Source organism: Lepus europaeus, chromosome 22 (genome assembly GCF_033115175.1).
Source record: "Lepus europaeus isolate LE1 chromosome 22, mLepTim1.pri, whole genome shotgun sequence".
Lineage (NCBI taxonomy): Eukaryota > Metazoa > Chordata > Mammalia > Lagomorpha > Leporidae > Lepus > Lepus europaeus.
This window is the reverse complement of record NC_084848.1, coordinates 8,517,497-8,799,636: the sequence shown is the minus strand read 5'-3', so window position 1 is coordinate 8,799,636 and position 282,140 is coordinate 8,517,497. Positions and strand designations below refer to the sequence as shown.

The window sequence follows — 282,140 nt, the reverse complement described above, 5'->3', positions numbered from 1 at the left end:
CATATAGGCGCCGGTTCGAGACCTGGCTGCTCCACTTCTGATACAGCTCTCGGCTATGGCCTGGGAAAGCAGTAGAAGATGGCCCAAGTCCTTGGGCCCCTACACCCACCTGGGAGACCCAGAAGAAGCTCCTGGCTCCTGGCTTCAGATCAGCTCAGTTCTGGCCGTTGCAGCCAATCGAGGAGTGAACCAGTGGAGGGGAGACCTCTCTCTCTCTCTCTCTCTCTCTCTCTCTCTCTCTGTAACTCTGACTTTCAAATAAATAAATCTTTAAAAATAAAACAAAATAAAATCATCTGTGATAGTTGCTTTAAAAAAAATAGAAACAGCCAGGGTTTGATGCTCAGAGATTCTGATTTTAGGGCGGGGCCTAAGAATCTGGATTTTTTTCCAAGCTCCCCAGGTGACTCCAAGGCAGACAACCGTGAGATCATGGAGTGAGAATTCCTGGGCATCTAGCACAAGGACGGCGTGGTCTGTATTTCCCTGTCTTTCTTAGGGGAGGGCTTTGGAAAAAAAGAAGCAACAGCAGTGGCAGCCAAAAGCTATTTGACGGCGTGAAGACGGACAACGCATCAACTGCAGAATGCATCCAAATTGCTAACAACAATAAGCTGCAGGAAATGGTGGAGAATTGAAAAGGGATCAGTATTTTTGTTACTCGAAGAGTTCTTACAAGGAACACACACACACACGACAGCAACTGCTCGTATCCAGCAAATCACCAAACAAAGCAAGCTGTAAACATGACAGTTACTTCAACCATATAATTTTTACCCCTTGATAAAAAGTGAGTGCTGGAGGTCTGGGGCTCTCTAGCCCTGCGCCCTGTTTGCACACACACTCTGGAAAGCAATCAGATACGAGGTCTCAAAAGTCTTAAAATGTTGATGGCCCTCAGCTGAGTGACTCTGGCTCGGGAACTTAAGAAAACCCAAGCTATGTGTTTCCACGTGGCAGAGGCCAACTCGCTTGACCTAGGCTAAAACAGTAAGGCCTGGGCTTCTCCGACTGGAAAGACAGGGGCTTCTCGCTTGAGCCCCTGCTGCATCGGGAGCCGACAGTGTATCTTTGGGCTCCATCCGCTCGCCTAGCCCTCGGCTTTATTTTCAGGCTCGCCAACAAGACAGCTGCCAGCACCCTCCTGCCCGATCCCCTGAAGCTGAGGCAGAGAGACAGCCGCTGTGGGGCAAGTCCCAGGGTCCCTCTGCTTGGATCACCGTGCAGCGCGTGCCTCAGCCATGTCACCATGGTGCTGGCCAGCCCCAGGCGCCACGTCCATTCCGGAGCCCTTCTCTGTAACTAAGCGGATCCCAGGCTCTGATTGGCCAGGCCCGGGGCCACTTTGTGAGTGCTCCAGAGGTGGAATCGTTCGTGGCTGGTGGACGTCCTCCGTGTCCGTGGTGGGTGCCACACACACTTCATGGATAGAGAGAAGGGGAGATATGGTTCCCCCAAGGGAAACCAGCCAGAGGGGGGGCCCTGGTGCTGGCCAGGCAGAAGCAAGAATGCCCAGGACAGGTGCCAATAGATTTCTGGACAAAGACGTGTGTCACATTCGTTTTCCCTAGAAGACCAGATTGGAAAAATCTAAACATCCCAGAGGAAGAGTTCAGTAAATTTTGTCAGCACTGCCTGATCTTATGATTCTGCAGCTATTAATATGTTTAATATGTAATGTACAATATTTACAAGATACTTGTAAATAACAATATTATAAAAATGCTTAATGTAAGCCAACAGATTTATAGGGTGTAAAGTTAAGTGGGAAAAAAAGCAGAGGGCTTAAAAAAATAAAACCTGGGGCGGCATTTGGCCTGGGTGTTGCGACACTGGTGCAATGCCTGGATTTGAGTCCGAGCTCCACTTCGGATTTCAGCTCCCTGCCAGTACAGACCGCGGGAGGCAACCGGTAATGGCTGGAGTAGTCGTGTCCCTGCCACCCACATGGGAGGTTTGGGCTGAATTCCCAGCCTGGACCATGGCAGGCATTTGGGGAGTGAACCAATAGAGGGAGCTCTCTGGGGCCAGTGCTGTGGCATAGCGGGTAAAGCCACCACCTGCAGTGCTGGATCACATATGGGAGCCAGTTCGAGTCCCAGCTGCTCCACTTCCAATCCAGCTCCCAGCTAATGCTCCTGGGAAAGCAGTGGAAGATGGTTCAGGTTCTTGGGCCCCTGCACCCACGTGGGAGACCCGGAAGAAGCTCCTGGCTCCTGGCTTTGGATTGGCCAGCTCCAGCTGTTGTGGCCACTTGGGGAGTGAACCAGCAGATGGAAGATCTATCTCTCTCTCCCTCTCTCTCTTTCTCTCTCTCTCTGCCTGTGCTTCTCTGTAACTCTGCCTTTCAAATAAATAAATAAACCTTTAAAAAAAAAAAAAAAGGAGCTCTCTCTCTCTCTCTATGCGTGTGTGTGTGTAGCTCAAAAATATTAATTTAATAAAAATTATGAATAAGAAGCATGAAAGGAAACACAGTTGTCCCTTGGTACCTGTGTGGGTTGTGTCCAGAACCTCCCATGAACTCTGTGTAGACCCTGTAGGCCCAAATCCCTTATAGAGAAGGGAGCAACAGGTGCACCAAGCCCAGACACCCTCCTGGAGACTTTAGCTCATGTCTGGATTACTGAGAATAGCCGACACACCGTGCTTGCTGTGTAACTAGCCAGCAGCCCATCTCATTTAGGAAACAGTACCCAGAGAGAGAAGTCTGTATGTTTTCAACACAGATGCATTCTTTGGAATTTGAGAAGCAGAGAAAGAGAAAGGATATAGTTCTTCCGTCCACCGGCTCCTTCCCCAGATGCCCACAAAGGCCAAACCAGGGAACCAGGAACTCGACTCAGGTCTCCCGTGGTGTCAGGATCTCGGTTCCTGGGGTCTTCGCTGCTGCCTCCCGGGCTCGGCACTGACAGGAAACTGCAGTCAGCAGCCAGACTGACTGAATCAAGCGCTCCCATGCGGGACGTGGATTTTTTTTTTAAAGATTTATTTATTTGTGAGGCAGAGTTATAGAGAGAAGGAGAGACAGAGAAAGAGAGAGGTCTTCCATCCCTAGTTCACTCCCCAAATGGCCGGAGCTGGGCTGATCCAAAACCAGGAGCTTCATCCAAGACTCCCACGTGGGTGCAGGGCCCAAGCACATGCACCATCCTCCACTGCCTTCCCAGGCCATTAGCAGGGAGCTGGATCGGAAGAGGAGCAGCCGGGACTGGAACAAGCACACTGACTCTTTTCTATGCACGGTTGGCTGAATCTGCACGTGTGGCTGCCACAGGTGTGGGAGCCAACGGTGCACGAAGCCGTGCTTCTAAGGGGGACGACCATGGCCCCAGCGAGGACGAGCAGCAAAGAGGTGACCCCCGCCCCCAACCCCATACAGTAGCCTGCATTAGCAGTCCCAGGGCTCCTCCTCCTGACTCGCCACGCCCCCTCTCTTGACTCCAGCTTGGCCATGTGACCTGCTTTGACCAATAAGATGTCAGTGGATTGTGACCTCAGCAGAGGGTTGAAACGCTGTCCTGCAGAGCTTGGCTCTGAGCAGGCACGCACACCAACCTGCAGCTGGGAGCCCCAGCATCCTCCGGTCCTCGGCCAGCCCACGGGCCCAGGAGAGAGAAATAAACCCTGGCACCTGGAGCCAGCGACAGTTGAGGCTGTCTGTCACTCGCACCAACAGCTGTCTGATCACCTGCACACCTGTTCAACTTCCACGCCCTCTCCTCCCCAAGAGTCACCCTGGCTGGGGACCCTGCCCACCCAGCCACTAGGGATGCTGGGAGGTGGGGGGAGAGGGGCGGGGAGCCCCGCCCTGCCCCTCCCCACGAACCGCAGTTCCCCAGGAGTTTCTGTGATACGCCTTGAACTGCTACCATCACCAAAAATGCTTTATTAAAAAATGGGAACCAATTCTGGTGTCTCAGGGACCCTAACCTTTGGGATTCCCAAGAATCAGGCTGATGGTCGCATCCATCACCCACCTGAGACTCCTGAGGCTCTCGGCCCTGCCTCTGGCCGGTTCCTATAGTTCCCCCGTGGGCCCCTCCCTGCGATCACTGGCTCCTGCTCTGAGCGCGCCCCACTTGGTCTCCAGCCTTGGAGCTAGGGTCTGATCTGAGTCCTGCTCTCCACGTAGGAGGCTGGCCAGACAGGGGTCACAGGAAAACCCTGGAAGAGGCTCCCTTGTGAGACCCCTGCTGAAAGGTGCTGGACACGCCCTCCTTTGCTCCCACCCCCACTCTGGGGCTGAGGTTCTGCCCGGCCCCGCTCATGGCTCAGGAGGCCACACAGTGCCAGCCTGGCCCAGGGCATCCATGAGGATGTCTCAAGCGCCCTGCAGGTGCTTCTGGGGAAGACTCTGGCACCATCTGCTGTCCAGCCTCGCCCGCCCCTCGCTGGCCACGGCATGGACTTCCTGTGATTCGGTCGTGCACGAAACGCTGAACTCACAGAGCCCAAGAGAGGGAGCCTGGCACGGGGCGGGTGTCCAGGGCAGCATGAGCAGGTGCACCCATGGATGTGTGAGAGACTTAGGGCCATGGCGGTCCCCTGCCGCGGCAACTCCCTCATGGAACGCTGCTTGCAGGCCACGGCGTCCCCCGTGCCCACCCATGAGCCTGACGCCCTGCTGTCTTCACTCCCTTCTCCAGGAGGAAGCTGCAGCTCGGGCGGTCAAGCGGCCTGTCTGAGGTCACACAGCAGGCCAAGCGGCTGAGCCAGGATGCAAATTCGGGTCATTGGCCTCCAGATGGAGCAAGTATTCCCCGAGATGGGACGCGACTGGGTGGTGAGCAACACAAAAAGGAGAGCATTGCCCTGGTGCTCCTGTGTGCCGGGCACCTTCCTGGTGAGCAACCCTGCGAGAGCGAGCAGCCGGGGGTACCAGCTGTCATCACCCGGGCCTCTGCGGTGAGCTGAGCGGAGCAGCGCCCCAGCCAGCCCAGCGGGCAGTCGGATCGGGCAGTGCTCCAGCTGCAGGACCCGGGTGGGCGGGATGGGGGAGGCGTTCCCTGTCGCCCCTCCCTCTCTTCCCCAGGCCACTTCATGTCTCACCTCCTCCAGGAAGCCATCCCAGCCTCGCCCGCCCCAGGCCCTCCCACGGGGCTCCTGACAGCCCCCACCCCTCAAAAGTTGCTGCCTGGCCGTTGGCATGGTTATTTTTGCCCTACAAGGTGTCTTGGCATCTTTCCCAGTGCCCAGTGTGGGGCCTGGCACAGGGGAGGCCTTCAGGGAGCACGGGTGGGGGCCGGGGGGCACATCCTCATACGCTCAGAATGATGGGTGGGGACCGGCACGGGCACAGCGGTGGGGCCGCCGCTAGGAACACCTGCATCCCATATCCTGGTGCCAGGGTTGGAGCCGTCTCTCTGCCGATTCTGGCTCCTGTGAACACACGGCCTAGGAGGCAGCAGGTGATGACTCGGCACTTGGGGCCCTGCCGCCCTCCGGGAGCCCTGGATAGAGTTCCCAGCCCCCGGCTTCATCCTGGCCCAGACCTGTCTATTGGGATTGGGGGGTGAAGCACTGAGGGATGATCTCTCTGTGTCTCTCTACCTTTCAAATAAATACAATTTTTAAAAAAGAATAAATAATGGGGCCGGCGCAGTGGCATAGCGGGTAAGGCCGCCGCCTGCAGTGCCGGCATCCCATATGGGCACCAATTCAAGTCCTGGCTGCTCCTATTCCAATCCAGCTCTCTGCTGTGGCCTGGGAAAGCAGTAGAAGACGGTCCAAGTCCTTGGGCCCCTGCACCCACATGGGAGATGCGGACGAAGCTCCTGGCTCCTGGCTTCGGATGCAGGCAGCTCCAGCCATTGTGGCCATTTGGGGAGTGAACCAGTGGATGGAAGACCTCTCTCTCTCTCTGTAACTCTGACTTTCAAATAAATAAATAAAATCTTAAAAAAAAAAAAAAAGAATGAAGCAATGAAACTCCCTCCCCTAAATATCTCTCACTCCTGTGCTTTCTAAAAATCTCCACTTAGAAACGAAAAACCAAACCTTTCACCTAAAGAGAGTGGCAGGCAGAACGACAGAGAGAGAGACAGGCGGAGAGAAAGATCCTCCACCTGCTGGCCCATTCTCCAGGTGGCTGCAGCAGCTGGGGCTGGGCCAGGAGTGGGGAGCCGGGATCCTGCTGGGTCTGCACGTGGGTGGCAGGGCCTCAGACACTCGGGTCCTCTGCTGCTGCTTTCCCGGGTGCATTAGCAGGGAGCTGGACCAGAAGTAGAGCAGCCGGGACTCGAGCCAGCATTGCAGGCCGTGGCTCAGCCTGCTGCACCACCCGCCGACCCCTCTGTGGTTCTTCCCGCCGTCAATGGCCGGTTTTAACCTTTCCCTTTCCAGTGATTTTCCATGAACATTCTAGGCAGGCCGCTGCCGCCTGGGAGGTGAACAAGCAGTGAGAGGGTGAGTGCTGAGAGCAGGAGAGCCAGGCTGAGAGGGACAGGTGCTCCACGTCTACCTGGGCGGGAAGAGCAACTGAGACGGAGCACCCAGGCCCAGAGAGGTGCGGTAACTTGCCAGAGGTCACACAGCATACAGGCGTCAGAGACCATGGCCACCCTCCCCTTGCTCCTTCATGGCTCCCTATTGCCTTTAAGTTCAAACCCCTCCCAGTACCCATGGGGCCTGTGGGATCTGGCCCTGGCCACCTCTCCAGCCCTGTCTGGAGGACTCCAGTCAGACTGGTCCGTCCGAGTTCTAGAATCCACTAGAATCCTCTCTAAGGTCCTCCCCAGTGCTGTCCCCTCCCACGCCCCATCGCTGATGCTTTCTCCTGCTCTTCCATTTGGGGCATTCCTCTTTTTCTTTTTTAAAGAGATGTATCTATTTGAAAGGCAAAGTTACAGAGAGAGAGAGAGAGAGAGAGAGAGAGAGAGAGAGAGATGTTCCATCTACTGGTTCACTCCCCAAATGGCCACTATGTCCCGGACTGAAGCCGAGAGCCAGGGACTCCATCTGGGCCTCCCACATGGGTCCAGGGGCCTGAGTACTTGAGCCATCATCCTCCAAGTGAATCGAGGTTCTGGGGCCGGGTACTTGGCTTAGTACTTAGCATGGTGGCCAGGATCCTGCATCCCACATCGGAGTGCCTGGGCTCCTGGCTGTTGACAACCGCTTCCTGCTCCTGCAGACCCTGGAAGGCAGTGCTGATGGCTCAAGCCACTGGTTCCTGCGTCCACGTGGGAGATGTGGACTGAATTCCCAGCTTCAGCCCCCGCTGTTGCAGGCATTTGACGAGTGAACCAGCCGACAAGAGTGCTCTGTCTGCTTCTCCCGGCTTCGCTGCCTCTCAAATACAAACAAAATACAAGCAGCGCTGGACTCACACTGCCTGGGGGCTGAGTGACTCAGGTGTGTGCCGCGTGGATCCGCGCACCAACCTTCATCTCCCCGTGCCTCAGTTTCCCCGTCTGTAAAGCAGGGGCTGTAACAGCAGGACCCACCCCACAGTTTTGGGTGGACGTTGGGAGGATACACATTGGGTGTTGGGGCTCATGGCAGCTGCTCTGTTCCCCTGGAGCTGGGAAAACGTGGCCGGTGCAGCGCCTGGCCCTGGGGCCTCTGTGGACCCCCCACACCCCACACCCAGGAAATGAGGCCAGCGTGGAAGACAAGAGCCCAGCCGCGTGCCTGGGCAGGGGGCTGCTGGAGTTCTCCCGCACCGCCCTAAGCTGAAGACCCCCAAGCAGAAGCCCCGAGGGGCCGCGCAGGGAGCCCCGCCCCCGCCCGCAGAACTGTGAGTGGCCGCGTCTGCGCCCAGGTGAGGAGCGGGGGCGCGGCGTGGGCCGCCCGACTCGCCCGCGGCCGCAGCGTCAGCCGCCGCGGAGGTCCGCTCGCCTGCAAACCTTAATTGGGTGCGCGGCGACCGCTGATTGATGGGTGCACGGTGGTGAAAGATTGTTTAGAAGCCACACGGGAGCAGGTGGGTGACTTCATCTTCCTGGACACGTGCTCCCTAAGTGCCCGGCCTCTCATCTTGAGCAAACTATGCTTATGCGACCTTGTTTATGAATTAATGAGGGCAGCTACTCTTTCAGAGGACTTCAATTTGCAGTTTGGCTCAAAAGCCCTTCAGCCTTTTCAAAGGAGGACCTACCTGTCTTTCTGGGTTGGGAGAACTCCCTAGCTACTTAAAAGCTTTCTGTGTCTTTAAAAGGGGGCGGTCTCCTGTCAAATGGGCCCTAAAGCATAGGCTGAGACCGCGTGAAGTCCCACCCACTTTCTGTGACGTCCAGTGTCCCGGCTTCTGATTGCCCGCTTCCGACGTCAATCGCGGGGCGTGTGTCTTGCTGGGACACAGTGGAGGGCTAGCCTTTGGTTTGCGGAGCGGTCGGGTGTATTCCCCACTCACCCCAGCGCCCTCGAGGGCCCCGCCGCCCGACCCAACGGCGGAGCCGGCCAGCACCTCCCGTGGCTTCCTCCGGCACCGGATCGCTCCTCTCTGGGGCGGAACCTGGCCCGGCGGCTCCGGTCACTATGGTCAGTGGTCGTGGGGGGAACCGCGAAGGGGGAGCGGGAAGGGAACACTGTGGGCGGGGTCGCCGCCAGGGCGCATGTGCACTCGCGGGCCGGGGGTCAGGCGGCGGACTCAGTTCCAGGCGCTGTCCCCACGGCTTTCGGGTCCCCGGGAGTGCGGGGAACCCCGGGGGCGCGTTCATCTGTCGCCCGTGCACGTCCCACCAGGGAGAGCCGGCTCGGCCCGCTGCCCCCCACTTCAAGTCCGCCCCAGGTGGCCCCGAGGGTGCCGGCCCCAAGGCACCAGGTAGGTGCCCTGGACTGGAGCGGGACCAGGAGGCCCCGCGGCTGCGGGTCGCCCGCTCTTTGTTAAGTGTCCCAGTGGGCAGCTCACGGCCCCACCCACCGACCCGAGGGCTCCGCCATGGAAGACCCCCTTCCCCAGCCCCCGGCTCCCCAGCCAGTCCATGAGTGGACCCAGAGGCTGACCAGTGGCCAGGTCGCCTGTCTCTGTTCGCGGCCAGACGTCCACCCAGGCTCGGACGTCCGCAGGTCTTTGAGTTCAGATCCACGCACAGTGAGGCGCATGAGTTGGGGGTCCCGAAACGCAGACAAGAAAGACCCCTGATCCAGAGTCCGGTGGAGCAGTGCGGCTCCGGGTACCCCCTGAGCCAGGCCAGACCCTGGGCTGGTGTGAGAGTGGAGGAACTGAGACCAGACAGGGAAGGGACTGGTACTTGGACTTGAACTTAAACTCCAAGACCAGTGCTCTTTGTGTTGAATCGGCCTACCTGCCAGGGTGCCCCTGGGGACAGGCATCCTGCAGGGGGCTGGATGTGAGTGGCTCCCCAAGGCCCTTCGCAGAGGGTGGCAGCTGGTGGCCTGGCTTGGGGCCACACAGCTCTGGTTCAGCCGTCTCACCTCTACCCCTTGGAAAGCCAGAGGCTTTGCCATTTTGCACATCCCTTCAATGGGCTGCCATGAGGACCGTGGGCTTGGTTTCCTCCCTCCCATGACTGGGCAGGAAAATGGGTCAGTGGTGCAGGATGCTGCTGGGCTGGGGCTCGGGTCAGAGCGTGGTCACGGCCAGGCAGGTTCTGGGTGCTACGTGGGTGGCAGCCAGGGCACCTGAGCCGGGCTGTCCCTCACAATCCAGCTGGGCTGGGGCATGGCCAGGGGCCCTGGGACACCTGGAAGGACCCCTTTCCTGCTTCTGCCTGGGGCCCAAGGTCTTACCTGGCTGTGCTGCTCCTGGAAGGCGACCGGGCATCACTGAGCCGCGAGGGAGGGAGCTGGGGTGGTGACAGCTTTAGTCACGCCGTGGTACCTGGAGGCTGGCCTGCCCGCTGACCACCCCGGGGGACTGAGAGCGACCTGGATGCTGGGACTCACCTTCTGCCCTTTGTGCTATGCGGGTCCCTGGCTCTGCCTCGCACCCAGCCAGACTCTCCCAAGTTAGGGGACAGGTGGGGTCAGAGCACCATACTGCCACCCCTCCGTGGGGACCTGGGTGCCTGCCTCCCAAACAGGGCAGCTGCTTGGGAACTCTGGGGAGCAGGAGGTGTGTGAGGAGTCTCTTTGGCTCACAAGGCACCTACTGTGTGCCGGGCACCATGGGCCACGTGATTTTGTGTCGACTGAGTTGTCCTGGCATGGTTGGTGGTGAGTTGGGGTGGGTGTTGGGGACGGATGAGCATGTCCTTGGACAGAGCCCCTGCTTGGCCTTCCTGTTTCAAACTCCCTGTCTTTGACAGGTCAGCGGAGACTGGCTTGGGCAGTCCCTCCGCAGTAGACACAGGGCTGCAGGGCGAGACCTGCGCCTCCGTTTGCTGAGCCCTTCACTCGCTGTGTGGTCGGCAGGGGCCGCAGAGTGGGGGAGAACCTCCGGGACTGCTTCTCCCCTGGCTCCGGGCAGTAGGAGCCCAGGCTCCAGGGTGGGCAGTTCCATGCTCCCCGCGAAGGCTCCAGGCAGGCACTATGGGAGCACAGCTCTGTCTCCACTGGGTGTTCCCTGTGTGTGCGCTGTCCCCATGTCCCCTTCTGACCAGGGTGCCAGTCATGCGGGATTAGGGGCCCACCTGCCCCAGCGTGACCTCAGCTCAGGACAGCCGCAGTGACCCCTTCCCAAATAAGATAGCATTCAGAGGTGTCAGGGTACATCCTGGAGACAGCGTCCACCCCATGATGCGTGAGACACGCTGGTTTTTGTGAGATTTATTTTATTTTATTTGAAAGGCAGAAAGAGAGAGATCTTACATCCACTGGTTCACTCCCCAAATGGCCACGTGGGTGCAGAGGCCCACTGGCGGGGACTGGTTAGGAAGCAGAGCAGCCGGGATTCGAACCAGGGCACGTGTGGGGTGCGGCATGGCAGGTGGTGGCTACGCCTGCTGCACCACAGCGCCAGCCTGCCGGACACATATTTGGAGGACTGCTGTGTGCCAGGACCTGGGCATCCAGCAGAGAGGCCACGGCCCCGCCCTGGTGGGGTGACATTCTTGTGGGGGAAGCCAGAATGTGCACCCTCCCTGATGAAAGGTGACAGGGAGGCGGGAGGGGCAGCTTCAGACAGGATGGTCAGGGACGGCATCTTGGAGGAGGTGACGTCACCCGAGTGGTGTGCAGGGGCGGGGGAGCAGCCAGCCAGCTGGAACAGCATGTGCTAAGGCCCTGAGGTGGACGTGGGTGGAACAGAATGAGGGCCACGGTGACAGGAGTGAGGGGACTGGGGTGGACCGGGGTCCTGGGGGTCCCGCCTGGGAGGCTGTGAGTTGTCCTAAGTAGAGGAAGCCGTAGGAAGCCACTCCAGGTGTCTTAGCCTGCTCCATGCTATTGCCACAGACTGGAAACTTACCGGAAGTTGAGCGGCTCACGGTTCTGGAGGCTGGGAAGCCAGGTTGTCCAACACCCAGGCGCCCGCACCTGTTGAGGGCTCCTGGCCGCATCATAACATCCAAAGGGCGGGGCCGAGCAGGGCAGGGGCCGAGCAGGGCAGGGGGCGAGCAGGGCAGGGGGCGAGCAGGGCAGGGGTTAAGCGCTCCCTCGCGGCAGCAGCAGGGATGAGGGCGGAACCCTCTTAAAGGCCATTCCAGCCACAGCATCCCGCCCCCAGCCCCCAACCACCTGTCCTTCTCACCTGAGAAATACACTCCTCCCATCCCAGTAGCCCAAGCATCCTGCCTCCTCCCAGCACCGGCTCAAAAGCCCCAAGTCCGGTCTCACCTGAGTCAGTTATGGCTGAGACCCGAGGCAGGGTTCGCCCCGAGCGAGGCACAGCCACTTGCACTTCAAGCCCGTGGAATCGAGCACGCGACGTGCCCGCCGAGGACGCCCGGGACAGCGGAGGACCGACATTTCCATTCCCAAAGGGAGAAGTAGGCAGGAAGAAAGGCGTGGCTGGGCCCAGGTGGGCCCAGCAAGGTGGGCAGCATTCACGCTGGGCAGGAACTGGGCCCCCACGGCCTCGGGCAGCCCCGCCGGGTGGCTTTGCTGGGCTCAGCCCACGTGGGAGCGCGCTCAGGGAAGTCTGGTGCCTGCAGCTCTTCCGGGCGGGGGTTCCACGCTGATGGCTCGACAGTTCTGGGGTCTCAGTGGTGGCTCCTCTCCCCTGGCTCCACTGGGCGTTCCCCTCGTGGGGACTGGGCAGCGACTCCACCCCGTGGCAAGTTTCTGCGTGGGCCTCCACGCTGTCCACAGCATCTTCCTGAGAGTTACATGGAGGCGCCGTGGCCCCGGAGCTCTTGCCTTCTGGGAGCCTGCAGAGCGAGCACCTCGTGGTCACTCCCGTGCTGACTGTGCCTCCGTGCAGCAGCCCAAGCCGCATCGAGGCCGCAGGGGCTTCCTCAGTGGCCCAGGAGCGGCTGCACTGGAGTGCAGGGAGTGGCCCTGGGCCGCAGGGGCTGAGGTCTGGGAGCCTCCCCCAGGCCCCCAACATCTCTGAAATAGCGCTGGCTTCCTCTGCTTGCTCTCGGAATGACTCTCTTCTCTTTCTTTACACGGCCAGGCTGTGTTTCCAAATCCTTCTGCTGTGCTTCCCTTTTGACTACGAATCCCACCTTGAAGAGCCTCTCTCCGCTCCCGTTTTTCTCTCTGTGGTTAAAAGGAGCCGCACAGCATCCTCTGCTGGTTCGGGACTTCTGCCTCCAGACAGCGATTTCGGCCATGCCCCCAGGCGTGGGCGCGGCTCAGCCAGTCTTCTGCCCTGTGTAACAAGGACGGCCCTTTCTCCAGTGTCCAGTGCCCAGTTCCTTACTGCCGTCGGAGGGCTCCTCAGAGTGGCCTCTGCTGTCCATAGTTCTGCCAGCATCCCAGCTGGGGCCACTCAGGGCCCCTAAAGGGGTTCACTCTCCCCCCAGCTCCCCTCCTCTCCTGGGCCTCACCAGAATCACCCGGAATGCGTCACTCACAGCAGCAGCACAGGTCTTTCCCAGCCTCTACCCTGCCCAGTTCCTGTACCACTTACCTGGTTAGGAGTTCGCTAAGCAGCACCCCGCTCCTGGTACCAGTGTTACGTCTTGGTCTGGTGTGCTGCTGTGACAGAATAGCACAGACTAGGGAGTTTGTAATAGCAGTGCAACACACTAGGTTCACAGTTCTGGAGCTGGGAAGTCCAACAGGAGGGTCCCGGGAGATGTTGAGGGCTTCTTGCTGCATCCCAACAAGCAGGCATCCCATGGGAGGGAGAGCAGAGAGGGGGAGAGAGAGAGAGCTGGGGGGGGGGGGGGCGTTCCCTGACAATGGCCTTAGTCCATTCCCAGAGGCTGAGCCATCGGGCCCCAAACCCCCCGTAAAGCCCCTTCCTTTGAGTACAGTTGCGATGGCAGTTTCATCTCGCGGTCGGGAGGGGACACTCAGGCCGTGCGTGGAGAATGGGTCAGGATTGAGGCAGGAGTGAAAGCCAGGAGGTCAGGCAGCGACGTGGTGTTGCAGCTCCTCTGAAGGGTGATGGTGGCGGTTCGGACTGGACCCAGGAGCAGAGCCAGTGAGGGGAGAGAGACTGGAAGAGGGCTCCCGGGCCTCGGGGGCGAGCTCTGGCTGGATGAAGGGAGGGAAGGGGTCAGGTGGGACAGGAGAGGGTTCAGGGACAGGTGAGTTCAGACACTGCTCGGACATCCGGGGACTGCAGTCCTAGGGAAAGACCAGGGCCAGAGATGAAGAGCCGAGGCTGTTGGAGTGCAGGCGTTGAAGGAGGGGAGCGGGTGACGAGCTGGACAGCAGAGCAGGGGCGTGAGGAGGCTGGCCCCTGCCCACCAGGATGTCCACCTCCTGCGCCCCCGGCAAGAGGACTTTGCAGAGGAAGTTAAGTTAAGGGATGGGGAGAGCAGCCTGAGGTGTCAGGGAGGGGGGATGATACGGCCGCTGGAGTCCTTTCCAGGTGGGAGGCGGGGCGTCAGAGCCCACGGGGGGTGGGGCGTGAGAGCCTGTGGGGGGCGGGGCATGAGAGCCCGTGGGGTGCGGGGCGTCAGAGCCAGTGGGCGGCAGGGTGTCAGAGCCCATGGGGGGCGGGGTGTCAGAGCCCGTGGGAGGCCAGCAGGGGGCCTCCAGGCGTGGAGAAGGCAGGGAGGCGGGTCCTACTGGAGCCTCCCCAGGGCACGCGGCGCTGTGTCATCTTGGCTTAGCCGGGAGCCAGCTCTCGACTCCGGACCTCCGGCACCGTAAGATAATAAGTGTGTGCTGTTTGAAGGCTCCGGGCAGCCACGGGAAACTCACGCGGGACAACAGGTCTCCCCTGGATCCGTGGCCTCCAGATGTCTCTGATCACACGCAGCCCATCTCTGCAACACGTTCCAGCACTCCAGACACGTGCTACATGACACACCTCATACGTGTATCTCATCTCATACTTCTTGTATGTATCACACACCCTACTCCATACATGTGTTCCGTGCAATGTTCCATACGTGTACTACAGTCCTACCCATATATGTAGTACATGTCACACTCCGCATGTGCATCACACGTGCCTCACATGACAACATGTGTGCCATACTCCATGTGGGTATCAGTCTCCATCTGTGTATTACACAGCATATTCTTTTTTTTAAAGATTTATTTATTTATTCGCAAGTCAGAGTTACACAGTTACGCAGAGAGAGAAGGAGAGGCAGAGAGAGAAAGAGAGGTCCTCTATCCGATGGTTCACTCCCCAGTTGGCTGCAATGGCCAGAACTGCGCTGATCCGAAGTCAGGAGCCAGGAGGTTCTTCAGGTCTCCCACACAGGTGCAGGAGCCCAAGGACCCAGGCTATCCTCCACTGCTTTCCCAGGCCATAGCAGGGAGCTGAATTGGAAGTGGAGCAACCAGGTCTCGAAACGGTGCCCATATGGGATGCCAGCGCTGCAGGCCAGGGCGCTAACCCACTGCACCACAGCGCCGGTCCCTATACAGCATATTCTATGTGTGTATTACATGTCATATCCCAAGTCAGATTTCTTTTTAAGATTTATTTTATTTATTGAAAGGCAGAGTTACAGAGAGAGGGTGAGAGAGATCTTCCATCTGCTGGTTCATTCCCCAGGTGGCCGCAATGGTTGGAGCTGTGAAGATCTGAAACCAGTAGCCAGGAGCTTCATCCAGTCCCACGTGGGTGGCAGGGGCCCAAGCACTTGGGCCATCTTCCATTGCTTTCCCAGACATGTTAATAGGGAGCTGGATCAGAAGTGGAGGAGCTGGGACTCGAACCGGTGCTCGTATGGGATGCCAGTGTCACAGGCAGTGGCTTAACCTGCTGTGCCACAGTGCCAGCCCCCCTCCAAGGCAGATGTTTAAAGACATTTCCTTCCAGCCCCTGTAATAGACCACGTGGAGACCCCAACTCCAGATGGGTAAGGCCGGGACTGGAGCCCTGGTGAACGGCTGGAAGTGACCGGCCCCTGAGAGGAAGGACAGGGCGGCCTGATGCTGACCCCTGCCCTGCTGGAGGGGAGCCCGGAGGCTGCGACCTCCTCTGGGAAGGAGCTGGTAGCCGAGGCCAGGCTGGTGCCGGGCTGTGCTACTAGGAGCCGGACCTGCTTAGCGAGGCTGCCTCCCAGTGTGGGTCGGGCTTCCCTGGGCCCCACAGGGAGGCCGAATGCCCCAGAGCCAGAGCTGCAGGTGCAGTGCACACAGAGGCCCTGAACAAGGGCACGTTGGGCGGGGGGGGGCTCCCAGGCAAGGCGTGAGCCTGAGCCAGCCTGTTGTGAAACGTGTTCCTTGCCTCAACGTGCTAAAAACTGTTTCCCGGTCGAGGTGCCATCCGTCTGACTTCATTAATTAGTGTCTATTTGCGAACCAGCAATTAAAGATCTAAATCCTTTCGTGTGGCCCGATGAGGTCAGACAGGACAGTCAGGCACAACCTGCCCGTCTCTTCTTTCTCCATCACTCCCTGGACCTCCACAGCCACGGTTTAAAAAGCTGACCCCGATTATGGTCAGCCAAGGTCAACCCCCGGGCCTTGTCCCTGGTCTGCGGGTTAGTGTTCTAGCCCATTTTCCATGGCTACCATGAAATTCCTGAGGCTGGGTCACAACGTACACACAGGAGGTCAGGTGGCTCATGGGACTGGAGGTTAGGGGCGTGGCGCCCACTTGAGCTGGCTCGAGGGAGGACCTGGGGTCAGGTGACTTCCCAGATTTCATTATCAGAGGGAAGCCAGAGAGGCCGGAGGGCCAGATTACTCCTTTGTGGCAGCCGTCCGGCGACACCTAACTCAGGGAGCCAGGAGAGCCACCTACTCCTTCCAAGGGCAGTGCCCCCAGTGGCCTACGGACCTCCCACTAGCCCCCCCCCCCCAAAGGTCCACCACCTGTCGATCCTGGGGGATGGCTCGGACAACGGCTCATGAGTGGAGGGTGGGCCGAGCTCTGTGTCTCTCGTGCTGCCCCCGCTGTGTTGGCAGGGGCAGGGCGAGGACCTCCTCGGGCTGCGGGTGATCCTAGAGGTGTGCAAACCTGCTTGTCCCCCAGGTGCCCTGATTCGGCACACCGGAGACTAGCAGGGGCACTGGAGCTAACTCGCGGCACCGTCACCCGGGAGCCTACGCAGTGTGGAGTGAGGACAGGGAGACCTCACGGCATCTCCAGGGTGACGTGTATGCAGGCCCAAAACCCGCACATATGCAACTCTGGGCTTTAAAAGACAGACACAGGCGTGAGTGTTGGGGCGCAGGAGCCGGCAGCCCATTTAAGCGCTTGTTCGAGTCCCAGCCTCTCTGCTTCTGATCCAGCTCCCTGCTAATGCACCTGGGAAGGCAGCAGAAGACGGCTCGGGTCCTTGGCACCTGCACCCACGTGGGAGACCCAGAAGAAGCTCCTGGCTCCTGGCTATGGTTCAGCTCAGCTCTAGCCATTGCGGCAAATGCATCTGGGGAGTGAACCAGCGGATGGGAGACCCCTCTCTCGGCCTTTCCAAAAAAGGCAGCGAATGAAGCTGGAATGACTTGAGGTTCGAGTCCGAGGTCTGCCCACTCCTCAGGAGGGAGGAGCGAGGAGCAAGGAGGCGGCGGCCCAGGGCGACTGCAGAGCCGCCAGCCTCCTGCCACGGTTGGAAGGTGTGAAGTGAAGGCCGAGGGGGCCTGAATGACTCGCTCCTGACGTGGGCGATGAGGACCCTAGTGCGACACCGGCCTCTGAGGGGGATGGGGACCCCGAGGATTCTCTCCACGGCAGCTCTGGGCAGGCAGAGTCCTGGGTCCGGAGCCGACCACTGCCGACCCCCGGGGACTCCCAGCCGTGGAGCTGCCGGACCCGGGTCACCAAGGGCGCAAAACTCCAGCCGGACCGGGCCGGCACACAGGGAGGATCCCAGGAAGGAGATGGCCTCCAGTTGGCGCCGTGGACGTCCTTTGTTTTAACGCCTGGTTTCCCGCTTTGGAGGGCAGGCTGTGCTGGGATGCTGCCGAGGAGGCGTGCGGCCTTCCCGGTGACGTCAGAGACACGGTGCTCCCCGTGACCGTCTGCAGAACCGGAACTGGAGCCGATCGTCTGTCCCTGGCTATGCGGGCAACCCAAGGAGAATTCCGGAGTTGGCCGGCTTTTGGCTTTTGAGCTTTAGTTCCTTTCTTGCTGTTTAAGGGAGGCCTGACAAATCCGCCCGTGGGGAGGGCGACCCGGGTCCTCTTCACTTCCCCTTCCAGCTCCCCCTGCGCTGCTCACTGGGGACGAGGGCCCACCAGGTGGCAGCTCCGGGCCTGTGACCGGCTCTCTGCAGACAGAGGGGCTGCATGGGGGCCGAGGTCTCCTGTGGAAGAGACTTGACCCAGTGCTGTCGGATGCAAACCCGAAGGCTGGTTCCGGGAGACTGCAAGTTAGGACAGCGTCAGGGATCCAGCGTGGGGAAGGGGTGGGGCCAGGGTGCGAGCTCTGGCAATGATAAGGCTGTAGGGTACAGGAAAGCAGTAGACGAACCCCAAAACTTGGATGCTGCCCCGATGGCGGATCTCTCATTTTTTGTGAGGATGTTGGCCTTTTTGGGGGTGGAGGACAGCCTGGCGGGTGAGGTTTACCAGTTGTCCTGTAACGTTTCCCTGCAGGAAACCAGAGATGGATGCGTTTCTTTTCAGTTTCCCCATTACCCACAGCTTGACGGTAGCCAGGCCGTGTTTCCTGTGGTGCTAGTGAGCATTCGTGCGTGTGTGCTCAGGGTACGTCCAACCCCGCCTCTGGTTAAGAAGAAAGCGTCATCGTGGTGTGCAGGAAACACGTTTGGCACAGAGTGGTAGCTCTTGTCAGAGCGTGTTCGGTGTCTGGGTAGCAGTGTGCAAAATGTTTTTATAGTAAATGATCAAATGTTTGTGTTCAGGCATTGGCAAAAAAAGAAAAAGGAAAAAAACCTAGCGCGCATCTGGGCGTCCCCCGTAGGTTGTCCCCAGCACCCTGGCTGTGGCAGGCACCTCTCAGACACTGGGCCCCTGAGCTGGGGTCTTTGGCTGGGAGCTGGGGCAGAGCTGCACTGTCCCCTGTCTGGGGAGGCCTGAGAGTGGGGAGGCCCCGACTGCCCGGCACAGAACATTCCCCGGGGATCGGCAGTGGTCAGCTCCGGACCCAGGACTCTGCCTGCCCAGCGCTGCCGTGGAGAGAATCCTCGGACAGCCGAGCTGGCCAGATCTGTGCTAAATCACTTCCTGCACAGGGCTCCAAGTATAACAGTGTGTACCTCACAAGGTGGTTGTGGGAAGTAGCAGAGATAATGGGGTAGGCACGCCTCTGCTCAGAGCTCGCATGCAGTAGGTACACAGTAATGGCACCTGTTATTAATTCAGACCTCTTGGGCTTAGAGTAGCAACAAATTATCAGACCATCCTCCACGTGTTGGCTTTCAACCTCATTATCACAGAGTGGCTGCTGTAAAGTAGACATCGCATCTGCATTAAAGGCAGGAAGAAGGAGGGAGAAATATGACGTTCCTTCCGTGCTATTTCCTGTAGGAAGTTTCTCCCCAACAAAGCTGAGGGGGCACATTTGGGTCCCCAGAAAGGGAGAGGACAGGTAAAATGTGAGTCCAAGCCCGAGTCTGACTCAGGTCGGATAGGGAGCCCAGAGAGGCTTCACGGAGGAGGTGACTTTTATTCATTCACTTAACGTCTCATCCCCTCCTCTGGGCCAGGCCCTGTGAGGTGCCCTGAGGAATCAGGCGAGTGAGAGATGCAGACAGCGGGACACACTGCCCTGAGCCGGGGACTTCCAGGCCACCTAGAAATGCCCCTGCAGTCCCAGCGCCCCCCACCCCCCCCGTCCTGATGCTGGGTACAGAATTGGGGTCAGAGGAGGTCATTACTTTGGAGCCTGCGGCCTGTGGGGACAGGAGCGGCGCTGGAACTCACTTGGGCCTCATTGTGTCATCTTGTGCCCAGCTCTGTGTCTCTGGGTGCTCAGCTTCGGAGGAGCTGAACCGTCCCAAATCCACACTCCTCCAGCGGGACAAAGGGGTGTGGCATCCGACAGGCCTCTCTGAGGGCGAAGGTGTTGGTCAAGGCCATCAGCTGGTCAGCGACGAGGACAAGAGGCAAAGGCCCTGTGGTCAGGGGCACAAAGGGGGCGCAGTGGCCGTCAATGGATAGAAAACGAGATTTTCACTTCCAGGCCAGTGAACACCAGGCTTTGTCACATAAACGTGGCCTCTGTGGGTTGTGTGTGGGATGGCACTCACGTAAACTCTAGACTCCCCGTGGCTTCAGCGCCGCTTCTTACAGGGCTTGCAAGGCAGCGGGGAGCCCGGTGCCTCTTCTGCCTGTCTGAGCCCAGCTGGCAGGAAGGTGGAGAGCTGGCCACACAGTGAGGTTGCCCACACTCCCGCTGGCCTTGAAGCTTCCTCCTGCCCTCGCCCCTGCCGGCCTGGAGAGACCCTGACTCCCAGAGACTTCTCTCCGGGTTGGAATTGAGTCAGCGCCTGGCTGCAGTACCAACTCTTACCAGTAGGCGGTGTGTGATGCTGGCCTCCATGGCCTTTCTGCTCTGTGACCTCCCAGCTCTGAAACTTGCCTGGCAGCCCCAGACCTCTGTGTGCCGGTGCCAGGTGGTGTGGCCTCCTCTGGTGGCCTCTCCATCTCACCTCTGTTTTCCTCTAGACGTTGAGCCTTGCCAGGGGAGGGAGCTGGAGGTTCTTACCTCTGTGTCCCCAGCATGGGTCATAGAGCCTGGCGTGGGCTGAATGGTCAGGAGTTGTCGCATGAATAAAAGGATGGGTGGATGTATGTATGTGTGTATGGATGGATGTGTGTGTGTATGTATGTGTGTATGGATGTGTGTGTGTGTGTATGGGGTGGGTGAGTGGATGGATGGTTGGGTGAATGGGTGTGTGGATGGATGGATGGGTGGGTGGGTGGGTGGATGGGAAGATGGATACATGGGTGGGTGGATGGCTGGACAGGAAGGATGGAGGACACAAAGGAGCTTGACTTATGCAGCATGAAGATTGTTGGGTTTGCGTATTCTAGTCTATAAAATGAACCAGTCTGTAAGCTACAAGGTGAGTTTCCTTGTGACCATGGGTGCTGCTCTGTGAAGGTGCCACCCTGTCCCCATCCCGGGTGGGTGACAGCCCATGCCAGGCAGGCATCTGCGATGCTGGAGACCCAGTGGCGCGTGCCCGTTGTGGGAGGGCAGGTGTCATTTCTGTTGGTCGGAGCCAGCAGCCGGGGGCCAGCCGCTCGGTGCACCCGTCGGTCGCTTTAGAGTTCATCGCACAAGACAGTGTGCCCTGTCTTTCAGAGTGAAACATCGTTCAATCTCATATCCGAAAAATGCGACATCCTCTCCATTCTTCGGGACCATCCTGAAAACAGGATTTACCAGAGGAAAATCCAGGTGAGGCAGAGTGGAGGGGAGAGGGTCCCAAAGCAAACCGAGGCTGGGAGCAAGCAGGGCGCTGCGCTTTGGCGGCGGGAAGGCTGAGCGCTTGCACCAGGCGCCCGGGCACGTTAAAGGCACAGGCGGTGTTGGCTTTAGCAGGAAGTCCGGTCACTGTCAGAAAACAAGAAAGCGGCTCCCGAGAGCTTAGCCCCCTCCCAAGCATTCCCCATACTCGCCACGTCTCAAGTGTGACTCCGTGAGATCAGAACTTTTGTTATCCCCATTGTACCGCTGGGGAAACTGAGGCATAGAGGTTGAACAAGGGACGTTCAGGAGCCCGGCCAGCCTGATCTCAGAAGCCGTAGGCGCAGCCAGTGTCCCAGGGGCCCTAGAGGGAAGGCCCACACCTGCTGCCCCGATGGAGGGAGGCGGTCGCTGGGAGGCCTGCAGGGTGGCCCTGCCTCGGCCTGCAGGGTGCACTTGCTCTGGTGCCAGTGGAAGATGCTGTCCCAGCCCCTTAGGACCCCCCAGGTTCCTCTCGGACAGGCAGCACTGGGCCTGCGGGCGCATGGGTCTGGGCAGCGGCTGCGGTGGCCGAGTTCAGCCCCAGGGAGCACTTCCTGGAGCCGGCTGGCACGCTGGCTCTCCCTTTCCCAGGGGTCATCCTTGGAGAAGAGATGAGGACAGGGTCTCCAGAGAGCGCCACCTGCCCCTACCATGGGCCAGCGCCAGCCCTGAGCCTCCTCATGGCGTCAGTGCCAGCGGGGACCGCCCAACCCCTGGAGAGCCCCGCTCTGTGCTGTCCAGACCCTCACTGTAGCCCCAAGGCAGAAAGGGGGACTGCAGGCCACTTCGGAGGGAGGGGCAGCGTGGGGAGGCCAGGCCTGGTGGGAGCCTTTGGAGGGCTGCCCGGGATGCCTGTGCCCAGGATGCCTGTACCCAGGGTGCCCGTGTGCTCAGGGTACCCGTGTGCCCAGGGTGCCCGTGTACCCAGGGTGCCCATGTTCCCAGGGTGCCTGTACCCAGGGTGCCCGTGTTCTCAGGATACCCGTGTGCCCAGGGTGCCCATGTTCCCAGGATGCCTGTGTACCCAGGATGCCTGTGTGCTCAGGGTGCCCGTGTGCCCAGGGTGCCCGTGTACCCAGGGTGCCCATGTTCCCAGGATGCCTGTACCCAGGGTGCCCGTGTTCTCAGGATACCCGTGTGCCCAGGGTGCCCGTGTACCCAGGGTGCCCATGTTCCCAGGATGCCTGTGTACCCAGGATGCCTGTGTACCCAGGATGCCCGTGTGCCCAGGGTGCCCGTGTACCCAGGGTGCCCATGTTCCCAGGATGCCTGTACCCAGGGTGCCCGTGTTCTCAGGATACCCGTGTGCCCAGGGTGCCCGTGTACCCAGGGTGCCTATGTTCCCAGGATGCCTGTGTACCCAGGATGGCCATGTGCCCAGGATACCCATGTTCCCAGGGTGCCTGTGTGCCCAAGATGCCTGTGTACCCAGGATGTCCATGTGCTCAGGGTGCCCGTGTACCCAGGGTGCCCATGTGCCCAGGGTGCCCGAGTGCCCAGGGTGCCCGTGTACCCAGGGTGCCCATGTTCCCAGGATGCCTGTGTACCCAGGATGCCTGTGTGCTCAGGGTGCCCATGTTCCCAGGATGCCTGTACCCAGGGTGCCCGTGTTCTCAGGATACCCGTGTGCCCAGGATGCCCATGTTCCCAGGATGCCTGTGTACCCAGGGTGCCCATGTTCCCAGGATGCCTGTGCCTGGAATGCCCATGTTCCCAGGGTGCCTGTGTACCCAGGATGCCTGTGTACCCAGGATGCCTGTGTGCTCAGGGTGCCCGTGTGCTCAGGGTGCCCGTGTACCCAGGGTGCCCATGTATCCAGAGTGTCTGTGTACCCAGGGTACCCGTGTGCCCAGGGTTCCTGTGTACCCAGGGTGTCCATGTACCCAGGATGGCCATGTGCCCAGGATACCCATGTTCCCAGGGTGCCTGTGTGCCCAAGATGCCTGTGTACCCAGGATGCCCGTGTGCCCAGGGTGCCCGAGTGCCCAGTTGCTGCAATGCCCCGTGTCCTCCTTTCCCCCAGGAACTCAGCAAACGGTTCACAGCGATCCGCAAGACCAAAGGGGATGGCAACTGCTTCTACCGGGCCTTGGGCTACTCCTACCTGGAGTCCCTGCTGGGCAAGGGCAGGGAGATCCTCAGGTGAGTGGGGCAGGTCCTCGAGGCTGTGTTCTCTGCTGGGGTTACTTACCCAGGCGGTGAGCTGGAGGGCTTCCTGGCAGAGGTGTTTGATGTTAGGGAAGCCCAGCTGCCCACCCTGGTGGAGCTGGGGGCGGAATCGCGACCTCCCATGCCCTCTGCCACCCCAGCTTCACTCAGAGGTCTGGGTTGGCCCAGGTGAGACGCACTGCACCTGCTTGGCGCTTGCTGACTCACTCCAGAGACAACACAGCAAGCAAAAAAGCTTCCCCTGCTGTTTGGAGTTATTCCTGCTCTCCCAGGTCCTGAGTGCGTGTAAGCTAGCCGGGCTGGATCTGAGGGTAACGGCACAGAAGGCGGCTCTGTCTGGAGCCTTTGTCCCGTGGAGGCAATTTTTTAAAAGAGAGGTTTATTTGTGTATTTATTTGAAAGACATAGTAACAGAGAGAGAGAGAGAGAGAGAGAGAGAGAGAGAGAGAGAGAGAGAGAGGTCTTACATCTGCAGGATCATTCCCTAAATGGCCGCAATGGCCAGAGCTGAGCTGGTCCGAAGCCAGGAGCCAGGAGCCAGGAGCTTCCTCTGGGTCTCCCACGCAGGTGCAGGGGCCCAAGTACTTCGTCATCTTCCACTGCTTTCCCAGGTCATAGCAGAGAGCTGGATTGGAAGTGGAGCAGCTGGGACTGGCGCCCATATGGGATGCCGGCACTGCAGGCAGAGGCTTAACCTCTTATACCACAGCGCCAGCCCCTGGCAAAAATTCTTAGAGATGTAACAGTGCTGGGTTCTCAGAGTGGACACAGCAGAGCCGGCACACCCTAAGTGTGGGCAGGGGGAGCTGCAGGTGCAGACAGGTGACGCACAAATGGGGAGTGGCCGCGGGGGGATGAGGCTGGTACGTGGGCGGGGGCCCTCCCTGGACCTCTCTGGAAATGGCCGTGTCCTGACGCTGACGTGGTATGGAGAAGCAGGCTGCGTCGGCCTCTCCAGAGGTCCCGAGTCCCAGTGGGAGACGGTGATGAGAAGGCAGGGACCATGGGGCCAGGAAGGCGACATGGATCAAGGGACAAGTCTGGGGGAGGGGAGAGTGAGTGGTGATGGCCTCAAGTTCCTCATCTGTGACATGGGGTGGCCACCTCCATGGGCCCCTCCTGGGAGGGAGACAGCACGGACGGCACAGCCACCGTCCTGCTGAGTGTGGGCCACAGCGCCTCCCAGTGGCCCCCGTGAGCATCGGTCTCCTGTCCTTTAGGTTCAAGGAACGTGTCCTGCAGACCCCAAATGACCTGCTGGCCGCTGGCTTCGAGGAGCACAAGTTCCGGAACTTCTTCAACGCTGTGAGTTGGCCTGGGCCCGCTGGCAGTGCAGAGGGAGCAGGCCCTGGCCAGAGGCCCTCAGCTGCCTCCCTCTCCCCATTGACGTCCTGTCCGGTTAGTGGCGGGGCGTTCTGCCCCAGACACCGGTGGAGGGAGACCCAGCCGCTGGCCCCGGCCGTGCCTCCGGGCTGAGGTCCCGAGCCGGTCCCTGGGCTTCGGCAGAGTCTCGGGCTGATTTAGAGGGGGCCGGGGTGGGTCTTGCCTGCCCTCGCCCCGGCTGATGGCGGCTGGGCGCAGTTCCACAGCGTGGTGGAGCTGGTGGAGAAAGACGGCTCGGTGTCCAGCCTGCTGAAGGTGTTCAACGACCAGGGCGCCTCGGACCGCATCGTGCAGTTCCTGCGCCTGCTCACGTCCGCCTTCATCAGGAACCGCGCCGACTTCTTCCGCCACTTCATCGACGAGGAGATGGACATCAAGGATTTCTGCACTCACGTAGGTGCTCGGGCCTGAGCCCTGCTCGGGGCTCTGTCTCTTACGGACTTCATCCCCCCGCGGGTTCCTGACCAGGGACGTGGGTATCACGGCTGTGGGTCGGGCTCCACAGGGCAGGGAGCACGCTCCCGACGCTCGGCCCTCTCCAGGCCTCAGACGGCCCCACTGAAAATTAAGGGCTTGGGCTGGCCCTTCGTGCACTGGTTCTCAAAACTGGTCGGCAGCAGCCGAGCCTGTGTCTTTGTGTAGCTGGGGCGGGGCCGTCTGGGCCAGGGGCTGCACCAGGCCTGCAGAATCCATTCTGCTGAGGCAACCGGGGGAGAAGCTCGAAATCCAGTGAGCTGTCGCCAGCTGTAGTTGGTAATTTTGTATGGGTGACCCGAGAATGGTGTTGCAAAATATCCAAGTAGTCCTTGGCAGAAAAAAAAAAAAAAAAAAAGAGGCTTTCCTTTCTTATTCCCTATCTATCTGAAAGAGTCGCCAGTATTTAAAGACTGGACAATCACCCTTCAGCATCTGGACTCACCCACCATCCACCCGCCCACCCCCTAGGGACTCATCCCCTGGCTCACTCACTGGCCTGGCTTCTAGAAGCAGTGAGCTTGGAGTCTCACAGGGTCCCTGTTAGCCCTGAGAGTCTTTGAAAAACCCCTTGCTCCCTTTTAGAGTCTCCAAGGTTAGTGACCCCTTCTCAGGTACCAGTAGAGGGTCCGTCTGCAATTAAGAAAATAGCCAGGTGCGATCCGTGCATTTCTGGCGATTTCCAGCTGTGCTGCCTGCTCTGGGTGCACCTGTGTTTCCGCCGCGAGATGACGATGTCGGCACAGCTGCCCCCTGGGCTGTGGGGAGGCGGCTTCCCAGCGCAGAGGCTGTGACCGTGACCTGGGGGCCAGGGTCGAGCTCATGGGCCGTCCACCAGGTCTCCCTCCTGAGCTGGCTTGTCTGTTCACTTTGGCCTTACAGGAAGTGGAGCCCATGGCCATGGAGTGTGACCACATCCAGATCACAGCCCTGTCCCAGGCACTGAACATCGCCCTGCAGGTGGAGTACGTGGACGAGATGGACACGGCCCTGAACCACCACGTGTTCCCCGAGGCTGCCGCCCCCTCCGTTTACCTGCTCTATAAAACATCCCACTACAACATCCTTTACGCAGCCGATAAACATTGATTATTTAGGCCATGCAGTGGAACCTGCCACCTAACGGGACTGCATTCTGTGTGGAACGTTTCGGCTTTTCAATTTTTTAAGCGATTTAGACTGTAGCAAGAAAACGTACAGCCTTTTGGCAGAGCCACGGGGACGGAGGCCTAACCCGCTGCGGACAGTGGTACTTGGTGCTGTGTTTAGTATTTATTTTGACGGAGGATCCAATGCCTTCTTACCGTGGACCAGGAAGCCAGGGCCCCTGGCTACACACCTGTCCCTGTGACACCCTGGACAGGTCACCCGCCCTCTGTGCACCTGTTTCTTCCTCAGGAGGCTCCTGCCAGAACTGACCTCCTAGGGCATAAAACCAAGGGTCTCTGGTTTCTGCTCCCCAGGGGTAGGGTCCGTCCGTAGGGGAGCAAAGGCTCGGGGGCCACCGTCTGGCTTCACGTGACCACCAGGTCGACAGGGAGAGTTGCCAGGCTGGCCCTGGTGGACGGCTGACCCGAGTGCGGCCTGTTGAGGTCAGCTTCGTTAGGAGAGCTTCCGTGTGGTTCCACACGCTTATGCCGGGCGTGTTTCCCCACCATCTCCTAAGCTTTTATGCCAAAGTTCAGAAAGGGGTCTTGAGCATGAAGTTCAAGTTGCTGGGGTCCCCACTACCTATCTCAGGGCTGGAACTGCCTAGACAAAGGCTGGAGCAAGAGCAGGGGCTGGCCCCGGACGCTGCAGCTCTCCAACAAATCCTGATCGTACAGTCCGGGTGCTCAGCTGGGTGCAGCACCCGCAGCCGCTCACACAGCCGAGCTGAGCAGAGCTGTGCAGATGTTGGCAGGCTGTCCTATGTGGCTTCTTTCCCTCTTCTGCCGCCTTCGTGGGCTGGCAAGAGGTTAGCCAGGAAAGAACAGACAAGCTCTGGGGATCGGCAGAGGGGGCCGTGCCCGTGGCGGAGCCCGCCTGAGGGCCACGCCCCTGAGCTGACCTCATCTTGCTGCCTCAGGCCTCCGTCGTGCGCTGGGGGCGAGATGGCAGCAGTGGGGGCCCGCGCTGGCTGGGCGGAGGCACTGCTAGCCGTCTCTCCTCTGCAGGGGGGAATGGCAGGTCCAGGGTGCGAGCTGCCTCTGGGCTGCTTCCTGGACTGACCACCTTCTCACAGGTTTCATCCTGCAGGCATTTCCTGGAGTTATTGGTGCTACTGCGAGTCCGCTGGCGGCCGGCCTGTGGACGGACCCCAGGGTCCCGCGGACTCAGATCCCTGTGTCACCCTGCCTTACTGAAAACCAGTAGCCGTCTTAGACGTGAGGGTGCTCTACTCCAGCAGGGGCCTGGCTCCCACACGGCCCTTGGCTGGAACTCTCCCGTTCCCCACAGCGATGTGTAGCTGGGCCTCACCTCTGACTCTGCCCGTGGCCCACCCCGCCCTGGATCGGAGTGCTGCAGCCCGCGACGGGCGCCCTGGGGGAGTGGGGGCCCGTGTCCTGTGTCCTTGCCAGACCAGCCTCAGAGCACTATTTCCCGTCTGAAGGGGGTGAACGTCCAGGTGCCCGCCCGAGGCCCTGGGCTCTGCCGAGGGCTCGCTAGTGCTCCTCCGGGCGGCTCTGGAGCTGCCATCTCTCAGCACCGCGTGGTGGCCGGTGCTCCCCAAAGCAGAGCTCACGCTCTGGCAGACCAACCGACACGCTTCCTCTGGGGCTTCTCCTGGGCTGTGCTTCCGGGCCAGAGCCCGCCCCCACTCCGATGCTGGGAGGGGTCCCCCCAGTTTGGGGCCAGGATGCCAGGCCCTGGCTGAGGCAGGTTACGCTCCTCTCCCCGTTCACAGAACCTTCGCCCTCGTTCCCTCCACATGTGCACTGCTGTACCCCGAAGCGCAGCTCTGTCGGGAGAGGACGGGACTTGGGGACTGGATGAACGCAGTCACTGCCAGTGCCCCACTGGTGCTCGCTCTCCTCTCCGCTCTCCGTCCTCAAGCGCAGAGCCCTCGCTTTCCAGACCAAAAGCTGGGAGCCAACTTCCTGTAAGAGCCTGTCTTTATGGCTTTTTTCCCAAAGGAAACTTTGTAAACCAACAGGAAGAGCACTGGCCTTGTTTATGACTGGGTTCCTATTTTAAGCACCAAGAAAGGGGTTCTGGAGCCAGACCAGCCAGGTTCCAATCTCCAGCTTTGCCACTTCCTCTGCGTGGCCTTGGCCAAGTCACTTGACCTCGCTGAGCCCCAGTCCCACCTGTGAAATGGAGACAGTACCTCCACATCCCAGAATTACGAGTGAAAGCTGAGCCACGTTGGCAGTGCCTCTGCGGCTTCCCGGACAGCGGGGCTGCCAGGGAGACCATCAGACGAGTCCAAGAGGCAAACACGTTGCCACCTGAGCAGGAAGGGGGCACGATGGGGCTGTGGGATGTGGGCCAAACCCTACAGCCGCCCTGTGCAGCTGGGGAAACATTTTCCTAGCATTAAAATGGTTTCCGTAACAACTTTTGTACTGACTTTTAAAAGAAAAGATTTATGTATTTGAAAGGCAGAGCAACAGAGAGGGGCAGAAAGATCTGAACATCCACTGGGTCTCTCTCCAAATGGCTGCAACATTTAGGGCTGGGCCAGACTGAAGCCAGGAGCCAGGAGCTCCGTCCTGGTCCCCTGCATGGGTGGCCGGGGCTCAAACACTTGGGCCATCTTCTGCTGTATTCCTGGATACATTAGTGGGACGCTGGACCACAGGTGGGGCGGCTGGGACACAAGCCAGCACTCTGGTATGGGATGCCAGCATCGCAGGTGCGGTTTAACCAGCTGAACCACACCACCAGTCCCTCTCCTGACTTAATATGGGGTACCTGGCACGCAGCCAGAGCAACACTTCTTCCTGTGGGGCTTACCTATGGGGTGGATTATCTGGGGAGGGACACGCCGAATGTAATGGTGGGGCTAGGACACTCAGGAAGCGCTGCTGTAGACCTCACCAGAGCCTCAGCTGGCCAGGGGAGAACTGCCTAGAAAGCTGGCACTGTCTTTCAAAGCCTGTCTGCTTAGCTCCTCCACCAGAGAAGAGGCTGCCATTGCAGAGGGCAAGGGCAGGGCAGTGACCGACGGTCAGCAGGGGATCGAGTTCCACTGTGACAAGAGACCTCAGGCCTCCAGGGCTCGGGTGCTGCTAGGGACCTTGTCTGCCTGAGTCCCTGCCATCCCTAACAGCCGTCGGGAGCTGAACTCACAGACCGCGGCACCTGCTTCCGGCTTTCTGCTTTCTCCTCTTGTCCTGGTCACTGTGGACGCTGGGCGGGGGGACATTCCTTGGGGACACTGTTTTCTGAACTTGCCCTAGGCCTTCCAGAAGGAAGATGCACTGAGTTCTGATCCCAGCTGTGCTAGTTGGCTACCGTGTGACCCTGTCTTAACCAGTGTTTGCTTCCTTAGTCACAAAGAAAGGACAGTAAGACTAACATGGTGGCCCTGCGGAAGTCCAAAGAGCTGGAAGGGACAAAAATGGTTACCAGTGCTGCTCACTGGTTACCAGTGGCACCAGGAGGCCCGTGGCCCTTAGCACAGGGGCTCAGGGATCCTGCCGCCGCCCTTCCATCTTTGCCCACCGTGAGGCTGAAGCGGCTGTTACCTGGCTCAGAGTACCTAGCTCCACGTGCACACTCTCCTCAAATCCACAGAACCCCATAAATCCAAGCAGCACGTGGTCTCCAGTGAACGGCTGCTTGGGAGCCTCACTGAGCTGTGCAGGAATAGGGTGTCCCTGTGGCTGGGGCGGCCCCAGGACGCCACTCATTTCTCAACGGTACTTACTCCAGGCTCACCCTAGGCCTGGAGAGCCTGTCCCCAAGGAGCTCCACGAGAGAACGCAGAGTGACCGGTGCCATGGGGGGTGGGGGAGCAAGCAGGAGCAGCCCCCAGCCCCACCGGAGGACACGCAGCAGTGTTCCTGGATGCAGAGGGCAAAAGGCGAAGTTTGGTCTGCACAAGTGTCAATGGAAGGGGTGCCCAGAGTCAGAGGCGGGGAGTGGAGAGGAGGTGCCTCAGCGGGCTCTGTCAGCTCCGTGCTGCGAGGGAAGCCTGGGCCAGAACCTCACGTCCACCCCCAGGGGGTGACTCTCAGGGTGTCTCAGACATCAGCCGAGAGAGAGGGCGGCCACGGCACTGCTGAAGTGCTGCTGCGGGAAGAGCAGGACACACTGGGAACCGAGGACGCCACTGGGGCCCGAGAGCCACGTGCCACAATCACCTGCTGTTCTAGCCACACCCCCAAGAGCAGCCTGAAGCAGGGCCCTGGGACAGTGCCTGCCCGCCCTACCTAGGGCCTGGCACTGTGTGGGCCCAGGGGAATCACTAAGTTAACGGTGGAACAAAGTGTACCACCACACCCATCTGCTGGCAAAAAAACCAAACCAAACCGAAGCAGGACGCCCCTGGTTCTCACCACGGTTTTTAATTCGGGGAATCGCACTGAACACACAGAAAGCCTGTGAGCACAGGAGCACAGAAACGGGAAGCTGCTGCACAGAATTCACCCAGACAACACGCACCTGCAGGTCTGCTGGGGGACGGTGGAGCGGACAGCCAGGGAGGGATGATTCTCACGACAGCACTGAGACCGCGCGCTGACCGGGCAGCTACTGCGCGCTCGTACTTGGCTGCGGCCGCCCCTGCTGCTGCTCCTTTGGCGTCTTCTTCCTCTTCTGTTTGGAGAGGCAGCTCAAGGCAGACTCCCCACTGCTCGGGGCAGACACGGGGAGGGGCAGCTTGCCAGACTGCGTGGGGTACTTGGTTTTCAGGTCCTCCTTGAACAAGGGCTGGGACAGCAGATGGCGCAGCTCCTTCTTCAGGATCTTCATCTGCTTCTGCCGCCGCCGCTCTTCCTGCTGGTCAGCTTTTCCGCCTGGAGACCCAATACAAAAAAGAGCACATTTACTGTTTATAGAATCATCTGGTTTCCCTCAACGGGTAATTCAAGCAACACTGTTTTAGGGGGCCAGCGCTGTGGCACAGTGGGTTGAAGCCTTGGCCTGCAGTGCCAGCATCCCATATGGGCGCCAGTTCAAGTCCTGGCTGCTCCACTTCTGATCCAGCTCTCTGCTATGGCCTGGGAAAGCAGTGGAAGATGGCCCAAGTCCTTGGGTCCCTGCACCCACATGGGAGACCTGGAAGAAGCTCCTGGCCTCTGGCTTCAGATCAGCACAGCTCTGGCCACTGCGGCCATCTGGGGAGTGAACCAGCAGATGGAAGACCTCTCTCTCTGTCTCTACCTTTCTCTGTAACTCTGTCTTTCAAATAAATAAAAAAAAGAAAAAGCCTGTTTTAGAACCACCGCAGGCAGGCAGCTTCAGTTCTCCGCAGAGGCCAGCAGTGGTCAGTCATCCAGGGGCAATACGGGCCCACTCTCCGTCATTCCTCACAGAAACCCTGGACGGCAGCAGCTTGTCATTTACAGACCAGGCACCTCAGGCTTGCCTAAGGCCAGAGAAATAGCTGTCAGACTGAGGTCAGAATCCAGGTTTCCCAACTGGCGGTCAGTTTTCTCCCTAGGAGACTCCCACATTTGCTGCCCACCGGGGGTGTGGTGACTCCCCAGCTACAGACCCCCCAGAAGACAACACCAGTCTTTCAGCCACACTCTCTTCCTGTACCTCACCGCCAGTCTGTGACTGCATGTGCAGAGGTGGGCCCAGCCAAAGGGCTCGACCTACGCCCATGCTGGCGCTACCAGGACTTGCCCGCTAGTGTGGCTCCCGGCTTCCACGCTGAGCCGAGAGCAGTGAAGTCTGCCTGAGTCTGGCAGCTGTGGTACTGAGACGCTAACACTAGAGCCAGGCTGCATACTCGGCAGGGTGGGAGAGGCGCTGGACCTCACTGGTGTTGCTGGGTCAGCCCTGAGGCCAGGACCTTCCCTAAGCAGGGGCCGTGCAAATCCACTGCCGAACCCTTAGCTTTTGAGCCTGGGACGCAGCAGGGGCTCGGGAAATGCCGGCAGTGAAGCTCCTGCCGGCACCGACCCCTTCACAGCTGTAGCTTTGAGCCTCTCGCTCCTTACAGAGTGCTAACGCCCGCGCCGTCCAGATGGACACTGCAGACAACTGGACGACAGCACGGAAGGCAGGTGCAGCGGTAACCATGACAACAAGTAACTCCAGCTGCACCAAGACTTCCTATACGCCAGGTACAGCTGAACCCACCTTCAGAGCCAGCCCATTAGCAGCATTTTACACATCAGGAGCTGAGCCTTCTCCGAGTCCTCCAGCCCAGGGCTTACCCTTATACATGTCTTCTTCCAGCTCGATCTCCAGGGCGGCTGCCGCCTGCTCGATCCAGGAGTTGTGCAGACAAGCCTGGAAGTTCCGATACTCCGCTTTCTCAATCTGGCGAGCTAGACGGATCCGCTCCTGGGAAGAAATGAAGTCCTCACCTCACACAGGGGTCAGCCTCCGTAAGCAGTCTCACTGAGCTGCTGCTAAAGCTCTTGAGGTCGACGGTCACCGAGACGCGCGTGGCAACTACTGAAATGCATTGATCTTGGCTCCTGCCGTCATCACACATGTGTGGGCACAAGCACACTCCCGAGAGCCAGCTCTCCCTTCAACACGGCCACCGGGCCTGACTCCAGCGACAGTGCCTACAGAGGCCGCAGCTGGCTGCCACCTCGGAGACTGACTGAACACCTCAACTCCCCCACGTGTGGGATTTGGGGTTTAGACCACAACAACAGGATGCCCCAAAGAAACAGACGAGATCTTATGACACAGGAAAAAGAACCATGGGAAGCCAGGCTAGCTCCTCACAGAAACTCTCTCTGACCTCCACCTTTCCATCTGCAACTCCACCAGCCCTGTGCACACAGCCCACACCCTGCCAGCCCTGTGCGTACAGCCAACACCGCACCAGACCTGCACCCAGCAGCCCCGCATGCACAGCCAACACCCTGCCAGCCCCGCGGGCACAGCCGACACCCCGCCAGCCCCGCGGGCACAGCCGACACCCCACCAGCCCCGTGGGCACAGCCGACACCCCACCAGCCCCGCAGGCACAGCCGACACCCCACCAGCCCCGCGGGCACAGCCGACACCCCGCCAGTCCCGCAGGCACAGCCGACACCCCGCCAGTACCAGACCCACAGGCACAGCCGACACCCCACCAGCCCCGCAGGCACAGCCGACACCCCACCAGCCCCACGGGCACAGCCGACACCCCGCCAGCCCCGCGGGCACAGCCGACACCCCGCCAGCCCCGCGGGCACAGCCGACACCCCACCAGTCCCGCGGGCACAGCCGACACCCCACCAGCCCCATGGGCACAGCCGACACCCCTTTCAAGCCAAAGGAGTCAACAGCCTCAAGTGTCCCAGGCTCCTCCTCCCCCAGTTCCAGGAATCAGATCCTTTATGCCCCTCCCGTTCTGTTGCAGCTTCAGAGCCTCACGGTATTCCCACAGGTCTTCCATCCCACAGCTCCCTCTGTACCTGAACCTCAGTACAGTCTGGCCTGCTCCTGGACACTGACTTGCTGGGGAGAGCCTAGCCTGCCCTGCTGTGGGCCCTGACACACTGTGGTCCACGGAGGCGGCATTCACTTGGAGACTGGCTGCAAGTGAGGATCTGCCGGCACCTGCTTCAGAGATGTGCCAACCCTTCAGCACGGATCTCAGTGACACACACACCTCACTGCCCACGGCCCTGATGAGAGGCCTTCAGCACGGGTCTTAGTGACACACACACCTCACTGCCCACGGCCCTGACGAGAGGCTTCAGCACGGATCTCAGTGACACACACCTCACTGCCCACGGCCCTGACGAGAGGCCTGGGCAGCTGTGCGCACCGCGCAGTCCAGTGGGGGGGGGGGGGTGGAAACGTCAGGGTCAGGCAGTGAGGAGACAGTCCGGGGAGGAAATGCCTCAGCTCTGGTCCCTCCTCCAGGGCTCAGCGTGTCCGGTCCCTTCTACGAATGCTCCACAGAGCTGCTGGCAGACCACCCTTGGCTCCAGGGTGGTGCTCTGGTTGTACTGCAGGGTACTGACATGGGCCCGTGAGCACCAGGTTCCGTGCAGCACAGGCCCCCCCGAGCCCTGGGGTTCACTTCTCCTTACCTTGACGGCATCCATGTACTTGGTCTGCACGGGGAACAGCGGGATGTCTTCGTCTTTCTTGAGGGTTTTGTAAATCTTCTTAAAGTTGATCACATCTTCAGGTCCTATCAGCAGCAGGCTGAGGCCCTCACTGGTGGCACGAGCGGTCCGTCCGCTGCGGTGGACATAGATCTCTGAGGTGCGAGGGACCTGCCAACGGAGGACCTGGGAGGTCAACCCTGCCCGCGGCACACTGGCCCTGGCCTCAGGGCCACATCCCCAACCGGCCCCTCTGCCCCCCCCGGCCAGGCAGGTGGGAACTGCCGCTGATTCCTGCATGTCCAGCCTTCCCCCTTTAGCCCTACACTCTGACTGTCCCCAGTTCAGCCATTCAGGTCCCTGTGCCCACGCAGTGGACCACGGCAGTCACTTCCTTGGGGTCTATCCTTCCCACTCATCCTGCCCCGCCCAAAGCCGCTGGTGTTATCGGAGTCTCGGCTTCGAGCACGATACTCCCCGTAGCTAAACCAATCCCACTGGCTCTCCATTCACTCTGAGTGACAGGCAATGGTAATCACAACCAGCATTTACGGAGTGACTACCTTGGGCCACACAGCTCTCGGCACTCTGCAGGTACAGATGCACCTATTCCTCACAATAGAAACATGAAATTGATTCTTTATAAGATTACCCACGTTTTATAGACTAGGAAACTAAAACAGAGAGGTTAAGAACTCCCCCAGGTTACCCAATGAAGTGGTGGTGCCAAGAAACAAACAAACAAAAAAACCAGTCCCGCTGCAGGGACCGTGCTGAGCCCTGAGCGACCCCTGCTGCCTGCCAATGTACGAAGGACACACAGGACTGAGACCTGTTTGCCACACCTCACATACAGGATAAAGGCGCAGCTCCTGAATCCGACACTTGGGGCCTCAGGGACCCGCCCCCCAACCTACACCCCGGCCTCTGTAGCTACTCCTCTCCCAATACAACCCTCTTCTCACCCTAAGCCGTCTGCCCCGAACACTGCCCATCCTAGACTCTTCCCTCCTTCCTACCACCTCGTGTCCAACTCCTCTCCCTCCTTAAATGCCAAGCACCTTCTGGAAAGCAGTTTCCAACCTCCCAAACCAGGAGTTCTCTCTGTCCCACCGCATCTTCTAACTTTCTAACACCTTCTCCGCTACATAACGGCTGTGATCCTCTACCCTCCTCCCTGGGACTTGGGACTTTCAGGAGCTGGGCCTGTATTTGGTTCACCTTGATTTCTCCCACAAAGGCTGACCCAGCCCCTTCTCTAAAAAACAGTAAAGATTTGCTAAACTGAAATCGGCACCCTTAAGGACCTACTGAGTACTTCCACTGGGGTAGGTACTTCAGCATCAGCTCAGTTTAATTCTCATGACAACATGGCTGGGTAAGCAGCAGTGTCACTTCCAGTTTAGAAACAATGACAACAACTGAAGTAACAAAGAAAACTAACAACTGAAAACGGTGTGTGTGTGTGCGTGCGTGTGTGACGATCAAAGAGCATGCTGCTATGAAGCCGCAGACCAAGGATTCCGACCCGGGCGGCCAGGCCTGGACCCGACACTGCCAGCCGCAACGCTGTGCTGGTATTTGTCAGGTAGATGGTACTCTCGCTGTTACTATCCACAGCAACATTAGTGCTTACTTCATGCCAGTGGCTCCCTAAACTCTGCATGTGTTACCTTCCTTTATCCTGGTAAGAACCCTAAGCAGGTACTACAATAACCGCAGGGGCCTTGGGCCCAACAATTCTTTCTCCTCCTCGCTTTAAGAGGCTGACGGATTCCCAGACGCCCCCACCTGGTAATGGATGACATGCTGCACTTTAGGAATGTCCAGACCCCGAGCTGCCACGTCTGTTGCCAAGAGAACACAGCTGTGGTGAAAAGAGAAAGCTCGTTAACAACTCTAACAGCTACCATAATCAAAGTCTCACCTCTGCTGAGCACTACAAACGCCACAATCCTTACCAGCGCTCTCAGTCTTCCCAACAATACTATCATCTGCCTTTCGTAGACAGAGATGAGCCTCCGAGATCAACTTCCCAAGATACTTACATGGCTGTTGGGTTGTGTAATCATGGATCCAACCAACTTTGCAATGACAGAGACCCCCTGTGGTGAACTGAATGAGGCCAAACACATTCTGGGCTGGTGACCTCCACCCGGGCACCCTCCCCTTCCTGCCCCGGTCAGCCCTGGTCAGCCCTGGTCAGCGGCAGAGGACCTCCTGGGCTTCCTCTCCGCCCCTCCCCCCAGCCTTTGTACTTGCTAATCCTTGGGCCTTGAAGCTCTTCTCTCATATTTCCACGTGACATCTTTCACTGCTTTCTTCAGCTCCCTGCTCAAATCTCCCCGGCAGATACCTCGCCAGCCACACTCGCCCCATCACAAGCCCCAGCAGCTACCCAGCTTACTTGGTAGCTCTCAACGCCACTTGCTATATTACAGACTTTGTGATACATTTCTTCTTCTACTAGAAACTAAGTTCTGTGAGAACAAGCACTTTGCATTACTCGCTGTTAGGTTAGCAACACCTAGACCACTCTCTAGTTCAGGATAAGCACCAGATAAAGGTATGTGACGCTCCTTAACACGCAGTCCAAGCAGACTAGGAAGCACTTGCAGTATGCCTTAAGATTTCACGATTCTTGGTCCTTCAGGGTCCTCCTCACCCTTATTTCCGACATAGGGATGGGGAATGTGATGCAAGTTAAAGTCTATAAGACATTTAACTATTATTCTAAGTCAAGGTCAGCAAATTTTTCTGTAAAGGGCCAGAGAGTTAATAGTTCTAGCTTTGTGGGCAATACAGTTGCTGTGGAAACCACTCAACTCTGCCATTTCAGCGGAAAAGTGGTGAGATGATACATTTATGGGTCTTGCCATATTCCAATAAAACTTTATAAACACCCTCTGCCCTGACAAGCACCCAGGTTGGGGAAATGCCTCAGCCCCCAGGCCTTCACCCTGGCTATCTGCAGCCTACCTGCTGAGCATCACCTGGTCCGGACGGACACAGACAGCACAGGCCCTGTGCTGGACAGCGCTCCCGGAGGCTCAGACCTGCCACTTCCAAGTAGAGAAACCCTGGCCACGCTGGTGAACTTTTGGGAACAGTGATAGTGGCAGTAGGAGGGCTGGTAGTTACTAGAGCTAACATCTCACAAGCACACACTACGTGCCTTACAGAGCTGCCATCAACTCTTCACATCCATGCATCCGTTAACCCTAACACTATGAGGTAGTATATACTACTATCCCGCTATGAGCAAACTCAAGCACACAGAAGTCAAACAACTTGACCAGCGAGGAAGCAGTGGGGTCAGGATTCGATCTCACGAAGCCCAGTTCCAGAGTGTGTGCCCTTATCTACAAATCTATTCTGGATGTTCGGGGAGCGGAGGAACGTGACGTTTCTGAAGTGCTGGCCTAGGTCGTAATGGACGAAGTGTCACCAACACCAGGCACAGTGCTACGAAAGCGTCAGGGACATCAGCAGCATCCAAATCTGCTAGACGCGGTGACCCTGCCGAACGCTACGGCTGCTCTCGCTGAGGCCCAGGCAGCGGTAAGTTCCCCACTCCCCGCGCGGCGGCTGGAGGCACTCACTCTTGCAGACGGGCGAACTGCTCCAGGTTTCTGAGCCGCTGCTTCTGGTGCATGCACGCGTGCAGCGTCAAAGGCATGATGTCCAGGACCTTGAGGAGCCCGGACAGCCGCTTGATGCAGGAGATGCTGTTGGCGAACACCAAGCTGCGGCCCGGATACTGCATCAGGAAGTAGTAGAGGTACAAGTCTTTCTCCTCGGTCTCACAGTGGATCTTGGTCTCCGTCAGGGTCTCCACCGTGGCCTCGCTCCTTGTGAGGTCGATGACCTTCGGCTTACCCCGCATGCCGACCTTCTGCACGAGGAGGTCAAGCTTGGCAGTTTTGTCCATTTTCTTGGTGTGTTTCTTATGAAGGAGTCGAGCGGGGAGCTGATGTACCAGGGTCAGTGTGGCAGAGAAAACAAGTGTCTGCCTCTGTGGGTTGTACTGGGAGTCACTGAGCATCTCCAGCAGCTGCGAGAGCTCAGCAAAGTGGCCTTTTTCTACCATCCGGTCAGCCTCATCCAGTACCAGGCACCTGCAGATCCAGACAGACCCACACACTGGTCAGCAGCAGGTAAGAGGAACTACGACCCATTCGACTCCCGCCCCAATCACACCCTCATAACCACACCCATGCAGATACCCTACTACCACCGCTAGGGCCTCAATGAATCAGCCCCATGCATATTTGGCTTTAAGGCCAGGGACTGAACGGTACTGCCCCACGGCACTACGTGACAGAAGAAATCGCACACATCATGAACCTGGGGTGGGTGGGCACCATCTCCCACCTGAGCTGCCGAAGGTTGCTCAAATGCGAGTGTCTTTCTTTGATCAGCTCCCACAGCCTGCCTGGCGTGGCGATCACTATCTCCGGACGGCGGTTCAGCATCCTCTGCTGTTTCTGCGTGGACATCCCACCGACCAAAATAGCAGTTTTAATTCCTATGGGATAGAAATCATAGGGACTCTCATTCAGTTTGGCAACTTATTTTCTTACACAGCTAATACAGGTAGCCCCAGATTAGCAGAGATGGTCACCAGCACAGATCCAGGTGCCAACGGGTGCTGTAAGAGCAGGTGTGGCCTGACCATTGATGCCACACCTACAGAGCATACCAAATATTCTGTAACCAGGGCCCGGACAACTTCTCCAACTTCACTTCTTCCTACTCTCTGCCCTCTGAGCCCAGGCACACTTATGCCCAAAGCCCAGGGCAAACAGAGCGGTGGCAGACAACAACACTGGAGGACATCACCAGCAGCTGCGACATGCCTCTGCTGCCCACCCCCCCCCCCCACCCCCCGTTAATCTGAAGCTCCTCTACTGCCTCCGCAGGTGGAAGACTTCCCCCGGCACCCAGCGCAGGGATGAACAGCAGGATCAGGTAAAGTGCCCAGCTAAGCGCCTCGCACACACTTTATAATTCCCACTGTGCAGCCCTCCCTGAAAGGAATTCCCAGGGAGAATTAAGACTTGTTCTTAAGAGTCACTAGTGGGACCAGCGCTGTGGTGTAGTGGGTAAGGCGCCTGCGGCGCCGGCATCCCATATGGGCACCGGTTCTAGTCCCGGCTGCTCCTGTTCCAGTCCAGCTCTCTGCTATGGCCTGGGAAAGCAGTACAAGATGGCCCAAGGCCTTGGGCAGCTGTACCTGCATGGGAGACCTGGAGGAGGCTCCTGATCAGCACAGCTCTGGCTGTTTGGCCAATTGGGGGGTGAACCAATGATGGAAGACCCCCCCCCCCGCCCCCACCTCTCCTTCTTTTTGTGTAACTCTTTCAAATAAATAAATTTAAAAAGTCACTAGTAAACATTACTGCCTGTGGGCCAGACGGTCTCGGTCACAACCACTATCTCTACTCAACTTGGCCTTTGCAATACAAAAGCAGCCACAGGCAGTGTGTACCCAGATGGGTGCCCTGAGCAGCCACCGTATCCAACAGACTAATGAACTTCCATGAGTCTAAAATGGCACCAGCAACGAGAACTGAGACACCGCCACTTGGTTCTCCGTACGCTTGCTGCTCAGGCACACGAGAAACATCTTCCTCGGAGGGCGGGAGCCACCGCTTCATCGTCACCACGAGCATTCAGGCGCCAGGCAGGACGCATTCACCGGGTGAAGGCAAACCTCACCTGTAAACCTGGCCACGGCGTCGATGTGCTGCTTGACCTGAACGGCCAGCTCGCGGGTGGGCGTCAGAACCAGGCCAAGCAGGGGGCGCGCTGGAGGGGCCTCCCAGGCAGTAGCTCCGCCCTCCGACTCTTGCTCGGCCTTTCCACTTGGCTCTTCATCGAGCCCTTCCTCTTCATCCTCACTCTGTGTGCAGATGGGTTTCTCCTGGGCCAGGGAGGAAGGCCCTTCACCAGCATCGCCCTCGCCGCAGAGGGGCAGGGCCTGGGCTGAGGCGGTGGACCCAGCCTCACCGGGAGGCACTTCTTCACTCTCGATTCCAGTCCCGCCAGGTGACACGCCAGACTCGGCTGCCGACTTGCTTGGTGAGCCAGTCTCGGTTCCAGCCTTGGTCCTGCTCTCCCCGGGTGGCATTCCAGCGTTCCCCAAGACAGGGGTGGGCTTTCCCTTCTGCCACTGCAGCACTGTGTGAATCATGGGGATGGCAAAGGCAAGAGTTTTCCCACTTCCTGTAAAACAACAAAACACAGTGTCGATCAACAGATGCACGGCGCTTCTGTCTGAAATTCTCTTCTGCACAGAATAAGGGACCCTGAAATATAAGCACCATCTCTACCAACCCAAAGCTCCTCCACTTTGCCCAAGTTCTCCTACAACAATGTAACCAGGGATGGCACCGTGGCTCACTAGGCTAATCCTCCACCTTGCGGCGCCGGCACACTGGGTTCTAGTCCTGGTCGGGGCACCAGATTCTGTCCCAGTTGCCCTTCTTCCAGGCCAGCTCTCTGCTGTGGCCCGGGAGTGCAGTGGAGGATGGCCCAAGTGCTTGGGCCCTGCACCCCATGGGAGACCAGGAGAAGCACCTGGCTCCTGCGCAGCGCGCCAGCCGCAGCGGCCATTGGAAGGTGAACCAACGGCAAAGGAAGACCTTTCTCTCTGTCTCTATCTCTGTCTACTCTGCCTGTCAAAAACAACAACAACAACAATGTAACCAGAAGGAAGCTGTAATTAGCACCTGTAGGAAAAGTCTGAGAGACTGGCACTGATATCCGATGTCACCAGTGATTAACTATCAATTTCCAAGTGAGGAGCTGGCGCTGTGGCATAGCAGGCTAAGCCACTGCCTGTTATGACAGCATCCCATATGGGTTTGTGTGCCAGTTGTTCCACTTTAGACCCTTCTCCCTGCTAATGGCCTGGGAAAAGTGATGGAAGATGGCTCAAGTGCTTGGGCCCTTGCCACCCATGTGGGAAACGCACATCAAGCTCCTTTTTCCAGCTTGGCTCAGCTCTGGTGGCCGTGGCCACCTGGGTTGTGAAGCAGCAGACAGAAGACCTCTCTCTTCCAAATAAAATAAATAAATCTTAAAAAAAAATTCTGAATTTCTGGGGCTGGCGCTGTGGTCCAGGCAGGTTAAGCCCATTCCAAGTGGGTGCTGGTTAGAGTCCCAGTTGCTCCCTCTCCAATCCAGCTTCCTGCTACTTTGCCTAGGAAAGCAGCAGGTCCCAGCCACCCACATGAGAGTCCAGGAAGAAGAGCCTGGCTCCTGGCTTCAGCCGGACCCAGCCCTGATGGAGTGAACCAGAGGATGGACAATAACTCTCTGCCTCCCTCTCCCTTTCCTTCTCTCTTTCTTTAACTCTGCCTTTCAAATAAATAAATAAACAGATATTTTTAAAAAATTTCTAAACGATGAAATCAAAAAGACAAAGGGAAAGTCTTGTGTTTTCTTGCTATGAAGGAACACACTGAGGGGTGGGAGACGAAAATCTGTAACACTTTCCCAAGATCTTTCTTCAATGAGGACTAAGGGAATATAAGGAAATTCTCTGTCTTTCAGAAAATTTAAATATGTGTGAATATTTTCAAATAAGACTGTGAACGTGTACAGTTACTTCTTAACTTATGATGGGGTTATGACCTAATAAACCTATTTTTTTTTTAATTTGACAGGTAGAGTTAGACAGTGAGAGAGAGAGACAGAGAGAAAGGCCTTCCTTCCGTTGGTTCAACCCCCAAATGGCCACTACAGCCAGCACTGCGCCGATCTGAAGCCAGGAGCCAGGTGCTCCCTGCGGGTCTCCCATGCGGGCACAGGTGCCCAAGCACTTGGGCCATCCTCCACTGCCTTCCTGGGCCACAGAAGAGAGCTGGCCTGGAAGAGGAGCAACTGGGACTAGAACCCAGCGCCCATTAAGGATGCCGGAGCCAAAGGCGGAGGATTAACCAAGTGAGCCACGGAGCCGGCCCCCCCTAATAAACCTGTTGTAAACTCCCAATATCCTAAGTCCAAGACACATTTAATGCAGCTATCAACATGGCGGCTGGGCACACAGCCCGCTCACCCTGTGCCGGCATGGCCGCCTGGCTGCTGTGGCTTGCTACTGCTGCCCACCACACTGCTGGCAAGGGAACAGATTCAAGTTCAAAGCCTGAAGGATGGTTTCTACTCACTGTGCACCACTTCCACACCATCACAAAGCTGAAGAATAACAGGCCGACCATACTAAGTCAGGAACTGTCTGCAGCACCTTATCCGGCTGGACAAACCACAAAACCAGGCACCCCAGGCAGAGAATTTAAATTAGGTCCAAAGCAATAATGTCCAGGCAGAAGACAATACAAGTCCTCTGGAGGAAGAAATCTTTATCACAGGCCTCAAAGAACCTGCGGCCTACACGGGAAACTGGAATTGAGTTCCCACTTCCTGGCTCCAGAACCGACCCCAGCTCTGACCACTGCAAGCATTTGGGGAGTGAACTCACAAATGAGATCTCTCCCTCTGTCTCTTAAAAGAGAGATAAGTTGGGGCCGGCTCTGCGGTGTAGTGGGTAAAGCCACCACCTGCACTGCAGGCATCCTTTATAGGCGCAGGTTCAAGTCCCAGCTGCTCCACTTCCCATCCAACTCTCTGCTATAGGAATGCAGCAAAGGATGGTGCAACTGCTTGGACTCCCGCTGCCCATGTGGGAGACCTGGAGGAATCTCCTGGCTCCTGGCTTTGGATCAGTCCAGCTCCAGCCATTGTGGCCATTTGGGAAATGAACCAGCAGACGGAAGACCTCTCTCTCTGTCTCTCTCCTCCCCCACCCCCCACTTAACTCTGCCTTTTAAATAAATATATCCTTAAAAAAAGAGAGATAAATTTATTTTAGTGCAAACATGTTTTTAAACCCAAAGCAACCACTAAAGAGACCTAAGAATATAGTTAATGAGGGAAAAAGGGGAATAAAATAGCACAAGATGATTATGCCTTATCTGAAATGCTTGGGACCACATGTGTTTTGATTTCAGATTTTGGAATATTTGCATATACATAATGAGATAACTTGAGGGTGTGGCCCAAGTATCAACAAAAAACTCATTCATATGTTTCACACATTATCACACAGGCTGGGGTAACTTTGTGCAGTATGCTTCGTGCCTCTGCATTTTGATGGCGACCCTTCACGAGGTCAGAGGTGGACTGCTCCATCTGTGTCATCAGGTCAGCGCTCAAAAAATTTCGCACTTTGGAGCATCGTAAATTTAAGGTTTTTATGTCAGGAATGCTCAGCCTGTGTCTGTGAATATCTATATTTGGTGTCTGCTCCAAGTTCCTGGCAGAGCTCTTGAAATTCCTGTAACTCTCTGAGGGATAGGGGTAACAGGATTATCTGTTACACAAGGTAACTTACTCCTGGGTTCCTGATACCAGATTTTGTAAGAGGCTTTTGTAAGTATCTTTTTGTATGTTAATTAGATGATAGCTGGCTTGGGTCCCTATGTTGGTTGCCAAAGCAACTAACCAGCCTAACTAACTAGAGGGTTGGACTTTTATTCCAGCCTCCTTCCTAACCTCCAGGGAGGAAAGAAATGCTGGACCCCATCACCAATGACCAAAGATCCAATCAGCGTCAATCACGCCCACACGATGGAAACTCCACAAAAGGCCTAAACAGGTTGGTGAACACATCGAGGGTGGCACACCCAGAGAGGACACAAAAACCCCACACCCTGCCTCCCCTCCCCCAGCATCTTGCCTATGCATCTCTTCCATCTGACTGTTCCTAAGCTACATTGTTGACAGTAAACCAGTTAACATATCAAAGTTCTATACACCATCATAACAAATTACTATTTCTTAAAAGATTTCTTGAAAGTCTGAGATATTGAGAGACAGAATACAGAGACATGGAGAGATCTTCCATCTGCTGGCTGCCTCACTCCCCAGAGGGCTGCACTGCTAGGGATGGGCCAGACCAAACCCAGAAGCCAAGAGTTTCATCTGGGTCCTCCACCTGGGTGGCAGGGGCCCAAACACTTTGGACATCTTCTGCTGCTTTTCCCAGGGAATTAACAGGGAGCTGGACTGAAGCAGAGCAGTGGGATATGAACCAGTGCCCATGTGAGATGCTGTCATAGCAAGCAGCAGCTTTGCCTGCTGGTCCTATCGTAACAAATGATTGAACCAGAGGAGGGTGACATTTATTTACACTAAGACAAAGTACAGAGGCCCAGCACTTAAGATTAGCACCTGAGGTTGGGGGTGGGGGGTGGGGCAGTGTTGTGGGACTAAGCCTGAAACCTGTGGGGAATGCCATTAACTCCAAAGACTCTAAGAATTGCAGACACCCGACTGGCGTACCTGGAGTGGAGAACTGGTTGTTGGTGTGGGAAAAACCTACACATCTTATGTCAGACAGACATAAGTAGGTAGGAATAGATCGTCACAGCACCTCCCCCCCCCCCCCCCACACACACACTCAATCCTAAAGAAGATAAAAGAAAAAGGGGACAGATTTAAATCCAAGCACCATCAACAATCACATAAAATGTAAACGACGTTGATAATTCAGTTAAAGGGCAGGTGTTTGGAGCGCTGGTTATGGCACGGCTTGGGGAGCTTACATCCTACACCAAGGGTGCTTGGTTTGAGTCGTGACTCTGCTTCCGATTCTGGCTTCCTGCTAATGTGCACCTGGGGAGGCAGCAGGGGATGGGCTTAAGATTTGGGTCTCTACCACCCACATCGAGAATCCAGACTGAGGTCCAGGCTCCTGGCTTCGGCTTGGCCTAGCTCCAACTGTTGCAGGCATTTGCAAGAGTACATCAGCAGATGTTAAGATAACTCTCTCTCCCTCTGCCTTTAAATAAGACAAAAATGGATTAAAAGAGAAAGAGAGAGATGATCAGATAACACAGCAAAACTTAGATGCTGCCTACAAAAACCTTGCATTAAATACATAGACTATTTGTAAATAAGCCAAAAAGGAAACATATGGAAAAAGACATGCCATGTTAATAATCAAAATAAAGCGTAAGTACCTAAATTAACAGTGGATAGAGTACATTTTAGAAGAACATTCCCAAGGAGAAAGATGGCCACTTAATAATGAAAAGGAGCTAATTAATTTAGGATATACTAGTACTCCACATTTTAATGTATAAAAAAAAAATGCACAGAAACTAATAGACTTTTGCAAGTAGAAAACTATCACTTGAGGAAAAATACAAGGGTACATGAAGAAGTTCATGTAAAATGGAATTTTAAATTTATTTTGCTGCTAAAAATAACAAAAAAACAAAAGAATTCCAAGCATATGAGTAAATAATACAAATATCCCTAATATATTTTAAAAACTAAATTTGTAGTTAAAAACCTCCCTACAAAACAAAGTATAAGCCCTGATTTGCTCTACCAAATATTTAAGGAAGGAAAAAAGCCCAATGCTACACAAAGACCTTTCAGGGCCGGCGCTGTGGCGTGGGAGTTAAGTCACTGCCTGTGACGCTGGCTTCCCTATGGGCACCAGTTCAAGTTCAGGCAGCTCTGCATCCGACCCAGCTCCCTGCTAAGAGCCTGGGAAAAGCCGCGGAAGACGGCCCACGTGCTTGGGAGATCGGGAGGAAGCTCCTGACCTCCATCTAGCTCAGCTCCTGCCAATGCAGCCATCTGGGGAGTGAACCCTCTTTGTAACTCTTTCAAATAAATAAATAAATCTTAAAAAACAAAAAAAGGATCTAGCCATTCCAAATCTAGGTATTCACCCAACAGAAATCACCACATGTATCTATACAAAGACTGGTATAAAATAACATTTCTATTAGCAATTTTATAGCTAAAAACTAGAAAAACCCAATGTCCATCAATAAATGGATAAACACATTGTACTACACCCATAATTAGACTTCTACTCATCAACAAAAAGGAACCACACAGTATTGCTATATGCAATAACATGACAATCTCAAACTACACCGATGCATGTGAAGTCCCAGTCTATTACATAAAATCCTAGAAACACAAACCAAGTGATAGAAAATCTACCCGTGCTTTTCTAGGGAGGACAGGAGGACGTTTTAGGGACGGAAGGGTTACACAGGAGCCCCAGCTATCTTTGGGAGAACCAGCTATGTTCCTTAGCACACGAGCGTGACTGGTCTAGTTCCCAAACGCATGCTCCCAAGACTTCTGAATCCTTGTCCGGCAGATTCACAGGCTCCGGGGGGAAATCCTGACAGGAGCCGTGGCATGAACGCAGCTGCCAGGCTCTGGTACCAGCGGCTCACAGACCCTGCCTCTCCCACCACGGACTTGCTTCCAGGGCTCTGCTTGTTGTACCTGAGCGAGTATGAACAAAGGAGCTCCATACATTGATAAAATTTGATGGTCCTTTATTTGCCGGCGGTGGAGAGTGGGCTCATGCCCTAAAGAATTCTCGACCCTGAAGCCTGAAGCAACAGGGTTTATAAAGGCAAAAACCACAAAATCGGGAGGGGAATTCATGGTTGCTAGGAACAGGGGGGAATACATGGTTACCGGGGTCAAGCCGACCTAAAACCTATGGGAAACTAGTATCAATTATAATCTTGACAATACCAGTTACAATCTTATAATCCTGACATTAATCCAGGTATTGGTTTTAATTATATGTAGGACATAGACAAACTACATTTTTATCATTAACCCAGGTGCAACCTTTCTACTTTCAAGCTTGAACAATTATGCTAGGGGGTTTCTATGCTCTGCCAAGTGTGATGTAGTGGACTGCTATTGTTCTACGGTTTTAGATCATAGTTTCACACCAGAGTCGGGGGGGGGGGGGGGGGGCGGGCCTTTCCCAGAATGGAGTCTTCAGTGCTCCAAAATGGAGTTCCTACTGTCAAGCTGCTACTTCATGCTCATGGAGGCAGGGCACACGACCCTAGGGTCCAGGCACCACCGCAGTCAGCTCGGTACCACTGGGGCAGCTGTGTATCCTCTGCGAGGCGCGTTTCCCCTCTGATAGACAGGAGTACCGGTGGCTGCCCCAGAGTACTGAGAACTGACTTCACCCACGGGCAGCACTTCCTAGGTACAGGGCACACTGCAAAGGCTCAGTCGATGTTCTAAGTAAGCTCTTACTGTTCTCTCCACTCCCCTTTCCTGGCGCTCCCTCACTCTTCCACCGACAGGACTCTCACCCGGGACCTCATCCCAAGCTTCCGGACCACTCTCCCAATCCCAAGGTTCCAAGCGTCTACATGGTCCTGTACTGCACAATACAGCAGCCACTAACAACAAGCAGCTGTACCACCTAGAACACAGTAACCCTACACTGACATGTGCAAGTGTAAAACACACACCAGATTTTGAAAATTTAGAACTATCTCAATAGTCTCAAATGAGTTACATATTGAGATGATCATACTGAAAGGATTAACTTTCTATAATTGGTTAAATTAATTTTCACCTGTGGTTTTTTTTTTAACATGGCACTTAGGTAATTTAAAATCGCATGTGGTTCATGTGTATTTCTATCAGATACTGTTGGGTCTAGCTGCACTAACAGACCCAGGTGGCACAAGTTCCTAACCCCAGCCAGGAGTCCAGCCTACCCAGCAAGTCAACACATCTCTGCTCCCAAAAGTCTCGGCTCAAGGAGTGAGGGAACTTTAAACACAGCCTGGGTCTAAGTCTCCTCACACCTGGATCTAGCAACAAAATTCCCCCAGTGGCCACACTCAAATCCTTCCAATGACAAGAGCCTCACCAACTCCCAAAGCAGCCCTTGAAGAATCAGTTTGAAGATGGCGTTGTAGCACAGCAGGTAAAGCCAAAGCATCCCATATGGGCGCAGGTTCAAGTCCCAGCTTCTCCACTTTCAATCCAGCTCCTTGCTAATGGCTGGGAAAAGCAGTGGAAGATGTCCCAAGTGCTTAGGCCCCTGCCACCCACGTGAGAGACCTGGAAGAAGCCCCTGGCTTTGGCCTAGTCCAGTCCCAGACATTATGGCCATTTGGGGAGTGAACCAGTGCATGGAAGATGCCTCTCTATCTCTCCCCGCTCTCTCTCTCTGTAACTCTTTCTAATAAATAAATAAATCTTTAAAAAAAAAAAAAATTAGGGCCAGCGCTGTGAAGCAGTGGGTTAAGTCTCCACCTGTAGTGCTAGCATCCCATACGGGTTCCGGTTCATGTCCCGGCTGCTCCTCTTCCAATCTACAATGACCTGGGAAAGCCGCAGAGGATGGCCCAGGTGCTTGAGCCCCTGCGCCTGTGTGGGAGACATAGAGGAAACTCCTGGCTCCTGGCTTCGGATCGGCTCAGCTCTGGCCATTGCGGCCATTTGGGCAGTGAACTAGCGGATGGAAGCCCTTTTTTTCTGTCTCTTCCTCTCTGTCTGTAACTCTACCTCTCAAATAAATAAAATTGAAAAAAAAAAAAAATCAGTTCTTCCGTTCGACCATCAGCCTCCCAGAGGGCTCACCTCAGCCCTGCTTTACCCCTGCTGAGCTATCGAAAGAGCCCAACAGGAAAACCGGCCACCTGCAGACCGGTTACAAGGTTCCCTGTAAACTGCAGTTCCTGCGGCATCTACCCCTGCAAGACGTGGACACTGCTGTTACTCCCGCGTTATGATGGGGCCTACAGCACTCACAGAGATAAAGTCACCCGGCTAAGGCACCAATCAGGAGGTCAGATTTCAACACAGAGCTCACTCTGAAAAATGTTTATTCATTCTGATTTGAAAGGCAGAGCGAGAGAGACAGGCACTTTCATCACCATTTTTCTGCCAAATGCCCACAACAGGTTGGGCCAGACTGAAGCCAGCAGCCAGGAATTCTATCCGGGTCTCCTATGAGGGGGGCAGGCACTCAAAGGCACCATCACGTGGCCCCTCCCACCAATTCTTCTGTGGTTATGTTCTCAACACCCCTACCTCTGTGATCACCCAGCCTATTGGCAGCTATGGGCTCACTCCAGAAGCAATCCTACGCTGGCCAGAGCCGCTCTTACCTGTCTCAGCAGCCCCGAGGATGTCAAGTTTGTCACGGATGGCAGGCGCCAAGGTCAGCGCTTGAATGGGGGTGGGCGCAGAGAAGCCCAGGAAGCTGAGCGCTCGGAGAACTGGCTTGGGCACAAACAGGTCCTTCCAGGCCGACACGTCTGCCTTCTGGTCATGGACTTCAGGCAGCCATGTCTTCGCTTTTCTGGGCACCTTAGGGAGAGTGCTCTGGGAAGCCTCCAATTTTTTGTTCCCTTTCTTTTTCTTCTTTTTTGGAACAGTGTGGGGAAGGCTCCCTGAGGCCATCTCCCCTACCTCTGGGTCAGGGCAAACGGCACCATCTGCCTGGGACTCGGGCTCAGCATCTTTGACATCGGCCTCGCTCTGAGGACTGGTTCCCTCAGTCACGACATCTCTACTCTTCTTCAACTTGATCTTCTTCTTTGGGGAGCTAGACTCGCCTTCCTCCTCTTCTGAGACGGCCCGCACCTTTCTCTTCTTGGGCTCCTCCTTTGCGAAGAGACTGGTGGGATTCTTGGCAGGCGAGACCAACCGGTAATCTGTCAGTTCCTCAAAGCACACCAAGTCAGCCATCTGTCCGTCCGCAAACATATTGGGGTCAATCTTCACCTGCTTCCACTTCCCCACCACTTTGATCCCCTTTGTCTGAAATCTGCCATAGCTTGATGACTTTGGTCTCGACTTCTTCAACTTCATGGTTCCTGGAAAAAAAGAGAGAGAGAAATGTTCTATTAGGCTGATGACTGGAAAATACAAGATCCTGAGGCAACAGGTGCTTTTTAAGAAACCCATCAAGTATCTGAAAAGAACGGAGGCCCCAACAGCGCTGTCACATAGATGCTCCCAGATGAAGAAATCCAAGCGGGGAGACACCGATGGGCCGGGCAGCAAGGCCAGGAGGGAGGGGCGCGAAATGGAACCTGAGTGAGCCAGAACCGGTCTGGATCCCAGAAACACGCGTACTGGGCATGATGCTGGCTGTGCTTACTCCGCTCTGACCTGGGTTCTCCTCTGTAAGGGGGGGGGGGGGGGGGGGGAGGCTCACTAACACCTAAATTGTATGCAGATAATAGCCGAGGGTGGTTTTATTGGGGGGGGGGGGGTGAGGGCGACCTCTATTAAACAAGCACTGAGCTCTGCTCCCTTCCCAAGCTGTGTCCCGCAAAGCTGTCCCCCAAAGGGCTTAAACCCAGCCGGGCCATCTCTCACGCTGCCAGCCCGGGGCCGCACGATCCACGCCCCCCCTTTCCGGTTCGGTCCCCAAAGCCAGCAGGTTCTGTGGGAGTCGCACGGGTCCAGCTCCGGATCGGCGGCGGACGGGGGGGGGGGGGGGGGGGAGGGAGAGGAGGGGGAGGAGAGGGAGGAGGGGGAGGGGGAGGAGGAGGAGGGTGCGCGCCTCCCGGGCTCCTCGCGCCGCCGCGAAAAGGTGACGCACGCCAAAAACGGCGCCGCGCGCCCGCCTTCCCCGCCGCGACCACCGGCGGCGGGCAGGGCCCTCCGGCATCCACACGTCTGGACCCCCCAGACGCATCCGCACTCTCCCGTCCTCTCGGGCGCCGGGCTCGGCCGCCGCGCTCCCTGGACCCGGGCAGCATGGCGGTCTGGAGAGGCCGCGACGGGAGCCCGGGTCCCGCCCTCAGCCCCTCTCCGGAGCCCGCCCCAGGCCTGCCCAGGTGCGGGGCTCACCGTGTGGAGACAACAGCGTCGCTCACCACTCTCGGAGGCAGCGCCCGCCGTGCCCGGTCCCCTCAGCGGCGGCGTAGACCGCAGTTCCGGGGCGGGGCCTGCACGCGCGTACACGTGAGCGGCGCGGCAGGAAGTCCTGCCCCCGTGCCAAATGCTGCTGTCTGATTGGCTACCGGCGGGCCGCCGCAGTGCAGTGCGGAAGTGTGCGGAGGCGGGTGATCTCCGCTTCTCCGCGCGGTGCTGCTCCTGCGCTTGGGGTCCGGGAGGCCCCGCCGAGTCCCGTGTGCTGCACCGAAGCTGCTTGCGCCAGCTCACCCTCTGAAAGCCAAGGTTTCTTGTGTCCTCGGTCCGCGGCTCGGCCTTGCACGCGTGTTCCCCACCCAGCCGGCGGGTGCGTGGGAGGCGCCATTTCCCCCGGCTGTGTTGCACCTGCCTGTTGCGCACTGCAGGTTAAGCCGCGTCTGCCGACTCCGGAGCCCTCGCCTTAATAGCTACACTGAACTGGCCGGTTTCACAGATGTGGTGTCACAGGGCCCGCAGGCTCTGCTGACCTTGGATTGCCCGAGGACGGCGGCGGGGGGCTGTCCAAGCACCCTGGCCCCCGCCTCTCCCGTGGCACCACCGCGGGACAGAGCTGGCCTTATTTCCTGGGGAGACTTGACATTATATCCCGCAGAACGGGAGGCGGCGCAGACCCCGGGCCTGGCCGGTGGGTGCCTGGAGGGGTCCGAGGAAGGCGGGGCGCGCTCGGCTTGTGGCCCCTCTCCAGGTCGGTGGTACTCCCGGCAAAGGTGCGAAGATGCAGAGTCTTGCTAACAGGGCTGACCCCTGGGAAAAGAGACCCCAACAGAGGAGAATCTGAGAGTAAGGCCCTCAGGTGGGAGTCGGGGGCGGCGTCTTGTAGGGAACTGGGGAAACCGTCAGCCTTAGGGTTCTCCAGACACGCGGCCGGCAGGAAGTGTGTGTGCTACATGCGGGTGTTTCAGAATCAGGGTAGTGAGAACTAGGTCCTGCCCTCCTCAAAATCCTAATCTTAAAATAGCTATTTTCTTTTTTTAAAGTGTTTATGGAAAGGCAGAGCAATAGAGACAAGAGGCAGAGAGCGACCTTCCATCTGCTGGTTTATTCCCCAAATGGCCACAATGGCCGGGAGCCTGGAACTCTGTCCAGGCCTCCCGCATGCATGGCCGGGACCCAAGCAGTTGGGCCATCTTCCTCTGCTCTCCCTGGCACTTCATCAGGGCGTTGGGTGGGCGGCAGAGCAGCCAGGACTTGAACAGGCACTCTGATATCAATGACAACACTGCAGACAGCAGCTCAACCCGCTGCACCTCAACACCAACCCCCAAATAGCTATTTTTCTAAAGAAATGAAGATACACAATAATTTCATTTTATACCAGAGTTGTTGTTTTTCAGGAGAAAAAAATTAGCAAAGATCAGAAGAGGAGGTGGGCTGATCCAAAGCCAGGAACCAGAGGCTTCTTCCAGGTCTCCCACTTGGGTGCAGGGGCCCAAGCACCTGGCCCTTCTTCCATGGCTGTCCCAGGCCTTTAGCAGAGAGCTGGATCGGAAGAGGAGCAGAGTGAGTCCTAGCTACCAAGGGACGCCTCATAGTCCTCGGTGACCAGTGGCTAGGAAGTGTGGGCTTCAACGTGTGGGTGTGGTTTCCAGAAAGAGAGGAAAGGGGGCGTGGAGTACGCATCAGTCACTCCTGGAAGGAAAGTGACCCAGCTCGCCAGGGGCTGCGGTCAGATCTGAACCGTGTGTCACTGTGAGCGGGCACACAGCCCTGTCCCTGGGGCACCGCCACGGGACCGGCCTCAAGGGGGCGGTGCCGAAAGGGCAGACAAGTGAAGAGACACAGTGGGAAGGGAGAGCTCCTTAGAGAAACTCCGAGAAGCCGACTTGGGGCAGTGCGTGGGAAGTAGGAAGGGGAGAGTGTGGGGACCCCTCCTGCCTGCAGCGTATACCCCGCCCCCAAGATGTGGAAGAAGGGGCCCCGTGCTGCTAAAGCAACATCCATCATTCACGGATCCCGCTCGGACCAGCCCCCGGGTGCTTTCCTGGTCCCTGGTGGCCCCGGCTCCTCTGAGTGCCGCGGTGCTAGATAAGCTGCCCGGGACACTTGGCACTCGATCCAGCTCGAGCCGGGGAACCTGGGCTTCTCAGGGGCTTCTTGCCTTTCTGTCTCTCGCCCCCCTTTGCCGCACACCCTCGGTTAATGTTAGCTGTGTGCCTTGAGCAGGTGACTCCGTCTTGAGTCTGCTTCCTCTTCCGTAATATGAGGGTAACGGCTGTGGCACCGAGGGAGACCTCGTGAGGATTAAACGCCACAATGCGTGTTTAGGGTTTGCTGCTGTGCCTGGCCAACAGTGAGCCAGATCAACCAGCTCCTGTCACTGTCACCACACACTTCCTTCTAAGCTTTCTCTTACGTTTTATACAGCATATGTATCGAAAAATGCCAAACGGGAAAAACGTGTGTCAGTGAAATACTCCAGTGTTCAGCAGTTGTGTTAAGGTAGCAAACCTGAGGGTAATTTTTTCTCTTCTCAATATTTCAATTTTAATGTAATTAGGGTTTTACTTAATTCATGTAGTTTATTGGGATAGAAGTAATGTATGAACATCTGGTTTTTTTTTAAGATTTATTTATTTATTTGAGAGGCAGAGTTAGCGACAGAGAGAAAGAGAGTGAGAGAGAGAGGTCTTCCATCCGCTGGTTCACTCCCCAGTTGGCTGCAACAGCCGGAGCTCTGCCGATCTGAAGCCAGGAGCCAGGAGCTTCTTCCAGGTCTCCCACGTGGGTGCAGGGGCCCAGGGACTTGGGCCATCTTCCATTGCTTTCCCAGGCCGTAGCAGGGAGCTGGATGGGAGCAGCTGGGACTAGAACTGGTGCCCATATGGGATGCCAGCACTGCAGGCAGCAGCTTTACCCACGATGCCACAACGCTGGCCCCACAACTCTACTTCTTTATGATGGATTTCATGAAGTAAAATTCCTTAGTCAAAAGTGATGAGCTTGCCGGCGCCGTGGCTTAGCAGGCTAATCCTCCGCCTTGTGGCGACGGCACACCGGGTTCTAGTCCCGGTTGGGGCGCCGGATTCTATCCTGGTTGCCTCTCTTCCAGGCCAGCTCTCTGCTGTGGCCCGGGAGTGCAGTGGAGGATGGCCCAAGTGCTTGGGCCCTGCACCCGCATGGGAGACCAGGAGAAGCACCTGGCTCCTGGCTTCGGATCAGCGTGATGCGCCGGCCGCAGCGGCCATTGGAGGGTGAACCAATGGCAAAAAGGAAGACCTTTCTCTTTGTCTCTCTCTCTCTCACTATCCACTCTGTCAAAAAAAAAAAAAAAAAAAGTGATGAACTCTTTCTACATGTTGCCAAATCACTGACCGAAAGGAGGCGTCTGAGCACAGCCCGCCCAGCAGGAGTGAGGCGTCACCTCTCCTGGCCGCTCGCGAAGCCCCTGGGGCGGAAAACCAGGCTGTGCACACTCAGCTCTGGTGTGTCCCCCGCTGTGAACTAGAACCAGGTTCTAGTCCCGGTTGGGGCACTGGATTCTGTCCCCGGTTGCTCCTCTTCCAGTCCGGCTCTCTGCTGTGGCCTGGGAAGGCAGTAGAAGATGGCCCAAGTCCTTGGCCCCTGCACCCGCATGGGAGACCTGGAAGAAGCTCCTGGCTCCTGGCTTCAGATTGGCCTAGCTCCAGTGGTTGCAGCCATTTGGGGAGTGAACCAGCAGATGGAAAATTCTCTCTCTGCCTCTGCCTCTATGTAACTCTGCCTTTCAAATAAATAACTTTAAAAAAGAAAAAAAATTCCTCCTGGGCTTATGCCAGCATAATAAAGACTACTTCCTGTTAAAAGGCCTCCATGTCTTGTCTCGGTACAGGAATCCTGCTACAACACCAGCTCTGGGGGCCACCCAGGGCCACGTTGCTTCAGAGGGTACCAGGCTCTGGAGCAGGAAGACCGTGAAGAGGCCAGACTGGTCATGTTTAGAAAGCATCTTCATTTTATGACCATTGTTCTGTGTGTGTATTTTGTCTCTCACCACCGTATATAGTTGGCAGTGCTAAATACTTTTTTTATTTATTTTTTTGACAGGCAGAGTGGATAGAGAGACAGAGAGAAAGGTCTTCCTTTTTGCCATTGGTTCACCCTCCAATGGCCGCTGCGGCCGGCACATCGTGCTGATCCGAAGCCAGGAGCCAGGCGCTTCTCCCGGTCTCCCATGCAGGTGCAGGGCCCAAGCACTTGGGCCATCCTCCACTGCCTTCCCGGGCCATAGCAGAGAGCTGGCCTGGAAGAGGGGCAACCAGGATAGAATCCGGCGCCCCAACCAGGACTAGAACCCGGTGTGCCGTCGCCGCAAGGCGGAGGATTAGCCTGTTAAGCCACAGCACCGGCCAGTGCTAAATACTTTTTTGAGATGCCTAGTTTTCCTAGATGTTCTGAAGGGTCTGATAAATGTTAAAAGTACCAGTAAAAGGGCCGGTGCTGTGGCACACTAGGTTAATCCTCCGCCTGCGGCGCCAGCATCCCAAATGGGCACCAGTTCTAATCCCGGCTGCTCTTCCAGTCCAGCTCTCTGCTGTGGCCCTGGGATAGCGGTAGAAGATGGCCCAGGTGCTTGGGACCCTGCACCCACATGGGAGACCTGGAAGAAGCTCCTGGCTCCTGGCTTCAGATCGGCACAGTTCTGGCCATTGCGGCCATTTGGAGAGTGAACCAACAGAAGGAAGACCTTTCTCTCTGTCTCTCTCACTGTCTGTAACTCGGCCTGTCAAATGAATAAAAAATCTTTTTAAAAAAGTACTAGTAAAATAACATTTTGTAAGTAAGCTTTTTGTTAAAATTCATACAAATTGTTTTTTGGGGGGTGGTTCGTGTTCTGTGTCTGCACTGGTTTGGGGGAGGAGGAGGAGGAGGAAGGACAAAGGCAAGCGCCCAGGCCAGTTGCTTCAAGTGAGGCGAGACTGGCCATTGTCCCCGTGGGTGTGCATTTTGTTCTACTTTGCTGTGTACAGGGTTCCACAAAGGACGCAGCGGCTGGGCCTTCTGGACAGTAAACAGTCTGTGTGTGACAAAATCAGGGTCTAGCTGCTTTTGTAATTTTGGGTTAGGATTCCAAGGAAAGATTGTCCCGTGTTAGCCCACTGGGTTGGTGGAGAGGGGAGGGGTTCTAGGCCAGAATGTTCACATTTCAAAGACACTCGGGAATTTTAACTGTTGTTGCCGACTGCTGTGTATCTAGTGGGTGTATTGCGTCTACTTGAAACATCCTGTCTAATCTAGATGTTTGGAAGTGCCTGAAGCAGTGAGATCACCTTGTAAATATCTTGCTTTTTTGGTAAAACTCATAGGAAATACGTCTTTGGGGGACGGAGTTGATGGCCAGCTCTGCAAGCAACGCAGAACGGCCTGAGCTCGGGCCGTGGTGCGAGGGCTGGAGCTGTCAAAGGTGATACGCTGGCGTGTTCCTACCTGGGCGTTTCCGACCATGGTTCTGTGCGTTTTGTGCATTTGTAGGTGGTGTATGTAACGGACGAATGAGTCCGACTTGGAACATCTAGTTTCTCGATGCTAAAGAGGTTGCCAGCGTGTGCCAGAGGAGTACGGTCAGCACATTTCGCACACTTGGTTTTGAAATTTATAGGAAAGCTTGTTCTGTGTAAAAGACGTGGGTCAGCGCTCTGTAAGCATTGAGTATGCCTGTACTTGTGCACTGGACGGAAGGCAGAGAAGGGCGTGAGGATACAACGGGTCAAGACCAAAACGGTCCTATTTAGAGGACACCTCAGGTCATAACCGTTTTTCCCTGTGTGCAATTTTACTTAACAAGGGGAAGTGTGCTTACTGGACAAGTTCTTATACAAGAGCACTTCCAAAAGTTCATGGAAAAGGGAATCATAAGTTTATTTTGGTACAAGAAAATTGAAACCCTTGTAGTTCTTGTAATATGTATTTTCCATTAACTTTTTGAAGACCCTTATATGAAGTGTCTAGCCTGTGTAGCTATTTAGGAGTGCTTGGTGTATGTGCAAGTAGAAGCAGTAGAATACCATTTATGTAAACAGCTTTTGAAAAATGATAGGACGGGGCCTGCGCTGTGGTGCAGTGGGTTAAGCCACAGTGTGCGGCTCTGGCATCCCCTGTGGGTGCTGATTCAGGTCCCAGTGCTCCACTTCCAATCCAGCTCCCCACTAGTACAACTGGGAAAGCAGCAGAGGATGGTCCAAGTGCTTGGGCCCTGCATCCACATGGGAGACCCTGGCCCCTGGCTATAACAGGGTGGCTTGAAGTTTAAAATTTTCCCACAGGACATAGCCTGCCCGGTGGTTATAGGTTATCTTGCTTGGTTGCTCCAGAGCAAGAACTGTTCTTTTGGGAGAAACAAGCTATAGATCTCGGTCTGCTCATCCGGCTGTAACTGGCATATTTCTGGCTTCTGGACTTCTGCTTGCTTGGTAACAGCCAAGGCCACCAAAATGTGGTTTCTGCCTCTAACCCCCCTCCCCCCCTGCAATGCAACTCGGGGCTGTCTTCTCTGGACTTCTCTGTGGGAGGGCAGTCACCAGCTGGCTAACAGACTCCTCGTGTGACCTCAGGAGTCTCGCTGTGGTTTCAATCTGTGCGCCCCACAACACTGACTTCAGTCTGGCAGGTGGAAGATTCCCTCTCTGTCTCTCTGTCCTTTCAAATAAATACATCTTTTTTTTAAGATTTGTTTAATTTAGTTATTTGAAAGAGTTACATAGAGAGAGAAGGAGAGGAGGAGGAGGAGGAGGAGGAGAGAGAGAGAGAGAGAGAGAGAGAGAGAGAGAGAGGTCAGTCTTCCATCCTCTGGTTCAATCGAGAGAGAGAGAGAGAGAGAAATTGGTCGGTCTTCCATCCTCTGGTTCACTCCCCAGTTGGCTGTAATGGTTGGAGCTCTGCTGATTGTGCCAAGGGCCAAGAGCTTCTTCCAGATCTCCCACATGGGTGCAGGGGCCCAAGGACCTGGGCCATCTTCTACTGCTTTCCCAGGCCATAGCAGAGAGCTGGATCAAAAGTGGAGCAGCTGGGACTCAAACTGGCACCCATATGGGATACCGACACTGCAGGTGGCAGCTTTACACTATGCCACAGCGCAGGCCCCAAAAATCTTTTTTTTTAAATAGTAGGAGATATTATATTTGGAAGTGGAGCTGTTAAGCCACTTTTGTGAACAGTGTGCTGTGTGTGTGCTTGTGTGTTGGGTTGAAGGAGGGAATAGTTGGGACAGCGTCGTGTTGGTGTGCGCTGGAGACTGAGCGCACCGTGGCCCTGTGTGCTGCCTGCGTTTCAGTTAACGTGGCTGTGCATGCACAGGACAGTGGCGTGCTAGAGAGAGGTAGCCAATGTTTGACAAAATAGAGCGAGTAAACTAACACATTCGAAATGGTTTGTGTTAAATTCATAGAAGGGCCGTCTTCTAGAAGGGAAATTGCAACATCGCGTAGCAGTGACAATTGTGCCCACATCTGCCTGTAGGTGGTGCCGGAGAGAAGGAGTTGGAAGAAAGGACTGGTTCTCTGATCCTTCCTGAATGTTCCTGTTTATGTCCCTTACTCCGCACTACTGTGAATGCAGTGAACACAGTGAAGTCCTTATTTCAAACCTCTCGTCTTTCTAGGTGTTCACAAGCGCATGAAGTATGTTCAAAGTAGAGGTAGTGAGTATCCATCTCTAGGTGTCCTTTTATTAAATTCCCGTGAATGCTGTCTGGGAGACGGAACACTGACTCCCTCCTCCAGGCTGCTGACAGCGCTGCATTTGGGCCGCATCAGAAACAAGGAGGAGAATGTCCAAAGGGCTTTCGGCCAGTGTGTTTGTGGTGAGGCGCGGTTAGCCACTGCCCACCCTGTTAGTGCATTTTGCTTGACTCTGCTATGTGTGTGACGTTTGCAAAGGGCAAACAAATCCTGCAACATCTGGTCTTCCCAGAAGACAGGGTAGAATCAGTAAAGGAACACAGTGAGGATGCTTGGTGTTAATATCCTCAGGAAAGGGACTGGCATTGTGGTGTGGTGGGGTTAAGCTGCCCATGTGGGCACTGGTTCCAGTCTGCTGGTCCACTTGCAATCCAGCTCCCTGCTCGTGTGCCTGAGACAGCAGCAGAGGGTGGCCCAAGGCCTCAGACCCCTGCGCCCACGTGGGAGACCCAGGCTTTAGCCTGGCCCAGCCCTGATCATTGTGGCCATTTGGGGAGTGAACCAGTGGATGGAAGATCAACCTCTCTCTCTCTCTCTCTCTCTCTGTGTGGATGTGTGTAACTTGGACTTACATTCATAGGAAAGACTGTTCTTAAACCACTTATGGAAGTGAAATTGGTTTTTCCCCCTCAGAAATCTTTTATTTAATGAATACACGCTTCATGCATTTCATAAATACAACTTTGGGAACATCGGGATTCTTCCCAGCCACACTCCCACCCTTCTTCCTCCTCTCCTATTCCCATTCTTGGGTTTTTTTAATTTATTTTTTTAATTTTTTGACAGACAGAGTGGACAGTGAGAGAGAGAGACAGAGAGAAAGGTCTTCCTTTGCTGCTGGTTCACCCTCCAATGGCCAGCGCACCGTGCTGATCTGAAGGCAGGAGCCAGATGCTTCTCCTGGTCTCCCATGGGGTGCAGGGCCCAAGCACTTGGGCCATCCTCCACTGCACTCCCGGGCCACAGCAGAGAGCTGGACTGGAAGAGGGGCAACCGGGACAGAATCCGGCGCCCCGACTGGGACTAGAACCCCATGTGCTGGCGCCGCAAGGCGGAGGATTAGCCTGTTGAGCCGCGGCGCCGGCCCCCATTCTTGTTTTTTACTAAGATCTTTTTCAATTAACTTTATACACATAAGATTAACCCTAAGTGAAGAGTTCAACAAATAGTACGAAAAAAAAAAAGTGTTCCTCAACAGTCGAGACAAGGGCTGTTCAAAGTCATTGCCCCCTCTCTCTCTCCTCTCTCTCTCTGCCTCTGCCCCTGCCTCTCTGTAACTCTGTCTTTCAAATGAATAAATAAATCTTTAAAAAAGGAGTGGGGACAGCACTGTGGTGTAGCGGGTAAAGCCACCACCTGCGGTGCCAGCATCCCATATGGACACCAGTTCAAGTCCTGGCTGCTCCACTTCTGATCCAACTCTCTGCTATGGCCTGGGAAAGCAGTAGAAGATGGCCCAGGTCCTTGGGCCCCTGCACCTGTGTGGGAAATCCGGACAAGCTCCTGGCTTCGAATCAGTGCAACTCCAGCCATTGCAGCCATCTGGGAGTAAACCAGTGGATGCAAGACCTCTCTCGCTCACTCGCTCTCTCTCTCTCTCTCTGCAACTCTGCCTTTCAAATAAATAAACAAATCTTTAAAAAAAAAAAGTCATCGCATCTCAAAGTGTCCATTTCAAGAAGTGAAATTGTTCAAATTTCTAAGCATTGCAGAGGCTCACACCTGTCCCCTGGGGTGATGGGGAGGGGAGGGACAGAGTTCTAGGCCAGGATGTTCTTGTTGAGAAGGCACTTTCCCGTTAGACCCTTTGTTACCCGAGTCTTTTAGGGGCTCTGGTGTGGTAGTGGACAACTGGAGTCCTTACTGGAAACATCTAATCTCCAGATGTTTAAACGTGCTAAAAGTAGCAGCCATTTAAGTCATTTTGTTATTACACAGGTGTGGTTGCCTTTTGAGAGTGGAGTTTGACTTAATTAAACTCGATGTCTTGGGGAGAACGCTGACCAGTCACTGGGTGTGGGCTAGAGGAAGAAGTGGGCAGGGCAGGTTTCGCTTCCTGTTGGACCATTCAGATTGTCCACCAATTGTTCTGTCTGTGCACTTTCGTTAATACTGCTGTGTATTCAAGACAGAAAAGTTCTAGTGTCCAAAGTATGTTAAAAGTAGAGGTAGTAAGATAACCCCTATGTAGACATTCCTTTTGGTAGTTTTTAGGAAGTGACTTGGTTAACCCTCCTCTTGGAGGGAGATGTCACAGCCCCGTCCAGAGACCCTGGGATGGAGGCAGGGAAGTGGGGAGGGAAGGGTTCTTACTAGTATCTCTGCTATGGTGATCCTTGTTCTTTCAAACACACACCAGAGCCTGAGAGGAGGAGCCAGAGCAGTTCATTCACGCCAGTGGACCTGGTGGGGGTCAGCCCCCAGAGACTGAGCCCTGAGCCACGGTTTCTCAGAATATCCGTAGGTTCATCGGCATCGTGGCTTAGCTGTTACAGCCTTGGCGGGTGTACGCTGCAGCCCACACGGCTTAGGACCAGATCGGGGAACCTGTCCACGCTGCTCGAGACCACACTTTGGTCAAGCGTGTTTATAGAAGGAGATGCTGACCGTGGATTTGTGGCAGCAGTCACGGGGGGAGGACATCTTTCTCCAGTAGGCAGGATGCTCGCAGGCAGCTGCCGCACCAGCTAACTGCCGGCAGCCACTTTCCAAGGCTGTCTCAGGCATCTTGTTTCCCTCCCTTTGTCTTTGTTGGGACTTTAACTCCCCTTCCTCTCCATGGTTTTACATTAGACAGTATCTGTATGCGTGCGTTTTTGATAAAGTGCCTGTGTTGATGGTGAGCAAAGTTTGTTCTTTACAACATCTAAGCTTCGCACGTGTCCTGGGGCGGCAGTGTGTGATGAAAAGGAGAGCCGGTGAATTAGGCAACGTGTGTACAACTCTTTGTTATAACTGATAGAAACGATGCATTTGGGGCCTGGAATTGTTAAATGACCTCTGAGCCATGTGTAGCACAACTTCCTCACTGGGCTGGCAGCAGAGGGGCAGGAGGAAGTGTAAAAGGAGAAATGCACACAGAAGTGCCCTATTCACATTTTGGTGGAAGCCACGGTGAATTTCCTTTGGCTGGGCTAGAGGAGTACATAAAGTGATTGAATGGAAACATACCTTCTTGCTAATGTCTCAGTAACACCAACCTGATCACAAATTCTCTTAGAAACCTTACACTTAGCATGCACCATTGCTGTGTGTGTCGTTTTAAATTGGGCAGTGAGAGAATGCAGCACCTGCATTGTAACTGGGACAAACTTGTATTTAGAGGCCTGTTGGCTATTTTTGTCTTTTACAAAATTTTTGTCCCCAGGAAATGAGAATTGCATTTTTTCCTAACAGATTGAGTCAGTATAGTGTGTACTCTTGATTATCAAAATACTCATAGCTTTGGGATGTTGAATTGGCACAAAATTCATATGGTGTGAGAAAGTGTGATCCATACATTGTCTATGGTTGCAGTCAATAAGAGAGGATGTTGTACGCGCATGCAGGACCCAGGAGGACCCAGGTGGACATGGTGAACTAAACTGCTTTTGACTATGGATGACTCTGTTCTTTGTCTCTATTGTTTTTCAGTTTCCTGTAATGCACTTATTAGCTTCTAAAAAATAAAGATTATTTTAACTACCTCACTCCCCCCCCCCAAAAAAAAAAAAAAGAGAGGCAGAACAACAGAGAGATGGAAAGAGAAATCTTCCATCCCCTGGTCACTCTCCAAGTGGCTGCAACAGTTGGGTTTGGAGCAGGCCAAAGCCAGGAGCCAGGAACTCCATCTTGGCATTCCATATGGGTAGGGAATTCCATATGGGCAGGGGCCCAAGTATGTGAGCCACCATCTGCTGCCTTCCCAGGCACAGCAGCAGGAAGCTGGATTGGAAGCAGGGTAGCCGGGACTGGCACTCATGCTGGATGCTGGTGTCCTAGAGCCCAGAGCTCGTTTTGTTAGCTCCCAACCAACCGAATACTGCGGGAATTTCACGGATGGGATCTGAGTTGATGTCTGAGAGTCAAAGCAGAATGATGAGGCCGGATGTAACGGAAGAGAAGCAAAGCTTTATTTGCGCAGGAAGTAGAAAACCTTCCAGCCGAGGGAGGCTGGGTGGAAAGGAACCAAGGCTGAAGCTCGCCGTTGTGGGGTAATTTTATGCAGCTCAAGTGAGCCAGTTCAAGGCCTCCTGAAACTGAACCCCTATCATATAAGAGCAGGACCCAGCCTCTGGTCTGTCTCCCTTAGCCTGTCCTTTGTCAAAAGGAATTCGCTGACTTGAGAGAGTGAAACAGCTGGCCTTACAAGGCTCTAACCATTGGACTCAAGGAGTCATTGGTGGGGGCCAGCATTGTGACATAGTGGGTTAAGCAGCCACCTGTTCCCCATATGGGCACCTGTTCAAGACCCAGCTGCTTCACTTCTGATCCAGCTCCCTGCTAATGTGCCTGGGATAGCAGCAGAGGATGGTCCAAGTGCTTGGGCCCCAGCACCCACATGGGAGTTCCAGAAGAAGCTCCTGACTCCTGGCTTCAGCCTAGCCTAGCCCTGGCCATTGAGGCCATTTAAGTAATGAACCAGCACATGGAAGATTCTCTCTCTCTCTCTCTCTCTCTCTCTCTCTCTCTGTATGTCTTCCTCTCTCTGTGTAACTCTGATTTTCAAACAAATTAATCACTCTTAAAAAAAAATAAGGGGAGTCATTGGCTTCTCTAATAGACAAGAACCTTGATGGCCAGTGTTGTCCTGGGATGGTTTGTGTAGGGCAATTCCAGGTCTGGGCAGAATGGACCAGCCACTGTCAGGTAAACCTGGACCAAGGGAGCCCACCTGGCCATGCTGAATTCCCTAAGGGGCAGGAGGGCGTGGCCTCACTGACCAATAGGAAGCTGGGCAGGAGCTGATCAGGCATCTCTCAGCCCAGTTTCAATCTTGAGTGCTAACTTCTCAGGGTCCTGGGGCTTCAGCCCAGGCTGCCCACCTACTGTCTTCCACCACCCCCATGTCAGTGATTGGCTTTCTGTGCGGCGGGCGAGCGGGCCTGGTGCGCGGGTTCCAGCTAGTGTGGGTTCTTGTTCGGCACCACCACAGGGAAATTATTCATTGACTCCTGCTGTTGTTACCAGGCAAAGGGTGGTTTTCGTGTGTCTGACAAGGAACTTTCTTGTTTTGCTGAAACAGGACCCTGTGTAGTCAGTTGTAACAGGATCGCCACACCCTGTTTCTGTAACTGCCCCTCACCCTGCCAGCTCGAATGTGCAGGCTAAGGACGGTGTGAGACGGAGGTCTGATCTAAGGTGCAGCTGGTCTGGTGTGGAGGTCTGATCTAAGGTGCAGGTGGTCTCCTCTCTTTCTGCCCCATGGTTTCAGAGCCTGCCTCCCTACCCTGACTCTGGTTACTACTGATGTCCAAAGACAAAACTGCAACAATGTAAAGATCTTGGCTCTATTTACTGTTGGGGAAGGAGACAGCACTTCATTCTGCAAAGCGAGAGTGTCCCAGTGAGCTCAGCTGAGGCCGTGGGTTTACAGATGGGAAAGTGTTGATGAAAGCGAAAACAAAAAGAAAACATGCATGGGCAATTTCAGTGCTACTTTCTTTAGTTAAGGTAAGGTTACTGCGGATTCCCCTGCTTGTGTGTGTGGTAAGGAGTAAAGGAGGACAATTGTATTATCATGCTGACTGACACTGCCTTCTTCAGAAGTTCAGCTTTTAGCTCTCTGATTTCTCAGATCATGTGACAATAACAACTTAGTTTCAGTTTGGTGATTCGCAACTTTAGCCTGAGTGACTCCATTTTGGTTTTCAGCCTGGTGTGTTGGGACCCAGGGCAAGAGCTTAGTCCAGAACAGTGGCATCCTGTAGTCTTCATGTAACTCAAATGTGGGATTAGGGCTCCATGCATTTGTCATCTAATCCAAAATGTTTTGTGCTATAGATCGAGGGTGGGGAAGAGGGGCGCTGTCCGTGGCACTCAAAGATCAGGACAAAGGAGGATTATGGGTTCCTCACTATCCAGGAAGGAAGCACTCCTGGCCCTGGAATGTACGGGAATTCGATTTCCCTGAAGAAGACTGCCCATGCTCACATCAGCAAGGCACAGGTGCACTTTGACTGGCACCTGGCCCGGATGAATTTGTCTTCCCAGAGATGACCCTGACTTACTGTTTCCTTTGCTCTTGCGGATTGAACTTGCTCCACAGTGGGACGGTTTCGCCATCTGGAGCCGGGCCCCTGAGCAGCGTCACCCCCCTCAGGCTGCAGGGACCATCCGCAAACTCAGTCTGAGCCTCCCCAAGGTGGGCAGTGACGCAGGGGAGGGAGCAGCAGGAACTCCCTGCCCTGCGCTCCTCCTTGCTTGCACCCAGGGCTGCTGCCCCTCTGATGGGCTGTGAGAAGAGGCTCAAGCCCCAGGCCCGTGTCCTTGGGAACAACTGGCCTGGCACCAACTCAGCTCCCCTTGAGCGCTAAGACCTGGGCTGGGTGAGTTGAGGTGGGCAGGAGGTACAGGTGCATGAACGGGACCCCGGGCATCCGGAGCCCAAGCTAAGTCATCAGTGTGAGAAACTGCGGTCTCTGCGGGTTTGGGAGCATCCTGGAAGTAGCCCCCACACCGCGGGAGGAGAGAGGGCAGGGCTCTGAGCCACTGCGTGTCACCAATCAGGCAGAGCGCTGCCCGTGTTACGTTTCCTTCTGAGAAAGCGGGTGGTCCCATGTTGCCACTGGGAGGACAACCAGAGCCATAGAAACCTCGGTCAGCCTGTGAGTGCCCTCGGGGTTCCTGTGGCCCAGCAGCAGACAGGGTCTGGGTGCGGGTTGCTAACTTGCCCTGTGCCCACCCAGATGCCTTCCTGGGCTTCAGCCTCTCCCTCTGCGGGGTGAGATGGGGACCTGCCAGCCCCCAGCTGGTGCTTGGGTCTAAGCCTTCCTTTCCCTTCTCGGCATAGCTGCGCCTGGCCCTACTCCCCAGAGCAGGCGGAGCTTGAGGGATGCAGGAGAATCCCTGGTGGGCCTCCTGGTTGCCTCCCCTCCTGCAGACCCGGGGCCTCTGCCCTCACAGCGGCCCATGCGCCGTGTGCTCCCCTTTCCACTTCCAGAGGAAGAACTGTCCCCGCCACCACCAAGCGTGACCAAGGCCTCGGCTGGTCCACCTCTGTGGGGAGCCTGTGGCCAAACAGACCCGGCTCCGACCCCTCCAAGGCCAGGGCAGGAGTCTCTCCACAGGGCAGGTAGTGGTCTGAGAACCAGTTCTCCCAGGCCTCACCCACCCGACTGCACAGCTCAGCCTTCCGCATTGTCAGGTGAAGGTGCTGCTCCTGGTGGGGTTTTCCCCACACCCACATTGCATGTGTACGATGGGAGAGGAGCGATTGCCCTTCTGGTCTCTGGGCATTGATTGGTTCATTGCTAAGTGCAGGGCGGAATTAGATCACTGACCACCAGGTCCTATCTACTGGGGCGGCTCTGATGCCTTCAAGTGGCTTCATGCTCAGGCTGCTGGCCAGCCAGGGGGCAAGGTTCAGGCCAGCTTCCTTGCCAGGGTGCTGACCTGTTGGCCCCAGGCCAGGGCCTGGGTGAGTTTCATTTCTTCGGGTGCTCCTCCCTCGCCGCCTCGGGAGCTGGTCAGTAAGGCCCTCCCCCTTCCAACACACGCGTACAGAATTCCCCAGCTCCAAGGCGTGGCCGGCCAGGGCAGGGCAGCGCACAGCGTCCACAGTCTTTTATTTCTTTATTTTTAAAGATTTATTTATTCATTTATTTGAAAGAGTGACAGAGTGGGGAGAGAAAGAGACACTTTCCATCTGCTGGCTCACTCCCCAGTTGCCCTCAGCAACCAGGGCTGGGTCACGCTAAAGCCAGGAGCCAGGAACTCTGCCTGGGCCTTCCACACTGGTGCAAAGGTCCCAATGCTTAGGCCATCTTCCACTGCATTGGCCGGAAGCTGGATTGGAAACAGAGCAGGCAGGACTCGAACCAGCATGTATGGGATGCTGGTGTCCCCAGGGGCAGTTTGGCAACACTATGTCACAATGCCACCCTGTCTCCTTCTAGATGCTGTTAAAATATACACGTAATGTGGCATCTCAACCGTTTTGAAGGCTTCGGCTCGGTGGCCTGAAGCACCTTCCTACTCTCGTCAGCATCACCGCCGTCCAGCTCCAGACTGTCTCACGTGACAAACCTGGGACTCCAGACTCCGCGGGAACAGAGCTTCTCAGCCCCCAGCCCCGCAGCCGCCCTCCCCCGGGCCGTCTCTGTGAGTCGGACTGTGCTAGTAACTCCCAGACGTGGGGGCCTCCAGCCTCGGTCTTTCATCTCTTCAGCATAATGTCGTCCATGTTGCCGCTTGTGTTCGAGTCTCCCTCCTTTGTAAGATGAGTAATTTTCTGTTGGCTGTGTTCCTATAGCTTGTTTTTCCACTCATCAGCTGACGAGCTGCTGCCAACACGGGTGTAGAAATCTCTTCAAGATTCTGTTTTCCTAGAAGTGGGTTGGATTGCTGGATCATGTGCTAATTCTATTTTTAATTTCCTTGAGGAAGTGCCATGCTGTTTTCCATAGCAGCTGTACCATTTTACATTCCTGCCAACAGCATTTCCATGTCTCCACTTCCTCCCCAACACTTGTGATGATCAGTTTTCCCGAAAGTGTCTATTCCTATGGGTGTGAAGTGACTTTTCGTTTTATTTGACAGATAGAGTCAGACAGTGAGAGAGAGATAGAGAGAAAGGTCTTCCTTCCATTGGTTCACTCCCCAAATGGCTGCAATGGCTGGAACTGTGCTGATCCGAAGCCAGGAGCCAGGAGCCTCCTCCTGGTCTCCCATGCAGGTGCAGGAGCCCAACGACTTGGGCCATCTTCTACTGCTTTCCCAGGCCATAGCAGAGAGCTGGATCGGAAAGTGGAGCAGCCCGGACTTGAACTTGTGCCCATATGGGATGCCGGCACTGCAGGCGCCAGCTTTACCAGCTATGCAACAGCACCGGCCCCACCACTCCGTGTTTTGCATCCCTGGTTTTGGGCAATGAGAGGCGCTCGAGGACTTGAGTGTCAGCAACAGAGATGAAAGAAATGACCAGGTTAGGACGTATTGCAGAGGTGAGGCCGACAGGACTTGCCACCGGGAGAGACGTGGGAAGAGGTGGCAAAGTGAGGGGTGAAGGACAAATCCAAGGCTTTGGCCTGAGCTGCTGAAGTACAGATGCTGGGTCAGAGACTCAGAGTCAGAGCTCCGGCCGGTTTCCCAATGAGAGATGCGGTGGCCTGGCCTGGGACAGGAGAGGCTGAGGCAGGAGGACTGGCCGGGCTGGATGGATTTCACTTTCTTTCTTTCTTTTTTTTTTTTTTTTAATAAAATCCAATCTCTAAGTATTTGTTTATCTAATTTGAAAGGCACACAGACAGACAGATGCAGATAAATCTCCCATCTGCAGGTTCATGCCTCAAATGCGGTCAACAGCAGGAGCTAGGTCAGACCAGAGGCAGGAGCCGGGAACGCCATCCAGGTCTCCCGCATGGGTGACAGGGACTCAGACACTTGAGTCGTCGCCTGCTGCCTCCCAGGGTGTGCGTGAGCAGGAAGCTGGAATCCCGAATGGAGCCCAGACTGGAATCCAAGCACCCTCATGTTCCCCTCCCAAGTGGGGCTTTAACCACCATGCCACACCCCCACCCCCAGAGCAGGTGAGGCAGCAGGGTTTGTGGGTAGACAGCTTGGCAGAGGGGGCGGCAGGGCCCAGCAGGTCTCAGGCTGTCTGGGGCTGCTGGGAAAGGGCTGTCCCCCCGCCCCGAGCCCGCACAGCCATCTGGGAGCTGCTCTGCGAGGGGTCACTCACGCGGCGCTAGAGCCTCGTGGGCCCCCAGGCCAGTGGGCCAGGTCAGTCTGCATCCAACCCCAGGTCCTGAGACACAGATGGCCCTCAAGGCAACGGGACGGGCTGACCTGCCCCTGCAGTGACGAAAGCAGAGCAGGAGCTAGGGCTGAGGTCTGGGTGCACAAGGTGGCCCAGGGCTCTGCGCCGGGAGGCGGACAGGAGAGGGTGGCACGGGAGAGGCCAGTGCTCAGGAAGGAAGTCGGAGGCCCAACATCCAGGCGGCAGGGCCGTGCACCTCTGAAGGCTCCCGAGGGTGGCAGGCCTCTTCCTAGCTTCTGGGAGTCGCTGTGAAACTTCTACGTGGTCACTGTTTAATGTCTGAGCCCAGACCCTTGACCCGACCCTGTGCCTCCCTTCTCACTGGCTCATGAGGCAGCTAGGCGCAGGGTATCTGGGGGTGGGGGGGAGAGGGAGACATGGGCACTGCTTCTGGGGCCAGGAAAGCCTTCATCCTGTCTGGGGTACGAGCCCTGTTCTCTGTCCTACGAAATTACAGCAGCAGCAGCAGCAGCAGCCTATGGAGCTCAGCGCGAGACTGCAAATGGATGGAGCCAAAGGTGACTGGGGTCGGTCAGGCATGGACCCACCTCCCCCGCAGGAGTCCACGCCTGCGGGTCCCTTCCATGGCTCTCTACATGTCCCCTTCCTCTGGCAGACTTCTTTTTGGGTGGTTTGCAATTTTTTTTTTTTTATAATTGTGAATTTACAAAGTGCAACTTTTGTATTGCTGTGCCCCCCCCAACCTCCCATCCTCTCACAGCCCTCCCCTCTGCCACTCCCTCTCTCATCCCGCCCTTCATCGAGTTTCATTTTCAATTACCTTCATATACAGATGATCAACTTAGAATATACTAAGCAAGGACTTCAACAGGCTGCACTCACACAACCGCACAAGGTATAGGGTATTGTCCGACTAGTAGTGTTGTCTTTAAGTTTCATAGTAAAACACATTCAGGACAGAGATCCTACGTGGGGAGCATGTACCTAGTGACTCCCATTGTTGATTTAACAATTGGCACTCTTATTTATGATGTCAGCAATCCCCCGAGGCACTTGCCATGAGCTGTCTAGGCTATGGAAGCCCCTTGAGTTCACCAACTCTGAACTTGTTTAGTCAAGGCCGTATCACAGTAAGGTTCCCTCCTCCCTTCGGGGAAAGGCGCCTCCCTCCTCCATGGCCGCTCCTTCCGTGGGGTCTTGTTCCCCAGGGTCTCTCATTTAGGTTGTCTTTGCCACCGTGTCGTGGCGTTCCATCCGGCAGGCTTCTGATAGGATCTGCTTTCCACCTGTGCTGCCACAGGAACCCCTAATTACCCGTCTTTCCCCGCCACTTCTGCCTGGCAGCTGGCACCTGCTCTCCCCAGACACCTTTCCCTTTGTCACCAGTCACCACCCTCCTCTGGGAGACTTTCACCCGCCTTTGAATGCCCGGCCCACCCGCCACCTCCTCCAGGAAGCCTCCGCAGATATCCCCTGTGAGAACAGATGCCTGCCTCCACGGTGCTCTCAGCTCTGTGTGGCGCCCGTCCCTGCCCTAAAAATGATGTTGCACGTTACACCTGCCTGGGGAAGCACCCAGTTCTTGCTGACGCTGTAACCTGGGGGCAGTGTGGACCCTTCCTGTCTACTGCAGCTGTCCCAGGCACCAGGACTGGCTCTTTAGCTGAGGGCAGAGGCAGGGTTTCAGGGCTTCGTGTACAAACTCAGCCCAGTGGCGACTGTGCCCGAGTCCGGCTCCAGTGCCTGCAATGCCCAGAGCCCAGCAGCACTCGGCACGCTGCATTTTCTGGGTGCTTTGCCTGGTTCCCTCCCAGTGAGACTTGAGGTCTGGCAGGGAAAGCCCAATGTCTTGCTCACCTCGGGCGTCTGGTGCCCTTTCACAGGGAAGGATGGGGACTCTGGGGCCAGTGGCGACCGCTCACCCTGCCTCCCACCAGGACCCTCTATCACCTCCCACACTGAATGAGGGGTACACTGAGGCCCACGGAAGGCCCCCGAACAGCCCCGGGCCATGGGGCCTCTCCCTGTAAACCTGAGACCCAGCGAAGTGTCCCACCCGCTGCTTCTGCGCCTGGTCCACCTGCCATCTCCCCTGTCCCTCTGGGAGGAGGAGGAGACGAAATCCACAGCTCACAACTGCCACCAGAGTCACAGGAACTGAAGCCAGGAGATGCATTTGCAGGTAATTTTATTCAGTATGTTTCTGATTAGTTGGGTTAGGGTTGGAGAGGGAGTTCCTGGGGGTTCAGTTTCTCTTGGCTGGGCCTCGTTGGCACTGGGTTCAGCTGGTAGAGAAGGGTGTGTCTTCTTAAATCATTACCAAGGCGCCCAAAGCCGACCCAACCGTGCCGAGGATGACGTTGGATGACGTGGCAAGTCCAGCGGCCCCTGGGAAAGACAGAGTGTGAGCCCCAGAGAGCCGGCCTGAGACCCCAAGATCCCACCCGGATTCCCTCTCCCGGTCCTGAGACCACCCCTCCCCACGCCTCCCCTCCCAAGGCTCTGCTTTGGGCAAAGGATGCTCACTGGAGGGTTGAAAGACAGGGTAGCAGAGGATGGGCACTGAGAGACGAGGGTGTTCCCTCACTTTACACGGTACACCCCTGAGGCTGGGTGAGGGGACCTGCCCAGGCCACCCAGGTGTCAGAGCCCAGCAGGCCTGCCCCCAGCCCAGGCATCATGCTCCTAGGGGTCCCCTCCCCCTCCCCGCCCCCAGCACCAGCTACTCCCACACTCAGGAGGAGCCAGAGAGCCTGGCAGTAGAGGCAGGAGGCTGAGGGTGGGGGCACTGCAGGGACAGGACAAGGCCACTTACCCACGGACTGCAGAGTGGCCACCAGGCTGCCCGCGGCCACTCCGCCCCCATTGGCAACAGCTGCTGCAGACATCATTTTGGCCGCTATGGAGCCGGCAGCGATCCCTGCCCCAGTGAAGCCCAAGGTGCCCAGGACCACGGGCACGGCCCCCACCGCCACAGCTGCGAGGGAAGAGGGCGGGATGGGGGTCGCTCAGTGGACGGAGCCCCTGAGAAACTCCTGGCAGCTCCTGGGGGCTGCAGCTTGGAGGGGGCTCCCAAGATAAAGAAGCGGGGCAGAGGAGGGGAAGGGGCCAGGGGAGGACCAGGGGTCTCGGGAGCTGCGCCACCCCGGGGAAGGCACCGCCCTCGCTGAGGCTGGAACAGGTGGTCCTGTCTGCTCACTGCCCCCCACCCCACCTCCTTACCACCCCCACCCCACCCCTGGTTTCTGCTTCTCCCCGGAGTCCTGCCCACCGGCCTGGGGCCGCCCCCAACCCCTGCAGCTGGGGAGGGGGAGCCAGCTTTGTGGACCTCCCCCCCCCCACCCCGTGCTGAGTCTCTATGGTCTCCCAAAGTCCCAGCAGAAGGCCTCGCGAATGTGGGCGTGCAGGTCACTCACTCCCGGCCACGACAGCGCCCACCAGCATTCCTGCATGGAGACAGGCAGGGGAGGGAGGGGTCAGCGAGTCGCTGAGGCAGACCCCTGCGCAGCCCTCCAGCCCAGGGCGGGGGCAATACTCACCCACCATGGCGAGGCCGTCCTCCAGCAGACCTTGCTAGGACTGGAGGATGGCCGCGGGGCTTTATACCCGGCGAGCACCCCGGGGCGCCGCCCTGTCCCGCCCACTGCCACCGGCCGCCTGTACCCCAGTCTCCGCTTGCCCGCCGCACCTGCCCTGGTGGCGGTGGGGGGGGAGCTTCCGTCGCGCGTGGGGAACTTGCGGGGAAGAACAGGGCTCTTCGGCCCCGAGGGCGGGCGTCGGGGCGGCTGCGGCTGTCGGGGGCCAGGGCTCTCCCCGCGCTGGCCGACCTGAGGCTGTGTCACTCACACTTTTATTTTATTTTTTTTTAACTTCTCACCGACAATAACTCTGTGATTAAAAACATCAGACTGGCTTCTCTCCCCATCTTTGGGCCTCAGCCGCGCACCAGCAAGTTTCCAAATGTCCCCTAGGGGGCAGTGTCATCCTGGTAGAAGCTCTCTCTTGGAAGGTAGCTTTAGAAACCTAAGAGTATCCGTAATTATTTATAAAGAAAATAAAACAGGGGCCTGCGTTGTGGCTGGGAGGGTGAAGCTGCCGCCCGTGACACTGGCACCCCCTCGGCTGCTCCCTTCCGTCCAGCCTCCAGGCCTGGGAGGGCTGTGAGGGATGGCGCTGGTACTTGGGCCCCTGCACCCAGGTGGGAGCCAGGGATGGAGCTCCTGGCTCCTGACCACTGTGGCCACTTGGGGAGTGAGCCAGCGGATGGAAGTTTCTCTGTCTCTCACTCTCATTCTTCCCCTCACTGTCTCTGTAACTCTGCCTTTCAAATGAATAAAAGAACTTTTAAAAAAAGACTAAAGTAACTGATAATGTCTTTGGCTTTAGCTTTAACTTGTGCATGGGGGTGGGTGCGTGGTGCAGCATTTAGATTGCTGTTTGGGACTCGTGCTGTTGGAGTTCAAGTCCCAGCAACTCCACTTTGTATGCAGCTTCCTGCCCTGTGCACCTTGGAGGTGGTGAACTGCTGGAGCTCCTGCCAACAACGCTGGGGGCCTGCATTGCCAGGCCCTGGCTGCCGTGGGCATCTGAGCAGTGAACCAACACATGGGAGACCTCTGTCTCTCACACTGCCTTTCAAATAAAAATAAATACAAGATTTTCAAAAGAATAATTTGTGTATATGGAGTTTTTAACCTGTGCTGCTCGCTACGGGGCAGCAGGTCTGATGGAGCTCCTCAGGGCCAGCCTGGGGAGCTCGGGGCCGAGCGGGATGATGAGTGTGGCAGCAAAGGAACCACCCCAGAGCCGGGAGATCAGTCAACATCCAAGGTGCAGCCGGGTTCTCGACTTTATTGGGAGGGGGAAAAGCTTTTATAGACACAGAAAGAGGGCTGTCCAGGGCACAAGGGAACCGAGCCAACCAGCTGGAAGGTAAGGCAGGACATGAGCCGGACACGCCCTCAAGGGCCTATCACAGCAGAGGACAAATACTGTTCCTGTCTCCTGTCGGGCTAGGTACCGCCCCCGGGGGCCATCTTGGATTGTTGGAAACGCTGAGTCATGGGATGGGGAAGTGGGGCAGGCACTGGAGCAAAGGATAGCAGCCTTGTGGAAGGAAGGCTTAGCAACTTTGTTTCCTTTTGGATTGGAGCCCCCCGCCCCCAACCTGTGCACAATAACTTGGTATGTATGACAGATGGTGATGCGTTCAATTTTGTTTTTTTTAGAAAGTCATCCCAACTTCTTTTTTTTTTTTTAAGTATTGTTTATTCATCTATTTGAAATAGTGACAGAGAGAGAGAGCTTCTATCTGCTGGTTCACTCCCCAAATGTCCCCAACAGCAAGGGCTGGGCCAAGCTGAAGCCAGGAAGTTGGAACTCCATCTGGGTCTCCCACATGGCGACAGAGGCCATCTTCCACTGCTTTCCCAGGAGCACCAGCAGGGAGCTGGATCAGAAGAGACGCATCCGGACTTGAACTGACGCTAATGTCAGATGCCAGCGTCACAGGTGGCAGCTTAACCGGCTGTACCACAATGCCAGCCCCTAATGTTTTTATTTTTAATTACTATTCTTGGCTTTCTCTTTTAAATTTTTTAATTTATTATCTGAGAGTTGGAGCGAGTGAGCGAGTGAGCTCCTGTGCCCTGATTCACTCCCCAGGTGCCCACAGTGAAGCTGGGAGCCTGAAGCTCAATCCAGGTCTCCCATGCAGACAGCAGGAGCCCAAGCACTGGAGCCATCAGCTCTGCTTCCCAGGGTCTGCATTGGCAGGAGCTGGAGCCACGATGTGGAACTGGAGTCAAACCCAGATCCTCTGGATAAGCACCTCCTGATGAGCAGCTTTTTTTTTTTTTTTTAAGATTTATTTATTTATTTGAAAGTCAGAGTGTCACAGAGAGAGGAGAGGCAGAGAGAGAGAGAGAGGTCTTCCATCTGATGGTTCACTCTCCAATTGCCCGCAATGTCCTGAGCTGCGCAGATCCGAAGCCAGAAGCCAGGAGCTTCTTCCAGGTCTTCCATGCTGCTGCAAGGGCCCAAGGACTTGGGCCATCTTCTACTGCTTTCCTACGCCATAGCAGAGAGCTGGACTGGAAGAGGGGCAACCGGGACAGAACCGGTGCCCCAACCGGAACTAGAACCCGGAGTGCCGGCTTCGTAGGTGGAGGATTAGCCTAGTGAGCTGCGGCTTTGGCCTTGAAATACCTTTTTTGTGTTTAACTTCTGCTGTTAAAAGAGTTGGCACCTGTTTGAGTCCCAGCAGCTCCACTTCTGATCCGGCTTCCTGCTAATGCAAATAAATCTACAAACAAACAAACAAAAAACCGAGTTAGAGACAAGAGGTGGTTAAGATGAGTATTAGGGGGCCTGTGTTATGGCATAGCAGGTTAACGCCCTGGCCTGAAGCCCCAGCATCCCATATGCCCGCCGGCTGTAGCGGACATTTAGGGGGTGAACCAATGGAAGGAAGACCTTTCTCTCTGTCTCTCTCTCTCTCACTGTCTAACTCTGCCTGTCAAAAAAAAAAAAAAAAAAAAAAAAAAGGTGTTTCATTTATTTGGAAGGCAGAGTTACAGAGAGAAAGGGAGAAGAGTGGGGGACATCTTCCATCTGCTGATTCACTCCCCAAATGGTTGCAACAGCTGGGGCTGTGCCAGGTCAAAGCCAGGAGCCAGGAGCCAGAAGCCAGGAGCTTCTGCTGGGTCTCCCACATGGATGCAGGGGCCCAAGCATTTGAGCTGTCTTCCACTGCTTTCCCAGGCACGTGAGCAGGGCCCGGACAGAAGTGGAGCAGTGGGGACTTGAACCGGTGCCCATATGGGATGCTGGCATTGTAGGTGGTGGTTTAATCCTCTATGCCATAATGCTGTCCCCAAACAGCACAATTTTTAACTAGTTTATCAAGGAAAGAAATGAAAGAACCAAAATTATCATCATTTAGAATAAGAGTAATTAGCACAGCATGAAAAGGAGAATAAAGAGAGTTGCAAGCAACTTTATACCTGTCAATTTGACAACATAAGAAACATTCACTGAGAACTCATTGTAGAAGAAATAGAAACCCTGAGGAATCCTATACATTAAGGACCTGGGATTCATAATTCAAGCTATTCTCATAAAAACATTCCAAGCCCAGAGAGCTTCCGTGACAAAACCGTGCAGGCATTGGAGAAGGAAGCAGCAGCTCCCAATCCTCCAGATCATGACGGCGAATATTTCCAACCCACTTCTTGAGATCCTGGAACTTGAAAAGCCACATCTCACACAGGCTTCCCAGAAGAGGCAATCAGCAGAACAACAGTCTTACAAACACTCGTGCAAAGATCCTGGACAGGGGCTGGCGGTGGCGCACTAGGTTAATCCACCGCCTGTGGCACTGGCGTCCCATATGGGCACAGGGTTCTAGTCCCGGCTGCTCCTCTTCCAGTCCAGCTCTCTGCTGTGGCCCGGGAGGGCAGTGGAGGATGGCCCAAGTGCTTGGGCCCTGCACCCGCATGGGAGACCGGGAGGAAGCACCAGGCTCCTGGTTTCAGATCGGCGCAGCACGCCGGCCGTGGCGGTCAAATAGGGGTGAACCAACGGAAGGAAGACCTTTCTCTCTGTCTCTGTCTCTCACTGTCTGTAACTCTACCTGTCAAAAAATCTTTAAAAGAAAAAAAAAGATCCTGGACAAAACAGTCACAGATTCGATCTCCCAACTACAGAAAAGAAACCACAGCATTAGCTGGTGAGGGTTATACAGGGTGGGTCCGACAGGGAAGGCCAAGTCACTCATCGTGCAGAATGGAGGAGCAACAAAAAACGCTCACCTTCATGGATGCTTTGGTGAACAATCCTGAGCCATGTGGAACTACAAGGGCACGTCCACAACCTTGCTAAAGTTTCCCATGAAAACCAGGATCGCGCTCCGTGCTGATACACTGAGTGTCTGCACTTTAGCCTGGGAGCAGGCCAGGACGTCCTCTTCTAGTCTGCTATTTTTTAATAATTGATTTCTTTATTTGAAAGGCAGAGCTACAGAGACAGAGAGAGAGAGAGAGAGAGAGAGAGAGCGAGAGAGAGAGAGCCATCTGCTGGTTCCCTTCCCAAATGGCTGCAACGGCCAGGTCCGGGCCAGGCTGAAGCTGGGAGCTAAACCAAGTGCTGCTCCAACATGGATGTCAGTCGCCCAAGGGCGTCTTAACCCAGGACACCGGTGTCAGCCCATCCCTTGCCCGTCCTGCTGGAGGTCCTAGCCAGTGCAGTGAGGGAGGAAAAAGAAGAAAGTCCTCAAGATTTAACATTCTTGTTGAAGACAACGTATTGGTTTATTTGAAAGGTAGCGCTGGAGAGAGAGATGGTCCATCACTGGTGGGAGCTTAGCCCACTGTGCCACAACACCAGCCCTTATGATATTCTTTACTCACGTCCAACAGTACTGTTAATGTAGAAGGAAAACTCTACAGTGTCCATAAACACTGCTAGAATAAATGAATTCAACAACATTGCAAAAAATTATATTAAGAACGTTAGCGATAGAAGCAAAAATGACAATTCAATGACATCAAATGTCACACTGGCGTTGAAACGGCACTTCCTGGGCTGGCAGGCAGTGTGGTGCAGTGGTGAGCAGGCCACTTGGGACACTTGTCCCCTAAGTGTCAGGGCGCCTGGCTCCGTGTCCACGCCGGGCTCCATGCGCACCGGACGCCTCTTCACAGCCGCCCAAACGGGCAAGTTGACACGGCACAGCGCGCAGCCCAGCGCTGGCCAGGCTCTGGGGTAGCTGTCACGATTGCTGGCGGCCACTCTGGGAAACCGTCAGCCGGCCTTGGTCAAACGTGCACGCACCCAGACACGCGCGGTCCCACTCCTGGGCGCCCACGCAAGGGCTGTGAGAACACGCATGCCACCGAGCCTCGCACACGAGGTCCACGGCAGCCCCCACTCGACAACGCAGAGCTGCATGGGCCGGGGACCGTGCAGGGCACACGTGGCTAGCACATGTAGTAACACACACGTGCAGGGAGAAGCAAATCCCGGGCTTCCTGCCGCTAAGCCCCCAGACCCTGCGCCGTCTACTGTCTTCAGTGCGGTCCGGCGCTGGCCGCCAGCCACGGCTCCTGGCGCTGCTCGGAACGGCACAGGGCTGCCCACGAGAATGCATTTTCCTGGTAAACGCCCTCGTCCCTCGAGAGGCGTGGTCTGTTGGGCCCCCGGCTCCCCATGTTCAGGTCTGGCTTAGCCTCACCTGCAGCTGACCTGGGGCGCCCACTGCGCGGTCCGGAACTCGGATTCGGGAGGCGCTAGAGTGCCCTCTGGTGGAGGAGTCTCCAAGTGCAGCGTCGTTGTAGGTGGGCCGGGTGTGCACCTGCAGGGCCCGCGCGGGCAGGGCCATCCATCTGCCCATCTGCGGCCTGGGGAAAGCTTGCCCGGACCTCCGGTGCTCGGAGCAAGCGTGTGAGTGCGAGGCGCGCGGATCTCGCGTGGGAGGCAGCTGGGCGGTACCTTCTTTTGGGAGGCCTCCGCAGCTCTCACTCTTGCCCTCACCTGCCCTTTCGTCCCGGGCACAGGGCCTTCCCGAAAGCCGTGCGTGTGGACGTGGCCTCTGCTGGCCGCAGTGCTGGGCTCAGGGAGGGGCCCTTGGCAAGTCTGGGTGGAGCGCGGCTCTCTCTGGATCTTCCTAGGCTCCCCAGATCGACACCGATGTCTGATTTTTTATCTTTACACAAGGCGCTGTGGTAAGATACCACCTTTTACAACCCGCCAGTCAGTCTGACCCTCAGCAAACGCCCACGAGGCCCTGTGCCCCCGACCCCTCCACGCTCTGACCACATCTGTAGCCCTCACCCTCTGCTCTGGAACTGGGGGAGACAGGGAGGGGGAGAGAGAAGCCAGGCGGTTGGATCTGCAGTGAAGAGCAGAGGGAAAGAGGTGCCCTCCCTATGGGCTGGGGGAGGACGAGCCGACGAGAGAGAGACGTGGAGCAGACGTGGAGCAGACGTGCAGAGACGGAATCCTGCGTGCGTTCCCATCGCCACAGCCTCCCCAGGGCTGGCTGCAGGCAGCTTGCGGTTCCCAGCTGCTCCGGACCTCGTCCCTTGTGCCTTGTGTGGCTCAGGCTGCACAGAGCCCAGAGGGACCCCTGCCCAGGCGCTGCTCCTGGTGCTGCCAGTCCGTGTATTCAACTGAGAATCCTAGTCGACATTTTCTATGTGTTGGCCACTGCTGTGGGACTGGGGGATGGGGCAATGGACAAGAAGAGCTCTTGGGGGCCAGCACTGTGGTGTAGTGGGCTCAGCCTCCGCCTGCAGTGCCGGCATCCCATATGGGCGCTGGTTTGAGTCCAAGCCGCTCCACTTCCGATCCAGCTCTCTGCTATGGCTTGGAAAAGCAGCAAAAGATGGCCCATAGTCCTTGGGCCCCCCTGCACCCACATGGGAGACCCGGAAGAAGCTCCTGGCTTCGATCAGTGCAGCTCTGGCCATTGCAGCCATTTGGAGAGTGAACCAGCGGATGGAAGACCTCTCTCTCTCTCTCTCTCTCTCTCTCTCTCTCTCTCTCTGCATCTCTGTAACTCTGCCTTGCAGATAAATAAATAAATTTTAAAAAGAAAAAGAGATATTTGCCGTCCTGCTGCAGAGATGGGTGGTGGGCCCACCAGCAAGGAGACAGTGTGTCTGTTGGTGTTGAAGCTGGGAAGAGGGCGGAGCAGGAGAGGCGTGGGACTGGAGGCCGGGGCGGGGCTGCTGCCACAGAGGCAGGATCCAGAGGGCTTTCATTTTCCCCTGAAGCAGGGTTCATTTATGCACTTAGCAAACGTCGAGCTGCGTTATCTGCACATCAGAGGCGGCTGAGATGCAGCGCAGGCAGCGAAGCCTATTTCAGGGCCTGCGGCTGAGCGCTGCAAGGTAGTGCCAGGCCAGGTGTGGGCGGCCCTGGGAGGTAGTGCCTAGGCCAGGTGTGGGCGGCCCTGGGAGGTAGTGCCTAGGCCAGGTGTGGGCGGCCCTGGGAGGTAGTGCCTAGGCCAGGTGTGGGCGGCCCTGGGAGGTAGTGCCTAGGCCAGGTGTGGGCGGCCCTGGGAGGTAGTGCCTAGGCCAGGTGTGGGCGGCCCTGGGAGGTAGTGCCTAGGCCAGGTGTGGGCGGCCCTGGGAGGTAGTGCCTAGGCCAGGTGTGGGCGGCCCTGGGAGGTAGTGCCTAGGCCAGGTGTGGGCGGCACTGAGCCCGGGTGCTCGGTCCCCCACGCTGTGGGGCTGTAACAGCTGCCATCACTGGAGAATCGGCCCCAGACCACCAGGTGGAAGCAGTCGCTCTTCCTGGGTTTGGGGTCTCCCTGCATTACCGTTACTGGGTTGCTGTAAAATAATCCCCCCAGATTTATTTATTTATTTATTTGAAAGGCAGAGTTACACACACTCACACCGAGAAAGAGAGGTCTGTCATCTTCTCCCCAGATGACCACCACAGCCAGGGCTGGGCCAGGCCAAAGCCAGGAGCCCAGAACTCCATCCTGGTCTCCCAGGTGGGTGGCAAGGGCCCCGGGACTCGGGGACCATCTTCCTCTGCTTTCCCAGGAGCATTAGCAGGGAGCTGGACGAACAGCTGGGACTCAAATGGGCACCAGTAGGGGGTGCCAGCCTCCCAGGCTTAACCTGCTAGAGCCACCTCGCCGGCCCCAAAATTCATCTTTTGAAGTCTTGTTTCCTCCCTAGGAGACTCCCTTTGACCAGTTCTGCCCAGCATCCTCACATGCACCTGAGCTGGTGTAGGCCGGGGCCGCTCCAAGGGCTCTGTTGCTCACAGCCAAGGGCAGCGGCTGCCTCTCTCCTCTGCTTGTTTATTTGAGGCTGAGACAGCGCCCGTCTGTTGGTTTGCTCCCCAAGTGTTTGCAACAGCGGGGACTGGGTCAGGCTGAAACCACGACCTGGGAGTCCAGTCCAGGTCTCCCATGCGAATGGCAGGAACCTCACTACCTGAGCCGGCACCTGCTGCCTCCCAGGGGACTCTGATGCAGGCTGCAGCTGTCCTAACTGGCATCCTCACAGCTGGGGCAGACCGCTACCTCTCTCATGTTTTTTGGGAAAATCTTCCCTTGGTCGCTACTTGATTCAGAGTGGGGGATATTTTAGGGCTGTGTAACAAACTACCACAAGCTGACAGGCTTTTTACAAGGTATTTTTATTTATTCGAAAGGCACAGTGACAGAGAGGAAGTGAGAGAGAGAAATTGTCCATCTGCTGGTTCATTCTCCAAATGGCCACACTGGCCAGGGCTGGGCCAGGCGGAAGCCAGGAGCCAGGAGCTCCTCCTGGTCTCCTGCATAGGTGGCAGGGGCCCAAGCACTTGGGCCACCTGCTGCTGCTTTCCCTGCGCATTAGCAGGGAGCTGGATCGGAAGCAGAGCAGCCAGGACTGGAACCGCTGCTTCCTGTGATTGCCAGTGGCAGCTTAACCCACGGTACCACAACGCCGGCCCCAGCTGGGAGGCTTAGAGAGAAACGTGTTCCCTTGTAGTTCTGCAAGCTGAAGGTGCCGGCAGGGCCTCACTCACGGGAGCACGATCCTGGCCGCTTCTAGCTTCCGGCGACCCCTCGCTGTTCCCTGGACTATGGCTCCATCCTCTAGGCTCTGCCGACATCTCCACGCGGCGTTCCCTCTGCATCCAGGTCTTTGCCTCTTCCATCTCTTCTGGGACACTTGTTACGGGGTAACCCAGGACGGCCTCATTTTGTGATTCTTAACTCAGTTCTATCTGCAAAGACCCTTTTCCCAAATAAGGTCATGGTCACGGGTTCAAAGGTTTGGACGTGGACAGATCTGGGAGCCGCCATTCGATTCACTGTGATGGACAAGTAGCTGCCAGCCTCCCAGTTCCCAGCTCCTATGGCATCACTGGGGGCCCTGTCTGTCCACTTCACTCCTTCCTGCTCCCGCCTCCTAAAACCAGCACCCGCCTTGCCCCTGCCACCCCCACTCACAGGCTGCGGGCATAACTCTGGCTCCCCCTGGCCTGCCGCAGTCCAAGGCCACCACCCTGACCAGCCCCGTGCTGCCTTCCGAAGCTGTGCTCCTGTAGCTTCGATCCCGCATCTTCTCCCACCACCGACACAGGTCCGCTGTTCCTTGCTGCTCCCTGGCGGCTCTTGGCTTCCCAGCCTCCCTGAAAACTCCCCCTCCTCCTGGGCTGGGTCTTGGGCTGCTTCCCCGGCTTCTGTGCCGCTGACAGGCTCAGTCTGTGTGATACCAGGCGGGTCGTGATGACACACACCAGGCACGATGATCCATCCCTGGTCAGTCACCCCTCAGTATCCTCGGGTATTTGCTCCAGGACTCATCAAGAACACCCAAACCTGAAGCCGCTCATATAAAGTGCCCCAGTCCCTGCATTTGACCTGCCCACATCCTCCCACATACAGAAACCCTCTCCAGGTTGCTCAGCAGGCCGAAGGCAATGCAAATGCTGCATCACAAGGTGCTGCATGGAAGTGTTTAGGCAATAACAATAAGAAAAAGTAATCTGTGCACGGTCTGTACCAATGCCAACCTTTCTGAATACCATTGAGGAACCTCTGGTTGGATCCATGGAGGCAGAACCGGTGGACACAGGAGCCAGGAGCTTCCCCTTCTCTCTCCTTGCTGATCTCCTTCTCACTTCCATTTCTTTCCTTCCCAGTTCATCCTGACATCCATCCCAGGGTGCACTGGTGTGTTGCAGCCACAGTAATGCTGTGTAACAAACAGTCCCAGGCTTCAGTGACAGTGCCTCCCCCTTCTTTCTTGTGGCCCTGATGCTCACAGGTGGGCGTGGGTCAGCTGTGGGGGGCTCCGCTCCACATGGCTCATCCTGGACTCCAACTGATGGACAGCAGTTACTTGGAGTTGGGTGGGTAGGCGGGGTCCTTGGTATGATGAAGGCAGAACCAGTGGGGTCTCGCACAGCTTGGAACTGGCCTGCTGTCACTTCTTCTTCTTCTTTTTCTTCTTTTTTAAAAGATTTTTATTTATTTGAAAGAATTACACAGAGAGAGAGGAGAGGGAGAGAGAGAAAGAGAGAGGGAGAGAGAGAGAGGGAGAGAGAGAGGTCTTCCATCTGCTGGTTCACTCCCTAGTTGGCTGCAATGGCTGGAGCTGCACCAATCCGAAGCCAGGAGCTAGGAGCTTCTTCTGGGTCTCCCACGCAGATGCAGGAGCCCAAGGACTTGGGCCATCTTCTACGCTTTCCCAGGCCATAGCAGAGAGCTGGATCGGAAGTGGAGCAGCCGGGACTTGCACCAGCACCCAAATGGGATGCTGGCACTGCAAGTGGCAGCTTTACTAGCTATGCCACAGTGCTGGCCCCCTGCTGTCACTCTCTTGGAAAAGCAAGTCACAGGGTCAAGCCCCAGATCAGAGGGTGAGGAGCTGCTGGGAGCGAGATGAAGCCATGGCCAGGGCACAAATCCCGGACGGGCTGAAGAGGACGTGGGGCTGCAGACTGTCTCCCCATCCCTGCCCAGTGGGTCCTCTCCCAGGGCACCCTGCCTGTGGGTCTGTGTACGCTCCAGGTGCAGAATGCACACCCAGAAGCAGGGGAAACTAAGAGGACTCCTTTACCGCGACTTCTCCAAGCAACCTGGCTCCGGCAAACACAGGGAACTGACTGTGCCCCCTTGGAAAGAACAGGAGGGCATTTTCCAAGAGAAGCCGCCGGCCAGGAGCCAGGCTTTTAGGATCAGGCCTGCGGCTCCGTCCCCGTGGGCTTACAGCATCGATTAGCGGAGCCATCCGAATGCAGCTGCCAGAACCCAGGCAGGGGCCTCTGGGAGAGAAGCCTAATGAGGAAGCCGTGCTGGGAGGGACGCGGCCGCTCGCTCACTGCTCACCGCAGCCCGATCAAGTCGGTATTTTTAAACCTAGGAAATGGAGCACTTACCAGTGAGCCTCTACAGGTCCCCTCCCTGCACATTACTCGAATGGCATCTGCTCAAGTGTGACGCAGCATGGCTGGGGAATTTGGAAACACAGGTCAAGTGTCCTCCCCAACTTGGTAGCAAAGCCGGTGCAGGGGTGCCCCCCCCCGCGTCCACCCGTGCTGGGACAGCTGGCAGGACCCCCTCCGCAGCCTTCTCTGCTCCCTACAGGCCGGGGCTGCTGAACTAACCGTGCCTCCTTACCCGTCCCGCACGTCCACTTCTCAGCCACATGGCCTGGAGCTCTTGTTGCCTGCAGATTCGGATTCAGCGGGTTCGGGCAGGGGCCTGGGACTCTGCATTTCCACACAGCTCCCACTGGTCCGGGGACCGCGCTGTGAGGAGCAAGGGCAAAGCCTTCCACAGGAAATGTGCGCAGTTTCTAGTCCTCTCAAACCTTGCCACAGCCCATGGGGCCGACAGGCAGGGCTCCGGTGCGTGTATTTTACAAGTGAGGAGGCTGCAGACCAGAGTGGGCCTATCAGACCTGAGGCCCCTGGGACGCAGGCAACAGCGGGGAAGCAGAGCCCAGCCAGGCTTCTGTTAGGAACCCAGTGCCTGGGGCTGGCGCTGTGGCTTAGAAGTTCAGCACTGTCTTCGCTATGGGTGCCGGTTCATGTCCTGCCTGCTCCACTTCCGATCCAGCTCCCTGCTATGTGCTTGGCAAAGCAGCCGAAGATGGCCCACGTCCTCGGGTGCCTGCCAGCCATGTGGAAGACCCGGGAGAAGCTCCTGGCTCCTGGCTTTGGCCTGCCCCAATCCCGGCCATTTGGTGAGTGAACCAGTGAGAGCTCTCTCGCTCTCACTTTCTCTTTCTCCTTCTCTCTGTATTTCTTTCTTTTCTTTTTTACAGGCAGAGTGGACAGTGAGAGAGAGACAGAGAGAAAGGTCTTCCTTTGCCATTGGTTCACCCTCCAATGGCCGCCGCGGTAGGCGCGCTGCGGCCGGCGCACCGCGCTGCTCCGATGGCAGGAGCCAGGTGCTTCTCCTGGTCTCCCATGGGGTGCAGGGCCCAAGGACTTGGGCCATCCTCCACTGCACTCCCTGGCCACAGCAGAGAGCTGGCCTGGAAGAGGGGCAACCAGGACAGGATCGGTGCCCCGACCGGGACTAGAACCCGGTGTGCCGGTGCCACAAGGCGGAGGATTAGCCTATTGAGCCACGGCGCCGGCATCTCTCTGTATTTCTGCCTTTCAAATAAATCTTAAAAAAAAAAAAGGGTAGGGTGGGGTGGGGTGGGAAACACAGTGCTTGGCCATCGTGCCGTTCATCTGCAAAGATGTGACTGTCCCAGTGTGGGCGCCAGCCTGCCGGGGACACCTCCCCAGCTGCCACCAAGGCTCCCGTGTGCTTGATGTCACTCACACCTGTGCCTCTGGCAGCAGCCTTGAAATTGCGCTGCCTGTCCTACTATCCCCAGGTCCCATTGTTCCTGGCCTAGTGAGGTGGCCCAGTAAAGCACAAGTCTTTGGAAAGACGCCTGTGGCCGTAGGTGGAGAGCACACGCCTCCCAGAGGGCAAGGCGCACTGCTTCCCTGTGCAGGATCGAGTGGCTTTCTGGGCTGTCCTTGGCAATGAAAGTGGGCCATATCAATTATACATTGAAGACAGAGGCTGCCGCTCTCTGCCAGCAGGTCTGCGATGGTGGAGATGATGGGCTTCCAAGCCGGAGATGGGGCTGTGCTGAGCCCGAGGCGCAGGCGCTGGGGCCGGGCGTTCAGCTTCCGGCCAGTCAGCAAGGGTGTCAGTGGTCATGGCCTGCTGTCCTTTGACAAGGGACCAATGTGCTCAGTCAGGGTTTCAGGTCGTGGGCAGGAAAGAAGGCAGGGAAGTGGTCCACCTCAGGGGTCCGCCTGGGTGGGGAGGGTGCAGGTGAGGGAGTCTGAGCGTCTGGCTCATCTGCCGAACAGCTGGGGAAACTGAGGCTCGCAGACAGGGACACCTGGCGGAGGCCACCCTGCTTATTGTAGGCGGGGCCAGGTGAGTTCCAGCTCAGGTGCTTCCCCTGCCTCTCCTCTGTGCCTTCTTATACTCCAGACCTTGTTTGACATTAAAAAAAATAAAATAGAGGCCGGCGCCGTGGCTCAATAGGCTAATCCTCCGCCTGTGGCGCCGGCACCCCAGGTTCTAGTCCCGGTTGGGGCACCGGATTCTGTCCTGGTTGCCCCTCTTCCAGTCTAGCTCTCTGCTGTGGCCCGGGAGTGCAGTGGAGGATGGCCCAAGTCCTTGGGCCCTGCACCCGCATGGGAGACCAGGAGAAGCACCTGGCTCCTGCCTTCAGATCTGCGCAATGCGCCGGCTGCAGCGCACTGGCCACAGCGGCCATTGGAGGGTGAACCAATGGGAAAGGAAGACCTTTTTCCCTGTCTCTCTCTCTCTCACTGTCCATTCTGCCTGTCAAAAAAAGAAAAAAGAAAAGAAATAAAATAGAAATTCACGGGCAGGCGCCATGGTGCAGCGGGTCAAGCTGCATCTCATATGGGTGCTGGTTAGAGTCGGGGCTGCTCCACTTCCAATCCAGCTCCCTGCTGATGTGCCAGGGACACCGGGCTAAGCTGTCACCAGGGACGCCTGCTTCACATATCACCTGCCGGTTTGATTCCAGCAGGACGGTGCTAGGACCCAGCTTCCTGCTCACGTTTGGGAGGCAGCAGGTGGTGGCTCAAGTACCTGGTCCCTGCCACCCACCTGGGAGACCTGGGTGGAGCTCTGGCTCCTGGCTTGGGCCTGTTCCAGCCCTGGCTGCTGTGAGCATGTGGGGGTGAATCAGTGGATGGAAGACGCTTCTCTCTTTCTCCATCTCTCCTTCTGTGTCACTCTGCCTTTCAGATAGATACTTTAAAAAGTAAAGAATAAAAAATGGGATATTTGTTTTCTTGTTAAACTGACTAGTTTGGGGGAATGGGTTTTAGTTTTTCATTTTTGAGATTTCCTATGTAGATAAGAACACTTTCTATGTGACATTCACCCCAAGGGACTTCAAATCACAGTATGTCAGACATCACCTGCTGTCTCCCGGGATGCGCGTTAGGGTGCATATTAGCAGGCAGCTGGAGCCGGGGGCAGAGGCAGGGCTCGATCCCAGGCACGGTGATATGCAATGCAGGATCCGGGCAGTGTCTTAACCCCCTGTGCCACAGTGCCCACCCTTGGAATAACTGTTTAAAAATAGATATCCAGGGGCAGGCACTTGACACACTTGATCACTGCCTCCCATACCAGAGGACCTGGGTTCAAGTCCTGGCTCCACTCCAGATTCCAGATTCCTGCTATGGGCTCCCTGGGGGTGGGGCAGCACAGGGCGGCTCAAGTATTTCAGTCCCTGCAGCCACGTGAGAGATCTGGAGGGAGTTCCAGGCTCCTGGCCTTGGCCTGGCACAACCCTGGATGTTCTGAGTGGACCAGTGGATGGAAGATCTCTCTCTCTCTCTCTCTCTCTCTCTCTCTCTCTCTCTCTCTCTCTTGGCCTTTCAAATTAAAATAGAATAATAAAATAATAAAATAAGGGGCTGGCGCTGTGGCACAGCGGGTTAACGCCTTGGCCTGAAGCACCAGCATCCCATATGGGCGCCGGTTCAAGACCCGACTGCTCCACTTCCGATCCAGCTCTCTGCTATGGCCTGAGAAAGCAGTAGAAGATGGCCCAAGTCCCTGGACCCTCGCATCCGCATGGGAGACCTGGAAGAAGCTCCTGGCTCCTGGATTCAGATCAGCACAGCTCCGGCCATTGCGGCCAACTGGGAAATGAACCAACAGATGGCAGACCTCTCTCCCTCTCTCTTTCCCTGCCTCTCCTCTCTCTGTGTAACTCTGACTTTCAAATAAATAAATCTTTAAAAAAGAATAAAATAGAATAGCATAATAAAATAAAAATACACCCAGAAAGGTCTCTGGAACCCAGCCAACCTGTAGCATTTGACTGAAGAAAGCATCTTTTGCTATGAATACTATTTGGACAGCAGGTGTCTCAGTCAGGGTGCTGGCCATTGGCGGCCACCGTTGTCACACCCTGTGTGCCAGGCGTGACCGTGCCTGCTGCCTCTAATAATCACCACGATCCTGCGAGGCAGGAGTTACCAGGTCTTTTTTTTTCCCCCAAAGAAACCTTTTATTTAATGAGCACAAATTTCCTGAGTACAACTTTGGGAATACAGCGATTCTTCCCATCATACCCGCCCTCCCACCCCACCTCCCACCCCACCTCCTCCTCCCTCTCCCATTTCCAGTCTCATTCTCTATTAAGAAAAAAAAAAAAAAACAACAACTGTTATCGACAGTCAAGACAAGGGCTGTTCAGTCACTGCTTCTCAAAGTGTCGATTTCACTCCTGCAGATTTCCTTCTAGGAGCTCTGTTAGTTACCACAGATCAGGGAGGACATGTGGTATCCGTCCCTTTGGGACTGGCTTATTTCACTAAGTAGGGTGTTTTCCGGATTCATCTGTTTTGTTGCAAATGACTGCATTTCTTTCTTTCTTTTTTTTTTTTTACTGCCGAGTAATATTCCATAGAATACATATCTCATAATTTCTTTATCCAGTCTTCAGTTGACAGGCATTTAGGTTGATTCTGTGTCTTAGCTATTGTGAATCGAGCTGCAATAAACATGGGGGTGCAGATAACTCTCTTACTTGCTGGATTCATTTCCCTTGGGTAAATTCCCAGGTGTGGATGGCTGGGTCATATTAGGTCTATAAATATTGTTTCTTTTTTAATAGATGAGGAAACTGAGGCCCCAGAGAGACCAAGTAACTTGCCCAAGGCCACACAGCTAGCAGGCGATGGAGCCTGCCTGGAGCCACCGTTCCTGACCTGACAAGCTCCCCCTTAGAGCGCCTGTGTGTTAAGCGGAGACGGGGGCACGGGGGAGTGTGTGGCAGACCACCTGCTGAAAGCCTGGGCTTATCCGGTCCAGGAGCAAAGCATGGGTAGGATGATTGAAGGCAGTTGGAGGAGAAAAGTGCCTTGAACGTCGAAGGGCAAGGAGAGTCTGCTGGTGGAGGAAAGGGGGAGGGGGCGTGGGTGGTGGGGGAGCAGCCAGCAAGTGCGCCCTGGCAGGAGTGAGCACGCGTGTCCACAGCGCTCAGGAAGCAACGCTCCGTGGAGCCAGGCGAAGCCCGAAAACTACGGGGGCGCGGCTTTGGGCCTCAGCTGGACTTGAGCCGGAACAGAAGTGTGACACGGTGACAGCAGAGGTTAGGGCAAGATTCGGGCACACAGCTCACCAGCCTGCGGAGCACGTGGCAGCACTGTGTACAGGAAGCACACGCATCATGCGGCTCTTAGGCACCATCGGGGTCTGTGCTGGGAGTGGGGAACACGCCCAGGAGCCTGAGACCAAGCTCTGCCCTCAAGGGGTGAAGCCACAGCTGCAGGTCCTGGAGTTACCTCTCCCAAGACACCTTCTGTCCTTGTTAGGACTCGATGCCTCACCCCAGGTCCCCACACCTGAGCGTGGATCCTCACCACGTTGCTCCCCACATGGAAGGGTCCCCGGCTCGCCTGTCTGGCTCCCAAGGCTCTTTCCAGTGCTAGGGCCTCCTTGCTGGGATCAATGTTTTAAAAATTCAATTGTCGGCCGGCGCCGCGGCTCACTAGGCTAATCCTCCGCCTTGCGGCGCCGGCACACCGGGTTCTAGTCCCGGTCGGGGCACCGATCCTGTCCCGGTTGCCCCTCTTCCAGGCCAGCTCTCTGCTGTGGCCAGGGAGTGCAGTGGAGGATGGCCCAAGTGCTTGGGTCCTGCACCCCATGGGAGACCAGGAGAAGCACCTGGCTCCTGCCATCGGAACAGCGCGGTGCGCCGGCCGCAGCGCGCCTACCGCGGTGGCCATTGGAGGGTGAACCAACGGCAAAAGGAAGACCTTTCTCTCTGTCTCTCTCTCACTGTCCACTCTGCCTGTCAAAAATAAAAAATAAATAAATAAATAAATAAAAATTCAGTTGCCCGTTGAATCAGGGTCTGGGGCATTAATTGAAGGGACAGGTGCCGGTGACTAATGGGCCGCACCACCAATAGTTAGGAATGACGCACTGCATGCTGGGAATTTTGCCAAGGGAGTAGATTTGAAGTATTTCCACCACAGGCATGCGTGCATGTACACACACACACACACAGTGATAAGTGTGTGAAGCGACAAATGTGTTAATTAGCTCCCTTGTGGTATGGTAATCATTTTGCAATGTATATTCACAGCTCCTGTCGTATACCTTAAATACGTGCAATTTTTTATTTGTCAAATATATCTCAATATATCTGGGGGAAAGTTTTTAAAATTATTTTTAAGAGAGATGAGAGTGAGAGCGAGAGAGAGAGATGGTTCCTATGCACTGGTTCACTCTGTAAATGTCTGCAATGATAGGAGCAGGTCAGAGCTGAGCTGGGCGCTGGGAGTGCAACCCCGGTTCCTGACGTGGGCGGCAGGAATCCAGTTAATGAGTGGAGCCACCACCTGCTGCACCCCATGGTCTGTATTAGGAGGAGGCTGGAGTCAGAGCTGGACCTGAGAACCCAGTCCAGGCCCTCTGATTTGAGACATGGGAATCTTCACCGGCATTTCAACCACTCAGCTAAATGCCTGCCCTGGGGGACAATAAGTTTGAGCGCTCTGGGGACCATTTGCTTTCCTAAGAGAAGCGACTTACAGGATGTCCTCCAGCAGCTCAGAGAGAAACCACCTTGCGTGCACCTGGGCTCCAGGGTCCCGTGGACTCCCGGGAGACCTCAGGCTGCTTGGGACAGGGGCACAGAGCCAGCAGGAAGATGAGGCAGCCCCCCTGGTCCTCTCTGTTCTGGATCAGGAGAGTGCCACCAAGTTCCCGGTGACCCCTTGGACTGGGAGTGGCATTTGGTGTGGCCATAACTGTGAAACATTGCCCCTCTGGTGTCTGGTCCAGACCCACCCTGGCTTCAAGTCCCGGGTGCCCGGGCTTGACCAGCACAGGGACAGGAAAGGGATCAAAGACGCCCGGAGCCACCTGGCTTGAGTGTGGTCATTGCCGCGTCTTGGGAGGAGATGCGCTGTATCTCATTTCCCTCCTCCCTACTGTAGGATCTCAGTTCTTCCTTTACCTCACTGCTCCTTCCCCTCATGCTGCAAAATATTCTCTGGTCCTCTGGATACAGGTGACGAAAACCGAAATGCTGCACTCCACTCCCCAGGGTTAAGTTCACTCTAATCATGTTAGCAGAACGAGTTGATACAAGAAGCAGAATGGCCACACGCGCGTGCCAGGCAGCAGTGGTTACCTAGCAACGTGCTAGATGCCGTGTGGAGTAGGTCTTGTTTGCATCCAGGTTCCTGTGCGTGCAGAGCTGGAGTCACTGGCCAGTGTCCAGAGAGCCTTGGTGCCAGCCTCGAGGTCCCCCCTAGACTGCTGCAGGGCTGTCACCCATCACGGAGTGGGGAAGGCTGTACAATTCCTGAAACTGCCTCATGGGCCTGGAGCTAGTTTGAAGAGGAACTAACCTTACCCGCTTACTCTTGCTAGTTAATGTGTGCTACGCTTAGAGTCTGGAGTGGCACAGGATAGCCTATCTGAAGCTCTGCCTTAGTTCCACACCCCGGGCCCTCTTCTGTGTGCTGTCGCTGGAGTGCCTGAGAGAACGCGCTTCATTTCCCCTCCTCCTCCTGCGACAGAGGGTCAGAGAGGAGACTCGAGTCCAAGGTCACACAGCGGGGGAGGGGAGTGGGCTGGGACTCAGCTCCGGATCTGCCCACAGTGCCACGTAGGTTTCTGGGTTGAGACTTGGCCCCTCAAGAGTGTGACCCCTCCACGACGGTAGCCAGGGTGTTTGTGGGGGTCTGAGGTCCAGGTTACCCCTCTTCCAAAGCATAGCACCCAACACTATTCAGCTGGCCCACCCTCTGGATAAAGATGTGGGAGGGAGTAAAGCCAGACCCTGGGCTCCATTGTGCACACTGCCTGCTCGGTCACTGGTGCCGTATTGGCACGTGCTGAATGAATGAATGAATGAGTGATTCTAATTCCATTCACGGCCACGGCTTATGCTTGCCGTGCAACCGTAATGGCTTCCATTACCAAATACTCAGGAGAATTTTTTTTTCTGTAAGCGACACCACTTTTGCACGTTCCTGGAGAATTATAAGTTCCGATTGTTCAGATTTTTGTTCTCGGCAGAGAAACGGACCTGCCCCCTCTTATGAAACAGTGAGGCAGCATGAGTCAGGAGCGGGCACTCGCGGTGCTGTGGCAGACAGGTGGCGACGGACTGCTTGCAGCTCTGTTTGCCAAGACAAACGGCATCACCGCACACGGCTTTCGGGATCCTTGATTCTTGCTGAGTCGCCGCGTGGAATGTTCGGATGCCGGCTCAGCCCGGCTCAGCCCGGACGGGAGACAGCGTGAACACAGGCTTGCTTCTGAGGGCTCTCAGTCTCTGGGCCGCAGCATGCGTGCTTATAAGCTGGGAATTCACTAGAGATGATCGAAAGCTCTGTGTCCCTCCCATCCAACCCACAGCCTCAGGAGGCACCTGGGCTGAGTCCAGAGGGGAGGGCTAGAGCAACCCTTGGGCAGAGGCCCCTCACGCACTCTCGTGTGTATCTCTCTCTCTCACTCTCTCTCTCTCTTTTTTTTTTTTTTTTTTTTGACAGGCAGAGTGGACAGTGAGAGAGAGAGACAGAGAGAAAGGTCTTCCTTTGCTGTTGGTTCACCCTCCAATGGCCGCCGCGGCCGGCGTGCTGCGGCCGATGCATTGCGCTGATCTGAAGCCAGGAGCCAGGTGCTTCTCCTGGTCTCCCATGGGGTGCAGGGCCCAAGGACCTGGGCCAACCTCCACTGCACTCCCGGGCCATAGCAGAGAGCTGGCCTGGAAGAGGGGCAAACTGGGACAGAATCCGGTGCCCCGACTGGGACTAGAACCTGGTGTGCCGGCGCTGCAAGACAGAGGATTAGCCTGTTGAGCCACAGTGCTGGCCACTTGTGTGCATCTCTAAACGTCTCTCCTGCGCTTTCTCTCTCTTCTCATGAGAAGGATCCGTTCCTTCCCAAGTGCCGGCCTCTCTGGGCGATGCAGATTGAGTAAGCTACTCCTGGCGGTGGAAAAGCCCATTCCTGGGACACAGGGCCTTTATCTCCATGGCTGATTAATGGGTGATTTGCTGGGAAAGGAGGGGCCTTCCCACTGACTACGAGAGGTCACTGTCGTTAACGGTCTTGTCTTTCTGTGCCGCGTGTCTTGGGCGTCCCCTTGGAGGGAGACGCTTTCGTCCTGGCCTCCCATGTAACTCAGGGAATCCCCAAATGGTCCCCAATTCCCTGACACGTCCTCCTTGGACAGCAAGCACCCACCTCCACTCTTACTCCACACTCCACCTGTCTTTTTAAGGGGAAGGCACGGGTGGGGTAAAGATTTAATTTCCTATGGATGTTTTAGCACTCATTTTCCCCTTCCTTAGACGTAATTTCTTTTAAAATTTGTTTGAAAAAGAGAGAGAGAGAGAGGAGAGAGAGAGAGGTCTTCCATCTTTAGTTCACTCCCGAGCTGTCCACACTGCCAGGACCGGGCCAGGCCAAAGCCAGAAGTCTGGAACTCAGTCCTGCGGAGAACCAGGCACTTGCGCCATCATCACTGCCTCTCAGGGTGCACGTGAGCAGGAAGCTGTAGTTGGAAGCCGAGGGACCAGGACTCAAGCCAGGCACTTGGTACCGGGATGTGGGCGTCCCGAGTGGTGTCTTCACGGCTGCTCCAAACACCCACCCCAGCCACAGTCAGTTTTGGTTTTTAAGTACTCATAGGAGGTGACTTCAAAAATTCATGGAAAATGCATATTATGAGAAAACTATCTGTGGATTTCAAAATTTGTTTGAAAATCAACTTAGTAATAATAAGCAAAATAGACATCTTTTTAAAAAAGATGTATTTATTTATTTGAAAGGCAGAGTTACAGAGAGGCAGAGGCACAGAGAGAGAGAGAGAGAGAGAGAGAGAGAGAAGTCTTCCATTCACTGGTTCACTCCCCAAATAACAGCAACAGCCAGATCTGGGCTGATCTGAAGCCAGGAGCCAGAAGCCAGGATCTTTTTCTAGTCTCTCACATGGGTCCAAGGTCCCAAGTACTTGGGCCATTCTCTGTGCTTTTCCAGGCCATAGCAGAGAGCTGGATCAGAAGTGGAGCAGCTAGGGCTCGAACCAGCACCCTTAGGGGAGGCTGGCACTGCAGGCAGTGACTTTACCTGCTATACCACAGTGCTGGCCCCAGGATAGACATCTTTTTCTTTTTTTTTTTTTTAAAGATTTATTTTTATTTATTTGAAAGACAGAGTCACAGAGAGAGGTAGAGAGAGAGAGGGAGAGAGAGAGATATATATCTTCCATCCACTGGTTTATTCCCCAAATGGCTACAATGGCCAGAGCTGAACAGCTCCAAATTCAGGAGCCAGGAACTTCTTCCGGGTCTCCCACGCAGGTGGTATTTTAAAATACTTTTGTACATACAATGAAGAAAACAAAATATGGTGGGGGAAATTTCTACTTACGATGTCATGCCAGTGCTCAAAAAGTTTTAGATTTCAGATTTTTGAATTAGAAATGCTCAAACTGTAATAAATTATAGTTTAAAAATAGTTTATTAGGGGCCAGTGCTGCAGCATTGCCTACAGTGTAGCACTGTGGCACAGTGGGTAAAGCTGCCAGCTGCAGTGCAGTCATCTCATATGGGCGCCAGTTCGAGTCCTGGATGCTCCACTTCCTATCCAGCTCACTGTTATGGCCTGGAAAATAGTAAAAAAAAAATGGCTCAAGTCCTTGGGTCCCTGCACCCATGTGGGAGACCTGGAAGAAGGTCCTGGCCCCTGGCTCTGGATCAGCCCAGCTCTGGCCAATTGGAGAGTGAACCAGAGGATGGAAAACATCTCTCTCTCTCTCTCTCTCTGCCTCTCCTTCTCTCTCTGTATAACACTTTCAAATAAATAAATAAATATTTTTTAAGAATTTAAAAATATTAATACGAATTTTAGCTTTCATTTTCATCTTAATGTCCTGAATTGCTAGGTTTAAAAGCAAACATCGTTTATAAAATCCCCAGGCCGGCACAGCATGCGTCCGGCCGCTCCTCCATACACAAGCGCATGGCTCTTCTGTAGATGACCACCCGGCTGTTTGTCTTTCCATCTTGTCAGCCCCCGGCCACTGGCGCTCTGAGCCATCCTCTCCCTGGGGAGGAGGGCGCGGGGCCTCTGGGTGCCCATCGTCAGCCTCAGTGTGGGTGGGGGCGGCCACGGGGAAGGAACATGAGCGTAAAGGACCCCGCGGGGCTCCGTGGCCCCGGTGTGTGGCGGAGCTGACTGTGGCCTTCTTGCTGCGAATGACCCAGCCCTGGCGTGGCGGGCGGTGGGGCCCCTGGAGGAACGCAGGGCCTGGCACTCGCTCTGAGTCTCCCTGGGCTCCCGCACATCGTGGGTCCACTGGAATTCCACAGCCGCGTGGCCTCGCGGGCAGCGTAGGCCAGCGCGGCTGCCAGAGTGGTGGACACACGCCTTGCGCTTACCTCCTCTGAACGAGGTCCCTTCGGACTTCACTTGCAAAACTCGGTCTCACAGATAAAACCGTTCAGGATCTCAACACAGCCACCGCAGAACACCCAGCTCGGGGCCCTCTGAGCACCAGACCCTGCAGGGCTACCCAGGACACATGCCGTGCAAGCTGGCCCTGCCTGGCACCAAGTAACCGCTCAGTAAACATCGGGGGAGGAGCGAGCGCACATGACCGAATTTTCTATTAGTGGCAAACAGAATGGATGCCTCCCTCCCTCCGATAACTGCTCTGAGCAGGGAGGTTTCATCTCCTTTTCGTGTGAGACTGGCTAATCAGCCGCAATGCTGAGCAGGTAGAGCCCATCCGCTCCTCTGCTTGCCGGAGTTGGGCAGTCCTCGAGGGAGAAGGGGATGGGCATTGATGAGGCATGAAACATTTACGGTGGTGGAAGCAGTCCCTGCAAGGGAGAGACAGATGCTGTGCCATTGAGTTGGATGTATGAATAACCTCTCCGATTCAGAAAAGCTTTGGTCAGCAAATTTGTTGAAGTAACACTACTTCAAAGTTTGGGGGTCCGGTGGGTTGTATCGCGAGCCCCAGGCTTTCCTGGGGTGGCAGGTCCCCCATATTAATGCCGATGCTGTTTAAAGGAATTGGAGGGGGGCCAGGGTTATGGCACGGTGGGCTAAGCTGCTGCACATGACGCCAGTATCCCGTACTGAAGCAAGTTTGAGTTCTGGCTGCTCCACTTCCCATCCTGCTCCTTGTTAATGTGCCTGGGAAGGCAGTGGATGAAGGCCCAAGTACTTGGGCTCCTGTTACCCATGTGGGAGACCCAGGCAGAGTTCCTGGCCCCTGGGTTCTGCCTGGCCCAGCCCCAGCCACTGTAGCAGTTTGGGGAGTGAACCAGCAGATGCACAATGCGTATCTGTGTTTCCCTCGCTCTCTGCCACTCTGCCTTTCAAATAAATAAATAAAAAGAAAGGGAGTGACAGGCAGTCTTTACAAAGGAGACACATGGGAATAAATCAAATGACAGACATCTGGAGTCCTAATTCCTGCTGACCTCTTTCCTAAATGAAGTTCATTGTTAAGAGATTTGAGAATCTGGGGCCAGCGCTGTGGCTCACTTGGTTAATCCTCCACCTGCGGCACTGGCATCCCACACGGGCGCCAGGTTCTAGTTCCAATTGCTCCTCTTCCAGTCCAGCTCTCTGCTGTGGCCTGGGAGGGCAGCGGAGGATGGCCCAAGTGCTTGGGCCCTGCACCCGCATGGGAGACCAGGAGAAGCACCTGGCTCCTGGCTTCAGAGCGCGCTGGCTGCAGAGGCCATTTGGGGGGTGAACCAACGGAAGGAAGACCTTTCTCTCTGTCTCTCTCTCTCACTGTCTAACTCTGCCTGTCAAAATAAAAAAAAAAGAGAGAGAGAAATTTGAGAATCAGATTTGGGGCTGACATTGTGGTGTAATGGGTTAAGCTGCCATTGCAATGTCAGCATCCATATGGGCACTGCTTGGAGTTCTGGCTGCTCTGCTTCCAATCGAGTTCCCTCCTAAAGTACCTGGGAAAGCAGCGGAAGAGGCCCTGGTGCTTGGGGCCCTGTACCCATGTGGGAGAACCAGAAGAAGCTCCCGGCTCCTGGCTTCGGTTTGCGCCATCTGGGGAGTGAACCAGCGGATGGAAGATCTCTCTCTCTCTCTCCCTGTAACTCTGCCTTTCAAATAAATAAAACAAATCTTTAAAAACAAGACAGAATGAGATCTGCACTGAATGTATCAGCTTGATCAGCATTTATTGAGTGCCTGCTGTATGCACTAGGTGCTAGGACTTTGAAGGGAATTCCAACAAAGCCCCTGCCCTCTAGAACACCTTCAGTTCAGCCCAAAATGATCGGTGGAGTTGTGGCTTGGATAGAGTGGGTGGGGGGCCCTCCTGGCTCCTGGTGCCGTGGTCAAGTGGCCATTTACATCCATAGCCCTCGGATGTTAGAGGAAGTCATTCTGTCCCACTGAGGTTGGTATAGTCGCAATCGTCATGGCAACAGAGTACACAGAACTGGAACTGGGCATGAACACCCCAGCTGTGAGTGCTGCCTCCTGCACGTGGGATTTGGCTGGAGGAGAGTGTGCAGTCGGGAGGGGGCTGCTGGGAAGGGGAGAGGCTTGTGGAGATACTACGTATTCCTGCAGAGTGACAGCCGAAAGGCAGACGTGCGTGGGCCCCTCCTGGTGTGCCAGGCACTGTGCTACGCTTGCGGCCTCAGCTTGTCTGGTGTTCACAGAACTCTGAGTGGTGGCAGCCGCCTGCCCCATTCCAGAGGTGCGGAGACTGAGGCTCAGACAGGCAACAGATAAGTGGTCTCCTCCGACCCCACAGCCGGTGCGCTCAGTCGTTCTGAAAGGCAGGCACAGTGGATCTGCGGCTGCGGCGAGCAGTATGGCCAACGTGGAGATTTCAAGGCCCAGCTCCAGCCTGGCCCTACTGAATCACAACGTCGCAGGCCAGGGCCCAAGATTCAGAACACAAAGAGACTTCGGAGAGTGACTGTTCCAAAGGAGGCCAAGAGAGGGCTGTGACTTGCCCTGGGTCCCAGGGCTAACGGTGCAGACCAGGGTGCAGGTCTTCTCAGCCAGCTCAGCGAGCTTTGAGGGGTGGGTCCAACCGCGGAGCCGTGTGCTTCATTTACGATGACAGGACTCCTCCGAACTGGGCTCCAATCAAGAAAAAGCAGAGAGAGAAAGCAAGCCCCAACCCGCACTTATTATATTTCCTTTGCGGCATTACCGTTGGCAAGGCCGGCCCACTTCCTAGCCCAGTCACCAGGGCAACCGTCACCACCACCTTGACAGCCAAGTGCATACGCAGCTTCTGGCACCCACACCCAGGGCCACGGGACCCAGCCCTATAATCAGCCTCCCGCTGTCTCTGCAGGCAGCCAGCAGCTCCCGCTCGCCGGGCCCATCACCCCATCACAGTTCTGCACACACCCCTCCCCACGCTCACACACGGTGAGCCGCCTCCCTCGCCCACGGCCTCCCAGGAGACAAATGTGCAATCTGCCTCCAGCGTGTATCATCACCTCGGGAGGGCGTGTGCCCTGGAGTGGAGACACACCCCCAACACACTCAGCCCACACAGCAGAAAAAGCGGCCCTCCTGGAGCAAACACCCTTTTCCCCTCCAGAGACAGCTGAGGGGGCGGCTGGAGTTTAGCACGAGGGTGCACAGTGACATCAGAAGAGAGGCTGCCGCTCTAGGGGGCGGGGGGCTCGGGGGAGCTGGGCGCCCACCGCCTGTCGCTGTTGAAGCAGCTCCGGGCTGCCTGCCCAGGCCTTGCGCTCCCTGCAGAGACCAGAGCCCTTTCCCGGGCCACAGACACGTGAACTCTGAGATGACAGGTAGTGAGTGGACCCCCTCTTTCAGGTCCCCGCTAGAATCGTCATGAGGCCAGGCTGATGGGGACCCATGTTCTCCATCAGGACCTTAGAAAGGACCGATTCCCTCCAGCTCCCTTGGCCCAAGGAGCCCGCCGCAGGGTCCACTGGCCGTGCTGTGCTCATCTGAGCTCCCTGCTCAGCGGCCGGAGCCCTCGGTGCTCCCCAGCAGCTCTGTCCTGGCCTCTGTTCCGGGCGCTCTAGGTGCTTCCTCACTTACTCCTTCCCCATCCTGCCTGGGATGGACGCGCCCTGGGCTGTCTGGGATCCTCTGGGTCTCCGCTGCCTCCCAGGCTCCGAGCCACTCGCTCAGCACCCAGGGATGGAGGATTGGGTCCTGATTACCCATCTTCCTCCACCCATTTCCTGACAGGTGAAACTTTCCTCCCAATGGCTCCAGTTCCCCAGGGGCTGTGGAAAGAGCCAGATGAGACCATTAAACGGCAAGAGGGTTAATTTCCCCAGTGAGCCAGTTCAGCCCTGGGGGAGGCAGAAGGCCATAGGCAGCCTCACCTCCTCCCTCTTATGGATCCAGGCCGGGGGCTCCTGTACAGCCTGTCTGTGGATGTCCGGCCTGGTGGAGCACCTGGCCTCTTCACGAAGCGGAGCCAGCTTCAGCACAGTGCCCTCACTGCTTCTCATCCTGCCGCGTTTTACATCGTTCTCCCTCCCTCTGCTGCCCTGGGACGACACCTGCCAGGGAAGCACCTTTTCGCACTTAAACTCTGCCCCCAGTGTTTTCTAGGGAACCTGGGCTGTGTTGGCATCCGGATGCAAGCAGGACAGGACGTTTGCTCCGTATTATCCAGCCTCTTTCCCTGATTTGACAGACAGAGCTGAGGCCTGGAGAAGTTAGTGGTTTCCCCATGCACACAGCTCGTGTGTGGAGAGGCTACGCCTATTCGTGACAGTAACGAGCAGTTAGCAAGCATCCACTAGGTGTCAGGTGCTATTCCAGGCACCAACGACGCAGTGGTGAAGAAAATGGGCAAAACCCCACAAAATGGGACACAGCCTTCCCGTGGAGGGCTGGAGAGAAGAGGACCATAAGCAACGAGAATAAGCCGAACATGTTAGGTTGATAACTGCTGGTCGTGGCGACTGTGGGTGTTCCAGAATCTACAGGACCTCAGACTGGGACTACACTTGGAGAAAAAGGCTTTATTTATTTATTTATTTTTACTTATCTCTCATTGCTTTATTATTTTTTTGCAATTATCTTTCTTTTTTTTTTAATAAATATGAATTTACAAAGTGCAACTTTTGTATTGCTGTGGCTTCCCGCCTCACAACCTCCCTCCCTCCCACGCCCTCCCCTCTCCCACTCCCTCTTCCATCCCGCCCTTCATCAAGTTTCATTTTCAATTACCTTCATATACAGAAGGTCAACTTAGTATATACTAAGCAAGGATTTCAACAGGCTGCACTCACACAACCGCACAAGGTATAGGGTATCGTTCGACTAGTAGTGTTGTCTTTAAGTTTCATAGTAAAACACATTAAGGACAGAGATCCTATGTGGGGAGCATGTGCCCAGTCATTCCCGTTGTTGATTTAACAATTGGCAATCTTATTTATGATGTCAGCAATCCCCCGAGGCTCTTGCCATGAGTTGTCTAGGCTATGGAAGCCCCTTGAGTTCACCGACTCTGAACTTGTTTAGTCAAGGCCGTATCACAGTGGAGGTTCCTTCCTCTCTTCAGAGAAAGGCGCCTCCCTCCTTGATGGGAAAAAGTCTTTAAAGAGGCAAGCAAGTTAAAAGAGACCCTAATTCAACTTTACTAGTGTCTTTACAAGAAAAATTTTGGGGCCGGCGCTGCATCTCACTAGGCTAATCCTCTGCCTGTGGCGCTGGTACCCCAGGTTGGGGTGCCGGATTCTGTCCTGGTTGCTCCTCTTCCAGTCCAGCTCTCTGCTGTGGCCTGGGAATGCAGTGGAGGATGGCCCAAGTCCTTGGGCCCTGCACCCGCATGGGAGACCAGGAGGAAGCACCTGGCTCCTGGCTTCAGATCGGTGCAGCGCCGGCCGTAGCAGCCATTTGGGGGGTGAACCAACGGAAAAGGAAGACCTTTCTCTCTGTCTCGCTCTCTCACTGTTTACTCTGTCAAAAAAAAAAAAAAAAAAAAAAAAAAGAAAGAAAAAAAGAAAGAAAGAAAAAGGAAAAAGTTTGGGGCAGTGGCTACGGTGCTGCTGGGGATGCCCACACCCTGTGCACATCAGAGGGCCTGCGTTCAAGTCCTGGCTCTGCCTCTGATCCAGCTTCCTGCTAATGTGCCCCTGGGGAGGCAGCAGGTGATGGCGCCAGGGGTTGAGTCCCTGCCACCCACGTGGGTGGCCTGGATGGGGTTCCCGGTGCCTGCCTTTGACCTGGCCCAGTTCTGGCTCTTGCAGCCATTTAGGGGGTGAACTAGTGGATGGGAGACTTTTCTCTGTGTGTCTCTGACTTTGAATAAATAAATGTTTTTTTAAGAATGGGGGAATCCTGACACATAACCAGGAATGTCTGTACACACAGAAGTAAAACCAAGTTGGGTCCCAGCAAGGTGACCATCTACAAAGGACACAGCAAAGTCGGATTGGACTTGCAGCTTCCAGAACTGTGAGGAAATAAGCCCATGCTGTCTAAGGCGGCCTGGTTGTGCTATTTTGCCGTGGCAGCTCTTATGAACCAGTACTGTGGGGTTTTTATAAAAAAAAAAAAAAAAAAAGCAAAGAAGCCCAATGACTCCCAAGTTGGACTCAACAAAAAGGAAACCTTTGAGTAAAATCATGAAGTGATGTGATGAGTTATTTGAAAATCCAAGGGGAGGGTGTTCCGGGCAGAGGGACTGCAGGCAGGGCTGTGACCTGAGTGTGGGAGAAATCGCAAGGAGCCCAGCGTGCACCAGGGACGCAGGGCCGGGAGGTGCGAGTGGGAGGGTTACGCTCAGGAAGCTGAGGACATGTGGAAGGGCCCTCTCTGGCAGACGGGGCGCTGTTGCAGGGTTCGCAGTGGGAAGGAGCAGTTTTGCCCCCAGGGGCACCGTTGGCAATGTCTGAAGACACGTTTTCCCGTCACAGCTCTGAGAGTGTGGAGCAAACGTCCTCCAACGCTAAGGCAGCATTTTCTCCTCCCTAACACTCACCAGCCCATAAGGTCCATGGTGCCAAGGCCAAGGACACCCACCCACTGACTTGTCTGACTTAATCTGGGGAGAAACGGTGGCTCAGCCCACGGTGGGAGGACGTGTCCTGATACACCAATCGTGTTCCCAGCCTCCTCCCTCCTACTCTTTTCTCACTCCAATTTCCAGAGCCCTTCCTAGGTGCTAACCTTTGTGTCAGGCACTGGGCAGCTACTAGGAACCTGGTGGAGTTCGCTGGAGATCTGCGTGTAGAGAAGGGAGCTGGGGGGATCAGCTGCTGGCTTGGGAGGCAGACTCTGTGCAGTCCCCTAGGGCTGCAGATGGAGCACTGTGGCTGCGGTCAGCAGTCACCACCCACTCAGAGAGCTCAGGGTGAGCACTGGTGGGTGACATCTGCACAAGCCAACAACTTGGGAGTCATCCTTAGTGCACCTGCCCACCGACTTCCACCCCCTCCACCTGTAATTCATCCCTGGTGATCCCTGGTGTCCCCCTCCCCCCCCCCCCCCGCGCCAATTCTCTCCACTGTGCTCGCCTCTCTATCATGATTCTAATCTACACCACTGTCATGTCCCACCTGGTCCAGGCTGTCATGTGGCCATCCCATAATCTTATCAGTAAGGATAGAGACTTAACCCAAGGAAGGTTTGGTTCTCACTGATTCTGAGGTAGGTGGCATTGCCCTCTTCAGTCAATCTGGGAACTCCCTGCATTCTTCCATAGAAGCTTTCACAGTTTGTAGTGACATGTTTAATTGTATGATTACTGATTCATGTGAATGTTTCTAAGATATGTACTCCCTGATTGTAGGGCCTGCACCTGCGTGGCTTGCTAGGGCGTCCCAGACCTAGAACAATGCCTATAAGATAGTGAGAATTTTTTTTTCAAAGCCTTACTTATTTATTTGAAAGTGGGAGAGAGAGAGAGAGAGAGACAGAGAGAGACAGAGAGAGAGAGAGAATCTACCATCTGCTAGTTCACTCCTAAAATAGCTGAAATGGCCAACATTGGTCCAGGCTGAAGGCAGGAGTCTAGAACTCCATCCAGGTTTCCCACATGGGTGGCAGGAGCCCAGGTACTTGGGCCACCTTCCACTGCTTTCCCAGGTGCATTAGTAGGGAGCTGGATCAGAAGCAGAGTAGCCAGGACTTGAACAGGAGCTCTCAAATGAGATTCTGGCTTTGCAAGTGGTGGCTTAATTTGTTCTGCCACAACACAGGCCGCTGAAATGTTTTTAAATGAATGAATCACTAAATGAAGTGGCTATACCAGAATTGAAAACCACATAATCATGCCCACCTACAAAACCCTAAAATATTAGTTCACACACAAAAAAGTATAAGTATGTGATACATATGTATTATTTTAAGCATAACAAAACATTCATTTGCCATTACTCAATATGAAACACACCACTTGGGATGCCTGCATCCAACATCAAACTGCCTGGGTTTGAGCCCTGGCTCTGCTTCAGCTTCCAGCTCCCTGTTACTGTGCACCCTGGGAGGTTGCAGGTGGTGAGGGTTCAAGTACTGGGTCACTGCCACCCACGTGGGAGACAGGAATTGAGTTGCCAGCTCCTGGCTTTGGCTTAGCCCCGTTCCGGCTGTTGCGGGCATTTAGAGTGAACCCTGAATGGGAGCTATCTTGGTGTCTCTCTGCCTTTCAAATAAACAAGTAAATGAATAAATAAATAAACAAATGCATTCCCCATGCCCTCTGTGTGCCCTTTTGATGACATTTCAATTCTAGAAATAAACTGCTTTTCTGGTCTGTGTTTGGTCACTGTAACTACACATGGCTATTATATGTATTATTGCCTTTTTGCATTATGTAAATAATATATACCATAGATTATCTTTGGAATTTTGCAGTTGTTGCTCAACTTGTGAGATTTATCTTTCTTGAATTGTGCAGTTGTGGTTAATTTTCACTTTCCCTTTTCCACTGATTATAATACAGCTGGTTTATCTATTTACCTGTGTTGATGAACATCTGAGCTGTTTCCAGGTTTGGCTATGATAGTTTGTACTGCCAGGAAGTTTCTTGTGTGTATCTCTTTGTGCAAAAGTGCAAGAGTTTTTCTGGGTGATATGCCTTGAAGAGGTATACACCTTGCAGAGAGGTACACATATATTCCATTTTTCAAATGTACGACAAATTCATTTCCAAGGTCATTGCACCAGTAAGAGCTTGATGTCTACAAAACGTGTTTACATTTTTTTAAAAAATGTATTTATTTATTTATTTGAAAGAGTTACACAGAGAGAAAAGGAGAGGCAGAGAGAGCGAGAGCAACAGCATGTGTGCACGCTCGAGAGAAGGTCTTCCATCTGCTGGTTCACTCCCCAGGTGGCTGCAATGGCTGGAGCTGAGCTGATCCAAAGCCAAGAGCCAGGGGCTTCCTCTGGGTCTCCCACAAGGGTGCAGGAGCCCAAGGACTTGGGCCATCTTCTACTGCTTTCCCAGGCCATAACACAGAGCTGGCTCGGAAGTGGAACAGCTCAGACTCGAACCCACGCCCATATGGGATGCCGGCACTGCAGGCGGCGGCTTTACCCGCTAGGCCACAGCGTTGGCCCCAGCTCTTTACACTTTTGCCCACGTGGTGGGTGTGTCAATTTGCCCTTTTCTTTTCATTAATGAGAGTTGAACCTAATTATGGTTAAGGTTTTATTAATTATCAATGAAGGATTGAGTTTGTGACTTTTTTTAAAAAGATTTTAATTTATTTATTTGAAAGACAGAGTTACAGAAAGAGGTAGAGCCAGAGAGAGAGAGTGGTCTTCCCCAGATGTCCACAACAGGCAGAGCTGAGGTGATCCGAAGCCAGGAGCCAGGAGCTTCCTCTGGGTCTCCCATGCAGGTGCAGGGTCCCAAGAACTTGGGCCATCTTCCACTGCTTTCCCAGGGCACAGCAGAGAGCTGGATTGGAAGTGGAGCAGCCAGGACTCAAACCGATGTCCAGATGGGATGCTAGCGCTGCAGGCTGGGGCTTTAACCCGATGTGCCAGTGTGCCAGCCCCAGCGACCACTTTCAAAAATGTATTGATGATTCTTCTGTAAAAGCACTGATGAATTTGGCCATTTTTCTCTTTAGTGACTTTCTTGTTGAATGTTTTCAGTTCTTGATTCGGGCCGGTCCTTCTTCTGCAATTAAGTGGTAAGCATTTTTCCCGGTCTATTTGTCTTGTCATGGTCTTTGATGAATCTCAGTTCTTCAATTTAAAGTAGTTAGATTTATCAACCTTATATTTTATAGCGTATACTTTTTTAATTTTGCTATTCAGATGTCATAAAACTATTTTATTATTGGAAGATAAAAAATGTTTTGGGTTTTTTTCACCCAAGATTATTTTTGTGTATGACTACTTGTTTTCCCATCCAGATAACTGCATGAATTTCCTGTGGCTGTTGTTAGCAAGTGATTGCTGACCTAGAGGCTAAGAACAGCACACATTTATAATCTCAGTGTTCTGGAAGTCAGGCGTCTGTAGCGGCCTCCTGGGCTGAGATCGGGGTGTCGGCAGAGCTGCCTTCCTGTCTGCTGATGACATTAGGCCCACTTGGCCAATCCAGGATAACCTCCCCACCTCCAGACCCTTAAAGTCGTCAAAGGCCCTCATCCTCCATAAGGTGACAGAGACCCAGGTTCAGGGGAGTAGCGCGCAGACATCCCTGGGGAAGCTCTGGTTTGCTTCCCACAATGATCAATTAGTTCAGCACCACTTACCGAATCCTGCCTAACCAGGGATCCAGAGGGACACTGGTCTGGTGGCGATATTAATAACAACAGCAAACACTTGTGGGAGGAGTTATTCTAAGCACTGTGTGCATATTACCTCGTTGAATTCTCCCACCAGGACTTTGTGCTAAGTGCTATTGTTATTCCTGTCTTAGAGCTGAATAAGGGTTGGGGGTGGGGTCAGAGGGCTTAAGTGCCTCGCTGAGGGTGGGAAGTAGCAGATCCTGGAGTCAAACCCAGTCAAGTGGGCTCCGAGGCCACATGCTTGGTACCATCCTGTTGTTGGACGAACACACGGGGTGGACAGACCTGGCTTTTCTTAGCGGTCTCTGAGCCTGTCTGGGAAAGTGGAAAAGTGATGCATCTTTTCTGCATTTCCCGGGGCTGCTGCCGAGCCACCTTGAGACAGTATGAACGTCCTGGGTAAGGAACACGAGTCCTGGAGAGTTTTGCTGCCGCATGTCGCTGGCAGAGCAGGACTGGGCCTCAGGCTCCCGCAGCCCGCTCTAGGCCCCTTCCACAGCAGGGTGGTTCTCAGAGCAGTTACTAAAGACGCCTCTCGGCAAACCGAGCGTCTTCCAGGCAGTGGTCTAACAGCCAACACAGCTCTGTCCACAGTCGCTCAGACGCTCAAGACGAAGGCCATCCGGTCTCCAATGATCCCGTCCCAAAACCCAAGGATGTGTTCACACTCCTTGGCTGGATCAGGGTAAACACCGTGTCATATTATCAGTCACAGATCAGTGGGCATCTCACAAACGCTCAAGGAGGGAGGACACAGTATTCGCTCGGGAAAACCACCTCCCCCCGTGTCCCCATCCTCGGCCCACCACAGCTCTGCCCTCTTCCATGCATCCTTCATTCCTCCTTAGGAGTAGGGATCAGAAAGCCCGAGTTCCAGCGTGGTGGTTGCCATGGACCACTTTCACTTTTAATGTCAAAGGCAATACTGAAAAAAAAGGAAAGTGAAGTGTGGGGAGATGCTGTCTGTCAGCTGTTAGGACATATGGCAGTCTTGATCCTCGGAGCTTCAAGACTCACAGTGGATGCTTGAAACCGTAGTACCCAATGCCATACACATGACCCTCTATGTACCAGTTCTTGCATACTTTCTATTTATGATACAGTTTGATTTATAAGTTGGGTACAGGAAGAGATGAACAATAGAATACAACAGTTACTGCCTTTGTAAATAGGGTTCCTCGGACACAAGCGCTGTGAGTCAGTCTGATAACTGGGATGGGTAACTGGCACACAGGAGCAAGGATACAGCCAACAAAGGACGCCTGGAGTCCAGTTCTGGGTGGGATGGCGTGAGCTCTCATGCCGCGGCTCAGAAGAGAAACAACTGAAAACCTACGACTTATTTCTGGAATTTTCCACCTAATATTTTCAGACCACAGGTGACCGAGGTAACTGAAACCACAGAAAGTGACACCACGTGACACCATGTGACTCCCGTGTAAGCCGGACCCAGCAGCACGGGCACGGAAACAGATCTAGATCAGAACAGCCACGTGAGCCTGGGAGCAGGCTGTGTGCCTGGGCGACTCGGCAGCCGATAAGGACACTGTACACTCTGGTGGGGCAGACAGACTGCTGGCCAGCTGCTGCCCGACCACTGGCTCACCATGCACATAAAATCCTAGCTTCTTCCTAGGGCGCCATAGGCGGGGTCTTCAAAGAAGTTCACGGAACATATGTGTTATGAAAAAGCTATGCACAAATTTCAAAAATTCTTGTGCCAAAATACACTAACTTAACTCCATTTTCCACAAACTTTTTAAAGTATCCTTTTATGTTGGAGTTGAACTCCAGGTTGATCAAGATCTGCTGTGACAGGTTGGAGTATGAGGCCAGATAAGGGAAAATGACTGTGGGAGAGAAAAGATTCCTACACAAGACCCCAAAGCATACACAAGGCTAAAATCTGATGCATTTGGCTACATCAAAATTTAAGTATTTCTCCTTCATGGTAGGATAGGAAAGACTAAGCTAACAGAATTCATAGAAGATCGGGAGAAAGACTTGCAATGACCAAAACTGACAAGGGATCCATATCTAGAATGAAGACACTGCTTCAGTTTGTTCAGAAAGATAGGAACTCCAGCAGAAAAGGGGGGAGAAGAGGTAAATCAGTTAAAAACAACCTTGCATACTTAAGTCTATGGGAATTTGCTAACCCACCAGTCAAGGAACACTTTCCATGGACTTTTTGAAGGCTCTTCGCGCCCTGGAGAGGAGTCCAGGTGGCCGAAGACCTGGGTTAGGTGAAGCATGATGTCAGGGAGACTGCAGGCGCTGTTGTGTGAGTTCACTAACACACCATCAAGGGTGCTACTGAGAAACACGCGGCGCCAGACCCCTGTCAACTAGGACACAGGTGACACGAATGTCAGCGCCTCAGTGGGGCGGCCCCCGCCCTTCAGGGTTCATTGGTGGGAACCGAAGCCGGCAGAGCTGCTCTGGAGGGCACCCCCACGTGGACCCAGATCCGTGCAGGGCGCGTCTACCCCCATTCCCCACTGCCTGGTGACTCCAGCACTCTTCGGGTCAGAATGCGCTCTGGTGCGGAGCCGCACGGAGAGACGCCAGGAAAGAACAGCGTCCCCTCCCATCACGGTGGGTCCGTGACCCAGACACCTCCCGACACACGCAGGACAGGTCCTCGAGGCGCGAGCCGTGCCCCTGGGAGAGGGATGGAGCGGGTGCAGACAGACGGGGACTGGGGGAGGACCGCGGTCCAAGCCCTACGGGTCCCCCCATCACCTCCCGCAGGGCCAGGTGCGCGCCAGGCGCCCCTCGCCCTCCCACCTCGCCGCGGTCCACTCTGCCCGCCCGGCCCGGCTTAGCTGCCGAGGGCGGGCTCTCCTTTCTCCCGCGAAAGCCCTGGGGGTCGTTCTAACACTCGCTGTGGGGTCCCGCCCCCAGGACGCCTCCCCAAACGTCAGCCGTCCAGGCTGCGCCCCACCTCCCAGGGCTGGGGCTGAACCACGCACGCCCACAGCTGCGGTCTGCGGTCCGGGGAGAGTAACCGAACAACACCTTACGGGCAGCCCCCGCCCGCCCCCGCGACCCGCGGCCCCTCGGACCCGGCCACTCCGCCCCCAGCGCGCCTCCGCGGGCTGCGGCAGGCGGAGGGCGCTGCGCACGCGCCGCGGGCAGGGGCGCGCTCGGCTGGGGGCGGGGCGCGGGGCCGGCAGGGCCCGGAGCCGCGGCGCCGCGGGGCGCGGGGACGGCCGCGACGTTGCGCGGCAGTTGCGTCCCGCCGCGGGCGCGCGCGGCGGCCGGGAGGGGGCGGGCCCCGGCCCCAGCCCCGCCCCCGCGGCCCGCCCCCTCGCCCGGCCTGCCCCGCCCCCTCGGCGGGCCGCGCTCCCGCGCCCGCCGCCCGCCCTCCTCCCCGCTCGGCTCCCGCGGCGGCACCGAGCGGGTTCCGAAAGTCCTGCTGGTGGGCGGCCGCGGGGCTGCGCGCGTCCGGCATCCCGGGGCCGCTCGGGCCCGGGCGGCGACGGGGCCCGGCGGTCCATGCATCCGCCGCCGGCCGCCGCGATGGATTTCAGTCAGAACAGCCTGTTCGGCTACATGGAGGACCTGCAGGAGCTCACCATCATCGAGAGGCCGGTCCGCCGGAGCCTCAAGGTGCGCCCCGCCGAGAAATGCCCCGTGGGCGCCCGGCCGGTCCTCGCCAGCCGCGTCGCCGGCCGCCCTGAGCCGCCCCCCCGGGCCCTGCCTCAAGCGGCCCCGGCTCCCCCAGGCGGGACCCCCGTCCGCGAGGGGCTGCCCCTGGGAACGGCCGGGCGCCTGTCATCGCGGCGGCCCCTCAGTGACGGCTCCCTCAGCCGCAGCCCGCGGAGCCCCGGCCCCAGGCTGGCCCCTCGGTCCGCGCGGCCCCGAGTGCGCCCCGAAACGCCCCAGGTCCCATCCCCGCACCCTCTCCCCGCACGGCGATCGCGCCGGGCCCCCGCCCCCAGCGCAGCTCGGCGTCCCTCGGCCGCGCAGTCAGCCCCGTGGGCCCCTCTCCAAAGCCCCCTCGGCCCTTGGGCCCCGGCCTGAGTCACCGCGCGTCCTTTGCTCCCAGCCCCCACCCCCGCCCCGGACTCTGACTGAGACCTCCCCACCCCTTGGCGGGGGTCAGCCCTCAGCCGGCGCCCGCGGAGCCCTCTCCTCCGGCCTCGGCACCCCCCGACCCCCGGCCGACCTCTCCAGGGCTCCCCCTGCCCCGCGGAGCCGTCTCCTCCGGCCTCGGCACCCCCCGACCCCCGGCCGACCTCTCCAGGGCTCCCCCTGCCCCGCGGAGCCCTCTCCTCCGGCCTCGGCTCTGCCCGGACCCCCGGCCGACCTCTCCAGGGCTCCCCCTGCCCCGCGGAGTCCTCTCCTCCGGCCTCGGCACTGCCCGCGCACCGAACCCCCCCGACCCCCGGCCGACCTCTCCAGGGCGCCCGCAGCTCGCCCGCTCCCCCTGCCCCGCGGAGCCCTCTCCTCCGGCCTCGGCACTGCCCGCGCACCGGGTTTAAGGACCCCCGACCCCCGGCCGACCTCTCCAGGCGCCCGCAGCTCGCCCGCACCCCCTGCCGCAATGCCCTGGCTCCCCGACTCCCTTCCCTTCCCCCGCTCCGGACCGCGTCCTTCCCCCCCACCTCGCTCGGTTCATCCATCCCCCTGGAGCGTTCCCTGCGGTGGGAAATGTTGGAGATTAGAAAAAGTGTGCGTGTGTGTGCGTGTGCGCGTGTGGCCCGGGCGTGTGACACTGATTTCAGCAGGTTCCGAAGCCGCGGTGTGAGTCCGGGAGCTAGAAGGGCGCCAGGCGAAGGCAGGAACCAAAACTCCCCCAGACTCGACCACCCACCCACCCAGCGACTCCGAGCCCATGCTGCCCGATCCTCAGGCCCCTGGCCCCTTTGCGCAGCTGGTGCCTGATTGTGGAACTTTCTCACTCCTCCGTGCTCCCAGCCCGACCCGATGTTTGCTGCATAATTTGTTTTGCACTTGACAGACACCAGAAGAAATAGAAAAACTGACAGTTGACGAAGACCTCAGTGACATCGAAAGGGCTGTCTATCTGCTCAGGTACTTCCTGTTCGTCCTGCGAACCCCTGTCCCTTGCCCGAGGCAGCGTGGTGGTGTTTGCCTACCCACTTAAACCGAGCGCTTCTGCGTGTGTAGCACCCAATTCCGTTCTAAGTTAGATTTAGGTGTGGATCGATGTGATGGCTTGAGTTCAACCTCATCCTTTTTTTCTTTTTCTTTTTCTTTTTCCTTTTCCAGTTTTGGTTTTTCTCACGTAAGATTTAGTAAGTTTAAGTGAGCTTTGAGAGTATCCAGGGGTTAATTTTTAGGTTCCTTGTGGAGTGTGGACACGGTCTGCTACTTGCTATGTAGAAAAAGCCGTCCCCAGTGATGATGGTCGAGTCTGGGGTTCAGGGGGTCCTGCTTGTATGCTTTTTCTGCCTGACTCTGTAATTTTGCCGGAGAGGGATTTTTGTGACATCGAGCCGACTGTCATTTAAGTTTCAGACTGTCTTACAGGCGCTACAGAATTGCGTACAGAAAGTGGTTATTGCAAATATTTACAAGATTTTCCTGAATTAGTTAAAAAATAGTGTTTAGGTTTAGCTTCTTAGAAGTTCATACAGTAGGTGTCAGTGAACAGATCACTGAAAGTACTTGACACAGAAAATTGCCCGAGGCCTTTTGTGTAAAATTACTTTAAAGTTTTTGTTCAACTCACAGAGCCTTTTCCCACTGCCTTTGGCAAGTTAGTCTTCAATCCTGCCCCCCCCCCCCCGCCCCCCAAGCTCAGAATCAGATTTTGAATAGCGGGATCATTTATCTCCTGGAATATTTGTCATCTTGGTTTCCTTAGCTCAGGTCTACTTGGCCAGTTTCAGGTGCTGGCAAGTTTCCTTCCCAGTTCGTAGATCACGTTTCCAGTCCCGTGTTCACCTCGGAATGATCTCATTTTAAAAAGTCCCTCTGCAAGACTCTCATTTTCTTAATTATTCTGTAGCCCACCGGGGGCAATGTCAGTTTCTACTCTTACTAGTCAGAATATTAGCCTGCTATGGTCTAGAGCATTCCCTCCTGTGGTCCCATCATTTAAACCACTTCTGGATCTTCGACTTTGTGTTGATGTGCTGTCGCCCTCTCTTTTGCTCTTACCATTTCTACCTATTTATTTAAAAGGACTCTTAAGTTAGTGCCGGTAACACGGGCTTTGGGTGCTGACTTAGAGACTAATGCAACTTAAACCACTTCTGGATCTTCGACTTTGTGTTGATGTGCTGTTGCCCTCTCTTTTGCTCTTACCATTTCTACCTATTTATTTAAAAGGACTCTTAAGTTAGTGCCGGTAACACGGGCTTTGGGTGCTGACTTAGAGACTAATGCAACTTAAACCACTTCTGGATCTTCGACTTTGTGTTGATGTGCTGTTGCCCTCTCTTTTGCTCTTACCATTTCTACCTATTTATTTAAAAGGACTCTTAAGTTAGTGCCGGTAACACGGCTTTGGGTGCTGACTTAGAGACTAATGCAACTTGTAACCCGTTTTGACGCTTTGCTGTTAAGTTTGATCTGGCTAATTGCTATTCCGTAGTCATTCATCCGTTTATACAGTGAGCAACAGTGGTCAACATTTGCCTTTTGCCACATTTCTTTTACTTCTAGGAGGTAGACGGTTGCAGAGTTTGGGTGAATCTCTTGACATGCAGCAGGTAATGATTTGGAAGAAGCGCCTCCTTATTCCCACTGAGTTCTTTTCTGCAGCATACACACTGACTTGGAATCAGCGAACGGAGAGTCTGGCTCTACTTCCTTGGGATAGCCAACACCTTATTCTAGATCCCAGAGATAAGGTTTCTCTTTTAGGAAAGCTTATTTGTTTTCTGCTCTCCTCTTACTGTGTGTCAGTGGAGCAGGTTGTCTGAGTGGGCTTTGTTTCTCAGATACAGAATGAAAGTTCTGGAACTTACAAAACCCTCCTGGAGACAGATGGGCCGTTCTTAGACAAGAGTTTCAAAAGAGATCTGATAGCTCCTGGAGTTTCTTGTGGCTCACCTGGCTTGGCGAGGTTGCAAGGTGACTTGGAAGGGGAACACTGGTTGGTTGTGTGTGGCTCCTCCAGCTGAGCTGGCTTTTGTATTGCTGCCATCTTGCTGCCCCCTGGGGCACAGTGGGGCTTCGCCTTTAGGCCAGCTCCTGGCCTGCCTGAAAGGTCCTTTCTTCCCTGGATTCGGGGCGGGGAGGCAGGGCTGTCTCCTAGACAGGGTCCAGCCTTGGCCTCTGGGAAACCCTCATCTGCTTTCATGTAATGAGCTTTCTGCTGTAAATGTAATTTACCCCCCCACCCCCCACCCCCACAATATACACATGTGTTCTTTTCAGTGCTGTGGAACCTGCTCCTAAGTCTAGTTTGTTTTTTCCTCTGTGGGTGATTTTCAGGTTTATTTTTGAATGTTTTACTTTTTCCTCTGTATTGGGTATTTAATATTCACACACAAACACACACACACATCCACATATATATTTGCTCTCTGCTTTTCTGTGTCAGATTCAGCTCTTTAGTGTTCTAATTTTGTATGTTGACTACTCTGGACTACTATGTTAAATTGGAATTCAGAGTCAAATGGGTAAGCATTGGTAGGAAATGCTTTGTATTAGTGGAGGCTCTGATAGCTGAAATTTAAATTGAATCCAATATCTAAGAAAAGAATTATATACAGAGTACCGCCATCCAGTGAAAATCAAACTGCACTGTTCGTTATGTCACGCCAAGATCCGATAGGTCAGTTACCAATGCTGTTTTCACAATTACGTTTAGAACATTATGGTATTTGAAGACTTGACACAGATGAAATTGTGGTTTTGCATAAATATGATGCTGATATGCCCATCTGTGGCATTTAGCACTGAAGCAAAACAAGTTTCCTAATAGTCACAGCTTGTATCTTAGTCAAAATCATTCCATAGCATCTTTTTTTCCTGTTCTCTCTCTCTTTGTGCTTTTGGCATATATTTTAGGGATGTACTTAAAATATGTGAAAAATGTTATTAGGGTCCTAAGTATGTATATCGTGCTTGCAGTAAGTGAATCTCATTGATGTATCTGATTGCTACCAGATGAATCCCAAATTCTTAAGCCTGGCATTCAGAATTCTCCATAAATGACTGCATTTAGCCGTACAATGTGACATCCCATTAGTCCTTCACTTTCTAAGTGGCTTGATTGCAATATAATTCACATTACATTTAGTCTATCCATTTAAATTGTACATTTTAGGAGTTAGTAGTATAGTCATAGAATTTAAAAAATTATTTATTTTAAATGTGGAATTACAGAGAGAGAGAGAGAGAGAGAGAGAGAGAGGGAGAGATATCTTCCATCCACTGGTTCACTCCCCAAATGACTGCAATGGCCAGGTCAGGGACAAGTGGAAGCCAGGAGCCTGGAACACCATCCAGGTCTCACATGGGTGGCAGGAATCCAAATACTTGGGCCATGATTTTCTGCCTTCCCAGGCACATTAGCAGGGAGCTGGATCAGGAGTGGAGTAACCGAGACTTGAACCAGCGCTTATATGGGATGCTGGCTCTGCGGATGGTGGTTTAACTCACTGAGCCATGACACAGGCTCCATATTCACAGAAGTTGTAGAATCATTACCATTAGCAATTCTGCCTCACTTCCTACTCCTTCCATCCCCAGGAACCACTAAATTGCTTTCTGGCTTAGCCTTGGCTGACTTTTTTTTTTTTTTTTTTTTTGACAGGCAGAGTTAGACAGTGAGAGAGAGAGAGAAAGGTCTTCCTTCTGTTGGTTCACCCCTCAAATGGCCGCTATGGCCGGCGCGCTGGCTGATCCGAAGCCAGGAGCCAGGTGCTTCCTCCTGGTCTCCCATGCGGGTGCAGGGCCCAAACACTTGGGCCATCCTCCACTGCACTCCTGGGCCACAGCAGAGAGCTGGACTGGAAGAGGAGCAACTGGGACGGAATGCGGTGCCCCAACCGGGACTAGAACCCGGGGTGTGGGCGCCGCAGGCGGAGGATTAGCCTAGTGAGCCGCGGCACTGGCCTTTTTTTTTTTTTAATTAAAGATTTATTTATTTATTTGAAAGACAGAGATAACAGAAGAAGAGATAGAGAGATATTGTCCATCTGCTGATTCAGTGCCTAAATGGCCACAACGGTTGGGGCTGGTCCATGGTGGAGCCAGGAGCCAGGAACTCCTTCCAGATCTCCCACATGAGTGGCAGGGACCTAAGCACTTGAGCCATCTTCCGCTGCTTTCACAGGAGAATTAGCAGGGAGCTGGATTGGAAGTAGAGCAGCCAGGACTTGAACTATTTCTCTTATGGGATGTCGGCACTGCAGGCATGTTTTTAGGGTTATCCATGCTGTAGCATGTGTCAGTAATTTATTCCTTTTTATTGCTGAGTGGTATTCTGTTGTATGGGTAACCACGTTTTAGTCATTCACTAGTCAGTGGATGCTCACGTGGGCTGTTTCCACTCAGGACTCCACTGTTTGAAAGAGTTGTGCTGGAATCCCCTCCATTCTACCTCCCAGCACTTCCTGTCCCCCGGATCCAGCTGCAGTCTTGCCCATGTCGGAAGGTCCTCCCTAACCGCCGGGAACGCGTGGACTCCAGACTTCTCGGAGCTTGGTCACGCTGTGGCTGTGTCGTCAGCCGGCAGTTTGCCTCACTTTGTTCCTTCCTTCACTTCAGTGTTTTGTTTTCTTTAATGGATTGCAAGGTCTTGGAAGATAAGCCACATTTCATGTTGCTTTTTGACTCCTTGTTCTTTGCTGTGACTTAAAATATCTGCCTCTTAATGGAATGAAATGTTTTTCAAGATGATGAAAATGCTAATCAAAATTAAGCAACTTCGTATTTTTTTTTTTTTTTTGTATTGTATTGTTGGCAATAGAACCAGACTTAGAGTACATTTGCCATCTATGTGACCATAGGCAAGTTACTTACAGGTTTTGAGCTGGTTTTTACCCATCTGTAAAATGCAAATAATAACTCCTGTTTCCCAAAGTGGTTGTATTATGAGTAAAGCACCTGCCACATGATTGGTACCCAACTGAATTAGTTTGCTTCCGTCTTCCTTCCCTATTTCCAAGCTACTTAGGCGACTGAGGTACATTTAAAACTTGTAAAGAGAAATGGCGTGAATCTTGCCTTCCAATAATTTAGTAAAGTAACAGGCCAGTAAAATATCAAGTGAAGGTTTTGAGAGGTACTCCCTAATATCTTTGGCTGTTAGTATTATCAGACAGTAGAGTCTCCATAAACTATAATGAAGCATTTTTTTCTTTCGTTTTTTGACAGGCAGAGTGGACAGTGAGAGAGAGAGAGAGAGACAGAGAGAAAGGTCTTCCTTTGCCGTTGGTTCACCCTCCAATGGCCGCACCGCGCTGATCCGAAGCCAGGAGCCAGGTGCCTCTCCTGGTCTCCCATGCAGGTGCAGGGCCCAAGCACTTGGGCCATCCTCCTCTGCACTCCCGGGCCAGAGCAGAGAGCTGGACTGGAAGAGGGGCAACCGGGATAGAATCCGGCGCCCCGACTGGGACTAGAACCCGGAGTGCCGGCGCTGCAAAGTGGAGGATTAGCCTGTTGAGCCACAGCGCCGGCAATGAAGCATTTTAAGTTGAGTAATAGTAATACGGATTTCCATTTTCTTACAAATGACCTTATCTTAAGCAGTATTTACTATTTATATTAGGTACCAAATATGTTTCTGGTGACTGCCCCTGACCTAAATTTTATGTTGCTTGCTCTTAAAGTTACATCTGACTTTTAAACTTTTTTTCACTTTGTACCGTGAGTTCTAAAACCTCTTGCGTTTGCCTCCCCTGGACAGTCGGATGAAGTACATCTTTAACTGGGAACTCTTCGGCTTTGCTCTTCCCACTTTTTTTTTTTTTTTTAAGGAGTAAGTGCTCCCCCTAGTGACGTAGCAGTGAGATTTCTGCAGTCACCTCAGTGGAAATCGATGGCAATGGCTGCCCAGAGCTGGGAGCTCTGCCATCCGTCTTCTTGTGGTCAGGTCTAGAAAGGGGTAGCGACCAGGCAGTAAGGAAGAACTCCAGCAGTTGGATTTGCTAACTCAGCTCGCTTTTTATCTTTCAAAAATACCTATCCTATTTGCTATCCAAAAGCAAAACGTTGTGTGAAAAACTCACTTACGTGCTCTTATCTTTTTTTTTTTTTTTTGATAGGCAGAGTGGACAGTGAGAGAGAGACAGAGAGAAAGGTCTTCCTTTTGCTGTTGGTTCACCCTCCAATGGCCGCCGCGGTAGGCGCGCTGCAGCCAGCGCACCGCGCTGATCCGATGGCAGGAGCCAGGTACTTATCCTGGTCTCCCATGGGGTGCAGGTCCCAAGGACTTGGGCCATCCTCCACTGCACTCCCTGGCCACAGCAGAGAGCTGGCCTGGAAGAGGGGCAACCGGGACAGGATCGGTGCCCCTCGTGCTCTTATCTTTAAGACCTATTTCCTTATCTAGTTTTGATGCCTTCTGCCTTTTAGTACTGTTTCCATGAGGGCTGAGAGGTATGTATGTTTATAAGAGACAAAGAACATGCACACACATGTGTGTGTATGGCCTTGGGTGGCCAGTATTGCTTGACCAGTTTTCTTTAGCGCTATAAAGAGACTATTAAAATCTCTCGCAGTTAGGGTGGTTGGTTAGTTGGTTAGTTCATTCAAAAAAATTGGTGAAAGTGATGTATTTGTCCGATTTTGTTACTTTAACTAAAATACCCAAGAGGAGCACATTAGGAGGGAAGTAGCTTTATTTCTGCTTACAGTTGGATTCTCAGTCCAAGCTCAAGTGGCCCCATTCGTCTGGTGCTGGGGAGGCTGGTGATGGCACAACATGTGGGAAGGAATGGCTCCATAGTGTGCCAGGAAGCTTATAAGACCGACCCTCCAATAAGAACTGCTTTCCTTGGGCAAGTCTCCTGTGACCTAAAGATTTTCCACTGGTCCCACCTTCTGAACACTGTAATCCATTAACCATTAAAATTAACCTTTGGAGACCAAGCCCCAAATACATGGACTTTTGGGAAGGATATAACTAAACTATTATCCAAATTGTAACAAGTAGGAATCATAAAATTGATAAAAGCATATTCTTTTTTTTTTTTTTTGACAGGCAGAGTGGACAGTGAGAGAGAGAGACAGAGAGAAAGGTCTTCCTTTTCTGTTGGTTCACCCCCCAATGGCTGCTGCGGCTGGCGCGTCGCGGCTGGCGCACTGCGCTGATCCGAAGCCAGGAGCCTGGTGCTTCTCCTGGTCTCCCATATGGGTGCAGGGCCCAAGCACTTGGGCCATCCTCCACTGCATTCCCGGGCCAGAGCAGAGAGCTGGACTGGAAGAGGAGCAACCAGGACAGAATCCGGTGCCCTGACCAGGACCAGAACCCGAGGTGCCAGCGCCGCAAGGTGGAGGATTAGCCTATTGAGCCGCAATGCCGGCCAATAAAAGCATATTCTTTTGCTAATATTTTGATGTAGAGCTATGGCCTTTTCTTTGAGTATGGGTCTATACTTTGTTGCATAAATCACCCCTCCCAAATGGACTTTCTTTCTTTCTTTTTTTTTTTTTTTGACAGGCAGAGTGGATAGTGAGAGAGAGACAGAGAGAAAGGTCTTCCTTTTTGCCGTTGGTTCACCCTCCAATGGCCGCTGTGGCTGGCGCATCTCGCTGATCCGAAGCTTGGAGCCAGGTGCTTCTCCTGATCTCCCATGCGGGTGCAGGGCCCAAGGACTTGGGCCATCCTCCACTGCCTTCCTGGGCCATAGCAGAGAGCTGGCCTGGAAGAGGGGCAACCGGGACGGAATTTGGCGCCCCAACCAGGACTAGAACCCGGTGTGCCGGCGCCGCAAGGCGGAGGATTAGGCTGTTAAGCCACGGCACCGGCCTCCCAAATGGACTTTCAACATCAAGTTCAGATTTCCCTAAATTTGAGTGTGAACTTAAAGATGCTTATAAAACCGTCTGAAAGCATGGTCCTGGGTTTGTAATTTTTTTTACATGTCTTAGAAGTCATCTTGGTTTTCCATACTTTGATAGCAATTTTCTTTGCTGTTATCTTTATTGAATTTTTCTGAAAACTTCAACTTAGTTTTCATAGAAACAATCCGTTTGTGTATTCATATATATATATATAATCTTTAATTAAATTATGCAACTGCATTGTCAAGGGAAATTGAGAACAAGTTTGGGATCACTGCTCACTCTTGGTTGTAACTCAGCTAGTGATAGTGCAAGTCTGGATATTCCAGAGAGAAACCTATTAGCTGGGAACTGGACTGGAGAGTGTTGCTTAGTGGGGTGAGGTTTTTAAAGCCATCAAACACCTTTTTGAGAGAGATGACATCGTTTTTCAGAGTTCTCTCTGATGATCTTACTTTGCCTGTGGTAGTCCTTTCTTGTCTCTCCATGGAATTTGGTCCTGTGATCTGTTTTCCTTTGCCTCTATATACTTAGAAAACAAACTGATGAATGTGGAATCTCAGTTAAAGAGATGCCCTCCTAAGCATACATTTTCTTTCTTTTTAAAGTGAACTTTGAATGTACATGCAAATGTGTACAAATCGTAAATACACAGTGTGTTGAATTTTCACTAGTACCCCTGTGCACCAGCATCCAGATTAAGAAACAGAACGGGGGCCGGCTCTGTGGCTCACCTGGTTAATCCTCTGCCTGCAGCACTGGCATCCCATATGGGTGCCGGATTCTGTCCTGGTTGCTCCTCTTCCAGTCCAGCTCTCTGCTGTGGCCCAGGAAGACAGTGGAGGATGGCCCAAGTGCTTGGGCCCCTGCACCTGCATGGGAGACCAGGAGGAAGCACCTGGCTCCTGGCTTCTGATCGGCGCAGCACGCCGGCCATAGTGGTCATTTGGGGAGTGAACCAACAGAAGGAAGACCTTTCTCTTTGTCTCTCTCTCTCACTAATTCTACCTGTCAAAAAAAAAAAAAAAAAGAAAAAAAAGAAAAAAAGAAACAGAACGTCATCCAGAGAGCCTCCCTGTACTCTTGTTGGTCACTGTCCCAACCCCCAACTCCCTTCAAAGGGTGGCTACTCTCCTGATGTCTAGTTCCATAGATTAGTTTGTCTGATTTGGAACTCTCTGAAGTAGGAACAACAGTATGACTCTCTGTATCTAGCTTCTTTTGGTCAAATTTTTAAAAAGAGATTTATCCACATTGTATGTAGCAATAGATTACTCAATTTCATTGCTGTATGGTATTCTGTTACATGAATATACTACAGTGCTCTTTTTTTTTTTTTAAACTGTTGAAGGATATTTATCTTGTTTCTAGTTTTTGGCTTTTATAACTAAGCTATTATAAACATTCATGTCCAAAGTCTCTTGGTTAATACACGCGTTTTCTTTTAGGTATCTTCCAGGAAGTAGAATTATTGGTTATAACATATGCACATGTCCAGCTTAAAAGTTACTACTTAAACAACTTTCTAAAGTGCTTTTGCCAATATCTACTTTTTTAAAAAGATTTTTTTTTTATTATTTGCAAGTCAGAGTTACATATAGAGAGAAGGAGAGGCAGAGAGTGATACAGAGAGCTTCCATCCGCTAGTTCACTCCCCAGTTGGCCACACGGGTCAGAGCTGTGCTGATCCGAAGCCAGGAGCCAGGAATTTCCTCCAGATCTCCCACGTGGGTGCAGGGGTCCAAGGCCTTGGGCCATCTTCCATTGCTTTCCCAGGCCATAGCAGAGAGCTGGATCGGAAATGGAGCAGCCAGGACTGGAACTGGTGTCCATATGGGATGCCAGGACTGCAGGCAGTGGCTTTACCCGCTATGCCACAGCGCCGGCCCCACCAGTTTCTACTGCCAGCAGTTTAAGAGTGGTCCCAGCCTTTATTTATTTATTTATTTATTTATTTATTTTTAAAGATTTATTTATTTATTTGAAGGTCAGATTAATACACAGAGAGAAGGATAGGCAGAAAGAGAGAGAGAGAGGGAGAGGTCTTCTGTCCATTGGTTCACTCCTAGTGACCGCAATGGCTGGAGCTGTGCCGATCCGAACCCAGAAGCCAGGAGCTTCCTCCGTGTCTCCCATGCTGGTGCAGGGGCCCAAGGACGTGGGCCATTTCTACTGCTTTCCCAGGCCATAGCAGAGAGCTGGATCGGAAGTGGAGCAGCCAGGACTCCAACCAGCCCCCATATGCAATGCCAGGACTGCAGGCGGTGGCTTTACCTGCTATGCCACAGCGACGTCCCCCCAGCCTTTATTTTTAGGGAACAAAGTAGCCAACTTCCTAGGGCATAGCATGTTGGTAATGAGCTACCTTATTGATGGTTAGGTTGGTAAAGCTAATTAACAGCTGTTAGATGTTTCTGTTTTTCTGTGCATGATTTACTTTACATCATCCCTGCAAGAAAGGGAGTTTCTCTAAGTTTTTACAACCAGTGTTCATACTGTAAGACTGTTGGTTAGCTTGGCAGCTTGTCTTTTAGGACATGGAGTGTTTTATGTATTACATTTTCTTTGAGCAAGAGAAACAAAGTGGATGTTGGAGTCCTGACTTTCTGGTACCACCCCAGACCCTATACTTCTATTGAGTCAAAGAGGTCTCATTTTATTTATTTTTTAAAAATTTATTTTACCTGAAAGGCAGAGGTGGGGGAGGAGGAAGGGAGGGAAATGGAGAGAAAGAGATCCTTCATCTGTTGATTCATTCCCTAAATGGCTGCCGTGGCCAGGACTGGGCCACATGGAAGCCAGGAGCCAGAGACTCCATCCGGGTCTCCCATATGGTAGCTGGGCCCAAGCACTTGGGCCATTCTCCACTGCCTTCCTGGGTGCATTAGCAGGGAGCTGGATCGAAGTGGAGAAGGCAGGACTTGAACTGGGACTCTGTTATGGGAAGCCAGCATCATGGGCAGCAGCCTAGCCCACTGTGTCACAGTGCTGATCCCAAGAGGTCTCATTTTAAGTAATCGCTCAAGTTGTCACTCCCTTTGACAGTGATGTCTGAATAACTTGCCTTTCTACGTAGACGTTACAGGCATCTTCACTTTCAGTTGTTTAGACAGAGGATCCCGGTTTCACATGTGAAGAGCAGTATAGAGTGGATTTCAGCTGTATGTCTTCCTTTAGAGCTAAGGACACATTGCTTAAGCCCTTGGCAAGCTGTGAATTCCCTTGCCTTTGGAAAAGTACTGGGTCTCTGACTATCAGGGGTAGCAGGATTATTTCCCAACTCTGTCTTAGGAGAACAGCCCCGGGAGGCATCTGTTTCTTTTTTCCTATTTACCGAAGCTCCAGAAGGCTCTCTCCGTGACATCAGTAGAAAGCAGAATAGTCTCATGAGATCTGTAGCAAAAGCTGAAAAATGAAAAGTAAACTATTTTCATCCATATAAAAGTGACCCATATAATATCATTGAAAAGACCTGGAGCTTAAAATATATTGTGATTTTGGAGAGTGGAGCCCAGGTTTCGTGTTATAAATATAGCTGCTTATAAAGATTTATTTATTTTGAAAGTCAGAATTACAGAGAGATAGGGAGAGATGGAGGGAGGGAGGTCTTCCATCCGCTGGTTTACTCTTCCAGATGGCTGCAGTGGCTGGGCTGGGTCAGGCTGAAGCCAGGAGCCAAGAGCTTCTTCTGGGTCTCCCACGTGCATGCAGGGGCCCCAGCACTTGGGCCATTTCTGCTGTTTTCTCAGGCCATTAGTAGGAAGCTGGATCAGAAGTGGAGGAACTGGCGCCCATATGGGATGCGGGCATAGCAGGCGGCGGCTTTACCCACTGTGCCATAACACTGGCCCCCAACTGCCTAGTTACTTATTTACAATATCCTTAAATTTCTGTAATAAAACATCATAAAAATTAAAATGAGTGATTATGTAGTTTTGAGTAAATTATGGGATAAGTTATGTTACTATAGTGTAGTCATAACATATACAAGGATACTTCAAAAAGTTCATAGAAAATGTGTTTTAAAAAATTTATGCACAGATATCAAAATTTTATCACCAAAATAATCTTATTTTTAAAGTTCATTTTCCTGTTTTCTTCATATATGTTTTCTTCATATAAGTTCCTTCATATATGTTTGTGAATACATTGTAAATGTGTATATATGTATATCTATTTTCATGAATAATTCATACCAACACTCTAGAGAAATAGCTAAGTGAGACACAAGGGGGCTGAGTCTTATCCTAAATCATAGCTAATTAATTCCCAGTTAAAATTGGAATTGTATTGCTTGATTCTCACTCTTAAGTCGAATTGGGCAGTGGTTTCTTAGTATTCACATTAAGGAATGAAATGTTGACTGTACCAAATGGTAAAAGTTAAAACTCTGATAGAATTAGGATTGCGTGAAGGGCAATAAACCATTTAATAAGGCCCAGTGACTTGTAGAATCGGTATTTTTTTCTACTTGAGTTTTTGGTTATTATATTATTTTTCACTGACCATGTTGACCACCGAATGTGAAGGGTGTAGAGAAAATGTCCCGACTTAGTTCTTCATAGTCACCACTTTTGGTTTATTCTTATATGATACTGCCAGGTAGTAGTTACGTCAGAAATAATTCTAAAACCTGTTATGCTTTGTGTCTGGATATGCCTTATAACATAATTTCCTTCTCAATCAGAGAATTTAATAATGGAAAACATTTGAAATGCTTTGTATTAGATAGTATTTTATATAAGTATATATTTATATTAAATTTATGCTAAGTACTAGAGACTTAGTTTTTGCATGTTTTAACCTAAAATGCAAAACATTTTTGAGTACTTATATGCTAGCTATTTCCCAGGGAATGAGAGACATTGTATTAGCAGATGTTTGTAGTCAAAGAAATACTTTTTTAAGGAAAAATGCATTTTCACTAAATCTCAGTAGAGTGGAGGTCATCCCCAGTGAACAGGTGCACTGGGCATTGAGAGTCAGTGTGTTGTGTTGGGTTTGCTTTGTACTGAGAAAGGTGCAGAGTTGTCCTTGGAGGCGGAGGCACACTCTTGCTACAGATCACGGGCTAGTTGCTAATCTCCAAGCCCGAATCTCCTAATCTCAAACGGGAATACTAATACTTACATTGTCGGATTCTTGAGAACATTAGAGAAAACATATTGGAGGATGCAATGCCTGGTACAGAGTTGTGCTCACCAAGGGAAAATTCTTATTTTTTAAGAATCTTGTTTGTAGTTCAGAACATATTTTACTTTTCTGAATGAGAAACTTTGTGTGGCTATAAAGTTTTCTCTCCAGATGAGTCATTTTCTAGCTTGGGCCATTAGAGCCTTCCGCTGCCCACCCCCGTCCAGTTTTTTGAAAATAACTTTATTGAGGTATACTTTAAATAAGTTTATGGTTTTATGAGTTCTGACAAATGGGTTTACCTGTATGACCAGCACTGCAGTCAGAATATTGAGTTTTCCCATCACCCTCAAAAAACCACTGGGTTCCTCTCTGGCCCTGGGCAGCCAGGGCTTTTCTCTTTGTCACTGTAGGTCGATCTCACCTGTTTTAGAATGTAGACATGTTTTCATATATTTTGAATAAATGTCTAAATATAGAATGCTGAGTCATGTGGTATCTCCCTCCCCCCACTTTGCAGATCTATTGAGGTATAATTTTCATTCAGTAAACTGCATATAAACTGCAATTTGATGAATAGTGAGGTATGTATACACTTGTAAAACCATGGTAATTCAGCGAATGAGCTTATCCATCACCTGAAGGAGTTACGGTGTGTTCCTTTGTCACCCTTACTGTCTCCTCCGAGTTCCTTCCTCATTCCAGACAATTGCTGATCTGCTGTTACAATAGATGAGCTTGCAGTTCCTAGAATTTTATAGAAATGAGTCATAGAGTGTCTATTCTTTTGTCTGGTCTCATCCACTCAATATAATTATATTGAAATTCATCCATGATGTTGCATGAATCAATAGTTTATTCCTTTTTATTATTGATGATTCTTCCATCATCACCACCAACAGTCAGTCTTTGTAGGGACATGTGCTTCTTCCCTGATGAATGTGTGGGAGTGGAAGGGCTGAGTCATATGGTAAGTGTAGTGTATATGCATCAACTATTTCTGAAGGGATTCTGCTGGTTTCCATGAGACTTGTAGTTGTTCCATCTACTCAGTAACACGTGAAATGACCAGTCTTTTCAATTTCAAGCCTTTTTAGTGCGTAGATAGCAAGTAGTTCATTGTGTTATAACTTGGATTTCCCTGTTGACCTGTTTGATGTTGGGTAACAACATATGTTTGTGGGTCAGCCGTGTGTCTTGCTTGGTGCAGCATCTGTTTAAACCTTTTGCCCATTGGTTAGGTATATGCTTTGCAAATATTTTTCCCAGTGAGTGGCTTGCTTTTTCATTTTCATAAGAGTGTCTTTTGAAGAGTAAAGGTTTTTAATTTTTATGAGGTCTAATATATTTTTTCCTTTATAGTTAGCACTTTTTGTGTTGTATTTAAGAAACCTTTGCCAAACCCAATCTTGCTAAGATTTTTAACCCCTTTTTAAATAAGTTTTAAGTGTTTAGTGTGTATATTTAGGTCTGTGACCAATCTCCAGTTTAGTTTTGTGTGTGGTATAAGGTAAGGGTTGTGGTTAATCCCCCATTCCATGGCTATAGTGTACCAAAAAAGAGCTGATTTGCTGTTGTGAAAATCAGAGGATCTGGCTTCTCTCTCTGTGACTTAAGTCAGTTACATTCTTCAGGTTCGTTTTCTCCCCTCTTCCCCCTATTGGTGTGTCGTATCATGGGTTGGGCCTGGAAGAATTGAAGGTTTCATCTTGCTTCAGCCAGCTTCCAGCAGGTTAAGAAGATATTAAACGCCAATTTCTCATTTCATCCACTAGGGGGTGTTAATGGAGCTGTACTCTGGTAGGTGAGTTGTTTGAGAGCCTTTTAAAAAGTCCTACATTAGGGGCCGGCGCTGCGGCGCAGTGGGTTAACTCCCTGGCCTGAAGCGCCAGCTCTCTGCTGTGGCTATCCCGCTCCTGGCTCGGCGCAGCTCTGGCCATTGCCCCAACTGGGAAGTGAAGACCTCTCTCTCTCTCTCTCTGTGTGTGACTCTGACTTTCAAATAAATAAATAAATCTTTAAAAAAAATCTTTCTGTGGTGAGGAAAAAAATATGAATTGCCTCCTTAAAAAAAAAAAGTCCTACATAAGAAAAGATTCTTATATTGAAGAACTTGCCCGTGTTTCATTAAGGATTGGCTGCTGTAATATTACCATAAAGCCAAAAATATCTTTCACTTTACTGAACTGAAAAAATGGAAGTTGAACAATATTTTCTTTCCTTCAGATAAAGAGTTTTGCACATTATAAATTTGGTTTGAATGTTTTGGGCAGGATGAGTGTTTTAGCTGCGTGAAGATGTCTATTCAGGTTTGGAAAATGAGCCTGGTGAGTCTGATGGACTTAAAGTTACCATAGGAAGTCTCTTGGTAGGAGGTTTATGAGCTGCATTTGCACGGTAATAAGGTTACAAGTTTTCTCAGCAGTGTTCATCGGCTGTATTTGCTTAGACATTCCGCTGGGGCTGAATCCATACAGTGCGTTTGCTTGGAGCGTGGCCAGCCTTGAAGAGGGAGAGGCCGGGTTGAGACTGAGCCGCCGCCCCTGCGGTCCCGGCACAGTGGGGGAGATGACTCGCACGCCAGGACCCGGTGTCTCTGCACGTGTTGGCAGTTTTTCTCAGATGTCTTTCTTCCATTGGTTTCTAGAAAGCTTAGTTCTGTACATCAAGAATGTGCCTCCGTTTGGGTGTGTCTGATGTTTTTCTCGTAATTAGATGGGGGTAGTGGGCTTTGGGAGGACAGCACGAGATGCAGTACTTCTCTCCCCGTCTTAGCAGGGGGCACCTGCCGTCAACATGACTTGTGCCAGGCCAGGAGGTTACCTCGATCCCCCGTGGAGGTGCTGTCTGCCAGACTCCGTCACTGAAGAAGTGAGGGACCAGGACTTTGCAGCCTTTCCTGATGTGAGGAGAAAGCTTCAGTCCCCAGAAGACTGGTGGGCTGCGCGTTCCAGGCTCCCATTGTGAAGAGGGGGGGGGCCTCTGTTCCCAACATGTTGCCGATTTTTTTAAATTGTGAATACGTCCTGAATCTTGGCAAATGGTTTTCTCTGAAACTGTTGGTACTTGGCTTTTTCCAGTGCGTCACAGGATCTGTTTCTGAGTGCGGAGCCACCTTTAGTGTTTGCATGAATCCCACTTTGGCATGATGCTCTCTTCTTTTCATGTTTCTGGAACTCTCTGCTAGTATTTTGTTGAGGGTTAAAAATCTTTGCTAATGGGAGGGACTCATCCTGTCTGCAGTTTTCTTGTAACATTTGTGTTTAATTTTGGTTTTAGGGTAATGCTCATAAAATGACTTTAAGTAGTTTCTTAATGTTGTGTAGAATCGGTCTTTTCCTTTACTTAAATGTTAGATAAAATTCACCAACTAAACTATTTGAGTGCAGAGTTTTGTTTCTGAAAGATTTTTTAAACAAGTGTTCAATTTTTAGATACATGCATGACCTTTTGAGTTGTCTGTTTCTTCTTGGGTGAGTTTTGGGAATTTGGGCTATTTTCCAGTAGTTACTCTCTTTAATCTGTGTTACTGAATTCATGGGCATCAGATTACCCTGCACTAGTATTCCATCTATGCCTTTAACTGTGTGTGGGATCAGCAATGATGGTCTCTCTTTGATTTCTGATATTGGTAATTGATATCTTCTTTTTTTTCTTTTTTGATATCTTCTCTCTTTTTTTCCTGACTAGCACAGCTATTAGTTTATCAAATTAATCTTTACGAAGAATCAGCATTTGATTTCATGAGTTTTCTGTTTCCAGTTTCACTGATTTTTATTCTAATTGTTATTTCCTTCCTTCTGCTTGTCTTGCATTTAGTTTTTTTTTTTTAAAAGATTTATTTTATTTATTTGAAAGACAGAGTTACAGAGAGAGGTAGAGACAGAGAGAGAGGTCTTCCATCCACTGGTTCACTCCCCAGATGGCCACAATAGCCGGAGCTGCACCGAGCTGAAGCCAGGAGCCAGGAGCCAGGAGCCAGGAGCTTCTTCCAGGTCTCGCACGTGAGTTTGGGGGCCCAAGCACCTGGGCCATCTTCTACCGCTTTCCCAGCTGTAGCAGAGAGCTGGATAGGAAGAGGAGCAGCCGGGACTAGAACCGGTGCCCATATGGGATGCTGGCGCTTCAGGCCAGGGCTTTAACCTGCTGCGCCACAGCGCCGGCCCCGTGTTTAGTTTTTAAAGATGGAGGATTAGGTTATAGTCTGAAATCTTTCTTCTAATGCAGGGCTGGGGAACATGCTGCCCGCAGACTGGATAAGCGCTGTGGAATCACTTGGTCTGGTCTTGCCAAGGCAGCCACAGGCAGGACTCTTGAGTCAGTAGTCTGTAGCAGGAATTGTGTGTGACCGGTGAATGATGTTACAAATATCCAAATGGCCCTTGGCAGAAACAGGGTTCCCTACTCCTGTGCTGTATGGACTAGGGGCTATGGATTTCTTCTAGATGCTGTTTTAGCTGCCTCCACATATTTTGATATATTGTATCTTCATTCTCATTTAGTTGAAAATGTCTGTTTTTATTTCCCTTGAGACTTCTTCTTTGACTCATGGGTCATTTAGAAATCGGGCTGGTGTTGTGGCGTAGCTGATAAAGCAGCTGCTCGTGGGTGTCCTGTGTGGGCCTGGTTCAAGTCCTGGCTGCTTCACTTCTCATCTAGCTCCCTTCTGGGGGCCTGGGAAAAGCAGCAGAGGATGGCCCAAGTGCTTGGGCCCCTGCCACCCACAGGGAGACCAGAGAAGCTGCTGGTCTTCTGGCTTCAGCCTGGCTGTTGCAGCCACTTGGGGAGTGAACCAGTGAATGGAAGAATCTCTCTCTTGCTCTCTGTAACTCTTTCAAATGAATAAATAAATCTTAAAAAAAAAAAAGTCGGTTTAATTTAGAATTATTTGGGGGATTTTTCAGAAGCTTTTTTGTTATTGATTTCTGCTTTAGTTCCATGATGGACAAAGATGAACTTTGTCTAATTTTTGTGACCTCCTCCTCCTTTTCCATGGTTGTCTTGGTTTTGTTTCCTACTCCACCCTTCTTTTTAGCTCAGAGTGTAGTCCTGCTGTCCTCACTGTGCTTTACACACACCAAGTACGCGCCTGGGGCAGACCTTCGCACCTGCTGTTGCTGTGTCTTCGCTGTTTTGTCTCTGGTATCTGCATCACTCACCCCACAGTTCCTTCAGGTGTTTGCTCGTTTTCTTGTTCTTTATCTCTGATATTTAAACAGATTGAAACTTTTTCTTTACAAAGTAACATAAGATTTCTGTAGTTTTCTGACATATATCCTAAAAATAAGTAAATTTATTTAGTCAAGTTTTTTTTTCAGATATGTTATTAGGAGAAACATGTTGGATTCTCAAAATTCTATATTTTTACTTTGGAGAGCATCCATTTCTTCTTTTGGTATACTAGTGGACTCATAGATGTGGCTGGCTTTCTTTTTTTCAGGAAAAATATTAATATTCCAAAATAGCTTGTATTTTTTGCTTTATCTCTGTTATTTACAGGGGTGTATGAATATATATTTATATGTAAAATCAGTATCTAGAATAATTTTGTTTCTCTTATTAGGTGGTGAGAGCTAGAGAACGGGTGTTCTTCTTTTGATTCCTGTTGCTAAGAAACATGGAGCATAGCCACCGACCAGCTGTGTGACCTGGGCACATCAGTTAGCCTCTCTGTATTCTGTCAGCGAAGTGAGAGTACTAGTCAAGCTGTTAAGATTCTGTCTTGCACTGTGACTGTAACCCAATTAAAAATGATTATCAGGTGATTAGTACCTGAGTTTCTCCATCCCTTCAAAAATATTTACTATCTCTAATAAAAGTAAAAGAGGGTGTATACAGGACAGTTTTGATTCTTTTGACTACTACCTTTTAAAAAAATACTAAGCTTAATTCAGTTGTTTGCATGCTTTAATGTATGCAGCTCTGAATCTTTGTTTTGTTTGAGTAAACAATATATAAAGAAGAATAGAATTACTTGTTATTTCATCACATCATATTTATTTTATAGTCAAGAGCTAAGCCTATTATGATTTAGAAAATCCGGATATTCTGCTTAGCTTCTTCATGAATCACACATTGGATTGCATATGGTGTAATATTATATCTCCCTAGACACATGCATACTCAAGGTCTGCCAAGAGAGTGGATCTCTTCGGTAGTCACATGTTGCTTAATGGTGTGACTAGTCCTGAGAAGCGTGTCATTTGGCAGTTTAATTGGGGAAGTGTCATAGGGTGTACTGACATAAACCCTCACTAGACAGTACAGTTGTCTGGGACCCCTGTGGTCCGTTGTGGTCTCTCCTTGACTGCGAGGGTGTTGTATGGCATGTGACTGTGTGATGACAGTGGTAATCATTTCAGTGTGTGCACAAAGCACATCACCATCACTTTGTACTCACAAGTGTATACATTTAGAATTTGTCAGTTTGTGATTCAAAAAGTAAAAAATGATGTTCTACATTGAATGTGTACAGTTTTTATTTGTCAATTATAACTTGGGAAAACAATGTTTTTTTTTTTTTTCCCTTTTAGGATATCTAGAGGATGATAAATCATATATTGCTGAAAGCAATGACAGGAATGTCTCAAACAGTTCTTTTAAGAAAGATTGACTTTCTCTTAAGGTAGAAAATATATATGTGTGAAATTAATTTACGTGATTATTATTTAGGAACTCATAAGAGCTCTTATAGGACCAGCAGGTTTTTAAAAACCAGATTCTTGCTTTGTGGAGATGATGTTTTGACCCGGACAGTGACTATCTGGTTGACCTCGAACACGTTTTGTGATGTCTGTGGATGTTTCCTTCATTGTCCCAAAATGAAGGGAGCTAATTATATTTCTAAAGCTCCCTTTACCACTACAGTCCATGATATGCCATCTTGTCCTGTCTTTAGCATTAGAGAAAAGGAATCATTATTTTACACAGCTTTTACAGATTGATTTTTGGTTGACCGATAAGCTTTTAAGTATTATAATTGATTCATTTATATTACATTTCTTCTGACTCAGCGCCTCTTTTACGGTAATATCTGTCAAATGAGCAGATCGGAGCCGCTCTGGGACTCTCTTTCTGGGTCACATTATCCATTCTAGTTGTCAGCCATCATCTCCGTGATATGATTTCCAAATCCGTGGCCATGGCCTTGGCCTTTTCTCCTGCACTTTGGGCCAGGCCTGCTTGCCAGGTACCTCTACAGGATGCCTCCACTGGGGTGTTTCCTGGCTTTTCAGGCTTAGTGTCATCACTTTCTGTATACATATGCCTCCACTTCTTATGGAAGCTGACTGCCCATTTAAATTACCCTGGAGGAAAACCTGGGAGTAATTTCATATTTTTTCTCTAAGTACTCTAAGTGCTTGGTCAGTATTTGCTGTCTGACAAATTCTGTGCTGGGCGTGAGGCACTACTAGATTTGCTGGAGAACCTGAGCCCAGCACCTGCCCCAGGCAGCTCTGGTAAATACCTCCTGAATGACTGACTGTTCGTGCACCTGCTTTCTGTGGGTTAGCGGATGGTCTCTTCCCCTCCGTGAAGGCTCTTTAGCGCCCTCGTTGCAGGTGCCAGGGAGTTGGCCTGCTTTTGTCTCCTTCACAGCTCTTGGTCACTGTTCTATCTTCCCTCCCAAGTTTCTCTCCTCCTGAGTTAGCAGTACGTCTTAGAGCCCCTTTCCCTACTCTATTCTAACAAAACTCTGTATTATTTCTGTCTGTTTTTAAAAGCATTTTTTACAGTTACTTGTCATTGGGTAAATAGAAAGGGTGGTTGAAAAAATACCAGAAGTGGGCTTCCAGCGTTTCCAGAAATCTTCCAAGTACTTGCATAATTATTTCTTGCCTCGTTTTTGGCTTACCGTTCAATCTTCCCGCTACATCGCATATATTTAGACAGACCTTGGTAGTCTTCCCTTTTACTCTTTGCGGAATTACTGTAGGACAGTGATTTTTCAACCATTTTTTGCCGTGACTCACAGTGTGGCTTGGCATATATACACACATGGTTGTGTACATGAATATTAATGTATATAATGGAAACAAGAATTTAATGATAATTATCCTATGTATATAAAGCAAACATATATTAAAGTCAACTTCAAATATAATCTTGTTAATAGCTGTAGAATGGGTAAATCCCAAATAAACTATACAAACTAACACAAGAAAAGAATCGTTAACACCACAGGTGGGCTTGCACCTCAGTAAGCTCACTCCACTCCAGAGCAAGCGGGCGTGTGCTCCTGGTGAGTGCTGCTGTGGGGTTCGCTGTGGGTCCGAGGGAGGAAGGGAAGGTTGGAGTCATTCTAAGGTTATTACTCGGGGAATCAGAGGACTGTCTGTATCCCTGTAGGTGGGAGGAGGACAAAATGAGCTCCATTCTGGGTATGAAGTTGAAGAGTCGTCAAGAAGCCAGTGCTGTCTGTCACCACTCACATAAATTTAACCAAAAAGGAGTTTTTCTTTTCACAGTCAACATAAAACTTCTGTGTACTGTGTCAACATGGCGTGGTGATAGCAAAAAGATAGTGGGAATTATGTGCAAAATAACCCGTTAGAACATGAACGTCACTGATCAGTCACTCGCCCAAGCCTTGCAAAATGACCAGTGTTGAGGATTCTGGGGCTGACAGCTGAGCAGTTCTTAGACGGCACTGTGATCCGGGCGGCCTCCTAGCTCTGTGTCGGTTATGGACTTAGCAATCATTGGCTGGAATCCTGGCTCGCTCTTTCTGCTTGGATGATTCCCCCTCCTGGGCCTTCGTCTCCTCAATTGCAAAGTGAGGATAGAAATACATCGCTCATGTGGACTGAAAATTAATGTGATAATGTGTATCAAGTGTCTTGCTTGGTACCCAGCAGCTTTTAAATGTTCATTTTTCTTTTCTCTTCCCTTTGGGCCTGTTAAAAAGTGTAACTGTTCCCCTATGATCCTAAGCATGATGACTGTAATGGTTCTCCAGCTGTATAAACCGTTTAAGACAATGTTTTGAAGACTGAACACTATTAAGGACTTGCGTTTCCAGTACTCACATGGCAACATGTCGTATTTGAAAAGCTGCTGATGCTATGGACTGGATCCAGCATCTTCAGCTCTAGGTTCTTGACTCCCTATCAATCAACTTTGCCTTGGCGTGGGGAACCTTTTTTCTGCCAAGGGCCATCCGGGTCTTTATAACATCCTTCACAGGCCAAGCACAATTATCAACCTAAGAATTAGCCTGCTGTGGATCTACTGAATTTAGAGTCCTGCCTGCAGCTGCCTCGGCAGTACCAGACCAATGATGTCACGGCCCTCATACAGCCACAGGTCGGACATTCCCTCCCCCGTGAGAAGGTTTTGTCTTTCTTGGAAGGTTAGTTATCTGAGGTTACTGTCTGATTGATTTCATTCTAGTCACTAAAACAGGCTAGCTTTCTGTAGTTGGTATTTCAGTATTTCTACTCAAGGCTGGTGTGACATCTGCTTCGTTGCTGTAGATTCGAGCAGTGTCAGCAGCCTGTGTGTTATGTTTGTATTTTGGATCTTCAATGGGAGCTGCTTGGATTAGGATCGCTGGCTCTGTACAAATACAAACCATTTAGTATCCTACACATAACCGAAGAGCAGCAGTGCTGGATTCCCAGGCAGTCGTGGCTGACCATGTTATCTCATCGTTCTTGGGTAGCATCTGCCCTTCAGTTGGTTCAGGATTAACTAAACTATGTCTAAGCCTGGAAATGAAATAGGACTTTTTGCCATACAGTCAAAATTCTTAGTGTGAGGATCTTCTTCCTCATTAGATTTTGTGTTCTTAGATGGCAGGAGCAAGGTGCAGCAAGAGAAAGCTAACCTTGTTAGTATCTAGATGGGTTGTAAGTCTGTAGCTGACTCTGTGGGGAAGGACAAGAGTTTCATAAACCACTGGAGATGGCTTCATTTTGAGGGATCCAAGACGTTGTTTCTGAACGTGAGTTGGGCGATTTCATAGACTGTATTTCTGATTTCCTTTCTTGATTGCCCACAGATTGGTTATCATTTTGTATTTTCTTCCAGCATCTTTGAGGATCAGCTCTCCCCTCTGCAAACTGCATAAGCAATAATTATACAGTTTTTTTCTGGTAGTGAGTTGGAAAAAGCAGCTGGAAGGGCGATAGAACAGTGTAGTATAGCATGGATTTTGGAGATGTATAGACGGATGCCTTATCTCCCGAAGGGCAAATACCTTATTTCTAAGTGCGAATTCGCACCTCTGTAACATGGCGGCAATACCGTCTGCCCGTTTTATCAGGTTATTGTGAGATAAGATGAATTCAAGGAAGGTGCTTACTAGCACACTGCCTGGCATTGGGGATTGGAAGCTGTTTCAATTTTGTTGTCATTAGGAGGAGGAGAATTGGAAGGTACGGCTCTGGGTGAGGCTCTAACTGAAGCGACAGGAAGTTCAGGCTGACGAGGAAGACGGTGGAGCTAAGGGAAACGTCAGAAATGGAGACTCAGAAGGGACTGAGGGATGGAAAACGTGAAGAGTGAAAAGGGCTTAGCAACAGAAACATGGGAAGGAGTTTATGGCCACCAAGTGAGACCACAGAGCTTTCAGTTCTGGGAACGGAGCAGTCCCAGGTAATAAGACAGCAGGATTGAGCTGGTGATGTGAAGTGGAAACGAACTCAACTTCAGTCCACAAACACTGACGAACTCCTACTGCATGCTACTGTGCAGGCGCTGGGGAATATGAAATCTGGGCAAGACATCCTTGGATTGCAGGGCTTCAGAGACTGGTTTTTGGTTGTTCTCCGAATGACGAAATTTACCCTGACAATGGTGGAAGCTGGAGCAATGAGGAAGACTGTGAAATATTTTATAATAGTAAAGGATGCTTGATTGGATTGAGTTGTTTCTCATTGGTTTAATATATTACTATAAATGGATCTTTAAAATAAGTGCATCCCCCAGTGGGAATTAAATAATTAGTAACATTAATTTAGAATGTGAAAGGTAGCTGTCCTAAATTCATTTATTTAACTAGTCTTATTTTTTCCTCCTCTTTCCTTTTTAGCCATGAGTGTACAGATTAGATGATTAACCCAGTTCTTTTTCAATTTAAAAGAATGGCTTGCCGATGGGCTTGTGTCCTTTTTGTTTCTGAGTGAATATCCTAGAAAAGGACCATGTCCCATAGGTTCGCACGCACAGTTGGGGCCAAAATGGGTGGCTCCAGTTGTCCCCATGATGATTGCTCCTTGTGGCCGGGTTTTCCATCGAAAGTTGTAGGAGCTGAAGTCTGGGAAGCCTACTTTATTAAAAGAAAAGTTGCATGTTGATAAAGCATTTATTTAAAGGTTGCAAGTGCCATATTAAATTGCAATGAAGTAAATTTTATGCTGTTTACCCTGTGCTGATTGCCTTCGGGTTTCTTCCAGTTAGTGATGCTGGCACGCACCCACACATACTGGGTTCATTTATCCTCACCGTGACCGGAGTCGGCAGCACCGGGAGTTCCCAGGAGGGCAAGTGCAGCGCTGCTTTCAGGCAGCAGCCGAGTCTGCTGTTCTCAACGTCTCCCGACACACAGCGCTTTCCCAGCTCCTTATCCTATGTTCCCCCTTTGTGCTTTTAAGTAAACTAAAGGTTTTTCAACCCAATAACCATTTTTTGTTATATTACTTCTAACATTGTCATTATGAAGGAGAATCCTGTCGCCAGGATTAAGAGAAGTAGTGATCACACGCAGTGCAATGTCAGAAGGACCTGCCACTTCGTTCAGGTCAACCACTGCTGTGTGCTTGGCTCGTGTCACTCAGGTAGCCTAAAAAATCCGAAGAATGGCATTCTTCTCTCTCTCTTTTTAAAAAACGTTTTATTTATTTTTATTTTTACTTACTTCAAAGACAGTGCGACAGAGAGAGAGAGAGAGAGATTTTACATCTGCTGTTTTATTTCCCAAAAGCCTGAGATAGCTGGGGCTGGGCCAGGAACTCCATCCAGGTCTCCCCTGTGGATGGAAAGGACCCAAATCCGGAGCCGTCACCTGCTGTCTCCCAGGGTGTGCATTAGCAGGAAGCTGGATCAGAAGTGGAGATGGGACTTGATTCCAGGCACTCTGATATGGGAGGTGGGCATCCCAAGTGATGATTTTACCTGCTGTGCCACAGCCCACCCCTTCTTCCTATTTTTTTTAAAAAAATTTATTTATTTATTTAATTGAAAGTCAGAGTTATAGAGAGAGAGAGGAGAGACAGAGATCTTCCATTTGGTTTACTCCCCAAATGGCCACACTGGCTTTGGCTGGGCCAGGCTGAAGCCAGGAGCCAGGAGCTTCTTGCAGGTCTCTCCCACGTGGGTACAGGGACCCAAGGACTTGGGCCATCTTCTGCTGCTTTCCCAGATCATTAATGGGGAGCTGGATTAAAAGTGGAATGGCCAGAACTCAATCCAGTGCCCATATGGGAGTCTGGCATGCAGACAGCGGCTTAACCTGCTGTGCCACAGCACCCACAGTGCAGGCCCTTCTTTTTTTTTTTTTTGGCTGTTTTTCTACTGTAACGATTCGCAGTGTATGGTTCTCAGACCACCATGGCAGTATCACCTTATTAGAACCTAAGATCTGAGGACTGAGTGAGACCTGCTAAGCCAGAGCTCAGTGGGTGTGGGGTACAGTTTTAACAATTCCCCAAAGTGAGAACATCACTACTCTAACATGTTGTGGTCACCAACCTGAATACCTTAAGTCACTCACTTAATGTATTTCTGCAAAGCTCAGTTCATAGGCTGAAAATATGAAATGACATTTTTGTAGGTCAGTAATTGTCTAATGTTGGCCATTTCCTATGGCTCAACTATGTCAAACCAGGTTTCATTAGACTTTTTTTTTCTGTTGAGATACATTTTTAAAAGATTTATTTTCTTTGAAAGAGTTACAGAGACAGGCAGAGCCAGAAAGAGAGAGAGAGAGATCTTCCATCTGCTGATTCACTTCCTAAATGACTGCAATGGCCATAGCTGAGCTGATCTGAAGCCAGGAGCCAGGAGCCTCTTCCGGGTCTCCCATGCAGGTGCAGGGGCCCAAGGACTTGGGCCATCCTCTACTGCTTTCCTAGGCCAGAGCAGGGAGCTGGATTGGAAGTGGGCAGCCGGGACTAGAACCGGCGCCCACATGGGATGCCGGCACTGCAGGCTGGGGCTTTAACTTGCTGCTCCACAGTGCCTACCCAATACTGACATTTTTTGTGTGGGCAACTAGGCTGTTTGGCAGCATCCCTGGGTCCTACCTGCTGGATTATGGAGACTTCTCCCAAGTTGTGATGTTCAAAAATGTCTTGAGACGCTGTCAGGCGTGCACGGAGGCAGGGAGGGGTGATAAACCACTGGCTCACCTGTTTACACTTCTAACTAACAGCACCCACCAGATTACCTCCAAGTGGGAGAAGTGCCAGACATAAATTGAGTATAGCAATTAAACTTAGTTTTTATGTGATAGTGATTACAATCCATGTTCACTTTCCTTTCCTAAGTCTTCATGTGCTCTTTATAGTGAGCAATGCCAACTTACAGAACTAGGATTTGCTAGCTAATGTCTTCTTGTTGTCAGAAATCTAGTGGTAATCTGGTTATCTTTGTTTAGTAACTTGCTCATTTATTTGGATGCCCAAAGAATTTTTTCTTTCCCTTTAAGTTCAACAGTACATCTCAGTGTTGACTGTTTAGGATTGATATAAGTGGGTTGTATATTATTTACCTACCATATATACATATACACACATATACATGTGTAATATATATGACTTTCTCATGACTCTTTATCTTTTTATTTAAGCATCTTCCTCCTTTTTTGTGAGGAGTTAGCCATTGTATCTTCACCTTTGTCTCCGTTAGTCATCTTTCAATTTTTTGCCAAGTTCTGTCACCTCGTTTCTGAGTTTTTATAATTGTGAGGCTTATGATCTTTATTAATGTCTTACATATTTTCTTTTTAAATGTTTTAAATTTTAAATTGTAATTAGTGTTTAACAGATTCAGTGTGATTTGTAGATGCAACTCTAAGAACACCATGATGTTCTCTTCCTCCCTCCCCCCTCTCCCTCCCACCCTCTTTTCTTCTGCCTTTTTTTTTTAGCCTTTGAAAGAACATTTTAAATTTATATCACAGTAAAAAGGCCTAATACTTCACTGAATAGGAAATATAACAAATAAAAAGCAAAAAGACCCTAGTTTAGTGGGAATATAGATAATGGCTATAAATAATAATTGAGTAGAAAAATGACCATGTTACCCATATACAGTAAATTTTAAAGTAATCACAGATACCTTGACAAAGGTATAAAACAAAGTATTACAAAACTGATTTTCAGCAATACTGATAGACACAGGCTTTTTTTTGTTTTGTTTATCTTTAAAATTTAAATATAAGGGAGAACATGCTGTATTTGTCTTTTCTGGGTCTGGCTTATTTCACTCAACATCATGTCCTCCATTTGCATCCATTTTGCAGCAAATGGTAGAATTTCATTCTTTTTTATAACTGAAGAATATTCCAACGTGTAGATATACCACATTTTCTTTAACCACCTGATGATGATGGACACCTTGATTGAGTCCTAGTTTTGGCTGTTGTGAGCAGTGGTGGTGCAGGGATCTCTTTGATACATTGTGTTCAAGTCTTGAAGGACACCTAGATTGGAAAGACATCAAAACATCCTTGTTTGCAGATGACATAATGTTGTACATGGAAAATCCTAAGCACTCCACCAAAAAGCTTTTAGAACTGATAAAACAGCTCCATAAAGTCACTTGAAGACCTGAAACTATGAAATTTCTACAAGAAAAGATAGGGGAAACACTTTAAGACATTGGTGTAGGATAAGACCCCAAAAGCACATGCAGCAGAAGGCAAAACTAGACAAACAGTATTCTATCAAACTTAGAAACTTCCACAAAACAAAGGAAACAATCAGTAGAGTTAAAAGACATCTGACAGGGGCCTGGCACTGTGGTGCAGCGGGTTAACGCCCTGGCCTGCAGTGTCCACATCCCATAGGGGCACCAGTTCGAGAACAGGCTGCTCCTCTTCCAATACAGTTCTCTGCTATGGCCTGGGAAAGCAGTAGAAGATGGCCCAAGTCCTTGGGTCCCTGCACCCATGTGGGAGACCCAGAGGAAGCTTTTGACACCTGGCTTCGGATGGGAGCAGCTCCAGCCATTGCAGCCAATTGGGGAGTGAACCATCGGATGGAAGACCTCTCTTGTATGGAAGATATCTCTCTCTCTCTCCTTCTCCTCTGTGTAACTCTTTCAAATAAATAAATAAATAAATCTTTAAAAAAAAAGACATCTGACAGGAGAAGAAAAAATATTTGCAAGCTACTTATCTGATATAAGATTAATGTCCAGAATGTAACAACAACTCAAAAAATTCAACAAATAACCAACTAATCTAGGTAAGAAATGGATAGAAGACCTGAATAAACAGTTCTCAAAAGAAGAAATACAAATGGCCAACAAATATATAAAAAGATGCTAAGTGTCACTAGCCATCAGGGAAATGAAAATCAAAACCACAGTGAGATATCACGTCACCCCGTCTGAATGACTGTTATCAAATAGGCAGAGAGTAACAAACGCTGGTGAGAAGGTGGAGAAAGAGGAACTCTTACACATATGGGTGGGAATATGAATTTGTGTAGCCACTTTGGATAACAGTATGGAGATCTCTTAAAAAGTTAAAAATGAAACTTCCATATGATCCAGCAATCCCACCACTGGGGTATACACCCAGAATACATGAACTCATTGTATCAAAGAGGTACTTGCACCACCGTGTTTTTAGCAGCACTGTTCACCATAGCCCAAATCTGGAATCAACCAAGGTGCCCAACGGCCCCAGATGAATGGATAAAGAAACTGTGGTTAACATACACAATGGAATACTTTTCAGCTATAAAAAAGCATGCCATTGTTTTTATTTTAGCCATTCTGATAAGTGTGCAGTGACATCTTACTGTGGTTTTACTTTGTATTTGCCGAATGGTTAATGATACTGGACACTTTATGTGCTTTTTGCAGTTTGTACTCATATCATCTTCAGTAAAATATCTCTTCTTTCCTTTTTTTTGCCCATTTTCTAATTGGGTTGTGTGTTTTGTTACCATTGAGTTTTGAGTTCTTTGTCCAGTCTAGATATTAGTTCTTTGTCAAAACTGTAGTTTGCATTTGTATTCATTTTGCTTGTCTTTTCTTTCTCTTAGAGTTATTTACAGTGCAGAAGTTTTAAGTTGTGATGCAGTTCTGTTTATCAGTTTTTCTTTTTATGAAGCATACTTTTGATGTAAAGTTTAAGAGCACTTTGCCTCATCCTAGATCAAGATTTTTCTCCCTTTTTTTCCCTCCTAAAAGTTTTAGAGTTTTCTGTTTAAGACTTAATTCCTTTCGAGTTAGTATGAGGCTTAGGTTAACTTTTATCTTTAATTTTTTTGCCTATGGACACCCAGTGGCTCCAACACCATTTGTAACAAAGGCTCTCCTTTCTCCATGAACTGCTTTTGCACCTTTACCAAACAAAAATAAGTTGGGCGGAGCTGGTGTTGTGGCATAATGGGTTAAGCTGCCACCTGCAATGCCAGTATCACATGTGGTGCTCGTTTGAGTCTCAGCTGCATCGCTTCTGATCCGCTGTCTGCTAATGCGCCTGGGAAAGCAGTGGAAGACTGGAAGTGCTTGGGTCCCTGCACCCACGTGGGAGAGCTGGAGGAAGCTCCTGGATTCTGGCTTCTGTCTGGCGCAGCCCTGGGCCATTGCTGCCATTTGGGAAGTAAACCAGTGGATGCAAGTGGCAGGGGGAGACTGAGAGAGAGAGAGAGAGAGAGAGAGAGAGAGATCTTCGATTCACTAGTTCACTCCCCAGATGGCTGCAATGGCCGGGGCTTGGCCAGGCTGAAGCCAGGACCCTGGAGCTTCATCTGGGTCTCCCATGTGGGTGGCAGGGGCTCACACACTTGGGCCATCTTCTGCTGCTTTTTCCAGGCCATGAGCAGGGAGCTGGACTGGAAGTGGAGCAGCTGGGACACAAACTGGTGCCCCTAGAGGATGCCAGCCTTGCAGGTAGTGGCTTTGCCTGCTGCACCACAATGCTGGGCCCCAAACATCCTTACTTCTGAGGCAGTTAGTGTGGGACAGGAAGAAAGGCGCAGAAAATCCATATTCTAAATACAAAGTCGTCGTCCTTAGCAACCTCCACTTGTTTTCCACTGAAAATGGCAAATTCTTCCCTGGGTGTTCTTCATAGTGGTGCCTACGGACCACAGTGGTTGTGAACAGTGGATGCTCTGTCTCCACAGGGCACTGCCAGGAGCGCTGTGAAAGGCAGAGCAACCCAAGGAGGAGGAAGTGGCCGCACCACACCACCCCTTGCTCTTTCCATGACCTGTTCAGGACCTGTTCGTGACTTGTGTGCTTCTCCCTTTTCTAAAGCATGCCTCTGGGCTGTAAATTTCCCTCTCTGCACTGCATTTGCTGTGAACACAAATTCTGATGTGTATTTCTGTTAACAGTTTAATTCAGTATATTTTAAAATTTCCACTGAGACTTTTTCTTGCACCCTCTTTGGAGAATATCAAAGTGTGCTGTTTAGTTTTCATGGGTTTCTGTTATCTTTCCTATTGATTTCTAGTCTGATTGCATGTAGTTGGAGAAACCTCTTCGCATAAATTCAACTTTTAAAAATGTGTTGAAATTTGTTTTGTGACCCAGAATGTGTGTGTTCTTTGGGCATTTGAATGGAACACGTGTTCTACTGTTGCATGTTTCGTGAATGTCTATTAGGTTTTGTTGATTGATGGAACCATTGAGTCCTAAAACAAGAGTAGTTAAAAAAGTTCATGGAAAATTGAATTAAAAGATAAACTTATTTTGGTAACCAAAAAGTTTTATATCTAGGCATATTTTTTAAAATAATACCTACTTTTGTCAACTTTTCAAAGACCTTTTGTATTCATGGACTTAAAAATTTTTTGTGCTGTAACAAACTTATCTTGATTTCATTTTCCATGAAATTTTTTTTTATGTTTTATGTTCTTTTTGGTTTTTCTTTGCAGTTCCGTCAGCTGTGAGTGGGGTATTGAGATCTCCATCTGTGTATTTATTTATTTATTTCTCCGTTCAGTTCTATCAGTTTTGGCTTTAAACATGCTGGGACCCGGTTTGGCGTATCTACATTTAACATCACCGTTTCTCTTGCTGGATTGCCGCTGGTGTCTATGTAACGTTCCTGTCTGCCTCTGCTGGGTTTCTCTGAGCTTCACTCTATCTGACGTTGACGTAGCCACTGCCGCTGGCTTTGGATCCAGTTTCCCATGACGTGTCGTTTTCCAGTTTTCCTTCCACACTGCTGATGTTGTGATTCTGAGGTCAGCGTCTTAGAGACCGTACACAACTGGTCCATCCATTTTTCTTAAATCTACTCCATGGATTCTTCCTTTTAGTTGATATATTCAGACTATTTGTGTTGAATGTAATTGTTGATATTTTATGGCTAAAATCTGACATTTTGTATTTTTCTTTTCTTTTTGCTTTGTTGCCTTTTTATTGCCTTCCTGTGAAATGTGTTGTCTGTACATCTGTGAGATATTTGAGATCGTACTCTTTTTTTTTTTTTTTTTCACTGATTGAAGTTAGTGAGTAAAACTCCAGAATAAATGTTTGGAATTAGATATTCCTGACAGCCACTCATCTGGGTGGTCATTTATTCTTCAACTTTTCAAGAGCGATCACTGAGCCTCTGCTCTGGGCTGGACAGTCCTATGAAACGTTACTTCTTCCGGTGATCCTCTTCTCCGCCAGTGTCTTAGTAGTGTGTTCGTTTCTTTTGGCTGTTGTTCACATCTTACCACAGAGTAGGTGGCTTAGAACAACAGAACTTTCTTCTCTCGTAGTTCTGTAAACCAGAAGTCCGGAATGCAGATGCCAGAAGCACTCTGGAGGGAGGATCTGTTCTTTGCATTTTCCAACCTCTGGTGATTGACAGTGTTCCTTGCCGTATGGCTCCATCACTCGTATCTCTCTGTGGTCAAATATCCTTCCCCTCTGAGCGTCCATTTCAAGGACACTTGTTGCTGGATTTGAGACCTACTTGGATAATCCAAGATGATCTCTTCATTTTATTCTTTTGAACATTAAGACCACTTTGCAGGTTCCAGGATTAGGAGGTACACATCTTCTAGGGGCTACTGTTCAGCCTCTGCAGGTATTATTTTTGTATGCAACTTTAATTTTCCTTTGTTATTCCCTTCCCTCTTGGTGTGGTGCCCTGTCACATGCCCTTCTCTTTCCTTTTTGATTTTAAATATCAAAGGATTCTCTTAGTGGTGAGCACAGTGGAGCGGCTGTGGTGTCTTACATCACGGTTTGCTGTACGTCAACAGGGGAGAAGCCTTTCTTTACAGCAAGGCAGCTTCGTTTAGAGTCAGAATTTGCTCTTTTTTTTTTTTTTAAATTTTTTTGACAGGCAGAGTGGACAGTGAGAGAGACAGAGAGAAAGGTCTTCCTTTGCCATTGGTTCACCCTCCAATGGCCGCTGCGGCTGATCCGAAGCCAGGAGCCAGGTGCTTCTCCTGGTCTCCCATGCGGGTGCAGGGCCCCAAGCACTTGGGTCATCCTCCACTGCACTCCTGGGCCAGAGCAGAGGGCTGGACTGGAAGAGGGGCAACCGGGATAGAATCCGGTGCCCCGACAGGGACTAGAACCTGATGTGCCGGCGCCGCAGGAGGAGGATTAGCCTATTGAGCCGTGGTGCCGGCCAGAATATGCTCCTTTTAAAAGATTTATTATCTATTGTATTTGAAAGGGAGAGAGAGAGAGAGAGAGAGAGAGAGAGAGAGAAGAGAGAGAGAATCTTCCATTTCTGGTTCAAATCCCCAACAGCCATAACGCCCAGGGCTGGGCCAGTCTGAAACCAGGAGCTGGAACTCTGTCTGGGCTCCCACATCGGTGGCAGGGGCCCAGGCACTTTTCCAGGTGCATCGGCAAGAGCAGGATAGGAAGCAGAGTAGTTGGAACTTGAACCAGTGCTCATATAGGGTGCCTGAGTTGCAGGTGGTGGCTTAAACCCCCACTTTCCAGTGCTGGCCCCAGAGTATGGTTCTTATTAACTGAACTTAAAAGCTCTAAAGCAAAAATATATTATTTTAAAAAACATATATTAAAGTTTTAGGTATGTATGAAATAACTGAAAATGGTTCCATCTGAAGAGATAAGTAAAATGATTTAGATTAAGTCAATAAGTAAATATCTATCAGCAATCCATGTTTAAATTGGTATCAGTTAACAATAGGTCAAATTTCCCTCTGATAGCCCTTACTAACAGCTTTTTGATATGCATTTCAAGTATTTACATATCTTAAAAGCAAATAATTTTTGTGGGTCTTGGGAATCATTTCTCAAAGGAATGTAAACACTTCCCCCCAGGTATTTTCACCACTAGACTATCACAGGGATTATTTTGGTAGAGCTGTAGTGAGCGTTACTTCAGCAAGTCGTGGTGTAAGTATACCCTGTTGACCCTTCAGAGTGCTGAGTGGATCTTTCGAGAGTCTCTGGCAGCTCACGGGTCAGTCTAGTGCAACAATAATTCCATTGAACCAACACAAAGTTGTTGTACAGTTTGTTGTAGTTGACCTTACTGCTGTTCCTTTTCTTGCCATGGTTGTTCTATCGCAGTGTGTTTACATTTTTTTCTTGTAAACTACAGCAAACAGGCAGGTCATAGGCAAAAAGTGAAGTAGAATTTTAAAATATTTAGTAATAGTCTCAAGACTTTTAGACTTAAACATGTATTTAAATGAGAATCACTTTAGTACAAGCATAATTAATGTCAATATATTTGTTCTAAGTTTTACTTAATGAAATTTCATTAATGAAATATCTCAATAATGTTCTAAAGACTTTATCAGAAGTTATTGAAAGCAGTCATTTCCAAATTAATATGTGATTTCTATAATCATAAGGAGGGAATTAAAGCTTATAAATTTGTATTTTCTTTGTAAGTGCTGGTCAAGATATCCAAGGAACAAGTGTGATTGCAAATCTTCCGTTTTTGATGCGACAGAATCCTGCTGAGACGCTTCGGAGAGTCTTGCCAAAAGTCAGAGTAAGTTGGTATGAGATAAGATTTGAATTTTTCATTTCCCTTCATATCATGGTGTCACTGTTGGGAGAAAATATCAGGGCTTTGTTGACTGATTTTTTGTACCTGATAGTTGACTGGAGGAGATATTATCATGTATGTTCTTGAATTACAAGGAAGATATTTAAGAAGATTAGGTGTAAAGATTTCTTCAGTCATTTTCTCAATTTAGACATTTTAATGAAGTTAGTTTTCTAGTAGCTCAGAAAGTCTTAATTATTCTTAGAAAATCACAGACATCTTATTTGGTATTCTGTTGACTAAAATCTGTATTAATACATCAATCTGTTTTTGCACAATATCAGTAATATAACTAAGCTGATAATCCCTAAAAAGACCCTGTAGTGACTTGAGGAATCAGCAAATAAAGAATGAATTATAGCCATAATGATTTGAGGTTTGTATTTATTTTATTGCTCCCTTATTGCACTCAGAATTAGTTTTCTTGCTATGAACAAAAATGTTTGATCTGCCAGCACAGTCTATTTAGTAATTATTGGCTCATTTAGCATATCTACTATTCAATAGGTACTATGTTATTTAATTGCACCTGTGTGCACATGAGAGCAGCGTCCCCAGGAGCCTGCCTGCTTCTGCAGTTGAGGAGGTTTTGTGCTAACAGAGACTGCAAGAGGGAGATTTGCATACTGTGCTTCGGCTTTCTGTTTGGTTTTAACTTTCTCCTAGTTTTTCATGAATTCACACTTGCTTAGGATCAGTGATTATTAGGACGTCCCTGTGTTTCACACAGCAGGGTTCCGGTCCCTGCCTTTGCCTCAGGGATGTGCACCCCGTGATTTTCATAAGGTGCCCATGTCTCTCTGTACAGTTTGATTTTTTTAACTGGGTACAACGGTGAATTGAGATGCTGATCTTTATTTTGACATTGCATGATTCACAAGTGAATACAACTTTTTCATATCTATTTTTCCAAAGATCATGTCATAATTTCCAAGGAATTACGCCTACACAGACCACGTTTATTTCTCATTCAATTCCCATGACTTAAGTGACCTCAGCTTATTAGAATGGCACGCGGAGGGGCCAGTTAATTGATAGTAGGAAGTGTTTAGGCTGTTGTGATTATAGAGTTAATATAAGCAAGCAAACCAGATTCAAAGCTAAAAATATTGAGTAGGCTGCGCGCTCTGTGAGCCAGCTAAATCCGGTCCATAGAGAGTATGCTGAATGTACAGAGTTTTAGAAAGCTAGGACAAAAACAGCGAAAGATAGAAAATAATGACCTCTAACGGTCTCTAAGTTGTTTTGCAAAATTCCTTTTGCTAATAGGTTCACAATAAAGGCAATTTAACAACAGTTCCTCCAAAACCTGAACTTCATAGGTGTGTATACAGCATCTTATGTATTCATATATGCGTATCATATTTATTCAAATAATCAAATGTATCTTCTGACACTATAAGCTATGCCTGTTGTAGGTGATATAGTTTCAATAAGCTTCTATTAAAATGAATTCAGAATGTTGATCAGCTGAATGAGTGGGTGCAGAGAGAATGTGTACTAAGAATACATACATACATACTAGGAAACCTTTCTTGCTGAGTGATTCCTTCATTTCTTTAGTTCATCAACAAGCAACTATTAGGGGCCTCATTTACCTTGCTCTATACCAACTTAGGGAGAATTACAAAAACGAACGATTAGATGAGGACTGTGGGCAATAACTAAGCTGCATGTAGAGCTGTTATCGAACCTCAGAAGGATGGAGGATTTGGGGAAAAGAAGGGGAGGACATTTGTTTACGATGTTAGCAAACGGGCAGTTGACAGACTGGCGCCAGATACCCAGCCTCTCGGCTAAAGCAGAGGGTCAGAGTGGGTTTGTCTACGGAAACACATTTAGCTACATGACCACCAACAGGAAACCGGGATGTAGGGGCTGGGGCCTCCCAGACCTGTCTCACCTCCTTGAGCCTTGGCTTGTGATCAGCTGTTCCCATTCTTGGCAGCCAATGCCTCAGAGCCTAAGCTTCAAACACAGCGGTCAGAGAGCGGGATGGGGTCTGCCGGGACCTCGATCTCTGGGGTCTTTGCATCTGCGTGGTGTGCTGTGAGCCCTGGTGACAGAAGAGCACTATGTGACCCCGGCTCACACTCGCTGAAGACTGGAGCCATCGAGGAGGACTGTGGGCAACTCAACAGTAACAGCCTTACAGAGCTTCATATGGGGGGCAGGTGGTCAAACAATTAATGCCACTTCAAATTATAAGGCCCACGTTGATGTGCAAATCATTTAAAAATCATTGTATTTGGATATTGTAAAGACTTACTGGTATTCCTGGTTAGCACTTGAATCCTGCTATGCTTCTATGAGTGGGTTACTCTCTGGATATAAAACCATGACAAAATCTCATATAGCCACTTTATTTATCTTTGCCTTAGCCATAACTTAATTTTATAGAAAAGCAGTCTTGTGTCCCAAAGTGTGCATTTAGTGATCATGACATGCCATTCACTTGTGAGTATTTACTGAGTACTTCTCCGTGTTCAGAGCACTGGGCAAATGGAGCTGTTCTGCCAGGAGGCTGCAGTCCAGAGCGGGAAGCAGACACTGAGCAAGGAAACCAAAAAGCAGAAAAGGAATAACTGTAATTGGTGATCAGGACTCTGAAGGCAAAGAAGAGGGGGCGGTGAGGAAAAGTAATAGACTAGCAGGGAGGCCCGGTTTGTGCCGAGAAGTCCAGGAGAGCCTCTGGGAGGAGCCGAAAGCTGAGGGTGTGGGGAGGTGACCGCGTGAGAGTGAGGAGTGACTAGTCCAGCAGAGAGCAGCAGGGAGCCCAAGGTGAGAGAGCTGGGAACTCGGGAGGAGGAAGCATGGTTGGACTCTGCTGGATGGGTGTGGGGGCGATGAGAGACGGGCAGGGACGGGGCATGCCAGAGCTGGCTTTTGGTCCTAGGACAGTGGAAGGCTATTGACGCCTTTAAGCAGGACAGTGACTTAATCCCATTTGCAGTTTTACTGTGGTCATTATCCTGTGACGAGTGGATTGAATGGTACAGTCAGGGAGTTTGCAGCACTGTGCTTACGATATTTGATGGTGGTTTAGATTAGGCCAACTCACTAAAGCAGTGGAGGACAGTGCGCACACTTGAGATCCATTTAGTGAGCTACAACGAACAGAGCCTGTGAATGGTTGGCTGTGGAATGAGGGGTGATTTCAGATGTCAGCTTGGGCTTGGGCACTGCTGGCTTCAGTGTCTTGAGTGATAGACTGTCAGAGCCGTGGCAAGAATGATTGCATGCTTGCTAATAATCCTGGCCTTCTGTGACTGATTTACTTTTAGAGAATTCAAAATAATTCATTCGAGAAGTAATCCTTCCCAAGATTTTTTTACCACATTTACAACAGGCAGATAATCGGCTTTTTGAGCTCACCTTTTGCCTTGTCCTTACCTTAAAAAAAACACTAGATAAAATGATGGAGGAAGTTATTATTGTTTTAAGTATTCTGAAATTTCCCACTGAAATTGTTTTTTATATTTTTGTTTTATTACATTTTTATTATATTTTCATTTCATCCTTTTAATAACATATTAGCTAAAAAAATTTTTTTAAAAGATTTATTTATCTGAAAGGCAGAGGCAAAGGAGAGAGAGAGAGCAAGAGAGAGAATCTTCTATCTGCTGGCTCCTTTCCCAAATGGCACTGGAACTGGGTGGATCTGAAGCCAGGAGCCAGGAGCCAGGAGCCAGGAGCTTCTGGGTCTCCCATGAGGGTGCAGGGGCCCAAGGACTTGAGCCATCTTCTACTGCTATCCCAGGCCACAGCAGAGAGCTGGATCAGATGTGGAGCAGCCGGATCTTGACTGGTGCCCGTATGGGATGCCGGCACTGCAGGCGGCAGCTTTACCTGCTATGCCACAGAACAGAACTGGCCTCTGAAAAGTGGTTTTCAAATGGATTGCTATTTTCACAATTTTGGAGAGGAAGGGATTTAAAGTTATAAATGAAATGACAGAAACAAGGTTAGGATAGGACTTGAACGAATCCACAGGAGTTCTCTGATTTCCTTTCTAAGTTGTATCCATGGGGACAATGAATGGTAGTGCAATTAGGTAACTCACTGCTAGATTAAATTCAAGTAAGAATCTAGAAAAGAAATATTTTGACCTCCAATTTAAGTTCCCTGTATATAAATACACACTTAAATATAGTTGCTGTAGTGCTTACGTATTCACATTATGTGGTTTAATCCTTAGGGTATCTATTGAAGAAATATTTTTTTTCTTATTGGTCCTTTTAATTAAGTTTTAATTTTTTTTCACAATATATTAAACTAAAATCTGACATGTTAGGTTTCAATTTTTTATTTGAACTTCTGGTTATATAGAAGTGAAAGAATTTGATTGTCAAGATAAATTTATAAAATACTGTAGTCTTTTATAAAATGTAAAATTGTCAAAGACATAATTACATCATGTAGCATAGATGACTATAGTGCAGTGCGAAAAAAGTGTCTCCACCTGTTGAGTTATTAAATTCATTGAACTGTTTTTCAGTTACATTTTGGTTAGCAAAATATATGTAATAAAATTGTAAAAGTCTGCGGTGTCAGGCACAGATAAAAATAGGCACTGTGGATATTGTGTGTGTCAGATGTTGTACTCAGTCATTTCACACGTTTTTATCTCTTATCTCATAGTAGTTCTCTAATGGTCACTTAATAGAGGAAGAAACAGCTTCATTAAACAACTTGCCCAAAGTCACAGAACTAGCAAGCGGAATAATAAAGTTTGAACAGGGGCCTGTGTTGTGGTGCAGTGGTTAAATTGCTGCTTGTGACACCATTGTCACCTATCAGAGCACTGGTTCCAGGTCCCAGATGCTCTGCTTCTGATCCAGCTCCCTGCTATGCACCTGGGAAAGCAGTGGACAATGACCCAAAAGCCTGGGCTCCTGCCACCCACATCGGAGACCCAGTTGCAATTCCTGTCTCTTGGCTTGGGGAGTGAACCAATGGATGGAAAATGACTCTCTGGCTCGCTCTCTCTCTCTCTCTCTCTCTCTCTCTCTCTCTCTCTCCCCCCCCTCCCTTTCTCTCTCTCTCTTTTTCTCCTTCCCTCTCTCTCATTCTGAATGTCAAAGAAACCAACCAATAAACGTTTGAACTGGAAGCCTGACTCCTGAGTCCTTCCTCTGAGCAGCTGTTCAGCATCTCATCAGATCACCATGGCTACCACAGAAGCAGACTGCGTAGTCACTTCTCCAGTTAGTCATCTGGTTGTTACAACAGCCTCCTCACTGCACCTGTTGCTTCTGCTTCACCTCCTGAGAGCCTACTCACTCAGATTTTTTTTTTTTTGCCCCAAGATTGATTTATTTATTTCAGAGAGTGACACAGAGGGAGAGACAGAGACTGAAAGACCTTCCTCTGCTGGTTCAGTGCTCAGATGACTGCAATGGCCAGGACTGGTTCAGGCTGAAGCCAGGAGCCTGGCGCTCCGTCTGCGTCTCCCACGCGGGTGGCCAGGCTGGAATCGATGCTCTGATATGGGATGCTGATGTTGCCTGTGGTGGCTTAACCCACTGGACCACAGCACTGCCCCCAGAGAAATCTTTAAAAGCATCGTCATAATTTACTGCCTTTTTACATGAAAATTATTTAAGTGATGTGATAGGCAGATTAAGGACTCCTCAATTAAATTAATTTAATATCAAGACCTAATTCCCAGGAACTATAAATTTTACCATATTTGGAAAAAAATCCTTTGCATATGTGGTTAAGGATCTTGATAGGGAGATTATCCTGGCCAAATAGGGTGGGCCTAAATGCTGTCACATGAATTCTTCAAAGAGGACAGAGGGGGATCCAACACATACACTATGATTTACAGCTCTAAATTAAAATACACTGACCACAAAGCATTTTAAGAATAATATCCATGTTTTTCATCTTTTATGTACATATATTTTTGTTTAAAGACAAAATAAGCCGGCGCCGCAGCTCACTAGGCTAATCCTCTGCCTTGCGGCGCCGGCATACCGGGTTCTAGTCCTGGTCGGGGCACTGATCCTGTCCTGGTTGCCCCTCTTCCAGGCCAGCTCTCTGCTGTGGCCAGGGAGTGCAGTGGAGGATGGCCCAAGTCTTTGGGCCCTGCACCCCATGGGAGACCAGGAGAAGCACCTGGCTCCTGCCATCGGATCAGCGCGGTGCGCCGGCCGCAGCGCGCCTACCGCGGCGGCCATTGGAGGGTGAACCAACGGCCAAGGAAGACCTTTCTCTCTGTCTCTCTCTCACTGTCCACTCTGCCTGTCAAAAAAAAAATATATAAAGACAAAATAAACAGACATTGCTGATTGCAATGGTAATCCAGGTTCTATGAAAACATTTGCTGAATGTTTAAGTTTTTCTGGTCCTATAGAGAGAGTTGTGGGAGCTACAACTTCTGATGAACCTGGACTTCACCTTCCTGTAAATTCTGGAGGAGACCAGGTTCCCACGTGTGCTTCACTTGTTGTTTTACCCCGCCTGCAATGAAAGTTAAGTGTGGTTTCTTGACGGCTTTGAAACGTGTGGTAAAGCTTGTAAGACCGCAGGGACTCCTTTCAGGGCACAAAACCAATGCAATCAGTTCTAATTCCACGTCAGATACAGGAAGCTGGCAGAGCACGTCACTCCTGTTCTAACAGCAGGTCATGCGCAAAACCCACGTAATGGTAACTCTCCTTGAGCGCATCACAAGGCGACCAAGGGGACAAACCCCACTGAGGAGAGATGGGACACAGGGACACCAACTTACGGCAGAGTGTAGGAGGGAGAGTGGCTACCGCATAAGAAAAAATCTGCTGCGACTTTAACACGGTTTTGTAGATGGACCGGGGCTGGCAAATCTGCATCTCTTTATAACAACTTGAAGCTCCAGACCAAGGCCCCTTGCACTCATTTGTAAACCCCTCTCCACGAGTCTTCACTGTTTGCTCATGAGAAGGACTGGGAGGCAGCGAAGGGCTCGAGAGTCCGCCCCTTGGTGACTGCCGTTGCTCAGGCACTGCAGCTGCTCTGTCCACCTCCACAGAACCTTCTCTCTTGTGAAGGAGAAGTCTCATCTAGCGAAGTAGCCGCGAACCTTCCTGCTTCCAGGGCCCAGGTGAACCGTTGCTGCTACGGGAGTGCTAGATGCATGGCCCCCCTGCCTCTGGAAGAGGTGTAGGAGACCCTCGCCCCTGCAGGACCATGCAAGGAGGACCACTCTGAGCAAAGGGCCCTGGGGGAGGGCAGGGGATGTTAGACCCGGGACTGATAGAAGGGGGGAGAGGGCAGGAGATGTTAGACCAGGACTGATAGAAGTGGGGGGAGGGCAGGAGATGTTAGACCAGGACTGATAGGAGGGGGGGGGAGGGCAGGAGATGTTAGACCAGGACTGATAGAAGGGGGAGGGCAGGAGATGTTAGACCCGGGACTGATGGGGGGGGAGGGGATGTTAGACCAGGACTGATAGAAGGGGGGGGGATGTTAGACCAGGGCTGATAGAAGTGGGGGGAGGGCAGGAGATGTTAGACCAGGACTGATAGAAGGGGGAGGGCAGGAGATGTTAGACCAGGACTGATAGAAGGGGGAGGGCAGGAGATGTTAGACCAGGACTGATAGAAGGGGGAGGGCAGGAGATGTTAGACCAGGACTGATAGAAGGGGGGAGGGCAGGAGATGTTAGACCAGGACTGATAGGAGGGGGGAGGGCAGGGGATGTTAGACCAGGACTGATAGAAGGGGGGAGGGGAGGGGATGTTAGACCAGGACTGATAGGAGGGGGGAGGGCAGGAGATGTTAGACCAGGACTGATAGAAGGGGGGGGGAGGGCAGGAGATGTTAGACCAGGACTGATAGAAGGGGGGGGGAGGGCAGGGGATGTTAGACCAGGACTGATAGAAGGGGGGAGGGCAGGAGATGTTAGACCAGGACTGATAGAAGGGGGGGGGAGGGGATGTTAGACCAGGACTGATAGAAGAGGGGAGGGGAGGGGATGTTATACCAGGACTGATAGGAGGGGGGGGGAGGGCAGGAGATGTTAGACCAGGACTGATAGAAGGGGGGGGGAGGGCAGGGGATGTTAGACCAGGACTGATAGAAGGGGGGGGGAGGGCAGGAGATGTTAGACCAGGACTGATAGAAGGGGGGGGGAGGGCAGGGGATGTTAGACCAGGACTGATAGAAGGGGGGAGGGCAGGAGATGTTAGACCAGGACTGATAGAAGGGGGGGGAGGGCAGGAGATGTTAGACCAGGACTGATAGAAGTGGGGGGAGGGCAGGAGATGTTAGACCAGGACTGATAGGAGGGGGGAGGGCAGGGGATGTTAGACCAGGACTGATAGAAGGGGGGAGGGGAGGGGATGTTAGACCAGGACTGATAGAAGAGGGGAGGGGAGGGGATGTTATACCAGGACTGATAGGAGGGGGGGGGAGGGCAGGAGATGTTAGACCAGGACTGATAGAAGGGGGGGGGAGGGCAGGGGATGTTAGACCAGGACTGATAGAAGGGGGGGGGAGGGCAGGAGATGTTAGACCAGGACTGATAGAAGGGGGGGGGAGGGCAGGGGATGTTAGACCAGCACTGATAGAAGGGGGGAGGGCAGGAGATGTTAGACCAGGACTGATAGAAGGGGGAGGGCAGGGGATGTTAGACCAGGACTGATAGAAGGGGGGGGGAGGGCAGGAGATGTTAGACCAGGACTGATAGAAGGGGGGGGGAGGGCAGGGGATGTTAGACCAGCACTGATAGAAGGGGGGAGGGCAGGAGATGTTAGACCAGGACTGATAGAAGGGGGAGGGCAGGGGATGTTAGACCAGGACTGATAGAAGGGGGGGGGGGAGGGCAGGAGATGTTAGACCAGGACTGATAGAAGGGGGGGGGAGGGCAGGAGATGTTAGACCAGGACTGATAGAAGGGGGAGGGCAGGAGATGTTAGACCAGGACTGATAGAAGGGGGGAGGGCAGGAGATGTTAGACCAGGACTGATAGAAGAGGGGAGGGGAGGGGATGTTAGACCAGGACTGATAGAAGAGGGGAGGGGAGGGGATGTTATACCAGGACTGATAGGAGGGGGGGGGGAGGGCAGGAGATGTTAGACCAGGACTGATAGAAGGGGGAGGGCAGGAGATGTTAGACCAGGACTGATAGAAGGGGGGGGGAGGGCAGGAGATGTTAGACCAGGACTGATAGGAGGCGGGGGAGGGCAGGAGATGTTAGACCCGGGACTGATAGAAGGGGGGGGGGGAGGGCAGGGGATGTTAGACCAGGACTGATAGAAGGGGGGGGGAGGGCAGGAGATGTTAGACCAGGACTGATAGAAGGGGGGGGGAGGGCAGGAGATGTTAGACCAGGACTGATAGAAGGGGGAGGGCAGGAGATGTTAGACCAGGACTGATAGAAGGGGGGAGGGCAGGAGATGTTAGACCAGGACTGATAGAAGAGGGGAGGGGAGGGGATGTTAGACCAGGACTGATAGAAGAGGGGAGGGGAGGGGATGTTATACCAGGACTGATAGGAGGGGGGGGGGAGGGCAGGAGATGTTAGACCAGGACTGATAGAAGGGGGAGGGCAGGAGATGTTAGACCAGGACTGATAGAAGGGGGGGGGAGGGCAGGAGATGTTAGACCAGGACTGATAGGAGGCGGGGGAGGGCAGGGGATGTTAGACCAGGACTGATAGAAGGGGGGGGGGGAGGGCAGGGGATGTTAGACCAGGACTGATAGAAGGGGGGGGGAGGGCAGGAGATGTTAGACCAGGACTGATAGAAGGGGGGGGGAGGGCAGGGGATGTTAGACCAGGACTGATAGAAGGGGGAGGGCAGGAGATGTTAGACCAGGACTGATAGAAGGGGGGAGGGCAGGAGATGTTAGACCCGGGACTGATAGAAGGGGGGAGGGCAGGAGATGTTAGACCAGGACTGATAGAAGGGGGGGGGCAGGAGATGTTAGACCAGGACTGATAGAAGGGGGGGGGAGGGCAGGAGATGTTAGACCAGGACTGATAGAAGGGGGGGGGCAGGAGATGTTAGACCAGGACTGATAGAAGAGGGGAGGGGAGGGGATGTTAGACCAGGACTGATAGAAGAGGGGAGGGGAGGGGATGTTATACCAGGACTGATAGGAGGGGGGGGGGAGGGCAGGAGATGTTAGACCAGGACTGATAGAAGGGGGAGGGCAGGAGATGTTAGACCAGGACTGATAGAAGGGGGGGGGAGGGCAGGAGATGTTAGACCAGGACTGATAGAAGGGGGGAGGGGAGGGGATGTTAGACCAGGACTGATAGGAGGGGGGAGGGCAGGAGATGTTAGACCAGGACTGATAGAAGGGGGAGGGAGGGCAGGGGATGTTAGACCAGGATTGATAGAAGGGGGAGGGCAGGAGATGTTAGACCAGGACTGATAGAAGGGGGAGGGCAGGAGATGTTAGACCAGGACTGATAGAAGGGGGGGGGAGGGCAGGAGATGTTAGACCAGGACTGATAGAAGGGGGGGGGAGGGCAGGAGATGTTAGACCAGGACTGATAGAAGGGGGGGGGAGGGCAGGAGATGTTAGACCAGGACTGATAGAAGGGGGAGGGCAGGAGATGTTAGACCAGGACTGATAGAAGGGGGGAGGGCAGGAGATGTTAGACCAGGACTGATAGAAGAGGGGAGGGGAGGGGATGTTAGACCAGGACTGATAGAAGAGGGGAGGGGAGGGGATGTTATACCAGGACTGATAGGAGGGGGGGGGGAGGGCAGGAGATGTTAGACCAGGACTGATAGAAGGGGGAGGGCAGGAGATGTTAGACCAGGACTGATAGAAGGGGGGGGGAGGGCAGGAGATGTTAGACCAGGACTGATAGGAGGCGGGGGAGGGCAGGAGATGTTAGACCAGGACTGATAGAAGGGGGGGGGGGAGGGCAGGGGATGTTAGAGCAGGACTGATAGAAGGGGGGGGGAGGGCAGGAGATGTTAGACCAGGACTGATAGAAGGGGGGGGGAGGGCAGGAGATGTTAGACCAGGACTGATAGAAGGGGGAGGGCAGGAGATGTTAGACCAGGACTGATAGAAGGGGGGAGGGCAGGAGATGTTAGACCAGGACTGATAGAAGAGGGGAGGGGAGGGGATGTTAGACCAGGACTGATAGAAGAGGGGAGGGGAGGGGATGTTATACCAGGACTGATAGGAGGGGGGGGGGAGGGCAGGAGATGTTAGACCAGGACTGATAGAAGGGGGAGGGCAGGAGATGTTAGACCAGGACTGATAGAAGGGGGGGGGAGGGCAGGAGATGTTAGACCAGGACTGATAGGAGGCGGGGGAGGGCAGGAGATGTTAGACCCGGGACTGATAGAAGGGGGGGGGGGAGGGCAGGGGATGTTAGACCCGGGACTGATAGAAGGGGGGGGGGAGGGCAGGGGATGTTAGACCAGGACTGATAGAAGGGGGGGGGAGGGCAGGAGATGTTAGACCAGGACTGATAGAAGGGGGAGGGCAGGAGATGTTAGACCAGGACTGATAGAAGGGGGAGGGCAGGAGATGTTAGACCAGGACTGATAGAAGGGGGGGGGGCAGGAGATGTTAGACCAGGACTGATAGGAGGCGGGGGAGGGCAGGGGATGTTAGACCAGGACTGATAGAAGGGGGGGGGGCAGGAGATGTTAGACCAGGACTGATAGAAGGGGGAGGGCAGGAGATGTTAGACCAGGACTGATAGAAGGGGGGGGGGGAGGGCAGGGGATGTTAGACCAGGACTGATAGAAGGGGGGGGGGGAGGGCAGGAGATGTTAGACCAGGACTGATAGAAGGGGGGGGGGCAGGAGATGTTAGACCAGGACTGATAGAAGGGGGAGGGCAGGAGATGTTAGACCAGGACTGATAGAAGGCAGTGGTTTGCTGTCAGTGGGGAAGGAGCAAGAGGTTTGCCCTTTCCTAAGACCTCCCCCTCCCTAAGTCATGGACAGGAACGCTGAAAAAGCTCTATGCCTGAGATCCGGGCTCAAAGGCCCTGCCTAAGATGGTCTGGACCACGATAACTGAGAGTCCCTTACTGCCACAGTTAGCCCCTAGGTAGTAATAAGCAACAGTAATCTACGCTAGGGAACCAACAAATAGCGTGGAGGGAGCCCCCTGCTGAGGGCTGCGGGTAGTGCAGGAAACCCTGTGGCATAGGCATTGAACTCAAGACAGCAGTGGCTGCATGGGAGGAGGTTGGAGACTGGTGCTGTGGAAGTTACCATGGCAACAATAAAACTTAAACGCAGCTCCACTACTGAGTAGACTTATCCAACCTCCTACACGACAGCTGACCAGACTGTTGCCTCTGTCTTCACTGAATATCCAGCAGCCGATAAAAAATTTCTGGGCACACAAAATAAGAAACAAATACTAGGAAGACAAAAAGCAAACAGCTGTAGTATCTGAGATGACTCAGATGGTGAAAGTATTAGGGAATTTAAAATAACTATGATTAATATGTAAAAAAATCCGGTGGAAAACAACACGCGTGGATGTATACACATTTAAATTCCAAGGGAGAGGGTTCTGTAAAATAATCAAATGGAAATGCTGGAAGAAAGAGGATGATGACAGAGGTGAAGCCTAGCAGCAGTTTGGATGCAGCGGGGGGAGAATCAGCGAACTTGAAGATTGAGGTTCTTGGCGCTGTGGCTTAACAGGGTAATCCTCCACCTTGCGGCGCCAGCACACCGGGTTCTAGTCCCGGTTGGGGCGCTGGATTCTATCCCGGTTGCCCCTCTTCCAGGCCAGCTCTCTGCTATGGCCCGGGAAGGCAGTGGAGGATGGCCCAAGTCCTTGGGCCCTGCACCTGCATGGGAGACCAGGAGAAGCACCTGGCTCCTGGCTTCGGATTGGCGAGATGCGCCGGCCGCACTGGCCATTGGAGGGTGAACCAGCGGCAAAAAGGAAGACGTTTCTCTCTATCTCTCTCTCTCTCACTATCCACTCTGCCTGTTAAAAAAAATAAAATAAAAAATAAAATTAAAAAAAATTTAAAAAAAAAGCACTGGTCTTTAAAAAAAAAAAAAGAAGAAGATTGAGGTTCTTGACACTGAAGCACAGATGAAAATGACTTGGGGGGAGAACACAGGAGAGAGCGTCCTACGCGTTGAGACGGCAGGAAGTGGTTAATATACATGCAGACTGGAGCCTCAGAGTGAGAGAAGTGAGAGCAGGGAACAAAAGCCTGAAGAATAGCACTTTTCTGAACTTAATGGAAGAGAAGAAGCCGGAGATGCAAGAAGCTTGGAGGCCCACAGCAGGACCAACACACATGTAGACACACATGTTCTCTCTCTCATAGTCAAACTACTCAAAAAGAAAGAGGCAGTCCTGAAAATAGTGAAGGACCCAAGGGAAAACTAGAGGCTTTAGTCAAATACTGCAGGCCAGAGGATAAGAGAGTCATATTAAAAATACGGAAAGTGGGCCCTGCACTGTGGCTTAGCGGGTAAAGCCGCCGCTTGCAGTGCCGACATGCCATATGGGCACCGGTTTGAGTCCCAACTGCTCCACTTCCCATTCAGCTCTCTGCTATGGTTTGGGAAAGCAGTGGAAGATGGCCCAAGTCCTTGGGCCCCTGCACTCGCTTGGGAGATCCGGACAAGTTTTTGGCTCCTGACTTTGGATCTGCGCAGCTCTAGCCGTTGCGGCCATTCGGGGAGTGAACCAGTGGATGGAAGACCTCTCTCTCTCTCTCTCTCTCTCTGCCTCTCTGTAATGCTGCCTTTCAAATTAAAAAAAAAATCTTTAGCAAAAGATACAGAAAAAAAATAATAAATAGACCAGAAATCTATACCCAGTGAAAATATCTTTGAAATGTTTATTTATATTAATTTGATAGGTAGGGCGCTGGGGACAAAGAAGACAGATCTCCCGTCTGCTAATTCACTCCTCAGATGCCCATGACATCTGAGGCTGGGCCGGGCTGTGAGCAGGAGTACGGAACTCACTCTGAGTCTCCCATGTGGGTGGCAGGGACGCATCTAGTGGAGCCGTCTGGTGCCTGCCAGGGTGTGCAATAGCAGGAAGCTGGACTCAGAACCAGAGCCAGGCCTGGAGTCCAGGGTCTCTGGTATTGGGTGCAGATGCCCCAAGTGACATTTTTACTGCTGTGCTGAATGCCCAGCTCATGAAAATATCTTTTAGAGATGAGGGCAAAATCTTTTTTTTTTTTTTTTTTAGTTCGAGAGGCAGAGAAGATTGAAATCATCCAAATTGAAACAAAAAGATAAAAACAACTGGAAAAAACAGAGTTCACCCAAGGCAGACAGACACCACCCTCCCATCTACCAGTTCATCCCCTAAATGCTGCTGATAGCCAGAGCTGGGCCCAGCTGGAGCCACGAGCCAAGACCTCAGTCCAGGTCGCCCATGTGGGTGGCAGGAACTCAATTACATGAGTCAGAACTGCTGGTTCCTGGGTCCACTCTCAGAGGAAGCTGGAGTCCGAAGCTGGAGCGCATGGAACCCAGGCTCTCAGATGGGGACACAAATATAACTGATGTCTCACCTACTAGGCTAAACGCCCAGCCTGGAAAACCTTGTTTTAGACAAGCAGATTGAGAGAACAATTGTACCTGAGCTATACTTCAAGAAACAGAAAAGTTAGTTCTTTAAGAGGAAGTAATATGATAGCAGACAGAAATTTGGATTGACACAAATGAATCAGGAACACCAGAGGCTAAATGTAGAAGACGTAATGACAGTTCTGTAGAAATTCTGGAAAATGGAAGAGGCAGCAAGAAATTCCCGAGTCCTTCTGGGAGGCCCAGCATCGCCTGCATATCCAAATGGAGAACAGACACTGCTAAGGAAATCATGGCACATGTCCTTGCTGAGTTAGATACAACACGTCTTCCAATAAAGGGCAAGTCCAGTCTAGACACATCCAAAGTACAGGAAAGCAACAGAGAAATCAAAGCATCTGCATTGGTGCTGGCACTGTGGCATGGCCGGTTAAGCTGATGCCTGCGATGCTGGCATCCCATATAGGCAACAATTCAGGTCCCAGCTTTTTTTTTTTTTTTTAAGATTTTATTTATTTATTTATTTGAGAGGTAGAGTTACAGGCAGTGAGAGGGAGGTATTCCATCCATTGGTTCACTCTCCAAATGGCCACAACGGCCGGAGCTGTGCTGATCTGAAGCTAAGAGCCAGGAGCTTCTTCCGGGTCTCCCATGTGGGTGCAGGGGCTGAAGGACTTGGGCCATCATCCACTGCTCTCCCAGGCCATAGCAGAGAGCTGGATTGGAAGAGCAGCAGCTGGAACTCCAACCAGCGCCCATATGGGATGCCGGCGCCGCAGGCGGAGGATTAACTTCCTGTGCCACAGCGCTGGCCCCTCACTGTTCCACTTTCAATCCAGCTCCTTCCTAATGCACCTGGGAAAGCCTGGAGGGTGATCTAGATGGTTGGGACCCTGTTCACGTGGAAGACAGAGAAAAAGTTCCTGGCTTCTGGCTTCCGCATCGCCCAGCACTGGCCACTGTGGCCATTTGGGGAGTGAACCAGTTGATAGAAGACCTCTTCTCTCTCTCTCTCTCTGAAACTCTGTCCTTCAAATAAATTAGAAAATCTTTAAAGAAGGCATCTACATTACAGAGAAAGAATAATAAAAAAAAAGAAACCACCAAAATAACGACAACAAAAACTCCAACAAGATTACATGATCTTCCATGTAGGAATTTATGAAAGAGACAATATTAGAAATACTATCAAATGAGTATAGAAAGTTGGAGGATATAAGTTGAATATATAAAAATCAATTATATGTCTACATTATTAAAAACAAACAGTTGAAAATTGAATTTTCTTTTTTCTTTAAAGATTTATTTATTTATTTGAAAGTCAGAGTTACACAGAGAGAGGATAGGCAGAGAGAGAGAGAGAGAGAGAGAAAGGTCTTCTATCTGATGGTTCACTCCCCAGATGGCCTCAATGGCCAGAGCTGTGCCGATCTGAAGCCAGGAGCTGGGAGCTTCTTCTGGGTCTCCCACGTGGGTGCAGGGGCCCAAGGACTTGGGCCATCTTCTGCTTTCCCGGGCCATAGCAGAGAGCTGGACAGGAAGTGGAGCAGCCGGGTCTCGAACTGGCGCCCATTTGGGATGCCGGTGCTTCAGGCCAGGGCGTTAACCCACTGTGCCACAGCGCCATGCCCTGAAAATTGAATTTTTAGCTATCACACTAGCATTAAAGTATATAATAGTTGATATGCAGGGCTTATATAATGAAAAGTACAGAACATTCCTGGGAGAAGAGAACCAAGTAAATGGAAAGATTAATGTATTATGTTCATGGCTCAGAAGAACCAACACTGTTAATATGAGTGATCCCCAAATCAAACTATATATTTAATGCAAAATAATAAAAATTTCAGAAGTTTTAATTGTTTATTTTGTGGTAGGACATGATAAGCTGATTCCAAAGTCCACATGAAGATGTAAAGGACCTAGAATAGCTTTGGAAAAATAGAAACGAAATTGGAGGCCTTGCTCTTCCTGATTTGAAGACATAATACACAGTTATATAATGACACTGGTGTAAAGACAGACTCTTAACAACTGAGGAAAAGGGTCTGTACGTCACACCATATAAAAAATGAACTCAAAGTAGATCATAAATCTATAGTGTCATGAACTAAAATGGTGAAAATTCTAGAAGAAACAGGGAAGAAAACCTGTGTGACTTTGCATTGGGCGAAGGTTTCTTCTGCGTGGTGCTAAACACATGATCTGTAGAAGGAAACAGTAAATTTGGCTCTTGAGAGAACGAAAAGACGAGACAGAATGGGAGAAAATATTTGTAAATCACCTATCTGATAAAGGACATGTGTTCAGAATATCTTATGTTTATTGGCCATACACAAATCTTTGGTGAAATTCTGTTCACATTTTTGATCATTGTAAATAGCCCTCAAAACTTGGTAAAAACAACCCAATTTTTAAAAGTGAACAAAAATGTGAATAGCACTTCACCAAAGAAGACTTGTGCATTGCCAGTAAACATAAGATGTTTAGCATCAATAGTTATTAGAGAAATGCACATAAACGTGCTACACTCCTGTTAGAATATCTATACTAAAAAAACTGCCCATACAAGGAATTGGCAAGAACGTGGAACAACTTAAACTCTCATACACTGCAGAAAGCAATATGAAATGGTACAACCACGGTGGGAAATTGTTTCTCAGGAATTTAAATACACACCTACTATACCATTCAGCCATTTCACTTCTGAGAATTAAGAAAAATTGAAGCATATGTTCATACAAAGCCTTGCATTTGAATGTTCATCTCAAATTTATTTGTAATAAGAACCTAGATAACTATCAACAGATGATGGGCAAATACATTTTGGTATAGCCGTTCAGGGGAATGATACTTTGGAGATATTCTGGGTCTAAGCCCTGTTTTGGTTTCTGCGTTGAAATAACTTCCTTCATTGTCCTAATGTTTTAAATTTTCTTTTCTAAACAGAATGATTGGGCTTTATTTTGTAAACCAGTCTCATGCTCTGTTTTGTTTATTTTTCATATTTAAATAATTTTTAAAAATTGAACTGACGATTGTACATATTTATGAGATACCATGTGATACTCTATTTTTAAAAAAAGATTTATTTATTTAAAAGGCAGAGTTACAGAGAGAGAGAGAGAGGGAGAGAGAGATCTTTCATCTGCTGGCTCACTCCCCTAATGGCCACAATGGCCGGGGCTGGGCCAAGCTGAAGCCAGGAGCCAGGAGCCTTCAGTTCTCCCACATGGGGGCAGGGACCCAAAGACTTGGGCCATCTTCTGCTGCTTTCCCACGTGCATTGCAGGGAACTGGATCAGAAGTGGAGCAGCCAGGATGAGAACTGGTGCTCATTTTGATGGTGCTGTTGCAGGCGGCAGCTTAATCCATTATACCACATTGCTGGCCCCGGACACTCTCTTTTGACTAGAACATGCCCATTTATATTTAACGTAGCCACATGTCATTTTACTACCATCTTTACTTTTCCTTGTCTCAGCTGCTGTGTGTTCCTCTTTCTCATTTCCATTTTGGAATTAGGTAGTTCTATCATTCTCCCTCCTGCTCCTTCTTTTAGTTTAGAAGTTATGTACTCTTCTTTGTTAGTAACATAGACATTACAAGAAATGCTATCAAACTTCAATGTTCTTTGATATTTTTACCCTTTCCCTAGTTTTATATGACTTATGTTTATTTAGATTTACCCATATATTTATTGTTGTTGAATATAGCATTTTTATTTGGGATTATTTTTCCTTCTGAAAGAAGGCCCTTTAATATTTTCTTTAGTACAAGTCTGCTGTGACAAATTCCATTTTTGTCGGGCTGAAAATGTTTCATACTCATTGATAACCTGACTCATTGCTGGGTCTCCAGCACCCAGCACACGGTGCCTTGAACATAAGGAAGTGAGTAGTTTTGAACCCTTGATTGGTTTATAATCAGCAGGAGTCACTTAAGGGAGAGAACCAGGCCTCTGACTTTTTTTTTCGCTTTAGTTTCTCTGAAAACTCAGCAAGATACGGGTACTTAATACATAATGCAAATGAAGTTAAAATTATATTAAGTTCTGAATGAGATTCTTGTCTGACTACTTTAGAGAGTTTAGGGTAGAACTTAAAGTATAATGAGCCATGTTTCTAGCTGTTTATTTCAACTTGCTAGATTTTCTATTGCTATTCTTTTTCCAAGGAAAGAGTTTGTACTTTTTTTAAGAAAAAATTTAACTAAATGTAACTATAGTGTGATCATGGTAAATGATTATTTGTTATCACATCTATTAAACAGATTTGCTAAGCCCATACTTTCTTTGCAAAGTTCGAAATTGCTGCTTGCTTGCATTTTGTGCCTAGATCATGAACTTACCCATGATCCTAATTCACTGTATGTAGAAATGGCATAGCAGAATGATCCAACTAGATACTCAGTTCAGAACTGTGGTCTCACATCTGTGTGTTTGTTTTGGTGTCCTCGTGACCTTTACGTGGGAGGATATTTCACTGCACAATTATAACAGTCGTTACTGTTGGCATTGGTATTTCCTTACCGTAGTGAGATCTTCGGGATGTTTTCATGTGTACCTCCTCATGAACCTTGTGTTTAGTCACTGAAATCAGATTTACAGAAGTGTGCAGCACATTCCTTTGTTATCCCAGTTTGCTGTTTTCTCCTTTACTGTCCCTCTCAGATTTTAATTTCCAGGCCTTCTGTGAGCTCTCCCCGCCTTTTATTTGGATGTGGAATGTGGCCATCAGGGACAGGGAAAAGAAGGAGATATCACAGTGAATTGTTAAAGGAGTCTAAGAGTTAGCATGTGTCAGTCATTTGAGTTAAAGTCTTTTATAAGTGTTGCAATTGTAAAGTGAAAAAAACCTGTTCAGTATTATTGTTAATCCTGGAAATTCCTACATTTTTACCCTTAGTCCTCCAGATACTTGATATGTCCTAGATCTTTAATATTTAAATCCCTATTATTTTACTTCAAAATAATCTATGATATTACCTCTCAAAATACACAAAGGTACTGTCATTTTAGAGTTCTCTACCTCCCCCAAGCACCCTCACGGTAAACATACTTTCCAGTAAGATTAGTGTCAGAATGGGTCATTCGAAAATATTTGCTCTCTTGGAATAAGCCCACGCCTCACTGCTGCTTCTGTAGGCTGTGTCTTGTGAAGAGAAGCGTCTTCTTGTGGGTGCAACACAAAGTTGTTGGAGACAGAACTGTTGTCCGCTCCGCAAGGCTTGGATTACATTGTTTTACAAAATATTTTTTGTTTTTTTTGTATCATTCATGCTAACTAAAGAATGAATTTAGGCGCAGAAGTGTCTGGCCCACTTTGCTTCTTTGAAAGGGAAATTGGAAGTGTACCATTAACTCATTTCTCAGCTGTCTCATTTCGTGTTTGAGGAGTACGAGTTGGGGTGCCATCCTTCACAGTAGCAGTCAGAGGAGTGGTAACTGGCGCTAAGGCCTGCACTTCAGCCACAGAGGAATTTACCTTTCAGTGTCTTCCAAGGTCCATGAGGATGCACACTTATTTATCCAGAGAGTATGGATCTCACTAATGTTTGTCCAGAGGGTGTGGCTGTGGAGGAGAGCACTGACCGGTAAGTACCAAGCTCTTACTGTGTTATGTTTCTGAAAAGTACGTTTAGAAATCCGTTGATTTGTAGCAGTGATAAAATCTCTTAGTCTGTGCTGGTTTCTTAACAGTGGACAGTCCCAGAGGCTGAAGTCAGCACAACAAGAGAAAAAGCCAAATCCTGATAAGACTTGAGGATATTTTGAAAATTAGATGCAAAATAGTTGGGGCAAATGTTGCTGCGGGAGTCAAGACTAAGTAATACAGGAAGAAGATATGACGCTGGCGAGCTTCTCGTGTTCTTCTGCATAAAGGCTGCATGTGTTCAAAACCCAGGACCTTACTGCCGTTAAGCGGGGGCATAATTACAGCTCTTGGAACGTAAACTGCAGACCCACGTGAACTGGAGTGGACATGGTGGCCCTCAGAATTTATTTCTTTGCAAAGTCCTTTCTGTTTCTAAATAAAAGCTGTGTTCTCTGAAACCTGGGAGTGATGTATCCTGGCCACATCAAATCTTCCAAAAGCGTTTCCCAGCTCCAGTATTGTTAGGGTGGAACAAATGTTTCTTTTGGGAATGGAGTGTGGGAGGGTTGATCTAAGAGACCCATCATGGCCTCCACTTTTTGTCTTAATGCTCCTTCTCTTTTTCTCTCAGCCATGACCTCAAAATATGTCATTGTCTGTTGGCTGAAAAACCTTGTAAAATAACAGTTGTGCCTGTGATACAAAAGATTAGGACAAAGCCAAACCAAACCTTCAGCTTCGTATGTGATCGGCTTTCCAGGAGTTAAGCCTAGCACAGAAACGTGTGCCACAGCCAGGGCACGTGGCCGGATCTCCCACACGGCCACGTGCAGGGTGACTGGATGTCCAGACTCCGTGAGGGAGAGTCCAGGGCCTTGCAGGGCTTTGACTGTGCAGGCCAGGGTTAAGTCTCGGGGTTGCTGGTTATGAGCTCGCTGGGCTTCAGGCAACTCCGTCACTGCTCTGAGTCTGTTTCTTCTGCTATGGGGATGTTGTGTCACTTCCCAGCGCGATAACAGACAGTGGCATCACTGTGCTGAATCAAAGTGCCTGGAGTTTGCTGTGGGTCATGGTTACGGACATGCTGGGGTAGAAGAAGGTGGGACCATCTCCCTGTGGATGTGATGGAAAGAGGGTTGAGATTGCTTTTCTATCTGATCCTTAATTCCCTTCTGTCTAACTCTTCAGGACCCACCTCCGCGTATCTTGAAAGCTCGTTTTAGGATGTGTGGAAATGTGTGTGAAGGGAGAGGGCATTGAAAGCAGGAGCTTAGGTGGAAGGGTGAGAGTCACCCAGTGGCTGCCTCCCTGAGTGCCTGCCCCAAACGTGTGCCAGGAGGCGGGAGGCAACAGAGAATGGACAGCCATTCTTGCAGTCAGGAAGCTCAGATCTGGTCTTGGAGACAGACTGTGAACGAATGACTGGGCTGTGCACTAGTGACGGTGATGAGCCAACCTAAAGAGGGGTGGCGGAGCTAGGGTCAGGAGTGAGTCTCCGTTTAGAACGGAGCCATCAGGGAAGCGCTCATTGAAAAGGTGGTGATCTTTGTGTAGAGGTGAGAAAGAGGTCAGGGAGCCAGCCCTGTGGAAGAATGGGGAAAGACGGGCTTGAAAACCAGTCGGTAAGAACTTAGAAGGACTTGACTTTGCCTTTGAGATGGAAAGCCGGTGGAGGTTCTGAGCTGAAAAGTGCCATGATCTGACTTTCTGTAAGAATCCCTCGGGTGGTTGTATAGCGAATAGATAGTAGAGACGATGGTGGAGCCAAGGACCAGCTGTTGGAATGATGCCAGCTGAGATGGTGGAGCAAGATGGTAGCAGCGGAGGTGCTCAGCGGCCAGATTCCGGATCCGTGTTGAAGGTAGCTCCTTCAGGATTTGCTGATCTTATGATCAGCAAAGTGAGTGAGGGCTTGCGAGGGGTTAAGGGTGACTCCAGAGGGCTAGGCTGAGCAGCCGGAAGAGCAGAGCTGCCACTTACTCATTTTGTGAGGGGAGGAGGACTGGAGAAGCAGGGGTTTGTGGAGAGCTTAGTCAGGTTGTGAATGCGATGGAATTCCTACTAGGTGGCCCTAGGGCTGTGAAGAGAGGAGACAGTGGATTGCAGAGGTCACTGTTAAATGCCCATTTGCACAGCAAGTTGGCAAGTCATTCAAGTTCTGTTTGAATCATTTAAATCTCTATGAAGATGGTGCCATAACCATGTTTTATACATTACACTAGGAAATAATGCAGAAGATTAGTTTTCCTAAGATGTGAAACTCAGTTTTATGACTATGAGTTCCATGTTTTTTTGCTAGTTTTATCATATTGCTTATAAAATGGGCATACAAGGAAAATTCCAGTAACTTCCACAGTTGAACAAAAAAATGCCTTATGCTGCATTTACACTACCCATACATGCGTATGTGTGCATGAACATACACACACTCTTCCAGAGAAGATCAGGCAGTATCTTTGACGAGGTTTGTAAAGATAGCTTTTTGACTGATGTAGTGAAAACTAATATTCTACTGCAGTATTTAATTTTGGATATGCATTTTAAAAATTCTTTAATGGTGAATAGACATGGCATTAATAAAATTAATTTTAAATAAAATTCATATATTTAAGAAATTCTTTTAAAAAGAGTTTACTTTTTAGTAATTTGCATCCTGAGCAATTATTTAAAGGGGAAAATAGGTTTTCACACTCCTAAGCCCATCCCTTGTTATAGTAGAGTACATAATGTTTATTTTTTGAAGCAGAAATACAAGTAATGAAAACACATGTGATTGCGTTTTGACATTATTACTCTAGGTAGGATGACAAATTGTACAGTGCCAATAGCAAAATATAAATTGAGATCTGTTAAAACTGCTTGTTGTTTAAAGGCTCAGGTACTGCTATGGTTTTATTCAGTAAAGCAACAGAATGGTGTTCATAAGTTTTAAGACATTTGAATTTTATGTGATGTGATGAGTGAAATGACCAGGAGCAGATTAGTGCAGTTCTCTTAAGAAGAAGAAGTACGTATTTTTAAAGCTCATATGTGGTAATTTTATAGACTGTGTTTCTATAGCCATGGACTTAAACCTTACGATGTCTGTTCTCTCGGCTGTGTAACTAGCAAACTCTCTCTGATCACACAGGAAGTGCTCCATGTTGCGGGAGTGGAAATGCAGTTAGCGGCTGCAGTGTCATTTCTGACCATCCTGCAGGAAGAATCAGTGTCAGTTCATGCGTACGCCCACTCTTTCCTGCAAGTCATCCTGCTGCATCTGGAGCACAGGGACACAGGTCAGGGCCTGGCTTGTCCCTTCTGCGTTGGGTCGTGGTCCTGGGGGGGTGCGTGGACACGGGTCAGGGCCTGGCTTGTTCCTTCTGCTTTGGGTCGTGGTCCTGGGGGTGGTGGTGCATAGACGCAGGTCAGGGCCTGGCGTGCTTCCTTCTGCGTTGGGTCGTGGTCCTGGTGGGGTGCGTGGACGCGGGTCAGGGCCTGGCTTGTTCCTTCTGCATTGGGTCGTGGTCCTGGGGGGGGTGCGTGGACGTGGGTCAGGGCCTGGCTTGTTCCTTCTGCATTGGGTCGTGGTCCTGGGGGGGTGCGTGGACGCAGGTCAGGACCTGGCGTGCTTCCTTCTGCGTTGGGTCGTGGTCCTGGGGGGGTGTGTGGACGCGGGTCAGGGCCTGGCTTGTTCCTTCTGCGTTGGGTTGTGGTCCTAGGGAGGCGCGTGGGGCTGCTTGCGTCCTGTTGGTCTGAAGGTAGCCAAGTGAGACCATGCTGACAACGCTCAGAAGGCTTCAGATAGTCACGCTGTCTCCTTTACAAAAAAACACAACTCAGTGTCCGTAAAGGCTGAAGTTTAGCTGATGATTATATCCTTAGAATTTTTTCTGTTTTTGCATTTGTGGTTCTAGTATTATTATACAGTTAGGAAGCTTAACTTTAAAGATACCCCTAACATTATTTTTAAAAACAGAAAAGTTTTCTAGGTGTTAGCTAAGACAAAAAGCAGAAAATCTTCTTAGAATAGTAATACAAATCATTGTTCTCATTTTGTCATTAAATGTTATTGTGACTATTAGTGACTGGTTTGAACCTGAATTTGTGAGAGATTTAATTGAGCATGTTATATTTTTGCCAATCAGGTGTCAGCAATGCGTGGCTGGAAACCCTTCTGTCTATGATAGAAGTATTGCCAAAAGAAACCCTCAGGCACGAGGTAACGTCCATCCCTCCCCCTCCCCCCGCCAATAAGTTAATCTATGGATTTTTTTTTGTCAAAATTCTTTTTATAAAAGTACTGCTCAATATCACAAGCTTTTAGGGAATACATTAATCAAAACCACGATGAGATATTGCCTCGTTACAGTTAGAATGGCAACTCTTACATACTACTGGTGGGGATGCAAATGAGTACGTCCGTATGAAGAAAAATGTGGAGGTTCCTCATAAAACTCAAAGTAGAACTAGAATGCGGCCCCGCTGTCCGGCGTCTGGGTGCATGTCCCGAGGAAGTGAAGCCAGCATACCAAAGCTACACCGGCCTGACCGCCCTTGCTCAGTGCAGCACTGTTCCTGTTAGCCAAGTCATGGACTCAGCCCAGCTGTCCATCAGTAGATGAATGCAAGAAGGGAACGTGGTAAAATACACAACTGCGTGTGATTCAGCCATAAACAGCGTGAAATCCTGACATTGGTAGCAAAATGCGTGGAATTGGAGGTCATTATGTTTTGTAAAATAAGCCAGACACATCCAGACAAGTACTGCATGTACTCTCACGTGGAAGTTTGAAAAAATGGTCACCTGAACTTAGAACAGTGATTACTAGAGACTGGGACAGGAAGGGCGAGTCAGGGAGGGGTCAGGTAGAAGTAGTGACTCCAGCGTGCCACAGCACAGCGGGTAGCTATAGCTGACAGCACTATGTTAGGCTCTGTATAAAGAACTGGAAGCGAGGATCTGGTAGCTTCAAACACCAAGGGAACATAAGAAAATGGAAAAGCAGGTTGCCTGGTTTGATCATTTTATGCTGTGTGCACGTGTTGAAATATTGCACTGTACCCCATAAAAATGTACAAGTATATGTTAATGATTTTTTAAATTTTTTTAAAATAAAGGAATAAAGTTGTTTTCCATTCTGAAAGCAGTGCATGCTCCTTGTGGGAAATTTGAGTAATATAGAAAATGGAAAGAAGAACAATAATTTATAGTGTTAATGCACTTGTCCTCTTGATTCTGATATGTAGCCCTTCAGGGTTTCCCTATATATGGTTGCTGCTCGGCAGATTAGTGATCATATTTGAATTTACATTTGGTTATTTTTCACTGAGCATAGTTTTCCTATATTCTTTTAAACTCATTTTTCAGTAGATGTATAATATTTTGCTTGTTAAACATTCAAGCCTGTTTTCAGGTTGAAAGCTTGCTGTAAAACTAAGACACTAATGAACTCTATAGAACTTTTCCTGTTTTTCAGGAAATTTCTTTATCTGTAACATCCCTAAAAAATGGAATTACTTGGGGCCGGCACTGTGGCGCACTAGGTTAATCCTCCGCCTGGGGTGCCGGCATCCCATTTGGGCACCGGGTTCTAGTCTCGGTCGGGGCGCCGGATTCTGTCCTGGTTGCTCCTCTTTCAGTCCAGCTCTCTGCTGTGGCCCAGGAGGACAGTGGAGGATGGCCCAAGTGCTTGGGCCCTGCACCTGCGTGGGAGACCAGGAGGAGGCACCTGGCTTTTAGCTCCGGCCATTGCGGCCATTTAAGGGGTGAACCATCAGATAGAAGACCTTTCTCTCTGTTTCTCTCTCTCACTGTCTGTAACTCTACCTGTCAAATAAATAAATAAATAATATTTTTTAAAAAAATGGAATTACTGAGTCGGAGAGCATTGATGTTTTTGAGGTCTTGACTAAGAATATGTGAAAGTGTTGTTTCTCTGGACTTTTCTTAGCAACACTGTTCCAATTAAATTTTAATGGGCCACGGATGAAGTTGCATTTTAATGGGAATTTTGGAATTATTATGCTTTAGAATATTTTCCCATGTATTTATATCAGTTCTACTTACTCCTTTGGAATTGTCTGGTCCTTTCTTTTATACACTATTTATTTGTCACTTAGCTCTTAAAGTTGTCAATCCTTTGTTATCCTTGCAAAAATATCTTTCTGATTTGTTGTTTGTCTTTTGATTTTTAACATTTTTCAGTATATCCTTCTTTAAAAGTTGTAGGTAAACTGCGATGAGAGAATTTGAAAAATGGAAAGGGAATTTATCCTTTAATGAAACAGCTTTTCAGTCTTTGAATATTATCCATATATATATATTTCTTTTTAAATATGTCATGGTTGAAAAAACAGTCATCAGTCAATACAGTGTTCTCAGCTGAGTAAAAGCCTTTCTTTGCTCTTACGCAGTTTGTAGTTTTAGCCCAATGCCAAGATGCTTGCTTGAAAACTTGTATAGCAATTAGAATGTTTGTGTGTTTGATGCCAAGTTAGATGTTTACACAGATTTAATGTTGAGTATAATGTAGACATACATATTTTTTGAGAATTGCAATAGAACACAGTTTTTACTCTAGAATGCTGTGTATTATTTAATGTGATTTTTTAGATTTTGAATATATGTTTTCATTTATTTCAAATCTTTTACCTTTAAATTTTACTTGTTGCAGCCAGTGTTGTGGTGCAGTTATGATGATCCAAGTACTTGGGTTTCTGCCATCCATTTGGGAGGCACTGATGAAGGTCCTGGCTCCTGACTTTGTTCTGGCCTGGCCCTGGCCATTGCATCCATCTGGGGAGTGAACCAGCAGATAGGATCTCCCTCTCTCTGTCTCTGTTTGTCACTCTGCCTTTCAAATAAGTAAATAAATAAATCTTTAAATAATCATATTTGTCATGATGCTTCCAGTAGTTTCAGCTACCTTTTGTTGATAGGAAACAAACCAGTTTGCTTTTATAGTAGAATTTTAGAACTTGAAGGGACCTCAGTATGAAATATTCTAATTTCTATAGTAAGGAGATAAAAAACCTGGCAATGAGAGATAGCAAGGTTGCTTAGGTGGACGAAAGAGGTAGGACTAGCGCGTCATGGTCTGATCTTCATCGCTCTTCACAGTCTTCCATTGCTGTTGTGTTTTTGAGTGCCTTCCATACAAATGATACAATACAGACTCAGGTTGTTGTTTTCAAATGTCAATATTTTACCCAATGTAATTCGCTTTTAGCTATAATGTTTTCCATTCCATTAGGAAAAATATAAACATTTATATGGAATAAAAAACAACTTCCAGAGTATCTAGTTATTAATTTGCTTTTCATCTTTGAAAATGTATATTTCAAAATTAAGTGCATACAGATCATTGCAGAATTCATCATAAGTTTTTCTTCAAAATTTTAAAAAGAATTTATTTATTTGAAAGGCAGAGTGACAGGGGTGGGAGACACACACACATACACACATACACACACATACACATAAACACACGTACACACATACACACATACATACACATACACACATACACATACACATACAGATACACACATACACGTACACACATATACACATACACATACATACATATGCATATACATACACACATACACACACATACACATGCACACATACACACACATACACACATACACACACATACACACACATACACATACAATACACATACACACAGATTGAGAAAGAAAGAGAGAGAAATAGAGATCTTCCACTGGTTCACTCCTCAAATGCCTGCTACAGCAGGGCTGGGCCAGACCAAAGCCAGGATTCAGGAGCTCCATCCAGACTTCCCATGTGGATGGCAGGAAACCAAGCACTTGAGCCCACGTGCATTAATAGGAAGCGGGATCAGAAGAGAGAGGCCAGGACTTGAACTAGGTGCTCCCACATGGGAAGTGGGTGTCCCAGGCAGGTTTTTTTTTTTTTTAATAAATTTATTTATTTATTTGAGGGGCAGAGTTACAGAGAGAGAGAAAGGGAGAGACAGAGACAAGTCTTCCATCCCTGGTTCACTCCTCAAATGTCCGCAACTGCTGGAGCTGGGCCCATCCGAAGCCAGGAGCCAGGAGCTTCTTCCAGGTCCCCCAAGCAGGTGCAGGGGCCCAAGGACTTGGGCCATCTTCTGCCGCTTTCCCAGGCCGTAGCAGAGAGCTGGATCGGAAGGAACAGCTGGAACTAGAACCGGTGCCCACAAGGAGGGTTAGCCCACTACACCACAGTGCTGGCCCCTGTAAGCAGTGGTTTAGCCTACTGTACCACAACATTCACCCCTACTTCATCTTTTCGTTCCTGTTTGTCTTGAATTCATTATATATCATCATCTTGACCTTAATAATCCAGAAGACTAAACAAAGTGATCCAGGTTACGAATATCCATGCACCTGAAATTGTAATTCAGGTTCTTTAAAAGCATTTGGAACATTAAAATATTCCTTGAAAGAAATAGCTGACGTTTATGGCAAGCATGTATAAAATTTTGTAAATTTGTTCTCTGATTGTTTTCTCTTTAGATTTTGAATCCACTGGTTTCCAAGGCACAACTTTCTCAAACAGTCCAGTCTCGTTTAGTTAGTTGCAAAATTTTAGGAAAATTGACCAACAAATTTGATGCCCACACGTGAGTATTTGTATATGTTTTTTGGTCTATTTCCTATTTTTAAATATATAATTACTGTATAATTAGCAATTGTATTTGCATTATTCCATGCTGCACGCAAGTTTAGCTATTTTGACTTTATGGAATTCTCAGATAGAAGCTAACTTATCAAGATGCATTTGTTCTCAGCCTCATGGCTTTTCAGCATTAATAAGGTTAACATTTTTTTGCTTCCCATCTTAGTTTTCTCCATCCCCACCCAGTGTACTTTTAAAGATAAACTAAGTTTATCTTATAGACTTTCCAAATTGATAAAAATGGCATGAAAGTAGAAGTATTATTGTTATAAGTTCATTATATTAAATCACTTATCTTTTTGAGGTTTTATGGAGCATGTTTAAAATGTATATTCTACTCTCAGGTGGTTAATATCAAATGGTGTTTAATAGAATATTGTGTTTTACAAGAGTAAAGTATAAAATTGAAGATATGTTGGTTGATAGTTGCTGGTATCAAATATTCCACTGTGATAGCCTTTCATTTTAGTTACAGATGTAACGACCAATCCAAAATTAACCATTGTTTTTAAAAGATGTCAAGTACATGGTTTACAAGTGGTTGATGATAGCTTCCAAATTAAGTAACGTGGGTAAAAAATACATTGTAACCTTTCTCTCTGTCTCTCTCTCTGTCTCTCTCTCTGTCTCTGTCTCTCTCTCTCTCTCTCTCTCTCTCACTAACTCTGTCTGTCAAATAAAATACATTGTAAGCTACAAAGCTTTGGTAAAGCATATTTGTCATTATTATTAAGGTAAGTTAAGGTTTTGATGTGATTTAAAACACTGATTTGCATGTTTCTTTTTTCCCTTCCCTCAGCATTAAAAGAGAAATCCTTCCCCTGGTAAAATCACTCTGTCAAGATGTAGAATATGAAGTTCGATCTTGTATGTGTCGACAGTTAGAAAATATAGCTCAGGGCATTGGGTAAGTATACTTTCAATTCCTTACGCCATCACCTTATTTGCAGATTGTTGAACAAGCATGTCCTGTTTCTGTGTTCCAAAAGAAGTGAAAATATGTTCACACCCACAGCTTTATTATACACACAGATCTAAAGCAGCTTTATTTGTGAGAGCCACACCTGGAACAGTCCAGGTGTCTGTTAACCTGTGAATGGGTAAACAGCGGGCTGTCTCCAGTAGGTGGAATACCATCCAACAGTGAAAAGGAATGAAGTACTGATACACGTCATGGACCTCTGGGTGCATCTCAGAGTCAGTCTGGTAGAGAGATAAGTCAGACACAAGGGAGGCCATTTGCCAGAGGACACACGCAAGCTGGCATGTAGTGACAAATAGCAGATCGGTGGTTGCCCCGTCAGAGCAGGCTGTGGAGCGCGCTGGGGGTGACAGTGATGCTGGGTCTCCATTGTGGGGGTGTTGTCCCAGAAACTTCACAACTGCCAGAACCCCCCCCATACATGTGCACTTTCTTCTTTGTTTTTCCTTCTTTTTTTAATTCGAAAGGCAGAGAGGTACAGAGAAAGAGAAGGATGAAGAGAGATCTTTCATCTATTGGTTTACTTTCCAGATGCCTCCGACGGCCAGGAGACTGGGACTCAGTCTGGGTCCCCACGTGGGTGTTAGGGACCCAAGTTCTTAGACGTCACCTGCTGCCTCTCAGTGTGTGCAGTAACAGGAAGCTGAACAGAAGTTGAGTAGTTGGGACTTAAACCAGGCATCCCAATACGGAACACAGGCGTCCCAATACGGAACACAGGCGTCCCAATACGGAACACAGGCGTCCCAATACGGAACACAGGCGTCCCAATACAAACACAGGCGTCCCAATACGAACACAGGCGTCCCAATACGGACACAGGCGTCCCAATACGGAACACAGGCGTCCCAATACGGAACACAGGCATCCCAATATGGAACACAGGCATCCCAATACGGAACACAGGCGTCCCAATACGGACACAGGCGTCCCAATACGGAACACAGGCGTCCCAATACGGAACACAGGCGTCCCAATACGGAACACAGGCGTCCCAATACGAACACAGGCGTCCCAATACGGACACAGGCGTCCCAATACGAACACAGGCGTCCCAATACGGAACACAGGCGTCCCAATACGGAACACAGGCGTCCCAATATGGAACACAGGCGTCCCAATACGGAACACAGGCGTCCCAATACAAACACAGGCGTCCCAATACGGAACACAGGCGTCCCAATACAAACACAGGCGTCCCAATACGGAACACAGGCGTCCCAATACGGAACACAGGCGTCCCAATACGGAACACAGGCATCCCAATACAAACACAGGCGTCCCAATACAAACACAGGCGTCCCAATACGGACACAGGCATCCCAATATGGAACACAGGCGTCCCAATACGGACACAGGCATCCCAATACAAACACAGGCGTCCCAATACAAACACAGGCGTCCCAATATGGAACACAGGCGTCCCAATACGGACACAGGCGTCCCAATACGAACACAGGCGTCCCAATACGGAACACAGGCGTCCCAATACGAACACAGGCGTCCCAATACGGAACACAGGCGTCCCAATACGGAACACAGGCGTCCCAATACGAACACAGGCGTCCCAATACGGAACACAGGTGTCCCAATACGAACACAGGCGTCCCAATACGGAACACAGGCGTCCCAATACGAACACAGGCGTCCCAATACGGAACACAGGCGTCCCAATACGGACACAGGCGTCCCAATACGAACACAGGCGTCCCAATACGAACACAGGCGTCCCAATACGGAACACAGGCGTCCCAATACGAACACAGGCGTCCCAATACGGAACACAGGCGTCCCAATACGAACACAGGCGTCCCAATACGAACACAGGCGTCCCAATACGGAACACAGGCGTCCCAATACGAACACAGGCGTCCCAATACGGAACACAGGCGTCCCAATACGAACACAGGCGTCCCAATACGGAACACAGGCGTCCCAATACGGAACACAGGCGTCCCAATACGAACACAGGCGTCCCAATACGGAACACAGGCGTCCCAATACGAACACAGGCGTCCCAATATGGAACACAGGCGTCCCAATACGGAACACAGGCGTCCCAATACGGAACACAGGCGTCCCAATACGAACACAGGCGTCCCAATACGGAACACAGGCGTCCCAATACGGAACACAGGCGTCCCAATACGAACACAGGCGTCCCAATACGGAACACAGGCGTCCCAATACGGAACACAGGCGTCCCAATACGGAACACAGGCGTCCCAATACGGACACAGGCGTCCCAATACGAACACAGGCGTCCCAATACGGACACAGGCGTCCCAATATGGAACACAGGCGTCCCAATATGGAACACAGGCGTCCCAATACAAACACAGGCGTCCCAATACGAACACAGGCGTCCCAATACGGACACAGGCATCCCAATATGGAACACAGGCGTCCCAATACAAACACAGGCGTCCCAATACGGAACACAGGCGTCCCAATACGGAACACAGGCGTCCCAATACGAACACAGGCGTCCCAATACGGAACACAGGCGTCCCAATACGGACACAGGCGTCCCAAGTGGGGACTTAGCTACTGCCCCAAATGCCCGCCCCAATAATGTGTGCTTACATACTACTACATGTGACTTATTTACCTATAATAAAGTTGCATTTAATTTTAGCAGTAATAAAATTGTCTTTAATACAATTTAAATGGCCTTTAAATTGTTCTAATAATGATCAAGAAAACAAAAAAGTAAAAAATTATTTTAACAGAAAATGAATAAAGCATCTTTCTGTTTTCAACAAAATTCTAGAAGACCTCCCTGCCATAAAATTAGATCGAAAATTTGGTGATGAGACATGCTGAGGTGAAAAAGTTTTAAGGAAGAAGAAAATTTAAAACTTAGTTGAAATTAAAATGTAATTACAGGAAATTAAAAATGGAATAGAAAAATTCAAACAAGTTTAGTGAGCAGTGAGGTGTTGGTTAGAAACTGTAGCCTTTCACTGACTTAGCAGACGAATCAGCCCCTCAGAATTCAGAAGAAAAATACACGCGTATGACATTGTTTAGAGACAAGATATCAGCTATGTAATAAAGAGTGGAATGGCCTAGCACATGAGTGTGAACAGCTGCTATTCGTGAGAAAGCTCTCACATCACATAACAGAGTTGCTATAATGAGACAACATGGGGCAAAAGCTTCCTTCAAGGCCTGAAGCTGAAGATTGAAGGATTTATTTATTTATTTGAAAGAGTTCCAGAAAGAGGTAGAGTCAGAGAGAAAGAGAAAGAAGTCTTCTATCTGCTGGTTCACTCCCCAGATGACTGCAACGGCCAGAGTTGAGCTGACCCAAAGCCAGGAGCCAGGAGCTTCTTCCAGGTCTCCCACATGGGTGCAGGGGCCCAAGGACTTGGGCCATCCTCCACTGCTTTTCAGGCCATAGCAGTGGACTGGAAGGGGAGCAGCCAGGACTTGAACCTGTGCCCACATGGGATGCTGGCGCTCCAGACTGGGGCTTTAACCCACTGCGCCATGGTGCCAGCCCTGGAGATTGAAGGATTTTATCAGTTATCAGACAAAATTATGGAAGTTAATCTCTTTAGATTTTATGTTGATATTTTTTCAACTTTGTTGCTCTAGAACCGGCACCCGTATGGGATGCTGGCACTTCAGGCTGGGCTTTAACCCGCTGCACCACAGCACTGGCCCCCATTGTATAATTTCTAATCAGGACAAATATACCTATCTCTTCAAACATTTAACATTTCCTTATGGTGAAAACATTCAAAATTCTATCTTCTGGCTTGCTTTTTAGCATTTATATTTTATGTTTCATTTTTTTAGGTGGAACATCTAGTGTCATACGTCATTCTTCTATATAGAAATCACTTATTGATAATATGTTTTTAGTGAATGGGAAAATAATTTATGCCCTGGAATCCAGATAGTGAGATTTTATTTGGGTTTCTACAGTTAGTACTGTTTTTCTGATAGTCCAGATCATTTGCTGATGTTGCTTAAAATTGAAAACTATATGACAGTTTATGGTTTCTGGAGGCAGCCATTTTGTGCTGGGAGGGATGGCATCAGTTCCAGTGAGTATGAGCGCACTGTGCTGGCCTCTTGTGTTGATGCCATGCTTTCCCAGCCAGACAAGCACCTGGAGAGCTGGAACCGTCACCTTTATGATTTTTCACATTTTCTGCAGCACCACGCCCAGTTACTTGATTTTAGCAAGTTTTTGTGTGAAATTAATTGATTTGATTTATTTTTTCCTATTGCTTATTGTGCAGGACAGAACTGACAAAAAGTGTAGTGCTCCCTGAATTAATAGAACTCTCTAGGGACGAAGGCAGCAGCGTGCGACTTGCAGCTTTTGAAACTTTGGTTAATCTGCTTGACGTATTTGACACAGGTAAATCTTCAGGTGACACAGCGTTGCTTCGTAGAGCGGTGCTGCTCCATCTATGCAGTGTCACTCAGAAGCAGAAATTTGTGTGTCGTTTTATGCTGACTGTTAAGCCTCCCTTCCTCTGTCTTCATGATTCTTTTCTCTTTGGGTGTCCTCTCTGTTTCCACTGTTACCCTCATGGCTTTCAGTGTTGCCACATCTTTCTCTCTCTCTCTTTTCCCATCAAAATTTAACCGACTTGTGTTCAGGGCTAAGAGTTTGGTTTGAGAATTACCTTTGGCCGGCGCCGTGGCTCAACAGGCTAATCCTCCGCCTTGCGGCGCCGGCACACCGGGTTCTAGTCCCGGTCGGGGCACCGATCCTGTCCCGGTTGCCCCTCTTCCAGGCCAGCTCTCTGCTGTGGCCAGGGAGTGCAGTGGAGGATGGCCCAAGTGTTTGGGCTCTGCACCCCATGGGAGACCAGGAGAAGCACCTGGCTCCTGCCATCGGAACAGCGCGGTGCGCCGGCCGCAGCGCGCTACCGCGGCGGCCATTGGAGGGTGAACCAACGGCAAAAGGAAGACCTTTCTCTCTGTCTCTCTCTCTCTCTCACTGTCCACTCTGCCTGTCAAAAAAATAATAAAAAAAAAATTAAAAAAAAAAAAAAAAAAAAGAGAATTACCTTTAACTTTCTCAACTGTTTGACGTTAACGGAGCTCTTGAGTAAAACAATGTGGAAAGGAGTTTCCTCTCCTAAATAATACGTTAGAGCCAGAAATATCATGTCCACTGGGGAATTTGGGGATGGGGTCTTTGCGTGGGGGTGAGGAGAGCCGCATTTCTTTGTGCTAGGCAACCAGGCCTCTAACTGCTCCACTCGGTGTGTGGCTGGGCTCTTGGCTGAAGCTGGACATTGGTCACTCAGGATCATGCACCTGTCTACAGGATGAAATGAGGAGGGGCAAATGTCAAGTACTTAAGGCGAAAATATTGTGTAAAGCTAGGATTACATTTCTGTTTACTTGGTTATTAATATTTTAATTTAATAATAAATTTTCCCCTAAAGATAATTTTAATGTGGACAGTAGTTATGTATGGGTGTTGCAGAATAAGCATGTAGGTGCCACGAGAAAGCAGAGTAGTAAAAATTGCAGACAGGATAAAAGGAGGAATGAGTCCATTGTCCCTCATAATGGGGAACCCTCAGGCTCCAAAGCAGACCAAAGGCATCACCTTGGTCCTTTCCCATCATTGCTCCAGGGGTTTGGGCTCAACCTGTGTCCCTCCTTTCTCCTGCATCCAGGGCCCTGTCGCCTGCTGTGGCTCCCAGCTTCCCCTGCACCTCTGGCCTCTGGCCTTTCCTCGAACTCTTTTCTCTTCTGGCCGTTCCCTTCTTTATTTCCCTTTCAGCCAGCTTCTCCTTTAGTGCCCAGTTCAAATGCAGTTTCCTCTCTGTGTCTTTCTAAATCTCCTCCCCAAGCAGCTGGCCAGCTTTGCCACCTGTGTTTGTAAATAAAACTCATTGGAACATAGCCACGCTCATTTGCTTAGGGAGTGACCGTGAGGGAACCAGCAAATGTGCTACAGTGACAGAGTTGAGTGGCTGGGACAGGGAACCAGCAGAGCCTAGAACATGTGCAAAAGCTTTGCAGACTCCTGCCTTATACCAACTATTACAGCAGTGCTAATGTCGCCTTTTATTTTACTGTTGGGCTTCTTGGCAGATTTGAGTTTCTCAAGTTCAGAAACTGTTTATTATCCATCTTTTCACTCCCACTACTTCATATAACACTCGTTTTATAAGACATGGAATGCATGTGGAACAAATGTCCGATAAAACAGTAGACCTCACTTGGAGAAGTGATGGTGTTAGTGAACTGCAGCCACAGTCATGCTGCTCAGCCTGTTGCAACGTTTTCCTCGGTATTGTCAGACCCTTGATTGAGCAGGGATTCATTCTGGAAGGTTAAACGCACTCTGAAAAATTTGGAGAGGGTTTAAAATTGAGTCTTAAGTCTTACTAGTACATCAGAAACTTAGGACCCACGCAAATATACTCAAAGAATTAACTTTCAAAAGAAGGGTCAATCCAAGTGATCAATTTCAGTTCACAACTGATCACACTGATAGGTCTAAGAGTCAAAGGGATCACACAAACAAGACTAGTGTCTACTAATACTAACTGATAGAATAAAAAAGGGAGAGAGCAATCCATCATGGGAAGCGGGATACACAGCAGACTCATAGAATGGCAGATGTCCTAAATAGCACTCTGGCCTCAGAATCAGCCCTTAAGGCATTCGGATATGGCTGAAGAGCCCATGAGAGTATTTTAGGCATGGAAAACCAAGACACTCTGGAAAAAAAAAAAAGAAGAAGACCTAAATGAAAGATCTCTGTGAGTGAGATCCCAGTGGAAAGAACGGGGCCATCAAAGAAGGAGGTACCTTTCTCTGAAGGGAGGAGAGAACTTCCACTTTGACTATGACCCTGTCGGAATAAGATCGAAATTGGCAAACTCAAAAGGCTTCCATAGCCTTGGCAACTCATGACTAGAGCCTAGGGAGATTACTGATGCCATAAACAAGAGTGTCAAATTGTTAAGTCAACAACAGGAGTCACTGTTTACTTACTTCTCATGTGGGATCTGTCCTTAATGTGTTGTCCAATGTGAAGTAATGCTATAACTAGTACTGAAACAGTATTTTACACTTTGTGTTTCTGTGTGGGTGCAAACTGATGAAATCTTTACTTAATATATACTAAATCGATCTTCTGTATATAAAGATAATGATAATAAAAAAAAGGGTCAGCTAAGAAGGAAACGTGATGGCATTCAATGTACAGAGCATCTCAGGAGCTGACTTGATTTCTATGAAGATGAGATAATAAACTGAGCTTAAGCCACAGCACAGGAAGAGACATATGTGACAGAGAACCAGGGAGTCTCATGCACATGCTACGCATCTATTTCTGTTAGGAATTAAATTCCTTCCATTACTCAGATTAAAAACCCATCATCTTAACCTTTTGATTTGTAATTGCTCTTTATTCCCTGTGGCCCGCAGTAGGAAGTTCAAACCCCTTATCCTGACATTAAGTTTCTGACAGTTTCAACCCTCTTCCTACCCCTTCTTCACCACCATCTCCATCATTGTCATTGTCATTGTCATTGTCATTGTCGTTGTCGTTGTCAGCTATTTCCTGTTACTCTGAGGCTAACTAGTGCTTGTTCTTTGTGGAATCTGTTTGTGTGTTAGTTTCCTGTGCAGTGTGGGCAGCTCAATCTAAAGTATGTATTATTTTGTTTTGTTTTCCAGATGACAGAAGTCAAACTATACTTCCCTTAGTGAAATCATTTTGTGAAAAATCTTTCAAAGCAGATGAATCAATTCTTATTTCTTTATCTTTCCATTTAGGAAAACTATGCCACGGACTATATGGTATGATACAGCTTAAGAATTTTAAAGTTGTATATAATTTTTTCCTTTTTCTTCTACCTTAGCCAATAGACTTCAGCTTTTCAGTTGTAAAACCTATCTTTTAGGTGTATAAAATCTCATGAGGTCTTAGAACTTTGATAGAGCAATTTAGACCACATTTAGGAACAATGTTTTCACCAATTAAACCTACTTGAAAGAACAATGGCAGAGTTAAGTATTGCCTTTTAAATTTTCAAATATTTTATATTTATGTATTATATGGTATATGCTAATAGAAGTTCAGGTTTATGAACTGTTGATCAGTAGTAAGTATAACTTTCTTAACCATTTGTTGGACAATTAATATATCATGTCAAAAAATTTTACTTAGAATATGGAATAGGGCCCATAACTCTTTGCATTTTGAACATATTTCTTATTTCTCAGCTTGCTATAATAAAGTGAGAATTAAGTTATAACCATCTAGGATAGTAAAATATTTTGTGTGGATTGTAGACATTTAGTACACTCTAAAAATTCCATTGCGACATATGAGTGGTTAGCTCCCTGAGATAGTCAGTGAATGTGTAACTGTTCCATTGTTTTGAATCCACTTGTGCCATCTTTCAGATTCAAGTTGTAAGCTCCTTCTCTGCTGACACACACACACATATCTTTTTTTTTAGGCAATTTTGTAATATTTACTGTAAGTCATTAGTGACATGTATAAAAACTTACAATATTGTAATTATAGTGACTTGATATACCTGTCACAGAGATGAATTCAGCCATAATTCCTACATTCCCTAGTTCATACTTTTGAAATTAGGATATTATTAAAGCTAACACTAGCTGAAACAATATGATGAATTAGATTTCTTTGTAACACTTACTGTTTCATTGCTGCTGTTATTTATGTACTATCTGTAACCACTTATTTGAATATTTGGTTCTATTATGTTGTTATTGTACTTTGGTTTTATCTTTTTAATTTTTTGTTTGCAAGTGAAATGTTGAGCAAGTGTTTCATACTTGTTTTAGGAATTTTTACTCCCGATCAACATTTGCGATTTTTGGAGTTTTATAAGAAACTTTGTACATTGGGTTTGCAACAAGAAAATGGGCACAATGAAAGCCAGGTTCCTAGTCAAGTCCTAGAGCAAGAGAAGAAATATGTAACAGTCCGCAAGAACTGTGCTTACAACTTCCCGGTAATGAGCTACATATCTCTACTGACTGGGCATCTTGGTTATGGCCTTAAAATATGTGATTGGATAGCATTAAATATATTGTATTTGACATTTGCTGCTTAGCCTCATGTCTGCTATAAACAGTAGGTACTGAGTAACTCTGTGGAATATATTTCTCTGTAATAAGTTGGAGTTATGGGCATGCATTTGTATCTTCAAGATATAATTTCCAATTAAATGACACGCAGAGCATGACTTCAGTTTAAATGAAACGACTCTAATATTAGGTATTGATGCACGTTTTTCTCTCCTTCCCATTCATCTCCTCCCTTCCACCTGCACCAGGCCATGATTGTTTTTGTTGATCCTAAAAACTTCCACATGGAACTCTATTCTACATTCTTCTGCCTTTGTCATGACCCTGAAGTCCCAGTCAGATACACTATTGCTATTTGCTTTTATGAAGTAAGTCTGAAGAACTGGTACCACTTTTCACTTATTGTTAAGTCGGCATATGTGTACTGGATGCTATTTTGATATTTATACACTTCTGGTTACAGATTTATTATAAGACATAAACTCCATATCTCTAGCATGTTCTGGTCCTAAATCTTATTTTAAAATTTCCACATTTGTCTTCTCTTTTTAGTGTTTGTAGAGTCCATTACATAATACATTATATTCATTTATTTTTTATTAACCATTTGTTTAGCATATCTATACTAAGTGTTTAAGCTAGACATTATGGTATATGTATGAGTGTTTCAGATTTGGAAGTAAAATTAGCTTTCATATGTTTTATAATAGTTATACTTTGCATCAAAACTTAAGCACTTTAGAACAAATGGAAAATTAAAATAAGTTATTTAAATTTATTTTTATTGCAAATGGACTATGTGGCGTGAGCACAGATATTAGGTAGGAGCAAAAGTGAACTCAAACTTTTGTGATGAATATAATTAACTTTTTAACTCTTGAGATTGAAATGTGGGACATGTTTCTTGGGTGATTTTAATAAGCACATATATGTTATGGTTGCAGTAAACATGCATAAGCTACTACTTGTCAGGGCAAAGCTGTCGTAGAGTAACTTTATAAGTGGCATGATAAAATATCCCCTTTCCTCTAAGTGGCACAGTAAGTTCTTATTCTCAGTAGAATCTTTCGTCTCTTCCCTTGCCTGTCTCCCTGTGTGAGAGCATTGTTCAGTAGCTGAGAGTATGCAGGCTTCCCATAGCATCACTGTAACTGTGATTTAAGATCCTTCTGGCTGTTGGGTGGTAGTCTTTGCTTCTTTAAAATAAACTTTTTTCTGGTATGAAAGAAATATATCTTAATTGTGTAGGAAGTTCCCTTTAAACGGCAGTTACCTAGAACAAAGCCAGCGTACACAACTGCCCGGTCTTTGGGAAGGGACCTGTAGAGATTTGCTTCTGGAGAAGGAGGGGGCGGAGAAGGCGCGGGCACCTGAACGTAACAGTCATCTCCAAGACACATTAAACAGGCACTTAGCTTTGGTGTCTGTTTGTTATCAGTGGACTCCAGAGGGGATTGCACAAGATCAGAGTCTGGGAATGCAGTATCTGTGCAATGCTAAGCTTTCTATTTGTTTTTAACTCATCCCTCTAATATTTCTTTCTTTTTTTTTTTTTATAAAAAAAAAGGTTTATTTATTTATTTGAAAGGCAGAGTTACAGACAGAGAGAGGGAGAGACAGAGAGAGAGGTCTTCCATCCGCTGGTTCACTCCCCAAATGACTGCAACAGCTGGAGCTGGGCTGATCTGAAGCCGGGAGTCAGGAGCCTCTGTACCTCCCATGTGGGTGCAGGTGCCCGAGAACTTGGGCCATCTTTCACTGCTTCCCTGGCCATTAGAAGGGAGCTGGATCGGAAGTGGAACAGCTGGGACTTGCACCGGCGCCCGAGTGGGATGCCGGCGCCGCAGGTGAAGGCTTAACTTACTACACCATAGCGCCAGCCCCAAATATTTCTTTTTTATGTATGATTTCTAGTGGGCATAATATGGAACCATATAAATAAACTTTGAAATGTGTGTGTATATACAAAAATATTTCACTGGGAGGAGCGAGTTTGGAAGCTGCCGATCTACCTATTTACTTGGGTGGCTGGTTTCCATATTACCACAATCATATCATGTAGATAGGCTATGAATGACATTCTGCTTCTTAAAGTGAGGGGTTGTTCTTGGCTGCCTTTTAAAATAATGAAGATCCACTGATGGATTTAAATTCTCCTAACAGTGTTAATATCATATGCTAATAATCACCTTACTGAATTCTAACTTGATTCTTATTTTCAGAAAAATATTATTTTGAAAATATTTGCAGCAAATCAAAAACAGTCATGTTAGAGTGAAAGATTTTTAAATGCTTTCTTTATCTGGGAACTTTTTCTCCCAAATAAATTTTTTGTAAGCCTATTAAGTTTTTAAAAACTGGTGAAGTAGGGGCTGGCATTGTGGCTTAGCAGGTTAAGCCTCCGCCTGCGATACCAGCGTATGGGCACCAGTTTGAGTCCTGGCTGCTCTACTCTGATCCAGCTCTCTGCTAATATGCTTGAGAAAGCAGCAGAAGATGGTCCAAGTGCCTGGGCCTCTGCACCCATGTGGGAGACCCAGATGAAGCTCCTGGCTCCTGGCTTTGGCCTGGCCTACCTTGGGCTGTTGTAGCCATTTGGGTAGTGAATCAGTGGATGAAAGATCTCGCTGTCTGTCTCTCTTCTCTCTGTAACTTTGGCTTCCAAATAAATAAAAAATAAATGGTGAAGTCGAAACTGATGAATCAGCCATTGTGGGCTCTGAATAGTCAGGAAGAAGAAAAAGCCTGTCACCGGGGAGCTGGATTATTCTGGACTCTTCCGGCTCTTCACTGATGCAGGTGTTCAAGGGGGGATTATTGCTGCCTCGGTACCAGCAGAGGCCTTCAGGAGAGGTTACCTTCTTGGGCAGGTTCTGAACGGGGATGCGTCCTGGTACCCGGGATATCCTCCGTGACACTGTTGTCTGTCCTAAGACTGCAGTGTGAACCGGAGACACCCGTGGGCCTCTCACTGCCTGTGATGTGACGGCGGTGCCCGGGGACCCTCACCCTCTGTACTTAACCCACCCACGTGTGCACCGCCCACCCTCTTGTGTCTGTACACTCCAGCACGTTGTGAAGTAGACTAAAAAACTGGTTATGTGTGCAGCCAAGTTTTCTAGAAATCTCTTATTTATTTTGTAACCTAGTTTTGTTGTCTAAAAAGGATATGTTTTTTTCCCAAACTATTATTTTAACTTTATATCTCTAGTAGTCTCAAATCTGAGAGACTGTATTGCTACATTTTAGGTATCTAAACTTCTGAATTCTGGAGTCTATTTAATACATAAAGAACTAATAACATTATTACAAGATGAATCACTGGAGGTAATATCTTCTTACTCTTTGCTTTTTACTTCTTTTATGTTATTTCCAAATAGATCAGTGCCTTTTTCCCCTACTCCTTGGGAATGCATGAATTCCTTCAGCTGAGTAGCCCCAGAAGCTTCAAATCAACCTACCACTGTATCAGAGACTGGACACTGCGGTGGCCCTTAAAAACTTAGGATTTAAAAAAATTCAGTTTCAAAATGTATATTGGTTTTAAAATTAAGGAAGTGCCAAAAAGAAGGCAGATAAAAGAACACCTTTAATTCCAATTATTATTACTATTTTGTTATTTTTCATCTTTATATTTCTATATAATCATATGTTTCTATAAATTGTGGACATATAGTCACATATGTACTCTTTCAGTATTGGGAGAGTATTTTACTATCTAGTGTGTAATTATGAAGACTTCGAGGTACTTCATTTTGATGCTATATTCTGTATATATCATTCACTTGAATGATCCCTACATTTCCATAGTTCAGCTTAGCAATAGTTTGATATTGTTGAGTGTATTATCTGATATAAACCACCGTTTGGAAGTGGGAAGCAGTTTTAAGCCATTTAAAGTACATGGAGTAGCTGTGTCAGATTTAGTCTGTTTGAACAGCATTGAGATGCATACATTGATCTCCTTTTAGTGACAGATCGATCAATGCAGTTGCTCATGTTTCTAAGACTTTCTAGCAAAATTACGACAGAATAAGGGAGTAAAAATCCTCAAAACATTATTTGGAAAACAACACTATTTCTGTGTAGAAATTGCCATATGGGGTTAGCTAAACTAGAAAAACGTAGCAGTCGTTACAAGAGTAACCAGTATCTCTGTTGAAAGGTGCTAGGTGCTCTGATAGAGCATCTCCCAGAAACCCTGGAGCTTATGTCTGCTGGTGGAGAAAGCAGTGTTCAAGAAAATAAGGTAAATCCTTTGGATCAAAAAGCTTTTGAACTTTATAAATTCCTTCGTCTTTGCAGGGTGTTTGTGAGGGATCAGTGAAGGAATGCATGGGGAACATTCCCGATAGTGCTGGCCACGTCACAGGTGCTCAGCAGAAGTTACTGGAGTTTGTACAGCTTGGATTTCCTCTGTGATCACATTACAATATAGAATTCTATACATGCATTCCAGTATGTAGTTACATTATAATTACATTAATGAATCGCTGAAGTTTATCTTCATATTTTCAGTTTTCATCTACAGTAATGATTATCCCAACAAGAACGAATAGTGAGGACAGAAGGGTAGGAATTGTGGAAGGTCAAAGTTGCTGGCAGCAACATGTAATATATTTAGCTCTGATAGAAGAGTCCTATGATAAGCAGTCTGATGGGGAGAATAATGAGCCCCAGTTTCTATTTCAGATTTAGTTTCCACAAATTTTACTCACTGATTCTTAAAAAACAACTTGACTTTGCCAGATAATTATTTCCTGTCGTAACTAAGATGCCGTTTAAATTCTGAAATGGGCGGGATTCTCTCCTCTCCGACGTGCTATGAGAACGAGCACTCTGAGTGCCGCAGCTGAGTCACGTAATTACCAGTCACTCTCCGTGTATTTCTCTTCCAGTTATCCTCGCTGCCTGACTTGATTCCGGCACTCACAGCTGCTGAACAGCGAGCGGCAGCCTCTTTAAAGTGGAGAACTCATGAGAAGCTGCTGCAGAAATACGCCTGTCTGCCACACGTCATATCGAGTGATCAGATCTATTATCGCTTCTTGCAGAGAATGTTCACAATCATGATGACCAATGTGAGCCCAGGACCTTTCCACTTACTCTTCTTAACTCCTGGTTGGTTCTGGGGTTGCCAGACTCTGGCTGTCCTCATTTCATTCTGTTCTGCTGGGTGGGAGGAGGTCATTGTCCAGTGCACGGAGGAGGGAACTCGGCTTTCCCTTTGCACCTGCACTGGTCCTCCCTTTGATCAACTCCTACCTGGCTGGAGAGGGAAGGAACAGGTGGTACTCTGTCTCGCCCCTTCTGGGTGCTGCTGGGGGTGGGGTGGGGTGGTGGAAATCGACACCCTGCAGACCTGATGTTTTTCTGGAGAGAAAGTTGACAGGATCCCTGACCTTGACAGTGATTCCTGCTCCGACGTGCACTATTGACGTCCCTACAGCATCAGTGTCTCGCCTCACTCTGCTGTGTGGCCAGGGCTTGCCTTAAGCTCCTTTGTATGAGTTTGGTTACTTTTCCTTTGTTACCTAGTGAGTGGCTTTGTAACAGACAAAACCTGTACCTAAACCATGGGTGTCCTGTTACAGATCAGGACGAGAGGAGATGTCCAAGAACAGGGTGTACTCAAACCTCTGCATGAAGTTAGTTGTCTGCTTTTTTTCACAGATATTTCTAGAAAGGAGTACTTAACTCATAATTCACTTACATTTAATATAACATCCTGTTACCATTTTTGAAGTTTAAAAAGGCTCCAGATAATGTTTCTGTTTTACAAACTACCAAAATACAGTTTCAACTCTCAATATTTGTTCTCAGTGACGGGTAGATGATGAATTCTAGTAGCTTCAAAGATTTACAAAACAAAAATCAATAAAATTGATGTCACTTACAGCTTAAGTAAAAAAGTAATAAGCCTATTTTTCTTATTAACTATGACTCTTACAAGTTTATTTCACATGTCAAAGTAAAAGCAAGGGATTGACCATTATAGTGTAAGTGTAGCAATTATATACCTGTTTATTTACTTACTTATTTGAAAGACAGAATAACACAGAGAGGGAAAGATGGACAGAGAGAAACATCTTCCATTTACTGGTTCATCCCCAAATACCTGCAATGGCCAGGGCTGGGTCAGGCTGAAGGCAGGAATCTGGAATGCCGTCTGAGTCTCCTACACGGGTGGCAGGGACACAAGTTCTTGGGCCATCGTCCGCTGCCTACCCAGATACGTTAGCAGGAACTTGGATCAGAAGCAGAGCAGCCAGGGCTCCCTGGACATCCCAGGAGGCAGCTTAACGTGCTGCACTACAGTGCCCACTCCCAGATGTAACAATATTAAAAAGCAGTGTTGACAACAATAGCATCCGTGTGTATTTTACACTTAATAGCATGAATGTACCAGGTAGAACATTTTGCATAAAGTCAAACAGACTATGCGAATTTCTTTCAGCAGTTACTGATTTGAGTGCCTAGTATGTGTCAGGGACTGTTCTAAGAGCTGAAGATTGAGGGGTGGCAAAACAGGCAGAATCCTGCCCTACCGAAGCTTACACTCCGGAGCAGTGATGGGGGGATCGATTGGAAGGCAGTTGGAAGTGAACACATTAACAGGTGCTCACAAGTGCTGTGCAGTCTGATCTCATTTGTTGTTCTCAGCCTAATTACTTAGAAAGCAGGTTTGCACTTAGGAAGTTAATACATAATTATTCCATATTCTTAGCTTCTCTTATCAGGACAGAGAAATGATGTATGATATAGAGTGTGAATGAGTGCTCTTTAGCCTGAGAGATTTTACTGTTTTCTTTTACAAGGAACTAATTCCACACTTTCAAGGGAGTACATGATTATTATAGTGCAATTTGCAAAGAGGAGACACATATAAAAGATTTATTTTCAGGGGCTGGCACTGTGGTACAGTAGGTTGATCCTTCGCCTGTGGTGCCAGCATCCCATATGGGCGCCGGTTCTAGTCCTGGCTGCTCCTCTTCCGATCCAGCTCTCTGCTGTGGCCCGGGAAAGCAGTAGAAGATGGCCCAAGTCCTTGGGCCCCTGCACCCATGTGGGAGACCCAGAAGAAGCTCCTGGCTCCTGGCTTCAGATAAGCTCGGCTCTGGCCATTGCAGCCATTTGGAGAGTGAACCAACAGATGGAAGACCTCTCTCTCTGTCTCTCCCTCTCATTGTCTGTAAACTCTACCTCTCAAATAAATAAAATCTTAAAAATTTTTATTTATTTTAATTCCATACTTAAAGATCATAATATTCATTCATTTGTGCAGTACAATTTATTGATTTCTTGCAAGGTGGTAAGGAGAATTTTAGATCCAACAGAAGAGACAAAGGACTTGTTCTCATAGGATATACATTGTCATGGAGACATGTGACAAAATTAGCAGTTGTCTTCAAAATCCTTTAATATCTAGGTTCCCAAATGTATTTTACAGTTGTTATATCCCATATTGAACCTTTCTAAGATCTATACCTTGCCTTTAGTTAGGTTTCTGAATTATTTTAATATGAAAGAATTTCCATTGTTCCACTTCTCTTTTTTTTTTTTTTTTTTTTTTTTGTGACACTGAGTTGCAAAAGAGACTGAGCAGTCGTCCTGTAGAACATTCTAAGCCTTTCTTTGTCAGGTTCCTTCTTCATGGTGTTGACTTAAGTATTCATGTATTTTCTGTATTTTGTGTAAACTCCACGTTTGATCTAAAGGCGTGCTGAGATTTAGCTTAAACATCTTGAGAACACTCTGTGAGTGCCGCTGTGGGTTTCATGTTTCATCCTATCTGGACCGTTGTCCCCCTGTAAGTGAGCTTAGAGGGGCTGTGCTGGTGGCGGCAGCTGCACTGGCTGGAGCTGCAGACTCTACTTGTTCCCTGTGGCCTGCATTGTGACCTGCAGGGGATGCCTCCGCTCCGAATACCCAGTGTCCCCCTGGCCTTACCATGTGCTGCTGGTTCTCGCTTGAATCAGTTATTGCATTAGAACTGGCGAAAGAGTGATGTAAAAAATTCCATCACTTCTTGGGCATTTTGATGGCATTCTCCTGGGAAGATGTCTTTTCCTTCATCCACGTGAGTTCTTTGATTAGCCTGAGGACATTTCTTAATGTAAAGACGGAATAAATTCTTAATTCTTTCACTCTAATTATAAATTCTAAGTGCTAGGAGTTGTTGCATAGCCGCTTATAAGGTGACAAATTAATTTTTCTTTTTACTTTACCTATTTTTAGACTCATTTAAAAATATTAAATGATGTTTTAATCAATTGTAGTCTTTATTCTTTGTGCGCAAATGGTCACTTCTTTAAGACAGTTTTTATGTTTATGAAATGATTACATTTATCTTTGGTTTCTAACCCAAAATAATGTTGAACTTATACTATAAGGCTTAATATATGTGATGTATAAAATGTACATATTTTCTTATGACAAGTTTGTCTGCATATGGCAATCACTCTACACAAAATGAAAGAAAGCAATATCATGCTTCTATTTAATTCGCTATCTAAAGTCCATTTCTCTTAAGCTCAGTTGTGTTTCTGATCATCTGTATTCCTTACATTTTCTGTTCTAAGTCACAGCAGATATTCTCCTGTTACATTCGACACTTTAAAAACACCAGAAGAACTAGTACCCAACAGGATAGAAATAGCTTATATAAAATATGCAGGCAATACTGTCTCAGTAATGTAAAATTTTGTTCTATTGTACTGGAAGGATTCCCACTATAATAGTCTGTGTCTTCAGAAATGGAATATTTGCCACTTACATGTGAATGCAGATGGTGAACAGGAATTTTTAGTAGACACAAAACATTTGGTTGAAAGATTTTTGCCCAATACATGGTTTGAACTCAAACTCAGTAAAGATAAAGTATTTAATTCATCTAGAATTAAGGTTCTGTCTGGTGATGTTACAGAAATTCAAAGAACAAAGGGGTCCGGAATATTGCTAAGAGTGATTGACATGGTGTCCTTTGGATTCCATATTTTATCATGGACAAAGATCTCAATGATTGACATAGAGGTTGAAGAACCAGAACTAAGCCAGAGGGACTGCAGAGTGGGGTCTCTGGGTTATTTTTGATGATACACCTGATACATGGTGTGTTCAGTGACTGACTGACTGACAGAGTCCAGGGAATGGCCACAAGAATGGGTGCTGAAGTGTATTTGAGGAGCATGTCACTTAAGAGGAGATGACAAGGAAATAAAGAGTGAAATCTCGACGATTTGAGCGTGATGATGCCAAATTAACTTTGTCATGTGATGTGTCGATCAACTTGTCTGAACGATGTTAACGTTAAATTATGAAGACACTTCCAGGATGATAGACGTCATGTGACTCGACAGGCAGCAAACATTCCTCTTTTAACCAACTTAAAGTTGACTTGGTAGAGCCAATTTGTCCAAAATATATAATATTAGGCTGTAATTGTCGTTCTTATTTGTTTCTTTAAGAATGTCTTACCTGTTCAAAAGGCAGCTTCACGAACTCTCTGCATTTTTCTACGTTACAACCGTAAACAAGAACAGAGACAAGAGGTCATTCAAAAATTAATTGAACGTAAGTAATCATTTTTTCTTATTTTGAATTTTTATTTATTTATTTGAGAGGCACAGAGAGAGGGAGAGAGAGCAAGAATACTTCCTTTCACTAGTTGTCTTCCCAGATGCCTCAATGGCAGGGGCTGGTGGAGGGCCTGGCCAGACCCAAGCTGGCAGCCAACAGTGTTATCCGGGTCTCCTAAGTGTGTGGTAGGGACCCATTGCTTGAGCCACCAGTGCTGCCTTCCCAGGTTTTGCAGTCAGGAGCTGGTGCCAGGAATCTAATTCAGGTATTCCAGTGTGGGATGGGGTGTCTCAACAACTAGGCTAAGAGCCTGCCTGCCCTGTCTCATTGGCTTTAGTTAGGTGTCACTTATAGTATATATCATTGTCATAAGTAATTAGCTTGATCTTGGTAAATAACTAGTATATGCCTTTATCTGACCTTTGTAGGTTAATTTTGTTTGTTTTAGGAATCTGGATGTGGGATCAGATCTGCAATGAAAGCCTTTGATTACTTTGAGCCTTCTTTTGTGAATTTCAATACTTGAGAAACTGAAATATGTGCACTTACAGTAGAGGCCTAATTTCTAGCCTGATGTGATAGGTTTGAAACTAAAACATAAATTGAATATCTATTAATATAACGATTCATTTATGGTCCTGATTAACAAAATTAACAGAATGTGGGTTTTTCCTTTGGAAAGAGCTGGCAGTGCCCATGAGTATGTATGAATGTGGATCTGGTGAGCCTCGATGCTTTATAATGCCTTAAGAAACTAAGTCGATTAGCAAATATAAATTTCTTTTAATTTGTTAAGGGCTAAATCAAGGCAAAGACGTTTAGGTAAAATTTTAATTCTAAAAATAGTGGCACACTACATAAGCTTGAAAAAGTTTATGGAAAATGAACATTATCTTTTCATTTCATTTCATTTCATTTGTCCACAAACTTTTGAAATACTCTTATGCTTAGTGAATTTGTTAATTGTTGTACAATTGCTTTGACTATATGTCATAGTGTTTTTAATTAAACTCTGTTATCTAGAATGGCAGGTAATAAGATTTTTTTGTTACTGGAATTTACCATTTTAAGTATAGATTGTCACTTTTAGAGCACTTTTAAAAAAAAGCCCGTGTAAGGAAACTATGTTCAGTATCCTTTAGCCTCTTTTCTTGTAATCTACTTTGAGATTTCATTGTCTAATGGTAGGACTGACATTTTAAAATAAGTTTTATTTTGCAAGAAGGTTCTGTGTGGCTTTAAATGTTATCTTGCTTTTGAATATTTATATGAAAAGGAGAAAATTATTCTTCGAGTAATGACTGAATTATTGTCAGTAATACTGTTTACATATGACTTTTTACACTTCAAAACATTTTTAAGGCAAAAAATTAATTTGGCTATTAAAACATTTTACTAATACAGCCCTGCTTTTGAATTCTGTGTCTATACTTGGCCAGTCACGTGACTTTCACCTCTCTGAATCTCAGCATTCTTACCTTTTAGGAGGGGTAAATGTGTGCGTTTGCTTGGGTTGCTTTTTAGGGTTAAATGAGATAGTATGTGTAAAGTACTTAGCGCACGGTGAGTCATCAGAAGTACTAAGGTATAGTCATTCACTAGTTAATAAATGCATTTGGATTGAAGAGATGTTTAATAAAACTTTTTAGTGTTTTTTTAAGGCATTAATTGCTTTGGAGTTGACAGATCAGGGATGTTTCTCCTGCCTCTATTGTATTTGTGAATCAAATTGGTAGTATAAAGAAATTTGTCATGGAGTTTGTGTGTTTAATTTTGTCACATGTAATTACATGTAGGAACAATTAACTTGATAATTTTTGTTACTGTTTCTAGAACTAGGTCAAGGAAAAAGTTACTGGAATAGACTTCGATTTTTGGATACCTGTGAATTTATCATAGAGATCTTTTCCAAATCATTTTTCTGTAAATATTTCTTTCTACCTGCTATTGAACTGACACACGATCCAGTAGCAAATGTGAGGTATGTACTAGTCTGAACAAATATTCAAAACCGTGTCTTATAGACCTACTAGAGTAACTATTTATAAAATCTTTTCTTATGCAATTAAAAATCAAGTGAAAAGTTTATGCTTGCTTTGAAATTCCTAAGATCATTTTTAAAAAATTGCCATATAGTAGTATATACATTTATGGGGTACAGTGTGATAATTTAATACCTATATACGATGTATAAACATCAAATCAGGGTAATTAGCATTTTCATTTCCTTAAGTATTTATCATTGTGTTGGAAGCTTTCAAATTTCTCTTTTCTAGTTCTGTATAAAATTTGTAAAATAATAGGTTGTAAACGCTTTCACCCTACTGTACTGGAGAATACTGGGAATGGGAGTTTCGATAACCCACTGTCTCTTCGTGTCTCCTCTTCCTACCGTCTAATGATCCCTCTTCCACTCTGGCGATCACTGTTCTGCTCTCTCCTCTTTAAGCTTCTTGGTGTTAGAATATCTAGTGTTTGTCTCTGTGTGCTGGCTCATTTCACTGGACAGAATGTCCTTGCCGCCATCCATGGTGTAGCAAGTAAAGGGATTTTATTCTTTTTTATGACCGAACAATCAGTATAACGTTTGTGTGTGTGTCAGGTCTCGGTTGATGGCATATTCTGACTATTATGAATAGTGCTACAGCGACAGCTGAGTATTCTCAGTTGTGGAATGTTAATAGGCCTTGGAAGCACAATCTTTCAATACTGTCTTGGATCTTCTGTTTTGTTGGGTTGAGAGAGTGGCAGGTAACAGCCAGATCATCAGGTTTCAGATCCACACGTTAGCATCAGGAGGATGGCTGGATATCATTAACTGATCTAACTAAGGGCAGATCCACACGTTAGCATCAGGAGAAGGATGGCTCGTTATCATTAATTGGTCTGATGAAGGCTAAGGTCTGAAGTCCTGTGAATGAGACTTGGACTTCATTAGCTGTTAAATGAGCTGGAACAGGCCTGAAAATGGTTTGTTTGGAAACTAAAATAGTATAAATATATATTGCCGTTTTTCTCTTCCAGACAAGCATACTGTTTCCATTTTTAAATTGTAAGATATACGTGAAATTTACCATATTAATAATTTCTAAATGTATAGTTCAGTGGCATAAAGTACATGTGCATTCATACTTAAGAGCTACTTATTCCTTTGATAGTGGGAATTATAAACCTTCAGCCATTAGACTGTTCTAAGCTTGGCGTCTCCGTCCTGAACTTGAACTCAAATCTGCAACAGAAATGCAATTCGAGTGAGTTGGTTGAGGCTCCCAGAGCAGCACTGTAGGGCTCCCCGCTGTTTTCACATGCCAGCAAAATTTGGTTGTGTGTATGTGTGACATATGTTCATCTTTTATAAACAACTGGCATGCATTGCAGGCAATGTGTAAAACATATTAATGCTTTTAAGTAGGAGCAGCTGGTGAGGCAGTGAGCTAGTATGGCTTCATAGTCTTGCTGTTGAGATCAACATCCAGTGTGATGGAGTATCACTTACCAAGCAGTTGACAGAAGTAACTAGGAAGAAAGTGAAGTCGTCCCTGCTCTGATCCGTGTGACTAAGAGAGAACAATCGGCAGCCAGGTGCAGATTAATTGCATATCTCTCCATGAACCCGTGGGGCTCTGGGGGTACGAGATCACTGTCCTCCAGCTTGTCTCGGTTCTCGCGGTCCTGCCTGGGCGGCTGCCAGCCACAGGAATAGGTCCAGCAACGCCATGTACTGACTGTGTTCTGGGGCTGTGCAGGTGGAGAGGAGTCATCACAGGCGAGGGTGGTAGGATCAGGCAGGTGAGGAGGGAGGGCTGCCGACCCACCCAGCTTAGGCTGAAATTCCAGGTGTGCGCTACCTGGTGTGTCGTTTGACCAGTTACGGAACCTCTCTGTCCACCAGTTTCCTTAGTGCCTGTTCATGAGGTGTTCCGAGGAATAGATACCCGAGATAACGTAAAGAATTTGGCTTACCGGGAAGGTAAGAACTCTAATCTCATGGGGCCAGGAGTCTGTCAGAGCTGACTCGGCGTATGGCACGTGTCTGGGCCTGCTTGGGTTGTATAGAGGGAAGTGTGCACAGGCTGTTAAGTAAATGCTTAACATTTAAATTCACTGAGTTTAGACAAAGTCAAGGCTGGAAAAAGACTGCTGGTGTTCAGGCCATCTCATCTTCTGGAAATGAACTTGGTTCCCTCTGGGGAGCCATGACGCCTCGCCTCGGGAAAGCCTGGAGCCTGCTGGGCGAGGCGGAGCCCATCACTGCTGTCCACAGTGCGGGCAGTCCTAGAGCAGGAACCTCTTGACCTTGGTTGCTTGAATAAGAAGCTAATTCTGCTTTCTATGAAGACTTCTCAACGGAAGGTTCATCAAGGCAGCATCCGGGAGACTTTAAGTGGGTTTTGGCTGCCTCTGGGTTTGCAGTAGAAAAAATAATGACGTGAGAGCCCTCGTCTGGTTGAACACACAGCCTGGCCAGCCACCTGGCATCCCCCTGAACCGGCCCTGGCAGGGAGGAGAGGTTTAGGTAGCAAAGCACATGTCCTCCACACTCCCGGGTCCTGGAGAGATCTTCGCTTTCCTGGACTTCCTGGGAGCTCCCGGCTTTCCTCAGCTCCCTTCTCTGTTCCTTGTCACCCCCCTCGACGGTGGTAGTGTCGGACTTTTCTCTCTTCTCCAACCGCATGAACGGCCTTGGTGCTCTCTGTAGTCTGTGGCTTATCTACATGCTGAAGGCTCCTGGCTCTGTCTCCAGCCAGGGCCTCTACTGTGGCCAGCAGACTCGTTGAGCCAGTTGTCCATTTAGTATTTGCACAGAATATCTAATATCTAATAGACACATTAGACCTCATCTGTCCAAAACGAAATCCTCGTCTTCCTTAGCTGCCTATGCCCCTTCTGTGGTCTTCTCCATCTCTGTCAACAGCTATTTCAAACCAGGCCAGAACCTCAACTCCCTTCTCTCCACCACCCGCCTCCAGTCCCTCTGCACAAAGGCTGCTTCCGAATGGATGCAGTATCCAACCACTCCCCACCGCTTCTTGCGGCCGCTTCCCTGGCTCAGCCCACCCCCTCGCTTGCCTGAATTTTCCCAGCTCCTTCCCCCTACGCTGTTTCTCTTCTGTTACCACCGTCAGACTAACACCGACACAGCAGTCAGGTGATGTTTTAAATGTTCAATCAGGTCATTTTACCCCTCTGCGGAGAGCTGTCTAGTGGTATCTTCTGGCCCTGAAAATAGAAGCCAGTCTCCTTACCAAGGCCTGCTTCTTGCTACCCTCCAGTGTCTCCTGCTAGTCTCACATCCACTCTGTGCCCAATTTACTAATTTAGGCCAGTTGGCTAATTTGGGGTGACCTTGAGGGAGGCTCCCCCTCTGCCCCTGTGCTGTCCTCTTCCAAATATTCGTATCGCTCATCCCCCAACTGTCTTCAGGTTGTTGCATAAAGGTCCTCTCTCCAGCGAAACCTTCATGGGCACTCTGACCACCTGCTGTCAGCTGGCTCAATCCTCCTCCGCGGGCACTCGCTCATCTTCCTCCCCAGAGCGCCTGCCTCTGTCTGTTGGCATTTTGCTTGTTTCTCCTGCGTCCCAAGTCCCATGCTAGAGAGTAAGTTTCACCAGGGGAGAGGATCCTATTGCCTTGAGTCTCCGTGGCACCTCCACACCCAGAGCAGCGAGTGCTTGACATGGAGAGGCACTCCAGAAACGCTTGGTACATGAATACAGAACTCGGGGACTATCTAAAACTTGACTTTTCTCTTAGCTTCCTGTTACCAGTCTGCATAGCTATTGAATTCACTCGAAGGTAAATAATTTATTGTAGAATGAAACTCTGCTACCTATTGCCCAAAGTGAAATCTACTCTGAAGATTCCTGCAGATAAGCACCTGCTTCAGCAGTTAGAAATGTGTGTGAGGAAACTCCTGTGTCAAGAAAAAGACAAAGATGTTCTGGCTATTGTGAAAAGAGTAAGTAGCGCTCTTGCCACCCAGCTGCCACCAAGCGCCCGCATGGAGATGGCGTCAGTCCAAGCTTGTCCGCTCTAGCTGGATGGGGCAGCTGTATGTGAACACGCGGGCTGGCGTGGGGCAGGTAGTGGAGGGTTCGGCTGGTGTCTCCCACAGCTGGATACGAACTAAGCTACCACTGTGGGTGGTAGAGCCCCACCAGGGAGAGCTGGCCGTGGGGTGCTCAGTCAGCACTCTCCAAGTCACAGTCAGTGCTTCGTCCACCAGGCTGTGTCTACAGCTGACCACAGTCCAGTGCAACTCTGTCGGGGAAGTCGGGAGCGCTGCATCTCCTAGGAGCACAGCCCTGCACACTTGAGGAAGTTGTTTGATGTGTGGTCGCCCTCCATCTAGAAAGATCAGTGTGTGAGTAAGGGCAGAGCCAGAGCTAGAACACAGATCTCTTTCCTACCCCTGAGCATGTGTCTTTTACAATAACAGAACGTTGTATTTTATGGCTACTATTGTTCTGTTTTGTTTTAGCATGAGAAGTTATGCGGATATTTTGGGATAATGGAAAACTAATACAGTAAAAATTGGGGTTGAGATCAAACCTTAATATACTTTATAATCTTCAAAAGCTCTTTATACTAAATATATAATTAATATTTTTATAAGAGCAGATCACTTAAAAGTGATCACTTTTGTGAATCTGTGAATTTCTTAACACAGTTGTGAGCATTTATTTGTAGTGAGAGAGATTAATTCATAATGTGGTATAAAGTAGCATCAGATTTCTTCCCTAGAGATCATTGTCAGATAGTATGAAGAACTTCTTAATAAAGTGATCTGATAACTTAGTATTAATTAGTATAATTTTATTTTGCTGAAATGTACATTCCTCTTCCACAGCTGAAATATCCAGAAATACTCTGTGTTGGACGCCCATTTAAATCTAAACACCCACATACCCCCCCCCCACACACACACATAGTTATTTTTATCAGATATTTCTGTTCTTATTATTAAAATAAGAAGTTTAGGTGATAGAGTTAATTCATCAAGATAGTAACCATGAGAGGGTTATTAACTTTTCTAAGAGAACTTGTTAATTCAAGATATAATACAGACCAGCCCCACAGATACAACACAGATATAATTAAGTTAGTAAATTATTCATCTGCAGTGGAATATTCTGGAGAACAACTCTTCAGTACGTTTCACACAATGACATCAATTTGTCCCATAAAGATTCTGTAGTGTGATGTTTACAAAACTGAGGTGTTAGTACAGGGACTTGCAAGGAAGATATACAGAGCTTTGGGATTAAAATGGAATAGTTGACTCTAGTCTGTTTTTCAATGGAGAGTAATTTCATTTTAAAATGGGACACTATATATATATGTGTGTGTGTGTGTGTGTATTATATACAGAACTTCCCTCTGGAAAAAGTGTCTCCTTGAGAAATTATTGTTTGATTTAATTTAGTTACTCATCAGTGACTACAGCATTTTTCTCTGTAGACTGTCTTGGAGTTGGACAGGATGGAAATGTCCATGGACGCCGTAAGTAGGCCTTTGTCACCTGATGTGGCTGAGATACTTGGACGTTGGCGGAAGCACGCCACTAATGTTGTGCAATTTCATTCTCAACTTCAGTTTCAGAAAAAGTTTTATGAGAAAGATTTGTTGGATCAAGAGAAAGAAAGAGAAGAGCTGCTTCTTTTGGAAATGGTATGTTGCTCTCACATGCACAACATACACTCCTTTCTGAGAAGAATCAACTGTGCTTTGCTATTAAACTTAAAAATATTCATTATCAATTTTATTTTATTTCTTGTTCATTGACTAAAGAAGAATCCCAGTTTCCTGAAATTTTTTATAAACTAGAAGGAGAATCACATTTGAGAACCTCATTTTATTGAATCTGCCAATTTATGTCTTGCCCTAACCCCACTGGGGTTGATCTGGGCCGCTGTTGATGTAGGGGCATGTTCCGTTCTGATTTCTCTCTCTTACTGAAGTTCGATCCTTTGTTGTCGTACCACGGCTTCTTATTTAAAGCCTGTGCTCCTCAAAGCGAACAATTTCTTTGCTCCATCTTCAGTGTCACTGGGTCTTTCTCATCTCCTTTCATCTGCTGAGCCTATCCAGTGACTCGAGTTTTCCAATGTGATGCTTCTCACTTCTGAACTTTACATTTAGTTCACACACACACACACACACACACACACCCCATATACCCATATATATATTTAATTTCTCTGCTGAGAATTCACTTGCTGTGAGATTTAAAGGTCAGAGAAAATCCTCTGAGAAGCAAGATGCGTTATTTCATCAGTCTTCTAAGGCAAAGGTGGAGTTTGGAGTTGCTGGTGTTGGACAGTGGAGAGAGCAAGCAAACTCTGAGAAAATGTTAGGACTAAGTGACCCAAACCCGAGATAAAAATCAAGCAATAGCAAAAGACCCAAAGATGACCCTAATACTGGAATTAGTAGGCAGGGACTTTAAGATAACTGTGACTAACAGGATTAAGATAGGAGAGGGAAAGATGGAGAAAACAGGTAGTTTTGCGTTAAGCCCACCTCACCTTTTTCTGTTTGACGTGTCTGTTTTCAGTTTTAGAATTGCCGTTTGATTCTTTTTCATTTAGCCCACATCTGGGTGGAAATTCTTGACCTTGTTAATTTCCTCCAGCCTTTTTACATGAGCTCCTGAAAGGAACGTTCTCTGCTGGTGTGCTGTCACTCGTGCCGGGTGGGTGCAGAACGTGCTTTGTGCACTAATCTTATCTGTTAATTCCGCAGGGACAAGGGGCTCCCAAGTGTTGGCAATATTTTGTTTTGCCAGTAGAGCTGTTTTACTTTGGGGAAATTCATTGAGCTACACACTTACAATTTTTCTTTCTTCATGTATATTATACTCCATTAAAACCCTTAGAAATATCCAATAGACCATTTTATTTTCTCTCAGTCTTTTTCTCATTTTTTTAAAAGGTTCATTTATTTGTTTATTTATTTGAAACTCAGAGTTATGGAGAAGGAAAGGCAGAGAGAGAGAGGTCTTCTATCCACTGGTTCACTCCCCAAATGGCCGCAATGACCAGGGCTGAGCCAGGCCAAAGCCAAGAGCCAGGAGCTTCATCCAGGTTTCCCATGTGGGTAGCAGGGCCCAAGCATTTGGGCCATCTTCCATTGCTTTACCAGGCAAATTAGCAGGAGCTGTATCAGAAGTGGAGCAACCAAGACTCAAAGTGGCGCTCATATGGGATGCTGGCTCTGTAGGCGGTGGCTTTACCCACTGTATCACAGTGCAGGCCCTTCTCTGCCTTTTTACAGAAATATACTATTTTGTCTTTTAACAAATAGAAATCGAAATAACCAATAGTAACAAAATATTTTGCTGATGAGAATCAGTAAATGAAAATAAAGGCTCATTGCAACAATGATACCAAACTCATTGTCTTAGTTTGACCAGTCCGGGGTCCCACAATTCTGTAGATGTTAAAACAGCACACGCCTGAACTTTTGGCTTTTTCCATCATGGCTATGGAGAGGAATACTTCCTTTTGACATTTTCACGAGCTGTACTTGAATCTCTCTCTGAAGCTTAGAGTGATTTCTCATTGGAACAATTTCCTAAGGCTATTGAAGCTGGACTTTTAATACTAAGATAATATTTTATTAACAGGAACAATTAGAAAAGGAGAAGCAACAGAGCGATGGACGGCCCGTGAGTGATAAGATCTTTGAAAAGAAACGTAAGGAGTTTTCCTGTCTTCACCACTCACTCGTGCAATTCCTGCTTCCCTGGAAGACCTGCCGAGTGTTTAGTTTTCTACGTAAATTGCTTCAGTTTCTTTGATTTGTCCAAGGTGGTTTTGCAAAGTTGTCCGCTCAGTGTGGTGCAGACACTGGGATGCATGCGTCCACGGGAGGGGTCAGTGTTGAGGCTCAGGTCCTCCCAAAGGAGAGCTCAGAGCGCAGGGTCAGCGTGCGACTGTGAAGCTGACATATGGAGCTCACTAAGGAATTAGAGAAAATGACACATTTTATTTTAGGTAGAGACACTAAAACACCGACACAAAATCTGCCCAAGAGCATCCCCGTTTCTGCTCCTGCACCTGCGTCTAGCAACCCATCGACAAGTAAGAAATAACTTTCCTTCGCGTCTCTTAGGAAAATGGCAGGGCTGGCGCTGTGTCAGGGAGACACGTTAGCCACAGCCCGTTCCTCGGCCCTTCGCACGGGTGGTTTTGTTGGTTGTTAGTGGATGGCGTGGGCGCGACACTGAGCTCACACTGAGCGGGGACGCTGGACCCAGACCCATCTCCACCTGACTGAAAATGGTGGTAGTTGTGGGGAGGAGGGATTGGGACAGCCAGGGGTGGACTGAACAGTTACGTTCCTTTTCTCTGCTTCTTACCGCTCTAGGCAAAGAAATCAAGAAATCCAAATTGATTCGAAGCCAGTCTTTTAACAATCACGCTTTTCAGGCGAAATATGGCAACCTAGACAAGTGTGCTAGGTACGATCCATCAGCTATTAACTTTGTGACTTAATTTTTAATCTCATAATCAAACTTTGCTACTTATGTGAAATAATTCCAGCACTATAAAATTTAGAATTAATTTTGAGGGTTTTTTGGGCTAATCATTTATCATTTTTTTTCCTGTAAAGACTGTTATATTGAAAAAAAAGAAGTCTACCAATAGGCATAGAACCAGAGCCTGGAAGAACACTGCCGTGACACTGTGTGATGTCACGGTGTCTGTCTGTCACTGTGGGAGGTGGGGGGGGGTGAATCAGCATGGCGCGGCTTCCAGGGGAGCCTGCACGTGCTCAGTGGGTGTGGGCGGCGCTTGCTGTCCTGGTGCCTTCTGCGTGTTCACATGGCAAAGTGGTCAAGGCAGAAATCCCCTGACAGTAATGAACGTCTGAGCATCAGAAGAAAAACCGCAATTCTGAGGAAGCGGGCGTCTCAGGGAATACCTCTGAGACAAGGTGTCTTGGGTCATGGCATGGGGAGACAAAGGAAGAATAAAAGCAACAAAGGTTTCCTAAGAAGTGGAGGGAAGCACTTGAAATAGCTTCAGCAGCCAGGGTGTAGATGGCGGATCCAGAGACGCTGTGCTGTGTGTAACGGAAACCATGTTCTTTTCCAGTAAAAGTTCCCCAGCAGGATACACACCCTCTGCCTCAGGACTAGCAAAGACTCCCGTGCTTTCCTTAACTGGTAAGTGCAATCTAAGCTCTTAGAAAATATTGAACTTAATAAAATATTTCGTTAGCATGACTTATTTATGTCTAGAAACAGTGTTTTTCCTAAGCTTATCTTTATCAAATCTCTGTGATATTAAACTTTTTCCCAGCAGTTGAGAAAATACTTGACTATACTGTTTGGTTCTCAAAGCATTGACATCTGTATTCAGTATACAGAGCAGTTCTGCAAGGCAGACGGTAATTATTGTGAGAAACCTAACATAGTAAGATAACAACAGGAAGTTGTTGAATTAAAGTTATGGTATCTTGAAGTTCTGGCTATAAATAATAAAACTATCGATTACTTTTATCTCAGCACAGCAGTGAATTCCTTGGAAGTACTGAGAACGTTCAGGGTTTGAGAACTTTATTTACGACCAGGGGTGCCTTTCCAGCTAGCTCAGGTTGGAGCTGGTGGTGCCCAGGACTCCAGCTGGCAGGAGGGGTCCTCCTGTCCCGTTGCAGGCCCCTTAACCCAGCTACAGTGACCATAGTTACTCATGAACTCGCAGCAATTCTGGCCAAGAAATGTCTTTTCCTAAGTCATTAGGGAAGTTGATTCAGGGATGGTGTTTTAAAAATTCTGTGCAGTAACTTCTTTGGTTTATACCTGAATAGTTCTCAAGTGACTTTGAGAATCAAGAGAGTGAATGGATGTGGCTTAATCCTGACTTGCATGCAGCATCTTAACTAAAAGCACGGATTTTATAAGGGTGTGCCTTTTATTAAAATGTTTGAAAAATGTTCTGTCTTAAAGTTCAACACTATTTTGTGAAGTCTTTAAGTTGAATGAAAATCCTCTAGTAACATGCTTGGTGTTATGTATTGCTCAGTAATGTTGATATGGAAGAAAGCGTCACTGTAGAGTCGCCCATCCCATCTTATCTACAAAGAGAAAATAGAAGCAAAATGTCCTCCTGACTGAAGTATAGCAGCTTCCTTGTAGAAATGTGTAGGTTGAGTCTGAACTCTCTGTTGAAATGCAAAGGAACAAGTGCAGCCAAAGCATCTTCAAAAAAGAAACAAACTTGAAGAATTTAAACTGCTTAATTTTGCCTTTTACTATACGATTCCAATCATCAAGGCAGTGTGGCTTAAGTTGCTGGTTGTAGTAAGTGTTTCAAAAAAGGCTCTAAGATAAACCAATGGTGATAGGGTAATTTAAAAAAAAAGATTTATTTATTTGAAAGGCAGAGTTATAAAGAGAGAGGAAGAGACACAGAGAAAGATCTTCCATCCACTGGTTCACTCCCCAAATGGCTACAACAGCTGGGACTGGGCCTGACCAAAGTCAGTTGTCCAGAGCTTCTTCTAGGTCTCCCATGTAGGTGTAGCGGCCCAAGCACTTGGGCCACCCTCCACAGTTTTCCCAGGTGCATTACAGGGAGCTGGATTGGAAGTGGAGCAGCTGGGACACGAACCTGCGCCCATGTGGTATTGCAGGCAGCGGCCTTACCCACTATACCACAATGCCGGCCCCAGATAGGGTAATATTTTTTTTTAAAATGGTGCTGAATGGATCCCTGTCATGTGGGAGACCCTGAAGATGCTCCTGGCTCCTGACTTCAGCCTGGCCCAGCCCCAGCTGTTGCAGCTATTTGGGGAGTGAACTAGTGGATAGAAGATCTCTCTCTCTCTCTCTCTCTCTCTCTCTCTCTCTCTCTCTCCTTCTCTCTCTGTAACTCTGCCTGTCAAATAAATAAATAAATCTTAAAAAAAAATCCAGCCTTCACACTCCTTGGTAATTACCCAGTGGGTTTGGAAACTTAGGTCCATACAAAGTCCTGCACGTGTAGTTTTATAGCAGCTTTATTCCTGGCTGCTGAAACCTGGAGGCTACCAAGATGTCCTCTGGGTGAGTGGGTACACAGACAGGTGGTCCTGATGACGAGGTGGTGTTCAGTACTGAATAAATGAGCCACGGAAGAAGCCAACCCGAGAGGCGACACCCTTGTGCTGTCTGAGTCCAGGGTGAGGTGTACTGGCAAAGGTCCAGTGGTAGACAGTAACAAGGTAGGGGTAGGCAGGGAGGGAGGGAGGGTGAGGGGCAGGGCACAGGGGACGTTAGGGCTGTGAGGACGCTCTGTGTGACACTGTGACGATGGACAGCCATTGCACACTTGTCCAGGCCCAGGATGTGCGTCGGCAAGAGTGAACCCCTGTGTAACTCAGTGCCGGTGCATCAGTTGCATCAGTTGGTGGGGGAGGCCTGGGGGAGGAGAGTGGAGGATCACATCTCTGGAGTTTCTTCCCAGTTTTGCTGTGAACATGAAACAGCTCCCCCAAATAAAGTCTGAAAAGATGGTTCTGGAACCATTGGGCAGCCAATCTTTTTTTTAAAGATTTAGTTTATTTAATTGAAAGACAGAGTTACAGAGCAGAAAGAGAGAGAGAGAGAGAGAGAGAGAGCGAGCTCCTCATCTTCTGGTTCACTCCCCAAATGGCCACAATGGGAGGAACTGAGCCGATCCGAAGCCAGGAGCCAGGAGCTTCTTCTGGGTCTCCCCCATAGGTGCAGGGGCCCAAGCACTTGGGCCATCTTCCACTGCTTTCCCAGATGCATTAGCAGGGAGCGGGATTGGAAGTAGAGCAGCAGGCCTGGGCTGTAACCCGCTGTGCCACAGCACTGGACCCTGAACCTCGATTCTAACCCCAAAGTGTACACAAAATTAACTCAAATGTATTAAATCTGAGCTGAAAAACTAAAACCATTGAAGAAAATATAGAAGGAAGACTTTGGGGTTTTGGACTAGAGCAAGATTTTTCCTAACCGTAAAAGAAAAAATATTAACACATTGGACTTCTTCAAAATTTAATACATCTTGGCTTTGAGGTAGAGCATTTTAAAAATGTCAGGGTTGAGGCCAGCACTGTGGCGAAGTAGGTTAATCCTCCACCTGGCGGCACCGACATCCCATATGGGCGCCAGTTCTAGTCCTGGCTGCTCCTCTTCCAATCCAGCTCTCTGCTATGGCCTGGGAAAGCAGTAGAGGATGGCCCCCAAGTCCTTGGGCCCCTGCACCCCTGTGGGAGACCCAGAGGAAGCTCCTGGCTCCTGGCTTCAGATCAGCGCAGCTCTGGCCATTGCGGCCATTTGGGGAGTGAACCAGCAGATGGAAGACTTTGCTCTCTGTCTCTCCTTCTCATGTCTGTAACTCTAACTTTCAAATAAATAAATAAATAAAATCTTTAAAAAAAAGTCATGGTATAGATTGGGGAAAAATAATCATAATACATATACCTAGAAAAGGACTTGTATCCAGAATACACAGAGAGGCTTTTAGAACTAATTAGGCAGCTAGTTATAAAATGTGCAAAAAATTTGAATAGGAACTTCACAAAGGAAGAAATACAAATAAATACATAAAAGATGTGTTACATCACCAATCATTAAGGGAATTCAAATGAAAAGTAACCAGGAGGAAAACACACAAGAAGATTGTCATTTCACGTGCAGAACACGTCCAAGATTAAGAAGGCCCACAGTATCCAGTGGAGCCACTCTGGAACTCTGCGTTGTAGACACACAGGGTGACCGTGTGGCCATCTCTCTGGAAGATGAGTGTGTGCTTCGTATAGCAGCCAGCAACCTGGCTCCCAGGCATTTTCTGAAGAGAAGCATTGTCCCCACGCAGGCTTGTATGAATGTTCATGGCTCCTTTACTCTAAGTCGAAAACTGGGAAAGAATCCAAATGTCTATCAACAGACGTCACAGACCAATAATGTCGGTGTATTATTACAATACCAGACAGAAGTAGAAGGGAATGAGGGATTGGTCTATGCAGCATGGATGAATCTCAAACTATCTAACAAGGTGGCCTTGAAGGAATGAAAGAAGCCAGCCAAAAGTGCACATATCTGTGTCATCCCATGGATGTAAAAGTGTAAAAGATGCAGGTGAACCCAGGGCGACATGAGGCCAATCAGTGGTTTGGAGATGGTGGGAGGGGCAAGAGGGTGCTAAGTCAGATGGAGACGGGCGTGTTCCCGCTGAGACCATGGCGACGGCTTCATGGGGTGTCAAAGCCTTACTGGGAGCAGTTTCCTGTTCATGAATTCCACCTTCATGAAACTGGTTCTGAGTGAGGAGAAGCCGGCCGGCTGCTGGCCTTCCGTCCTGAAGCCAACACCTCGGGCTACCCCGCGGCTCTGACTGCACGCTTTGCTTTCAGATGATTCATTCCGGACTCGCAGTGCCGGGAGTGTCCCGACGTCCTTTTCCCCTGCGGCTCCCCTGCCGAGTGCCTCCCGCGGGACAGGGAGCCCAGGGGACCCGAAGAGCAGCGGCAGCAAAGACGCACAGCCGCGGAAGGCCTCCCTGTGAGTACCCGGGGGACCACTGAGTGCCCAGTGCGCGTCCCCGCCCAAACGACAGGTGTCTCTAATGGGGACGAGCTCTCTGTTAAAAGGGATCATCATCACGTGAGCTGTGTGAGATGTTCTGTGTATGACAAAGACGTTGGGATATCACACAAGCATTTAACTGGCTCCCGCTAATGTCTGACATCTGTTTTTTCTCTTTCGAAGTGTGTGTTTGCAGTCAGAGAATTTTATCTTTGGGAAGATGTTAGATATCATTGCATCCCTTTAAGCACCCAGCTTATAAAAAATTCTCCTTTTCTTCCTTTTTATGTGTTATTTTATCTTGTTTGAATTGTTGAAGCATTTCTTCCCTTTTGTTTAAATGTTTAACAGGGTAGTTCCATAACGACCACCGTTAAGAGGTCACCCAAGGAATACGGGATTGACCCAGGACACATGACAGTAGCTCCAGGTTTCCTCTTTCGTAAAGAACACCGAATCTTCTGATTAAGCAGAATTTAAACAAGATTCAGATTTTCTTTAATTCACGTAGTGCATGGACATTTTCAAAGTTTCTCAGATGTATGTTTTTGCTGAAACATCATGTTAGCCTCCCTTGCAGGAACTGAACTGCGTTGTAACTTTTTCTCAATTTCAGTTGGCCGTTGAGAGTATACAAAATATAGGAATCTGTTTATTGAATGTCGCACAAGGAAAGCGTAGACTATATAATACGAAAAGTGGTAGTAGGAGAAAAAGCTAACATCGACCCTACAAAACGTGGTGTTAATACGTACGGGGAGTGCGTGTTTCCCTTTGTATTAAATCTTCAGCAGAGGAGAAGCCAGAACCACACGAGCAGAGGCAGCGAGCTGAGGGGTTCTGAACCCGGGGCAGGGGGGACCGGAACCTGTGACTGTGAGCAGAGACCGGATGAGGAGCCTGCGGGGAGCCACGCTGATACTGTGAGGCCTCTCCTCACAGACGACACTCCCTACCCACGCAGTCATCGCTGCACAGTGGCAGCGTGGAGGCTGCGCGTGGGGCTCGAGCGTGGGCCCGCCCAGACCGCAGGCCGCAGAGGGCCAGCCAGGTCCTCGCTCCCTTCCCGTGCGGTTCCGGTCCGCACAGGGGCAGCCTGGCTCATGGCCCCGTGTCGCCGTGTCCCCTGGAACCCGCTTCCTCTCGGCATTGCCCCGGCTGAGGAATTTGCTCAGCTGCTTCAGGAACGCTCTGCGCCCCACTGGTGTTTCCAGAGCCGAGATTTCACGGCAACACAGACGCCTGTTTATGCCGGCTCTGTTTCCTTGTGCTTCTGCGTCTGTTTTCATTGTTCAGTATGGGTTTCCTTTTTATCTTATTTATTTGCTTTTTAAAAATGAGAGTTGTTACTTAAAAAAATTAATGGATTTTGAGAGGCAGAGAGGAAGGGAGGGAGGGACAGAGCGATACCTCCCACTCGCTGGTTCAGCACCTGGGACAGCCGCCATTGGGCCAGGCTGAAGAAGCTGGGGGCTGGCCCCTGTTTGTTTGTTTTTTTTTAAAGACAGAGTTTTTGAGGTGTGTGTGTAACTGGTGCTTAGAAACTGAATCCAGAAACACTGATAACAAACCACGTCAGGTTGTGTCTTGTTTCCTGCATGTTCTGCAGCGGGAGGAGGGCTGGCGCCGGCAGCCCGGGGTTGAGCTGTGACTGGGTGTGCAGGTGCCTGACCACGTGCCCTGTGGTGTGCGGCTGATACGGCCTCCCAGCCACTGGGCTGCAGCAGATGGTTGACATCTGCATCGGTCTTGCCTTGTGCAAAGCACTGGCCAGTTTTGAGCCAGGCCGTATCCAAACGAAAATGTCCTTTTTATCCCACGTAAACCTAAGAACTGACTTCAAAAAGTATTATCTCAGTTTTCCCTAACCAAAGCAGTTCTGTGCGATACATTGTTCAGCATTAGAGAATGATCCATCTGGTACTTACAGATCTTAGACTTCAGGAAGCACAGGTGTACATTGTATATTGTATCTGTGACTGGGCAAGTGATATAGTTAGGCCTGTGCAACTTCTGCTGTGGTGATACAAAGCTAACATTGTAGACAGGCTGCATGAATCCAATGCTGTGTTAGAAGTACGCAGGATTCTCGGTAACTAAAGGTAATGCCAAGTAATTTTAATGTGTGATTCATTTTTCCCTTGATCGGAATCCTCATATATGAGGTTTCTTCAAAGTAGAGATTGATTTACTTTGTAAACATTATATGTATGAAAATTTATCATGTTTTGTCTTCTTTTTCCTCTCCTCCCCCTTCCCATTTCTCCCCCATTCTCTTATTCCTCCTCTCCCACCTCCCCACCTCCCTTCCTTCCGGAAGAAAATCTCGAAAATCCAATCCTTAAGCCCACTGCCCGACGAAGGAGGCGGGGCAGGGCTGGAGACGCAGCGGCGGGCAGCAGCTACAGCGGCGGCCGGGCTTTCTGTTTTTTACTTTCTTTCTTTTTCTTTTTTTTTAATGAATGGAGAAAGCGACATAATGGCAGCTGATGTTAAACCTTCCATATTTGGAATTAGATTCCTAGGAGGTACAGTATACGTTTCTTGAATAATGTGGTTCCAGAATTCCAGTGTTCAGTGAAGAGCAAGCTGAGGTATGTGCCATGCGCTGCGAGAGAGACAAGCCTGCCTCAGGCTGTGCAGGACGCCGGCGACGCGCCTGCCCTGTTGTGTCTGCATCCTAGAAGTTGTGGGGAAGTCCGAATCGGCTGACTTAGCCCTGCAGGGGGACTCGGCGGGGTTGGAGGGAGGCTGTGCTCTCCTGGGGGACTCTCCATCCCACTGGGAAGTCCTGCCGAGAGGGGAGCGAGCAGTGTCGGGGGTGTATTGGTCCTGTGATTGTCGTGCTGACGTGTTGTACCCGGGCTTTCCCAAGTTCGAATTTGATGGTGAAGATTCTACCAGGATTTCTGAAAGCTCTGAGCTATAAATACCTGAAAAATAATAGATGGGTGATTTTCCTTATTTCCTAGAAGAATTTATTTTATAAATAATTTGTTTACATTTTAGGTTGTATTTGTCCTCACTTAATTTAAAATGATGAATCTAGTTTGAATCAGCTGTTATTCCAAGCTATCATGCTTAAGCTATGTCAACAGCACTTATTTGTACTAATGCTAATATTTCCATCAAAATTTGCCTGTGGAACATGTACGGTTCTTAATTTTAAAATGTCAGTTCCTGAGATAATATTGTATGAAGCTATTGTCAGCTTCTATATTTTAAGATGCAATAGCATATAACTATATTGATATTAGAAAATATTCGTTTTTTAAAGATATATTGATGTATGATAAAGATGATTAATTTGTGAATGCATATGCGTGTGTGGTTACTTTTTATAATGTGAAATAATGAATTTACTCGAAATAAAACATAGGTTACTGAGATGCCTGTGTTTGTGGACAAGAGCTTTACATACTCCCTTGCAGTTTCTGTTCTGTGGCTGAAGAGTACGAACGGAATAAGAGAAGCGTCCAGCGTGCCCCTGGGTCCCTCCGTGACAGGGACGCCCGCGGCGCCGGTGCGTGGTTAACTCCCCTTCTCTCTCCAGGTGGCCTCTCTGGCGGTTCTGACTTGTTCTTCATAGCCTTCCTCAGAGAACAGTCAGGTCAGTGGACTCGTCCAGCGCATTGTGCCAGCAGTAGAGCGTCACGGTTCCCGTGAAGGAATTCAGTTCGCCCTTTGAGATTTTCACTGAACGGTTTTGATGACGTCTCCTGCTGGCGTCCGGAGGGTGGGGCCTGCTCTGCTGTGATCTGAGGCACTTGAGAGCCTCAGCGGTCCTTCTACTCTGGACTCCGTAACTTCAGATAAAAGGGGGAGCATTCCAGCTCACTCGATCAGTGATAACTTCAGCGAGCGAGAAGTTTTGCATTTTCCCATCCTGCATTGGGGGAGGGGAAAGTGTGTACTTCGCACAAGTTCAGGGGGCAGAGACGTCCATGGCAGTCTTACGCCCAGGGGCTAACTTAGCAATTCAAACAACTCACCAGCTAGTTTTAGAAGTTTTTTTTTCATAAAACATAATTTCTAAAATCTCTGAAATATATATGAAATTATACTCCCAAGGAGATACGTATTTACATATATAGAAGCAATAAAAGCTGGTGACGGTTACGAAGCTCCACACATTATCTCCATTTGCACCAGAAATGAGATGGCTAACCTTCGAAAAATTCTCAGTGAGCAGCTTAGCTAACAGAGCCTTCAGCTGGTTGTCTGATAAAGACCTTGCTCCATTTTCCTGTGAATTATTAAAACTTGCATTTTTAAGAATAAGTTCTAGAATTTCACTATTAGCATTTTTGCAAGCAAAAACAGGCCTGGAGAGCTCACATTTATTATAGAATGGGTACAGGTGCAGGGCTGAGAAGAGCTGGATTTGAGAGTGGAAAGGGAGGAGCCGGCAGAAGGTCTGGTCAGGACCTCACTCCCATTTTTGAGATCGTCTCTACAGCTTGGCGTCCTGAACTGGGACGTCTTACTTGGGAAGGCTGCGCCCGTTGTGTCTGGCAGCCAGTGAGCACTGGGAGCTCTGAACCACGCTGAAACCGACCCTGGCCTGTGTGGGAGTTTTGCACTGAGGACAGAATGAGGACTGTTCCCCATGGCCACGGCCTGGGTGGGCGAGCGTGTGGCCGAGGGCGTCTGCAGCAGCAGCTTGGAAACCCTGAGGCTTGGGCGCCACGCAAGGGCAGGTCCCCCGCCCCTCAGCCGGAAGCCTCGAGCTGCACCTGTTCACCGCTGGTGTGTGCTTGGGAAATTGGAAACCTGGTGTCTTGGGAACGTCAAGAACATGTGAGCGCACAGGGAAAGGGGTTTCGTGAATAGAGACTAGGACTGTGGGGGATTCGCGCCGTAGGGAAAAGGCCTGCAGTGTGCGTGGCGGGAAGGCGAGGGCGTGGTCTTCCTGCCGCGTGACTCCACCCGCAGTGCACCTGTGTTGGCCATCCTTGTTCACCGTATTCTCCCAGACTTCGACTTTTCACAGTGGGAACTGAGCCCTCTTTTATTCCCCTTTCCACTGTTTTCCACCGACATCTGACGGATGGAACAGAACGAGCTGGTCGGGGTGTCACTCAGAGTTCGCCGCCCACCTTTGCTCCTCCCGGGAGCCTAGGATTGTCCCACGGCTTCCAGGTGCGAGGGGAATGCAGGAGCGAATCGGCGCCCAGTCCTCAAGTGGGAGTAACTGCGGTTGGGTGCATGCAAGCCGTGGACGGCAAGCTCAAGCCCAGCCGAGCTCCGGGTCCACGCGGTGGACATCCCCGGCATGGTTAACTCGTGTCGTGATTCTCTGAGTTTACTCCAAAGAGAGCTTCCTGTTCCTATGGCAGGAAATGACGGTGCAAGAAAGTTTCAGCCACAAGGCTGCTCTCCTGGGGATGAAACGCACACTGAATTCTGTTGAAACAGCGGCTGGGTGAGCCGTGGCGCCTGGCCAACTACGTCCCATCCCATGTCTCAGAGAAGAGGAAGGAAGAGTGCGATGGGCTGGGGGCGCGGCCGCAGGGAGGCCAGACTCAGACTCACCCTTTCCACCCTGGGTGACCCTGCGTACGTCTTTCCTCGCTCAGAGATAGGGTGCGACTGAGCCAGCAGGTGCAGAGGCACTGCCCCAGGCCCGCGCAGTGCCAGGACCCGCGAACGCGCTCTCCTATTGGCAAGCTGCACCACTCGGATGACGAGCGCCGCTCAGCGAGTGTTCAGCTCTTCCAGTGCGGTCAGAGAACCAGACTCTGTGCGTCCAGATCTGATGAAGGAAGGGGCCCCAGGCGCAGAAGGGCCAGGGTCCCTGCTGTTTGAGTCCCCTTCCTCCCCTGTGGAAAGTGGGCCCTGAGCTGGATCGCCGTGTCCCTGGGGGGCTTGATGCCAGGAGGAGGAAGAGGGAGGACGGGCATCACTCGGCAGGCAGTGAGCAGGGCTGTCTTCTCAAGTCCACAAGAAGAGACGGGCAGGCAGGTTGCACCGAAACCCTTGGCGCAGGGAGGAGGCGTCCACCCGTCTGCCTCCAGGGCCTTCTCTGCTCGGCCGTTCCCGTTGTGCCGCCTTTTCAGGTCCAGATAGGCGTGCAAGAGGGACAGCGACAAACACGGCACACGGCTGGCTTCCAGCCAAGTAGCGGAGGCTTGAAATCCCAGCTGGCTTGGGCAAACGTCCCCTGAAGCCAAGGCCAGCCCAGACTCGCTGTGGCCTGCCGTGCCAGTGTCCTGGGAGTCCAGATCCCTCAGGTCAGGGCCAGTGTGTGCCGCGGGCCATCGGCGTCGCCCTCACTGCCTTGCCCAGTAGCAGCACCCAAGGTTCCGTCACGGGTGAGGAAGCAAAGCGGCCAGTCCACCTTGACCGTGGGAGGCGCGCAATGGCAGTCGCTTCTGACCGGGTTCCTGCCAGGGCCCTGGTTCCTTTGTCACTGACAATCACTGGTTTTGTGGCAGTGGAGAGGAGGGGATTAGCCAAGCCCGGTGGGGTCTGTGGAGGGGTCCTACCCAGGGGCTCATGTCCTGACAGTCGGTGGCATGGGGTCCGTCTGCATTGTGGGGGTTGGCCTGGGTTGCAGTGGGGGCTGCCTTGGAACCCTTAGCCACGCCGTGAGCACTGGCGTAGCACACTGCGGGCATCAAACATTTACTGAGCGTGTGTGCCCCTGACTCTCGACCCGAGCCGGTGTCCTGGGTCCCGGTGAGTACTTTGTCCTTGCAGGCAGAGTGGGGACAAGGGCCTGGTTAGTCTGGCAGCTTCGCAGCTCATGGAACTGCTCTGAGGCGTCCCCTGGAGCAAGCCCAGGGCCCGTGAAGCCGGCCTGAGTCCCAGGGGCCTGTATTTAAGCTGCTGGCCTTGCTTGGGAAGCCTTTATGGGAGAGAGGCACCTATACTACTGTTACGAAGAGGAGATCCTGAAAACGCCGATGCAGTAGCATCTGGAACTTCTGACTTCCGGGAGAGAAAATTTGTTCCCCACACGGGGGAACCGTGTAACGGTTTGCAGGTTAACTCGCAGTGTGCTCTGTAAACCGGCAGCACAGCCTTCGGCTTCCCGTGTGTCCACAGCAGAGCCCCGTGCCGGTGCTGCTGTGCAGGTTGCAGGTTTAGTTGTCTGGCCCTGTTTGAGCTGGTGGGGCCTGATTGCAAGGCCAAGGTTATCCTACGGGGTCCTGTCTGAGCGACATCTTTAATCTCCCTTGGAATTGAAAATTGCAACTGTGTGGGGAAACATTAGCCCCAGGGCTCAGCTAAGGAAGCGTGGCGTGTGTGGAGCTGCCGTTTGGAAACATGGGGGAGTACTTTCTCGGTTGTGATGATGGCCGGGGCGGGGGGTTAGCCCCGCATTGGTGAACCCAGGCCGGGAATGCTAGCCCATTCTCTGCAGTGCACCAGACCGCTCCTGACGGCACACGGCGCTCGTCAGCCCCGCGCGCTTCTGCTGAGGGACACCAACAAGCAGGGATTCTGTGTGGGAGGTGACTCAGCTCGTTCCTGGTGGTAGGAGTTGGGACCAAAAAGGATGGGCTGGGGAGACAGAGGGGCCGTGTACAATGAAGTATGGGAAAGCAAACAGTTGTGGCCGCTTGTGGGCAGGGCTGCTTTTCAAAGAAATGGTGAGTTTCCTGTCACTGGAAGGAGAGAGAGAGAGAGAGAGAGAGAGAGAGAGAGAGAGAGAGAGAGAGAGAGAGAGACTCTGGTGGTTAAGCAGTAAGGGATAAGAGAAGGGGCTGGGGATTGGACAGACGGCGTCTGGAGGCGTCCACCCTGATGGCCACGTGTGTTAGGAGCTCATCAAGCTCTGTTCAGTATGGGTGATGCTGAGTCTGTGAGCCAGTTCCCGTCCGGGGCTCAGACCCCCTTCAGTGAAGGTAGAGGGAGGGGGAGAGCTCTCTACCCAGAAGACAGCTGGGAAAATGTCAATAAAGCACCTTGACATTGTTTGCTAATTTTTTAAGTATTTATTAGAAAGGACAACAGAGATTGGGGGAGGGGGGATCTTCCATTCACTGATTCCACTTTCCAAATGGCTGCAACAGCCAGGTGTGGGCCAGGCCAAAGCCAGGAGCCAGGAACTCCATCCTGGTCTCCCACGTGGTAGCAGGTGCACCTGGGCCATCAACTACTGCCTCCCCAGGCGCATCAGCAGGGAGCGAAGCAGGAGTGGAGTTGCCAGGGAGGTGCCCAAGTTGCACTGTGGTGTGGCAAGCAGGGCTCACCTGCTTGCAGCTTGTAGTTACTAAAACACCCACCAGGGGGCCGTCTCAGTATTCAGCACTTCATTTTGTACCGCGTGGAGGTCCCTATCAACACCAAGCGGCTTGCAACAGGATCTGCAGGTGCCAGTGCCATTCCATACTAGGACTGGCCATGGGGAGGGGGACCTGCTGACCGCGGGTGCTGGGCTCTCTCTCGGGTCAGCGGCGGACCTAAAGCCGCTCGCTCGCTCCTGCGTCTCACCCTTCTCGCCCAGCTCGAACTTCAGGAAGAAAACCCACGTATCTGTGGTGGCAAGTAGGCAGAGGCATGGCCTGTGAACACTGGGAGAGTCACCTTCCTCTCCTCCGTCAAGGTCATTTCCGCTACCGAGTGGCCTTCGGCTGACCTTGCCCATACACGCAGGCCTCCGGAGCCTTCACAGGAGATGGGTGTCCTGAAAAAAAACGCATGGGTTTCAAAATTTTCTGGCAGCAAAAGGAAGCTGGCCTTTGACCCCAGTTTTCTGGGGACATTTTGAGGGGCCCTCGTGACATTCTTCTGCGATGTTCTGTGTCATCAGCGAATGCGGCTCCAGCCTCCAGGAGCCAGTTGGCTTCTCAAGCTGACCGCTCACTTTGTCATCGGCCGGCTGCCCCGTCGGTGCGCCCCATCCCCCCTCCCCCATAGCTGCCTCCAGCAGTGTCGCAGACCCTAGGAGTCTGGCAGAGAAACGTTGCTATTATCTATGTTGCATCTGGGAGTCATTTGAAAATATGTTTGGAAAGAAGAGTTCTGTGGCTCAAAAAATAAAAAGTACAGGAACTAATACTGGCTGGTGCCGTGGCTCAACAGGCTAATCCTCCGCCTTGCGGCGCCAGCACACCGGGTTCTAGTCCCGGTCAGGGCGCCGGATCCTGTCCCGGTTGCCCCTCTTCCAGACCAGCGCTCTGCTATGGCCCGGGAGTGCAGTGGAGGATGGCCCAAGTGCTTGGGCCCCTGCACCCGCATGGGAAACCAGGAGAAGCACCTGGCTCCTGGCTTCGGATCAGCGTGGTGCGCTGGGCCCCTTGCCCGGCTGCCGGAATTCAGCTCCACCTGAAGTCCCTGCAGCCAACATGGAAGCAAGGACATGAGGAATGTCCCACAGACGATCCACTCCGGTTCCCTGAGGTCAGCCCCAGCCCAGAGATGCCTTCACCTGGCCCCGGCTGCCGCTTTGCCCAGCGCACGCCCGTGCACGAGCGCTGGCACCGCAGAGTCCAGCTGGCGGAAGTGACATTTCCTGTGTGTCCGAGGCGGCCACCGGCTTGCGGCTGTGGCCGGGCTGTTGGGAAGCGGCTGCCTGCCTGCTGGGGCTCTGCACGGCTCCTGCTGGCCGCCCGGGCTCGCACACCACGCCCAGTGCTGCACTGGACGGGCAGGGCCAGGACGTGCGATCAGGGCGTCAGGCGACCTTCGTGTTGGGATCGAGCTACTCTCCCTGCTTCCCTCGTGTCTCCTTTAGACTGGACACCGTGACCTCGGCCTCTCCCCACGCACTGGCGCTTAGAATGACGGAATGGCTAGCTGGGTCCCAGGCACAGCTGGGCGGTCCGCATTTTTTATCTTGTTTCGCCTCCGAACTACAGCAGGTGGCAGTCCCTGCTTTCTGTACTAAGGATCCAAGGACAGAAACTTTGTCGCTTGTCCCGGGTCACAAAGGTGGAGAACCCCACCACCACCCCGACTGTGGGTGGAGCCTGGCAAGAGGTTCATGGGAAGTCACCAAGCATGCCAAGGGCGCGGGAAGGGAGAGTGGGCAGGCGCTTCAGCTTTGGGAGAGTAGACCATGATCCAAGTGTCTTTGAACACAATATAATCTGGCCGGCGCCGTGGCTCAATAGGCTAATCCTCCGCCTTGCGGCGCCGGCACACCGGGTTCTAGTCCCGGTCGGGGCACCGGATTCTGTCCTGGTTACCCCTCTTCCAGGCCAGCTCTCTGCTGTGGCCCGGGAGTGCAGTGGAGGATGGCCCAGGTGCTTGGGCCCTGCACCCCCATGGGAGACCAGGAGTACCTGGCTCCTGCCTTCAGATCAGTGCGGTGCGTTGGCCGCGGCAGCCATTGGAGGGTGAACCAACGGTAAAGGAAGACCTTTCTCTCTGTCTCTCTCTCTCACTGTCCACTCTGCCTGTCAAAAATAAATAAATAAATAAAATAAAATAAAAATAAATGAATACAATGTAATCTGCAGGAATTACTTTGGCTTCAGGGTCAAGGTCATCAAACAGGCTGGGAGTTTTCCCTGGCATTGTCTTTGTTCACGGAATGGTTCACCACCGCTTTGGTCTGTGAGGCGTCCACTCTGTCCAAACAGCTCTCGGAGAGATGGATGAAGGCCTCTGACGTCAGAGTCCGCGTGTGGGAAGGCAAGACCCTCCCCTGGACACACACACACACACACACACCCCAGCTCCCAGCACAGCGGAGGGGCTCTGGGAGGGGCTCCGGGAGTGGCCGGGAGAGGACAAGCACGAGCCGGGGCTTGCTCCGGTTCAGGGCCTGCAGGTGGAGCCCGCTCTCCAGCCCAGCATCAGGCTTGCCACGGCCAAGGGCGCGCCCTGGAGAGGATTCCGCACCACGCTGCCGTGGTGCCTCCTGCAGCCCTCTCGCAGCGGGCTGGTCCCTAGGAGCCTCGGCCCCGCCCCCGCGCGGCCAGCTCTGGAGGCCCAGGAGCCCTCCTGCGACAGCACACAGCAGGACTGCCTCTGCAGACCCCAGACAGAGATGGTGTTTGTTTTTTTTAAAGATTTATTTATTTATTCCAAAGAGTTACACAGAGAGAGAAGAGGCAGGCAGAGAGAGAGAGAGAGAGAGAGAGAGAGAGGTCTTCCATCCAATGGTTCACTCCCCAATTGGCTGCAATGGCTGGAGCTGCGCTGATCCGAAGCCAAGAGCCAGGATCTTCTTCCAGGTCTCCCACATGGGTGCAGGGGCCCAAGGACTTGGGCCATCTTCTACTGCTTTCCCAGGCCATAGCAGAGAGCTGGATCGGAAGTGGAGCAGCCGGGTCTCCAACTGGCGCCCATATGGGATGCCGGTGCTTCAGGCTAGGGCGTTAACCCGCTGTGCCACAGCACCAGCCCATTTTTTTTTTTTAAGATTTATTTATTTATTTGAGAGGTAGAGTTGTAGACAGTGAGAGGGAGAAACAGGTCTTCTTTCCATTGGTTCACTCCCCAAATGACAGCAATGGCTGGGGCTGCGCCAATCCCAAGCCAGGAGCCAGGAGCTTCTTCCTGTTCTCCCACGTGGGTGCAGGGGCCCAAGCACTTGGGCCATCCTCCACTGCTTTCCCAGGTCACAGCAGAGAGCTGGATTGGAAGAGGAGCAGCCGGAACTAGAACCAGCGCCCATATGGGATGCCAGCGCCGCAGGCGGTGGATTAACCCACTGCGCCAATGGCATGGTGCTGGCCCCCAGAGATGCTGTTCATGGGAACCCAGCATGCCCCTGGGCCTGGAACTCAGTTCTCAGACGAGCACACTTGGATCCTGACGTGTCAGAGAACACCCCGAGCTGTCTGCAGGATTCCGACCCCAGCGCTCACAGGGCAATGAGAAATGCACAAGGAACCGCCACTAGCTAGTGGGGACACAGAGGAACCTGCCCCTGTGTGCAGGCCGCAGTCAGACACGCGTGCGTGCACACACACAGACATCAGAGACATGACACATACATGGCACATACATGACACACACTCAGACATCTACACATAGACATCACAGATATCACACACACAGACATCACAGACATCACACAGACATCACAGACATGACACACAGAGACATCACAGACATGACACAGACATGACACAGACATGACACATACATGACACATACATGACAATACAGGCATCTACACATAGACATCACAGATATCACACACAGACATGACATACATCACACAGACATCACAGACATGACACAGACATGCCACATATATGACACATACAGGCATCTACACATAGACATCACAGATATCACACACACAGACGTCACACACACATACAGACATCACACACAGAGACATCACACACATGGGACATCTACACATGCAGACATCACACACATCCACATCCACTTCCTCATGTCCATATCCACTCGCCAAGTCACACATCTGCATGCCCACCGACAGCTGTGCCTACCCATGTGCCCACTGCTTACATGGCTTGCAGACAGCTGGCCAAGCAGGTGGGCCTGTTGGTTGCCATGACATCAGTTGCCATGGAGGCACAGAGACATGACAACAAGATGAGCTCCCTCTCAGGCTGGCCTCCTTTGAACGCTGGCTCTCTCCCCCAACCTCCCTCTACCACACGGACCCCTGGCACCCAGCATACATGGAAGAAGCCACACCCACCTGCACTGGTCATGGTGGAGGGCTTGCTCCTCCTGAGTGGCCCCGGGCGTTATGGACTGAATGTGTCCTCCCCAAGTTCTTCCAGGACACCAACCCCAGGCGATGGCGTTAGGGGTGGGAGGTTCCGAGGTCACGGGGTGGAGGGGGCATGCAGGGTGCTCTCATGAGACAGGCCCATGGAGCTCTGAGCTCTCTGTGCGGTGTGCAGACTCGGGAAGAAGTCAGCAGTCTGTGAGCCAGCAAGCAGGCCCTCGGCAGAGCCCCAGCGGGCAGGTGCCGGCATCCAGGGCTTCCGGCCTTCGGAACAGCGGGATCATGTGTCAGCCACCCCGCCCACGCAATGGACTGAGACACCAAGTCTGGGGTCCATGCCCCAGGGCCCCACGCCTGCCCCTCCCACTGCACGTGTGGGCGGAGTCACAGTGACAGTTATTTATTCCAATATGCAGAAAGGTAGAAACAGCTCTTGTGGGTGCAAGAGAACTGGGAGAAACTGGCGGAAAACCTCCCACTCCCGCGGATGCTTCCGTGGGATCCCCAGCGCCCAAAGTCCAGTGCAGCAGTGGCTCCAGGCTGGGCCGACTCAGGCCAGGCTCACAACCTTGCCCAGGAACAAGCTGCTCCAGGTGAAGTCGTCGAAGACCAGGATGAGGAAGGGCCGGTTGAAGCTCAGGGTCAGGGGTTCAGACACCAGCTGCAGGGGGGCTCCTGTGGCAGCCACCTCCACCCCGTGCTCGTCGAGCTGCAGCACAGCCTTATGGAGCACCTGTTAGGAGTGGACCAGAGATGAGCAGGCACCAGCTGTGTGTGGGGGACACCTGCTGTGTGGGGGACACCTGCTGTGTGTGATGCCTGTTGTGTGTGTGACACCTGCTGTGTGTGATGCCTGTTGTGTGTGTGACACCTGCTGTGTGTGAAGGGCACCTGCTGTAACACCTGTTGTGACAGCTACTGTGTGACACCTGCTGTGTGTGATGGGCACCTGCTGTGTGTGACACCTGCTGGGTCGAGCTCAGCTTCAACGCCATAGTGGGTGCTCCTTCCTGGGTGCTGGGCTGGTAGAGGGAGACCGCATTCCCCGTTCACTCTGCCAGGTAGATACTGGGTGTGGTTTCTGCAAAGCATGCCTTCCTACTCTATGGGAAACCCAGGCGATCTTGCTGGTGCACCCCTGGTTGTGATCAGAAGTAGAAGGCATTCTGAAGACAGTGAAAGGTCTGTCCTCTTGTATGGAAGCCGTCACAGCGCACAGCCCGGCCAATGAAGGAGCCGCTGACTTCCGGCACACTCTCAATGCCCTATGGCGCAGGAAGGGCCATGGGGCGACGGCAAGGGCAGCTCTGTGTCTTGAGAATATGCAGCTTTGAGTCACCGACACGGGGTCAGATGCCAGCCTGTCCTTTATCAGCTCCATGGCCACCATCCTGGTCCTGCCCTTGGAGCCCCTGGGGCAATCCTCAGCTTCCAGGGAGGCAGCTGTGCCAAGCCTGTCCCTTCACACAGTCCCCCAGGAGCCCAGGGTGTTTCCAAGTGATGGAGGCTGCCCCCGAGCCTAGCGCAGATCGGGGCACAGAGCAGCATCCCACGCAGGTTTTCAGAACGAATGATGGACCAGCAAGCTGGACGGTGAAGGGGGCGGTGAGGGTCAGGAAGCTCAGAGTGAGCCCTGGAGGACAGTCACCGCTCCCTCGTTCGGGCCAGAGCTGCTCCCACTTCTGCCCTGACCCTTCCTGTCCCACAGCGCCCCTCTGTCGGGGGTCGGGGTTCGGGAGGCGCCTGCGTGGAGCCCCCTTGTCACTAGCTTCCTGGGGGACCTGCTGCATGTCCCACTGTCTTGCTGAGCCTCTGTTTGCCCCCGCCCTGAGGCTCTTAGCCTGGGAACCAGAGGCCTGTTAACCCTTTCTGTTGTGAATTATGGGGGCAAAAAAATAAAAACTCGGCTCCCAAGATGCTTACCTTCGATACCTTCAGCGGGGCCTCCTGGGTGATGCTTGAGAAATTAGCCTGGTTGGTGAACAAGTCTGCGATGCCCATGGCTGCCAGTGCGCCCCTGAGTTCGTAGGCTCCGGAGATGGAGGCCTTTGGGATATACAGGTGCACCAGCCTGCACGGGACAGGTGAGCTCAGATGTGGTGGGCTGAGACCCCTCCCGCTCCTGCCTCCTACGCTGACCTACCTCTGGGGACAGGAGAGGGGACAGGGCAGGGGCAGCACAGGGCATCTCCGTCACATGGCAGCTTCCTCTCTGAACCCTGAGTTCCTCATTCTTTTCTCCTCTACCTGGGACATGGCTGGACCTTTGGGTACCCAAGATGATGGTCCCCCAAAGACCACTTATCTGGAGCAACCCCACTAGCAACAGAGGAGTGGAGGGAGCAGCGGTCCTGCCCAGCCATGCTGCTGCTGCTCTGTGTCCTTGGCCACGTTCTGCCATGTCTACACGTCTCATGCACACACAGTGGCTGCAGCCATGGCCGCTCAGGGCCTCTGGCCCTAATCGCTGTGGTTTTGCAGGGATTCAGCACGGATTCTGGCCAGTGTGGCCCGCATTTGTCTGGGACGGAGCCGGTGGGTTTCTGGAAAGGTGAGGATTCCTGCTGGGGCTGGGACGGGAATGCACACTCTACCAGATTCGGGTATTGGTTTCAGTCTGTTCCTGCTCCCAGATGGGGAGGAGGCACCAAAGCTGAAGCAGGGGGCAGGTGGGAGGAAGGACCGCCCCTTCGTCTGCAGCCGGGGCCGGGCTGGGGGCCGTGTAAGCCCCACGAGGCTGAAGGATTTGCAGAGGAGTCAAAGACGAGTCAGACAGGGAATTCGTGCTGAGCCGGGAGACCAACGTCCACGAGAGCCCTTGGCTCCCGGCCCACATCTTGCGGTACGCCCATGCAAAGGCTTTCACACCAGGAACCCACAGCTTCCGTGTCTGCACCGCGAGACGGAACTTGCCCAGAGCCACACACTCGGGACGCGGTGGAAATGTGAAGACCCCAGGGCTGCTGTGCCGCCGTCTGGGAGGGGTGGTCAGCCCCCAGTCCTGTGTCATTGACCAACACTGCTCTGCGCACATGGACGTGGCTTGGGGAAGAGATGACTTCGAGGTGGGGGGGGGGGTACGGAATTCTCCTTCACTTTATTTTCAGTAGGACTGGGGCTGGGAACGGTTTGAATCATGGTGCAGTGTCAGCACCTATGGGACCACACCTGAGTGACAGCTTCCCTTTGAGGGTGGAGGAGGGAGTGGGGGAAGGGAACAGCTGAAAGGCTGAAGAGCTGGCAACGTGGCCCAAACGCGCTAGATGCACACGCGTGCACATGCTCTCAGGGGTGGGTCTGGGGGTTCAAAAACTGCAACCCCCACACAGCTAGAGGGGACCCCTCTCTGAAGCGCAGAGCTGCTGGCCCCACTCTTCTCTAAGGAGGGAGGTCTGAGCCCCAGGCCCGGCCATGTCCCCGCAGGGAGCTGGATGCACTCCTCCAGGCGAGCCCAGCATGAAGGAGCTCACAGGGGGTGTAACTCAACGCCACAAAGCACAGAGCTGCATGGTCGTGCACCAGGCAGGGCAGCTCCCTCCCGGGGCTCCCCCTGCACAGTTCGGGCCTCACAGAGCCCCTCCAAGAGGAACTTGCGTCTTCATTTCTGCTGCCCTGCTCGGCCGGGGCTCTGGGCAGCCCCCGTCCTGGTCAGTGCTCTGCCCCTGCGTGCACGCTCAGGGGCCACTCGGGCTTGAGGCGGTTCAATGCCAAGCCGTCTGTCTGCAGCCCCCTCCCCACACGCCATCCAGCAAAGCGTACTCTGTTTCTCGCTCTCTCCCTCTCGGAATTCCACCACGAGACTGCCAGTTGCCTGGGAATCTGCTTTCTGCTCCCAGGCATGTGTCTCTGAGGTCTCTATCTTTTTCCTGTTCCCTCTCCTGCCCCCGTGCTGAGCCTGAGCCTGTGTGTGGCACACAGCAGGTGCTCCCACTTCTGCATCCCGAACAGTGACGAATGATGTGCGGCCGCTGCACCAGCCTCCGTGGGCTACTGCAGATCCGGGTGCCTACCCCCCCTGCATCCCCTCCGCCCTGGAGTCTGCGTCACCCGCCTGCCGCCAGGCCCTCGGGGGTGGTTTTGATTCCCCAGCTCGCCCTTACAGCGAGGACGGTGCTCTCAGTGGCATCTCCCTCCTCCATGGTGAGGCGCAGGTCTGGGCGGGTGGTGGCACTAAGATCAATTGTCCTCCAGGTGCCCGGGGGAGAATGAGCTCAGCCGTCCACTCTCTCTTGTTCCTGCAGCCACCCAAGCTCACGCACACCTGCGCACCCACGCACCCACGCACCCAGCCACTCGCTCCTTCCCGGCTGGTCTTTTCTCTGAGTGCAACTCTGCACCAGCCCTTGCTTCGGCAGTTAGCACAGAGGGAACCCAGCAGCTGGGTCTGCTCTGACATCAGCCCATCAGCGTACGGACCCCTCACTCCCTTTCCACTTACTCCCGACTGCTCCGTCCTCACTCCCTTGCTCATTTCCCGACTGACCGACTGAAGCAGCGCCCCGCTCACGGGTTGGCCTTTGGTTCCATGAGGACACACAGGTCATTGCTACAGTATTACAAGGGGCCTCCCTGGAGTCTTGAGCAAGGCTTGGTTTCAGGAGCACAAGATAACAGAATGGGGACATGGGGAGCCGGGTGGCTGACGGGCTCTGTTTAAGACAACAATGCAAAAATAGGATACTATGGCCCTCATGGGGAATGAGGACCTCACTGTTCGGGAAGCCCCAGGTATCTCAGTGCTGAACGAGGGATGGATAGCGAAGGGAGACCTCTGGAGCAGGAAACCCCACGGCCTCTGGGGACCAAGCAGACAGGAAAACAAGGAGCCCTGGAGAGCAAGCCGGGGCGGGGGCAGAGTGGGGAGAAGCGTGCACAGGTGCGTGGCCCCTCCAGCTGCCCCGTCAGGCAACGCGCGCACCCAGAAGCCGACACATTGGCAGGAGCTTACCTGTGGGTCAGGGATTTGGACCAGCGCTGAATTGTGTCCCTGCTCAGGGCGGCGATGACCGTGTCCATCTTCCCCTTGTCCGGGAGGATGAAGAACGCGGTGCCATTGCCCACATAATCCAGCTGCACCAGCTGGCAGGGGAGCACCGGGTCGTGCAGGTACTTGATGGTGCTCGCCTGGAACATCATGGGCACCGTCACCGTGGTCGTGTCGTCCATGTAGAAGCTCTTCTCCTCGGTGCTTTCTGGGTCAAAGGGGTGTGCCCAGGTGCCTGGGGAGAAACAGGGAGGCAGATCTATAGGGCGGGGCAGAAAACCCACCGCGGTGACCCCCTGGGTGGCAGCAGAGCCCCAAGTGTGACTGCAAAGGAGGCAGCAGGCAGTGCATGCACGAATGCCAGTTTTCCAGGTGGAAGTGAATTCCGAGGCTCAGGGCCCGCTCAGAGGGGAAGGAGCAGGGTGCAGGGCTGGGCTCTGGGGCTGCGATTCGGCTATGAGGTGCGGGGGGCGGGGGTGCTGGCTGCCCAGCCGTGGCCTCCAGGTTCCTGGTGGGGGTGAGGAGGGGCGGCCTGGGGTGGACCCTCTCATCCACCTCCAACTGGTAGCCTGGTGGGCCCAGTGGGCGGTGCCCATGGGCCCTGACCTCCAGCACAGGGTCGCTTATTCCAGATCACATCTCCCCATGCAGAGGCAGGCTGGAAGACTTCAGGGGACCTGAACTCCCCGCTACCACACTCCATGATGGTATCAGCCAGCTTGCTTGGTTGCCTGGGGGCAGGGTACTCACTGCCCAGGCTGATGGGGAGGAAGCTACTGCTTCAGCTGAGCCAAACCTGTGGACTTCGGTGCCTCCCACTCAGCCTGTCACTCATCTGAGCTGATCCCAAACATTCCAGGACCTTCTCTGCTCTAGATTAAGTCTCCCCAGGTCTGGAGAGGATGCAGGGCCAGCAGGACCCAGTTGCCCTTGACCTCGAACCCTGAACCCCCTGGGAGGCTGCCCAAAGGTGGCCAGAGCAGAGCTCCGGGGAGGCCCTTCCCTGCCCCACTGCCTGCGGCATCTCTGGGTCACCTGGGGACAGTGTGTGGTCCTGAGCCAGCCTGAGAGCTCCTGTCCTGTCTGCTGGTGATGGGCAGAGGCTGGAGGATGCGGGGTACCGGGAAGTGAGCTAAGGCCGTGGCGGCTGGAGGCCCCGGAGCTCTGGCTGGGGCATCTCCAGCCCAGGCTCTGCAGCCCCTGAGTGTGAACCCCAGCCCCACCCCAGCCGTCTCACAGATGTGAGGTCATTTGCAGGACCTCACACTGTCCTCCAAGGGCAGTCTGGAGTCCTCAGAACTGGGGGTGGCTGGCGTCCAATTTACCAAAAAAAAAATCACCTGTGGATACATTGCTTTTCTGTTAGGTTTTTTTTTCTCCCTAAAATTTTACTGCTTGCTTTTGACTGTTTCTTTTCCAGAGCAATTCTAACATATGTAGCTTGGCACAAAGCAAAATACAGAATGGGGTTCTACCACTAGGGCATTTCTTCTTGAAAATTCTTAGGAAAATGGTGGCAGAGAAACTAAGCCCTTAGGAGAGGGGGTGGGAGCTGGAGAGAGCAAGGATGATTCCCCCGGAAAATCTTTCAACAAGATTTTTTAAAAAAATTTATTTTCCGGCGCCACGGCTCACTAGGCTAATCCTCCGCCTTGCGGCGCCGGCACTCCAGGTTCTAGTCCCGGTTGGGGCACCGATCCTGTCCCGGTTGCCCCTCTTCCAGGCCAGCTCTCTGCTGTGGCCAGGGAGTGCAGTGCAGGATGGCCCAAGTGCTTGGGCCCTGCACCCCATGGGAGACCAGGAGAAGCACCTGGCTCCTGCCATCGGATCAGTGCGGTGCGCCGGCCGCAGTGAGCCTACCGCGGCGACCACTGGAGGGTGAACCAACGGCAAAAGGAAGACCTTTCTGTCTGTCTCTCTCTCACTGTCCACTCTGCCTGTCAAAAAAATAAAAACAAACAAAAATTTATTTATTTACTTGAAAGTCAGGGTTACACAGAGAGAGAAGGAGAGGCAGAGAGAGAGAGAGAGAGAGAGAGAGGTCTTCCATCCACAGGTTCACCCCCCAAGTCGGCCACAATGGCTGGAGCTGTGCCAATCTGAAGCCAGGAGCCAGGAGCTTCCTTTAGGTATCCCACACAGGTGCAGGGGCCCAAGGACTTGGGCCGTCTCCTACTGCATTCCCAGACCATAGCAGAGAGCTGGACTGGAAGTGGAGCAGCCAGGACTCGAATTGGTGCCCAAATGGGATGCCGGCACTGCAGGCAGCAGCTTTACACACTACGCCACAGCGCAGGCCCCTCAACAAGATTTTTAGCATTCTCTAAAAAGAGCTGTTAAGACAGTCCACTGGGCCGGCGCTGTGGCTCAATAGGCTAATCCTCCGCCTTGCGGCGCCGGCACACCGGGTTCTAGTCCTGGTCGGGGCACCGATTCTGTCCCGGTTGCCCCTCTTCCAGGCAAGCTCTCTGCTGTGGCCCGGGAGTGCAGTGGAGGATGGCCCAAGTGCTTGGGCCCTGCACCCCATGGGAGACCAGGAGAAGCACCTGGTTCCTGCCATCGGATCAGTGCGGTGCGCCGGCCGCAGCACGCCAGCCGCGGCAGCCACTGGAGGGTGAGCCAACGGCAAAAAGGAAGACCTTTCTCTCTGTCTCTCTCTCTCACTGTCCACTCTGCCTGTCAAAAATTAAAAAAAAAAAAAAAAAGACAGTCCACTGCATAAGGAACCCACTGGGGCTGGCGCTGTGGTGCAGCGAGTTAAGCCACCACTGGCAGTGCTGGCATCCTATGTTGGAGGCTGGTTGAGTCCCAGCTGCTCCGCTTCTGATCCAGCTTCCTACTAATGTGCTTGGGCCCCTGCACCCACAAGGGGGGCCAGGACGGAGTTCTAGGGGGCTGTTGTGGCCATCTGGGGAGAGAGCACATGGAAGATCTCTCTGTCCCTCCCTTTCTGTTACTCTGCCTTTCAAATTAATGCATACAAAATCGGGAGCACCCCAGGGACACGTCACATGTTCTACTTCAATGACGGCAGCAACGTCAGTCTTGACCTCTGTTGTCCTGGCTGTGGGGGCACTGCAGCGTGCCCTGGTCGAACCAAGGCCTTGCCATGAAGACCTGTGTGCAGCGAGGCCTCCGCCTCCCCCCACTCAGAAGAAGCTGGGCTCCATCAGCTGAGCACCACGGTTGTCCTGAGACACGAGAAACGGTGTGCAGGGCGGCACCTGCCGGCACCTGCGCACCGGCCCGCCTAGAGCCGCTCTCAGACTCAGCAGCGCCCTCCTGCTGCTGGGTGTGCAGCCTTCTCGCAGGCTACGCCGCCAGAACCTCTGAGGTCTCTGTTGAGCTCCTTCCCGGCGCCAAGCACATGCAAGGGGAGTGGGGCCCCCAGAGGGACAAGGATGCTGGGCACAAGAGCGCACGGCCTAGTGGGGAAAGGGACCCATGGGATTTCTGGGCACAACTGGAAGCTGCTTTGGGCAAACACGCCCAGTGTCTCTGGTCTCCCATGTCGGGGGGAAGAATGCTGCTCTAACCTGGCCGGCCTCACTCTCCCTGCCTTCCCAGGAGGGCAGTCTGCCTGGGCGGGGTCGCAGGCTGGTGCCTGAGGACGGGCGAGGCTGAGTAATCCCAGGTGCTGAGCTGGCCCGGGGAGAGGAGCTGCAGGACGGAGGGGCGGCCCCATTTGGTGGGAGGCCCCGAGTGACACTGGGAGGAGGGAGGGGGCCATGAGGTGAGCTTGCTGGGGCTCAGGACTCATGTGGTCTCGGATGCCGCGGAGAGACACGCAGTCAGGTTGCTGCTCGGTGTGTTTCTTTGCTGCTCTGCCTGCATTTCTTTGACTGGGGCTGCTTCCCTGAGACCAAGCGTGTGCGGCTAACCCGAGGCCTGCTCAGGATGCTCAGGGAGGCTTCCCGGAGGAAGTGGCTTTCGAGTGACAACTGGAAGGGTGGGAAGGTGTTTTGGGCAGTCAGGTAAGTTGGACAGAAGGGGCCTGGGCTTTGTGGCTGGTAGAAAACTGGTTCCCCAAAGATGTCCCCACCCAGATCCGGGGAACCTGTGGCTGAATCAGGCTGCATGGACGGGGAAATCGGAGTTGCCGATGGGGCTCTGCCATTGCTCAGCTGGCCCTGTGCCAGGGGAGGTGACCCTGGACCTCCCAGGAGGGCCCAGTGTAACCATGCGGGTCCTTGTAGGTGGAAGAGGAAAGCAGGAGAGTGAGGGACTGGGCCAGTGCTATGGCGTAGCAGGTAAAGCCACCGCCTGCAGTGCCAGCATCCCATATGGGTGCCGGTTTGAGTCCTGGCTGCTCCACTTGTGATCCAGCTCTCTGCTGTGGCCTGGGAAAGCAGTGGAGGATGGCCCAAGTGCTTGGGCCCCTGCACCCACATGGGAGACCTGGAAGAAGCTCCTGGTTCCTGGCTTCGGATTGGCATAGCTCTGGCCGTTGCAGTCATCTGGGGAGTGAACCAGCGGATGGAAGACTCTTTCTCTCTGCCTCTCCTCTCTCTGTGTAACTCTTTAAATTAAATAAATAAATCTTAAAAAAAAAAAAAAAAGAGGAGTGAGAGTCAGAGCAGAGGGGCAGCAGAGGCGGAGGCCAGAGCTGTGTGACTGCAGGCTTTGAGGACGGAGGGGGCCCTGAGCCAAGGATTGCAGGCAGCCTGTGGGCGCTGGAAAAGGCCCAAATGTGCTCTGCCTGAGAGCCTGCAGAACGAGCCAGACCGGCCCGAACCGTGACCCATCTGGACTTCTGACCTCCAGCCTGGTAAGCTCATGAGTCTGTGTCGTTTGGAGCCCCTACGCCTGCGCTAATTCTCTGCAGCCACACTAGGAGGCTATGCCAGGCGTGTGCGGCCGGGTGCTGGGAGGGGGGAGGAGGGAAGACGCTGTGGCATGGTGCTGAGAGGGCGGGCCAGAGGACTCCGGGCCGCGGGCTGTCACTCTTGGGGTGGCACTCGCCATGGGGACTGTCCTGTGCGTTCTGAGTGGACAGCCCCTAGCTGTCGGCAGCATACCCTGCCGCAGCCCCACTGTGAGAGCCCAAAACACGTGCCCGGGAAGGCAGGAGGCTGCTTCGCAGTTGAGAGTCTCTGCCCTGGATACAGGAGTTTGGATTGCACTCCTGGGCAGGCCGCGCCTCCAGATCTCCTTATCATAAAGCTGACCCGGGGCCGAAGCAGCAAATTCCGGCTTGGGGGGTGGGGTGGGGCGGCGGCATTGGGCACGGGGGTTAAGCCACCAGCTGGGACGTCCACATTCCATACTGGAGCGCTTGGAGCCCTGGTCATGCTCCTGACTGCAGCTCCCACACAACGCACTCTCTGGGAGGCAGCTCACCAGGGCCCAAGTAACTGTGTCCCCGCCATCCATATGGAAGACCCAGAGTGCGTTCCAGGCTCCTGGCTTTGGCCTGGCCCCAATCAGGCTGTTGTAGATATTTGGAGCAGTGAACCAGTGGAAGGCAGCTCTGTCTCTCTCTCTGCCTTTCAAATACTGACTGCGAGTCGGGGCTGTAGGTCTGTGTGCCACCCCTGTGCAGCACCTGCCAGCGCTCAGTCAATACTGTAGCCACGAGGCAGCGGAGTGGCCCTGGTGACGGGGACGGCCTCAAGCCAACACGCTAGGACTGGGGCAAGGCACTCGGCGCGCCCGGCCGTCATTTCACTCTGTGTAAAGGGAAGGATTGTGGCGAAGACCGAGTTGCCAGGTTTGAATGTGTTTTCTAAAAGTCAAAGTTTCGCCCAGCCGCGGGCCCTGCACTTTGATGGCCGGCGCTACTCTTGGCAACAGTGCAGGGCCCCCGGCAGAGCAGGGAGGGGAAGTTACCTTTGAAGAAGATGTAGTTGACCAGAACGAGGATGGCTGGGTTCTCCAGGCCCAGAAACAGGTCCGCAATTTTCCCCTGCGTCTTATTCTCGATGTACTCATTGATCTGCCTGCGGGCTCTAGGCCAGTCCTGGAAATCTGTGGCCAAGGCCTCGGACTCATAGTAGCGCCTGATGTCCGCAGAGAAGGACTCCAGCAGCTCCAGGCCGTGGTCGAGGAACAAGGCGTTGCCCAGGGTCATGTCCAAGCTGGTGTCCGACTCCCCAAGGAGGTGGTGCAGGTACTGGAAGCCCTGGTGGATCTCAGCCTCGGACATCTCCGTGAGGTTGAAGCCCAGGCCCTGGAGAAGCTGGGTGCGAGTGTGGCCAGAGGCACCCAGGGACAGCATGGCCAAGGCCATGGAGACGCTCACGGGGGAGATGCAGATGTTCTTGTCTGGAGCCGAGGATATGAGCTGCCGATACAGGCTGAAGGCAAAGTCCACGTTGGTTGGAGCCAGGCCCCGGTGTGGGCTCCTGGTACAGTTGTCGCCATCTGGGGGATCCTCAGCCTGGGCGGCCCAGCGGCCACTGGTGCACAGCCAGAGGAGACAGGCGTACACGGCGAGAGGCATTGTCCAGCGTGGCCAGACACTGCCAAGTCAAGAGTGTTTGTTAGGAGACCTGGTGTCCCAGGAGGCAGGCGAAAGACCCCAGCCAAGCCCCTCCCTCCAGCAGACATGAGCCTCAGAGTCCTCACTGGAGGATGTGAGCTGTACCCACCGTGACAGATCAAGTGCCACCAGGCACCCAGCTCTGCTCTAGGGATTTTGCCCAATTCTGCCCTCTGATCCTCACCAATACACTCACACAGTACAGACCGGTGACCTGGTTTAAAGCTGGTGGAAACAGACGCTTGGGTTCGATACCCACCCAATGGGTATATTTAAAGTACTGAAAGAAACCAGAAGACGGCCAACCAAGAATCCTGTATCCTGCAAAACTGTCCTTCAAAAACGAGGGAGATGTTGAGACAGTCCCGAATGAACCAAAGCTGAAGCAGTTCCTTCCCAAAACACCTGCCCCAAGAGAAATAAAAGGCAGACCGTGTCTGACTGAGACAAGAGGACACCGGGCAGTAGCTAAAGCTGTAGGAAGGAATAAAGCCTTCTGGGAATGGTGAATACATGCGTAGTTACACAAACCAGTGTTTTTGCAGCTTTGGTTTGTAGTTTCAGGTTTTATTTTCTGTGTGATTTAACATATAAAAATAATTATTTGTGTATATTTCTGGGCACACAATGCATGAAAGTACAGCTTGTGACACCCATAGCTGAAAGGGGAGGGGGACAGGGTTATTTGAAGCGGGATTTTGTATGCCATTGAGATTAGGTGGTGTAGCTTTGGGACGTTGACTGTAATCCCCATGAGAGCCACAAAGAAGACAGCTGGAGAATACTCGAAAATGAGAAGGGGGGGACTGGCACTGTGGTGTGGCTGGTAAAGCCACTGTAACACCAGCATTCCACATGGACGCCCATTTGAGCCCTGGCTGCTCCACTTCTGATCCAGCTCCTTGCTAATCAGAATTAATTAGTCCCCTGCTACTCCCTGCTAATGAGCCTGGGGAAAGCAGCGGAAGATGGCCCAAGCGCTTGGGCTCCTGCTCACACGTGGGAGACCTGGGAGAAGCTCCTGGCTCCTGGCTTCAGTCTGGGCCAGCCCTGTTCATTGTGGCCATTGGGGAGTGGATCTGCAGATAGAAGATCCATCTCTCTCTCTCTCTGTAACTCTGTCTCTTTGTCTTTCAAATAAATAAAATAAATCTTAAAAAAAAATAAGAATGAAAAGCATTTCACTTTAACAAAAATGAAAGTCAACTAAACACAAATGTAGACAATAACATAGGAACTGAGATGAAAAGCTACAGGCATTTCAGAGAACAAGCAGCAAAGCAGTGAGGTCAGTCTCTTATCATTGATTATTTAAATGTAAATGGATTAAGTTCTCCATTCTGAAGACAGAGGTTAACAGAATGGATGTCATGATGAATTTCACATATTGATCGATGGAGTTCGGAGATGCCTGGGTGGCTGGTGTCCACTTGTGCTGCTATAACGAAAATACCGCGGACTGTAATCTATAAAGAGAATGCAATGCTCACAGTTCTGGAGGCGGGAAATTCAGCACCGAGCCCCAGCTGGCTCAGTGCTGGTGAGGACCGGCTGTCTCCCAGGTGCTCCTTCCTGCTGTGTCCCCAAGGGGTGGCAGGAGTGCACAGGCCCCCGCAGGCCCCTTGCACCAGGCTGCAGTCCAGTTCATACCTGATCTCCCCCCCACGCCCCCCCCACCCCGCTTCCTCTTGCCACACTGAGGATTAGGTTCCCACGTGTGAAGCCATGGGGCACAGCCACGCAGCCCACAGCAGCTGGTGACACACGGTTTCTGGTGTGTCTGTGAGAGCATTTCCGGAAGAGGTTAGTACTGGCGATGGCATAGAGAAGACCTCCCCAGAGTGGGCGGCACTGCCCGATGGAACAGAGATGTGGACAGGGCCGTCTCTGTCTGGACCTCAGGCCTTCAGACACGCACTGCTAGCATTACTCGTCTCCAGCCAGCAGGAGGCTGACGGACGGACTTCTGAGCCTCCCAACCACACAAACCAGCTCTCGTAAGAAGGCTCTGTCTCTATGGAAAGGTATATGCCCAGTTACACTTCCATCTATATACATCGTACCGATTCTCTTTTCTCTAACACCATGGATTAAAAAACAGGATTCAACTATATGCTTTCTACAAAAGGCTAATTTTGGATCCAAAGACAAAACAGAGGACAGTAGAGATCTTCCACGAAAGTGACGCAGAGAGAGCAGGAGGGCCACATTCACATCAGGGTCGCAGGAGCTCAAGAAGGACATTGCTAACCACTAAAGCATTGATTTATAAACATGGACACACTGAATAACAGACTCTCAAAATAAGTTAAGCAAAAATCCCAAATGGAAGGGGTGTGTGTGCATGTGTGTGCAGGGAGATAGCTGTATAGTAACTTAGAGACTACAATACTCTCAATAATGGACAGACCGACCAGACATAAGATATATAAGGAGGGGCCACCGCCGTACCACAGCGGGTTAAAGCCCTGACCTGCACCGCCAGCATCCCATATGGGCATTGGTTAGAGTCCTGGCTGCTCCTCTTCTGATCCAGCTCTCTGCCATGGCCTGAAAAAAGCAGAAGAAGATGGCCCAAGTCCTTGGGCCCTGCACCGATGTGGGAGACCTGGAGGAAGCTCCTGGCTCCTGGCTCCTGGCTTCGGATCTGCGCAGCTTTGGCCGTTGTGGCCATCTGGGTCGTGAACCAGTGCATGGAAGCCCTCTCTCTCTGTCTCTACCTCTCTCTGTAGCTCTGTCTTTCAAATAAATAAAATAAATCTTTTAAAAAAAGATATATAAGGAAATAGAGGATTTGAACAACACAATAGACCAGCTAGATCTATCAGACAGATATACAACAACACATTGTTCTCAGGTGCACATGATACATTCTCCAGGATTAGGTCACTGATCCACACGCACTAGATTTTAAAAGGCAGATCCTATACAAAGTATCGTTCCCAATCATAGTTGGATGATGTTATAAATCAATAACAGAAGGAAAACTGGAAAATTCCCAAACTGTGGAAACTAAACACACTTTTAAGTGACCAATGGGTCAAAGAAGATGTACAAAGGAAATCAAAGGACACTTAGAGGCAGATGAAAATGAAAGCACAAACATAGAAACCTGTGAATGCAGTGAAAACAGTGCTAAGGGAAAACTTTACAGCAAAAATACTGACATCAAAAATCAATGAGATCAAGGGCCGGCACTATGGCGTAGCAGGTAAAGCCGCTGCCTGCAGTGCTGGCATCCAGATGGGCACCAGTTCGAGTCCTGGCTGTTACACTTCCAATCTAGCTCTCTGTGATGGCCTGAGGAAGCAGTAGAAGATGGCTCAGGTCCTTGGGCCCCTGTACCTGCATGGGAGACCCAGAAGAAACTCCTGGCTCCTGGCTTTGGATTGGCACAGCTCTGGCCGTTGCAGCCATCTGAGGAGTGAACCAGCAGACGGAAAACCTCTCTCTCTCTCTCTCTCTGCCTCTCTGTAACTCTTTCAAGTAAATAAATAAAATCTTTAAAAAAAATCAGTGAGATCACAAATCAGCAGCCTAACTTTACAACCTAGAGACCAGAAAAATAACAAACTAAACTGAAAAATAGCAGAAGGAAACAAATAAAGATTAGTGATAGATGGAGAATAGAAAAACAATAGAGAAAATTAGTGAAACAAAAAGATAATACCTGGAATATGTTTAATTTACAAATCTATAATGTGATCCTCAAAGGGATTAGCACAATTGACAAACCATCAGCTGGACTGGCTGAGAAATCACCGAACCCGAAATGAACATGTAAACACCGCTACTGATTCTCCAGAAAGAAAAAGGATTAAAAAAGAATACTATGATAAAAAAATCCTACACCAACAAATTGGATAACTTAGGTGAAACGGAAAAGTTCTTAGGCACACACGGTGCAATAAGATTTCCACTGTACGTCACTATGATGAAATAACAGGCTGAGTGGTTTGTAAGGGAGGGGTGTTTATTTGTTCCCAGTTGGTGGCTGGATAGTCCAACAGCACGGCGCTGGCATCTGCAAAGGGCTCCCTGGCTGTCACACAAGATGGTGAGGCAGAGTGCACCCTGCACAGGAGGAGCCTTGTACACAGAGTGGCCTCCCTTCACAACAACCTGCTTTTGTGAGATGTGATGTGGTCAAGTGAGCCCTACCCCACTCCTGAGAGACGGGCATTGATCTCTTCCACAGGCGCTGAGTCATGATCTAATGATCTCACATGAAGCTCCACCTCTTAAAAGCGACTGACAGGTCAGTGCTATCACCCTAGACACCAGACACCTAGCACATGGACCTTCAGGGCACAGACTGAAGCCAGGCCACAGCAGCAGGGAACTCACTCACTTTATTAGGCCTTTTCATCAAGAGTGCCCTGACACCAAAGCCAGACAAAGATGCCACAAGGAAAGAAAAATAGAGAGCAATATTGCTATGGACATCAATGTAGAAATCTCAACAAAACATTAGCAAGTCAAATTCAGCAGCGTGACCGAGCTGGGTTTATTTCTGGAATGCAAGGATGGTTCAACACATGAACACTGATGAAGGCAGTACACAACACTAACAAAATGGGAGGGAAAGGCCATGATTCTCTCAGCGGATGCACAAAAAACTCTGTGACGTAATTCAATACATCCTTTCCTGACAGAAACATAGACAAAAAACAAGGAACAGAAGGAAACTACCTCAAGGTAACAAAGACCACGCATGGTGTAAGACAGAAGCTTTCCCTCTAAGAGCAGAAACAAGACAAGGATGCTGTGTTCACTGCTTTTATTTAGCATAACACTGGAAGTTCGAGTTGAAACAATTGGACAAGATAAAAGAAACATAAAAGTCATCCAAATTGGAAAGGCAGAAGTAAAATTATCTCTATTCACAGATGATATGATCTTATAAGTAGAAAATCCTAAAGATTTCACACAAAGCTGTTAAGGCAAATTTAGAGAAGTTGCAGGATATCAAACCAACACACAAAAAGGAGTTACACTTCCAAACAGGTCAAAAAACAACTTGAAAAGGAAATTAAGAAAACAATTTTATTTATAATAGTGTCAAAAGGAATAAAATATTTAGGCATTAACCAAAGAGGTAAGAGACTAACACACTGGAAAGTACAGAGCAGTACAGTAGAAAATTAAAGAAGACTCAATAAATGGAAGGACATCCCGCATTCTTGGACTGGAAGGTGGTTTGGTAAATGGCAATACCCCAGGGCAATCTATGGATTCAGCACAATCCCAATATTGGACTTTTCAGAAATAGAAAAACTCTCCCTAAAATTCACATAGTCTCAAGGGATCCTATATAACCAAAACAATCTTGGAAAAGAAGATCCAATTTAGAAGTCTTATGCTTCCTGATTTCAAAATTTATTATAAAACTTCAGTAACCAAAGCAGCATGAAGACAGACACATGGACCAATGGAACAGAGGACAGGGCCCAGAAATGAGCCCTGCCTGTGGGCTGACGTATTTCTGACAGGTGTACTGACACGTCAGTGGGACAGGCCAGACCTTTCAGCAAAGGATGCAGAAACCACGCGCCTGAGAATGAGACTGCGCTGGTCCTCGACACACCGCGCACGACTCAACTGCGCTGGGCCTCGACACACCGCGCACGACTCGGCTGCGCTGGGCCTCGACACACCGCGCACGACTCGGCTGCGCTGGGCCTCGACACACGGCACACGACTCGGCTGCGCTGGGCCTCGACACACCACGCACGACTCAACTCGAAATGTTCGTGTTCGCAGACTACGAACATGAAACTTGAAAACAAGAAAACTTTACGATCGGACTTGGCAATGACTTTCTGGACACAACATCACAGCTATCCTCAAAAACAACAGCCAAAAAAGACACATTGAACTTCGCCAAAATTAAAAACTTTTGTTCACCAAAGGGAATTATCAATACAGTAAGAAGGCAACTCATAGAATGAGAAAATATATTTGCAAACCACGTATCCAATCAAGTATTTTTATCTAGAATATAATGAAGAACAACTGAAACTCAAGAACTAAACCAAATCCAAGCAAAGAAACCTAATTCAAAAATGGGCAAAGGATTTCCATAGAAATTTCTTCCAAGAAAGCATATATGAATGGCCAACAGCACGTGGAAAGATTCAACCCCAGCCATCATTAGACAAATTCAAATCCAAACCACAATGAGACCACTTCCTACTACAAACAGCCATGGTTTCACAGCCACATGAGTTACCGCCACGGAACTGGCAGGCAGGTCTCACGGCACCATCCTGTGGGGGAACCAGCCCCCGGGGAAGGGGCCAGGAATCAGCATTTAAAACAGCACCCCATGAGGCTGGGGTATCCTCTGAGTGTGGGGACTGCCGGCAGCCCCGTCTCTACCCCAAGAGAGGCCACTGCTTACCAGTGGTTACGCTGGTCAGTGCGAAGATGTTTTGCCATAATAAATAAAGGGAAAATTCAAACATCAGCCACATAGGAGATGGTGGGTAAGAGCAGCACAAAAAATAAAATCTGCTCAAGGTCAGATGACCTTACTTCCTGGGTCATCTTACGGCCATTTTACAGATGAACAAACCGAGGTCCAGGGAGACAGGATAACCATCGCGGAGCTAGGGTTCCAAGCCTGCCATCTGGCCTCTGAGCCTGTGCCTGTCTCTGCAGGAAGCAAAATGAGTCAAACCACTCTCAAAAGACCCTGCGTCGGCAAGGCCAGGGGCCCCCAGCGTTGTGCCCATGGAGCCTCTTGCGTGACCATGAACCAGGGCCAAGCACGGGACAGGCAGATCTCAAGGCACCACCCCGTGGGGGAACCAGCCCCTGGGGAAGGGGCCAGGAGCCAGCATTTAAAGCAGCACCCCAGGAGGCTGCGGTGCCCCCCGAGTGTGGGGACTGCTGGCAGCCCCGTCTCTACCCCAAGAGAGGCACAAAGGTCCCCAGGCCCCGGAGCCCACTCCCACTACTCCCTGTGCCTCATCTCGGCGCAGTGGCAAAGAAGCCCCCGGTGCCCTGAGGGCCCCGCTTCCCTACTTTGCCAGGGTCGCGGCGAGGACCCCTCCCCAAGCTGCCGGCTTCAGCTGCATCGGGTTCTCCCCAGCTCTGCCGTCTGACTCGGATCGCTGGCTCCTCCCCCGATTCTTTCATTTCCCGAGGTTTCGGGGCAGACTGAGCCAGATTACAGTGCCAGTGCTGCTACCGCTCAGCGGCTGGGGACCCGGAAGTGGGGCTATTCAAACTCTGCCCCAGAGTCCTCAGTGTAACAGAGCTGGTACCCAATTGGCCTGGCTTGGTGAGCTGTCCCCGGCCCAGGGCACAGCCCGACTGTACCAGGTGCCCCTCCAACCTGGCCCCCTGCAGTTTCAGCCACAGAAGCGCTCTGTGTCAAAGGTTCCTCCCAGCTGTGGCAGCGCAGGGAGGGGCAGGACAGGTCAAGGCAGGGCAGGGCAGGGCAGGGCAGGGCAGGTCAAGGCAAGGCAGGGGCAGGGTGGCCCGAGCAGGTCGTTTCCCCAGTGTTTGCTGGGCTGGGAGCTGGGGACACCCATGGACCTGCCCCGGCCCTGCCCCAGGTGGCTCCCCGGTGTGAGCCTGTCCCCTCCCTGCTGTGCCTGGCTCATTCTCTCTCGGTCTTTGAGACTCAGGTCGCTGGTCCCTGTCTCCAGGCAGCCCGGCCCCTGCGCTTCTGTCCCTGCCCCTATCTCACTCGGGATGAGATCTGGGCTGCAGCACTGGTCACAGCCTCACCTGTCTGTGGGCCCCTCCTGGGCAAGGACCCCGTAGAGCACGAGGCCAAGAGCAGGGTGGGCACTCCTCCCAACCCTTCCTGCAGGCTCTGGGGAGATTGGGCAACTGACCCCTCCAGCCTGGGGAGCAAAACTAGCCATCGTACGTGACTGTTGTGAGTACCAGTCACGGCTGTTAGCAAGGCTTGGCTCCAGTCATCTCACTTCCTGGGGCATGTTACGGCCCATTTTACAGAAGAACAAACTGAGGCCAGAGCTAGGGTTCCAAGCCCAGCCGTAGGACCTCAGAGCCTGTGCCTGTCTCTGCAGGAAGCCAAATGAGTCAAACGACTCTCAAAAGGCCCCAGCAATACGAGAATGCAGGGCATCAGGGTTGCATTTCAAATCCTTCCTCCCTGCCCCATCTCTGAGGCCGCTCCCAGAGAAAACACCGCCTGGCGCTCTGCTTTGGCAAGGGCACTGGTGGAGGCGGCATGGTCTGGGTCCTCGGGGTTTGAGTGATGGGTATGGTTCCATTCTGTCTGCCTTAGCAAGGTCGCCGAGCGAGGAGCTGTGGCCGGGAGCGTGGGTTCTCTAGGCACCCTGTGCACCGTGCCAGTGGGGCCAGGCTGGCCTGCTCCACCAGGGGTGCCACTGGGCACGGACACCGGCCAGCCCCGGGACTCTAGCTCTGTGGTTGCAGTCGCTGGTCAGCCAGGGCTTCAGCGCAGTGGTCCTGGAGGTGGGTGGGCAGGACTCGGCCGTGAGGCGGGAGCCCACGGGTGACCCACAGTGTCTGGGATTTGAGAAATCCTCCCCAGGGTTGCCTCATATCATTGCTGGCTGCTGCGCTGCTCTACGTCCCGGGGAAAACAACACAGCCCAAAGCAAACAGTGAGCCAGTGAGCAGGGGCGGCTCTGGCGGGCGGGCAGGAGCCGGAGGCACCGGGCTTCGCAGTTACTCACGTGTGCAGTGGGCTCGGGCTGCTCCTGCCGGCTCTCCCCGCCATCCTAGAGCCTGGGCTGTGTACAGTAAGCGGCGGGCACGGGATGCGGCCGCTAAATCTTCGCCGGATTCCCTGCTGGTTAATGGTTAGAGGGGGCCACGGCCTTTTCCATCGGGCGGCCCCCTCCCCCAGCAGGTAACCAATGGGAGGCGTTTCCAGGAAACCTGAGCCAACCCAGCACCACTACTGTGAATTTACGTCCCTCCCGGCCAATTCCTTGACATTTTATTTTTTGATATCAAATGGGGCTGACGTTGCATCAGGGCGGCTGGCACAGAAGTCACAGGTGCTCTTGATTAGCATCAAGGCCTAGACGTCCACAAAACCCAGACTCTCGGATGGGGCCGGCCCGGGCCAGCTCTCAGGGGCCTCGTCTGCAGGGAGATGGAGAGGTGGGCGGATCCCCGTCTCTCTTAATCTCCACAACCCTACGGAAGCCCTCTCGCCACTGCTCCTCTTCAGCAGAGGAAAGCCAGGCAGCCGCAGTCAGGAGCCTGGGCTCAGGTTCAGCTCCAAGGCCACTCAGCTCCGAAACCTCGCACCTGTCTGCTTCCCCACATTTTCCCCGTCAGTTCTCTTGTGACAAAAAAAGGAATTTATTTATCAGGTCTCATGGGGTTCAGGTATGGCCGGATCCAGGGGTCCCCTAGCCGGGCTCGCACTCTGATTCTCTCGTGGCCTGCTTTCTTGCACTTTCCTACCTTCCTGTGTCTACACTGCACCTCTGTAGACACCTTCCTGTGTCTACACTGCACCTCTGTAGACACCTTCCTGTGTCTACACTGCACTGTCCAGCTCCTTGCTATGGCCTGGGAAAGCAGCAGAGGATAGTCCAGGTGCTGGGGCCCCTGCACCCACAGGGAGATCTGGATGGCGATCCCGGCTGCTGGTTTCAGCCTGACCCAGCTCCAGCCACTGTGGCCATCGGGAGGGTGAACCAGCGGATGGAAGACCTCTCTCTGTTTCTCCCTCTCTTGGGAACTCTGACTTTTAAATAAGTAAAATATTTTTTTTAAGTTGCTTTCCTACCTTTCTTTTGGCTTGGCCTTGCTAGATATATTCCACCCATTGCTTCCAGGCTGGGCCTCCTCTTTCGCGGCGTCTCCTGTACACAACGCTCTTTGTGTTTAGTCTTATTAGCCCCAAGCGGAGGTCTCTGTCTTTTAACTGGCTGCACAGACTTTATCACATTTACTTAGATCATTGTATTAGAGCATCTGGCCAGAGAATACCTTTTCTTTAATCAGTTTTTTAGCCCCTTAAGACAGAAAGCTCATTTTAAAGCACAATAGAACATTTTTCATAAGCTTTTGAGCATTTTCATCTTTTTTTATTCAGCTGAAAGGGTGGGGGAATCTCCCCTCCACAACATCTGGGGCGGGGCCAGGCTGAAGCCAGGAGCTCAGAACTCCATCCGGGTCTCCCACCTTGCTGGCAGGGGCCTGACTACTTGAGCCATCAGCGGCTGCCTCCCCGGTGTGCATTGGCATGAGGCTGAAATTGGAAGCACAGCCAGGACTCAAACCCACACACTCTGAGATGAGACGTGGGAGGCCCACGCAGTGTCTGCTGCACCCAACGCCCACCCCCATCAACGCTTTTGAGCCATTTATCCTGTTCTTCCTGAACCGCTGGTCTGGCTGATGGCCCTCGGGGGAGACCTGCTCCCTGCTTGGAGGAGGGGCTACACCTGCTCCGGGTACCTTCAGGAACAACTCGCGGATTTCCAGATTCGGGGGGGGTCTCCCCAGATCCCAGCAGGAGCTTCTCCCCGAGCCCTCTGGGAGCAGCCACCCCCTGGGATCCCACTGCTGCGGCCGAGGTGCTCAGGTGCTCAGGGGTCCATCATCCCACCTGGGCTGACCTCAGACGCTGGCCCCAGAGTGGCTCAGGGCCTTGGTCCTTCTCCAGCTGTGTGCACGAGGCATCCTGTCTCCTGGAGAAGCAGGCCCAGGTCATGGCCAGGACAGGTCATGGCCAGGGCAGGTCATGGCCAGGGCAGGTCATGGCCAGGACAAGTCATGGCCAGCTCAGTCTCCAGGGAGGGGTCTTGGCTGGCCTTCCTGAACCAGCCTTGCTGTTCCCTAGAGGAATCATGAGCTTTGTCAGGGGAGAAGGATGCCAGCCAGTACTCGGTGGGGATGTTGGGGTGGCATGGATAGCTTGAGGCGCCCCTGAGTGTCTCCAAGGCCTCTCCTAAATCCAGGCTGAGCCTGGGCCGGCCGTCGTTGGAACTGGAACCTGCCCTTGGGCTGCTGTGGTGAGGGGCTCTGCTGGCATCCCTCCCCGGTGGGGTCACGCATGCTCCCTGTAGCCTCTGCCTTTGTGCAGCTCCTGAACCAAGCAGCACTCTAACCCTTCTTGGCCCTCGTCCTCCCAGACAGGCAGAATCGTGGCCCATGAGTTTGGCCTTAGCGCCCTTGGACTTCGCTGATAAGGTGTCTACACTGGCCGAGTCCCGCTTTGATCTCCTCTTTCCCTTTCCACTTGCCAGTTCCTGCTCTGCCCTGGTCTCCTAGCAGCATGGACAGGGCTGAGCGCAGGGCCTGGCAGCCAGCGGGGATGGGAGATGGTGGAGTCCTCACCAGGTGACAGCTTTGCTGTCTGATGTGTATGGACCTATTCGATCCTAAGAACCTTATGGGGTGGTTGCTATGGTCAACCAGAGACGAGGAGCAAGGGCTGTGGGTTGGGGGGGGGTGGGCTTCTGGCCTGGTGGTTAAGATGCCAGTGGGGGCACCTGCATCTCATACTGGGGAGCCTGGGAGGCAGCAGGGGACAGCTCGAGCGATTGAGTCCCTGCCGTGCACGTGGAAGACCTGGACTGAGTCCCAGTTGGCCGACTTCAGCCTGGCACAGCCGTGGATTCTGTGAGCATTTGGGGAGTGAACAAGCAGTTGGGAGCTCACTCTCTCTGCCTGTCTTTCAACTAAATAAAAATTTTTAAAAAGGAGCCAGGGCTCTGGGTTCAAATCTGGTCGTCTGACTCAGTGTGACCTGGGACAAGCTCCCTATGCCTCAGCTGTGTCCTCTGGAAGACAGAGCTCCCAGGACCTAGAGTCTCTTTAGGTGTCAGGCATTCGAGGAGGTTGGAGGTGGGAGGAGCTGAGAACAGGGCTTGCTGTGTTGAGAGTGCTCTGTGGTCGCTAAGGATCGCCACCGCTCCCATTCGGCAGACTGGAAAACCGGGGCAGTGAGAGGCTAGAAGACTTGCTTGAATCACACCGCCGAGTTCAAGGGTTGTGGTCGGAACACGGGTGCCCTGGCTGATGCCTGCCCTCTTCCCCTAGGGTTCCCCACCTCCACCTCGGGCAGCCCCTCCCGCCTGCTCCCGTCACAGCGGTGCCATGGGCATCCCAGGCCCACCTGTGAGCACTCCCTGCAGGCAGATCCTGGGACTGAGATCAGACGCGGCATTGAGCTGGTGTGTGGTGGTGATGCAATGCCAGGGGTAGCCCACCAGTTCACAGGCTGCCAGTGGGGACCCAGAAACACGGGCAGGGCAGGCAGGTTCTGCAGGTGCCACCTCCAGCCGGAGAAGCTGGGCTGAGTTCCGGCTTTACCTGTTGCTTTGTTACCTACCCTGTGATGGCTCAAGTGCTCGGCCCTGCCATCCATGTGGAAGACCTGGATAGAGTTCCAGGCTCCTGGCTCTAGCCTGGCCCGGCCCTGGCTGTTACAGGCATTTGAAGAGTGAATCAGAAGATGTGTGATCTCTGTCTCTCAAAAAAATGAAAATAAATGACTAAAAATTAAAAAAAAATTGGGTGGGTAAATATCTAGATTGGGTGCTTAGACTCATCTATTTTGCTCTGTAGAAATTTGTGGCTTGTCTTTCCATTTTATTAACATAATCTTTTAAGTGCGAACATTTCAATTTAATGAAATTTTTGTTTTTCCATTCTTCATGTTTCTGCGTCATATCGAATGCTTTCCCCTAACTTGGAGATCATAAAAATCCTCTCCTGAGGTTCATTCCAGGAGTTTTATAGCTTCTGTGCCTACATTTCGGTCTACAGTTCATTTTGAGTTAATCTTTGTGTAAGGTTTAAAGTGGAGGTAGGGGCTGGGATTGTGGCTTTGTAAGTAAAGCCGTGGCCTGCAGTGCTGGGAAGGCAGGGGAAGATGGCCCATGTCCTCGGGCTCCTGCATCCACATGGGAGACCCGGAGGACGCTCCTGGCTCCTGGCTCCTGGCTTCAGCCCGGCCCAGCCCCAGCTGTTGCAGCCATCTGGGGCGTGAAGCAGCAGATGTAAGATCTCAACTGTTCGTACAAACTGAAGGCCAAGTGGGTCTTGTTCAGCGAAGCCGACAGGTTTGTCTGATTTCCCGTGGGTGCATTGGTTGCCTGGCCAGGAGCCCCTTGGTGACGGGCATGAGGACACAGCCCGGCCAGCAGCAGCCAGAGAGACAGAACGGGGTGTGCCATCCTAGGCAGAGAAAGAACGCCATCACCCTGCGATGCTTAGTCGGTCTACAGTGTTCTTTGTGTGACCTGTATGTACATGAATGTGTAACAGCAAGTATGCGCAATCATGCATGTAAATTTCCACGGGAAGCAGAAGTGTATTGCCCTGTCATTCCCCCAGTCACAGTCCCATGGGCCCCTCTGCTAGAAATAATTACTGTTCTCTCAGCAAGCACCTGTCGCTTCATTATTTGCATGGTTGCATCTGAGGGCATTCCAGCAAGTTCATAGAAAAACGGAACTAAAAGATGACTATTTTGGCTCACATATGTGAATTCCATGCATACTTTTTCATAATATGTATTTTCCATAAAGTTTTTGAAGAGCCCTGCGTGCACTGCAGAGCGAGGATTTACTTAGTGCAGGCTGCTGAGCCATGCTCTCCCGTGAACATCTCTCACGTTCTCTCTCGTTCTCTCCCGTGAACGTCTTCGTGCAAAGAGCCGAATGCAGGGCAGTCCACAGGCCCATGTACGCCGCCGACATGACGCTGAGGTAGCTCTGGGAAGGGCCAGTTTCCCGCCCAAAAGCCTGCACCAGCTCTGCTCTCCCCTCCTCGCCCCCTCCCTGAGGATGCACACCCACCTCCTCCTTGAGTGACAGGACAACCATGGTGGTGGGCGGTGCTCGGGCGGCTTCTGCCCCCGTCGGATTCGGAGGAGACCTTTCCGGCCATGATGGCTACGAGGCCTCTGTCCCTCAGAGATGCCACCGGTGTGCCATTCGCCTTTCAGCCTCATCACCTGCAGGCAGTTTGAGCAGCCTCGTGTGTGTGACCTAGCAGAAGGGTCACGCTGATGGAGACCCCCCCACACCGGCCCCCCCATGACTGCAAACCACGCGGCCCTTTCTTGTCATTGTCCCTCTCCAGCTTACATGTTGGGAACCAAAACAGAAACTGGGATTTGGCAATAGAAATTTAGAATTTGTGGCTTTTAAAATGCACTTTGATGTTGTGAAAGGCAATCTCTTTTCTTTTCCAAAAATCATCAGCTATTTCTGAGAATTTAGTCCCCCTGCTTAAACTTTAGAATCGATTTGTCAAACTGAAGAAATAGATTTCAATTAAAATGATTACATTGAGGGCAGTTGTCTCTCATTCCGCCTGTACAGCTCTCTAATAGTTTAGACCTTATATGAATATATATTCTTATATGAATATATATATATATATTCATATAGGTCTTAACCTCTTCCCGTCACGCCTATGTCCATGTTTATAGCACTCTTACATACTTTCTGGGCCGTCACAGTGGTTCTGATGTTTCCTCATTCCATTTCTAATTGGTAGAAACTGATTCGGGGAATGTATCCAGCAGCTGCTCCAGACTCTGAGTCCTGTCTTCTTCCGGAAGCAGGAACTCAATGAGCTTTATTCTGTCCCTTGCCGCTCCCTGTTTCAGAGCCAGGGGCCTTCCATCAGCTCTGCAGGCCCTGTGGCCGGTGCCGGCCCCACGGCTAAGACAGAGCCTGCGTGCCCACAGCTGCACGGGGGCTGTGTCTCAGCCTCAGGTGCAACCCAGGAGCCCCGGGAGCAGCTCTACCTCGGGGGAAGACCCTGCCCCGTCAGCCTGCTTGCAGCACCAGCCCTCCAGTGGGCCTCCGTGGGCGCAGCGCTGGGCTAGACCTGCGAATTCTGATGGGGCGGTCACCCCGTCCCCTCCTGTGTCCCACATGCCCACGTCTCGGGATACTGTGTGAGGAGCTTGCTGGTGTGCGGAGAAACTGGGGGACAGCCCCTGCTGTGGAAGGCTAGGGTGGAGGTGGAGAAGCGCTCCCCTCCCCTGCCCTCTGTGCTTCCTTTCTCCATCCCGGCTGGTACGGTTTGGCCGTGGTCAGAGCCTGTTCCCCAGTGGTCCCTGTGCTGGACGTGGCGCCCATGGTGGCCACGCTGGGAGGTGGTGGTGGCTCCTTTAAGAGGCAGAGCCTGGTGGGTGGTGACTGTGTCAGGTCCTGAGTATGGGTCTCCTGGGGTGCTGGGCCACTCCCACAGCTCCCACAGTTACTTCTGCGCCGAGCCAAGGGGCCCTCGCCAGAGACCGGACAGATGGAGCCACCCAGCCTTGGGCTTTCAGCCTGCAGCACTGAGCTACATAAACCCCTGTGCTTCACAGAGCACTGAGTCAGGGACCCGGGCCGCGACCACCGCCCACTCCTAAAGCGCTACCCGGGGTCTGGGCCGGGTGCTGTCACTGCTTTAGAGGCCTGGACCCAGAGCCGCCGGGATGGGGCGGTGCAGAACAGGGCAGGCCAGAACCAGCTGGAGATCGAGCTGGCCAGTGTGTGTGGAACTGGAGTTCAGGAGAACTCGCCCAGCCGGGCAGGCAGAGGCGCGGGCGGTGTGCGGGTTTCCAGGGCCCCAGGGAGGGCTCGGCCTCTGCCGGGCACCCCAGCAGGACCCCAGCCCACGCGGGCGCCGTCTTCCCGCGGGTGGCTCCTCCCTCTTCCTTTCCTTTGTCGATTTCCAGGTAGGAACGACTTCTTGTCTCCCTGTGCAGGAGCCCAAGGTCCGACTGGGCGATGTAGAAAAAGCTCTCCCCACCCAAAGAAGCCTTTTGTTTAAAGAAAGCGAACTGGATGCGTGTGTTTCATGAGTACAGCTTCAGGGACACAGCGCTTCTGCCCTCCCACCCCCACGCCCACCCCTCCTCCTCCTCCTCCCTCACCCATGCCCAGTCCCATTCCCCGCCGAGATCCATTTTCGATTAACTTTATACACAGAAGACCAACTCTACTCAGTAAAGAGCTCAACAGAGAAACAGTTCTGATAAGGAAAGCCCTACCATGTGCAGGGGAGGAAGCGCTCTTGTTGCTATAGGAAGGGGACCACGTGCTAAGACACCATGAGGGGGCCTTGTTCTGCTCTGCAGATAAGCCCAGGAAAGGTGGAGCAACTAGTTCAAAAGCCAGCAGGTGACAGGGATTGTGCTGGTCTTGGGGTGTGGCCTACGCGACACCCGGGTCTTTGTTCTGTTACTCCCAAAGGTGGCTTCTTGGAAGTGGGCCCAACCTGAAACCGCTGCAGAGGAGAAGAGAACCAGAGGGGTTCCGACAGCAACTCCTGTAGCACCGGGTTGGCGCTGATGTCTATAGACACCACGCACACACATGCACACACACACGTGTGCACACAGGCACACATGCGCACACAAGCAAGGCACACACGTGTATGCATGCATACACATGCACACAGACACCCACACATACACACATGTGCACACACATGCACATGCATGCACACAGACAATCTCACACACGCACATGTACACATGCACACGTATGCACACACACATGCACACATGCATACACAGTGCACACAGACATACACACATGCACACATGTATACACATATGCACACAGACATACACATGCACAAATGCATACACACATGCACACATATGCACACAGACACCCACACATGCACATACATGCACACATACACACATGTACACACAAGCACATGCATGTGTACACATGGAAACATACACGCATACATACACACATACACACATATGCACACAGACACGCACACATACACACATGCATACACCCGAGCCTGTTTTTTCTTGATTTATTAATTTCTCTTGGAGTGTCTTTGGACACACTTTCTTGGAATGAAATGATCATTAGTTTTATTGGAAGCATCAACTTCCTGCCTGAGAGTGAGGGTCGCAAAGGCATCTGAGACTCTGGCTTTGGGAGGGTGCCTTCATCTGCCAGCCACCCCCCCCCCCACTCTCTCGGCAGAGGAAGTAGTGAAATGCATGATTTGGCTTGAATTAATCTCGCTCTGGAATGTTTTGGGAGTTACAAAACGTGACGAGACAGAGAGAAGGTTTCCAGGTACCAAGTTACTTAAAATAACGGCGTAGCCAGGTGGTATCTGGAGCACAGGTGCGATGCTGCTTGGGGTCTGCATCCCGTGCTTGAGTTCAGGTCCTGGCTCTGCCTCTCACCCAGCTTCCTGCTGTTGCACGTCCTGGGCAGCAGCAGACGCTGGGTTAAGCACTTGGGTCCCTGCCACCCATATGGGAGATCTGGATGGAGTTTTGGGCTCCTGGTCCAGTCCTGACTGTTGTGGGCATTTGGGGCATGAACCAGGGGTGGAAGAACTTTCTCTCTCTCTCTCTCTCTCTCTCTCTCTCTCCCCCAGAAATGGAGTTACCAACGTCTAGTACCTAGTGGGGATGTTGGATGTCTGCACTGGGAACAGTAGGGAAACTCATGACATAGGACCCCAGGGGGTGACAGAGCGCAAATACTCATGGCATGGTTTCTTGGAAGATGAAGATGAAAACGGAAATTGTTTCTGGTCAAGAAAGGGGTCAGACTCAGAAATCTGGGGACAGGAGGCCTCGTGGACATCCGTGGGTCGGGGCAGTCAGTGGTCTCCGTTGTCTGTGGTGGAGGTCCCTGGAGTTCTGCCTTGGAAAGGATTCTGAAGTTTGAACAAAGGTGGAACTGGGGCAGTGACTGGTGGCTGATGTCCCGGGTGTGAGATCAGGAGGCGTGGCCCACGGGACGTGTACTTACCAGTTTTAGTCTAGCCTAGGGCAAGTAGAGCAAGCAGAGGCTGGGGGCTACGGCAGGGCCTCCGCAGAGTTAAGCAGCAGGAGGCAGACTTAGAATCCTCTCTCCTGCTGTGGGAAGGGCCTCTCTGCTCCATTCTGCACTCTCTCAGCACTGGTTAGAAATCTGAGCCATACGCTCTCAGCGTGGAATGGGGATAAACACTTGGAATCAGCTGAGTATTGATTTTGACCTGCACGGTCCTGCAGCCGTTCACCTGTGACCACTTGTTTACCGAACAAACAAGCCTTTGAGCCTGTTGACTAGTCCTTGGGGGATTACTCAGCCTGACCTCTAGGTATTTTGCCTCCCGTTTCTTGAGCACCTACTATGTGCTTGGAACTTTAGCTGTGCCATCCTATTTGATCCTCTGGACAACCCTGGAAGGAAGCTACCTGTGTTTGGCCTGACCCAGTCCTGACTGTTGTGGGCATTTGGAGCATGGACTCTGTGTTTAAATTTGCCCTTCTCCTAAGGACACCAGTCATCCTGGATTAGAGCCTACCCTGGAAACCTCTTTGCAATTTGATTCCCTCTGTGAAGACCCTGACTCCTAGAAGGAGGCTACCTGTGTCTTTGGGAATGGGCAAGTGGGGTTCAAGGCGCTTGCCTCAGAGGATGTAGCTCCCAAGTGGTCAGTGCCAGGAGTGGGACCTGAGCACTGGCTATTCTCTGGCCACGTGGGATTGTTTGGGTTCCTGTGGGCCTTTAGCTTGATCTGCAGCAGAGCTTTGCGTGCTGAAAGTCCACAGTGGCAAAAACTCTATGCTTATAGGCCCGTTACTGAACGTTAGCTGGCCTTAAGATCCCAGTGGGCAACAGCTTGGCTTCATGGTCACTCATTTATTCCTAAGGAGGCCAGCGGCTCACTGTCAGTTCCCAGGCCCCCACACCCTGCAGTAGGAACTCTCTCTGGGAAAGCCCCCAGCACCTCCATCTGTGCAGATCCGGGAACACAGCATCACTCCTGGCCCACTAGGGCTGCCTGACAACACTGCAAACACCTGGAACTTACCGCAGGCTGCAAGTCTGAAGTCCAGCTGTTGGCTGGGTGGCCTCCTCCTGGGAGCCCTGAGTGACGATCTGCTCCAGGCTGCTCTCCTGGGCTTCCGGATGGCATTCGTTCTGTGGCTTCGTATCAGCTTCCCCCGTGTTTAAATTTGCTTTTCTCCTAAGGACACCAGTCATCCTGGATCAGCGCCTACCCTGAAAACCTCATTGCAATTTGATTCCCTCTCTAAAGATCCTATCTCCAAAATGGCCGCATTTTGAGGCATTGGGAGTTAAAACTTCAGCATATAAATTTTGGGGGAGATGCAGTTCAACCCCTAACAGCATCTCTCTGATGAATGCATAATCTGACAAAGAATGGCATGTGAAAATCTGCAAACATGGCAAAGGTCAAAGATTTTTTTGAACAGTGAATACCCTGGGTGTACCACCTGGGTCCCACCATTAATATTTTACTATGCTGACTTCACACACATTCTCTGGAGTGATGACATCTTTTGCAAGTGAGTAAACCTCCTCTTCGGCCAGATGGATCTTGCTGGATAGCAGGTGCAGTGTTTGATGCGTGGGTGCGTGTCAGGCCCTGTGCTTCCTCGGCCATGCGTCCTTGAGTGGAGCACAGTCTGCCCTCTGTCCACATGGATCCTGGCGATAGTCTTCTGAGAAAGCAAGGGAGCGATAGCATATCTACGAAGCCTTTGCTTCTTTTCTACAAAGAAATTTGTAATTCAGAATTGTTCACTGAACTTACACAGAACTCCCATACAGCAGTGTGTGGCCAGGGTATGACAAGATGGCTAAGTGACTCTACACAACACAAGGTGGTTGAATGCACGCATGTTTGGTTGGCTGAATCTACTTTTTCATAAGGCTGGTTTCTGTGAAAATGACTAGCAATCAAAAAAATGTCCAGACACCAAACAAAAGAAATGCCCACCAGGACCAAAACTGTATTCCTCTTAGAAGAAACTTCGATGGTGTGGTTACTGAGGTGGCTCAAGAGGACCACTACGCTGAAGCGTAATGACCATTCGCGCTGCTTCTGCCGGGTCTTTACTCCCACTCGGGCCCTCGTCAGTTTCTGCCCTGTCCTAGGGGTGGAGCCTCCCCAGCTGTAGCCACAGGGATCAGAGCTGCGTATTTTTGGAGACCTCAGCAGGGTCACTGTCTGAAGGCCAAGTGGAAAGCCTTGAAGATCCAGCCAACAGGAGGAGCAAAGCAATGTTTATCAGGGCAGTGACTCTGGGACTGCTGATGCTTCCCCAGGCTGGAAACTGAGTTAATATTAACGGGCCCAAGGTGATGTGGGCTTGTGCAACCGTGGGCCTGGCCTCCTCTCCCCCACAGATGGTCCTGTTCCCCAACTCTTGCACTTCCTTGTCCTCCAGTGATGCCAGGAAAGAAGGAGGTGGCCTGGGACTGTGGTCAGCGGGAGGGGGTGCTGTTCCTCTGATCTGGGAGTTCACACTTCACGCTGCCACCTTAGCCTCCTTTCAGTCCTGAGTGCACGAGGGCGCACGGGTCCAGCAGCCGCCACAGATACGCAGGGCGGGGAAGCAAGCTCTTGGGTCTCCTTGCACCTGGGCGCCTGACCTAGCTTCCTCCCAGTGCTGGAGGGAGCTGCCCCAGTGCAAAGGGTCCCCTGGTGACCCCGCAGAGCGCCTCTCCACGCACCGCAGTGTTTTCCCGCGGGTCCTGGCTGGAACTCCAGCAATGATGACTTGTGAATAGATGGACCCCACGGCCAAATACGTTTGGGAAACTTTGCCCCGCTTCCTCCCACTGGCGTGCTGAGATTTTAAAGGATCCGAGAAGGCTTGCTGCCAAGACTTTTCCGGAGTTTTCCTTTTGCAAACCCATTTGAGCAATTTGAGCAAAGCACCTCTTCCCTGCCTCCAGCACAAACTGACAGCCCAGGGACAAGCCTAGGGGACAGGTTCTCCTCCCAGACAGGAGCTGCCTGCCTCCCTGAGCATCCACGTGCCACGCAGGCTCCCCATCTCTCAGCTCCCCTCTCTGTCTAGTTCTTGAGTGAAACTTTGATGCTTTTTTTAAAGCATCTGCTGGATGCCATCTCCTGCAGGAAAAGCCAAGGTCACTGCAGGTGCAGGATGTGGCACTGCCTCCCGGGGTGGACGCTGCGGCCGCCCCCGGCCTCGTTCGGTGTTCTTCTTTCTCTCGTGGTCTCTGCCTTCCAGGCACACTGCCTCTTTGCTTCTTTTAACAGTGCAGCCACAGCCCTGACCCAGGGCCTTTGCACTGCCTGTCCTCGTTCCTAGATACCCACACGGCTTGCTTTCTCCCCTGCCTTGGGTCTCCGATGCCTCCTCCTTGGCGGGTGATGTGACCACGCTATGTGAGTGTGCACCATACCCAGCACTTCCTAGCCCTGCCTCGCCTTGTTCTCCACCGTGGGGCTCATCTCCTTCCTCTGCTCTTGGCGAGATAGCTGCTCACCTGATTTATTGTCCTCACCCCTCACTGAGTTCCTGTGGGCATTTTGTTTGTTTTGGTCACAGCTGCACGCCAGCATCTGGCCTATACTACCTGCTCAGCAAACAGGTCAACGGAAGCTCGCAGAAGAAAGTCAGTCATGTGCAATGATTTATTTTGATTTTTGTGATTTTCTTGACCTCGCTTCATGCTTTTCCCAGGCTGTGCAGCATCCATCGTATAGGTGCTTCTGCATTTACACAATCGATTCCCTATTGATGGATTTTTTTTTTTTTTGGTCTGCAAACAATGCTGCAATTAAAAGGAACACTTTTAAAACAAACATTTGTTTTGTTTGTAAATATTTTCATTGGGTAAATTCGCAATAGTAAACTTCCTGAGGCAAGAAGTATGTTTTTTTCCACTTTTAAGTATGACTGATGTTACCAAATTATATTCTGGTGAAGTCGCACACAAATGACCATGTTCCACATACGCTCTTAGCTTTGCGTATTGGCAGCCTTGTAGATTTCTGCCAATCTGATAGTGATAAGTGGTATTCTCTTACTTTGATTTGAGTTCTTAAAATCAAATATGCAGTTTAGATATTTGCAAATTGCGATTGCTATTTTTCTTTTCTTTTTTTTTTTCTTTTTGACAGGCAGAGTGGACAGTGAGAGAGACAGAGAGAAAAGTCTTCATTTTTGCCGTTGGTTCACCCTCCAATGGCCGCCGCGGCCAGCGCACAGTGCTGATCTGAAGCCAGGAGCCAGGTGCTTCTCCTGGTTTCCCATGCGGGTGCAGGGCCCGAGGACTTGGGCCATCCTCCACTGCCTTCCCGGGCCATAGCAGAGAGCTGGCCTGGAAGAGGGGCAACCGGGATAGAATCTGGTGCCCCAACCGGGACTAGAACCCGGTGTGCCGGCGCCGCAAGGCGGAGGATTAGCCTGTTAAGCCACGGTGCCGGCCTGCTATTTTTATTTTCTTATACTCTTCCTTTTAAGCTCCACTATTTTATTATAGATTTGAAAGAGTTCCTTAAAATTCAGATCATAATCTCATTGTTACACTTGCTATGAAAAGTATCAGTGTGCCCATTGACTGGGTTCATAGCATTGCTGCATGTGGTTGAACATACATTTTTTGTTTCTGTTTTTTTTTGTTTGTTTGTTTGTTTTTGTTTTTTGACAGGCAGAGTGGACAGTGAGAGAGAGAGACAGAGAGAAAGGTCTTCCTTTTGCCGTTGGTTCACCTTCCAATGGCCGCTGTGGCCGGCGCACTGCGGCCGGCGCATCGTGCTGATCCAAAGCCAGGAGCCAGGTGCTTCTCCTGGTCTCCCATGGGGTGCAGGGCCCAAGGACTTGGGCCATCCTCCACTGCCTTCCCGGGCCATAGCAGAGAGCTGGACTGGAAGAGGAGCAACTGGGACAGAATCCAGCGCCCCGACCGGGACTAGAACCCAGTGTGCCAGCGCCGCAGGCGGAGGATTAGCCTATTGAGCCGCGGCACCCGCCTGAATATACATTTTTATAAGATTTATTTATTTGAAAGGCAGAGTTACAGAGAGTCAGAGAGTGGGGCCAGCGCTGTGGCGCAGTGGGTTAACGCCCTGGCCTGAAGTGCTGGCATCCCATATGGGCGCCGGTTCTAGTCCCACTGCTCTTCTGATCCAGCTCTCTGCTGTGGCCTGGGAAAGCAGTAGAAGATGGCCCAAGGCCTTGGGCCACTGCACCTGCGTGGGAGACCTAGAAGAAGGTCCTGCCTCTGACCATTGCAGCTATCTGGGGAGTGAACTATCGGATGGAAGACCTCTCTCTCTCTGCCTCTCCTCTCTCTTTGTAACTCTGACTTTCGAATAACTAAATAAATCTTTAAAACAAACAAACAAACAAACAAACAAAAAGAGAGTCAGAGGGAGAGACAGAAAGGTCTTCCATCTGTTGGTTCACTCCCTGAATGGCCGCAACAGCTGGAGCTGTGCTGATCCGAAGCCAGAAGCCAGGAGCCAGGAGCTTCTTCCAGGTCTCCTACATGGGTGCAGGGCCCAGGCACTTGGGCCATCCTCTGCTGCTTTCCCAGGTGCACCATCAGGGAGCTGGATTGGAAGAGGAGCAGCTGGGACTCGAATCGGTGCCCATATGAGATGCCGGCGCTGCAGATGGTGGTGCTGTGCCACAGCCAGCCCTCTGAGGGTTTTTTTTTTTTTTTGTCTTTTGTTTGATGCTTGTTTTCAGTTGCAATCCCGACACACATAGGTGTGGTGTGTTGTCTCCTTGTGGTTCTGGTTTGTGTTTCCCTGAGCATTGTTGACGGTGAGCCCCCTTTTCATGTGTCCGTCGGTCATTGGGTATCTAGAGAAACGAGTGTTCAAGTCCTTTGGCTATTTCTCAATCAGGGCTTTTAAAAAATTGTTGAATTGTGGGGTTTTGTATGTACACCTCTATTCACTCTGGAAATTAGCCGCTTACCAGAGACACGACTCGTAGGCACTTCCTCTCCTACGCTAACTTTCCCACGTGGTTGATTGTCTCCTTCTCACAGAGCCTGTCCATTTGGATGCGTACCAGTTTGTTTTAACTGTTGCTGTCAGATCCGAGCAATCATTGCCAAATCCAGGGTCTTGAAGGTTTCCTCCATGTTTTCTTCGGAGAGTGTTACAGTTCGAAGTCTGATATTTAGGTCTTGGATGCACTTTGACTTACTTTCGGACACGGCAGAGGTAAAGGTTCAACATCACACTCTTGCAGTATGGAAATCCAGTTTTCTCAACACCACTTGCCAAAAACAGTGTCTTTCCCCCATGGAAGGTTTTAGCACCTACATCCAAAGTCAGCTGACCTCTAGGCGGGTTTATTCCCGGGATTTTTATTCTATTCAGTTAGCTTGTATGTCCTCATGCCGGTGCCACACGGCTTTGATTCCTGTGTCTGTGAAATCAGAACTGTGAGAGCTCCAACTTTCTTCTTTTTCAAGACTGTTTGGCTACTTGGCATCGCCTGAGTGTCCACATGAACTTTAGAGTGGATTTCTTTACTTCTCCTAAAAGAAAACAAAATCAGAGTGGTTTTGACAGGGATTGCGTTAAGCTATAGGTTACTCTGGGGAGTCCTGACGTCGTACACGCGTTAAGTTTTCCAGGCCCTGGGTGTGGAGTGTCCTCTGATTCATCTATGTCTCCTTTAGTCTCTTTCAGCGATGTTTTTAAATTTTCAGTGCACAAGTCTTTCAGCTCCTTGGGGGGAGTTTAGGCTTAAGTATTTTATTCTTTGATGCTGTTGAAGGTGGATTTTTTTCCCCTTCATTTTCTTTTAGGATTGTTCCTTGTGAGGATGTGGAAGCATGACTGATTTTTGTGTGTTGATTTTGTATCCTGTAGCTTTCTGGGTTTGTTGATTGGTTCTAGCAGATTTCTGGCATGTTGGCGTGTGGGATTTCTAGGGTGTCCTACAGAGAAGACCTTGTGGGCTGTGAATGCAGAATTTTACTTCCTTCCCAATGTGATAACTTTTATTTCTTTGTTTCTTTTTTGCTTGATTGCTTTGTCTAGAACTTCCAAAAACAAGTTAAATAGAGGTGAAGAGAACAGGTATTCTTTTTTATGAGGGTACTTCAAAGTTTGTGAAAAAATGGAATTAAAATATGTTTATTTTGGCGCAAACATGCACCGTGCCTGCATAGTTCTTCAGGGCACACATCTTCCATGAATTTTTTGAAGACCCTGTATATGTTCAGGGTCATAGAAGAACAACGCTGTCTTTCACCATCAAGGATGGAGCAGCCCTTGGGCTTGTCATAGATGGCTTTTACTACGTTCATATAGCTTCTTTATATTCTTAGTGTATTGAGTGGTTTTTTTTAAATCATGAAATTTTGTTGAATTCTCTCAAATGCTTTTTCTGCATCAGTTGAAATGTTGTGAGTTTTCCCCTTGGAATGTTACAGATTGCTTTCATGTCAAGCCATCACTCCGTGGCCTACTGTGCCGTTGAGTTCTATTGCCAGTGTTTTGTTGGAGATTTTTCTATCAATATTTATAAACAATGTTGATTTCTCGTTTTCAAGTAGTGGCTTTGGTATTAGGGTAATTATGACGTCATAGAAATGAGTTAGGAAGTGTTCCTTCCTTTTCAATTTTTTTGAAAATTCCAAGAAAAATTGGCGTGAATTCTGCCTTAAATGTTTGGTTGAATTCAATCGTGGGGCCATCTGGCTCTGTGCTTTTCTATGTTGGGAGGTTTTTGTTAATTGATGCAATCTCCTTACTAGTTATATCTCTGTTCAGTGTATTTATTTTGTTGTGATTTAATCTCGGTACATTGTGTATTTCTAGAACTTAATATATTTTGTATAGATTATACAATTATTTGATATATAAATGCTATATTATCTTATTCTTTTACCTTTGTAAAAATCTTGTGTAATATCTCCTCTTTTATTTCCAGTTTTAGTTATCTAAGTCTTCTTTCTTTTTTTCTTAGTCAATCTAGCATAAGATTTTGCAATTTGGTGATGTTCTCAAAAAACCAGCTCTTGGTAGTTGATTTCCCTGTTGTAGTCTGTAGTCTGTTGTTTTTCTATTACTTTGTTATTGATGTACCATTATTTTTATTAATCTATTTTTTTTAGATCTCGACTCTAAACTTTAATTTCATATCTTCTGCTAGCTTTGGGTTTATTCTGTTCTCTCTTTTTTTTTTCCTAGTTTCTAAAAGTATGAAGTTGAGTTGTGGATTTGAAGTGTTTCTTTTTTTTTTAATTTGAGGTAGAGAGAGAGAGAGAGAGAGAGAGAGAGAGAAAGGGTGCTCCTTACTGGTTCATCCCCCAAACACCTGCAATCGCCAACACCAGGTCCCCATATGGGCAGCAGGAAGCCAGAACTGGGCGCCAGAGCTGCAAGTGGAACCCAGGCACCCCAACGTGTAATGTGGGCTCCTTAACTGCTATGCCAAATGCTACTCCTGAGAGAGCTTGTTTTAACACAAGTGTTTATAGATACAAATTTATTTCTTAGCACTGCACATAAACTTGTAGTCTATAGTATGTAGCTTAAATAACTTAGTAATTTTAAATACATGTATTTTGATTTTGTTTATTGCAAGATATTTTCTAATTTCTCCTGCAGTATTTTTTCCTTGGTTGCTTCAGAGTATGTGGTTCAGTTTCCATAGATTTGTGCACCTTCCCGGTTTCCTTCCACTATCAATTACTAATTTCATTCCACCAGGATCAAAAAATACATTTCGTGTGATTTCAGTCTTTTAAATTCATTAAGACTTGTTTTGTGGCTCAGCGTGCGATCTCTCCTGGAGAATGTCCCAGGTGCTCTGTGTTGCTGGGTGGAATGCCCTGTACTCCCTGTGGAGCTTACCCGTTTGTAATTGTTATACTCTCTTGGTGAATTAAATGGCTTTTTTCCCCACACCGTCCAATTCGCATTGTGTAAATTCAAATGTGTCATCCCTTGTTTTTATGATTTGGGCATTTTCTGTGTTATTTAGAACAGTTCTGTACACTTAAATCAGTCAGTGCTTTGTGCTGGAGCGCACGTGTTCCTTGCACTTGGATATTTCACCCGCGTTGGCGTCTGAACACCGTTATTTACATGGGCCTCAGCCTTCAATGCCTCATAGTGGCCCCTCGTGGTCCCTCCGAGAGTTCGGACCTGTCGACTCTCTCCTGCTGTTGGGCCGTCCTATGGTCTTCGCCTTGCCAAGGCCGTCTTTGCCAGCTTCTCTCCCACACGTCTCCACATGCTCACTTGGGGACCTCCCAGCTCCTGAGAGGCCCCTCTCCTGTCCCTGCGGGCTTACGTGTCCCACTCGGAAATGAACTTCGTGTACACAGGGTGAGCTGCAGAGCTGGAGACGCAGGTCAGGGAACCAGCAGGTGAGAAGGGGCCGTGCACCCAGATAAGAGAAGGGCAGATGGCAAAGGAGAGAGGCAGCCAGGTTATCTGAGCAGTTAATGAATACACATTTCCTCTTAGCCCCGAGACCGACCTAGCACAGGGTCAAGGGCAGCAGGTCCCTGTGGCGGGGGGGTGGGGGGGTTGGGGGGGGCCTGAGGACCCAGATGTCCTCTGGGATTCTGTTAACAGCTGTCATGGGCTACAACGCCCCAGCCCCCGCCTCCCTCCCAGAACAGCTGCCTTGGCAACTCGCATCTCGAAGCTGTTAATCACCTCTGGATTGATTTCCCCTGCTCCTCCCAGCATTCTCAGTGTCCACAGGAGATCCAGAGAGGTGCCAGTATTTGCGTGGGTCACACAGCTGCTCTGACCTCTGTGCTCTGGAGCCTCCAAGAGCGGGCTTGGATGTTTGGATTCCCACAGATGCAGGCCCTGGCTCTGGGCCTGGCCCTGGCTCTGGGCCTGGCCACACAGGTTGAGACCCAACCTGGACACCAGCCCCTGGGCCTCAGCCTCAAGGAGCCTGGGGCTGCAGGGGCTGCTTCTCAGGAGCCTGGGAGAGTCTGGGTCCGTGCTGAGCCCAGGCTGGCCTCCCTCCCTGCCAGCTGCTCCCAGGGGGCCCTCCTCTGGTTCTTCTCTCCCTCCCCTGGACGGAGCAGGTGTCTGTGTGGTTGCTGACCCAGGGAGTGCTGGGAGGGGAGCCATGTGCCACCTGTGCCTCCCGTGTCAGACTCAGTCCCACCTGTGCAAGGGCCTGGGTGCAGATACTCTGATTAGATGTGATGCTCACAGTGAGAACCTCCGCCTGTCACGGCTGTCCGAGTCCCTGTGGGCCTCTTGCCCCTGCTGTCCACGATTGCCCAGGCAGGAAGTTTCCAGCTCTTCCTTCATCCCTGCAGTGTCTGAATCCCACATGGGCTCTGCTTTGAGTCCCCAATGCTCCACTTCCCATCCAGCTCCCTGCTACGGCCTGGGAAAGCAGCAGCAGATGGCCCGAGTGCTTGGGCCCCTGCACCCACCTGGGAGACCCTGGTGAAGCTCCTGGCTCTTGGCTCCTGGCTTCGGCCTGGCCCAGCCTCAGCTATTGTGGCCATTTGGGGAGTGAACCAGCAGATGGAAGATCCCCCCACCCTGTGTGTGTGTGTAACTCTGCCTTTCAAATAAATAAAATAAATCTCTAAAATATGTGGTTTTTGTTTGCCTGGGATATTTCAAAAGGCCTGACTTTAAAGTTCACATAGTTTTTCTTCTGCTTTATCTGGTCTATCGTGAGCCTTTCGACTGCATTTTTTCTTCGATGTAATGAGTTCTTCCTTTCCAAGATCTGTTTGGTTCTTGATCCAGATTTCTGTGTGCTGAGTTTCCCATATGTGTCAGGAATTGTCCTAATTTTCGTGAACCACCCCTCTCTGCACTCTTGTATCTTGCTGAGCTTCCCACTAGTCAGTCTTTGAATTCTTTTTTTTTTTTAAGATTTATTTATTTATTTGAAAGGCAGAGTTAGAGAGAGGCAGAGGCAGAGAGAGAGAGAGAGGTCTTCCATCTGGTGGTTCACTCCCCAGATGGCTGCAATAGATGGAACTGTGTCAATCTGAAGCTAGGAGCCTCATCTGTGTCTCTCACACCATGGGCACAGAGGCCCAAGCACTTGGGCCATCTTCTGCTGCCTTCCCAGGCCATAGCAGTGGGCTGGATGGGAAGAAGTGCAGCAGGGTCTTGAACCAGCGCCCATATGGGATCCATATAGGATCCAGCACTGCAGGGGGCGGCTCTACCCATTATGCCACAGTGCGGGTCCCATTCTTTGAATTCTTTTCCTGGCATTTCATCCACTCTCTCTGTGAGGTCTGTTGCTCCAGGGGTATTGCACTCTTAGCAGGTGTCATGTTACCCTGCCCCTTTGTACTTCTCCTGCCTCCCTGTTGGTATTGGCTCATCTGGCAAATAAGCTTCTCCTTGTCTTCAGGGGTGGCATTCCTAGCGAAAGGCTTTCCCCTCAAGCTGCCATTCCCTTCAGCTGTCAGTCTGGTGAGCTGGCTCGGCATTGGTATAGCTTTGGGCAATGCTGCCATCTCCCCACGCTGCTTCTGCTGTGACTGATGGTGGCAGGGGCACCGGGTGCTCATTCTCAGTCTCGGTGGTGCTGCATGGGCCCCAGGGAAGTTGGGACCCACAACAGTGGGGGCAGAGGCCAGGTCACTGGGGTGAACACCTGCACGTGGGCACGTGAGCTGTTCCAGGTGGCAGGGGACAGCAGAGGGGAGAGGCCTCGAGACTGAGGGGGGACAGTGCCCCAGGCTCCAGGTTCTGGGGGGTGTAACCACCTGACCTGTGGTGCAGGCACTGTGAGGACTGGTGCCCACGAGTCCCGGTTCTGCTTCCTGTATGGCTGGGTCAGTAGGGGTATGTCGTTCTCACTGCGATGTGTGTCTGGGCTCTCCCGGGTCCTAGTGTCTCCTGGGCTGTCGTCCAGGCTCTCATTCACCTCCAGCTGGAGCTGCTTGAGTGTTGTCTAGGTTCTTGTGTGTGAGCGCTGGGACCCCTCCTGTGCCCCTTGTCTGTTCCTCCGGGACCTGCTTCCGGGAGAGCTGTGCAGGTCCCTGGGGCAGTGATGGAACAAGGACACAGGCGGATGCCCAGGTCCAGTCCCATGGAGAAACCTGCCGGAACTGCTGGTGGGAAACCCCGTGAGAGCAGCAGGGGCCGAGCCTGGGGAGGTGACACGGCGGCCGAGGGGGGACATGGCTCCTCCCTTCTGTGCCTGCAAGTGCAGCTGCACAGGGCCGGCTGTGAGGTGCCGGGTCTGGCGGGTGCCACGGGAGAGTGAGGGATTCTGGGGTGCACGGGGAGGCGTGGCAGGGACACGGATGTGAGGCACGCAGGCCGGAGTCTGGGCCGTGTGTGAGCACAGGAGACTCCCAGGCAGCCTGGAAAGCACGGGAGTTTCCTTGGAAAGAAGACCGAGAGGCTGCAGGAGCTGTCAGCCTGCTGCGGAGGGGTTCACAGGACTTGGGGCGCCCCTCAGCGGCTCACATGTCAGAAGGCCGGTCCCTAGTCAGGTGAGGTGAGAGGTGCCGGCACCTGTAAGGTGGAGACCCTGGTGGCAGGTTCTCGGGGATCCCCACTGAGTGGATTGTGATCAGAGAGAAAGACCCTCCCTCTGCAACCGCTGACTTCCGGTCTGGTCACGTGAGCGCCCCCACCTGCCTGCGCTGCTTCAGAGGTGAGGCCCTCCACCCCCAGACCCGTCTCAGAGCGGAGCAGGCGCTGGCCCCGTGGGCCCCGTTTGCTCAAAGCTGGGAGCTGAAGAAACCCCCTTTCTTTGTAAGGCATTAGACCTCCCTTTACAGATCCCTTAGGCCTTTGGTTGCAGCAAAGGATAACGAACCGACATTCACTGCTGTTGGCACAGGTGCCTCATGAATATGCATACCGGGGCCCAGGAGGACCAGGTGCCTCATGAATATGCATGCAGGGGCCCAGGAGGGGACCCGTGGCCATGATTCCGTGCAGAGCATCAGGGCACAAAGGGAGACTCAATGGAGAATCTGCAGGTGACACTCGGGGGCCCTTCTTTAATGTCGTGCAGGGAGGGGCCCGGCTGGTGACAGGGGCTGAGGGCAGAGAGGGGATCAGTATTTTATGGGATTCGCCACTTTTCCCATGAAGAGGGGGAAGAAGATATCATCGTCCTTGGAGGTGCCAAGGACGATCACAAAGGGCCGGTTGAACCTGACCGTGCGGTCCCTGTAGGAGTAATGTACCAGCGTATCAGTGCTCGCAGCGAATTCTGTCCCGTTCTCATCTACGGTCAGCACGGCCTGCTGTACCACCTGGTGGCGAGAGAAGGAGGGCCGTGAGCTGCACCTACACTGAGCCCCAGGTGGACGCCTCAGCCCCAGGGTTGCCCACCCTGTCCCTGGCTCCACTCTGCATGGTCGCCCAAAGCCTTTCTCTGAGTCTCGGGCCTGGAATCTCCCAGTTCCGCGCAGTCCCCTCCTGCCCCGCAGCTCTCACCCCTGTGACTGCACCCCAGCCTCTGCAGGGGACAATGGCCTTGTCCCCTCCTCCTCCCCCCATGCCACCACACTCTCCTTTCTCAGAGGGATTTTAAGGTCCTTGGGGACAAGGACTGTAAAGGTGACATCCGGAGGGCTTTGTCCACTACAGGTTCCCTGGACCCAGTGGAGGACGAGCTCTGCATGGGAAACATCTGTGGCTGGACGCCCAGGTGCTCACACCGGTGACACCCATGGCCCCAGCACCCGCAGAGCCAGGGGCTAGGTGGTCCTTCCAAGTCCCTGACTCCGGGGTTCTCTGTCAGTATGGGGAAGTTGAAGCTGGGAGACTGGAAGGTCAAGGGCAAAGATGAGGCAGGAGGTCAGTGACCCAGCCTCAGGGGGGACCCTTACCAGCCCAGCAGCACAGGAAGCCCCCTCCCCAGTTCTGTTACCTGACACTTCCCGCCCCAGGTGATCACGTGGCTCTTAGGAAGCAGGCAGATGTGCACCTGGTGTGTGCCTCGGGCCTGTCTCCAGCCGCCTGCCCGGACCCTGCACCTCCCCCACTCTGCTCTCCACACCCCAAGGGCCAGCGTGGTCCTTGGAGCAAGCTCACCTTTTGGTTCTTGATGGTTCTCTGCTCTTTGGCACTGGAGAGGACAGTCTTATTGAAGAGGTTGGGGAGGCCCAGGCTTTCCTCGTACGACTTCAGATCACTGACTGTGATACTGTTCAGTTTGGGGAAATGTATGTGGTAATACCTGCTCGGGAGCAGAGAGAAGGGAGGCGTTTTGTAGCCGAGGCATTGCTAAGGCACAGATCTGCTGGGCTCACTGGGCTCTAGAAGTTTCCTTTTCTGGTTGTTTCTCCCACTCAGGCCTATGCTCCTCCCCCCAGGCCTAGACGAGAAGCTGCCTTGGTTTGTGTCTGCCGAGCTTCTTGTCCGCCTGATGCCTTTGCAGCCTTACCACCAAAGGGGTGGACCCGCTGTCCTGGTGGACCCTCTCCTCCAAGAAGCCCTCCAGGCAGATTCAGATGTTGTACTCAGAGCTTATGTCAGCTGCCCCTTATCATTTCCACTCCCACGACCATGGGGCTCCCTGGACTCTTCCCAGGGGGATCACGGGTCGCAGCGGCAGGTGCTGAGTGACGACTGTCCCCTGGGAGAGAAGAGCGGGCAGAGCAGGCCGCGTGCTCAGGCCCTGGGAGGGAGTGCACTCGACACAGCCCCTTCTTGTTCTCTGTTCTCATCCTGGGTGCGGGAACCTCAGGCAGGGGTGGGTGGGGCAGAGGCCTGCACCCTCGCACCGTATGTTCTGCCTCACCCCTGCGTGTGTGTCGTGTGTGTCTATGGTGCCCAGTGCAGGTGGCTCAGCGTAGCATGGGCGCACCTCCTTGCACACATGTGCGCTCCTGTGGGGCGTCCTCAGGCGCTGCTGACTCCGGGGAGGCAGTGAGCCCCGGGAGGGAAGTAGCAGAGAAGGGAGAGCTGTCTACACTTGCCCTGGCCCCACCCTCCCTGGACCTCTCCGTGAGGCTGCTGACTCCGGGGAGGCAGTGAGCCCCGGGAGGGAATTGGCAGAGAAGGGAGAGCTGTCTGCACTCGCCCTGGCCCCACCCTCCCTGGACCTCTCCGTGAGGCTGCTGACTCCGGGGAGGCAGTGAGCCCCGGGAGGGAAGTAGTAGAGAAGGGACAGGTGTCTACACTAGCCCTGGCCCCTCCCTCCCTGGACCTCTCCGTGAGGCTCCTCCCACGTTCATCCAGGGACCCTCTGTGCTGGGACGTCACCCTCAGCTCCAGCCTCTGCCCAGGAAGCCCAGCTCTTTGCTCCTGGTCCCAGCACAGCCTGTGTTGGTGCTGATGTCACGGACAGGAGCACTGGATGTCGACAGGGGGCAGCGGCCTTGCTGGGGAGAGCCCTCGCTCCCTTGCTCCCCACTGCAGAGCCCGGCCGACTCTCCCGGAGCCAAGTGCACGCCTGCTCCTGCAGGCGCAGCTCTGGTGGCGCCGCCCCAGGCCCCGGCTCCTCCCGCTGGGCCCCCTTCCCCAGCCGTCTCAGGTCCCTGGGCAGCTCCTGGGCCGCCCAGGACTCACTTGATGTCAGTGAAGCTCCTGATGTCGTCGAGGTGCTCCGGAGTTATCTGCTCCATCAGCCTCTGCATCTTGCCGTGGTCGGGCAGGAGGAAGAAGGCCGTGATGTTCCCCACGTAGAACTGCACCAGCACCCAGCTGGACAGCAGCTCGTCTCGCTGCATGTGGAACGTGCTCCAGCTGTACAGGGTGGGCACCTTGACGGTGATGTTCTCATTCACGTAGAAGTTCTCCTCGGCGATGCTCACGGTGTCAAACTTATCGTGCAGTTTTCCTGGGGAGAAGGGAGGGGGTGCTCAGGAAGGGTGGCCGAGCCCCGTGGGAGAGGCCTCGCTGAACCTCAGCTTCATCTTCAGCAAACTGGGGTTGAAATGAGACCAGCAGCCTGTGTGTGTGTGTGTGTGTGTATGTGGAGAGAGAGAGAGAGAGAGAGAGAAAGAGAGAGGAAACATCTCAAGAGGGAGTGCTATCATCCGGTGATGCTTACTGAACACTAGGGGGCAGAATAGAGATTCCCCGTGTTGCCCCTGAGCATCTTTGCAGGCAGGTGGGCCGGTCAGCATGCAAGCACCTGCTCCAGGTGTGTCCTTGTCTTGGCCCCCAGGGGAAATGCAATTTTCTGGGTGGCTGCCTTCACTGTGACCCCACAACAGCCTCACCGTGAGGGCAGTCGGGGAGGCAGATGCCTCGGGGACCCAGGACCCCACACTGATGGGGCAGGGGAGGCGCCGGGGCTGGCGAGGGGACAGAAGCTGCTGGGATATTTGCCGAGCTCACTCTGGCCTGGAGCTCTGCACTGTGGGACTCGGCCCCCGGGGCCTGGGAGCCAGGGGCCTGGGAGCAGCCTCTGACCCGACGCCCCCTGGAGCAGCGGAAGCCTCCTTGGAAGGTCCTGGGGCACTTACAGGCTCTTGACCTTGCAGCCTCCCAGAGGGAGAAATGTGGCTTGGCACTGAGCGGAGCCGCTCCCCTGCCAGGTGGCCACACAGTCCACGTCCTCTATGGCACGCTTCGTCCTGGCCAACACCAGACGAGAGGGGTATCTTTGTCCATGACAAGACAAGAAAGTAGTATCTCAGAGAGGTAGAATCACTTCTCCGGGGTCAGCAGCTAGCGAGTGGGGACAGCAGAATCTGAACTCAGCTCTTTCAGACTCCGGCAGCCACTCTCCTATGACGCTGGAACCCTACGTTGTGTCCATGAGACACTGTTCCATTCACAGAGCCCCTACTGGCTGTTTCCTGGCCCTGTGCTTTGGGATCACTGTGTAGGGATTCACGCTGGGAGTCAGCATGATCCAGGCTCTGCTATGTCACGCAGAAGGTTTGGGGCATCCTATCTGGTTGTGGAGAATGCGCCATGGTTTGAGTGTGCGCAGTGGGAGAGGCCACGCTGAGACGCCCTGCCACCCTCCCCAGTGCGCCATCAGGAAAGGCTAAGCACTCGCAGCGGAGCCCGTATCCAGGTCAGTTCATGAGAACCAGCTCAGGTCGCACTCCGTCTTACCGCGAAAGGTCATGTGATTGAGGATGAGCGAATCTTTCTCAGTCGTAAGAGCCTTGGCCAAACCCATGATTTCCCTTTGGGTCTCCTTCTCCACATAGTTGCTGATCTGTTGCTGAGCCCATTCAGGGTCCTTGAAGTTCATGGCGATGGGTTCTGAGTGGGACAGCTTGGTGCTCCCAGCAAACGGCCTTATCGGCGTCAGGGTGTGGTCAGTGAGCAGGTGGCTGCCAGCGGTGAGCTGCAGCTGGATGTCTGGTTGGTGGTAGATGTAGGGCAGCTGCTGTAAGCACTGGTACAGCTGAGCCTTGGCCACCTTCTGGGGGTTGAGCCCCAGGGCCTTCATGACCTGAGTCTGAGTGTCAGCGCTGGTCCCCAGGGAGAGCGTGGCAACAGCAGCAGTGATGCTCACTGGTGAGAGCAAGATGTTGGTGTCTGTTGGCCAGAATTTTGGGTTTCGGTACAAGTTTAAAAAAACATCAGCAATGCTGCGGTAAATCTGTTGGCAGGTTGGAATCTCTGGGTCCTGAGGATCAGGCTTGGATGCACCTTCCTCCTCAGGATATTTGTCTTTGGAGCCAGCCAACTGGCTGTACAGGCCTGCCAGCAGGAGGAGACCCCACATAGCGGAGAACGGCATCGTCCTGCAAGAGAGAGAAGGGGCAGGGGTTGCCACACTCGTGACAAATGATGTATAAGGGAATTCAGTCCGGAGGAACAGCAGACAACTAGCACAAGCTTCACCGTGCAGACGAGAAGGGGATGACGTATTCCAAGTCTGGGAAGAAACGACACCTGCCCACCTGGAGCACTGCTGGGTCTAACAGCAAAGCAGTGATGCACAGACCAGAGCGTAATAAATCTTTCTCTCAGAAGCACCAGCTGAAGGAATTCATCCCAACCAGACTTGACGTACAAGCGGTGATTAATGGATTTCTACAATCCATGAAAAATCATGAAAGAATAAAACTCACTTCTAACACACACAAATTAGAAAAGGGAAAAGGATCAAAGCCACCTCTGCACAATGCTGTTCACCAACAACGATAAATAATGAGCTAGAAAGGAACAAGAAATACAGCACAATCAGAAAATAGTTAGCAAAACAATAAGACCTTACCTATCCATATGAACAAATAAATGTAGATGGATTAAATTCTCCAGTCAAAAGATATAGACTGGGGTGTGCATTGTAGCCCAGCAGGTTGAGCCATTGCTTGGGATGCCTACGTTCCATACTGTAGTACTCAGGATCTAGTCCCTCCTTGTCTTTGGATCCAATAACCTGCATGTGTGCATCCTGGGGGGTGGCAGGTGGTGGCTAAAGTACTTAGGACACTGCTGTATCTGTAGGAGACCCAGATGGAGTGCCTGGCTCTTCCCTCTGGCCTGGCCCAGTCCTGGCTATTGCAGATTTTGGGGGAGTAAACTATCAGCTGAAAGATATCTCTCTTTCTGTGTCATTCAATAAACTCTAAAAAAAGAGATATAAACTGGCCAAAGGAATATAAAAACCCAAGACCAAACAATCTGCTGCCTCTAGGAAATAGACTTCATTGTTAAGGACACACACAGACTAGCAGAGAAGGATGGGAGAAGGCATTCCCTATAAACAGACACCAAAAGCAAGCATGAGTAGCTGTACCCTTATCAGATGCAACAGGCACTGGGTGTTCTTTGTAGGGCTGAAGGCACCAGCATCCCATATCAGAATATGCAAAAGAATTCTGGCTTTGGCTCCTGACCCAGCTTCTCTCCAATGTAGACCTTGGGAGGCAGTGGCGGTGACTCGAGTAACTATATTCCTGCCATCCAAGAGGGAGACCTGGGTTGTGTTCCTGGCTCCCAGAACCAGCCATGGAGGGCATTTGGAGAGTAAGCCTGTGGACAGCAGCCGTCTCTGTGTCTGTGTCTCTGTCTCGTTTGTTCATTTTCTGTATCTCTCCCTCCTCCACATACAAATAAGTTCAAAGGCCCAGACTTTAAAAATGTAAAAAGAGACAAAGTCACTATATATTGTCAAAAGAGTCTAAATAGCAAGAAGATATAACATGTGTCAACATGTATGCACCCAAACAGGACCACTCAAATATATAAAGCAAATATTATCAGATCTTCAGGGAAAGATGGAATGCAATATTATTGTTGTGAACTTCATCTACCCACTTTCGTCAATGAGCGAATCCTCAGACAGAAAATCACAGAGTTGAACTATACTGCAGAGAAAATGGACCTGACAGATATTTTAGATAATTTCACCAAAGAGCTACAAAATTTATATTCTCAACAGCACTTGAACATCATCCAGATTACATCATATGTTGGGCCCCAAATCACATCTCAATAAATTTTAGAAGTTGAAATCATATAATGTGTCTTCTCTTATCACAATGGAAAAATCTAGACTAAGCAGCAGCAGAGAAAAATGGAAACGGAAAATACATGGAAATTGAGCAACATACTCCTGAGCGACTGTGAATCATTGAAAAAATTAAAAGGGAAATGAAAAACTTTCTTGCAGCAGGTGAAAATGAAAACACAACACATCAGAACATTCACACATTCACAAAGAAATATAATAAATCACATCAACAGACTGAAAACGAAAACACTTGACCGTCTCAATAGAGGCAGAAAAAGCATTTGATAAGATGCAACATTCTTTCATGATAAAAAACTCTCAACAAATGAAGTCTACAAGGGACGTACCTTAATGTTAATACCTTAACCAATCCACAACCAACATCATGCTGAATGGGGAAAAACTGACAGCATTTCCCCTCAAATCTAGAGCAAGAGAAAGATGCCTACCTTCATCACTCCCACTGAGTGAAGTGTTAAAGCATTAGGAAGAACAATTCGGAAGAGAAAAGAAACAAAAGACATTGAAATTGGAAAAGAGAAACTCAAGCTATCCATGGTTGCTCCACTATCCATGAACTATCCATGGTGCAGCCACTGTGGAGACAGAGTGGGGATTCCTTGAAAAACAGAAAGGAAACTGCCACGTGATCCAGCAGTCCCACTGCTGGGGGTGTGTTTGTCACGGGAACAACATTGTTATTCCAAAGCTGTACCTGAGCTCCTCTGTTCATTGCTGCAGTAGTTCCAACAGCAAAGACATGAAATCAACCAAGGTGTCCATCACCAGATAAACAGATAAAGAGAGTGTAGTGTGTATACAACAGCCAACTATACAGAAGCAGAAAAGTGTCTCATTTGCATCTAGGTGGATGGAATTGTGGCAGCTGAGAGGAGCCAGGCTCAGCCCGACGAATGCCACCTGTTCTCCTTTGCTTGTGAAAATGACCAGAACTGAACTCGGGGAAGAAGAGAGGGATCAGGGTTGCCGGAGACTGGGAAGTGGCGCCAGGATGCAGACGGATAAGGGGACGCGTGGTGGTGCCCTGGCAGCCCACAGGGTGACTGGCGTCCGTCTCACAACCCAGGCTCTATAGCGACCACTACAGGAGTCTGAAAGTCCCCGATGCACAGAGTGGCGTTCAGCACCACTTGCTGTGTCCACGCTTCGGATGATCATGCCGAAGCCCTCGTCGAGGTGTGTGGGAAGGCAAAGCTGCACAGGGACAGCGCTTGTCCCCGAGACGTTCACACACATCACCTTTGCCCAAGAGCTGAATCCCGTTAAGTCCGTGTTCCAAGGTGGGGAAGTCGAGGCAGGCGTGCTAGGTAGCTGAGCAAGGACCACAGCCGACCAGACAGAGCTGGGGAGCACAGGCGCCCGCTTCTGGCCGGCTGCACTGAGTACAGCAGGTGCCATCCCCTGAGAGTTTTCTCCCTGCAGGAGAGGCGGGGATGTGCTCACCGAGCCCCTCCCTGGAGCCGCAGCAGCAGAGCCATCCTGTGCGTGCCCTGTGGGGGGGTCTGGGGTCTCTGCCCCACACATGGGCAGAGCCCCCGATGGCCGCTCAGTGGCCTAGCCCTGGTGTCCCCAGCAAGCCCCAGGTGTGCTGACGACAAGTGTGGGGAGCCCAGTCTGCCGAGCAGCAGCTGTTCGTGAGACTGGGGCCAAGAGTGAGCCTGTTGACCCCATCCTCAGTGGGGACGTGGGCACCGCGGGGACATCGCCCTGACGGGAGGGACGGCAGAGTGCAGGGCTCTGGGCAAAGGGAGGGGGTTGCACCTCCCAGCGTCAGATTGAGGGAGGGGGACACAGGAAGACAGGGTCATGGGCCCAGGTGCGACAGAAGTGGGGTGATGGCCAAGGCAGCTAGGTTACCAGAGGGGTTAGTGAACACTTGGCCGTCTTGGGGCCAGAGCTGCAACCAAGAGGTCAAGGGCAGGGCAGAAGTGAGAGGACCCAGGCTGTCCTGTGGGATTCTGGGTAGCTGGCCACCATGGGCCAGAGGTAAGAGGCCCCCCCCTTTCTCCTCCAGGTAGCGGAGGGGGTGGGCAGGAATCTGCAAGCTGAGGTCTGGGACTGTGGCTCGGCTGGGGGTTCACAGGGGCTGAAGGAGAAAGGAGGACCCCGAGGAGGAGCAGGAGCAGTGGGGAGGGGCTGTGGTGAGGGTACTCCTCCGGACCCTGCAGGTGGGAACACAGGCTGAGTCTGAGCCCAGGCAGGGCGGGAGCAGGAGGGCAACGAGCACTCAGTCAGCTGCCCCCTCCCCGGCACCTGCCTGAGTGGCCCCTGTGTGCCAGGAGCTGCCCAGTGAGGCCACGGTGTCTCCCACCTGACTGCCCTGTACCGTGCCAAGGCCTGGCCACCGGCGCTCAGTCCTGGCTCTGCCCACAGGAGCTACAGCTCTGCGTGCCTCAGTTTCCCCTGTGTGGAGTGGGCCCAGCACTCACCCCCACGGCAGCTCAGGAGGTTCAGCAGAACCTGCAGGTGCACAGGTGGCCCGCGGGGCTGGACCAGCGGTGCTGGTGTCCCACACTCACACACAGCCTTCGGGGACTTATAGCGCTGTCTGGGGGCGTGGGGACACACAGTTCTCATGTGACCAGAGACTCCTGTCCTGAAATGAGCCTGGCACAGCTCCAGCCCCTGGCCAGGTGTGTGTTGCCCGGGGCTGGCCACCTCCCAGGGCCTGGCTGTCCTTCTCTGAAGTGGCTTAGTCTTGCGGAACCCCAGGTGCCAGGCCACCAGCAAGGACAGAGTCTCAGAGCCCTGTGGCCACCGGAGACCCAGGGCTCTTTCCTGCTCAGCCCTTCCTGGAGTCATCGAGTGGAGCCAGGGAATCGTCACACATCCAGGGCCTAGAGGCGCACCCGAGCCTTGGGGACTCCATCAGTGTCAGCCGTGTGCCGTTGCCGGGCCCCTTTCTATCATGGAGCCTGTCCTGGGCGGTGTCCCTCGGGAGCTGGCAGCTGTGCCGCAGGGTCTGGAGCCCTTTGTGTCTGCACAGAGCGGGGGGTTGGGGGGGTGGCGGAGCCGAGAGCCAGGTGCTGCGCAGGAGTGGTTGTTGTGACCAGGAAGGCGCAACCCCTCCTGTGCCGTGATGCCGTGCTTGGGGAAAGACCGAAGACCCCTCATCCTCCCACAGCCCCTCCTGTCGAGTCTGACATGCACGACCCCAAGCAGGATGGAGACCTCAGTGACGCTGAGACACCGCAAAAGCCCACGCCACACGTGACTTCTCTCCTGGGGCCTAGAGACGTGTTGGAGCGACTCAGGCCATCACCTGGAGACGGCGTGCTCTCTGCACTCACATGGCGAGCGTGGGATTCTGCTCCCTTTGCCCTGAGCACAGTGAGGCTCGTGACGCCTCCCACGGTGACCCCTTTTAGCAGCTGCCCGAGTTTCCCCAACCACCGACCTCAGCACCCCCATCTCAGCCTCCGTCTCCCACGTGGAATGAGCTGCCGATAGCCATCCTATTTCCCGTCACGGCTTCTAGAAGGATCCTGGTGAACTGTAAGGAGCAGGAACTTGAGGCCCTGGGCCTCTGTTCTCTCCTCTGCACTGCGCCTACCCAGGGAGTGGCTGTCGGACTTCCAGCAAAGGGAGCGTCCTGCAGAGACACTTGGCACTGCGGGAGAAGCGTTTCCTTTGCTTGCACCCTGAGGACGTGGAGGCAGGAGGGAGGCCGCCACCTGCACAGGGTCACCCAGGAGCGGCAAGGCGGAGCAGGTGCCTGGTCCTGCTCTATTCTGTTTCCCGGCCCTCGATCGCATCCCAGGCTTTACTGCTCACACCCCTGGAAACTAAAGGCAGCTGCCTTGGAACATCTCAGGTGTTTGAGGCAGGTGCTGCTGCGGACCAAAGAAAAAGCATCGCTTCTCCCCCTTCACACCCTGTCTGGCTTTGTTCCCTGGTCGCTGTTAGAGGAGGAAGACGGAGCGTAGCACACATTCTGCTTCTTCGATGTTTCACAGAAAGTGTTCACTGTGTTCTGACACAGCATCTGAGCATTGGCAGGAGATCCAGTGAGGCCCCTGGGCTTCTGGGGATGATGGGTCCAGGCCACCTGTGTGCGGGCGCCCCCTGCTGGCCCACCTGCTCTTCACTCTCCTCCCTAAATTCTGGCCATGCTCAGCAGTGCACCTGTGCAGACTTCCCAGTGGCCTTGGATGAACAGGGTCCCTGCCTTGAGCAAGAAGCTGCTATGGTCTCGATGTGGTTTGACCCCACAAGGACTCCTGTGTGACACGCTGGGTCCTCAGTGAGGTGACTGAGAGGTTTTTGATCTGTAAGAAGTGGGACCTAGCGAGTTCTCATGGGGCCTTGTGCTGTTCTTGGGAGGGGGATTGGTTGTGAAAGTCCAACTCACACCCTTCCTGCCTTGACAAGTGATGGCTTTGTCCCACACACATTCCCACCCTTGGACTCCAGCCACCAAGGGGGTGGCATCTCCAGTGTGGTGAGTTCTATTTATAATCAGAAGACAGGAAAGGACCAGCAGAGAGAACCTGGCTGGCTCAGTTTGGGGTTGGTCTCCTGGACATGACTGGCATCTTTGTCCAGCAAGACCAGCAGCTCTCGTTGGCTGAGGCTCCCTGCTCGGGTCGGGCCTGGTCTGAGTGTTCCCCAAGGGGCCATTGTGATGGAAGCTTGTTTTGCATGGTGATGCTGAGAGGAGGTAGCTGAACCTTGGGGAGAAGCATCCCAGTGGGATATCCTTAGGTCACCGGAGGTGTGCAGTAGATTTTGTGTGGCCCCTTCAATTCTCCATGGAGGATTTCTACAAAAGGAACAGCCCTGGCGTGTGTGTGTGTGTGTATTCCTGCATCTCTCTCTCTCCTTCATCAACACATGACCCTTTGTTTGACACCTGCTCCTGCCATTGCCAACTGTTTTTGCCATGAAGCTCTCACCAGCACCCAATGGATGCAGGCACCTTGTCCTTGAACCCCCAAATCTCTGAGCTCAAGCATGTCGTTGGCAGGTGCTTTGTCAGAGGACAAAAAGCTAACGCGCGCCCTTGGTTACCAGGATCTACTTGTAGGTGATGGTACTGCTTGCTCATCAGGCCAGGTTATGGGGTGCTCTGTACAGGGGCTGCTTTGGGTCAAATTTGTCACTCAAGTGTGGACTAGGTTGAGATCAAATTTAGTTTACTATAACCATTCTTTCCCAGGGTCATCCTCTTTACCTTGAGAGGTTGCCCAAGACCGTGGGCACAGGTGACACCACCATCCTCAGTCCTGACAATGAGTCCATTTGACCTCTGCTTAGTGCTCACACCTCAAGGTTCAGTGAGGTGGGTGACTGTTACATTTCATGTTTTGTTATTCCAATTGCAACGAGACCACGCGATGTGCAAAGACAGCTACCTGTGGGTAGTAAATACTTCCCAGTGATCACAAGGCACAGTGCCCAGTAGGAGGAACTGACAGGGCTCTCCAGGAAAACCAGACCCTGCAGAGGTCCCGGCCTCTCCATCCGGCTGCTCATCAACCTCGCAGGAGCATTGCGGACCACAATTGCTACCTCGTGGCCTGACATTAAGAAGCAACACATCTTGAGACTAATCTGGTGATGACACACAACACAATCATCTGGGGACCAATTCAACGCGATGTCAAGATTAGCAACCTTGAAAGCACACGGCTGCCATCCCCCGTTCAGGATGCTGCACCAGATGCTTCCCAAGCACCTGGGTCCTCCTTTCCCCCAGGAGTGGTCTGAGTGTATTTGGTGGCCATGTCTGTAAAAATGGCAGTGTCAGCCACCTCCGAAGTTGAGCTCTCCATGGTTTCAGGGGCAAAGCAAGCACAGCACTGAGAGTTCTGCATGGTAAGTGGATCCCCAGCGGGAGCAGACGGGAGAGCGAGAGCTGCATGCTGCTCCTGTGGATTGCGTGGGCTGTCGGTTTCCATCCAGGGTTCGGAGGGGGCCTTTGCCTGCCTGCTGATGAAGGTGCTGGAACCCCCTCCTGGTGGGAACCCGTTCATACTTCTCTGTTTCAAGGCACCAGTTCTGGTCCTTGACTCTTTTGACCTTTGATAGGGGAAGTATTCTGCGAGTTTCAGGAACACAATTCTTATTTTTTTTAAAAGGTTTATCTATTTATTTGAAAGGCAGAGTTACAGAGAGAGAGAGAGAGAGAGAGAGAGAGAGAGAGAGATGCAGAAAGAGGTCTTCCATCCACTGGTTCACTCCCCAAATGGCCACAGTGGCCAGCACTTAGCCAGACCGAAGCCAGGAGCCAGGAGCTTCTTCCAGGTCTCTCACATGGGTGCAGGGGCCCAAGGACTTGGGCCATCTTCCACTGCTTTCCCAGGTGCATTAGCAGGAGCTAGAGCAAAGAAGAGCAGCCAGGACTCGAACCAGTGCCTGTATGGGATGCCAGCGTTGCAGACGGCAGCTTCGCCTGCTATGCCACAACACTGGCCGGCCAAATAGCACGATTCAGACAAGGGCAGAAGTAGGACAGAATCAACAAATTCTCCAGCGCCCAGCAGAGGTCCTGGGGGCTGGAGAGGGCAGCACACAGTGACACCTGAGCCAAGGTCAGTTACACCCGGTGCCCCGCACAGCAATCCAGCTGCGGAGCAAGGTCTACTGGGACATTGGAGAGCTGGTCATGGTCTCTCCACCTCATGCTGTAAGGGGGCATGACCGCATCTGTTGGGAAGGGGCCCCCCTGGTTTTAATCCAGTGGCATTTTATGAGCAGTCACTGAGACACACACAGACAGGTCCCAGGTCTCAGGTATCGGATCCCAGAAGCACAGCATTCCTCACTCAGGCACACACACCCCTCACCCCGGACAGGTGCTTGGTAGCTGTGCGGCTAACGACGGGGAGGGGAGGGTCAGAGCTCTGGTGAGCCTGGGGAAGCCGGGAGAAATGATGCATCCACTATCGGGGAGCCTTCATTCTGCTCCTGGGGCCTCAGGGGCTTCTCACCAGGAGCAGGAGAGGTATTGGCACTCAGCAAACATCGCTTCCCACGCTTCTCTCTTTGGCATCAGGCCCAAGGGGGACGCTGGGTTCTGGCTGCAGGGTAAGCCTTTGTGGGAGCTGCCCACAGAGTGTTGTCCCGTGGATCTCTCAGTGGGGAGAGGGAACGGGTCAGAGCAGCGGGCAGCAGGGGAACGTGGAGCGCTGAGGCCCCCTGGCAAGGGAGGAGTCTTGGTGTTCTATCCTGAGAGAGCCCCTGGGCCCTGTGGTGCTGTCTGCATCCATCCATGAAGCTCAACCACCCCAAGAGGACCCCAACCCCCGGAGGACTCTGCCAGGCACACTGTGACAGAGCTGTCGACGTCAGTCACAGAGGTTAAAAGCAGCCAGAGGGAGACAGCCGGCAGTGTATAGCGGAAGGCAACTGACAATGTTGGAGGTGACGGATATGCCAATTCCTGGTCTGGTTCTTGCTCTTAGGACATGGATACTGAAACTTCACGCTGTACCCCATAAAGCTGCCCAATTACTGCATGACAATTAGAAATCCAACAGCAAGAAAGAGAGAAAGGAAGGAAGGAAGGAAGGAAGGAAGGAAGGAAGGAAGGAAGGAAGGAAGGAAGGAAGGAAGGAAGGAAGGAAACACATGGGTAAAGTTCGAGGCAAGAACAGATGGAACATGTTAAATAAAATGTTAACATGTAAAATAAAAATGTTCAGGAGACGGCGCTGTGGCGCAGCGGGTTAACACCCTGGCCTGAGACGCCAGCATTAACACCCTGGCCTGAGACGCCAGCATCCCATATGGGCGCTGGTTCAAGACCTGGCTGCTCCTCTTCCAATCCAGCTCTCTGCTATGGCCTGGGAAAGCAGCAGAAGATGGCCCAAGCCCTTGGGCCCCTGCACCTGCATGGGAGACCTGGAAGAAGCTCCTGGCTCCTGGCTTCGGATTGGCTCAGCTCCAGCCGCTGCGGCCAACCAGGGAATGAACCATCAGATGGAAGACCTCTCTCTCTCTCTGCCTCTCCTCTCTCTGTGTAACTCTGACTTTCAAATAAAATGAATAAATATTTAAAAAAATAAAAATGTTCACATGATAAATAGCATGTTAAATAAACTAAGGTTTACCATTTCTTTTGGGTACTAATAGCAATTCTGACCGGAAAGTTTCTGAATTTTTACTGCAAGCCTCACCAGCAGACGTGAGAATTAACCCATGATCTCCCAGCGAAGCTCCCTGTAAACCGACTCAAGGAGTCACTAGCTCTGCTGCTGTATTACACGGCTATGGTCTTCGCCATTGTCAAAGTGAGGCCACGGAAAGGTGGCAGCGTGGAGCGACCGGCAGTGTTTCATGGGAGGTTAGAGAAAGACACAGAAGAAATTCACCGGGTGTTAGCCTGTTCGCTGGAGTCCTGAGGCCTTTCCACAGCACGTAGGATCTGCAGAGTAAGAGTTCTTTCTTAGCTCAGGAAGGCTCCGCCAGCCCAGCTGTTGGTGCAATGCTTGAAACAGTGAGGACCTCCCCTACATACCGCGCCTGACTGTGGGCTGGCTGTGGCCGTGGCCGTGACCTCTCAGTGCCCATGAGGACCACTCCTCGCTGTGGCTTTAGCTCGGGGTGTGCATCAGGGATCCCAAATGAGTTGGCCCTATGTGACTTGTGCACCCTTGTTCAGCCTGCAGGGTTGTGCAGCAGACCCATCCGCTGGCTGTCTGCAGCTACACCGTAACTTAGTGTCGCACAGTTCTCTCTCTGCAGCTATACTGTAACTGTTAGTGTAGCACAATTCTCCCAGAGTGCAGAAGTGGAGAAATCCAGGTAGTGTGGGGGGGTCTGTTCAGTCCAGGGCCATTCAGGCCCTCCCTGTGTAGCTGAGCATTTTATTTGGGTTTGTGCAAAGCAACTTTGAAGGAGGCAAATTCATTTAGTCTTTGATGTGTCTCCGAGCACCAGTTAAAATGCATCCTATTGCTTTTCTGAAGATCTTCGTGCCTTCCCCGTCTAATGTACCCACAAATAGGCGATTTTATCCAAACAAAAGCCGTGTGGTGGTGTGACTGTACCTCCAGCTGACCTTGGTTGTGCTGCCCGCCCCTGACTGGTGACTCTGGGCGACAGTGAAGCCCCCTAGGGTTGAGTAGGTGTCGCTGGATCTCTTCCAGTCAGAGACACACCTAACAGGAGCTCTAAGGACAGACCCTTCTTAGAAGAGCTGGTGTCAGAAGTGGGCACCTGCTGCCTTTCCCGCCCCTTCCCTTCCATTTCTCTCAGGAATTGCACCCCGTGAAATGTGGGCATTTCCCCAGGTTGAATGACAACACAGGAAGTGCCACATCCCTCAACCTGCTCGTCCCCACCAGGGAGTGCACACGGAGATCCCAGGGTAGGCTGTGGAGGGCCAGGGACGCCGCTGGACAAGCCCACTCCTGGGGAGCCAGGGCGCAGGTGCCCTGAGCTGGGGGCCTCTGCTCTGGGCGATGGGAAGGAGCCCTGTGCCCCTGGGCCGAGCACTGCCACAGGGACAGCTTCGAGCAGAGGCACAGGAGCCGGGGCCGTCCTGGGAAGACCACGGGCAGGGCCACAGAGGGAGAGGCCATGGGGTCCACAGGTGCCACTGTCGCCCTCACAGCCGGGAGTCCCTGTCACGGCTTCAGCTCCGTCCTGGGGACCATGGCTATGTGACAGGGTAGCAGACAGGGGCAGGCGGAACTGGCCCTGGGGACCTGGTGGTCCTGGTGACTTTGAGGAGGGCAGGAGTCCAGGCCCCAGAGGCCCTGACAGATCAGGTACAGCCCAGGGAGCAAGGGCTCCTCTGTTCCCAGCAGACACCCTGAGAATAGGAGGGGGCCACGCAGCGGGGAGGGGGTGACTCAGGGGATGAGCAGGAGCACTGTCTTCCCCTTCCATCGTGGGCTTGCAGCGCACAGACTCAGGAGACTCACAGCGGAGGCCTGGAGACCTAGCAGTATGGGGGCGGGGCAGACTTGAGATGGGCGGGGCACTTTGGGGGCGGGGCAGACTGGAGATGGGCGGAGCGGCACCTAAGGAGGTGGACTCCAGGGTGGGCTGTGATCCCCTGAGAGTGGGAGGTGGCCGCTCAGGGATGGGTAGGGGAGCTGAGGGCCTCAGAGCCTTGGGTGCGGCTTCCCCACACTCATCCCTGCCCGCACAGCTCCGTGCTGCACAGGGACCTCATGGGCTTGGCCGTGGGCAGTGCCGACACAGTACAGTCCACCCGGGCTCTGGGCGGCAAGGGTTCGCAGGTGGACTCTAGGAGGAGGCTCAGACTTTATTGTGTTTGGGGCGGGGCCTGGTGGGGGCGGGGCTCAGGCCAAGGGGCTGTTAGCCTTGGCTGGGATTCACCACTTTTCCCATGAAGACGGGAAAGTTGTTGTTGTCGTCCTTGACGATGACCAGGAAGGGCCTGTTGAACTTGAAAGTGGGCAGCGAGGGCCACGGGCCCACATCAAAATACATGCGCTCAGAAAATGCGTCGTCATCCAAGGTCAGCACCGCCCTGTGTGTGGCCTGGGGGGCAGAGAAGCAGAGCCCGGAGCTGAGCGGAGCCTGCGCTGTCCCCACTGAGGCTCCAGGTGGACGCCGCGCCCTAGGCACTGCCTGTCCCCTCCTCCCTCCGCTGCAGGCACACCAGGCCTTTCTCTGTGTCCCCAGCTCTGCCCCTCCCAGGTCCCTGCCTTCCCCTCTCTCAGCCCCGGGGGCTGCACCCCCAGCCTCCGAGGGGCCTGTGTGCACCACAGGGCTCTTGGTTCTGTGATTTTCAGATTCTTGAAGACAAGACGGGGAAGGTGGCCCGGGCTCCGACCACCCAGGCTCAGGGCCCCAGGGCAGGAGGGGATCTGGGGTGCTCAGGGTTCCCTTTGCAGCTCCTGGAGACGGGCGCCTTTGCTGGAATCCCTCACACTCACACTGGGAGGCACCCAGGGCTGCACGGCCCACAGAGGGAAGGAGCCGGGGACTGCCTTGACTCAGAGCCTGAGCCCCGCTGCAAATGTGGGGAAGTCGAGGCCCAGGACTGCAGGGCCCTGGGCAACCTGTGGACAGGTCAGCGACCCGACCTCAGGGGAGACCCCTACAAGGCCAGCGGCACAGGAAGCCCCCTCCCCAGCTCTGTCACCCGGCACTTCCCGTCCAGTCCCAGGCAATCCAGTGGCTCCTGGGGAGAAGCCAGGTGGCCCTGGTGTGTGTCCTTGGTCACTTCCTCAGTCTCTGGTCTGGGTCCAGCCCCTCCCATGCCCTCGGACAACAGGGACAGCCCACCAGTGGGGCGACCTCACCTGGGAGAGCTTCAGGGGGGCCTGCTCCGTGATCCCCGAGAAGTCAGCCTCGTCGCTGAAGACCCGGGTGATGCCCAGTTTGCCCAGGAGGTGTTTCAGGTCGTGGGTCCCAGAGATGGAGAATCTGGGGAGGAACACGCTGGCAGACCTGTCGTGCGGGAAGACAGGCAGACGTCTCATCCTTGCTCCCGTCCTCTGGGGCCCAGCGTGGGCACTGTGTTCTTTCCTCCTGGTGTCTCCCACTTAGCGCGGCCCCTCCCCCACACCCACAGGGACGCTGACTCGGTCATTGTCCTCGTAGCCCCCATTGCAGCAGGTGTCAGAGTGTCAGCACCCACAGGGCCCACTGTCCTGCCAGCCCCTGGAAAGCCACCTCCCCTGAGAAGCCCTCCAGGCAGATCCAGGGTGTCCCTGGAAGAGCATCTCATGCTGCCCCCCCCCCCCCCGGGACTCCCTGGTGCCTGGCTCCCAGGGGAACGTGGCTGGCGGTGGCAGGTGCTGAGTGACAGCTGTCTTGTGGGGGAGGAGAGTGGACCCAGCAGGCATAGGGCTCAGCTCTGGTTGTGGTGAGCAGGTACAGGCCTTGGTGGGCGGGCAGATGGGTACTGGGGCTCTGTGATGAGTTCCGGCCGCGGCTGCTCCTGGGGCCCTGTTCTCATCCCTGGTGCAGGGACCTTGGGCAGGGTGGGGCGGGGCAGAGGGCTGAAGGCGTCCATTCGGTGTTGACCCTCAGCCCTGCATGTGTGGTTGTGCGTGTCTTGCAGGACACAGTGGGCAGCAGCTCATCAGTGCATGGCACGGTTCCCAGAACAACTCTGTGTGGGGGTTGGGCGAGCTGGGGCCCCTCCCTGCTGGGCCAGGAGAGCACTCGAGTGACATCACAGCGACACCAGCTCTCTGCACACAGGTCCCGGCCTCTCCCACGCTGGTCCTTTGCTCTGCTGGGCCTCTTCCCCTGCCCACCAGGGACATCTGTGCTTGGACCCCACTCTCAGCTGCCGCCTTTGCCAGGAAGCCCTCCTTGGTTCTGCCGTAGCCTGTGCTGGTGTTACCTTCGCTGTGTTGGGCACGGATGTTGGGAAGTGGCCGTGTCCATGCTGGGGGCGGAGTCCCCAGAGACAGGATCATTGCCTTTTCTGCGGCCACGGCCATTTCCCAGACCCCGACCCCAGGCCCGGAATGGAGCCACGCCCCTGGGGAGCACAGTGCATGCTGCGGGTGCCCCTGCCCCGCCCCGCCGGTCCTGCCCAGCTCAACAGCTCCTGGGCAGCACCATCCCGGGAGGCACCTGATGTCCGAGGGTCTCAGGAGGCCGTCGAGCTGCTCCTGCGTCAGCCCCCTCTCCAGCTGCTCCATCTTCCCCTTGTCGGGCAGGACGTAGTAGGCCACGGCGTCCCCCAGGCAGTGCTGCGCCAGCACCCAGCTGGAGAAGTTGGTGTCCCGGTGCAGGTCAAATGCACCCAGGCGGTTGACGGTGGGCACCGTGACAGTCGTCCTCTCGTC

General features: G+C 51.2%; 8 protein-coding genes across 11 annotated transcripts in view; 3 read left to right on the top strand and 5 right to left on the bottom strand.

Annotated features, from left to right (window-relative positions):
• The window catches only part of CCDC197 (coiled-coil domain containing 197), a 20,052-nt gene extending 15,135 nt beyond the window's left edge, over nucleotides 1-4,917 (top strand). Inside the window, exon 7 of the mRNA XM_062181029.1 lies at nucleotides 4,650-4,917. Coding sequence (XP_062037013.1) covers nucleotides 4,650-4,917 — 268 coding nt within the window. The remainder of the gene's footprint in view (nucleotides 1-4,649) is intronic.
• A 3,393-nt stretch (nucleotides 4,918-8,310) lies between these two features.
• Nucleotides 8,311-28,348, top strand: OTUB2 (OTU deubiquitinase, ubiquitin aldehyde binding 2). Of its 2 annotated transcripts, none has more exons than XM_062181661.1 (6): nucleotides 8,311-8,484; nucleotides 20,648-20,743; nucleotides 22,818-22,936; nucleotides 24,184-24,268; nucleotides 24,617-24,739; nucleotides 25,703-28,348. In XM_062181661.1, the coding sequence occupies exons 1-6, from the start codon at nucleotides 8,482-8,484 to the stop codon at nucleotides 25,907-25,909; spliced, it is 633 nt and encodes a 210-aa protein (XP_062037645.1). In that variant the 5' UTR covers nucleotides 8,311-8,481; the 3' UTR covers nucleotides 25,910-28,348. The 2 variants fall into 2 exon arrangements, with proteins under 2 accessions (XP_062037645.1, XP_062037644.1); XM_062181660.1 differs by having other exon boundaries at nucleotides 24,545-24,739.
• A 1,941-nt stretch (nucleotides 28,349-30,289) lies between these two features.
• Nucleotides 30,290-50,745, bottom strand: DDX24 (DEAD-box helicase 24). 2 transcript variants are annotated; one of them, XM_062181293.1, is made up of 9 exons: nucleotides 50,659-50,745; nucleotides 48,963-49,673; nucleotides 39,703-40,209; nucleotides 38,356-38,509; nucleotides 37,584-38,099; nucleotides 35,773-35,848; nucleotides 33,964-34,152; nucleotides 32,137-32,266; nucleotides 30,290-30,765 (listed from the first exon to the last, which is right to left on the bottom strand). In XM_062181293.1, the coding sequence occupies exons 2-9, from the start codon at nucleotides 49,666-49,668 to the stop codon at nucleotides 30,500-30,502; spliced, it is 2,544 nt and encodes an 847-aa protein (XP_062037277.1). In that variant the 5' UTR covers nucleotides 49,669-49,673; nucleotides 50,659-50,745; the 3' UTR covers nucleotides 30,290-30,499. The 2 variants fall into 2 exon arrangements, with proteins under 2 accessions (XP_062037277.1, XP_062037278.1); XM_062181294.1 differs by lacking the exon at nucleotides 30,290-30,765 and adding an exon at nucleotides 30,783-31,337.
• A 19,739-nt stretch (nucleotides 50,746-70,484) lies between these two features.
• On the bottom strand, nucleotides 70,485-71,916 carry LOC133751409 (interferon alpha-inducible protein 27-like protein 2). The gene is made up of 4 exons (XM_062181464.1): nucleotides 71,853-71,916; nucleotides 71,730-71,759; nucleotides 71,129-71,290; nucleotides 70,485-70,701 (listed from the first exon to the last, which is right to left on the bottom strand). The coding sequence occupies exons 1-4, from the start codon at nucleotides 71,857-71,859 to the stop codon at nucleotides 70,622-70,624; spliced, it is 279 nt and encodes a 92-aa protein (XP_062037448.1). The 5' UTR covers nucleotides 71,860-71,916; the 3' UTR covers nucleotides 70,485-70,621.
• A 36,625-nt stretch (nucleotides 71,917-108,541) lies between these two features.
• On the top strand, nucleotides 108,542-211,418 carry PPP4R4 (protein phosphatase 4 regulatory subunit 4). Its single transcript, XM_062181266.1, has 25 exons — nucleotides 108,542-108,681; nucleotides 110,036-110,109; nucleotides 144,151-144,253; nucleotides 167,529-167,676; nucleotides 168,526-168,599; nucleotides 172,910-173,016; nucleotides 173,872-173,979; nucleotides 178,311-178,432; nucleotides 181,729-181,851; nucleotides 182,872-183,041; nucleotides 183,366-183,485; nucleotides 186,367-186,444; nucleotides 187,283-187,366; nucleotides 188,016-188,198; nucleotides 192,585-192,690; nucleotides 194,530-194,677; nucleotides 198,512-198,656; nucleotides 200,159-200,200; nucleotides 200,294-200,368; nucleotides 202,326-202,395; nucleotides 202,696-202,782; nucleotides 203,069-203,162; nucleotides 203,800-203,870; nucleotides 208,070-208,217; nucleotides 210,562-211,418. Exons 1-25 carry the CDS (start codon nucleotides 108,568-108,570, stop codon nucleotides 210,584-210,586), a joined length of 2,619 nt encoding a protein of 872 aa, XP_062037250.1. The 5' UTR covers nucleotides 108,542-108,567; the 3' UTR covers nucleotides 210,587-211,418.
• A 9,820-nt stretch (nucleotides 211,419-221,238) lies between these two features.
• LOC133751500 (corticosteroid-binding globulin) lies at nucleotides 221,239-241,123 on the bottom strand. 2 transcript variants are annotated; one of them, XM_062181558.1, is made up of 5 exons: nucleotides 241,004-241,123; nucleotides 231,668-232,299; nucleotides 225,803-226,073; nucleotides 222,778-222,925; nucleotides 221,239-221,587 (listed from the first exon to the last, which is right to left on the bottom strand). In XM_062181558.1, exons 1-5 carry the CDS (start codon nucleotides 241,045-241,047, stop codon nucleotides 221,405-221,407), a joined length of 1,278 nt encoding a protein of 425 aa, XP_062037542.1. In that variant the 5' UTR covers nucleotides 241,048-241,123; the 3' UTR covers nucleotides 221,239-221,404. The 2 variants fall into 2 exon arrangements, with proteins under 2 accessions (XP_062037542.1, XP_062037541.1); XM_062181557.1 differs by lacking the exon at nucleotides 241,004-241,123 and adding an exon at nucleotides 239,349-239,522.
• Nucleotides 241,124-263,065: 21,942 nt separating this feature from the next.
• Nucleotides 263,066-267,669, bottom strand: LOC133751181 (alpha-1-antitrypsin-related protein-like). The gene is made up of 4 exons (XM_062181028.1): nucleotides 267,033-267,669; nucleotides 265,530-265,800; nucleotides 264,051-264,195; nucleotides 263,066-263,266 (listed from the first exon to the last, which is right to left on the bottom strand). The coding sequence occupies exons 1-4, from the start codon at nucleotides 267,667-267,669 to the stop codon at nucleotides 263,066-263,068; spliced, it is 1,254 nt and encodes a 417-aa protein (XP_062037012.1).
• Nucleotides 267,670-279,684: 12,015 nt separating this feature from the next.
• LOC133751180 (alpha-1-antitrypsin-related protein-like) overlaps nucleotides 279,685-282,140 on the bottom strand; it is a 13,517-nt gene continuing 11,061 nt past the window's right edge. The window contains exons 4-6 of the mRNA XM_062181027.1: nucleotides 281,926-282,140; nucleotides 280,638-280,761; nucleotides 279,685-279,870 (exon numbers count right to left, since the gene is read on the bottom strand). The exon at nucleotides 281,926-282,140 is cut by the window's right edge and continues 56 nt beyond it. Of these exons, the coding sequence (XP_062037011.1) occupies nucleotides 279,685-279,870; nucleotides 280,638-280,761; nucleotides 281,926-282,140 (525 nt within the window). The remainder of the gene's footprint in view (nucleotides 279,871-280,637; nucleotides 280,762-281,925) is intronic.

Excerpts from the sequence above, each read along its gene's own strand:
- OTUB2 (XM_062181660.1), top strand. Across the intron at positions 22,937-24,183 it reads AAGGGCAGGGAGATCCTCAG|GTTCAAGGAACGTGTCCTGC; the intron begins GTGAGTGGGGCA and ends CCTGTCCTTTAG. Across the intron at positions 24,269-24,544 it reads TCCGGAACTTCTTCAACGCT|TTCCACAGCGTGGTGGAGCT; the intron begins GTGAGTTGGCCT and ends GGCTGGGCGCAG.
- PPP4R4 (XM_062181266.1), top strand. The coding sequence starts at position 108,568 with ATGCATCCGCCGCCGGCCGCCGCGATGGATTTCAGTCAGAACAGCCTG. Across the intron at positions 144,254-167,528 it reads GAGTCTTGCCAAAAGTCAGA|GAAGTGCTCCATGTTGCGGG; the intron begins GTAAGTTGGTAT and ends CTGATCACACAG. Across the intron at positions 200,369-202,325 it reads AGCTGCTTCTTTTGGAAATG|GAACAATTAGAAAAGGAGAA; the intron begins GTATGTTGCTCT and ends TTTTATTAACAG.
- DDX24 (XM_062181293.1), bottom strand. The coding sequence starts at position 49,668 with ATGAAGTTGAAGAAGTCGAGACCAAAGTCATCAAGCTATGGCAGATTT. Across the intron at positions 35,849-37,583 it reads CAGTTCGCCCGTCTGCAAGA|CTGTGTTCTCTTGGCAACAG; the intron begins GTGAGTGCCTCC and ends TTTTCACCACAG. Across the intron at positions 34,153-35,772 it reads AGCATGTCATCCATTACCAG|GTCCCTCGCACCTCAGAGAT; the intron begins GTGGGGGCGTCT and ends CTCCGTTGGCAG.
- LOC133751409 (XM_062181464.1), bottom strand. Across the intron at positions 71,291-71,729 it reads GGGCGCTGTCGTGGCCGGGA|CTGTGGCGGTGGGGGCCGTG; the intron begins GTGAGTGACCTG and ends CTTCCCTCGCAG. Across the intron at positions 70,702-71,128 it reads GGCCACTCTGCAGTCCGTGG|GGGCCGCTGGACTTGCCACG; the intron begins GTAAGTGGCCTT and ends TGTCTTTCCCAG.
- LOC133751500 (XM_062181557.1), bottom strand. The coding sequence starts at position 239,401 with ATGCAGCTGAAGCCGGCAGCTTGGGGAGGGGTCCTCGCCGCGACCCTG. Across the intron at positions 226,074-231,667 it reads CAACTACATCTTCTTCAAAG|GCACCTGGGCACACCCCTTT; the intron begins GTAACTTCCCCT and ends GTTTCTCCCCAG. Across the intron at positions 221,588-222,777 it reads CCCCGCTGAAGGTATCGAAG|GTGCTCCATAAGGCTGTGCT; the intron begins GTAAGCATCTTG and ends CACTCCTAACAG.
- LOC133751181 (XM_062181028.1), bottom strand. The coding sequence starts at position 267,669 with ATGCCGTTCTCCGCTATGTGGGGTCTCCTCCTGCTGGCAGGCCTGTAC. Across the intron at positions 265,801-267,032 it reads CAATCACATGACCTTTCGCG|GAAAACTGCACGATAAGTTT; the intron begins GTAAGACGGAGT and ends CCTTCTCCCCAG. Across the intron at positions 263,267-264,050 it reads GAACCATCAAGAACCAAAAG|GTGGTACAGCAGGCCGTGCT; the intron begins GTGAGCTTGCTC and ends TCTCGCCACCAG.